General features: G+C 39.9%; 18 protein-coding genes, 4 long non-coding RNA genes and 4 pseudogenes across 41 annotated transcripts; 15 read left to right on the top strand and 11 right to left on the bottom strand.

The window, feature by feature from the left end:
• Positions 1-40,402: 40,402 nt before the first annotated feature.
• LOC116922911 (translation initiation factor IF-2-like) lies at positions 40,403-40,909 on the bottom strand. The gene has a single exon (XM_032929395.1). The coding sequence runs from the start codon at positions 40,907-40,909 to the stop codon at positions 40,403-40,405; it is 507 nt and encodes a 168-aa protein (XP_032785286.1).
• Positions 40,910-45,157: 4,248 nt separating this feature from the next.
• On the top strand, positions 45,158-46,639 carry LOC123477425. Its single transcript, XM_045180757.1, has 2 exons — positions 45,158-45,245; positions 45,336-46,639. Exons 1-2 carry the CDS (start codon positions 45,158-45,160, stop codon positions 46,637-46,639), a joined length of 1,392 nt encoding a protein of 463 aa, XP_045036692.1.
• Positions 46,640-46,695: 56 nt separating this feature from the next.
• On the top strand, positions 46,696-47,569 carry LOC123477424. The gene is made up of 2 exons (XM_045180756.1): positions 46,696-47,439; positions 47,498-47,569. The coding sequence occupies exons 1-2, from the start codon at positions 46,696-46,698 to the stop codon at positions 47,567-47,569; spliced, it is 816 nt and encodes a 271-aa protein (XP_045036691.1).
• A 41-nt stretch (positions 47,570-47,610) lies between these two features.
• On the top strand, positions 47,611-49,140 carry LOC123477423 (ATP-dependent DNA helicase pif1-like). The gene has a single exon (XM_045180755.1). It carries the CDS (start codon positions 47,611-47,613, stop codon positions 49,138-49,140), a length of 1,530 nt encoding a protein of 509 aa, XP_045036690.1.
• Positions 49,141-57,577: 8,437 nt separating this feature from the next.
• On the bottom strand, positions 57,578-58,427 carry LOC116932300. Of its 2 annotated transcripts, none has more exons than XR_006652580.1 (5): positions 58,355-58,427; positions 58,216-58,300; positions 58,000-58,155; positions 57,795-57,934; positions 57,578-57,741 (listed from the first exon to the last, which is right to left on the bottom strand). It is a non-coding gene; the product is annotated as an uncharacterized LOC116932300 (long non-coding RNA). The 2 variants fall into 2 exon arrangements; XR_006652581.1 differs by having other exon boundaries at positions 57,795-57,931.
• Positions 58,428-60,091: 1,664 nt separating this feature from the next.
• Positions 60,092-61,759, top strand: LOC123477422 (annotated as a pseudogene).
• Positions 61,760-69,892: 8,133 nt separating this feature from the next.
• Positions 69,893-70,876, top strand: LOC123477411 (the record flags this gene model as incomplete). The annotated part of the gene is made up of 1 exon (XM_045180745.1): positions 69,893-70,876. A coding segment is annotated over exon 1 (945 nt), but the record flags the coding sequence as incomplete, so codon positions are not given.
• Positions 70,877-75,168: 4,292 nt separating this feature from the next.
• Positions 75,169-76,406, top strand: LOC123477412 (the record flags this gene model as incomplete). The annotated part of the gene is given in 2 exon segments (XM_045180746.1): positions 75,169-76,318; positions 76,321-76,406. Coding segments are annotated over 2 exon segments (1,236 nt in total), but the record flags the coding sequence as incomplete, so codon positions are not given.
• Positions 76,407-79,915: 3,509 nt separating this feature from the next.
• LOC123477421 lies at positions 79,916-81,003 on the top strand (the record flags this gene model as incomplete). The annotated part of the gene is made up of 3 exons (XM_045180754.1): positions 79,916-80,711; positions 80,775-80,904; positions 81,000-81,003. Coding segments are annotated over 3 exons (930 nt in total), but the record flags the coding sequence as incomplete, so codon positions are not given.
• Positions 81,004-83,744: 2,741 nt separating this feature from the next.
• On the bottom strand, positions 83,745-84,970 carry LOC123477420 (myosin-7B-like). Its single transcript, XM_045180753.1, has 3 exons — positions 84,620-84,970; positions 84,199-84,553; positions 83,745-84,109 (listed from the first exon to the last, which is right to left on the bottom strand). Exons 1-3 carry the CDS (start codon positions 84,968-84,970, stop codon positions 83,970-83,972), a joined length of 846 nt encoding a protein of 281 aa, XP_045036688.1. The 3' UTR covers positions 83,745-83,969.
• A 920-nt stretch (positions 84,971-85,890) lies between these two features.
• LOC123477388 lies at positions 85,891-87,262 on the bottom strand (annotated as a pseudogene).
• Positions 87,263-89,673: 2,411 nt separating this feature from the next.
• On the top strand, positions 89,674-91,170 carry LOC123477399 (rho-associated protein kinase 2-like). The gene is made up of 5 exons (XM_045180734.1): positions 89,674-89,812; positions 89,878-90,153; positions 90,217-90,473; positions 90,544-90,747; positions 90,819-91,170. Exons 3-5 carry the CDS (start codon positions 90,272-90,274, stop codon positions 90,980-90,982), a joined length of 570 nt encoding a protein of 189 aa, XP_045036669.1. The 5' UTR covers positions 89,674-89,812; positions 89,878-90,153; positions 90,217-90,271; the 3' UTR covers positions 90,983-91,170.
• Positions 91,171-92,468: 1,298 nt separating this feature from the next.
• Positions 92,469-93,184, bottom strand: LOC116931797. The gene is made up of 2 exons (XM_045180735.1): positions 93,067-93,184; positions 92,469-92,999 (listed from the first exon to the last, which is right to left on the bottom strand). Exons 1-2 carry the CDS (start codon positions 93,129-93,131, stop codon positions 92,630-92,632), a joined length of 435 nt encoding a protein of 144 aa, XP_045036670.1. The 5' UTR covers positions 93,132-93,184; the 3' UTR covers positions 92,469-92,629.
• Positions 93,185-93,475: 291 nt separating this feature from the next.
• LOC116932789 lies at positions 93,476-96,554 on the top strand (annotated as a pseudogene).
• LOC116932788 (probable ATP-dependent RNA helicase spindle-E) lies at positions 96,520-98,237 on the bottom strand. The gene is made up of 8 exons (XM_045180689.1): positions 98,199-98,237; positions 98,071-98,134; positions 97,580-98,005; positions 97,408-97,516; positions 97,074-97,351; positions 96,964-97,004; positions 96,841-96,899; positions 96,520-96,775 (listed from the first exon to the last, which is right to left on the bottom strand). The coding sequence occupies exons 3-5, from the start codon at positions 97,967-97,969 to the stop codon at positions 97,188-97,190; spliced, it is 663 nt and encodes a 220-aa protein (XP_045036624.1). The 5' UTR covers positions 97,970-98,005; positions 98,071-98,134; positions 98,199-98,237; the 3' UTR covers positions 96,520-96,775; positions 96,841-96,899; positions 96,964-97,004; positions 97,074-97,187.
• A 12,945-nt stretch (positions 98,238-111,182) lies between these two features.
• On the top strand, positions 111,183-111,682 carry LOC123477454. Its single transcript, XR_006652607.1, has 2 exons — positions 111,183-111,319; positions 111,402-111,682. It is a non-coding gene; the product is annotated as an uncharacterized LOC123477454 (long non-coding RNA).
• An 868-nt stretch (positions 111,683-112,550) lies between these two features.
• LOC123477452 lies at positions 112,551-115,078 on the bottom strand. 3 transcript variants are annotated; one of them, XM_045180809.1, is made up of 8 exons: positions 114,810-115,078; positions 114,474-114,745; positions 113,755-113,890; positions 113,576-113,683; positions 113,291-113,518; positions 112,994-113,217; positions 112,761-112,935; positions 112,551-112,696 (listed from the first exon to the last, which is right to left on the bottom strand). In XM_045180809.1, the coding sequence occupies exons 5-8, from the start codon at positions 113,427-113,429 to the stop codon at positions 112,581-112,583; spliced, it is 654 nt and encodes a 217-aa protein (XP_045036744.1). In that variant the 5' UTR covers positions 113,430-113,518; positions 113,576-113,683; positions 113,755-113,890; positions 114,474-114,745; positions 114,810-115,078; the 3' UTR covers positions 112,551-112,580. The 3 variants fall into 3 exon arrangements, with proteins under 3 accessions (XP_045036744.1, XP_045036742.1, XP_045036743.1); XM_045180807.1 differs by having other exon boundaries at positions 114,474-115,078; XM_045180808.1 differs by having other exon boundaries at positions 113,755-113,865; positions 114,474-115,078.
• Positions 115,079-115,774: 696 nt separating this feature from the next.
• Positions 115,775-116,294, top strand: LOC123477453. The gene is made up of 3 exons (XR_006652606.1): positions 115,775-115,911; positions 115,974-116,121; positions 116,191-116,294. It is a non-coding gene; the product is annotated as an uncharacterized LOC123477453 (long non-coding RNA).
• Positions 116,295-122,396: 6,102 nt separating this feature from the next.
• On the bottom strand, positions 122,397-172,225 carry LOC116915655 (methyltransferase-like protein 24). Of its 13 annotated transcripts, none has more exons than XM_045180803.1 (7): positions 139,070-139,183; positions 132,118-132,254; positions 123,971-124,211; positions 123,497-123,908; positions 123,328-123,424; positions 123,125-123,262; positions 122,397-123,020 (listed from the first exon to the last, which is right to left on the bottom strand). In XM_045180803.1, exons 3-6 carry the CDS (start codon positions 124,205-124,207, stop codon positions 123,163-123,165), a joined length of 846 nt encoding a protein of 281 aa, XP_045036738.1. In that variant the 5' UTR covers positions 124,208-124,211; positions 132,118-132,254; positions 139,070-139,183; the 3' UTR covers positions 122,397-123,020; positions 123,125-123,162. The 13 variants fall into 13 exon arrangements, 11 of the variants coding, with proteins under 11 accessions (XP_045036738.1, XP_045036739.1, XP_045036740.1 ...); XM_045180804.1 differs by having other exon boundaries at positions 132,118-132,236; positions 139,070-139,181; XM_045180805.1 differs by lacking the exon at positions 132,118-132,254 and having other exon boundaries at positions 139,070-139,182.
• A 2,352-nt stretch (positions 172,226-174,577) lies between these two features.
• LOC116925956 lies at positions 174,578-175,505 on the bottom strand. Of its 2 annotated transcripts, XR_004395812.2 has the most exons (5): positions 175,285-175,505; positions 175,152-175,184; positions 174,982-175,091; positions 174,770-174,910; positions 174,578-174,706 (listed from the first exon to the last, which is right to left on the bottom strand). It is a non-coding gene; the product is annotated as an uncharacterized LOC116925956 (long non-coding RNA). The 2 variants fall into 2 exon arrangements; XR_006652608.1 differs by having other exon boundaries at positions 174,982-175,503.
• On the top strand, positions 174,821-181,979 carry LOC116935164. 4 transcript variants are annotated; one of them, XM_045180796.1, is made up of 9 exons: positions 174,910-175,095; positions 175,525-175,817; positions 175,879-175,991; positions 179,895-180,328; positions 180,394-180,831; positions 180,888-181,058; positions 181,113-181,245; positions 181,300-181,406; positions 181,472-181,979. In XM_045180796.1, the coding sequence occupies exons 3-8, from the start codon at positions 175,880-175,882 to the stop codon at positions 181,401-181,403; spliced, it is 1,392 nt and encodes a 463-aa protein (XP_045036731.1). In that variant the 5' UTR covers positions 174,910-175,095; positions 175,525-175,817; position 175,879; the 3' UTR covers positions 181,404-181,406; positions 181,472-181,979. The 4 variants fall into 4 exon arrangements, with proteins under 4 accessions (XP_045036728.1, XP_045036729.1, XP_045036730.1 ...); XM_045180795.1 differs by lacking the exon at positions 175,525-175,817 and having other exon boundaries at positions 174,909-175,095; XM_045180793.1 differs by lacking the exons at positions 179,895-180,328; positions 180,394-180,831; positions 180,888-181,058; ... (1 more) ...; positions 181,300-181,406; positions 181,472-181,979 and having other exon boundaries at positions 174,821-174,952; positions 175,008-175,095; positions 175,879-178,336.
• A 6,138-nt stretch (positions 181,980-188,117) lies between these two features.
• Positions 188,118-189,040, bottom strand: LOC116931301. Its single transcript, XM_032938874.2, has 2 exons — positions 188,921-189,040; positions 188,118-188,843 (listed from the first exon to the last, which is right to left on the bottom strand). Exons 1-2 carry the CDS (start codon positions 188,925-188,927, stop codon positions 188,230-188,232), a joined length of 621 nt encoding a protein of 206 aa, XP_032794765.2. The 5' UTR covers positions 188,928-189,040; the 3' UTR covers positions 188,118-188,229.
• Positions 189,041-204,121: 15,081 nt separating this feature from the next.
• LOC116931299 lies at positions 204,122-205,598 on the bottom strand. The gene is made up of 5 exons (XM_045180731.1): positions 205,475-205,598; positions 205,162-205,369; positions 204,847-205,098; positions 204,295-204,788; positions 204,122-204,254 (listed from the first exon to the last, which is right to left on the bottom strand). The coding sequence occupies exons 2-4, from the start codon at positions 205,331-205,333 to the stop codon at positions 204,421-204,423; spliced, it is 792 nt and encodes a 263-aa protein (XP_045036666.1). The 5' UTR covers positions 205,334-205,369; positions 205,475-205,598; the 3' UTR covers positions 204,122-204,254; positions 204,295-204,420.
• A 1,556-nt stretch (positions 205,599-207,154) lies between these two features.
• Positions 207,155-209,302, top strand: LOC116931298 (annotated as a pseudogene).
• Positions 209,303-249,041: 39,739 nt separating this feature from the next.
• LOC123477419 lies at positions 249,042-250,841 on the top strand. The gene has a single exon (XM_045180752.1). It carries the CDS (start codon positions 249,042-249,044, stop codon positions 250,839-250,841), a length of 1,800 nt encoding a protein of 599 aa, XP_045036687.1.
• A 726-nt stretch (positions 250,842-251,567) lies between these two features.
• LOC123477418 lies at positions 251,568-252,883 on the top strand. Its single transcript, XM_045180751.1, has 2 exons — positions 251,568-252,394; positions 252,463-252,883. The coding sequence occupies exons 1-2, from the start codon at positions 251,568-251,570 to the stop codon at positions 252,881-252,883; spliced, it is 1,248 nt and encodes a 415-aa protein (XP_045036686.1).
• The last annotated feature ends 12,568 nt before the right edge of the window (positions 252,884-265,451 follow it).

Below are 265,451 nucleotides of genomic sequence, written 5' to 3'. Positions count from 1 at the left end.
TCTTTGTGATCCCGGGTGATTGTCAAGCCGACGAAGCATGATGCCGTGGTTGATCTCATTTCGAAGTGTACTTGAAGGTAATCCAAAATGTCAGAAATGGTTTTCTTCTTGTTGCTGCATATCAGCCCATCGTCTACCCAGATGGTCATGATGGTAAGCTCGTCATTCTGATGACGGTAGTAGAGGCAGGCGTCGGTGGTACTAACGCTCAGGCCAAACTTCCGAAGGAAGGATTCGAAGTGTTGATTCCAGACTCGTGACGCCTGTTTCAGGCCATAGATGCACTTGTTGAGTCTGCAGACTTTCTCTTCGCTTCCTGGCTGGATGAATCCTTTTGGTTGGCTGAGGTAGATTTCTTCGGAGATCTCGCCGTACAGGAATGCCGTCTTGATGTCTAGCTGTATCATTTCGAGGTCGTGTGCTGCGACAAGAGACAGAACAGATCTTAGTGAGTTTAGTTTTACAACTGGGGCATATGTCTCTTTGAAGTCTATGCCAGGCCGCTGAGTGAAGCCTTTGGCCACCATCCTGGCTTTGTACCGTGAAGCTTCACCGTTTGAGCCAAACTTGACCTTAAATACCCATCGCGTTTTGACAGTTGTCCGACCGGCTGGCAGCTCCGTCAGCGTCCAGGTATTATTTTTGATGAGCGAGTTGTATTCATCCACGGTGGCTAGGTGCCATAAATGTGCCTCCGGTGACGACATTGCATCCTTGTAGTCAGTAGGCTCGTAGATTTCGCTTTCTGGTGACGTTGTTGCTTGCATTCCCCACTGTCGTTTAGGTTCCCTAACCCGTAGTGAGTAGCGACGAGCGGGTGGGTCCAACGCTTGTTGGTTTGGGGGTGCAATCTCTGGAACTGGTGGTGAAGGAGTCACACTTGTCTCTGGCGAATCGATTTTGTCGGGTTCAAAACCATAAAAGGGTTGGTCCGGTATAGGAACCATGCCTGACGAGGGATCCCCTGTTTTTGCTGGAAGAGTCACCATCGGCTGATCTAATTCTGGCGTATTCGCTTCTGGTCTAGGCAGCTTTGGGAATCCAAGTACGTCGTACTTCCCCTCAGACGATGTGTTTTGGTGGCGATAAATCACTGATGAAGGCGGAAGGGGCGTGGAGTTGTCGATGACGGTGTTTGACGTAGGATTTTCTTCAAAGATTGCGTCCCGGCTGATCTTAATACGTTTCGAGATTGGATCCCAGAAACGGTAGGCCTTCTGAGTCAGGCAGTACCCAACAAATATGCACTTGATGCTCTTTGCGTCTAGCTTTTGGCGTTCCGAGGTTGGAATGTGAACGTAGGCCAAAGATCCGAATACTCGTAGATGAGAGATGTTTGGCTTTTTCTTGTGCCATACTGTAAACGGCGTTGCTGGTGCTGTAGTGCTGACGACTCGATTAAGTGTGTACACCGCACACGCTACAGCTTCCGCCCAGAGGTAGAGTGGTAGTTTTCTGTAATGAAGCATACTTCGCGCAGCTTCCATGATGGTCCGGTTGGCTCTTTCTGCGACTCCGTTCTGCTGCGGAGTGTTGGGAACGCTTGTTTCATGTCGGATGCTTCTTTCTGACATCCATTCGTTGAAGCTGTGGCTGGTATACTCGCCCCCATTGTCTGATCTTAAGGTGTTGACCAGGCTGCTCGTCTCGTTCCGAAGAAGAGCTACGTACTCCTTGAAGCGGTCAGCTGCTTCCGACTTCCTTTTAAGAAAATAAACGACTCTCTAGCCACTTAGGTCGTCAGTGAATAGTATAAAATAAAAGGCTCCTCCAAGGCTGGCGACTTGCATCGGCCCGCAGAGATCTGAGTGGACTATTTGTCCTATTGCTGTGGCTCCGGTCCGACCTTTTGGAAAAGAAGTCCGTTGCATTTTTCCAAAAACACAACCAGGGCAGGTGATCGGTGGTATTGTACTGTTCGTAGATAGGTTAAGGCCGTCTGCCAGGTGTAGAGTGGACATCTTGAAGATGTTCTTGTAATTGGTGTGGCCTAGTCGCTGATGCCAGATGAGAGCAGTTGCCGCTGATGGGGCGAATTGTGCTACTTCTAGTTTTCTCGGTTGATCACCTTGCCGCGGTTCTATATCTAGCCTGTAGAGTTTCGCACCGACACGTTGGCCGACCATCTCTGTTTTCCTATTTCGGATGAAGGCAACGTGTGTGTCAGAGAAAGAGACTGTTGTTCCTTGATCGGTTGCGGCAGCAACCGACAGTAGATTCGCTCCAAGACCAGGGACATATAGCGTCTTCTTGAACGTGGCGTTGCATCGCGTTCCATTAACTGCTGCTGACACTCTTACGTCTCCCTGACCAAGAACATGTAGTTTTGCGCCACCAATCCCATTTACTTGCCAGGTGCCTGGGTCGACTGGAGTAAAGTTGGTTAACATAGATAGTTGGTCCGTCATGTGTTGACTAGCACCGGAGTCTGCAAACCAGTCTATGGAGTTGCGCGCCATGAAAGAGGAAGAAGACAAGTAACCACTATCTTGCTCGCCAGTCGAGTTGCTAGAAATGAATGATACTTCTTTCTTGCTGTGGTTCCTTTCCGATTTTGTAAAAGCCTCGTCCCGGATGCGCTTTCTGCAGACAATTGAGGTATGCCAAGGCTTGTGGCAGTAACTGCATTCTGATTGTTGGCGTCCAAACTTTAGGGCACCTCGATTTTTCCCTTTCTATAACCCGCGTTCACTTCTTTGGAAAGCCTGTTGGTGAATACCCTGATTGTAGTGTGATGATGGCATTGTGTGTTTTGCCAGGAGAGCTGCGTCTCTTGTAGTGTTCTCCTCTTCATTCCATCGCTTCATCATGCTTTCTTCCTTCAGAAGTCGTGAAGTCAGTAGTGCGATTGTCTTGTCTGCGTTCGGCACACTGCCCCAGGCGGTGATAAAATTCCGGTAAGTGGGTGGCAACGTGGTCACGATCTTCGTGATGGTTTGTATTGAGGAAGTTGTGGCTCCTATGTCGTTTAGAGCTGATGCAATTGTTTCTATTTCGGTGATATGTGCAATTATATCATGCTCGGGCTGGAACTTATATTCGAAGAACTTCTGCAAAAGGACATGTTGGTCTTCGACAGCATCCTGCAGGTATTGAGTCGAGAGTCTGATCCACATGTCGTTAGCCGTTCTACAATTGATCAGCGAGTGTTGTTGAGTTGTTTTGATGGTGGCGAACAGATAGTTTCTTGCTGTAACGTCCTTATCATGCCAGGCTGATATGGCTTCATGATTAGCTATTGAGCCATCGTTATTAGCGATCTATAAATATTTAAAGAAATGGTTGTAACATCTGTTGGAACTGAGAATTAGCGTGATTAACTAAATACCTCAACACGGATAACTTCTCTTCCATCCACAATGTGGGTAAGTTTGTGTTGCTCGAGTAGCAACCAGCATCCATATTTCCATATGGGAAAATTCTTGCCATCAAATTTTTCCAAATGGCTTACATCTCTCAGGGACGAGCTTGACATCTTGTTTAGCTAGCAGATATCTGCACTGGGCCCATAACCTGTTAGAAATCAAGGCTGCTCGTATAACTCCCATGTGAGGCAAACATGTACATATATTGTAGATTGTCAGAGTTTCAGTACATACAAGAGTATGGTACACAGACATGGGTTTAGAATGTACATATCTACCTAATGAACTGAAGAGTCACTACACAACGTGGTGAAACAAGGAGAAAAGATTTAACTTCGAGTGTTACCATTGACATCAAATGTAGGAGTGAACGAGACGAAGAAAGTGCAGACGACAAGTCGAGCTGACAAGGAGGTGTCTGGGTTGGCGCAACGCATAGGTTTACGCAACCATGTAAAATTCAGTTTGCGCACTTAACTTCAACAAACATGTCACTAAATAGAGCATTCATATACTAAAAGGCCAAGCTGTATTGATCTATTGGAACGGACTCAGTGTTTTGTTGCTTTCATTCAGATCCAAAAAGAGTCTGCGTTTCAATTTACTGACTAACAATTTCCTTTGTTTTTAGTCAGATCGACAAAGAGTCTGTGTTTCAAGGTACTGACTAATAATTTTTATTTGAAATAAAGGAATGCTTTGTGTAAAACTTGATGCATGGAACAGTATCACCAAGCATTATGAAAAAGTCAGTGTTTCTCCTAATCACACCAATTACAAATAAGGTGGGTGTTAGTTAAGTTTTGGGAACGTAGACTTGGTTTCTGTAAAAAATGTAGGAGATTGGCCCTCAAAGTTGTGGAACGCAGCAACTACAACCAATTAATAACAGACAAACTTTACCATTGACTATTGCTTTTACGTTGAATAATCTACACTGGCAGCCACAACATAGTATCACAGCCAATACACATCATTTCTAGCCATTCAAGTGTCATTTAAGGAATGAAATAAAAAAGATGAATACACCAAATATAGTAATACTTACTCCTGTCAAACGTGAACCACTGGAAACTTGATAATCACTCTTAGAAATAGTATGGATAGATACTGGTTTTCAAATTGTGCGAAAGTTAATGAATGACAGCGGAATGTTGCTGCGGAATGTTGCTGCGTTCAAAGCGTGTAATCGCAATTGTTAAGGAAACACAAACTCGTCTCCTAGCGAACACTTGGCTCTACCGTTTGTTTACCGGCTGTTTACGGTGGTTTTTTGTTTTGCGTAGATCCTAGGAACGCAGCAAGGAATATTTTTAATTCTTTTAATTTGTTTAACTGAACGTAAAAAAGAAAATGAATGGTTACTCGCCGAGTTTATTTCTTAAGTCATTTCAAAATTAGAAGAAATGACCGCCCAACGGGTCCATTATTATACACAATTTGCCCTTTCGATTAGCAATCTTATGGAGCTGGTTAGAACACAATAAATTGGTACTTGTTTTAAGGGATGCAAAAGGGAACAGTCTCTAAAGAGTGTTAAACACAGTCATTTGGGTTGTAAAGAACACCATGAATATGTGGTTGCTTGAGAGATGCAAAAAGGAACGGTCTCTTAAAAGTGTTGGAACGCAGTCAGTGGAGCTGTTGAGAACAAAATGCAGTGGTGGTTGTTTGAGAGCTGCAAAAGGGAACAGTCTCTTAAAAGTGTTAAAATGCAGTCAGTGGAGCAGTTAAGAACAGTATGCAATAGTGTTTGTTTGAGGGGTGCAAAAGGGAACGGTCTCTGAAAAGTGCTGGAACGCAGCCAAAGGGAATGGTGAAAACCCAATGAATTGGTTGTTGTTTGAGGGATACAAAAGGGAACGGTCTCTTAAGGGTGTTGAAAAGCAGTCAATGGAGCTGTTGAGAAGCCAAGGAATTGTTGGTTGTTTGAGGGATGAAAAAGGGAACGGTCTCTTAAGGGTGTTGGAAAGCAGTCAATGGACCTGTTGAGAAGCCAAGGAATTGGTGGTTGTTTGAGGGATGAAAAAGGGAACGGTCTCTTAAAAGTGTTGGAACGCAGTCAGTGGAGCTGTTGAAAACAGTATGCAGTGGTCACTGTTTTAGGGGTGCAAAAGGGAACGGTCTCTTTAAAGTGTTGGAACGCAGTCAGTGCAGCTGTTGAGAACAAAATGAAGTGGTGGTTGTCTGAGGAGTGCAAAAGGGAACGGTCTCTCAATGGAGCTGGTGAAAACACAAAGAATTGAGGCTTGTTTGAGGGATGCAAATGAGAACGGTCTCTTAAAAGTTTTGGAACACAGTCAGGGGAGCTGTTGAGAACAAAATGCAGTGGTGGTTGTTTGAGTAGTGAAAAAGGGAACGGTCTCTTAAAAGTGTTGGAACGCAGTCAGTGGAGCTGTTGAGAACAGTATGCAAAAGTGGTTGTTGGAGGGCTGCAAATGGGAACGGTCTCTTAAAAGTGTTGAAACGCAGTCAGGGAAGCTGTTGAGAAAAAAATGCAGTGGTGGTTGTTTTAGGGTTGAAAAAGGGAACGGTCTCTTAAAAGTGTTGAAACGCAGTCAGTGGAGCTGTTGGGAATACCATGAATTGTTGCTTAGTTTAAGGGTTGCAAAAGGAAACGGTCTCTTAAAGGTGGTAGAACGCAGTCAATTGAGCTGTTGAGGACAAAGAATAGGTGGTTTTTGAGGGATGCAAAAGGAAACGGTTTCAATGGTGTTGGAATGCAGTCAAAGGAGCTGTCCAAAAACAATGAATGGGTGGTTGATTTAGGGAAGCAAAAGAAAACAGTCTCTCAAAAGTGTGGGAACGTAGTCAATGGTGCTGTTGAGAACAAAATGAAGGGGTGGTTGTTTGAAAGGGTGCAAAAGGGAAATGTCTCTTAAGAGTGTTGGAAAGCACTCAATGGAGCTGTTGAAAACACAATAAATTGGGGCTTGTTTGAGGGATTCAAAAGGGAACGGTCCCTAAAAAGTGCTGGAATGCAGACAATGGGGCTGTTGACAACCCAAGGCAATGGTTGTTGTTTGAGGGATACAATAGGGAACAGTCTATCAATGGTGTTGTAACGCAGTCAATTGAGGTGTTGAGGACAAAGAACTGGTGGTTGTTTGAGGGATGCAAAAGGGAACGGTCTCTGAAGGGTGGTGAAAGCAGTCAAGGGAGCTGTTAGGAATACATTGTAATGTTGGTTGTTTGAGGGAAGCAAAAGAGAACGGTCTCTTAATTTGGTTGGAACCCAGTCAAAGGAGCTGTCCAGAACACAAATTAATAGTGGTTGTTTGAGGGATGCAAAAGGGAATGGACTCTTAAATTTGTTGGAATGCTGTCAATGGAGCTGTTAGGAATACATTGTAATGTTGGTTGTTTGAGGGAAGCAAAAGGAAACGGTCACTTAAGTTGGTTGGAACACAGTCAAAGGAGCTGTTGAGAACATAAAGAATGGGTGATTGTGAAGTGATGCAAAAGGGAACGGTCCCTCAAAGGTGTTGGAATGCAGTCAAGGGATCTGTGAACAACACGAAGAATTGGTGGCTGTTTTAGGGAAGCAAAAGGGAACGGTCTCTGAAGATTGTTGGAACAAAGTCAATGGAGCTGGTGAAAACAAAATGAATTGGGGATGTTTGAGGGATGCAAAAGGTAACGGTCTCTCAATGGTGTTGAATACAGTCAATGGAGCTGATGAAAACACAAAGAATTTAGGCTTGTTTGAGGGATGCAAATGGAAACGGTCTCTTTAGGGTTCTGGAAAGCATTCCAATGATTTGTTGATAACATAAAGAATGGGTGATTGTGAAGTGATGCAAAAGGGAACGGTCCCTCAAGAAGTTGGAATGCAGTCAAGGAAGCTGGGAACAACACAATGAATTGGTGGCTGTTTGAGGGATGCAAAAGGGAACGGTCTCTTTTAATATTGTTGGAACACAGTCAATGGAGCTGGTGAAAACAAAATGAATGGGGGCTTATTTGAGGGATGCAAAAGGGAACGGTCTCTCAAAGTTGTTGGAATGCAGTCAGTGGAGCAGTTGAGAACAAAATGCAGTGGTGGGTGTTTGAGGGTGCAAAAGGCAATGGTTTCTGAAATTAATTTGAATGCAGTCAATAAACCTGTAAAAAAAACAAAGAATATGTGGTTATTTGAGGGTTGCAAAAGGGAACGGTCTCTGAAATTTGTTGGAATGCAGTCAATGTAGCTGATAAAAAGACAAAGAATTAAATGCTGGAGTTGAAGAAAGCAAAGAAACAGTCTATTACAGTTTGTTATTGTATACGCAATTGCTTCAAATTAGTAAATTGTAATAGTAGACGGCGTAGAAAAATGTACGTATGATGTCGGCCATGTTGGAAAAGACGTGTAAATTAATTTGCGGAATGCAGGGTTGGGATTGGCTACAGAAAAAATCACGTGACTCGCATGCAACCAATGGCAGCGTGCGCCTACACGAAATTTCTCGGACAAACACACAGACAGACAGATACACAAACAAATCCCGCCCACAAATACCCCTTTCGCTTTTATAAAGATAGGAGACTAGTATACGGCGGCCCGTCCCAGGACGGTAATAGGTGAAGTCTAGTATTTAGTGTTGGTGTGGAAGGTCAGACCTGTTCTTAAATCCCTGAATCCACCTAAAGCCCCTTAATCCTTTAATAGCCCCTTAATCCATCTAAAGCCCCTTAATACACCTAAATCCTCTTAATCATCCTAAAGCCGCTTAATCCACTTTAAGCCTCTTAATCCATGTTTAACCGCTGAATCCACGTAAAGCCCTAATCTACTTACAACTTATGATTCCCCCTTTTGTCAAGTTGTACTCATACACGTAAAAAACAATGGATGAAAAACAAATCACGGATAAGCGCACTTTGAAACTGCCCCCAAGGCCATGCCTTGCTCCTTACTTGGTCCTTTACCTGCAGATTTACTTTCTTACCAATGCCAGTCGTTTCCAACCTGTCCGTTGTTTCCACCCTGCCCGCGAATCTCGCCCTACCTGCGGGTCTCGCCCTACCCGTAGGTCTACACCTGCCGGCCGTTTTCCCAAGTCCGTCCTTTTACCCGCCCTGTCCACGAAAATTCGAAAGAAAAAGGTTAAGCCTAACCAGCTGCAGTTCGAACCCTTTTCAGGTGGTCGACCTTTTTCCAGGTAGTCAACCTTTTTTCAGGCAGAAAAAGTTACGTGAACCCTTTCGAACCAATGGAAGCAAGCGCACTGGAAAAAAGGGAACACTCTCTTAATGGTGTTGGAACGCAGTCAATTGAGCTGTCAAGAAAATAATGTCAATAGTAGCGCGCGCACAACGATAGTTCCCCGGAAAAACAAACAGACAGATACACAAACAAATCCCTCCCACAAATACCCTTTGCGCATTAATAGAAGTAGTAGACGATGCTTGTCCTCTGCCCGTCGTTTCAAACCTGTTATTTATTTCCGCCATTCCCGCTGGTCTCGCCCTGCCTGCCGTTTTCCTACGTCCGTCCTTTTACGCACCCTGTCCGCGCTAACTCCAAAGAAAAATGTGAAGCCTAACCGGCAGCAGTTCGAATCCTTTTCAGGTGGTTGACCTTTTTCCAGATAGTCAACCTTTTTCCAGGCAGACAAAAAATACGTGAACCCTCTCGAACCGATGGAAGCGCGCGCACTGGAACAAAAGGGAACAATCTCTTAATGGTGTTGGAACGCAGTCAATTCAGCTGTTAAGAAAAAAAATGCAATGGTGGTTCTTTGAGGGATGAAAAAAGGAAATGGTGTCTAAAGGTTGTTGGAACGAAGTCAATAGACATATTAAGAAAACATGAATTGGTGCTTGTTTGAAGGATGCAAGAGAGAACAATCTCTAAAGGAGTTGTAAGAACTCAATGAATTGGTGGTTGTTTGAGGGATGCAAAAGGGAAAGGTTTCTCAAGTATGTTGGAGTGCAGTAAATGGATCTGTTGAGAACACAAAGAATAGGTGGTTGTTTGAGGGATGCAAAAGGAAACAGTCTCAATGGTGTTGGAATGCAGTCAAAGGAACTGTCCAAATACCATGAATTGGTACTCGTTTAGAACCGCAAAAAGGAATGATCTCTTAATTAGTTGTAAGTACTCAATGAATTGGTGGTTGTTTGAGGGATGCAAAAAGGAACAGTCTATGAAAAGTTCTGGAACGCAGTAAATGGAGCTGTTGAGAACAAAATGAATTGGTGCTTGTTTTAAGGAAAGCAAAAGGGAACGGTCTCTTAATATTAATGTATAGCAGTCAAAAGAGCTGTCGAGAACACAATGTAATAGTGGTTGTTTGAGGACTGAAAAAGGGAATGGTTTCTTCAAAGTGTTGCAACACATTCAGTGGAGATGTTCAGAACAAAATTCAGTGGTGGTTGTTTGAGGAATGCAAATGGAAACGGTCTCTTAAAAGTGTTGGAACGCAGTGAGTGGAGCTGATGGGAATACCATGAATTGTTGCTTGGTTTAAGGGATGCAAAAGGGAACGGTCTCTTAATGGTGGTGGAACGCAGTCAATTGAGCTGTTAAGGACAAAGAATAGGTGGTTTTTGAGGGATGCAAAAGTGCACGGTCTCAATGGTGTTGGAATGCAGTCAAAGGAGCTGTCCAAACACAATGAATTGGTGGTTGGTTTAGGGAAGCAAAAGGAAACAGTTTCTCAAAAGTGTGGGAACGTAGTCAATGGAGCTGTTGAGAACAAAATGCAGCTGTGGTTGTTTGAGGGGTGCAAAAGGGAACGGTCTCTTAAAAGGGTTGAAACGCAGTCAGTGATGCTGTTGAGAACAAAAAGAATTGGGGCTTGTTTAAGGGATGCAAAAGGGAAATGTCTCTGAAGGGAGGTGAAACACAATCAATAGAGCTGTTATAAATACAAAGTAATGGTGGGGGTTCGAGGGACGCAAAAGGGAAAGGTCTCTTATAGGTGTTGGATTGCAGCCAAAGGAGCTGTTGAAAAGACCATGAATTGGAGCTTGTTTTAGGGGATGCAAAATGTAATGGTCTCTGAAGGGTGGTGAAACACAGTCAAGGTAGCTGTTATGAATACTGTAATGGTGAATATTGGAGGGAAGCAAAAGGGAACCGTCTCTTAAGGGTGTTGGATTGCAGCTAATGGAGCTATTAAAAACACAAAAAATTGGTACTTGTTTCAGGGATGCAAAAGGGAACGGTCTCTTAATTAGCTGTTAGTATTCAAAGAACTGGTGGTTGTTTGAGGGATGCAGAAAGGAACGGTCTCTGAAAGGTATTGGAATGCAGTCAATGTAGCTGGTGGTAATACAATGAATTTGGTGCTTTGTTTAAGGGATGCAAAAGGGAACGGTCTCTTAATATTGTTGGAACGCAGTCAAAGAAGCTGTCCAGAACACAAACTAATAGTGGTTGTTTAAGGGCTGCAAAAGGGAACAGTCTCTTAAAAGTGTTGGAACGCAGTCACTGGAGCTGTTGAGAACTAAATGCAGTGGTGGTTGTTTGAAGGGTGCAAAAGGGAACAGTCTCTTAGAAGTGTTGGAACGCAGTCAGTGGAGCTGTTGGGAACAAAATGAAGTGGTGGTTGTTTGAAAGGGTGCAAAAGGGAACGGTCTCTTAAGAGTGTTGGAAAACACTCAATGGAGCTATTGAAAACACAATAAATTGGGGCTTGTTTGAGGGATTCAAAAGGGAACGGTCCCTGAAAAGTGATGGATCGCAGACAATGGGGCTGTTGACAACCCAAGGCAATGGTTGTTGTTTGAGGGCTGAAAAAGGGAAGAGTCTCTCAAAAGGGTTGGGACGCAGTCAATGGGTCTTTTGAAAACTCAAAGATTAGGTTGTTGTTTGAGGGATGGAAAAGGGAACGGTCTCTGAAGGGTGTTGAAACACAGACAAAGCTGGCAACAACAAAATAAATTGGGGCTTGTTTAAAGGATGCAAAAGGGAACGGTCTCTCAATGGTGTTGGAATGCAGTCAATGGAGCTAATCATAATACAATGAATTGGTGGTTGTTTGAGGCATGCAAAAGGGAACGGTCTCTGAAGGGTGGTGAAAAGCAGTCAAGAGAGCTGTTAGTAATACATTGTAATGTTGGTTGTTTGAGGGAATCAAAAGGGAACGGTCTCTTAATTTGGTTGGATTGCAGTCAGGGGACTTGTTGAGAACAGTATCCAATAGCTGTGGTCTGAGAACTGCAAAAGAGAACGGTCTCTTAAAAGTGTTGGAACGCAGTCAGTGGAGCTGTTTAGAACAAAATGAAGTGGTGGTTGTTTGAAAGGGTGCAAAAGGGAACGGTCTCTTAAGAGTGTTGGAAAGCACTCAATGGAGCTATTGAAAACACAATAAATTGGGGCTTGTTTGAGGGATTCAAAAGGGAACGGTCTCTTAAAAGTGTTGGAACACAGTCAATGCAGCTGTTGAAAACCCAAAGAATAGGTGGTTGTTTGTGGGATGCAAAAGGGAACGGTCTCTGAAGATTGTTGGAACACAGTCAATGGAGCTGGTGAAAACAAAATGAGTTGGGGCTTGTTTGAGGGATGCAAAAGGGAACGGTCTCTCCATGGTGTTGGATACAGTTAATGGAGCTGGTGAAATCACAATGAATTGAGGATTGTTTGAGGGATGCAAATGGGAACGGTCTATTAAGGGTGCTGGAAAGCAGTCAATGGAGCTGTTGAGAACATAAAGAATGTGTGATTGTTGAGGGATGAAAAAGGGAACAGTCTCTGAATGGTGTTGAAACACAGTCAAAGCTGTCAACAACAAAATCAATTGGTGGTTGCTTAAGGGATGCAAAAAGGAACAGTCTCTGAAGATTGTTGGAACACAGTCAATGCAGCTGGTGAAAACAAAAGGAATTGAGGCTTGTTTGAAGGATGCAAAAGGGAACGGTGGTGGTCTCTCAATGGTGTTGGAATGCATTCAATGGAGCTAATCAGAATACAAAGAATTGGTGTTTGTTTGAGGGATGCAAAAGGGAACGGTCTCTGAAAGGTGGTGAAAAGCAGTCAAGGGAGCTGTTAGGAATACATTGTAATGTTGGTTGTTTAGGGAACCAAAAGGGAACGGTCTCTCAAAGGTGTTGGAATGCAGACAATGGAGCTAATCATAATACAATGAATTGGTGGTTGTCTGAGGGATGCTAAAGGGAACGGTTTCTTAAAATGTTTGATACAGTCAATGGAGCTGGTGAAAACACAATGAATTGAGTCTTGTTTCAGGGATGCAAATGGAAACGGTCTCTTTAGGGTGCTGGAAAGCAGTCAAAGGAGCTGTTGAGAACATAAAGAATGTGTGATTGTGGAGTGATGCAAAAGGGAATGGTCAGTCAAAGGTGTTGGAATGCAGTCAAGGAATCTGTGAACAACACAATGAATTGGTGGCTGTTTGAGGGATGCAAAAGGGAACGGTCTCTGAAGATTGTTGGAACGCAGTCAAAGGAGCTGGTGAAAACAAAATGAAAGGGGGCTTATTTGAGGGATGCAAAAGGAAATGGTCTCTTAAAAGTGTTGGAACGCAGTCAGTGGAGCAGTTGAGAACAAAATGCAATGGTGGTTGTTAGAGGGATGCAAAAGGCAACCGTTTATGAAATTAATTTGAATGCAGTCAATGAAGCTGTAAAAAAAACAAAGAATATGTGGTTGTTTGAGGGATGCAAAAGGAAATGGCCTCTGAAATTTGTTGGAATGCAGTCAATTTAGCTGATAAAAAGACAATGAATTGGTGGCTTCAGTTGAAGGAAGCAAAAAAAACAGTCTATTACAGTTGGTTATTGTATACGCAAATGCTTGAAATTAGTAAATTGTAGTTGATGGCGTAGAAAAATGTATGTATGATGTCGGCCATGTTGGAAAAGACGTGTAAATTAATTTGCGGAATGCAGGGTTTGGATTGGCTACAGCAAAAATCACGTGACTCGCATGCAACCAATGGCAGCGTGCGCCTACACGAAATTTCTCGGACAAACAAACAGACAGACAGATACACAAACAAATCCCGCCCACAAATACCCCTTTCGCTTTTATAAAGGTAGGAGGATGGCCGACATCATACTTACATTTTTCTAAGCCGTCAACTATTACAATTCACTAATTTCAAGCAATTAAATATGCAATAACAAACTGTAATGGACTGTTTTTTTGCTTCCTTCAACTGAAGCCACCAATTCATTGTCTTTTTATCAGCTCCATTGACTGCATTCCAACAAAATTTTAGAGGTCGTTCCCTTTTGCATCCCTTAAATAACCACATATTCTTAGTTTTTTTTTGCAGCTTCATTGACTGCATTCCAATTAATTTCAGAAACCATTGCCATTTGCACCCCTCAAACAACCACCACTGCATTTTGTTCTCATCTGCTCCACTGACTGCGTTCCAACACCTTTGAGAGACCGTTCCCTTTTGCATTCCTCAAACAAGCCCCCATTCATTTGGTTTTCACCAGCTCCATTGACTGTGTTCCAACAATCTTCAGAGACCGTTCCCTTTTGCATCCCTCAAACAGCCACAAATTCATTGTGTTGTTCATAGATTCCTTGACTGCATTCCAACTCCTTTGAGGGACCGTTCCCTTTTGCATCACTCCACAATCACATATTCTTTATGTTCTAAACAGCTCTTTTGACTGCTTTCCAGCACCCTCAAGAGACTGTTACCATTTGCATCCCTCAAACAAGCCTCAATTCATTGTGTTTTCACCAGCTTCATTGACTGTATCCAACACTTTAAGAGACCGTTCCCTTTTGCAGCCATCAAACAAACCTTAATTTGTGTTCTGGACAGCTCCTTTGCCTGCGTTCCAACAAAATTAAGAGACCGTTCTCTTTTGCTTCCCTGAAACAACCAACATTACCATGTATTTTAACAGCTCCCTTGACTGCTTTTCGCTACCTTCATAGACCGCTCCCTTTTGCATCCCTCAAACAACCACCTATTCATTGTGTTCTCATTAGCTTCATTGACTGCTTTGCAACACTCTTTAAAGACCGTTCCCTTTTGCATCCCTCACACAAACACCAATTCATTGTATTCTGATTAGCTCCATTGCCTGCATTCCATCACCTTCGAGAGACCGTTGCCTTTTGCATCCCTCAAAATAGCCCAAATTCCTTTTGTTTTCACCAGCTACCTTGACTGTGTTCCAACAATCTTGATAGACCGTTCCCTTTTGCATCCCACAAACAACTATCTATTCTTTGAGTTTTCAAAAGCCCCATTGACTGTGTTCCAGCATACTTGAGAGACCGTTACCTTTTTCAGCCCTCAAAGAACCACCAGTTCTAAGTGCTTAACAGCTCAATTGACTGCGTTCCAACACCATTTGAGAGACCGTTCCCTTTTGTATCCCTCAAACAACAAACAATGCCTTGGGTTGTCAACAGCCCCATTGTCTGCGTTCCAGAACTTTTCAGGGACCGTTCCCTTTTGCATCCCTCAAACAAGCCCCCATTCATTTTGTTTTCACCAGCTCCCTTGACTTTGTTCCAACAATCTTCAGAGACCGTTCCCTTTTGCATCACTCAAACAGCCACCAATTCATTGTGTTGTTCACAGCTTCCTTGACTGCATTCCAACACCTTTGAGGGACCGTTCTCTTTTGCATCAATCAACAATCACCCATTCTTTATGTTCTAAACAGCACCTTTGACTGCTTTCCAGCACCCTTAAGAGACCGTTCCCATTTGCATCCCTCAAACAAGCCTCAATTCATTATGTTTTCACCAGCTCCATTGACTGTATCCATCACCATTGAGAGACCGTTCCCTTTTTCAGCCCTCAAACAACAGCTTTTGGATACTGTTCTCAACAGCTCTCCTGACTGCGTTCCAACACTTTTAAGAGACTGTTCCCTTTTGAACCCCTCAAACAACCACAGCTGCATTTTGTTCTCAAAAGCTCCCTTGACTACGTTCCCACTCTTTTGAGAGACTGTTTCCTTTTGCTTCCCTAAACCAACCACCCATTCATTGTGTTTGGACAGCTCCTTTGACTGCATTCCAACACCATTGAAAACGTTTCCTTTTGCATCCCTCAAAAACCACCTATTCTTGTCCTCTACAGCTCAAATGACTGCGTTCCACCACCTTTAAGAGACCGTTTCCTTTTGCATCCCTTAAACCAAGCAACAATTCATGGTATTCCCAACAGCTCCACTGACTGCGTTTCAACACTTTTAAGAGACTGTTCCCTTTTTCACCCCTCGAACAACCACCACTGCATTTTGATCTCAACAGCTCCCCTGACTGCGTTTCAACACTTTTAAGAGACCGTTCCCATTTGCAGCCTTCCAACAACCACTATTGTATACTGTTCTCAACAGCTCCAATAACTGCGTTCCAACACTTTTAAGAGACCGTTCCCTTTTGCACCCCTCAAACAACCACCATTGCATTTTGTTCTCAACAGCTCCCCTGACTGTGTTCCAAAACTTTTAAGAGACCGTTCACTTTTGCAGCCCTCAAACAACCACTATAACTTTGTGTTCTGGACAGCTCCTTTGTCTGTGTTCCAAAAATATTAAGAGACCGTTCCCTTTTCCTTCCCTCAAACAACCATCAATTCTGTGTTCTTGACAGCTCCATTGACTGTGTGCCCCCAACCTTGAGAGACCGTTACCTTTGCTTCCCTCAAATAACCACTATTACTTTGTGTTCTGGACAGATCCTTTGATTTTTTTCCAATACCCATAAGAGGCCGTTCTTTTTTGCATTCTTTAAAAACAAGCACTATCTCATTGTATTCCCACCAGCTATGTTGCCTGTGTTCCAACACCTTTCACAGACCGTTCCCTTCTGCAACCCTAAAACAACCAACAATTCATTGAGTACTTACAACTAATTAAGAGACCGTTCTCTTTTGTATCCCATAAAAAAGTACTAATTATTGTGTTTTTCAACAGCTCCGCTGGCTGCAATCCAACACCCTTAAGAGACCGTTCCCTTTTGCATCCCTCAAACAACCACCAATTCCTTGGCTTCTCAACATCCTTTTTTGCTGCATTGCAGCACTTTTCAGAGACCATTCCCTTTTGCATCCCTCAAAAACCACCTATTCTTTGTCCTCAACAGCTCAATTGACTGCGTTCCACCACCATTAAGAGACCGTTCCCTTTTGCATCCCTTAAACCAAGCAACAATTCATGGTATTCCCAACAGCTCCACTGACTGCGTTCCAACACTTTTAAGAGACCATTTCCATTTGCATTCCTCAAACAACCACCACTGCATTTTGTTCTCAACATCTCCACTGACTGTGTTTCAACACTTTGAAGAAACCATTCCCTTTTTCAGTCCTCAAACAACCACTATTACATTGTGTTCTCGACAGCTCTTTTGACTGCTATTCATTAATATTAAGAGACCGTTCCCTTTTGCATCCCTTAAAACAAGCATCAATTCATTTTGTTCTCAACAGCTCCATTTACTGCGTTCCAGAACTTTTCATAGACTGTTCCTTTTTGCATCCCTCAAACAACCACCAATTCATTGAGTACTTACAACTAATTAAGAGATCATTCCTTTTTGCGGTTCTAAACGAGTACCAATTCATGGTATTTGGACAGCTCCTTTGACTGCATCTGCATTCCAACACCATTGAGACTGTTTCCTTTTGCATACCTGAAACAACCACCTATTCTTTGTGTTCTCAACAGATCCATTTACTGCACTCCAACATACTTGAGAGACCTTTCCCTTTTGCATCCCTCAAACAACCACCAATTCATTGAGTTCTTACAACTCCTTTAGAGATTGTTCTCTCTTGCATCCTTCAAACAAGCACCAATTCATGTTTTCTTAATATGTCTATTGACTTCGTTCCAACAACCTTTAGACACCATTTCCTTTTTTCATCCCTCAAAGAACAACCATTGCATTTTTTTTCTTAACAGCTCAATTGACTGCGTTCCAACACCATTAAGAGATTGTTCCCTTTTGTTCCAGAGCGCGCGCTTCCATCGGTTCGAGAGGGTTCACGTAACTTTTGTCTGCCTGGAAAAATGTTGACTTTCTGGAAAAAGGTCAACCACCTGAAAAGGATTCGAACTGCCGCCGGTTAGGCTTCACATTTTTCTTTGGAATTAGCGCGGACAGGGTGCGTAAAAGGACGGACGTAGGAAAACGGCGGGCAGGGCGAGACCAGCGGGAATGGCGGAAACAAATAAAAGGTTTGAAACGACGGGTAGAGGACAAACATCGTCTACTACTTCTATTAATGCGCAAAGGGTATTCGTGGGATGATTTGTTTGTGTATCTGTCTGTTTGTTTTTCCGGGGAACTATCGTTGTGCGCGCGCTACTATTGACATTTTTTTCTTGACAGCTCAATTGACTGCGTTCCAACACCATTAAGAGAGTGTTCCCTTTTTTCCAGTGCGTTTGCTTCCATTGGTTCGAAAGGGTTCATGTAACTTTTGCTGCCTGGAAAAAGGTCGACTACCTGGAAAAAGGTCGACTACCTGGAAGAAGGTCGACTACTTGAAAAGGGTTCGAACTGCCACCAGCTAGGCTTAATCTTTTTCTTTCCAATTTCCGCGGACAGGGCGGGTAAAAAGACGAACTGGGGAAAACAGGGCGAGATCCGCGGGCAGGGCGGAAACAACGGACAGGTTGGAAACGACGGGCCGGGCATTGGTAAAGCACAAAAACTGCAAGTAAAGGACCAAGTAAGGAGCATGGCCTTGGAGGCAGTTCCCAAGTGCGCTCAACCATGATTTGTTTTTCCTCCATGGTTTGTTACGTGTATGAGTGGTACGACATGACAATGCGTGGATTAAGGGGCTTAAAGTGGATTAATAAATTGTAAGTAGATTAAGCGGCTAACCATAGATTAAGAGGATACAAGTGGATCATTAAGTTGGTAAGAAGAATAAGTTTCTTTACGTGGATTCAGCGGCTTAACATGGATTAAAGGGCCTTTAATTGGATTAATAATGGAATAATAATAATAATAGACTAAGGGGCTTTACGTGGATTCAACAGCTTAGCATGGATTAAGAAGCTTTAAGTGGATTAAGGGGCTTTAAGTGGATTAAGGGTTTTAAAGTGGATTAAGGGGCTTAAGGACAGGTCCGACTAAATACTAGACTTCACCTATTATCGTCCTGGGACGGGCCGCCGTATACTAGTCCTCCTACCTTTATAAAAGCCAAAGGGGTATTTGTGGGCGGGATTTGTTTGTGTATCTGTCTGTCTGTGTGTTTGTCCGAGAAATTTCGTGTAGGCGCACGCTGCCATTGGTTGAATGCGGGTCACGTGATTTTTGCTGTAGCCAATCCCAACCCTGCATTCCGTAAATTAATTTACACGTCTTTTCCAACATGGCCGACATCATACTTACATTTTTCTACGCCGTCTACCATTACTATTTACAAATTTCAAGCATTTGCGTATACAATAACAAACTTTAATAGACTGTTTATTTGCTTCCTTCAACTCAAGCCACCAATTTATTGTCTTCTCATCAGCTCCATTCACTGCATTCCAGCAACCTAGAGTGACCGTTCCCTTTTGCATCCCTCAAAAATCCACACAATCTTTGTTTTCTTAACATCTCCATTGAATGCATTCCAACACATTTCAGAGACTGTTGCCTTTTTCATCCCTCAAACAACCACTACTGCAATTTTGTTCCCAACAGCTCCACTGACTGCGTTCCAACATTTTTAAGAGACCGTTCCCTTTTGCATCCCTCAAACAACCACATATTCTTTGTTTTTTTTACAGCTTCATTGACTGCATTCCAATTAATTTCATAAACGGTTGCCTTTTGCACCCCTCAAACACCAATCATTGCATTTTGTTCTCAACTGCTCCACTGACTGCGTTCCAACACTTTTAAGAGACCGTACCCTTTTGCATCACTCAAATAACCCCCATTCATTTTGTTTTCACCAAATCCTTTGGCTGTGTTCCAACAATCTTCAGAGACTGTTCCCTTTTGCATCCCTCAAACAGCCACCAATTCATTGTGTTGTTCACAGCTTCCTTGACTGCATTCCAACACCTTTGAGGGACTGTTCCCTTTTGCATCACTCAACAATCACACATTCTTTATGTTCTCAACAGCTCCTTTGACTGCTTTCCAGCACCCTTAAGAGACCGTTCCCATTTGCATCCCTCAAACAAGCCTCAATTCATTGTGTTTTCACCAGCTCCATTGACTGTATCCAACACCATTGAGAGACCGTTCCCTTTTGCATCCCTCAAACAAGCCCTAATTCCTTTTGTTTTCACCAGCTCCATTGACTCTGTTCCAACAATCTTCAGAGACCGTTCCCTATTGCATCCCACAAACAACCACCTATTTTTTTGTGTTTTCAACAGCTGCATTGGCTGCGTTCCAACACTTTTTAGAGACCGTTCCCTTTTGCATCACTCAAACAACCACAATTGCTTACTGTTCTTAACACTTCCACTGACTGTGTTCCAATACTTTTAAGAGACCGTTCCCTTTTGCACCCCTCAAACAACCATCACTGCAATTTTGTTCTCAACAGCTCCACTGACTGCGTTCCAACACTTTTAAGAGACCGTTCCCTTTTCCACCCCTCAAAAATCTTTGTTTTCTTGAAATCTCAATTGACTGCATTCCAACAAATTTCAGAGTCCGTTCCCTTTTGCACCCCTCAAACAACCATTACTAATTTGTGTTCTGGACAGCTCCTTTGACTGCGTTCCAACAAAATTAAGAGACTGTTCACTTTTTCTTTTCTCAAACAACCAACATTACAATGTATTCCTTACAGCTTCCTTGAATGCTTTTCACCACCCTTCATAGAACGTTCCCTTTTGCATCCCTCAAACAACCACCAATTCATTGTAATCTGATTAGCTCCTTTGACTGCATTCTAACACCATTGAGGGACCGTTCCCTTTTGCATCCAACAAACAAGCCCCAATTAATTTTTTTTCACCAGCTGCATTGACTGTGTTCCAACAATCTTCAGAGACCGTTCCCTTTTGCATCCCTCAAACAACCACCAATTCATTTTGTTGTTGACAGCTTTGACTGTGTTTCAACACCCTTCAGAGACCGTTCCCTTTTGCATTCCTCAAACAACCACATATTCTTTGGTTTTTAAACAGCTCCATTGACTGCCTTCCAACAACCTTGAGAGTCTGTTCCCTTTTGAATCCCTCACACAAGACCCAATTCTTTGTGTTTTCACCAGCTCCATTGACTGCATCCAAGCAATCTTCAGAGACCGTTCCCTTTTGCAGCCCTCAAACAACCACTATTAATTTGTATTCTGGACAGCTCCTTTGACTGCGTTCTAACAAAATTAAGAGACCGTTCCCTTTTGCTTCCCTCAAACAACCAACATTACAATGTATTCCTAACAGCTCCCTTGAATGCTTTTCACCACCCTTCATAGACCGTTCCCTTTTGCATCCCTCAAACAACCACCAATTCACTGTAGTCTGATTAGCTCCATTGACTGCATTCCAACACCATTAAGAGACCGTTCCCTTTTGCATCCCACAAACAACCACCTATTCTTTGTGTTTTCAACAGCTGCTTTGGCTGCGTTCCAACAATTTTTAGAGTCCGTTCCCTTTTGCATCACTCAAACAACCACAATTGCTTACTGTTATCAACAGTTCCACTGACTGTGTTCCAATACTTTTAAGAGACCGTTCCCTTTTGCACCCCTCAAACAACCATCACTGCAATTTTGTTCTCAACAGCTCCACTGACCGCGTTCCAACACTTTTAAGAGACCGTTCCTTTTTCCACCCCTCAAACAACCTCATAATCTTTGTTTTCTTAATATCTCCATTGACTGCATTCCAACAAATTTCAGAGTCTGTTCCCTTTTGCATCCTTCAAACAAGCCCCAATGCATTTTGTTTTCACCAGCTGCATTGACTTCAAACAATCTTCAGAGATCTTTCCTTTTTGCATCCCTCAAACAACCACCAATTCATTTTGTTTTTGACAGCTTTGACTGCGTTTCAACACCTTTCAGAGACCGTTCCCTTTTGCACCCCTAAAACAAGTACCAATTCATTGTGATTTCAACAGCTCAATTGACTGTGTTTCACCACCCTTCAGAGACCGTTCCCTTTTGCACCCGTCAAACAACCACCACTGCATTTAGTTCTCAACAGCTCCAGTGACTGCGTTCCAACACTTTTAAGAGACCGTTACCTTTTGCAGCCCTTAAACAACCACTATTACTTTGTGTTCTGGACAGCTTCTTTGACTGTGTTCCAACAATATTAAGAGACCGCTCCCTTTTGCATCCCTTAAACAAAGCACCAATTCATTGTATTACCACCAGCTACATTGACTGCATTCCAACACCTTTCAGAGACCGTTCAATTCTGCATCCCTCAAACAACCACCAGTTCTTAGAGTACTAACAGCTAATTAAGAGACCGTTCCCTTTTGCATCCCTGAAAAAAGTACCAATTCTTTGTGTTTTCAACAGCTCCATTAGCTACAATCCAACACCTTTAAGAGACCTTTCCCTTTTGCGTCTTTCGAACCCCCACCATTACTTTGTATTCCTAACAGCTCTATTGATTGTGTTTCACCTCCCTTCAGAGACATTTCCCTTTTGCATCCCTCAAACAAGCCCCAATTCTTTTTGTTCTCAACAGCTCCACTGACTGCGTTTCAACACTTTTAAGAGACCGTTCCTTTTTGCACCCCTCAAACAACCACAGCTACATTTTGTTCTCAACAGATCCATTAACTACGTCCCCACACTTTTGAGAAACTGTTTCCTTTTGCTTCCCTAAACCAACCACCAATTCATTTTGTTTGGACAGCTCCTTTGACTGCATTCCAACACCATTGAGACCGTGCCCTTTTGCATCCCTTAAAAACCACCTATTCTTTGTCCTCAACAGCTCAATTGACTGCGTTCTACCACTATTAAGGAACCGTTTCCTTTTGCACCCTTAAACCAAGCAACAATTCATGGTATTCCCAACAGCTCCACTCACTGCGTTCCAACACTTTTAAGAGACCGTTCCCTTTTAAAACTCCTCAAACAACCACCACTGCATTTTATTCTATACAGCTCCACTGACTACGTTCCAACACTTTTAAGAGACCATTCCCTTTTGCATCACTCAAACAACCCTAATTGATTACTGTTCTCAACAGCTCCACTGACTGCGTTCCAACACTTTTAAGAGACCGTTCCTTTTTGCACCCCTCAAACAACCAACACTGCATTTTGTTCTCAACATCTCCACTGACTACGTTTCAACACTTTGTAGAAACCATTCCCTTTTTCAGTCCTCAAACAACCACTATTACATTGTGTTCTGGACAGCTCTTCTGACTGCTATTCATTAATATTAAGAAACCGTTTCCTTTTGCATCCCTTAAAACAAGCACCAATTCATTTTGTTCTCAACAGCTCCATTTACTGCGTTCCAGCACTTTTCATAGACTGTTCCTTTTTGCATCCATCAAACAACCACCAATTCATTGAGTACTTACAACTAATTAAGAGATCATTCCCTTTTGCGGTTCTAAACGAGTACCAATTCATGGTGTTTGGACAGCTCCTTTGACTGCATTCCAACACCATTGAGACTGTTTCCTTTTGCATCCCTCAAACAACCACCTAATCTTTGTGTTCTCAACAAATCGATTTACTGCACTCCAACATACTTGAGAGACCTTTCCGTTTTGCATCCCTCAAACAACCACCAATTCATTGAGTTCTTACAACTCCTTTAGAGATTGTTCCCTCTTGCATCCTTGAAACAAGCATTAATTCATGTTTTCTTAATATGTCTATTGACTACGTTCCAACAACCTTTAGACACCATTTCCTTTTTTCATCCCTCAAAGAACCACCATTGCATTTTTTTTCTTATCAGCTCAATTGAGTGCGTTCCAACACCATTAAGAGATTGTTCCCTTTTGTTCCAGTGCACATGGTTCCATTGGTTCGAGAGGGTTCACGTAACTTTATCTGCCTGAAAAAAGGTTGACTACCTGGAAAAAGGTCGACCACCTGAAAAGGGTTCGAACTGCAGCTGGTTAGGCTTAACCTTTTTCTTTCGAATTTGCGCGGACAGGGCGGGTTAAAGGACGGACGGAGGAAAACGGCGGGCAGGGCGAGACCCGCACTTTGGCAAGACTGTTGCCTTTTTCATTCCTAAAACAACCACTACTGCAATTTTGTTCCCAACAGCTCCACTGACTGCGTTCCAACATTTTTAAGAGACCGTTCCCATTTGCATCCCTCAAACAACCACATATTCTTGGTTTTTTTTACAGCTTCATTGACTGCATTCCAATTAATTTCAGAAACCATTGCCTTTTGCACCCCTCAAACAACCACTAATGCATTTTGTACCCAACTGCTTTACTGACTGTGTTCCAACACCTTTGAGAGACCGTTCCCTTTTGCATCCCTCAAACAACCCCCATTCATTTTCTTTTCACCAGCTCCATTGACTGTGTTCCAACAATCTTCAGAGACCGTTCCCTTTTGCATCCCTCAAACAGCCACCAATTCATTGTGTTGTTCATAGATTCCTAGACTGCATTCCAACTCCTTTGAGGGACCGTTCCCTTTTGCATCACTACACAATCACACATTCTTTAACTTCTAAACAGCTCCTTTGACTGCTTTCCAGCACCCTCAAGAGACCGTTACCATTTGCATCCCTCAAACAAGCCTCAATTCATTGTTTTTTCACCAGCTCCATTGGCTGTATCAAACACTTTAAGAGACCGTTCCCTTTTGCAGCCCTCAAACAACCACTATTAATTTGTGTTCTGGACAGCTCCCTTGACTGCGTTCCAACAAAACTAAGAGACCGTTCTCTTTTGCTTCCCTGAAACAACCAACATTACCATGTATTTTAACAGTTCCCTTGACTGCTTTTCACCAACGTTCAGAGACCGTTCCCTTTTTCTTCCCTCAAACAACCACCTATTCTTTGTGTTTTCAACAGCTGCCTAGACTGCTTTGCAACACTCTTTAAAGACCGTTCCCTTTTGCATCCCTTAAACAAACACCAATTCAATTTGTTCTCACCAGCTCCATTGACTGCATTCCAACACCATTTGAAGACCATTCCCTTTGGCAGCCCTCAAACAACCACTATTAATTTGTGTTCTGGACAGCTCCCTTGACTGCGTTCCAACAAAACTAAGAGACCGTTCTCTTTTGCTTCCCTGAAACAACCAAAATTACCATGTATTTTAACAGTTCCCTTGACTGCTTTTCACCAACGTTCAGAGACCGTTCCCTTTTTCTTCCCTCAAACAACCACCTATTCTTTGTGTTTTCAACAGCTGCCGAGACTGCTTTGCAACACTGTTTAAAGACCGTTCCCGTTTGCATCCCTTAAACAAACACCAATTCAATTTGTTCTCACCAGCTCCATTGACTGCATTCCAACACCATTTGAAGACCATTCCCTTTGGCAGCCCTCAAACAACCACTATTAATATGTGTTCTGGACAGCTCCTTTGACTGCGTTCCAACCAAATTTAGAGACCGTTCCCTTTTGCTTCGCTCAAACAACCAACATTACAATGTATTCCTATCAGCACACTTTTGACTGCTTTTCACCACCCTTCAGAGACCGTTTCCTTTTGCATCTTTCAAACAACCACCAATTCATTGTATTCTTATTAGCTCCATTGACTGCTTTCCAACATCATTGAGAGATCGTTCCCTTTTGCACCCTTTCAAACAACCACCACTTCATTTTGTTCTCAACAGCTCCCCTGACTGTAGGATATTGTTCAGCCCGTGACTGAACTTACTTTAGTAAAGAGAAAAATGTGACGATGAAATAAAGAACACACGGGAGCACTGGCTGCTGTCTTGACGGTGTGAGGTATATTTTGTAACTGACTGCCCCTTGCCCTGTACATTTTCCGTCCGGTAGGCCGAGGGGCGGGGCTGCACAAAATAAATTGTAACATGGTGGCCTCCTAGCGAGTTCCACCCAAATCATATTCAATAAAACGTAATGGAAGTCGTGTCCGTCTTCCAGTTCGTGTTGTCGGATGTTGGGAACGAGATATATTCCCAACACACTCCCCACCAGAGCCCGTGGTCCACGGCTCTCCCTGCTCGACTGGATCTGCGGCGGCCACGGGTGGAGTTGCTTCTTCTGGTTCCAATTCCGGCTCTGGCGTAGCTGGAATTTCGACGTCGTCCGGCTGATCCTCACGTAGCTCTAAGGGGTGTAACGATTGAATGGCACGGTTGATAAGATTCCCGTTCGGCGTCTTCACCATAACCGAACGGATCAACCCGTCTCTGCTAGTGATCAGCTCCTTCACTACTCCTATCGTCCACATAAGGCGCTTGGTGTTGTCATCGTGAATGATGACAACTTCTCCTACCCGGATCTTGCGGCCGGGTCCCCCTTTACAGTGGAACTTGTCGATTTGGAGAAAGTAGTCCGTCACAAATCGTTCGCAGATATCGCTGACATACTCCCTACGTTGACGATCCATTTCCAGCAGTTTCAAATTGGTTGCGTCGGGAGCCATGAGGTTTTCGGCTGGATCCGGCGGAGTGCAGTTCGAACGCCTATTGTTGAGAAACTGGTTCGGGGTGATGGGGAGCGGGTCGTCGCTCCCTTCTGCCACGTAGGTGAGTGGCCGTGCATTCACCACGCTCTCGGTTTCAATGAGACTAACCTCTAGCTCGTCGTATTCCAGACATGCACGGCCATTGGAGCGCCTCAACAAATCCTTCATCGTCCGCACCATGCGTTCCCAGAACCCTCCCCACCATGGGGCTAGGCTGGCCGAGAAAATCCATTCGGTTTTCCGCATTGCCAGAAGGTCGTGAATCGCAGGGTCCGATCTTAAGACTTTCAAATGTTTCGAGACGCATCTAAATGTTTGGGCATTGTCCGAATACATGATGGAGACACTACCCCTCCTGGCGGAAAATCTTCGAAATGCGAGGAGGAAGTCGCGCGCGGACATCGTTTTTGTTAGCTCCAGATGGACGGCCCTCGTTACAGCACAAGTAAATAGGCAGGCATAGCTCTTTGGCTGTTTAATTGTGCCTTTCTTTTTGGCTGAGGATTCGTCCAATTGGAGGTTTTCTTCGTTTTCCTCCGTTGGTTCTGTGGTTGGAGGTTCTTCAATTGGCTCCATCGCTGGAGGCTCTACCGTAGGCTCCAAAGCCGAACCATCCGTTTGCGAGGGATCCGTGGAGGATGTAGGATCCGTTTGCTTGCGTTTCTTACGCAATGTTGGGTGTTTGTAATATAGCGGCCCTGCGAAATCAACACCCGTGATTTCGAAGGCTTTCGCTTGTTTCAGTCGATTAATCGGTAGAGGTGCAGCTATTTCTCTGAATGGCGGTGAAGCTAGCCGTTGGCACTTGACGCAGGCGTGCCAGACTGATTTGGTCTGTTGGCGTCCTTTGATGATCCAAAAACGTTCTCTTAGATCCGATAGGGTGGTTTTAACTCCAGCGTGTTTTAGCGAGACGTGTCGATCTTGGATGATTAGTTTGACGACTGGATGTTGAGCGGGAAGCAAGATGGCGGGTTCAATCTCCCTGTCTCTTAGCGCTAGCTCTACTCTTCCTGTTATTCTAATCAACTTGTCTCTTGCGTCCCACACGGGTCGGAGTGCGGCAATTTTCTCTTTATGGTGCGGTTGCCGCCCTTCTTGTAGATCCTGAAACGTCTTGGGAAAAGCTTCTTTTTGGAGCTGCCTATAAATAAGTAGCTCCGCTTTCGTCAGTTCCTCTACTTTTAGATGTTCTACCATTATCTGTTTTCCGTCTCCTGTCTTGATTGGAGTCTTCACTTGTGTGGCGTTTGTGGGGCGGTTTTTGGAGGCGAATCTCAGTATCCAAGCAGTTCTTCTGAGTAGTCGATTCCAAGACGGAATTCGATCCAGGTGCCATTCCACTGGAGTGGCTGGCTCCACGGAAGCTACCGACATGGTGACGGTTTTTCATTTTGCTTCCGCTTCGATTCTTTCATGGATACTGGGTTCTTCTACCTCGGGCGTTGAATCCGGCCATTTGGTTTCGTCTTCTTTCAGCCATGATGGTCCGTTCCACCATAGCTCGGAGTGTACCAGCGTTGCGGCTGGTGCTCCCCGCGAGGCGAGATCCGCAGGATTTTGGACGCCTGGACAGTGCCGCCACCAATTTGGGCCAGAAAGTTTCTTAATAGCTTCGACTTGGTTCCTGACGAATGGTTTCCACCTGTTGGTGTCTCCTCGGATCCAGCCAAGTGCCACTAGAGAGTCAGCCCAGAATATAGTTCGCCACGATTTGATGTGGAGATAGTTCTTGAGTTTTTCTCCCAATCGTGCCGCCAAAAGTGAGCTTAATAGCTCCAATCTTGGTAAGGTGACCTTTTTCTTTGGAAGAGGTGCCACTTTTGTCTTGCTAGCAAGAAAATGGATGACTGTGTCGCCGTTTTTGCTTTGTAGCCTTGCGTAGGCAACGGCTCCATAAGCGGCCTCGGATGCGTCGCCGAAGACATGAATTTCTGCATTTTGTATGACCCTTTTCGAGTAGCCTATCCAACGTGGGATTTTTAAGTTGGCAAACTCGTTCAACCCAGTCATGGCTGCTATCCATGTCTTCCGTATTTCAGGAGGCGCTTCCACATCCCAGTCAATTTCGGCTTCCCAAAGTTTCTGGTAGATTATTTTCAGCAGGAGCGTTGTGGGTGCTAGAAACCCAATGGGATCGAATACTCTTGCCGATATTCTTAAAATATTTCTTTTGGTCACTAGTTCTCCCAATTCTGTCGCAGCTTCGAAGATAGGTGGGGGATCGAATTGGAAGGTGTCGGATTCGGTATCCCATCGAATCCCTAGGACCTTAGGCTGACCTTCTTCCAGTTTCTGAGTAAAAATCTTCACTATGGGGTTGATGAGCCCCTTTTCACTCAGAAATTTGCGAACTGTTTTGTCGTTGGTGACCCAACTTCGCATGTTGAGTTTTGCCTCCTGGAAGATGGATTTTGTCTCCTGGATCTTGGTTTTGGCTGTGGAGATGTTGACGGCGCCTCCAAGGTAGTCGTCAACATAAATTTGCTCCCCCCTTAGCTGTCTTACTGTGGTGGAGTAGATTGATTCCATGCCGGCTAGGTGCTTGTTTAGGGTAGCTCGCAGCAAAAATGGGCTGGAGCTGAGCCTAAATGGGACTCGTTTCCACTTGTATGCCACTAGAGGCGGATTTGGGGTTTCTGGCTCCGTGATCCACAGGAATCTGACAGCTTCGGCGTCTTCAGGATGCAGGGCGATGTTTAAGAAAGCTTTTTCGATGTCTGCTATCCATGCGATTTTGTTCAAACGGAATCGCATTAAGACGGCTAGCAGATCCGGATTTAGGTTCCGGCCGGTTTCTAAGACATCGTTGAGGCTTGGGCCATACTTTGATTTTGCCGCCCCGTCGAATACCGGTCGAATCTTCGTGGATTTTTTGTCCTGTCGGATGACAGGATGGTGTGGCAGATAAGTGTGGAGTCCTTCGTAATTCTGGTCTGCCTCCTCTACGAAGTTTTGGACGCGAAGCTAGTCTATTTCCTTATGGTAGGCTGATAGAAGCTCTGGTGTTCTTTTGAGTCTTTTCAATAGACTCTCCAGTCTTCCTTTTGCTATCAGGAAATTCTTTTCTAGCCTCCATTTGTCCGTTTTCCACGGGATTGGGGTGCAGTATCGCCCATCTTTTTGACGGGTGATTTTGTCGCCAAAGGAGCTGAGAGTATCGTCTGGCTCCACTGCATCACAATCGTCTAAAATGGCAAAGTGTTCCAGCTTCCAGAACAGAGATAAGTCAAAGTCCGTTTGTCGCTTCAATTCTTCTTTTACGATTTTCCGTTTTTCCTTTTTGTTTTTAGAGGTATGGTTGAGCTCCTGGCTGGAAATTTCTTCCATAGGCCTCGGCTGGGCGGGCGAAATCTCTTTGGCCTCCTTGCCGGCTCCCATTACGTCCATATCTTCGGAGGGATTCGTAAAATAAAATTCTGAATCGAGACATCTGGCTGCGTACGATGATACTGTCTGATGATTGGAAAAGCTACTGCAATGTAGCATTTGCTGGATTATTGCTTTTTCTTTTTTCGATCTTTTTTCCTTCGAAGGTCCAGCTATCATGCGACCTAGTTTTGTGTTGTATGCTCTAAGGCCGCACGGACTTTGGATAGCCGGTTCGTTAGGAATGATCTCAAACATTTGGTCTACTCCGATTAAAATTCCGACTTCTTTTTCTTGGCTCTTGGTTTCAAACCTGTCGTCAGCCATTTTTTCGTCTTCCAACCACAGGTGTCTTGCGAATGCCGTGTGGGAGTAGGGTCCAGTGTCTCCGATGTAGTCCGTTTCCAAGACTGTTATTTTGACGAGAGGGGCTCCTTTCCAGGTGCCCCGAACTGTCAATTCCACTGTGTTGATTTGCTCTACTGGATTGGGTTTCCTTTGTTTGAAGACTCTCGTCCCGATATTTTCCACGGCCACTATCTTTAAATTCAGCGATTTTGAAATAGATCTGGTGACCCAGGATCTATGGCTGCCATCATCAATAAATAATATTGCCCTGGCTTCTTTACCATTGGGGCCTACCACCATCACTGTTGCCGTTTTCACCACGAGATCGCCGTAGGTGTTTGCACTGGAGACAGATGCCATGACGTTCGTTGGGGCATTGTTTCCAGTGTGTGCAAATCTTGTCATCTTTTTGTCACAGAGGGCGGTGTGGTGTGTCGCCTGGCAGTGTTTGCATAAGTAGTTGGTGGGGCAGTTTGAAGTTTCGTGATTAGGGCTGAAACATCTGACGCACCTTTTCTGCCTGGCGATTATGGCCTTTTTGTCCTTGAGGTTTACTGGACAAACCGTGGGGTAGTGTATTTCCCCACAGATAATGCACGGTCTTGTGCATTGTCGGACGATGAAGTTGTCTTGTCGTCCTGGTGGTGTATTTGATGGCTGTGTGCTTTGTTTTGAATATTTTCTGGTTTGTGGAGCTAGTTGGGATCTAGCTCCAATCGCCAGTTGAGAGCCTGTAGCAGCTGGTGGCTGTTTCGCCGGTGTGGTTGTTGTCGTCTGCTGTGGAGTTTTAATCGTTTCCGATTTCCATCGGCTGTACCTTTCAGCAGCGTCGACTTGATCCCTGATGAAATTCAGCAGGGCTGTGATGTCGGTGATGTCGTTTGCATCGGAACTCGACCATTCTTTCTGCAATTCTGCAGGAAGCAATTTCATTAATTTTGTGCCTAGGAGTCCTCCAAAGGTGTCTTTTTGTACCCCGAGTGTCTCCAAGGCGTTTATGTGCGACTGGACGGTGAGCTGAAGTCTTCGAAGAGCCGATACGTCTGTCATAGACTTAACAGGAGCCAGGTTATCAAATTTACATAGATGGGTTTGAATGAGGGCCTTTGGTTTGGCATAGACCCTTTTCAATTCAGCAATGGCGATGTTGTAGTTTGCTGCAGTCAGTTCCAAGTTTTCCACGCACAAGTATGCTTCCCCCTTGAGATATTCTTTGAGATAGTCGAATTTTTGGACGTCTGACATTGTGGACGAGTGGATGGAGGCGTTAAGGCTCTCCCAGAATGACGTCCACTCAAGGATATCTCCTTTAAAATGTTTGATTTGCCTTTGGGGAAGGCGTGTTGATTGCGGTGCAGGTATGGCTGCTACTGGAGCAGGAGCGGCTGCTATTGGAGCAGCAGCGGCTGCGGCTGCAATTTGTGCCGTAGCTTGGTTTTGAGCTATCAGCTGCTGAATTTGTTGCGCGTAGGCCTGTTGTTGCTGAAGGACTTGTGCTGCAAAGGCTTGCTGTTGTTGTGTGAGCAAATCATGCAGCACCTTGCTTCTGTCTTCTTCCCGTTTTCGCTCGTCTTTTCTTTGCTGGTCTTGGAACTCAGCGTCCAGTTGACGTTTGTACTCCTCGCGTTTGTTTTTGGCTAGAGCGAGTACAGCACTCATGTCTTCTTCGACTTCTGCCACTGCGGAGTAATCTTGTTCGATTTGCTCCTCGGTGGCGTTAATGGATTGTAAGTTCCATCTAACTTGGTCGCTTGCCTTGATGAATTTCTGGTAACGTTGCTTGAGGAGTTCGGTTTCCGTTGCAAGGTCGTTATCCAGTTCTGCCGTCATGGAGAGGTTTTTGTACTGCTTGATTTTGTCCATCGTCCTAGTAAGGTGGCCTTTCAGGCCTGCGCGTGTTGCCGATGCCCCTCGTGACATTTTTATTTTGGTTGCTGGAACGAACTAAGGCAAAAAGAGAAAAGGGGGGCTTGGATTTTCCTGCTCCTATCACCGAAATTTCTTCAGTTGATGTCGGGTTTTTCCGACCTTTTCCGTTGTTTGATTCTTAGTAGTAACAGCTGGGTCCGACTTCTGGATTTCCCTTAAAGAAGTGGGCGAAAAATTGAAAGCTTTTAGCTTTCGTGTTGCCACCAGTTGCGAGTAATGGAAGGGAGTAGCGTTTCGCTGTACTCCAAACACTGGGCGTATTTTTTAAACTCCACTGGCTTGGGATGTTCTTCCTTCCTTTATCAGGCGACTGTGAGATGTGGCGAATAAATTTGACTCTTAGTTAGCTTTCGGTAACTTAGAGCACTGTACCGACTTTGTTGTCAGTTATACAGGTGTCACGAGGTTTGGACAATGGCTTAGCACGATCTAAGATTATTGGACATTAAGCGGAGTGCAAGAAAAATTTGGCTCCTCCAATGGCATAAAGAATTCAAAGCAAGGTTTCAGGAGTAGCGAAGAAATCCTAAGTTTAAAAAAAGGGATCCACCATAGCGTTATTTCTAAAGGCTAGGTGGCATTAATTTGCAATTTTTTTTAATGAAATAAATGAAAATTTTGGAATTCTTGGAAAGAATATAATAATTAGTGGCGTACTACTTCAATATAAAAAGAAAAAATCACAATTTCTGAAGTGTACAAAAGAAGTTGTAATTTTGAACGCTATGTGGCGTAGACGTTCGTTTCTTTGAAAGAGAAAAAAAATTTTTGATTTTGAGATCACCAACAAAAAAGGAGGAAAGAGTTTCGAATCTGAGCGCAAGATGGCGTAAGACGTTCAGCTCTGAAGAGAATGTTTGAAAATTTAAAAAAGGAAAAAAGTTTGCTATTTTGAGCGCCAGATGGCGTAGGCGTTCAGTAGATGAGAAAAATGTTTAAATTTTTTGAAAAGGAAAAAAGATTGCTTATTCTGAGCGCCAGATGGCGTAGGCGTTCAGTAGATGAGAAAAATGTTTAAATTTTTTGAAAAGGAAAAAAGATTGCTTATTCTGAGCGTCAGATGGCGTAGGCGTTCAGTAGATGAGAAAAAGAGAGAAGAAAAAAAAAATTTGAATTTAGAGGGAAAGAAAAAAAAAATTGAGTGATAGGTTTGTAAATTTGAACGCCAGATGGCGTTTGCGTTTTTAGTTAGAATGGAATTTTGAAAATTTTTGAAAGTTGAGAAAAGTGATTGGAATTTCGAGCGCTAGATGGCGTTTGCTGCCTCGAAATTTAAATAAATAGAGATTGGAGTTGCCTATTTCTAAATATGTGAGAAAGTTTTTTCGTTTAGGGAGTGTAACTATTAAATTACTCTCCAGTTTAGAAAAAAGAGAAGGAAATGGCAACAATGGATTTGGAGTTTTATGTTTATTACAGAAGAACAATCACAATTCGTGGTAGAGATCGATTAGATCGTCAGGGTCAATTTTGATGATTATGATGTCTTCTTCTTCTTCTTGTTCTATTTCTTCTCCTTCTTTTCCTTTCTCTTTCTTCTTCTCTTCTTTTTGTTTGAGTCTCTAATTTTTGAAAATGTCTTGGAGACCCGAGGTGCTCCGCTACAGCGGAGAGTGACCAAGAGAAAAAGAAAGGGAAAATTGATGGGAGGCTTAACCTCCAACAAGGAATTTTTTTGAAAGAAAAGAGTAAAGAAATTCAATCCAATATGGCCGCCACCGACCACGTGAGTGAGAGGCAAAAAAAAAGTAAAACTCAAACTCTTTGGCTCGAAATAGAGAAGACAAAGGAAGTAGCAAACGAAAAAAAGAAAGAAAAATAAAAATGTTTTAGCAAACAAAAAAAAATTTACAGGGAGGTAACCTTCGTGGAGGTTTCTCCAAAGATTCCTAGCTTGAGCTAGGTTGAGCCCACCGTAATGGCCGCCACTGACCACGCGGTGGAAAAAAACAGAAAAGAAAAAAATTTTTTTTTACAAGACAATTATTTACCCGTCTACTGTCGCAGTTACTACGACGTAAGTAGCAAAAAATGAAAAAGGGAAAAATTTGCCCTGCGGCTAACACGTGGTGTTCACCGAATAAAAAAAGAAAGAAAAATTTTGAGGGGTGAGTTACGTCTCCCCACAGTCCACTGACAGCGAAATTTCTTAGTAAATTTAAATTATTAACTAGTTCGAAGAACCATGTAAGATTTTAGTCTCCGGTTCCAAGGACCATGTAGGATATTGTTCAGCCCGTGACTGAACTTACCTTAGTAAAGAGAAAAATGTGACGATGAAATAAAGAACACACGGGAGCACTGGCTGCTGTCTTGACGGTGTGAGGTATATTTTGTAACTGACTGCCCCTTGCCCTGTACATTTTCCGGCCGGTAGGCCGAGGGGCGGGGCTACACAAAATAAATTGTAACATGGTGGCCTCCTAGCGAGGGCCACCCAAATCATATTCAATAAAACGTAATGGAAGTCGTTTCCGTCTTCCAGTTCGTGTTGTCGGATGTTGGGAACGAGATATATTCCCAACACTGACTGCGTTCCTACACTTTTCAGAGACCGTTCCCTTTTGCACCCCTCAAACAAACACCCCTTCATTTTGTTCTCAAAAGCTTCACTACTGTGTTCCAACACTTAAAGAGACCGTTCCCTTTTGCAGCCCTTAACTCGAATTCGCTCGGCATCCCAAAAGGAGATCATCATTCGATCTTTTCAGTTTATGATTTGCTCGGCGAAAAACAGAAGAAGGATTATAGTTGGACTTGGACTCTGTAAGTCCAGTCATAATCCCGTAATCCATGATGTCATCAAGTTATAATCTTAATGTATTTAACATAACACCCCTTTCACACTCCCCTCTCCCACGGGAGTTTTTGGCACGCGCAGTCCCCCGTCCTCTTAACAGTGAGTCATCAACAAAGAAGTTGAGGTACACTTTTACAATGTGACAATATACTCATTTTGTAGCTTAGGTTCATCTGTGTCTTCTTCTCTTTTCCCGTCATGACTCATCACGATCCTGCTCGCGCTCGTGAACCATTAGTATTCATCGAGACCAGGCACTTTTTAAGACTTGCTAACATGTCGACAAAAATATTTACTATGTATTGCGACTCGCTATCCATTAGCCAAAACATTGACTTATGTAGTGAAACATATAGCAGCATGATATTACAGTATTGGATACTGTTGTGTTTTTCAATTTTCAATCAATTTTTCCGAAATATTCATCTAGACTTTACCGTAGCTAGGGAAGAGCCCTATTGGGCTCTTATAGGGAAGAGCCCTATTGGGCTCTTCCCTAGCTAGACAAGTTTTCTCTAATCCAAAAACGATTAATACAGGGTTGTAGATCTTTTTACGCTGATCATTTTTAATATAGGGTTTAGGGTGTGCATATGAGCGGGAGTGTCCGTAAAACGCGTACAAAGTTTCAAGTTTTACGGAACTGACGCGCTGCCCAAGCCGGCCAGAAGGGGGGGTCGGGCAGGGGGGGGGGGTTGCGCGTACCCATGGGAGAGGGGACAGTGAAGGGGGTTTACCTGAGCCACACCATAAGGCCCCATATTTTCCCATTGCCTCGCATGTCAACGGAGGTGCAATGGTTAGCCGGATAGCCGGTGATGCAAAAGTTCCGATGTTCGAATCTCGATCAAATCGATTAGGAAATCAAATTTTTTTGAAAAATTGAAATTGTTAAAAATATTCCGTAGTTGATGGAAGTTGAAGATCGGTGGTAAATCTTCACGACCGCGACAAGATTGTGATGACTGAGGAGACGACAAGGGGAGATAGAGATAGAAACGACCCAGAGCTTCCAAATGAGAATAATGTAACATTCACGTTCACGTGAACCATTAGTATTTACCACTGATCCTCGGGGACAGTGAAGGTCTGCTTTGCAACACTCTTTAAAGACCGTTCCCTTTTGCATCCCTCACACAAACACCAATTCATTGTATTCTGATTAGCTCCATTGACTGCATTCTATCACCTTTGAGAGACCGTTGCCTTTTGCATCCCTTAAAAAAGCCCCAATTCCTTTTGTTTTCACCAACTACCTTGACTGTGTTCCAACAATCTTCATAGACCGTTCCCTTTTGCATCCTACAAACAACTACCTATTCTTTGAGTTTTCAAAAGCCCCATTGACTGTGTTCCAGCATACTTGAGAGACTGTTCACTTTTTCAGCCCTCAAACAACCACCAGTTCTAAGTGCTCATCAGCTAAATTGACTGTGTTCCAACACCATTGAGAGACAGTTCCCTTTTGTATCCCTCAAACAACAACCAAAGCCTTGGGTTGTCAACAGCCCCATTGTCTGCGTTCCAGAACTTTTCAGGGACCGTTCCCTTTTGCATCCCTCAAACAAGCCCCCATTCATTTTGTTTTCACCAGCTCCCTTGACTTTGTTCCAACAATCTTCAGAGACCGTTCCCTTTTGCATCACTCAAACAGCCACCAATTCATTCTGTTGTTCACAGCTTCCTTGACTGCATTCCAACACCTTTGAGGGACCGTTCCTTTTTGCTTCACTCAACAATAACCCATTCTTTATGTTCTCAACAGCTCCTTTGACTGCTTTCCAGCACCCTTAAGATACCGTTCCCATTTGCATCCCTCAAACAAGCCTCAATTCATTATGTTTTCACCAGCTCCATTGACTGTATCCATCACCATTGAGAGACCGTTCCCTTTTGCATCCCTCAAACAACCACCAATTCCTTGGTTTCTCAACAGCTCCTCTGACTGTGTTCCAACACTTTTAAGAGACCGTTCCCTTTTTCAGCCCTTAAACAACAGCTTTTGGATACTGTTCTCAACAGCTCTCCTGACTGCGTTCCAACACTTTTAAGAGACTGTTCCCTTTTGCACCCCTCAAACAACCACAGCTGCATTTTGTTCTCAAAAGCTCCCTTGACTACGTTCCCACAATTTTGAGAGAGATTTTGGTTTCCTTTTGCTTCTCTAAACCAACCACCCATTCATTGTGTTTGGACAGCTCCTTTGACTGCGTTCCACCACCTTTAAGAGACCGTTCCCTTTTGCATCCCTTAAACCAAGCAACAATTCATGGTATTCCCAACAGCTCCACTGACTGCGTTTCAACACTTTTAAGAGACCGTTCCCTTTTTCACCCCTCAAACAACCACCATTGCATTTTGTTCTCAACAGCTCCCCTGTCTGTGTTCCCAAACTTTTAAGAGACCATTCCCTTTGGCAGCCCTCAAACAACCACTATAACTTTGTGTTCTGGACAGCTCCTTTGACTGTGTTCCAAAAACATTAAGAGACCGTTCCCTTTTCCATCCCTCAAACAACCATCAATTCTGTGTTCTTGACAGCTCCATTGACTGTGTGCCCCCAACCTTGAGAGACCGTTACCTTTGCTTCCCTCAAATAACCACTATTACTTTGTGTTCTGGACAGCTCCTTTCACTTTATTCCAATACCCATAAGAGGCCGTTCCCTTTTGCATTCTTTAAAACAAGCACCATCTCTTTGTATTCCCACCAGCTACGTTGCCTGTGTTCCAACACCTTTCAGAGACCGTTCCCATCTCCAACCCTAAAACAACCAACAATTCATTGAGAACTTACAACTAATTAAGAGACCGTTCTCTTTTGTATCCCATAAAAAAGTACCAACTATTGTGTTTTTCAACAGCACCGCTGGCTGCAATCCAACACCCTTAAGAAACCGTTCCCTTTTGCATCCCTCAAACAACCACCAATTCCTTGGCTTCTCAACAGCCTTTTTTGCTGCATTGCAGCACTTTTCAGAGACCATTCCCTTTTGCATCCCTAAAAAACCACCTATTCTTTGTCCTAAACAGCTCAATTGACTGCGTTCCACCACCATTAAGAGACCGTTCCCTTTTGCATCCCTTAAACCAAGCAACAATTCATGGTATTCCCAACAGCTCCACTGACTGCATTCCAACACTTTAAAGAGACCGTTTCCATTTGCATTCCTCAAACAACCACCACTGCATTTTGTTCTCAACATCTCCACTGACTGTGTTTCAACACTTTGAAGAAACCATTCCCTTTTTCAGTCCTCAAACAACCACTATTACAATGTGTTCTCGACAGCTCTTTTGACTGCTATTCATTAATATTAAGAGACCGTTCCCTTTTGCATCCCTTAAAACAAGCACCAATTCATTTTGTTCTTAACAGCTCCATTTATTGCGTTCCAGAACTTTTCATAGACTGTTCCTTTTTGCATCCCTCAAACAAAAACCAATTCATTGAGTACTTACAACTAATTAAGAGATCATTCCTTTTTGCGGTTCTAAACGAGTACCAATTCATGGTATTTGGACAGCTCCTTTTACTGCATTCCAACACCATTGAGACTGTTTCCTTTTGCATCCCTCAAACAACCACCTATTCTTTGTGCTCAACAGATCCATTTACTGCACTCCAACATACTTGAGAGATCTTTCCCTTTTTCATCCCTAAAACCCATTTCAATCCCTCCAATTCATTGAATTCTTACAACTCCTTTAGAGATTGTTCTCTCTTGCATCCTTCAAACAAGCACCAATTCATGTTTTCTTAATATGTCTATTGACTTCGTTCCAACAACCTTTAGACACCATTTCCTTTTTTCATCCCTCAAAGAACCACCATTGCATTTTTTTTCTTAACAGCTCAATTGACTGCGTTCCAACACCATTAAGAGATTGTTCCCTTTTGTTCCAGTGTGCGCGCTTCCATCGGTTCGAGAGGGTTCACGTAACTTTTGTCTGCCTGGAAAAAGGTTGACTATCTTGAAAAAGGTCAACCACCTGAAAAGGATTCGAACTGCCGCCGGTTAGGCTTCACATTTTTCTTTGGAATTAGCGCGGACAGGGTGCGTAAAATGACGGACGTAGGAAAACGGCGGGCAGGGCGAGACCAGCGGGAATGGCGGAAACAAATAACAGGTTGAAACGATGGGCAGAGGAAAAGCATCGTCTACTACTTCTATTAATGCGCAAAAGGTATTTGTGGGAGGGATTTGTTTGTGTATCTGTCTGTTTGTTTTTCCGGGGAACTATCGTTGTGCGCGCGCTAATATTGACATTTTTTTCTTGACAGCTCAATTGACTGCGTTCCAACACCATTAAGAGAGTGTTCCCTTTTTTCCAGTGCGCTTGCTTCCATTGGTTCGAAAGGGTTCACGTAACTTTTGCTGCCTGGAAAAAGGTCGACTACCTGGAAAAAGGTCGACTACTTGAAAAGGGTTCGAACTGCCACCAGCTAGGCTTAATCTTTTTCTTTCCAATTTCCGCGGACAGGGCGGGTAAAAAGACGAACTGGGGAAAACAGGGCGAGATCCGCGGGCAGGGCGAGATCCGCGGGCAGGGCGAGATCCGCGGGCAGGGCGGAAACAACGGACAGGTTGGAAACGACGGGCAGGGGACGGGCATTGGTAAAGCACAAAAACTGCAAGTAAAGGACAAAGTAAGGAGCCTGGCCTTGGAGGCAGTTCCCAAGTGCGCTCAACCGTGATTTGTTTTCCCTCCATGGTTTGTTACGTGTATGAGTGGTATGACTTGACAATGCGTGGATTAAGGGGCTTAAAGTGGATTAATAAATTGTTAGTAGATTAAGCGGCTAACCATAGATTAAGAGGATACAAGTGGATAATTAAGTTGGTAAGAAGATTAAGTTTCTTAACGTGGATTCAGCGGCTTAACATGGATTAAGGGGCCATTAAGTGGATTAATAAGTTGAAAGTAGACTAAGGGGCTTTTCGTGGATTCAGCAACTTAACATTGATTAAGAAGCTTTAAGTGGATAAATAGGCTTAAAGTGGATTAAGGGGCTCTAAGTGGATTAAGGGGTTTAAGGACAGGTCCGACTAAATACTAGACTTCACCTATTACCGTCCTGGGACGGGCCGCCGTATACTAGTCCTCCTACCTTTATAAAAGCGAAAGGCGTATTTGTGGGCGGGATTTGTTACCCCTAAAACAGTCACCACTGCATACTGTTCTCAACAGCTCCCCTGACTGCGTTCCAACACTTTTAAGAGACCGTTCCCTTTTGCAGCCCTCAATAATTATTGTATACTGTTCTCAACAGCTCCACTGACTGTGTTCTAACACTTTAAAGAAACCGTTCCCTTTTGCACCCTCAGACAACCACCGCTGTATTTTGTTCTCAACAGTTCCACTGATTGCGTTCCAACACTTTTAAGAGACCCTTCTCTTTTGCATCCCTTAAATAACCATCAATGCTTTGAGTTGTCAACAGCTCAATTGACTGCGTTTCAACATACTTGAGAGACCGTCCCCTTTTTGCATCCCTTAATCAAGAACCAATTCATTGTGTTATAAACAGCTCCTTTGACTGCGTTCCAACACTTTTCTGAGACTGTTTCTTTTTCCATCCCTCAAACAACCACAAAATCATTGTGTTTGTTGCAGAACCATTGACTGCGTTTCAACACCTTTGAGCAACTGTTCCCTTTTGCATCAGTCAAACACATTCATTTCCTGAATGTTGAACGGTTACAAAGAGGTAGAAACTGCTCCAAGGATTAATAACTGTTCGATGTTATTACATTGCAGCAACAATATAGCCTACATTGTTTAGTCACAAGATTGTTTGCCTTTTTTTCATTTATTCGTTTTTTTCAGTTTTCGCAGTTTTTTTCCAATTCTTCGAGTGCCACCCTCCTGCACATCAGCAAATGTACGTGCTGTCGGGCCAGACTCGCCATTTTCTCCATTCCTAATGCGTGCATGTAGGCCCTAGAAACCGAATGACATTTGGATTACAAATATACGAAGCAGTTCAACGAATTGATGAAATGTGATGTGATGAATACTGGATGACACTTACTGTTTTGCCGCATTCTTGGCTTCGGTTAGCCTCTTCTCCATTTCTTTCATCAACTGTGTAGCCTGGTTTTCAGGATACCTTCGATACCGCAGCAATTCCGCAGCCCTTTTTTTTTTTGTTATCGACATTTCTTTTCTCCTTTATCTCTCTTAGTTTTTGTTCAATTTCCCTTTTCTCGCGATCAATTATCCTTTTCTTCTCCAACAATTCTTTTTCCGTTACATTTTCCGCTTCTTCGTCTACATTTCCTATTTCAATCGCACTTTCATCTTCACCTCTACTGGCCTCACGTCTTTCTTCCTCTGTACTTCTTTGTTCTTTCTTTTTTTGACGTTCGTGACCAGGACTACCTTTGCCTCCTTCTTCCTCTATCTTTCCCACACTTTCCATCATTTCACCTTCCGAAACATGACTTACTTCGTCATCCTCTTTCTCCATTATAGTTTCGAAGACAGCAACTTCGACTTCTTCGTTCTCAAGCAACGGCATTTGCGACAAAATTATGTCTATACGATCGTCATCTGACTCCATTTTTTCTGTGAAATAATCCAACTCTTGCGAATCTCCTGATGCCATCGATCTTATAACGACTTAATGCTCTTTCTGGCCGAAATTAGAATGCAACGTGCCTGGAGACAATAACGACAATAACGAGCAAGTGTAGCGTAGCTCAACTACTGGGCTTCTCTTCCTTCTTTTCCAATCATAACCGCATATCGCATATCGCAACCGCATAGCGCCCTTCTTTTGTTTTTTCCCTCCCCTGCATTTCCGTTGTAGTCGTTGACGGAGGAAAATGCAGCAACGAGGTGAGTCTGAATCGTTTTTGTGGTGGTAGCAGTCGCAACCGGTCGCTCCAACTTTCCCGTGTTGTAACCTCGTGTCGAGTTTAAGTACATCGCAGCGTTGCCCTTTTGGCCAATGAGTTAGCAACATCCCGTCTTCGTCGTTGTACTTCGGTGGTTAACATTTTGGTACATCGACCGGGAAACTCATCGTTCGTGTTTATCTTTGCCATCCGTCCGTTCACGTGGTCATTCATCCCTGGGTATCCCGGCTCATCATTTGAACACTTCAATCAGGACGTAAACATTGTTAGCTGGCATAGTTTTGTCCGACCTATGGTGGTTGGTCAATTCCTGTCAGTATTTGCTTATTTCGTCCTATTTACCATCGTCGATACCTTTTCAGGGCCGTCGATTGGTAATTTTCGGTGTCCAACACACATTTGCAATCGTCGATACCTTTACAGGGCCGTCGATTGATCCTTTCGTTTTCGTCTGTGCATATTTCAATCGTCGATACCTTTACAGGGCCGTCGATTGTTCATTTCGTTTTCGTCTGTGCATATTTCAATCGTCGATTCCTTTTCAGGGCCGTCGATTGATCTTTTCGTTTTTCGTCTATGCACATTTACAATCGTCGATACCTTTACAGGGCCGTCGATTGTTCATTTCGTTTTCGCCCGTCTTTAATATTTTCAATCGTCGATACCTTTACAGGGCCGTCGATTGTTAATTTCGTTTTCATCCGTTACATTTTCAATCGTCGATACCTTTACAGGGCCGTCGATTGTTAACTCCGTTTCCGTCGGTCATATTTTCAGTCGTCGATACCTTTACAGGGCCGTCGATTGTCAATTTAGTCTTCGTCCGTCTCTCTAATTTTCAATCGTCGATACCTTTACAGGGCCATCGATTGTTTATTTCGTTTTCGTCTGTGCACATTTCAATCGTTGATACCTTTTCAGGGCTGTCGATTGATCCTTTCGTTTTCGTCTGTGCATATTTCAAGCGTCGATACCTTTACAGGGCCGTCGATTGTTCATTTCATTTTCGTCTGTGCATAGTTCAATCGTCGATACCTTTTCAGGGCCGTCGATTGATTTTTTCGTTTTTCGTCTATGCACTTTTACAATCGTCGATACCTTTACAGGGCCGTCGATTGTTCATTTTTTTTCGCCCGTCTTTAATTTTTTCAATCGTCGATACCTTTACAGGGCCGTCGATTGTTAATTTCGTTTTCGTCCGTCACATTTTCAATCGTCGATACCTTTACAGGGCCGTCGATTGTTAACTCCATTTCCGTCCGTCATATTTTCAGTTGTCGATACCTTAACAGGGCCGTCGATTGTCAATTTCGTCTTCGTCCGTCTCTCTAATTTTCAATCGTCGATACCTTTACAGGGCCGTCGATTGTTAATTTCATTTTCGTCCGTCTCACACATTCTCAATCGTCGATACCTTTACAGGGCCGTCGATTGACAATTGCCTTTTTGTCTATCTCGCTTATTCTCAATCGTCGATACCTTTACGGGGCCGTCGATTGAGAATAATCTTCGCGTTTTTGTGTGTGCTGTTTATCGTCGATACCTTTTCAGGTCCGTCGATAATTACTAATTGAATCTCTATTTGATTACTGTAGTAAAACCGCTTCAACATTCCGCGAAAGAAGAACTCCGCGGCGGCTAAGCTGAAGAAAAAGCTGATCCAAAGAGGCATTCGGCAGGAACGATACCGTTTCCAGCATTTGAAAGATCGTGAACCTGCTTACCGAGAGACGGCAAGTGAAACAACAGCAAGACTCATTGCTCAGCGGAATCCAACCAAAGTCATGCAAGCTGTTATTCTTCCTGCTCCGCGTAACTAAACTTTTAAGGTTTAATTACACACAGTTTTCCGGTCAACTTTAGTTATTTAGAGTTCCCTACACCGGAGTTGCTTCCGAAAACTCCAGCTTACCTAAAAGTAGCTGAATTTATCCTGAGCTCAGCACCGATAAATCCCCCCAGCCCATTCCGTCCGTCAGTGGAGCCGATCGCTCCGCTACAAGCATCTGACCCAACTCTTAGTCGCAAACGGCTGGATTATTTCCGTCCTGCAACTGGAAGAGAGATCGACATCCAACCACCAGAACCACCGGAAGCTTTGAGGGCAGCTTTAGCTGAATCCGCTCAATCACGCTGGAAGACTGGACCGCGGCTAGCAGATTTTATTTCCCCGCCATCACCGAAGAAACCTCGTTTCTATCGCCCATATAGTCCGCGACCAGTCGGGCAGCTTCTGGACCCACAAACTCCTCCAGGTGTTCCAGAGTCGGAGCCGGACGACTTCATCCCTAACCTTGCTGATTGTGAAGTCAGAAGTGAGGTTGGAGAAACTGAGGAACCTGCACCCGCTGAACCAGAACAACCCGTTAGGAGCTGGAGAATTCGTAACACAAGGACCCAGATCGTTCGCACGGTAACCTCAAGACAGCTTTTCCGAAAAACTGACTAATGTCCTCGTAGAGAATAATTCATTTAAATATTGTATTTCAATTCCCGTGCCGGTTTAACAATATAAAAGTGAAATTGAATTCCATTGCTTCAACTTGATTTATTATAACGAATAGAGCGAAATCGTCAAGTAGAAGTCAAGAATGCAGAGCTGGTGACTTGAGAAGAGGCTTTTGAAACCGGAGATATAGGAATAGGTGTTTAGGGCCAACAATTTTATAAGGCTTAAGCACTTGGAAACCACATCGAGCAACTGCCTGGGACGGTGTAGTGTGGTGGAACGGTTATTCTTATTAATCATTGTTGCTATTGTTTGCGCATTTTGTTTGTGTGGCCCTTCCAAAGCCCTCCGAAAGTTCTCCCGTATCACCAGTCAACATTTTAAAACAAAGAAAAATTTTTTAACAGAAATGCCGCCACGCCGTCAACTCACCGATGCTAAAAGGGAGGAGAAAAATAGGAAGCAAAGAGAAAAGAGAGCCAAAGAGGATCCAGAAGTGAAAGCGAAACGTTTAGAAGAACACAGGGCGAGGGCTCAATACGTCCGTGATGCAAAAAAACAGCGTTTTGAAATTTTACTTCCAGCACAAAACGAAGTAGATGTGCAAGCGCGTATACACCTAGAGGCATAAAACCGTAGAGAGGATCGAGCTAACGAGGCCGAAAGACGTAGAGAGGGTCGAGCTAACGAGGCGGGAGAGGTGAAACAACGACGGCTGCGAGAGCAGGCACAAAGGCAGCAGGTTCTGCATAGAGAGGAAAACGAAGAAGAAAAACGTACCAGGCTACAAGAGCAGGCACATAGGCAGCAGGCTCTGCATAGAGAGGAAAACGGGGAAGAAAAACGTGCAAGGCTACATGAGCAGGCACATAGGCAGCAAGCTCTACGTAGCGCTGAAACCGATGATGAAAGGGTAATAAGATTGATGGGAGCTCAATTCAGTCAACAAGCCTTGCGCGATCAAGAGACGAAAGAAGAGAGAATGTCACGTGCAACCGTGGATAGATTGCGTCATCAAAAGCGTTTCGCCGACGAAACGCATGAAGAGGCGGAAGTACGTCGCGAAATAAACAGGCAACAGACAGCCGATTCTAGAGCGGCAGAGATGGAAGAAGAGACAAACGAAAGACGAGAAGAGAGTCAATTTCGAATGCAGCGGCTGCGAGAGGAGAGGGAGGAAGATGAGGAATTACTTCGGGCCATGAATGCATTGGAACATGCGGAAATTATACCAATGGAAACTGAAGAGGAGCGCACTTTTCGCGAAGAGCTATTGGCTACCCGCAACCGTGCGGGAGTGCCAAGAACTCATAGAGCTGCTTGCAAAACCTTGACTTCCGAAGACCGAGTTCCATTGCACGATTGTGGAGAAATGACCATCACTTGTGGCGAATGTAATGCATGGCATTTCAAGGGTGAACGACCGTAAGACAAGAAATTCACCCAATGATGCGCAAAAGGAAAGGTGATTCTCCCACCCCCGAAAGAGTGCCCTCAACTGCTAGCTAAACTATTGCAGAATGACCATCCATAGGCGAAAGCATTTATGATGAAGATCCGCAATTACAACAGCGCTCACGCTTTTGCTTCGTTGGGAGCCAAGATTTCGTCGCCGCCAGGTCGGAGACCATACTGTTTCCGAATCCACGGTCAAGTGTACCACAACACCACACCCGTCGGCCTAAACACGAGCAATCCCAGGTATGCGGATCTTTATTTCATAGATGCTGCGCAGGCCAGCGAGTTCAGAGCGCATTTCACCTCAAACGGAGAGTGCTGCAGGAATTTGATGGAAGAATTGGACGCAATGCTCCGAGAAAATAATCCCTACGCAGCCATATACAAGATGATGCGTCAAGTACTTGAAGAAGAGTACCGCCGAGCCCAAGATGAGATTCTACCGCACCAAACAGTGGGAATGATTATTAGCAGTGATCGAAGAAATGTAGATCAGAGACGCTACAACAACCCGACGACAAACGAGATTGCTGTCATTTTCAAAAGCGCAAACGGTGAGCCACCAGCGAAGAAAGATATCCGAGGCCATCTCTTCATCCCAGTCAGAGGGAGAACGATCATTCAGATTGACACACAACAGCCCATGTGCGACCCGATGACTTATCCCTTGCTCTTTCCCAACGGTGACGATGGATGGCATGTAAACATGCCTTATACCACCACCACACGACGCGAAAGAGAAGAAGCAGCAGCACGGGAAATGGATGTGGATGAAGAGGAAGAGATCGGTCTCCCAAGACTGAATGAGATACTGCGTCGTGAAAATCTTCCAGTACAAGCCCTAGCTGGTGATGAAGAGCCGGTGGAAGAACTAGAACCGGAACCAGAGGAGCAGATAGACGAAGACGAAAACGATCCCCAATGGTTGAATCGTGGCCAAGAAAGACGAAAAAGGATCACGCAATGCGAATTTTACAGCTCTCTCATGTCGATTCGGGATTATTTCAATAATGTCTTGGCCGGTGGATCACTCACTCAACAATGGACGGTCGATTCTTACGTCAAGATTGAAGCAAACCACGTCAAGTACATCCGCGAACATCAGGCGGAGCTTCACGTTGCACAGTACGACGGTCTCTTGGATTACTTGCGCAATCGAGCCGAGAGAGAAAACTTGACGGTCGGATCGAATCACGTCCTCCCATCGAGTTTCATCGGAAGTCCAAGGGCGATGAAGCAAGCGTACCAAGATGCAATGGCCATCTGCGGAAAATTCGGCAAGCCGGTATTTTTCCTGACGTTTACCTGCAACCCAAACTGGAGGGAAATCACGGCCAACATTCCCAGCCATCTTTCAGCACCAGATCGGCCTGATATAGTCGGAAGAATTTTCCAACAAAAGGAGATTGAGTTGGTCAACGATATTGAAAAGCGCCAAGTGCTGGGATTTGTGACTGCTCGGATACATGTCATTGAATTTCAAAAGCGCGGATTGCCACACTGCCACATGCTCATTTGGATCGACGAGCGTGACGCCCCTGCTACCGCAGAAGATGTGGATGTTTTCTAACTATCTGCGAGGAAATTCCCGATAGAACCACGCATCCAAGACTTTACAAGAGCGTCATGACCCACATGATTCACGGTCCGTGTGGGTTAATCAAGAAAAAATCCCCTTGCATGGATGGCGACAAATGCTCAAAGTCTTTTCCGAAGCAACACAGCCAAGAAACCATCTTCAACGATAATGGCTACCCCACTTACAGACGAAGAGATACGGGAGTTGTACACCGCTTGAAACGAGGGCACACGTATTTCGAAGTGGACAACACCTGGGTCGTTCCTTACAACCCTTGGTTATCCCTCAAGTTTGACTCCCACATCAACTTTGAATACTGCGCATCAATCGTCAGTGTCAAGTACATCTTCAAGTATGTCTACAAAGGGTACGATTGCCTGAAAATGGATCAAAAAGTGGGAACCTATCACCAGGTAGAAGGCGAAGAACCAAGTGTGGAGTGGGACGAAATCACGGGCCATCTTGATGCGCGATACGTCAGCGCGCCGGAAGCCTGTTGGCGAATCTTCAAGTTTCCCCTTTCCGACCGTTCGCATGCCGTCTATCGCCTTGCCGTCCATTTACCCCGAGAGCAACCCGTCTTTTTCCAACCGGGAAACGAAATGCAAGCCGTCATCAATGCCGCTTCGAGAGACACCAACCTGACTGCTTTCTTCAAGTTGAATTGCGTCGACGAGAGCGCACGGCAATATTTCTACAGAGAAATACCTCACCACTATGTTTTCATCAAGAAAACCAATTCGTGGAAGCCTCGCGTGAAACGGGCCAAGATAATCGGTCGCCTATACACGGTTGGTGTTCGACAGGTGGAACGGCATTGCCTTCGTTTGCTTCTCATCAACGTCAAAGGGCCAACAAGCTTTGAAGATTTGCGAACAGTCGACCAGATTGTCCATCCCACTTTCAAAGCGGCAGCAATAGCACTGAATTTGCTGGAAGACGACACTGCTTGGGCTAGAGCCATGCAAGAAGCGGCAGCATTCCAAATGCCTCTTCAGCTGAGGCAGCTTTTTGTCGACATTTGCCTGTTCTGCAATCCCTCCGACGCTCTGCATCTATTTGAAATCAACCTGAACCATCTGATGGAAGACTACATTAGAAGCGGACACGAAGCCAACGTGGCCAAGAACTTGACGTTGAAATGGATTCAGGACAAGCTACGTCTCCACAATCAGGCGATGGAAAATCTCTCCCTGCCTGTCCCTGATTTCCAGCTGATTAACCAACTGGTCGAAGCTCAGATGGAAGAGAACAACGAAAACAGTCAAAGAGAAAAGAGACTCATGGGCGAAATGATGTTGGCGCAGCTCAACGACGGGCAATGCGTGGCCTTTGATCAAGTCATGGCTGCTGTCAACGATGTCAATAACTTACATCCACGACAGTATTTTCTTGTTGGCCCTGGAGGAACGGGAAAGACCTTTCTCTACAACACCCTCTTCACCGTCCTTCAAGGTCAGGGGAGACCAGTCATCGCAGTGGCTTCCACGGGGATCGCGTCCACTTTGTTACTGGACGGAACAACTTACCATTCGCAGTTCAACATTTATGCTCCAATAACAGAGACGACAAGATCGAAAATCGAAGAAGCCAGCTACAACGCGCAACTGATCAGAAACGCCAGTCTCATCATTTCCGACGAAGCCACCATGAAAACCAACCACGCCCTCGACGCGATCAATCATCTTTTCCAAACCGTCATGAAGAATCTCGTCGATCCCTACGGTGGCAAAGTTCTCTTGCTCGGCGGCGATTTTAGACAGTGCTTACCCGTTGTGAGGCACGGAAACAGGGTCAAAGTCATCGAAGCGACCATCATCAATAATGTGACTTGGCCTCTTTTTCGACAGCTTCAATTGGTGCAGAACATGCGTACCACCGATGGTAGTCAAGATTTCGCCGATCGGCTCATTCAACTTGGAAACGGATCTTTGGCACAAATACCGCGACTCAACGACCCAGATCTCATCGAAATCCCGCAAGACTTTCTCAACATTCGAACCAACTTAATCGAACACAACTTTGGCGATCCATCCGATCTGTTAAACGAAGGCGTCAGAGAACAAGTTTGCAACCGGGCTATTCTATGTCCCAAGAATGAAGATTGTCTGAGGATCAACAAAAAGATCATCGGCGAGATGCCTGGCGCGTTGAAAGTCTGCATAAGTATCGACACCATCGATTCAGAGGACCCAGAGAAAATTTCAAACTACCCTCCGGAAATTTTCACCTTCAACGTCTCCGGGCTACCTCCGCACCAACTCAAACTGAAAATAGGAGCCATCGTCATTCTTCTCAAGAACATTGACTCACGACAGGGACTTTGCAATTGCACGAGGCTCATCATCAAGGCGCTCAGCGGTAACCTGATCGTGGCAGAGATCGCGGCCGGCAAACACAAAGGACGCGGATGTCCATGTCTCCCACCGACTCTGACTTGCCCTTCAAACTCAAAAGATTGCAGTTCCCTGTGCTTGTGGCTTTTGCCATGACCATCAACAAGTCACAGGGACAGACGTTTGAGCGAGTAGGCATCTACCTTCCTGAATCCGTCTTCAGCCACGGCCAACTATACGTTGCGTTCTCACGAGCCACATCGAGGGAAGGTGTTAAAATTCAGTGCGAAGAAACGGAGAAACAAGGCAAGCTACTTCGAAATCTTCCGCAATCCACGGAGCAAGACAAAAACAAGGTTTTCACCAAAAACGTTTTTTACAAAGAAGTTCTCCTCGAATAGCAAGCCGAATAAAATATCGCCGCCCCAGTGATTAAGACAAGTTGGACTACCAATCCATCAACCACAAAGAGGAACTAAATTCCGCCTCGGTCGACGGACCAAATAAGGAGCACGGGCATGGCCTTGGGGGTAGTTCCCAAGTGCGCTCAACCGTGAATTATTTATTCCATGTCTTACATTTTGTATTCAAAGCCACATTGGACCTACATTAGTAATACCCTTACATAAACAATACGATAAAACTGTTTCTTTCCACTTTCAACTGCTGACAGGTAATAGTAGTTGGACACTTGAATAAATGTGTTTCCTCCATTGTTTTTTACGTGTATCAGAGGTGAGACTTACAATACGTGGATTCAGCAGCTTAATATGGATGAAGGGGCTTTAAGTGATTAATAAATCGTAAGAAGATTAAGGGGCTTTACATGGAGCAGTTGGCTTAACATGGATTAAGTTGCTTAACGTAGATTAAGCGGCTTTACATGGATTAGAGGCTTAAAGTAGATTAAGGTGTAAAAAGTATAAGGGGTATTAAAGTGAAAGTCGACTAACGTGCAGCAGACAATATAAGTATAAATACACTAACTTTCAGCACACAATACAAGTTTAACTCAACTAACGTGCAGCAGACAATACAAGTATAACTCAACTAACGTGCAGCAGACAATAAAAGTATAAGTCGACTAAATGCACTGCAGGCACTGAATACTAGACTTCACCTATTACCGTCCTGGGACGGGCAGCCGTATACTAGTCCTCCTATCTTAATAAAAGCGAATGGGGTATTTGTGGGCGGGATTTGTTTGTGTATCTGTCTGTGTGTTTGTCCGAGAAATTTCATGTGAGCGAACGCTGCCAATGGTTGTAGGCCGGTCTTGTGATTTTTCGCTGCAGCCAATCACAACACTGCATTCCGCAAATTAATTTACATGTCTTTTCCAATATGGCCGACATGATACTTACATTTTTCTACGCCATCAACTATTACAATTTACTAATTTCAAGCAATTGCGTATACAATAACCAATTGTAATGGACTGTTTTTTTGCTTCCTTTAACTAAAGCCACCAATTCATTGTCTTTCTATCAGCTCCATTGAATGCATTCCAACAAATTTCAGAGGCCGATCCCTTTTGCATCCCTCTAACAACCACATATTCTTTGTTTTTTTACAGCTTCATTGACTGCATTCAAATTAATTTCAGAAACCATTGCCTTTTGCACCCCTCAAACAACCACCACTGCATTTTGTTCTCAACTGCTCCACTGAGTGCGTTCCAACACTTTTAAGAGACCGTTCTCTTTTTCAGCCCTCAAACAACCACTATGACTTTGTGTTCTGGACAGCTCCTTTGACTGTGTTCCAAAAATATTAAGAGACCGTTCCCTTTTCCATCCCTCAAACAACCATCAATTCTGTGTTCTTGACAGCTCCATTGACTGTGTGTTCCCAACCTTGAGAGACCATTACCTTTGCTTCCCTCAAACAACCACAGCTGCATTTTGTTCTCAACAGCTCCATTGACTACGTTCCCACACTTTTGAGAGACTGTTTCCTTTTGCTTCCCTAAACCAACCACCAATTCATTGTTTTTGGACAGCTCCTTTTACTGCATTCCAACACCATTGAGATCATGCCCTTTTGCATCCCTCAAAAACCACCAATTTTTTGTCTTCAACAGCTCAATTGACTGGGTTCCACCACCATTAAGAGACCGTTCCCTTTTTCATCCCTTAAACCATGCAACAATTCATGGTATTCCCAACAGCTCCACTGACTGCGTTCCAACACTTTTAAGAGACCGTTCCCTTTTGCACCCCTCAAACAACCACCACTGCATTTTGTTCTCAACATCTTCACTGACTGCGTTTCAACACTTTGAAGAAACCATTCCCTTTTTAAGTCCTCAAACAACCACTTTTACATTGTGTTCTGGACAGCTCTTTTGTCTGCTATTCATTAATATTAATAGACCTTTACCTTTTGCATCCCTTAAACCATGCAACAATTCATGGTAATCCCAACAGCTCCACTGACTGCGTTCCAACACTTTTAAGAGACTGTTCCCTTTTTGCACCCCTCAAACAACCACCACTGCATTTTATTCTAAACAGCTCCACTGACTGCGTTCCAAAAATTTTAAGAGACAGTTCCCTTTTGCATTGCTCAAACAACCCTAATTGCTTACTGTTCTCAACAGCTCCACTGACTGCGTTCCAACACTTTTAAGAGACCGTTCCCTTTTGCACCCCTCAAACAAGCACCACTGCATTTTGTTCTCAACATCTTCACTGACTGCGTTTCAACACTTTGAAGAAACCATTTCCTTTTTCAGTCCTCAAACAACCACTATTACATTGTGTTCTGGACAGCTCTTTTGACTGCTATTCATTAATATTAAGAGACCGTTCTCTTTTGTGTCCCTTAAACCAAGCACCAATTCATTTTGTTCTCAACATCTCCATTTACTGCGTTCCAGCACTTTTCATAGACTGTTCCTTTTTGCATCCCTCAAACAACCACCTATTCTTTGTGTTCTCAACAGATCCATTTACTGCAATCCAACATACTTGAGAGACCTTTCCCTCTTGCATCCTTCAAACAAGCACCAATTCATGTTTTCTTAATATGTCTATTGACTACGTTCCAACAACCTTTAGACTCCATTTCCTTTTTTCATCCCTTGAAGAACCACCATTGCATTTTTTTTCTTAACAGCTCAATTGACTGCGTTCCAACACCATTAAGAGATTGTTCCCTTTTGTTCCATTGCGCGCACTTCCATCGGTTCGAGAGGGTTCACGTAACTTTTTTCTGCCTGGAAAAAGGTTGACTATCTGGAAAAAGGTCGACCACCTGAAAAGGATTTGAACTGCCGCCGGTTAGGCTTAACATTTTTCTTTGAAATTCGCGCGGACAGGGTGCGTAAAAGGACGAACTGGGGGAAACGGCGGGCTGGTGTAGACGCGCAAACAGGGCGAGATCCGCGGGCAGGGCGGAAACAACGGACAGGTTGGAAACGACGGGCAGGGGACGGGCATTGGTAAAGCACAAAAACTGCAAGTAAAGGAATAAGTAAGGAGCATGGCCTTGGAGGCAGTTCCCAAGTGCGCTCAACCGTGATTTGTTTTTCCTCCATGGTTTGTTACGTGTATGAGTGGTACGACTTGACAATGCGTGGATTAAGGGGCTTAAAGTGGATTAATAAATTGTATGTAGATTAAGCGGCTAACCATAGATTAAGAAGTGGATAATTAAGTTGGTAAGTAGATTAATTTTTTTACGTGGATTCAGCGGCTTAACATTGATTAAGGGGCCTTTAAGTGGATTAATAAGTTGAAAGTAGACTAAGGGGTTTTATGTGGATTCAGCAGCTTAACATGGATTAAGAGGCTTTAAGTGGATTAAGGGGCTTAAAGTGGATTAAGGGGCTTTAAGTTGATTAAGGGGCTTAAGGATAGGTCCGACTAAATACTAGACTTCACCCATTACCGTCCTGGGACGGGCCGCCGTATACTAGTCTATAATCTATAAAAATCTAGGGAAAAATGTGGGAGGAGTTTTGGGTCTTTTGCAATATGCGCATCCTGTGATTGGCTGTAAGTTGCCGCCGGCTACTGGCTAAGGTAAATGGCGAGATGAGGCTTTTGGAAGACTAGATGCGTAAAAGGTGGACGAAATCGGACGAGAGGACGGGTGGACGAGACAGCATGTGAGCCGATGGACAGGGGCAATAAATAGGTTGACGGCCAACTAAAACGGATATTTTGGTGGGCAGTAAGTGGGTTGATGGGCAGAGACTGTGAGGAGGATGGTAAACAGAGGCAACGATATGGTCGACGGGCCCCCTACAGTGGTTATTTTAGCTGATCGATTGTTGATCGACGGGCAAAGAGGGGGTTGACGGGTAGAGGAGGGGGTCGACGGGCAAAGACTGTTAGGGATTAGATAGCCAGAGGCAATATATCAGTTGACCGGCAACTTCATTGGGCATTTTTGTTGGCAGCGAGTGGTAGGACGGGCAGAGACTGTGAGTGATTCGACGGGCAAATACAGCGGAAATTTTGGCCGGCAGTGATTGAGTCGACGGGCAGAGACTGTGAGTGAGTCGACGGGCAGGTACAGAGATTGGGTTGACGGGCACAGACTATGAGGGGGCGGACGGGCAAGGCAACGATAGGGTCGACGGTCAACTACAGCGGGCGTTTTTGCGGACAAAGAGTGCGTCGACGGGCAGAGAGGGTGTTGACGGACAGAGGCTGTGAGTGATGTGACGGGCAAAGGCAGCAAGAAATCGACGGGCAGAAGCAAAGAGTGGGTTGACGGGCAACTACAGCGGGCAATTTGGCGGGCAGTAAGTGGGTCGACGGGCCCATACTCAGAAGGGAGAAATGAACAGAGGCAACAAAAGGATTGACGGGTCACTATACTGGGCGAGTTGCGGATCCATTGTTGGTTGACGGGCAGATAGGAGCTTGACGGCCAGAGACTGTTAGGGAGCTGACGGGCAACTACAGCGGGTTTTTTGTGGGCAGCGAGTGGGTTGACGAGCAGAAACTGTGATGGAGAGGGCGGGCAGGGGCAAGGACAGGGCAGACGGTCCACTAAAGCGGGCGTTTTAGTGGACAGAGATTGGGCAGATGGGCAGAGACTGTGAGGGATGAGACGGGCAGATACAGGTAGCGATTTGACGGGCTGTGACTGTGAGGGTTTTAACGGGCAGGGCCACCGATTGGGACGACGGGCACCTACAGCGGTCGTTTTGGAAGGCAAAATAGGTTGACGTGCAGACTATGAGGGAGAGGACGGGAAACTAGGCGTACATCTCGGCGGGTAGAGACAGTGAACGGGTCGGCGGGCAAAAAATGGGAACGCAGAAAGCTTAAAGAGTAGACGGGCAAAAATTTAACGTTAACAGTTTGGCAGAATTAAATGGCAAAAAAGCGTTAAAAATACGCTAGCGCCACCTATCTCCCGGCCCTGGACGGGCCCAAAGTTACTAGTCCCATAAATAAAATCCTGTAAAGAATCATGGTGAAATGACCCAATATTCATTGGACTAAAAGAATTTGGATTAAATCATGGATAAAATGATCAAATTTTAAATGATGAAATTAAGACACAATAACCAGTGATGAATATATATATAAATCATAAGGATAAAATCACTAAGTTCCAACCTCGTGCGAAATCATAACGTTATAATCACAAAAATGGAATTGCGTAAAAAGAATGTTGTAAACGGGTGTAAATCATCCACTATTTAGTGAATAAAGCATTTGGATGAAATCATGGATAACGTACGATAATTTTTAATGACGAAATCAAGCTCCAATAATCAATGATAAATCTATATAAAAATCCTATGAATAAAATCACTAGATTTTAATATGATTTTGTCCGAAAACATCCCGTGGTGTCAAAGTGATAAGATAAATCGAGGTACAAATCACCCAATATTCACTAATAAAGCATGGTTACAAAGATCAATTACAAGCATAAAATCAGAAGTGATGAAAAAAGAACTTAATCATGATAAATTTGATGAAATTGAATAAATTGATAAAAATCAACTAATAATCAGTGATAAATCTATGTAAAAATCATGGTTAAGATCAACCAAATTCGTCAGTATAATAAATCGCCATTAAAATCGTGGTAAATCATGACAACATGATAAATTTGTGAAAAACCCCTGATGAAATTGAAAGAACTTGTGTTCGAAAATCGCTTTCTGGACTTGTAAATTTTTTTACCTGATACAAATAATGATTTTCTGGAAATATCCCGAAATTAATCAGATAAACATATAGTTTTTGTCTAAAATTATATGAAATCGTGTGAAATCATCGGTTAATCATCAAGACTCATCAGTATATTTCCATACGGGCCGGACTACATTCTCCGGAGGTACGCTAAGTTGTTTAAGAGATCTGGCGTTCAACAATAGCTCTATTTCAACAAATACCGTTCTCCAGTTTTCTTCTCTCACCTCTTTCCCACTTAAGACCGAGTTGAGAGAATAAGAAGTAGACGTTTTTATCAAGCGCTTCCATGCTCATCCCCCATGATGTGTTGTAGATGGCGTGGAAAATTTCCATTGAATGTTCCTTTTGGCAAGTAAGTCATTCCTGTACGTACACAGCGGTGGTAGAGTACTTATTTTCAATACTTAATAAAAGGCCAATTCTACTTATTTTATTATCCTAGTTAAATTTTGCTCCTACTTATCTGTAATTTCAAGCTTCGTATTTAAGTATATAAGTACACTAAAAAACGAAAAAAGTTCAGTCTTTGGTGAGGATTAGGGATCGGTCCCGTCCCTAATTGGGGCGCATTTCGGCAATCGGGTTCGAAATTCGGGGCTCGGCGTTCAGGGTTCTGGGTGAAAATTTTTGAACCCTGATATAATTTGGGGTTGTACCGGGTTGCCTAATCGGGGATGCAACCTCGATTGCAATCAATCGATCGACGTTAAAACATAATCGATAATCTGGCTGATAATGGTGCACCCTGGTTCATACCCGATTGCCCTTTTCCGGGGTTTGCGGGGCGGTTAAACCGATTTTGGCCAATCGGTGCCGATCGCTAATGGGGATTGATCTCTGGACTTCTTTGCATCATTAACGCTAGTCAGCCGCTCTAACCACTAAGCTATATATTAATCCAATTAATATCTTATTTTGCTATGTATATTGGGGATTCGAATAAGAACTTAGAAAAAAATTTTGTTTCCTGACAAAAATGTGAGGTAATTGAGAAATGTGAGTGTGTGAGGTGACGTAGGCGACGGGAAATTGAAACAAGATTCCTTCGGTAATGTCCTTCGGGCAATTTTTTTGAAAAAAATTGTCTATAGACATGTAACGTGGGCCAAAGATAAACAGATTTTGGATCCAAGATTTCTAAATTTCAATCAATTTATAGTGTTTGCTTCGTTCTCCGTCTTGTCTTCTTTCACACTTACGAGTCATGACGTCACCGTTATCAAAATGTTCGGTAATAACAAGCCAAGTCTTTCAACTTACGCTTTTTCGCAGAAGCGTCAATTATTGGCGTCAATTATTGGACCAATAAACTAGTTTTGAGTTAGAGAGTAATTGGCATTCAACTATAAAAACCTAATTTACAATTTACAGGAAGAGTAATCATCAATACCTTTATTATGAAGGGGAAAGCTGAATTGCAAGCTAAATCTGGAAGATCGCATTCCATGAAGTATGATGAGTCATTACCATATATAATACTGCAATATATCCACATAAGAATTCATATGAAATCAAAACCATTTCGTAATTTTTACCTAGCCAAAGAAAGAAGACATATGAAAACTAGTAAAAAGCTTTCAAGAACTTTTGTTTATGGAAAAAAATGTATTGTCAAAAGTAAGCATCAATACAAATGTTTAAACAAACTTGCGCAAAATTATTTTGTTGTATTGCTCCAAACCACCACCAGGCGCCTCTACGGTATATTTGAAGCACTTGCGGACAAAGCTTTGGCTCTTTAAAGTCACGACCAGCTCCTGTAACCATAGCCTTCTCTATTAAGAAAGCCGAAAGGTTGGGGCTTTTTTTTGAAGCAATTTTGGCTTCCCTACCTCCAATTTTGCCCATCCTTCAAGTGTACCCACGGGAGCCGTTTTATCGCCTAGTGGCGATTAAAAAAAGTTAACTTTTCGATCGATATGAATTCATTCCTTCTGGAATGAATGAGGCATCCCTCAATTACACATGTTATGCCCATTCTCGCCGAGCTGGAGACAAAAAAATTTTATTGTACGGCTGCACGTGTTGAATGGCTGCGAATGAACATATGCAATAAACAGGAATGCATGCCGTTCCGTGTAACATCGTTATTAAAATCCCTCACGGCAAATTATAAATGGGGCGTTCATAAATTGCCGCTCATAAATCCAGGTGATTCTCCCCCTCCCCCCTACATCATTTTTATCACCAGATGGCTCCCGTGGGTACCCTTGGAGGAAGGGAATGGGAGGAAAGGTGAGCAAAATGTGCTTCATTTTTCCCACATGCAAGGGATAGCGTTCCTTTTGCCTTTCTCTAATAGAGAAGGCTATGCTGTAACACAAATTAGGCCATGACCTTTTGTAATACTAGCTTATAAAAGACAATTTTTAGTTCAATCTAATATAATTACAAAGGAACAGAAATTGAGAAAGACATGTTTGTTCACTTCATTCACATTTATTAGTCATTTTGATTTTGAGAAAGTTGCCGAGTCAATTTTAATAGAAAACATTATTTACTTAGTGGCTTCAGCAGTTTCTTCTTCTGAACTTTCGTCAGCCATCCATTTTTTTAGTTTTTCAGTGTGCTTGGATGCTGGATCGATCTACGATAAAATAAAAGTAAGTGAAAGGTTTTGAAATAAGCAATTTTTTTTACATCTATAATTGTGTCAGAATATGTGACACATTCTAGTTTTTCTCCCTTCCTAACTAGTCGCACTCCCTTGAGTCCTATAATAGTCTTCAACTCTTCTATTTTCATTTTCTGCAGGAATTGTTCAATTGTTGAGCACCCTACTTCCATCAGAAATCAAAATAAAGTTATTGTTAAGAATTTTAAAGTAGTCTTTCATACTTCTCACCTTCTTGCCCTTGTCGTCCAAAATTTTAATACTATGCTCTTCTTTGGTATAGGACTGCAGTGGTATCACTGTTCTGAAGCTCTGACTAAATCAGTAAGTTTGCTGCCTTGGACAGGGTATATTCTCACCATACAAGGAATAGATTATGGACAATGTCTGAAATTAGGAAGAATAAGTATGGATCCCACAAGCATAGCATTCTAATTAAATATTTACCGGCGTGTGTGGAATTAGGCTTGCACACGCAAACAATTGCCACCAAGCATGCAATCACAATCACAAGTTTCACGAACAGACAACACTAAGGCAAGGAAACAATGAAGTTAAGTTCACAGAATAGACAAATTAGTATTACCTAAGTATGATCAGACGTGCACGATTGACAGACAGTAAATTGACTCACAGATCACAACTGAAATAACAATGGCTACTACTAAACAGTAACTTGGCGACAAGGCTAGTTGTGTTGCCAAGTGGTGAAAATGAAAATAATAATAAATATATATATATCTATAATAGACTATACAGAAGGAAGGCAATGATTAAATAAAATTAAGATGGTTTCGCCGATCCAGGTATCACCTTCTTCTTTTTTTTGTAGAAGATCCCTATTACATCTAGACAAAAAAATTTTGTTAATTGAAGTAAGTTTTTTTTTAAATTTTCCTCACCAATTATTTCTCGATCAGCAATGTCCCCAATGCTGCTAACAGACATATAATTGTAAGCTAAGTCAGGAAATTCTTCGTTTTCTATAGCATTCACTAAACTTACCTGCAGGTTGTCAAATTTTTAATTTATTTTACAATGTGTTATTTTAAAGAAACTTACTGTAGTCGACTGTGTTGACACTAACGTTCTTTTGTTTAAGATCCTGGAGTATTCGTTATTGCTCGTAATAACTGAAACTTTTCTTATTAGGTGAACTTTTCCTACCTAAACACGAACATTTAATCAATTTATAATGTTATATATTTTGTCAGACTCACTTCAAATTTATCCACATATTTTGCAGTTTTCTCTGGGCCCCATACGTTGAGACGGATTTCGTCACCATTTCCGTCAATCAAATTTATTATAAGGCAAGTATTCGAATGCGTTAAGAAAGTAACTTTATGAGTCACTCGACATTTAATAGGCCCTCTACAAAATTTTAATAGATAATACTTTTTAGGATTTACATAGTTAAAAATGTTATCACTTACTCTAGAAAACCAAGAGGAATATCCGCAAAACCTTTTGTTGTAGGAAGTTCGCCTGAGCTAAAATGGGCACGTTTTTCGCCATTACTTTTTCCCTTTTCTTCTATCTTTCTTTTTAACGCCCTAAATGACATGGTGTTAATTAGGCAAGCCCAGAGAATGCGTGTTCATACCACTGAGAGTATGGTTCAACTAGCCTGTTTTCCTTCAATACATTTTCAGGTCGACGATGCTTAGGTAATGGCTCGTTATGCACTTTTGCTTCCCCCCTCCCTTACATATTCAGAATGTTGTAATCCCCTACCCATACTTCTTTTCTTGAATATTGCAAAGCAAAGGTAGTGTTTCAGACCCTAACTCTAACTTATTTTTCATTTTCTTTGTTTTAGGAACAGTCTCAAGGCCAATTTACTGTTTTTTCTGGTAACATAATTTATTTCATTTGGGTTTAGTTTTCCTTTTCAATTTTTAAAATTTAATCCATAACATTATTTTTTAAATGTAAGGATTGACTGGAGATTCTGAAGGCCAAGGCTATTTCCCTCTTTCCAGTAACGTATTTAAATTGATTTGAAAATGCCTCCAAAAGGTAGGAAAACTTTTAATTCGAGGAAGGGATCATTCGCCTCAAAAAATAATAAAAAACGAAAAGTATACCTGATTCAATTTTTTATGATTTAATATAATAATTAATTTTCTTTTTGCTTCTTAACTTCAATATTTAGACCGCTGAAAATTCCGCTGAAAATTCTCTGGATTGCAGGAAAATAATTTTGTTGACATTGAAGTTGAGGTAAACCTGTTCTTCAACGTGAGATTTTACTGTTTTTTGTTTACTCTTATTAAATTATTTTATTAAGGTGGGTGAAGGCTTTATTGAACTTGGTGAAATGATCACAGAAGCAAATCAAAATCATCCATTAGAGATTGAAGTATTGTCGACAAGTATTCAAGATCCAATATTTAACCTGCATCCCGTATTGTCGTCAAATACGCAAGCTCCTATATTAAACCTTCATTGTAAAGAGACACCATCTGCCCAAAAACTAGTGAATTTTGAAAAAGACCCAATCGTTGCTTTATTAGCTTTGGCTGTAAATTCTGGACAAAACAGATTTTCCGCGTCAGCTAAGCTTTATGGGTCTACTCCGGAAGAAGAAAGAAATTTACTTGAAGAACTGAAACGTGAAGTTGAAGGGAATTTTGACATTCGTGATCGCGGTAGAATCGTCGATGAATTTCAGCAGTGTTTTGACAAAGACTCCCTTCTTTTGGGCTGTGCTTGCTGCGGAATTAGAGCTTTCCAAATGAACAAAGTGCTCTACCATCCAGTTCCTGTCGCTGAATTAGATTTGCTTAAATTAAACGAAGAACGTAAATTGTTGTTTTACGCAATACCCCACCCATATCAGCTATGTGTTAGCGTATACCTTTCGAGTTCAGGTTAGTAGTTTTCTTTAACCTAACCTTACCTAACCATAGTTCATCAATTAATTTTGGGCTTTGAATTGGTTATTTGTCTCAACAGGTAAACTTTAGCATCTTCATCCTGAACTGGTAAAAGACGGTATTGCTTCACTTTGTTCAACTTGCCACCGAAATATCAAAAGTAGTAAACCGAAAATTCCAAAACTCTGTATCGCTGCTGGTATTGACTTTGGTCATCCTGGTCGATTAGGACTTCCGCAGTTAACTCTCTCAGAAGAACTTCTTATTTGCCGCAGTCGTCAATATGTCTCAATTTTGAAACTTGTCGGATATAATGCTTCCGAACGACAAAAAGCAAAAAAGGGTCACGTGATTACGTACCCCCAACCAGATGGCACTACAAAATTGGCGGAACTTCAGAGATTGAATTCAAATTTTGGTAATCAGTAATTTTTTTAACTATAATTACTATGTTGTACTAACCTAACCTAACCTATCTAAACCTAACCTAAACTTTCCAACGACCTTTTATTTATCTAAATTTATATTTATTATTTATAGATGGAGGAGAGTATCCTCGAACGGAAAATTTTGGTGAATTTCTCTCGATTTGTTTTATCGGTTCTCGACTACAATTCGACTCTTTAATTCCAACTCGTTTCGGAGACGTCAATGAACTGCGCGTCCGAGTCGATGTTGTCTATCTTTGGCTTCATGCTCTTAAACATCTCAACCCTTTATATCGCAACGCTTCTATCATTGAAACAGAAGCAATGCATATGAAGTTGCAAAATATTTTGGTAGAATTAATCGAAAATGCTTCAATAGTTGACACAGAAACTGAAATTCAAATCGATCGTTTGGTAACCCCAGAAGGATCATCTGATGTGCCAACAGATGAAATTCAAGATTCTGATAAAAATCCAGACATGCCATTGCACGTTTCTCTCCTAACTCGTAGTTTGCCTGTAACTACGGACCAAACACAATCTGTTAGGATAGCTTTAAGGGGTCTTTTAGGTAATTTTTTTATTGTCAATATTCACGTAAACCCATACCGATTTAGTGATTCTTTTATTTGATATATTTTCAGAAACCTTAGATACATCCGCAAACGTTAATGTCCTACATTCGTCCCATGGAGAACCCCTAAATTCCGAAAACGTGAATGAAAGGATTGACCAACATATAAGCCAGGTAACCTTTATAATAGTGTTTTGTTGGCTTGAGATACTTGAAAAGGCGTTCTTAAAAGTAACGCCGATACTGAAGCGTTACTATATCAAGAGCGCCATTAAATCGATATCGATTCCGCTACCGGTATTAACAACACAACTTTACTGTTCAAATATTTTCTTTATTTTTCAGATTCATATCGAGAGGGAAGCTTCACCCTTCAATGAATTTGAAGAAAATGACAGGCTGTTTTATTCAACGTTTCCATTTCTCTTCATATTGGGCTGTGGGCTTGAATCAAGTGGAACTGTGTCTTCATCTTACGTGAGACACATGATGTTTCAATTTACCAGAAGTTTTTCATCATGTATTCGTCTCATCTTTGTTCTATTCGACCAGCTTCAACGTCACGCAGCTTCTCGCGTAATCGCTTCCAGGGTAAAGTGCAATCCAATATCGTTTGACACTTTTTCCAAGTGGGTTAATGATCCAGCGTTTATTGATCAGTTGAAAGAATGATGATAATAAACCTAACCTAACCTAACCTAACCTAACCTAACCATCCTAAATCAACTTCTTCTTTGAAGTTATTAAACAAATTAAACGTACACATCAAGTCGTGCACTAAAAGAATTCCATTCACTTCAAGTCAACGAGCAGCTTCTTTATCAAACCTAATTGGAATGCGTTACATGTTTGGACTTCCTAGTATATTTTTTACTTACGCTCCAGATGATGTAAATGGCACCTTAAATATCAGACTCTCATTACCTCAGAAAGATAACAATAATTTCCCTGCTGATGGAACCGGCTTATCAGAAGCAATTCAAAATAATGTTGCAGTTTTTCAAGAAATACCTATCACTCCTCACCATTTACGATTTCTTTTGGCAAAAGGACCTCTTGCTGCTGCCGAAATCTTTAGACTTTTAACGGAAACGGTTTTTACCACTCTGCTTGGGACCCCAACAGAGCATTCTTCCAAAAAGACAGTGCCATTACCGAGCAGAAGTTCTGGAGTTTTTGGTGTTCCGATTGCCTCATTTGGATGTGTAGAAGAACAGGCCAGAGGTTCGCTACATTTACATGTAGTTTATTGGGGAAGTTTGCCATGCCAGCTCCTTCAAAATTCAGCCATCTATCCAGAACTCTTATGTACCGTTGCCAAAGCAATCGATGAGATGTTTAAGGCTGAAGTAGATTTGGCAGTCCACGTAGAACAGTTAATCGACAAATTCAACGGAGTAATGCCAATTAAACCTTCGCTCTTAAAAGCACATCATCCTTTACGTAACCCGGAAAAATTCAACCAAGATGTCCAGAAAACTGTAGTTATTTGCAACTGTCATAGTCATTCGCATACCTGTCACGTTGGAAAATTTGGAAAAATTGGCTGTAGAATGCGTCGTGCGCAAACAATGGTTAAGAGTACGATGTGTACTCAAATTGTGCCTGCTGAAAACAGTAACGGACATCGAAGCTATAAATTACTTGAAGTAGTTCAACCCCCCAAAATTGACTCGCAACGAAGCAGAAATATTTCAAGAATCCCGATTCCATTAAGAGACAAAAGGCTCATCATGTGGGAATTAATGCGTCGTTCCTTCCCTCCAATCCAATATGGAAATTCAAGTTCGTACATCCTCTATTTTCATATTTTATTTTCATTTCGGGTAATTATTTATTTTCGTCATTTGGCATTGATTTTTGCATGGTTGTTAGGGCTGTTAATACCGATAACGGAGTCGATACCGACAGTATCGCTGCTAGCGTTACTTAGGTTCGTAAACAGCAAAAACTGTAACGACAGACGAAGTCTCGCTATGGGAATATCGCTAGCGACGCTACTATCGGTATCGATTTCGCAACCAGCTAGATTCTATGCAGTAATAAATATTGCTTATGTTTTCGGTTGTAAACCAAGCTAAAAATACTAATTTAAAAAATGTTCTTTTTCGTTTAGCTGATACATATCTTCCTGAAATTCTGTTAACGAAATTCAATCAACTCCGCCAAGAACAAAAAGAACTACTGAACCAGGTTTTGGTAAATAGGAATGGACTAATCGTTGAATACAACGAAACAATTTCGGCGATGCTTGGTTGCAACACAAATGTTAGCATTTTAGGAAGTGAAGAACAAGCGAAAAGTACATTGCTTTATCTCCTTAAATATGTGACAAAGCCTCCTACTGAAATTACGCATAGCATCAGCCTTATCCATCACGCAAGACGAACAATTGAAAACTATCCGTCTGTGGCAGAAGATAGCGGAACTGATAAACGGACGGCTATGCAACTTCTGAACCAAGTTACCAATCAAATCAGTAGCACTATCGAAGTTTCTTCGTCATTTGCTTCGCTTGCTATTTTAGGTAATTTCAAAATTGAGCGCTCTTTTTTCCATTTTGAAAAATGTTATTTCTTAGGTGGACCGGCCGAATTTACGTCTTGCTCTTTTTTTAAAGTTTATGTTCACGAAGCTTTTAAGTTTGCGGAAGAGCACCCTGATTACGCCGCTTCAATAATTTCAATTGATAATGCTCAAGAGTTTGAAAATTTGCCTGGAGATGAATTTGAAGAAGAGGAGCCGAGTGATGACGAGGAGTTGGCTAGTTCTGATAAAACAACTAATTCAGGTAATGGTGAAATGAATGATTTAGATGTCCTTTTTGCCGAAGAAAGTGAACCTCAAGTGTTTACACCAAGTGAAGAAAACAGTGATCATAACGAAGACCATTCAACTGCAGTCATTTACACTGGAATAACTGGAAAAATTGCTGTACCACAGCATATTCACTACTCTCACCGGGGACCAGAACTCCACGATTACAATCTTTATCAGTTTGCTTCCATTGTCGATGTAGTTCCGAAAAAAAAGTCAGTAGCCGTACCAATCATCACTTTGAGTCCCGAGGACTCAGTTGAAGATAATCAGTTTTATCAAGAGGTAGATTAAATATTAATTTTTTTTAAAACCTTTTTCATATCCCCACAATTCAATAATTTATTATTAGTTAAATGATCAAAGCCGAAGTGTTGGACGTCCATCTAATGGCTATTTTAATTTTGCTACAACACACCCGCTTTATGCCACGCATCAAATCCGCCTCCGATCCAAGATGAAGGTGCCGATTCCGAAATATATCCCGAAGCCACCACCGATAAAACCAGCTAAACTTACTGAAGCCTGGAAAAAGCAAGCAAGGTTATTTGCTCGTTATTTTTAAATATTATTTCGTCCGTGGAGGTATAATTTTATTGATGCTTTATTGGTTATAAGGCAAAATACTATTCAAATATCTATTTTTTTTCAAAATTTAAGGTACGATAATGGAAATGGTACCCTTCCAGGATCTCTAACGTGGTACGAATTTTGCAAATTCATCAAAGAGCTTGAAAATGGGATTGATGGCAATGGATCTTCAATTATTGATGTCGTTCGGTTACACTGGATCTTGAATATGAGTCATGGTTTTCGTACGAGCAGTACCGAAAGAGCTGCAGTTCAAAAGTTCGTAAAAGATCAGCTACTATATGGGGGGTACCTGATTCTTCGACACCAATTGGAAGCTTTGAACCCAGTGAGGAACCTATTCTTGAGGATGAAACCTTGTCGAGTGAAACAGCTCAATTAGCTATTGATTTGCTATGCTCTGAAGCTGCTGCTGATGACCAAATGAGTCATTTAAATTATAAAGAAAATCAATATCTACAAGCAACCGAGGCGGTTCTTGAAAAAATTCATGGAGGTATAGAGTGTGGATATTTGGTACCTCAACTTAATTTGATTGAAGCACAACGGGTGATTCATGCATTTCCAGAGATAGAACCAGATATTGCTGAAATTCTAAAAAACTTGAGTTCCAACTTTCAGGTAAGAAAATCTAAAACAATGAATGAAAGTAATGAAATGTCCACTCTCTTTCGTACAGCATTTAATTGTGGTCAGAAATTTATGGAATTTTATGAATTCTTTACATATTTTGATTTCTCATAAATTTATGGAGATTTAAAAAAATGGTCTGCCACAAATGTTCATGAAATTGAATGGACTTAAATACCTGGATAGTAATGTGATTCTAACGTACAGTATATATATTGAAAGATTATTAATTTCGGATATTTCGCCCACAGGAAAATGAAAACAATGATGACGTGACGCTACAAGTGAGTGATGATGTAATAACCTCAGATCAACCAAGAAACATCATCAATGAGTATAACGTGGTCGATGAAAACCAATTGAACAGGGGTCAAAAATTGGTTTTTGATTGCTGCAAAACATATTTTCAGGTATGTTTGAATGTACCTTTTTCTACTATTTATCTCAAGTTGGAATGGTAGCTTAGGTATTAGTTTTTCAGTTTTAGTTATTCCACGATAAATTGCCCGATGCTACCACTAACTACATGCGATCTCTTAGTTACTTCCTGAAATTAACCCGCTTAACGTTTCATAATAATTGTCTAGGCAAAACCCGAAGCAGATATGCATGGATATGAAATTCAGAATCCTATACATATTCTTGTTCATGGCGGACCGGGAACGGGAAAATCATTTTTGACTCGCTGCATAAACAATGCTGCACAAGAAATGGAAATGGAATACAGCATAATGTGCGTTGCTTTTACTGGTATTGCAGCAGCAAACCCGGGTAGGAAACAATACTGACCATTCTTAATCCGATGTTGATTTTAGGTCGGTTCACATCGGAAATGCGTTATAAGTTACATGAGATTGGTCCATGGTTGGAAATATATTGGAATGTGGTTTTTCAAAAACCAACTCAATTCCATCCTGGACCATTCTTAGAAAGTTGAGTTTTAACGATGCATGTATCCCGCTACTAAACCAATGCCGATACAATTTCGAGCCTTTGCTGTTGTTCGATATCGACTAGCCAATAATAATCTAATGTCCGAAACCCAAATTTCAACGATGTATATATCCCAATATTTATCCAATGTCAATACAATTTCAAATTTTTGATGCTGTTCGATATCGAAATGCCAATGGTGCCCCAAAGTCAGAAATTCAAGTTTAAACGATATATATATCCATATACTTATCCAATGTTGGTACAATTTAAAAATTTTGCTTTTGTTCGATATCGAAATGCCAATAGTGTAAGGAATGCATCCGCTCACTCTTTCTTGGAAAAATATCCTCCCTCTTATTCCTGGAAACAAGTCATTTTTCTTTCCATCCTTTCATTACGCTCACCTTGCGTTGGTGATCGCGTTGACTTTGTTTGTCGTATAAAACCCCATCAGTTGTAATTCTTCGTTAGTCAACGCTGGGCTGTTCACCCAGTCTAGTGTTGATTCACCCCTTCGCGAGTCAAGTGTCAGGTCGTTTATTCGACCTGCTACTGGCTTGCTCGTTCCCCGTTTAAACTTGTCTTATTTGTGTCTTTGTTGTGCTTGACGCTGGCTATACGGCTACGGCCTGTATGTATGCCTCCAATCGTTTGAAACATTCATCGACTTGTTTGAATCATGTTAACATTTTACGGGAATATACCATCGAACGAAGTCCGCAGCTTCCCTTAATCGAGTAAAAGCTATTTACTTAAAGATGAAGTAAGTGGGGTTTTACATATTGGTGGCAGCGATGGGATCATCATCACCATCGATCCCAACCACGAAGTTCTATCGACCGGAATTCATTGCTGGGCCTTCATTTACCTTACGTTCAAGAGATCGAGCCACTGAAAGAACAACCAAGAGCTGACATTCTACTCGCTATCACTTTTTATTTTTATTTACAGTTACGTTCGCTGGAACGCTCTGGAACGCTCCGTTTATCGATGTTTCCCATCAGCTTTCATTTCTCACTGTTCCAATTTCAGTCATTGTCTTGTTTTGCTAGATTGCGGGACGCAATCTCCCATTTCCCCAAGGTATGTAAGGAATGCATCCGCTCACTCTTTCTTGGAAAAATATCCTCCCTCTTATTCCTGGAAACAAGTCATTTTTCTTTCCATCCTTTCATTACGCTCACCTTGCGTTGGTGATCGCGTTGACTTTGTTTGTCGTATAAAACCCCATCAGTTGTAATTCTTCGTTAGTCAACGCTGGGCTGTTCACCCAGTCTAGTGTTGATTCACCCCTTCGCGAGTCAAGTGTCAGGTCGTTTATTCGACCTGCTACTGGCTTGCTCGTTCCCCGTTTAAACTTGTCTTATTTGTGTCTTTGTTGTGCTTGACGCTGGCTATACGGCTACGGCCTGTATGTATGCCTCCAATCGTTTGAAACATTCATCGACTTGTTTGAATCATGTTAACATTTTACGGGAATATACCATCGAACGAAGTCCGCAGCTTCCCTTAATCGAGTAAAAGCTATTTACTTAAAGATGAAGTAAGTAGGGGTTTTACATTTGGTGGCAGCGGAGTCGAACTCGGCTTTAGTGTTAAGCTGAATAGCGTGTGTTTTTTTTTTTTTTTTTTTTTGTTTGTTTTAAATTTTTATGGTAATAAGTGTTACTTATTACCTTCTCTCCGTTTTTTGGCTTCCTATTTGGTTGAATTTCTGGATAACTTTTCATAGTTATAAAAGAACATGCTTTGTTAGGAATTAGTTCGTTATAAAAGATGAGGGCAAATGAGGATAGCGGTTTAGAAACCACTTTAGAAAGAAGATCTGTAAGAAAAGGGCCACTAATACAAAGATTTGTTCGATCAGTACGTGAAAGGTTCACTCCCTTACGATCAGGAGGCGGGTCGACGTCAATTTTGAGAAATAACGAAAATCTAGGTGTCGAACTAGATAGTGATAGCCCACATCAATCCGATATTGATATTCTTGATTCCAATGAAATTAAAGAATTGAGAAATGATGATCAGTGGAACGAAGTACTTAATATGCAAGTATCATCACAAGACGAAACCGTAGTCGAACCCCTGATAGGCGAGGAGACAAGAGAATTGTTATCATATAATCAACTTCTAGAACAGGCTCGGGCAATTACGGACCTTGAAAAAACAACAGATAGGGTAGAAAACACAGAAGATATCTCTTTAGATTTCCAAAACCTAGAACTAGTAAATGAAGAGAACCAAGATCGGGCATGGTTTTATCAGCAATACGGAAATACGAGAATAACGGAAATTCCTGTTGACGATCTTATTTTTGAATTGCAGTATTTACTTCGAAGTGAAAAAAAATTGAGTTAACAAACAAAGAAGTAGGAACAGCCTTAAGAGCATTACTCTTAACCGAACCCACAATTTTGACACCAATAGAACTCTTTAAGCACTGTGGTCTAAAAACATACTACGAAAGTACTGATTCAGAGTATGAATCAGTGCATTCAGGAGAACAACAAAATAGGTCAGAATCAGACTTAGTGCCCCAATCTTTAGTAACACTCGAAACTGAGGAAGAAAGTTCAAAAAACTGCGTACCTATCAAAATTGTAAGAGCGGAAATCCACACGCAAGGCGATCAGATTCCTTTAGATTGTCCTAAATCGACCCCTAGTACCACAACAATCACTTGTCCGACGGTTACTCATTCACAGTCAAGTATGAATACTCAAATTCCTCAATCACAGTTAGCGTCCACTCCGTGTAACTATTTACCGTATCAAGGACTACAAAGTCGGAAAGTCTCCTTTACTCCAGCGTCGATCGTTGAGCAGTCAAACAAAATCACGCAAAATAAACCTTCAGAAGAAACAAACCAAGACATGCCCATTAAAATATACGTAAAAGAATTGAGCCGTTTGATGGAATCCGGAATGGATTATGAGGATGCTTCTAAAGCAGCTGATTGTATTGTGCAACACGTTCTAACGAATACTAAACGTTGCATTAATTCCTCTCAGAAAACGAAGCCTAATGGACAGCCTGTTTTTAGAACTAGCTCTCAGCCTTCATATCTTACCTCAACTCCTTTGCATACACAACCACTTGCGTTAAGTGGACAAAGTGTAAAAATCCCAAGCATGTACAATAAGCAAAGTAATAACGGAGCAACTCCAAAGTACTCAGTTACCAGCTCCATTCCTAAAATGAATCCCTTAGTAATGTGTCCGTCAAAAGTAAACAGTATAGGAAACACAAACAATTTTATTTCTAACGCCATCGATAAAAATAAAAAGTTACAACAAAGCCAAGCAATGACGTTATTTAGTAACGTCGGAATTTACGTAGACCGTGAACGCTCCGGTCGCTTTGATGACTGGCTTGCACATCTAGAATCAGTACTGGTTTTAGGCGATTTTGAGGAGTCAAGAAAAATTATCTTACTACGCTCCAAATTGTATGGTGAAGCGGCTGATGAGTTTGATAACTTTAAACTTGAAAACCCAATTAGCGCGCAAATTTACGACAGAGTAAAGGAGCGTTTAATTAAACTTTTCCACTCTACAGAGACCAGATCTAAACAAAGCGTTGAATTTCATAATATGCAACGGGAACCCGAAGAGAATATGAGACGTTATGCGAATCGTATACGCAAGGCCTTCCACTTAGCGTATCCTATAAAATCCACGATAGATAAAGCAACAGCTTTTTCCAGAGAACAAATTATGATGGACAGATTTCTGGAAGGGCTGTCTTTCGACGTCCAGACCAGACTTAAGTATAAAGAATTCGCAACTTTTGAAAAACTCATAGAAAAAGCTGAAATGACGGCCATGGCAGTAGAAGAAGCCCAAGTTAGATCCAGACTAAATGCTTTTCAGGCCAAATACGTCGAACCTAATAGAGAATTTACTAAAGTAAAGGAAGCTTTAGATCGCCTTAGTTCCCAGGTGGAATCAAACACTCACCAAAAACATTTAGAAGAAAACATGGAGAAAATGCAAAGACAATTATCCACCAGGAGAAACGTGAGTTTTTCACAGCGCTCACCACAGTTAAACCCTCCAATCAATAAAACAGGGGATTTATATTTTTGTGATTTTCACAACGATTGGGGTTATCACTCAATAAACAATTGTAAAGCAAGGGAGAGTCAAGCTAATGATAAATGTTTTCGTTGTAAAGAAATTGGACACCGAGCAAACTTTTGTCCCCAGATAAAAAATTTGAAACCCACTCCTCCAGAGGGTTATGACGGAAATGGGAAAAAACTTCCTTTGTTTGAAGAAAGGGGAAACTAAAAACTACCGATGTAAGCGTTGGGCCCCTCGGTGGAACTAAGAAAAAGCCCCGACATCATATAAATAGTTTAGCAGTAAAATCTACAGTTCCTAGGATAAGAATAAAAATAGGAAATTCTGTTGTAAAAGCGCTGTTTGACACTGGAGCCGAGAGAAGCGTTATTAGCAGCACATTTTTTCATAAGCTTAAAGAAGGAAAGGAATTAATTAATTTCACTAAAGAGGTAGATGTGGATCTTTTCAGCATAAATGACAGGCGCCTCGTCACGGAAGGCACAATTACCGTTAACTTTTTTGTGGCAGAAGAAACGCCACGCCAAGCACTTAGGCAGAAATTCATAGTCGTAAATGGAATTGTTGAAGATTGCGTTCTAGGGCGCGATGCACTTTGGAAACATCAGTTTATCTATAACGGAAAACAACAGTCCATCTACCGAGTTCCGGAAATTGATCACTTCCAGGAAACAGAAAATCCCTTTGTGATTAGCAAATCTTTGAGAATTCCTCCAAATTCCACTAGTCTCCTAGAGACTAGAGAAGAGGAAACTCACCCTTTCAACCCTCTCAATACTTGTCATTTTGTTAGATGCTGTAATATTCCCTCCGGGCTTAGCTTGGAACCCTACATCTCTACGACACCAAATCGTTCGCTCCGTGTGGTGGCTGTTAATGGAACAGATAAAACCATATTTCTACCTCGCCTTACAGTGTTAGGAACCTTTCATATTTCCAGACCTTCAAGAAAGCCAGTTGAAACAATGGCTTCAATTAGCGTAGCTTCAGGTCCAATCAACACAGCAGCCGTTGAGTCGGCTCTTCCAGACATAGATGAGGAAAACAAAGAGAATTTGCGTAGATTAATAATAAATAATTATAACAGTTTTGCTTTTAAAACAAGTGAGTTAGGCCATACTACTTTAGTAAAACATGTCATTGACACACAAGGACAAGGTCCTATTCGTCAAAGGGCATATCGCACGTCTCCAAAACAAAAAGAGATAGCTAAAAATATCATTGATGAACTGATGAAAAATAAAATAATTCGTTATTCGATGTCTCCGTGGGCAGCCCCGATAGTATTAGTAAGTAAGAAAACAGGAGATGTCCGTTTGTGTATAGATTTTAGAAAATTAAATGCAATTACAAAAAAGATTCTTTCCCTTTACCTCGTATTGACGACGTTTTAGATTTACTTGTGGGACAGAGGTATTTTTCCACATTAGATCTTGCCTCCGGATATTGGCAAATTGAGCTCGAGGAGGAATCCAAAGAAAAAACAGCCTTCATAGTCGATGACAATTTGTACGAATGGAATCGTTTGGCGTTTGGTTTAACCAACGCCCCGGGAACGTTTCAAAGACTGATGAATTCAGTTTTACGAAGAGTTATTGGAAAAATTTGTCTCGTTTATCTTGACGACATAATAATTTTTTCAAGAACAATTGAAGAGCATTTTAGCAATTTGAAGACTGTTTTTTCCCTCTTAGAAAACGCGCACCTAAAAATGAAATTGTCAAAATGTGAATTTTTAGCGCAATCCGTTTCCTATCTTGGACACGTAATCACGGCTGAAGGAATAAAACCAGACCCTGCTAAAATTGAAATCCTTGTTAATTACAAAAGACCTGGTACAGTAAAAGAATTACAATCTTTTTTGGGACTAGCCAGTTACTACAGACGATTTGTAAAAAATTTCTCTACCGTCGCCCACCCCTTGTTATCACAGACCAAAGGAAAACCTACTGATAGTGTAACTTGGAAAACAGATGAAATTGCAGCTTTTGAGTACTTGCGACAATGTTTAATATCAGAACCTATCTTGATATATCCGGATTTTTCAAAGGAATTTCTGATTTACACGGACGCAAGTAACTATGGCTTAGGAGCCGTCCTTTCTCAGATGAAAGACGGAAAGGACCAACCTATAGCCTATGCAAGCAAACATCTTAATAAAGGGGAAATCAAGTATTCGACAATAGAAAAAGAGGCTGCAGCAGTAGTGTTTGGGATAAAACGTTTCCGACATTACTTACAAGATCAACCTTTTGTTATTGTAAGTGATCACAGGCCTCTTCAGTGGTTGCAGACTTTTAAAGACGAAACAGGGCGACTAGGTAGATGGGCGATCTTGTTATCTAATATGAAGTTCAGTGTTAAGTACCGACCAGGTCGAGTACACGAAAATGCTGATTTTCTTTCTAGAATACCGATGAATCTAATATCTGCCATTCCTGCAGACAACAACGTAATGTGTCAAGAACAACAGAAAGATTCTCTGTGCAAAGCAATCGTTACGTTTTTGGAACAAAATGAACCTTGGAAAAAGAAGATGGCCCGATGCCTTCTTGGGTCGGAGAAATAGATTATTTCTTTGTAGAAAATGGTCTTTTATGTAAACACTACGAACCTACGTCAGTGAAAAGAAGAAACTTTGAACAGTGTCAAGTGGTTGTTCCACTTTCTCTGAGAAAGCAACTTTTACAAGAATATCATGATTCCCCATTGTCAGGACATATGGCAACTAGGCGAACATTCTTTCGTCTAAGGGACAAATACTATTGGCCTACCATGTTACGGGATGTTAAGGAATATTGCACTTCTTGTGAACCTTGTGCGCTGGGACGTCGAGTGCACAGTACGAAAGCCTATCTCAACCCGTTAGACCTCGCTACAAGACCTTTTGAAGTATTGGGCTTAGATTTCCTAGGTCCAATCAAACCGCATTCACTTCAAGGAAACAATTATATATTAGTAATCACGGATTACTTTTCTAAATGGATAGAAGTCATTCCTCTTACTAACTGTACCGCCCTCAGTACTAGTAAAGCCTTAGTAGAACGAATTATTTTACATCATGGTCCCCCGAAAGCAATAATTACAGATCGAGGCAGTAATTTTACTTCTGAATTATTTTCTGCGCTTTGTAGAGCTTTAAACATTAAACGCATGAAAACAACTGCGTATCACCCTCAGACTAATGGGCAAACAGAGCGATTCAACAAAACTGTTGTTGAAATGATAAGGAAATATTTGGAGAATGGATTCGAGCGGTGGGAGGATATTTTAGGCCCCGTTGTTTTCGCTTATAATAATTCTGTCCACTCGTCAACACTTGAGACTCCATATTTTCTAAATCACGGTCGTGATCCAGTCATGCCGATTGATCAATTCCTCCGTCCTCTTCCCCCAGTAATAGTAACTCCCTCAGACTATAAAAGTCAAATTATGAAACGCTTACACGAAGCCTTTCAGCTTGTAAAAATCAATCTTTCCCAAGCTCGTGAACAACAAAAAGCCCAGTACGATAAACGCGTAAAAGAGCAAAAATTTAACGTAGGAGATAAAGTTTTACTAGATATGCGAACGCCCTTGGCGGGAATTAGTAAAAAACTCATTCCACGTTTTATAGGCCCTTTTAGAATTTTGAAAGTAAGCAACAATAGTACTGTGGAAATACAACAAGACGTAGGAAAACAAACTCAGCTTGTACATGTGAATCGAATAAAACCCCTATTTGAGTCAATGATCTGGAAAGACGAACCAGGTGTCGACTTTTTTGATGTAAGAATTGAGAAACAAGCCGAAAAATTCGTACAAGAAACCGTAGATGAACTCGAAACTTTTCCTCTACCCCTAGAAACAAACCTTCAATCTGAGTTAGAACAAATTCCTTCTGAAAAAGAAACTCCTACTCAAAATTTGATAAGACCCCCACCCACAATTCCTCCTACTCCAAATGTAATGATAAGTTCACCAACAATTTCCTTACCTTCCAAACCGATTCCAGAGACGTCAACCTTACCCATACAACCAGAGCGTCGCCTCGGGTTACGTCCTCGAAATCTTTTAAAGCCAGTTGTAAAATTATGAAATTGTATTGCTGTAATTTTTTTGTTCATTACGTTCGAATCACTTTAACTAGCTTTAAGACCGTGTTTAAATTCTAAAAAAACTTTGTATTAGTTATCTTAATAATTCATAGAATGGATCCCTGAAATTGATTTTTAAATTACTTTTCTCATAGATTATGTCTTCTACCCCTCCTCATCATACCGTTTTTCTGTCGCCTCCATGCTCTTAACATCACTATTTGTAATTGTACGGCTGCTCAGCCAAAAGGGTTCCTAAAATTCACTAGCGATGACTGTGATTATCAAATAAGCCCCCTTCCCGCTATTCCAGTATATTATGATGTCTATTCTACTCTTCCCCAAATTACCCGTTTTGTTGGCCATTCGTGTACCATATGGCTGGAAAAGAAACACATCTATACTGACTTCTGGGGTTGGCAAACTCCAAGTCAATCAAGAGTGCCAATAGAAGTCAATGCACATGAATGTGAAAAAATGCGTGATTCCCGATTGTGCCATGGCAAAAGCATGGACTACTTAGGAAACAATAAGTGGTCGTTCGAACGTATTCCAAACGTGCAGGGTAGCTGGCTTCAAGTCACAGGTGATCAGCTGATCAACTGTCGATTAGAAGAAGTTACTTTAGAAACTGAGTGCGCTAACTGTACGATAAGTTCACCCATTGGCGATATACCGGGAGGGATCAACGGATCCGTTTCTCACAACCTAGTGACCATTGTCTGGAAAGAATCGTTAAGAGAAGTTCAACAGTGCAAACTAAGGCTTGTGGAAACAGGTATCGCTCAACGTTACCTGACTAACAACAGTGAAATAGAAAGAATTCGTGACGTCGAACAACAACTTGACTTTGTTTACAATACAACTAACAAAGAATATTGTAATTCATCCGAAAAAAGTTACAAACAAGTAATCGGAATGGACAAAGTTATTTTACGTTTACATTCTTTAACTGATACCAACGCTCATCCGAGTAAACCACTGGAAGAAGACATCGAAAAAATTGCTGACATTATCCGGGCTGAAATCAGCGGAGCAGCAAATTCTCAATACGCACGAGACCGAACTACCGATGGAATAAATGGAGTGGCTCGAGAGATTCGAGCTCTGCAATGTGAAAATCGAGTGCTGGCACACAAAACTGCTATCGCCACCGCACAACACAGTGGATGGCTTGCTGCCAGTTACCTTAATTTACCCACATGTAGCAAATTGATAGCCACTGGTGAATCGATCAGCGTCTATCAATGCTCCCCAAAAAATTCAACGATCACCACTGAAATCACAAGCTGTGGTCCTCAACCTAAACTCGGCGACTACACTTTAGACACTGAAGGATGGGAACTGACGCCTTACACCCCCTGTTACTGGCACAAAAATTTCGTCAACATCAACGGTCGAGCACATTTCTACAAAAACAGTTCTTGGCATCCAATCGTCCCCGGTGTAATAATCCAAGGACATAGTTTGATCAACACTTTGCCGTATGAAATTGATAAGCTACTCGCACTTAGTTTACACCCCGCGCTAACCCCCACCCGATGAGCACCGCAGCTGCAATCGCCGAGATAATTGCTGCTGCTAAAGAAGAACATAGCATCGACCTTGGAAATCCTTTTCACATGAGCACTCTTCTTTCCTCACTCCAAAAAGAAAAGAACGTTTCCCTGTCGTCTAAGATTCTTAGTTGGTCAAGTAGCATTTGTAGTCTTCTAGGGATGGGATTTATCGGATTCTTTTTCTTTCATTTTTGTGGAGTAGGTTCCCTTATTGCAAGATACATACCTTGTTGTTCTTTTCTAAGTACTTGTAACCCTTTCACTTGCTTCACCAAAACATCTGATAATGATATAGAAGTAGGCCACCCCGCGTTATTAAACCCCTCAAATCCATCCCCGCCCATTACTATTGTAAACTTACCCGCCTCTGTTCAACAACCCGCCCCGGAACTTTTTGCCCCATCAGCCCCTTTTCTACAAAGAGAGCCTCCACGGAACAAATTCCACCGGGACGCGCTAAGACAAGCGCATCGAGAAGCAGCTGTTCTGTTGAATTAATTAATGTTGTTTTCTTGTTTTGTTTTGTCTCACTTTCTATTCCGTTCCAAATTTGACCTTGATTGATTGCGAGACGCAATCTTTTGGAACCGGATAGCTATGTAAAGAACCAAAACAATTTATTCTTTATTATTTTCATTATTTTTCCTACCCTTTATTCTTACGTAACATTAATTTTCTATACGCCCCTCTTTTCTATGTAATTTCTTCCTTAGACGTTTTACAGACTGATTTACCCTTCAAACGTTTCAACTTAATTTTCTTGTAGTTCGACCTTCATGAAACCCGTATAAAAACTTTTGTTCTATAGAAAATAGCGAGAGTCACTTTTCACAAATCAGTTCCTAAAGAGTTGTTCCCCAATTTTTTGTGCTACTGAAATAAACTTTACTAGAAACGACAATGAAAAAGTAAGTTAAAATATAAATAACTTACAATAGTACCCTAAAGTCAGAAACCCAAGTTTAGACGATATATATATCCATGTACAAATCCAATGTTGGTATAATTTCAAATTGTTGCTCTTGTTCGATATTGAAATGCCAATAGTACCCCAAAGTTAGAAACCCAAGTTTAAACAATATATAAATCCATATACAAATCCAATGTTGGTACAATTTTAAATTTTTGCTCTTGTTCGATATCGAAAGGTCAATAGTATTTCAAAATCAAAAACCCAAGTTTAAATGATTTATATATCAATATACAAATCCAATGTTGGTACAATTTCAAATTTTTGCTCTTGTTCGATATCGAAATGCCAATAGTATCCCAAAGTCAGAAACCGAAGTTTAAACGATTTATTTATCCATATACTAATCCAATGTTGGTATAATTTCAATTTTTTGCTCTTGATCGATATCGATTAGCCAATTATAAGCCAATATTGGACAAACAAGATTAAACGATCTTTATACCACGATACCAACCCAATGTGGATGCGATACGAATTTTTGTTGTTGTTTAACGATAATATTATTGGTATGTATGTATATATGTATAGTTTTGGGGTAGAAGTCGGGGAACGGTAAAACCCTGTTTTTGGAACTGGTTTTTGGAACCGGGTTTAATTTTAGCGAGGAATTTTTAACATAGGTCCTACGATGTTAGTGTTACCTAGTCTCATCATTCGATAACTGATATAGGTGCAGAATTCCATCATTGGCCGAGCATTGGCTTGCCTATAGAAAGCTTGTATTTTTGTGCATCAATCCAAGCCTATACGAACATCGGCTTAATTTTGGCGAATGCTGTTTCCTGCCCGGGTATATATCAAACAATAACATAAATTCGAAATTGTATCGACATTGGATTAGTATCGGAATATATAGATCATTTAATCTTTTTTCCTAATTTTGGTTTAGTATTGTCAAATTGATATCGATCAACAGCAAAAATTCGAAATTGTTTCAACATTAGATTAGTATCGGGAGATAAACATCGATTTCTGACATTGGTTTACTGTTGGCTAATCAATATCGAACAAGAGCAAAAATTTGAAATTGTGCCAAAATTGGATTAGTATATGGATATATATATCGTTTAAACTTGGGTTTCTGACTTTGGGGTACTATTGGCATTTCGATATCGAACAATAGCAAAATTTTGAAATTGTACCAACATTGGATTAGTAGATAGATATATATATCGTTTGAACTTGGGTTTTTGACTTTGGAGTACTATTGGCATTTCGATATCGAACAGCAGCTAAAATTTGGAATTGTACCAACATTGGATTAGTATATGGATATATATATCGTTTAAACTTAAATTTCTGACTTTGGGGTACTATTGGCATTTCGATATCGAACAGCATAAAAAATTCGAAATTGTATTGACATTGGATAAATATTGGGATATATAAATCGTTGAAATTTGGGTTTTGGACATTGGATTATTATTGGCTAGTCGATATCGAACAACAGCAAAGGTTCGAAATTGTATCGACATTGGTTTAGTAGCGGGATACATGCATCGTTAAAACTCGACTTTCTAAGAATGGCCCAGGATGGAATTGATTTGGTTTTTGGAAAACCACATTCCAATATTTTTCCAACCATGGACCAATCTCATGTAATTGATAACGCATTTACGATGTGAACCGACCTAAAATCAACATCGGATGAAGAAAACAGAATGGTCAGTATTGTTTCCTACCCGGGTGTGCTTTTTAAATTTGTTATTTTAATTACATATTTTTTTGTATTTTTGAAATGTTTGGTCTAAATTAACGATTAAACATGAAAATCAAATGATTGTTGTGTAAATTAGTATCTATAATCAGTAAAAATAATAGAACTGTAACCACGTACTAAATTTAAACTAACTTTGGTTTTCACTGGGAAATTTTTTCTATGTTTTTAACCAAATTCCGGAATTACTCCGGAAAACATATTACTTTATATGTATAGAAATAGCTAAGTGGATAAAGCGTCTGAAAGATGAATTTGATGTACAGTGGTCTAGGGTTCAAATCCGGCAAATCCGGCTAGGTTTGTCTTTACTTTATATTACGATGAATAAAGCTATTGTTTTGTTTTAGGCTACTATTTAATTTTTGATGTTGGAATGTTGAATGTTGGTCCAATGTTGTTTTGCGCCATTATTGGCTGCATATCGAAATCGCACATCGGCCTGGGTCATTTCCAACTTGAGTCGCCAAACCTTGTCCATTTCTGTTATGCCACTACTGATAAAATTATCCCGGATAAACACTGCTCGCCAATGTTCTACCAAAATACATTTATAACATTGGTTAGGTGTTCAATTTTTAACATTGATACAATGTTGTTTTTCACTGTTATTGGCTGAAGAACAGAATCGCACATCGGCCCGGGTAATTTCCAACTTGAGTCGCCAAACCTTGTCCATTTCTGTTATGCCAATATTGATAAATTAATCCCGGATCAACACTGCTTGCCGGTGTTCTACCAAAATACATGTGTAATATTGGCATAGCAGAAATGGACAAGGTTTGGCGACTCAAGTTGGAAATGACCCGGGCCGATGTGCGATTCTGATCCTGAACCAATGGCCGATTCTGTATCGGCAACAACATTGGACCTAGATAAAATTCCTACCCGGGAAATCTACCTAATGGTAGAACCATACACAATCACTTCAACTTTACGATCAGTGACTTGAAGAAATCGACTTTTGTCCCAGACTTGTCAACGGATAAATTAAACCAACTTCGTTCACGTCTTACCACGTCCAAGCTTATATTGTTGGTAATTGATGAAATATCATATATTTCTCCTGAAGCTCTTGGCCACATTGACAACCGTCTACGACAACTAATGGGAAAACCGGAATCTCCTGGTGGAATCGCCGTTCTTTTAATGGGTGATTTTTATCAGTTACCACCCGTTTCCGAACCTTTCAATCTCTATAGTGCAACTATGAAACTTCTCGTTGACCGAAAAGAAATAGAAAATGGAGATCCTGGTCCAAGAACTAGAGGAGCTCTTCTTTTTAGCCAATTTAGGAAATTTGAGCTTTCACAACAAATGAGGGCTGCCGATGACGCTATTCACACTGCAATGCTTAATCACATGAGAACGCCTGATCCTGGATGTCGCTACATAAATTCTGAACACCTTGCCTCAATAAAAATTTTGACAACCAACGACATTCAAGAAGACAATTTGGGGCAATGGGCTCCTGTTGTTGTCACCAGCAATAAAGAACGTGTATTAATCAACAACTCACAATCAAAATGCTGGGCTTTGAAGAAAAAAACGCCAAGATTCATTTGGGAAATTCCTTTAGTTGGAGATTTGGCATCATCAATCACGACGAGCATCCATCAACATATTTACAAGACCATACCGGCACTAAAGGGTTGTTTTGTAGCTGGTGCCCCTGGTAATATAATGATAGAAACATAAGCCGCTTGTATGTCAATTAATTTTCTTTTGACTTTTAAAGGTTACCTTACCCAAAATATTAATCCTTCTCTAGGACTTTCAAATGGAACCCCAGTTAATTATCATTCTTTGACTTTAAGTCCACTTGAAGATATGCACAGTGTAATGGAAATGATGGTGAACAACGATGGGTCAGATATCTTCCTTAAATTTCCACCCACATATATACACGTTGAGGTTCAAACTTTGGACCCAGTTTTATTTCAACATAAATCTTTGTTCAAAGATAAAGTTGTTATTCCGGTGAAACTGAAGTCCCAGGCAGAGGAGCACAAAATTCATTTTCCTTTGAAAAATAACCATTTAACAGTTAAAGGGAAGGCACATGCGGTAGTTTTGGCTTTTACTATTACTGTCCATAAAATGCAAGGCCAAACATGTGACCGGTTGATTTTAGATATTAATCAACGCCCTTTCAAACCTTCACTAACTTACCATGGTATTTATGTTGCACTTTCACGTGTTCGAACGAGTTGTCACTTGCGTCTACTACCCCTGCAACCCTTTTCAACAAACTTTAATTACCTTTCTGAATTACACCCTCCCAAAACCTTAACACATTGGCTCGGTAGATTTAATACTGAAGGAGTCTGGTCCGTTTAATTTTCATTTTTTTTTCCCGAATAATTTGGTTTGAATGTATTAATAAACTATATACTACAAATACTACGTGAACGCCCACGAATCATCCGGGGAAATGCTGCTCTTTCTCGCTTTTCTGTAGAATCATTATTTTCGACCATGCCCTAAAATCACATTGCAACGCGTTGCTAGTTAAAACAAAGAAAATGAAATACAAAAGTCATGTTAGCGAACGTCATAGACGGTGTTGATCGTAACATTGTTTTTAACTTCGATAGTGGAAAATGATTTCGTCCCTTGAATGACGAAGCGTGAGCATTCTTTCGCAATGTATTCTGCTTTCTGCACACCAACACCGTTGATGAGTTATTGCCAACGTCGATATTACCTCGGACACCCAAACTAACCAAATCAGCATCTCCATTGATTTTACCTCCGGATTTCAGTAGAAAGCGAATGGCAGTGATCTTCCTATTGTGAACAAACCAAAACATTTTCAGTTGTAAAATCTCCGACCCACACATGATGAGGAACAGTATGTTCTGATTATTATACGAGATTTTTATTACATTGGGTGACTATTGCGGTTCACAACCGTTACAACCAAGATTTTTGATCAAATTAAAGATGGAAGGCGTGTGGATGTAGTTCATTCCAATCTTCGGACGGATTGGCGAAGCATCCTAGCGAAAGAAAAAACAAGGAATTTACGTAATAGTTTGAAAACAAAGAGATATAGAGATAAGAGATAACCCACTGTGTCTCCTTCTTTTTCTTTTCTTCCAGTTTCCGTCAACCTTTTCTCTGCCTACCGTTGCTAGGGTGACAGAAAGCCACCAAGCATGTGTATATACAACACACTGTGCATAGTAGAATGAATGAGGGCCAATAAAAGATGCTGTGGCCGTATTAAAAAAAACACACCGAGTTGACCGCGCTTGAAAAATCTTACCATACACACACCACTTTCTCATTCTCTCTTCTTCGTTCTTTATTATTTAATTCTATAGAGCTGCTTGTAGTGTTGTTAGTTTAACCTTATGCCTTTGGTAGAAACCACGGCGACTGATCAATCAACTTTCGTTTAAAAAAAAAATGAGCTGGTTAATCTCATGCCATTGTTAGAAACAACGACGAGAAGAACGACGATCAAATAAGATATGGTACTTGTATGTTCTCAAGCTAAAGGGGAATTGGCAAATCCCGTACAAAGTAATTTTGGAATGTGTGATGAAGAGGAGCTAAGAAAAATTTACAAAATCAAAGAAGTAGAAATGAAAACTATACCATTGTTGGATTCTGTCATCAACAGAAATTCCACCAAAGAGATAGTTACATTGTAACCCATAGCCAAAAACTAAATATTGAGTAGTGAATAAATCAACTTTATTCTTCATTCATATTTGATTGTATATTTCACAATTTTCACTTCATCAGTTGGCCTGTCATCTTTATGTATTCTGCTGTGAGTCCCTATTAGGTATACCTTCTCGAAGGTTAGCCAACACGTCATTCTGCTTGTGGATGGTGAGATTTGCATACATTGTTCTTTCACAATAAATCTTAACTTGTACACACATTTTCCCTTTGGAAGTTGACTTACAACTTGATAATAATGGAAACATACTTGCTGGTCGATTTGCTGCTAGTGACATTCGACATACAGCAAGAAATTAAAAATACGGCCGACACCTCATCATTACCCGTTTTCCGTGAGCCTTACCTCCTGAGATTTATTAATTATAACGGTCTGGCTTTCTTCCTACTGGCTAATTTTCTGACGGGGCTAGTCAATGTGACGTATGATACGATTCACATGACGCCGATGGCTTCCGTTGTACTCCTCTTCAGTTATTGCACTGTGCTCTGCCTTTGCGTGGCCGGCATGTATTTGTGGCGTATGCGAATTTGAAGTCGTTGTTTATGCTTGTTGTGTACATTTCCAATACAGATGAAAGGCGTTGACGATTTCCAGACCATGTCTCTGGTACGTAATGTCACTTTTATTGTTTTATCACTCCACAGTCTTAAACAATAATAGTTAAGTGATGTCTTAGGGTGAACACTGTTTCGGTGGAAGGGGAGAAGAAGGATCAAAGCAATGAGAATGTGGAATGAGTTTGGGAGTATAGTTTGGATAAAAGAAGCGACCATTACATCATGTCGTTAAATTTTTGTTAAGAAATTTTTTTGAAGGCACAAGATTTTGTCTGTAAAAAGAATCCGAAGAGATTATAGTAAACCCGTTTTGAAACGGCCTAGTCACACAAGATCATATGGAAAAAGATGAAAAGAAAACAATGGGAAAGCTTGAAGAAAACAAATTTGGCACGCTGCAGTTTCCAAGAATGCACCTTTTTAAGTGAAGGGGGGGGGGAGATTCACGGTAATTGATATTGTTTCTCGACCAAATGTACATCAAATGCAAGTAGAGGGAGGAGACTGCTATAGGCTGTCAACTGAATTCGGTAGGTTTGGGATAACGTAGAAAAAAATAAAAATAAAATAAAAATAAATGATGGACTGTTGACAGATGCTCGGTTGGAGAGGGCAATGCAACTGTCCGGAGGACCAGCGGCAATGGGAGTTTCGATGCTATCAGGTTTCTAACTTTCTACTTTTGGCAGGTGCGGTAGAACTCCGAGCGGTCGCTAATGACTTGCAAGTAGTCGGTCATGCGCACATTCATGGCCATAACTTGCTCAGAAAGGTCTGTCAACCGACGCTCATGCAACAAGTATTCATCCTCCATTTCTAAACATAGGGGCAGAAAAAAAAAATTCAGAACAAACGTTATCTATACTTTAACCGCACCAAACGGAGTCAAGTTAATACAAACATACCTTTAAGTTCTTGAACTTTGGCAAACACGCTTGCCGTCAGCCGATTAGCCTTATCTTGAAGACGGTCGGAGCGTTCACGAGCGTCACCACTTCTTGCCGTTTTCTCTTCCAAAGCCCGCAGGGCTCGCTGATAAGCCGTGTCCAACTCTGATGCGCCTTGTCCGGCGCGGGTAGCTAACGATGCAGCCACGTCAGACTCGCGGGTCGCTTCTTTAACATCTCGCTCGTTCTTTATCAGCTTTCGCTGCAATTCACGTAACCTTTCCCGCAGTCCCTCGACCTCCTGGACTGATTCAATGGCTTTGGCTTGAGCGTCGGCCGTCTCACTTAGATGCGATTCAGCTGCGCTAATATCCTAGTAGATGACGTGAGGAAACATAAAAGATATCATAAATTTATGAGACAGTAGGCGAAATAAAGCCTTTTCCTTATCAGCCGTTTGAATAGCTTCTTCTGCCTTGTCTTGTGCGGCTTTAGCGGCAGCAAAAGAGTCGAGCACTTGCTGAACAACAGTCAGAATTCCCTGGGCATGGGCTTTGGCGGTGTCGGCACGATCTTTGAGTGCTTTTGCTGAAGCCAAATCACCAGACGTCTCGGACAGAATGGCGACAATGTTGGTCAGGGAAGAGATAGTGTCGTTAATGCGTCGTGCTAGGTCAGTGATCTGTTCGGGTCGTAACGAAATACCATTAGACAAAACATCAGTAGCCAACGATCGTATGTCGGCCGGACTTGCACCAGATTCTTCAAGGAATTCGTCAATTTGGTTCATCAATTCGTCAACTTGCTGTGTGGAGGATCCCTGCGGATCGCAGTTGCAAGGCCGGCACGAGTTGTCAGATGGATTACCCCAATAATTGGTGCGGCACTGATCACACTTCCGCCCACCGAAGCCCTGACGATTAAAAATTACTGAAAAAAAATGAAGAACAACACAGTCTAACTCCAGTAATTATTATTATTATTTTCCAAGCTTTCTATATTTTACTTGCTTTGATGTCATTAGGTTCGAAGTCCAGAGGGAAAAAGCATTCTTGGAGTTCTCCCTCTTTGCTATGTGGCATGGATTTGCTATTGGGCAAAAATTATTGCTATTGGCGTTTTTTCCTCGCCAAAAACGTAAGATGGAATCTTACGTATTTGCCAAACGGCGGGCTTGTCAAGAAAATGGTCAGTTCATAGCAACCGAATACGAAACCTGTTAAATAATAAGACGAAGAAATTATGCCATTATTTAACATGAAGTTTAAATTGGACTACTTCCGATTTCGACATTTAAATAAGCAGCTACCCAATGAAAGTGAAACCAAATTGTACCTAAAAGAAAAATGATAATTATTTTTCAATTAAAATAAGAAAAGGATTAGGTTAGGGGTGGAGAACCAATAGGCTCAATCCATTTAGGGGTGGAGAACCAAGAGGCTCAATCCATTTAGGGGTGGAGAACCAAGAGACTCAATCCATTTAGGGGTGGAGAACCAAGAGGCTCAATCCAATTCGCTGTGGAGAACCAAGAGGTTCGATCCAGTTTGATTTGGGCGCTGGTTTGGGTTGAAATCACTTCTGCCCCGTGGTTGATCAACCATGGGGCAGAACAGCGCCGCCGGTCCCTACAAGCTAAAAAAAGGGGAGCAAAATGGGTGGCAGCCAACGGGTTAACTTATACCATACACTATACAACAATACAAAAAATTAATGATTTAAAATTTAAGAAAAATTTAAAATAACGAATGGGCATACCTGCAGTTTTCTTTTCAATTCTCTCATCTGTTCTTGCTCACACCCATTTTCTGCTTTAACTTCATTTTCGTCATCGCTCTGTCCGTGTGAAGAACGCAGTTTGTTCCATTGCGTCGCAGCTTTACTCCGTTGGTCCACAAAGAATTTGTCTACTAAAAAGTTGGCTAGTTCCCCCATTCCACTAAAGTTGATACCCAACAGCTTTTCCGCCCATTCGCGGACTAAGATACAAGCTCGTTCTTTCAACAAATCGGGCGTGTCCGCGGCCGGATTTTGATTGTTATGCAATTGAGCATTTTACTGATGGTCCGTTTCACTTTCGCAGAATAGATCGGCCAGAATGGGTGGACTTAATTCACCCTTCTTCCGCAAACCAGAGTAGCAATAGCGGGAATGGCCTCGCGTCCCAAGCCGCCTCGGCCTCACATTAGGGAACACTTGCTTCATAACTTTTCCAAAGTCGGCAGTGGATAACGGTTTTATGACATTTTCCGTACCATAGGCCCTATTAAAAGTAGCAAAATACAACATAGTAAAGTTATGACAACACCGTGGCGGAAAAAACAAAAACAAATTACCCGTATTCTTCATAGACCTCTTGTCTGGGAAGCGACACCTCAACATCTTCCTCCAAATGAGTTTGAATCCGAACAACCGTTTGCATGATTTCCGGTCGACTTCCAAGAGGATTTAACGGCCTAAATTGAGATGGAAAATACATAAGTGAGTAATATTAAATATTAAAAATTTATAAAGATTCTCCTTTTACATTCTCAAAGGATCTATATCAGTAGACCTGCCCAGGGGTAACTTGTAGTAGAGAAGCAAGCGTTCAGTGTCGGATAATTTGTCGACTTCAAGGAGCAGGTTAGAAACAATTTTCTTTGATGCCATACTGCAAAACATGAGAAAGGTTAGATTACTACAATAACATGAACTAATTATTGAAATTCAAAAGAATTTATACCTTGTCGAGCTATCCAAAAGCTTTTCAATTTTTTCTTTGTTGACAGGATCAGAGATGTTAGACCCAAAGAGAACAGTTTGCTGAACAACTTCATTGTTGCTACTGATGTCTGAGGCAGGTACAGCAGGAATAAAGGACCAATCTTTTTTTCCAATCGAAGAGGAAGACTGTTGGAAGAGGAAGATTGTTAGGGTTACTTAAGTTACTTAAGAAGTTACTTACAGACACTCATTCGAAAGCAAGCATGCTTTGGTCTTCGTTTAAGAGGGAAGGCTCACCATATCGCATGTAAAGGAGAAAAAGGGCAAAAGATTAATCATTTTACAAATAATAATAACTTACATGCTAGGAAAAAGCTACAGTGCCCCATGTATCACAATGATTACAAAGATGCAAACACAGGATTGATCCCATGCTCGCAAAATGCAAACACAGAATCAACCCCATGCTCGCCCCCCCAGAATACAAAGATGCAAACACAGGATTGATCCCATGCTCGCCAAATGCAAACACAGAATCAACCCCATGCTCGCCCCCCCAGAATACAAAGATGCAAACACAGGATTGATCCCATGCTCGCCAAATGCAAACACAGAATCAACCCCATGCCCATGCCCCATCGATATCTGTAAAATTTATTAAATTTGAACTTATAGTTTTTCCGCAAAAAATTATTTAAGTTTTACATATATCAGGGAGGTGGGGGTTACCCGATACCCGTGAAACCGTACCAACCAAAGCAAAATATTGTAAATCGGTTTACTACCCTAGTAAAATTTTTTAATGCGATAATTTTGCACAAATGGATTGATCTAATCAAGAGCTATCCATTCCTGTAATTTTTTTCAAATATAGAGCTTATGGTTTACCGATTATAATTCATTTAGTTCACGATCCGTCAAACCACACCGACAAAAATATCCAATCGGTTTATTACTCGGTTAGGTATTTTTTTATTTAGACCTAATATTGTTACCTATAAAGGTATTTAAATTTTGTGTACTGTGATAGAAGGATTACCCGAGACACGTTAAACCGCACCGACCTACCTACCTGAAAAATAGCTGATGGGTCATTACTCGGGTAGGTGCTTATCAAGCGGTTTTCTTTCGTTTAAAATACCCACTTTAAAAGATATGGCCCAGCCTTAACTTAAAATGGGTGTGCAAATGAAGGAAAATAAATAAAACTATGATGTATTGCAAAAAACAAGTCAAATAGGGTACACAGTAATGATATCGGGTTTTGGAACCGGTTCCACTACCCGAATGCCCATGAGTTGAAATTCACAATTATTACAGTTATTTTAATGAAATTATATCGTTGCTTAATTAAGTAATATTCTAATAAATGAAAACAAAATTATAAAGTTAAAAGGCATTGTATTACGGAAAGGAACAGAAAGAAAAATAAACAATAAACATAAATAATAACAAACACAAAACAAAAAAATAACGGTTCGGGGGTTTTGTGTTTTTGCCTGACAGGGTTCAGGTCCCTGAACGAGATGGAGTTGCAACTGAATGCGTAAGGCAAGTTGCGCTAGTATAGCGAATTGAGCTGCCTATCTCTTGCTGCAAATTGAGGCCAGGGACCTGAACCCTAACAGGAGTTGTCGTCATGTTTTGCCTGACAGCGTTCAGGCCCCTGAACTAGATGAAGTTGAAGAAAGAGTCACAGGAGTTAGGACCCGTAAGTGGTACGTTGCCAGAATGTTTATTATACTAGTAATGGTTTTTATCGGTTTATTTAAAAATAATAAATTATTATGAATATTAGGGCTTTTTTAAAATTAGGAAACATGTTTATTTTGTAAGATAAATATTATTTATATTCTTTTCGTATTTTTAAAAATTATTACTTAAAAAATATTTTACATATGGCAACGTTCGTTAAAAACACAGGCTACACAACCATAGCCCACTGGATGTAATAGTTAAAGCCTGGAGCTTCCCTATCTTGCCCGTTCAATCGTTTTGACGCACTCCCTACCTCCTTTTTTCCTACTTGGAATGGACTTCAGCGCGTTCTACTGGTGTCGAAGAACAACATTTTTCAAAATATAAACATGCCGTTTTTACAAATACTTCGCTAAATATATAACAATTGTGTTTTACGTTTATTTTCAAATTTTTTCTTTGTTGTATGAATACAAATGCAATGTAATTATTTTTTGAAATTTTCGTTTATTTAATGTAAATATTGTAAAAAATGGTGCTAACACTGAAAAAAAAGGCAAGAATCAGATAGGGTCTGAACCTAATACCAATTCTCATTTAATGCACTTGTTAGACGCGTTAACCACTCAGCTATGCTATACCTGAAGTATATGATATAACTAATAAGATAACTCTACTACTAATAAGAATCATAATTAGTCTTTTTGGATTGAAAATTTTTTATTCTTGATAATACAGGGCCTTTTCGTAATTTGACGTTTAGCAATAATAAACACAAGATAAAATTGATGCTTAATAATTTTTGTTTACTTGTATCCTTGTTATTCAATTAAACAGGAGAAGACTTGCAATGAAAAATATTCCAAACCCGTAACTTTTGTCTTCAATTTCAACACTTTCAAAAAAAAAAGAACTCTAACATCAAAACGCTAAAACGACAACTAACTGTTTTATTTGTTTTTTGTTTTGTTAACGATTGTTCAATGAAGTTCCAAGAATCTTTGGTGGTGGTGCTAGTGTCCATTCGAGAATAAGCTCCTCCCATCGCCGGAGGGGTGAGTCACTTTTACAGTTCTAGATTTCAGGCTTGAACTATTACATCCAGTGGGCTATGACACAACACACAAGCGACACAAGCTGGGCCAGGATAAAATGCAAGAAAATTGCATTTACCTTTTTTTTAAAACACTAATTTACCCCCATCGCTGAAGATAGTGGGTGTGTTTAGGTAATCGTAACTTTCACTCTTCTTTTTTCTTTTTTTAATCCCCATTTGTTTTTTTGAACTTTCAGAATCGTTTTGTGGGATTATATTATCCCCCCCCCCCCTTTTACTTCAGCTGGTACCTTTTTTTTTATGTGGTTCCTCCTTGAGTCGGATGTTTTCCCTTTCAGGACTTACAATCGTCACTTTATGAAGAGAATCAACTCCGAATCAAAGTGCAAATGGAGGTTGAAAGCAAGGATTCCGAAATTGAACAACTATCTCAGAAGTTGGCTTCGGCATCAGCTGATACCGTATCAAATATTAGTAGCGGAGCAGAGAACAAATCAGAAGAGGGAGTTCAAGTGAGGAGTCCAGTGTTTTAACGTGCATGTAACTCATCTTAACCTAATCTTTGCGTTTGATAGGATTCTTGGTTAGAAGGCTGGCTTTTTATTCCTTCAAAACAAAATATTCGGCGCCATGGTTGGCGAAAACAATACGTGGTCGTGTCGTCCAAGAAGATCTTTTTTTATAATTCAGAGAGTGACAAGCAGAACCGATCCCGTTCTCATCCTAGACTTGAACAAAGTCTTCCACGTCCGTTCTGTTACACAGAGCGATGTCATACGCGCTGATGCCAAAGAGATTCCCCGTATTTTGCAGATTCTCTACGCCGGCGAAGGTATGGAAATCTATTTATATTTGTTTTATTTTAAATCAGCCTTTTAATTTTATGTTTTCTGTCCCGGTAGGCGAATCTCGTAAACCAGACGAGAGCACCCCACCGCCGGATTTAGTCGGTCGTGAGGAAAAACCTGGAACTGTTAATCACAAAGGCCACGAACTTGTGGCTATTAGTTTCCACATGCCAACCACTTGTGAAGTGTGCTCAAAACCTTTGTGGCATATGTTCCGACCCCCACCTGCCCTTGAGTGCCGCCGGTGTCGCATCAAAGGTATTTAAACTAATCTGATAAGTCATAGGATAATCACAAGTGGCTAATTTTTTGTTAACCTCATTTTGCAGTTCACAAAGAACATTTGGATAAGCGTGAGGAAATCATCGCTCCCTGCAAAGTCCACTACGATCCTAATACAGCCAAAGAGATGCTCTTATTAGCAGGGACGTTGGAGGAACAACAGCAGTGGATATCGCGTCTGTCGAAAAAGATCCAGAAATTTAATACTTAATAGATAAACTGTTACTCAGCTGGTCTATGCGGGTATTTGACATTCTATGATTCGTTTAAAGTCATTAAATGTCACGAACTCGAAGACTAACATAATTGATTGAATCTGAAATTCATCCCTGCTGATGTGATTGCATGCGAAAAAGTTGCACAAAGTAGCAAAACAAATCAATAGAAAAGTGCAGTTGATGAACTCTCTTCTCTTGCAGTAAATGAGATTGTGGCACCGAGGGAATACGAAAGATACAAGAAAATAAGAAATGGAAGAGAAAGCTTCTTCTCGTTTTATTTGATGTGTTAGTGCGTGCGTGCGTGAACCACGTACAAGTCGGCGCGGATGGCTCTGCGCAGTCGTTCTGTGATTACGGAAAGGAGATGTGTTCAGCGTTAGGTCGACCTGGGTGACAGTTGGTCAGCCTTCGTCAGCGAAGAGAGAGTGTTACCCGCCTGCAACTGTTTGTTGATTGCTTCACATTTTTTCGAAAGAACGATCTGGTCCGTCATTCACTGCGGCCTATACATCGAGTGTTGATCTAGTTTGTGTCGACGGTCATCGTCCTCAATTGCAAAAATATGGCCTTAACGTACGAGTAGCGTTTGAGGCAACAGGTTGCTTTTGGAACGATTGTTTCTTTTCAGCAACACGTGTGGTGCTTTCGATTCTTTCCAAATGCCGCGAGAGCAGCAGCTGGATCGTGTGGGAGGAGGCGGAGTGAGTCGGCAAAACAGACGGCCACCACTGATCAAGAATCAGTTGGATGCTTTTTAATGTTAGATCCTCACTACAGCAATAGTAGCATGTATTTGGGCGATGAGGGCACTTATGTCTGTAAAGCATTCAGTCCTCGATCTTACGTCATTCAAAAGGTACTTTTGAAAAAATATTATACTTTTTTTTCCTCGCTCCGCCCTTACGTTTTCGTTTCGTGTTATTATTGGGTTTTTAATTGCTCGGTGTCGTCTGGATGTGGTAGATCCGGTGCGGGGGTGTTGTCGAGCTGGATTGTATGAGAAAAGAGAAAAGGCCGATCAATACACGTCGTTGCTCGAGTGGATGGTTTTTGGGTGGGCGGATACATTCGATCGAGGGTGTGCAACAGGGATTCTTTATTTTCCCTCTTTTTCTCCGTATTTTCCGATTTTTTTTTTGCGCCCCAAGATTTCCGATCAGATGAATGGATGAGCAAAAGCGGCTGTGCAGAAAAGGGTTGAGATCGGATGGAAGCTCTGACGTCAGCAGGCCCACGTCATTCCTGCGATACCATTGATCGGTCATATCCCACTCTTGACTATTTCAACCTCTCGTCTTTTCGATGTTTTCAATGGCACTTTCCCTTTGTTTTTATTTTTACTGTTGTTGCGCTACGTTCTATCTTGACAACCGTATCTGTTGTGTATTGTGTTGTCGCTAATAGGATTTTCAAACAATTTAAACAAAAAAAAATTTAAAATACACATTGTATTTAAAAAAACATACACCATCACCAACATTAATTAGGGCATTCGTTCAATTTATGTCCCCTCTTTTTACACTAAAAAAAATGAAATTAGATATAATTAGTTTATTTTATATAATTTCTTCTTACTTTTATGCACTGAATATGCCTTAATCGGTTTTCGGCGCTTCTTTTGCACCTTTTTTTTTTTCTTAGATGGTTGTTCCTGGAAATAGATAAATTAAAAGATTAATTAGAAAAATTAAAATAAATATATACAAAAAAATCTTACCGCATGATTGGATGCCATTGGTGACACGACGGCCGGGCGGCAAGATGGCCGGTGGAACCACGGCCGGCGGCAAGATGGCCGGTGGAACCACAACTGGTAGCAAGATGTCAGGTTGTTCGAAAGGAGCATCTTGTCCATCAGACACCTGCTCAGGTTCCCCGGCCGAATCGCCGATGCTTAATGGTGAAGCTTCGCTGGCCAGCAAAGCCTCGCAATATAGCAAGGCTTCGCCGTCCAGCTCTACCTCACCGTTGACATCGGCTGGTCCGGCCTGTTCCACTGTAGCAGCCCTAGAACAAATAGTTAAAATACGTTAATTAAATTAAAAAAAAGAATTTACCATAATTGTTAACTTACCTTAAATTACGTAGAAATTCCCTAATGAGGGACCTGCAGTTTTGCAGTTTGCAAAATCCGTCCATTCGGGTGTGTCGTTCCCGACATATTTTAGCAAATATTGGACCTTTCGTCGATTTTCACAACCCTACAAACGGCGAAGAAAAATAATTAAAAAACAATAAGATAAAAAAAATTTTAAAATGAAATTAAATTTGATAATGTTACACTTACCTTCGGTTTAAACAATCCTCAACCTCGAAATCTTCGTACATGTTGTACATGTTGGAGGGGACTTGGTGGATGGGGACTTGATGATTCCGCGGCATCTTGGTGATAGATAGTGAATGAACCTTGAGTTCAAAGGCCAATCCAAGGTCAGTCGTTTTCAAAACGTTTTCTTATTTATTTATTTTCCCCTTAGGATATGATCCAGTCTGGCAACCCTGCTTATCCATCAGTTTTGGATGCAGTCGCCGAGGTGAAGGCGTTGTTGAGTAGAGTAGGCTAGAGTTAACCGAAATTCAAGTTAATAATTTTAATTCTAAGTTAACTGCACCAACTAACCGAGTGGAAAACCGTTACCCTTTTTTAATGATTAAAATGTTTTACGATTGCTGTGAACATTTTATTGAACCCGTTTTACAAAGACACAAGTTGATGCTTGTTTTCGATCTCATTTGGACCAATGCAAAGATAGAGATCCCACGTAACTTCCTTGTTTTTCTTACAGCGCTCAAACAAATCAAGAAAGCAATCAAATCATGGCTTTACAATCCCCTGTTAAATTCAAGGAAAAAGGATGAAACGCAGCCTGTCATCCATTCAGATTGTTCGCCATCCGGTTTTCTAGCGAATTCTTCTCCTATAATTGCAACAGAAGCCTTTTTCATAAAAAATGACAGTTTGAACAGTGAAGCGGATTTTTACCACTCCTGAGGAAGTATTGAAAGAAAATATCTTGTTCCTGGTTTTAAACGAAAAATATGACGAGAAATTCCTTTCATTTGAACTATTGCGGAGACGTGATCGAGTTTTCGCGGAAGCATTGTTGCAGTGCAGTTGCTTAGATGTGCACCTTGCATTAGCAAAGCGAAAAATCCAAAATGTAAGAAGAGAAAACTCCATTGATGTTGAACAGTTTGAATCAGTTACAAATCCTGAAAAGGGCAAAGTATTTGAAGTTTCACACTTCATTGATTCTAATAATGTGACGAGAAACTTGAGCATCGAATTGAATTGGGACGAACAATATGTTGGAACCATTCAGCCAGACCAAGAGAAGATGGCCAATAAAGAAGATTGTGAACGACAAGTCGAAATTGATCAAACAAGTTCGCATTACGGCGTGTTGGTTTTCTGGCCCAAGCATCGTTCTATTCAGATATATTGCCGTTTTGGTCTCCATTCACTTCTCCTTCAAATGTGTAAATCGCTGGCATCTTTACCCAAATGGAAAGAAGACACCCTACGAAGTTTCAAAAATGATTTGCGACAGTTAATTTAATTTTGTTGTGCCGAACCTGAAAAAGCATGGATCAAATCGGGGATGGAGAAAGGGGAAGTGACACTACGGTTGCTCCGGTTATGTATCGCATTGCGAGCCCGTGAAGAGGGTCTTGATTTGTTGAGGATTCTGGGTTCAAATTTCGAAGAGAAGATTAATGGTGGAGTCGCATACTGTGAGTGTAACTTCGAGGGAATTCAAAACGAAGAAGTGGCTTATGCCATAGCGAAATTCGAGTGTCAAGTAGCCGGTCAGTATGCAGTTCCTGTGATATGGGATTTGTTTGTTGATGCTTTTACAATTTTCTTTTAGGTTGGAATGTAATCGCTGATCTAGTTAAGAAGTTGGTTACGCCTGATCGAATCGCCAAGCAGTTAATTCCAATTTGCAAGTTGTCAAAGTTCTTCTTGAATGTCAATTGCATTGAAGGAGCCAGAGTGGTAGGAGACTGCGTTTCTTCTTCGTTCGACAAAACTGACAAAACCCAAGTTTCGAAATCCAAACTGTGTGATGTGCAAGCTTATGTTGACATGATAGTGGTGTTGGAGACAAATCGTGACACTGCGGACCCGGAGAAAATAGCATCGTTTGTTCTCTTTTTTTCTAAGCTTAAACCATCTCTTCAATGTCGTTTAACATTGGATTTCGCCGCCCAGAAGAACCATTTTCTAGGAAGTCTACATTCATGGCAATTTATATTTCGAGATTTGTGCGAAATTTTATCAGTTTCGTGTAAGATTCAGTCGCCACCTGCCAAGACACTTGCTTTCGATTTCATGAAAGCAATTGAAGCCTGGTTATTGGAGCTGTCACAAGAAATAGAGCTGCGTCCTGAGTTAAAAGAGCTCGTTGAACCACACATTAAGCTAGAATATGTTGAACTTAACAACGAGTCAATTACATCACATAAGAGTGTTCTGCAGACAATTCAAGTAAGTACCTTAAAATTTTTTTTCTAAACTGTGTTTTGCTTCCTTGCCTAGCTGACTTTCGGTTGACTTCTATGGTTTAAAAAAAATTTGTCTCAATTTAGGTCTCAATGTTTCGTGTTACTTTTATGAAATCTAACCTTGGGTACTTGCTACAATCAAACTTATTAAAAATTTTGATATAATCGTCACGGAAGAACCCGAAAAATTGCCTGTCAGTGGTGGCAAACTGACTGTCAAGGTAGCTTAGAACTGTGGGATACTTCTACTGCCTTCAATTCACAAGGTATTTATGTTCTGTTTCAAGATTGCATACGGAAATATATATATATTTCGCTCTCAAGGAGATACTTTGAAAGGGTCATCTGAATTGGGCGCACCTACTGACGATTAGACGACTGCTACGAAAGAATCAAATTCTGCGTGCAATTTGACGATATCACCGGCTATTGACTGTGATGATTGGAATGCCACATCAGATGCTTGGACCTCAACGAATGAAAGCCCACATGCATCATCAGAAAAAACAGTTGGAAAAGCTCCAATCGACGATGACTGGGGTGCAAAGGCTGATTCGTGCAAAACCGACTCTTTCATAGCTGATTCGACCGAAAAAGAAATATCCCCACGTCCAAATGAAACACAATCCGTTGATGACTGGGGAGCATGTGCCGATGCTTGGGCGTCCAATAGCAAAAAAACATCGCATGCCACTAAAGCAGGAACCAACAGCGGTAGTCAGTCGGATTGGGACCAACCTGACAACGTATCTGCTTCAAGTTCCAGACCCATTGCGTCAGAACACTGTGGAAAATGGTCTAATGATTTAACGCGGTTAGCGCACGCAAGCGACACGAACACAATTATTTAAAAAATGAGAAGGAAACGCGTGATGTGCTATGGATAATTCTATTACGTGATAATGTATGTGCTGATGATGATGATGACATGATTGAAAAAAAAAAGATTCGCGGGTGGTCAGCGCCATCCAGCCTTCTTTTTAAATAGCAATTTAAATGTCTTATGTAGACCTGCCACTCCGTTAAATATAGCCCTCTTTTTATTCACCAGTATTCACCAGTTAGCATAATTCCATAAACACGTCCGCTAAAATGGTAGCAGCACGATCAGGCCAAGGCTGAACTAATACTGCTAGTACTGCCATATTATTGGGTCCTCGCGAAGGTGAAAGTTCATTGAAGATCAGCAATCGTACAATCAGAGGAAGCTGATCGGCCTGCTGCTCAACCAGTTCTTTGAAACAAGTTAAATACGACTGAAGCAGCGGTTTACTCTGCAATTCAAAATGGATCATTATCCTTATTAAAATCCTCTTAGGAAATACAACCAATGAACAACCTTTAATCTCAAACGAAGAAGAGTATTCAGAACATCCGTATGCAGACGAAGAGTTAGAACTGAAAAAAAGAAAGAAACATTACATAATGAATACAATAACAATCATTCAAAGAATTACCATACTTAGGCATAGCATAGGGGTAGTTCATACTCCCCCCTAGAAACTGATAACGAAAACCGTAATATTATATTACATTTATTGCTCTTTTAAAATAATGCTATTGTATACTGACCTCTAGTTTTTGAAGATGTTCACTATAGTAAACGCGTATGTCGTGAGGTCCACCGTGCTCCACTTCAATTATGGGACCGTTGCGAAATGGTCTTTTGGGCGTGAACGGAAAGTTTCAAATGACGGGGCTATTGAAATATTGGCCAAATTTGTCGGCATCAAAAGTAACTGACATCAGAAAGACTTTAGTTGTCGTCCTCGTATGACGGAGGAACTTGAGGACGACCAAGAGAAGGAAGTCAGTATCTTCATCCCTCTCGTGTACTTCGTCAATAATGACTGGAAAAGAAACAGACATTAGCATAACAAGATTTTGATAATAGTCAGGAACTTACTGTGGGTATAGCCTTCAAGGGATTTTTTGGCTACTAATGCTTCAAGAAGGCATCCTGTGGTCAGATAGGTGAGCAAAGTTGATTCACTTACTTGATGTTCCATGCCAACCTAGTAAACACATAGCTTTCAATAGTAAAAGTGATAACAGTGTGACAAAATATTCAAAGTTACTCTGTATCCAACAACGGTTCCCAATGTCCAATTTCTTTCATAGCAGACCCTTTTGGCTATGCTAATGGCTGCAATGCACCTTGGTTGAGTCACAACAATGTTGCATGGAGTTTTGGTTCGGTAGCATTCATCTAAAACAAATTGGGGAACTTGAGTGGTTTTACCACAACCGGTAAAGCCCTTAACAATGATGACATTTTCTTTTTTGAGAAGTTCAAGAATGGCTGTTCTTTGATTGTCTATTGCCAATGGACTTTGGTTAGGTGCCTCGAAATTGTAATCATTGAAAGCAGATGCCTTTGCTTGGAGACCACTAACATCCAAAGCATTAAGCATGTCTTCACAGATGGTAGATTCATCTTCGAGCATGATCTTGCCAGCACCTATCATTCTGCGTTCTACGAATCTCTGTTTTCTAGCAGCAACCTGAAAAAGACACAATAAGTTTGAAACAATGGAATCCAAATATGTGCAACATACAAGAGACTTACTTCCAAGAACTTTTGCTGTTCTTCTTCTCGATAATGATATTGTTGTTGTCGAGCATGTTTACTACTGCAATATAAAAAAATATATAAAAATCTACTGTTTAAAACATTTTGTTAAAGAAAAAACTTACTGTTTAGTGACTGTTATACAGCCTTCTGCACTGACTGCAATGCATTGACAGTTGTAAGGTTACGCAAACAAAAGCGAATTCACTGCCTAGGATTCGGCAACCAGCTAGGCAACAATTACGCAAATTAATTTTTTAAAACTGTAATAGAATCAAATGAAAAAGCCACTATACCACGTATCAAATTTTGACAGAATTTTGTACAAAATTTGGGGACGATTGGTCATTCAGGGAAGAAACGTATATGGAAATACATAATGGACATTAAACCTTCTGAGATCTACTACTACTACCCTACCCCCTACATAAAATTGTTATAGTCTTTCAGTATATATATACAATGTATATTATACATATATACCCTCAGGGATAAAAGTATAAAAGCACTTGCTTTTCCATAACATACTTAAATGATATTTTTTTTGTTTTACAAATAAGTTTGTAAATAAAAATAAAGTACGTTGACTTATGGCACTTGATTTTAGTACTTAATTCCTTTAAAAACACTATTATCTAAATTACTTACTTAAATTATCTAAAAACTATTATATTTTTTTAAGTATGTTCAATGTGATAAGTATAATCATTTTAGTTTAAGTATGGTAAAAACAATTAAAAGTATGCTATTTTCTTATTTCAGTGTACAGAAAACACTTAAATGGCAAAAAATAAGTACTCTTCAACCGCTGTGTACCATTACTGACTCTTTTCAATTCTTCTATCACAGCACCGATTGGCCGGATGTCAGCTCAATTCTGTTGAGACCCGGTTCGGATTTCGTAGTAGGGTCGTTCAGTTTTTCCGTAACCAAACTATAGACATGTAGGTCTAGCACGATCAACCTTTTCAAAGGGTGGTCTAAGGGGATGATGGCTGCGTGTTTGGCCTCGTAGGGTAGCATGCTTTGTTCCAGTCTACCACAACTCGAAGGGATTCCCATCTTATCCATAAATGATGTAAGATGTTAGACGTAAAGTTGAGTGGACTGGATTCCCCGCGGTGAGGTTTCGAATGTCTGCTTGGAAGTCCGTTTGTTGAACTTCGGTGCTTTCTGCAAATCAAAACTTCTTAGCCAAAGCGGTGGTTTGGCTAATCGTTTCTTTTCGGCTCTCCAAAACCGTTGAAACTGAGTCAATCTTGCTAACATTCTTCGAATTTGGTCCACATCTGAATAGGGGAGGGTGGGGCTAGTTGGTACAATTTTTTAAATTTCTTCTCTGGTTTCTTTAATTTTTCATATTTTGGCACACAAAAAATTGTAAAAGAAAGCTCAGATAACTAGCTTTCTCATTCTATTTTATTATTTGATCTACGTTGAAGAATTCATATCGAAATCAACGTTCAAAAAGCTAAAAAAAATTTGCCTACATGCCCCACTAATGGGGTAAGTTGGCAGTGGTAGTGGAGTAAGTTGGCCCCATGTATTTCAAATATGGATTTCAGTGAAATGTTGATGTTGTTAACAAACTAGAATAACATTACAATAAACAAAAATCCTATAGTTATTTTAGAGTGGGAAACTCAGAAATAAGTTGTGATAACTTACATAAAGATTAATAGCCTTAAATGCAAAAATTAAAAAATAATATACATAATTCAGGCAAACATTTCACAGGTGAAAATCGTATAAAGTGAAACCCCTAAAATGTCCCAAATTTTGGCCTCTAATGCATACCTCTGTTCACCATAAGTCATATCTAGCAAAAATTCGACTTACAATTCCCTGACATTTTGACAGGCCATGTACTATACATATGCATGTATAATGCTTATGCCGACATGCCCCATGTTGCAATGTATCAACTTGCCCCAACCCGGGGTTTATTCAAATAAAAAATTTTATTACACGTTTATAATTAATTAAAACAAATCCATTGTTACAGTTCAATAGAGGACACAATTTTCTATAAAACTAATATTTTTTAAAAATTATATGCATACTAAGAAAAGATAAAATTGATGAATACCAAGCACGCAACTATTGGGAATTTGACGCAAAAAATTTCGTTATTTTCTATTTCCTAAACTATTTGGGATAAATTTATAAAACTGTGCACAAATGTGCGCACGATAAACATCTTTGACTTTGAATTATTTCAAAAAAAGCTCTTTCACACAATTCTTCTAAATTAGGAATTGCAAATTTGCCCTCCTGCCAACTAGCATACCACTCTCCCCTACTGATCGACAATGATTTCCACAGGACTTGTCAATATCGGGATGCTTGTGTCGTCTACTGCTTTGTTGTTATACGGCCATTGCCAGCGTTAAGACGGTTTGTGGGACTGGCCATGTATTGGAATTTGTGTTTAAAAAGGAAAAACCCGATAAAAAACTGATGGTTGTTTGTTGCCAACTTTTTCCTCCCTATTCATTGACTAACACTGTCCGCGGGATTTAAATCCCCTTGGCACATAATTCCATTGTTTTGGAACGGAGGTCTCTAAGAATTCACTAAGCCTGTTGGTGATGTAACGTTCGAATTTGCAGGGCGTAGACTTATCCATTGGAAAACAGTTTGAGAATCGCTCCAAAGAAAAACCGGGTCGGCTAGCGTCCCTCGTTCTTCAGTTCTGGTTTTGGATAATTGAGAGCTACACTGTTAATCTTGACTTTTGGTTTTCGTTAGTTAGGGTGCAACGATTATCGCGTCTGATTATCGCAAACTTCTTCTGCTGTTTGTTATTGCATACGATTTCTCTTAGTTAAAAAATTATGAAAATCGTATGTTGGTATGCGGTAAACGATTTTTGTTTGTTTTCAATGAACTGAAATCGTCAATAGTTGGTAATTACCAGAGGATCGCTTGCGACCCCGAAAGAGATACTCCGCATGTAGATTTAGCATTTTCTACAATTGGAATTTTTTTAAAGAACCAAAACTATTTTGTTTCTTTTTACTATCCCCGATTTATTCCTATGCAACCATAGTTTTATATGCACCCCTCTTTTATTTGTGATTTCTTCTTTAGAACTTTATTACTTTTCCTAAAAACATATTTATCTTTCAACGAACGTTTCACATAATTTTATTTGTAGTTCGACCTCAAGAATTAAGTATAAAAGCCTTTTTTTCTTAAAAACGAACAGTTGAATCCGTTGATCAGTTGATCAGTTCAGTCCTTTAGCGTTGTTTTCCCAAATTTCTGTTCTATTTGGAATACAAACTTTCACTCTAAACGATAAACACGAAGAAGTAAGTTCAACTTAATTCATTAAGTAGCTTACATTCAGGCCCACCTTTACCCACGGGCCACCCGGGCGGCCACCCGGGGTCCACAGGTTCAGGGGGGGGGGGGCCACGGCAGCAAAAAAAAAAATTTTTTTTAACTAATACAAAAAAAAAACGTGAATTAAAAAATGTATTCTTTTCTTTATTGATAATTTAATATGTTTGGCAAGTTATAGAAATATGTAATACAGATTTTTTAAATTCAAAAAGGGTGAAAGTGCGAGCAGTACTGCAATAGCTACTTCAACATCAGGGTGCCTAGGGGGTGCTAAAAGTAATCTTGAGAGCTAGAGCCCTAGAGGGCAAATTTCTAAATTATTGAAACAAAAGATCAACGCTAATGGGAAGACTCACAGGGATTAGTGATGACTAGTTCGTTGAAAGAAGCAGAGTCAATTCAAGTCAGGTTACTCAGCTAAATTCTGTTTATTGAGTGTCTGACTGTGTCTTTTAGTATGAATACAGAATCTAAAAATAAAAGGGCTTCAGGAGCAAAGAGAAGGAAGGAGTCAGCCATAAAGAAGAAAAAAGTTGAACAATTTTTGACGGAAGTTCGGAAACTTTCAGTGTTTTTTCGTCCGATTAGTGCAAGCTCGCAAAATTCAAGATCTTTTAATGTGTTAAAACGAGTCAAAAATGCCTTTCGTTCAACTATGCTTCAAGCTCGTCTGTCTTCTTCACTTCTATCACTTCTTCAAATTGAAAATTCAATTTTTCAAAAAATCAATTCTGACCAAATAATCGATCAATTTTGTTCTGCAAAGATTCGTCGTAAATGTTAGAACATAAATAAAGTCAATGAGTAATGAGTTTCCCTGTATGAATTTAAAATATTTTTTTACGGGTGGTTCCAAAGAGGGGAGGGGGGGGGCCAATGGAGAATGGTGCCAGGGGTCCCCGTCCCTATAGAGACGGCCCTGCTTACATTTGGTGGCAGTGGAATCGAACACGGTTTCCATGTTAAGTTGAATTTTCTGTGTTTTTTTTTTGAACTTTTGAGGTAATAAGTTTTACTTATTGCCTTCTCTGAGTTTTTAGTGTGTTAAGGTTCAGTCCCCATGTGCGTCTCAAACAATATTTCAAGTAATGAATTATTCTTTTTGTTGCCCTGCATTTTTCCTCGATATGTTTTGTCCATTTTAGTTTTGTGTCCAATTAAAAACCCACGAATCTGACATTCAAAGAAGGCCGAACGGCAACGTTATTGATTTTTATGTTATGGTTTCCTTGGGCTGATGTTTTGGTAAAGATAAAAAAAAAACGGACTTGAGGGGGATTGATTTCTAACAAGATATCTGAACAGCTTTGATAAACTATTTCACTCTGTTATCGATACGCACTGACTTTGTACTGTAGGTAAATTTTCGACACTTTGTATTATTTTGCGAACACGTTAGATCAAACTGACATTTAAGTGTTACCATACTGTTAAATGGGAAACGATTGACGTGACTGTAACTGGCGAATTTTTGTCTGTAATTAACGCCACCAAACGTGTTCTTCCCTTGTCATTGCGTCGTCTATGTTCCCCTGTCATCGTTCTCGCCTATGAAACAATACCGATCGTGACAAAGCCTCTTCTAGCTATTTCGGAGTTGTAGGATTCAGAACACACTCATTTTTTGAAAGTGTAAAGATTTCTAGTCTATGTATTTGCCAATAGACAACTCCAAATAAGATGTTACAACCATGCACTTATATACCGAAGATTGAAGGTTAAGAAGGGAGGGGTTTACAATAACTTTTACTTTTATCATGAAGTGTTAGCCTCAGGGAAGGTTGCATTCGTGACGACCTTCTTGCTAGGTGGGGTTGCTGTTGCTGGGAGGGGTTGCTGCAGTCTATTACATTCCTTCCCCCTTCGACAAGAAGAAATTGGTCCTCCAATTTTTCCTCTCTGTTTCCCGATTTTCTTCTTCTCCTTACTTATTTCCGGCATGTGGCGTGGCAGTAGTTTAATGAAAGTTTGTTTTTACCTGTAACCAGCTTAACCTATTTTCTTTCCTTCACCGTTTTCTTTGTTTGTTGGGCTATGTGTATTTAGTTGGAGACACGAAATACAAGATATGTTCCTTTTACCGTTATTCATTGCCTTTAGGCTAATAAGAGTGTTAGTTAATAAATGATTGTCTACGTTCCTTTTTTATACGAATGCTACGAGCTACGACAGATTTAAATTTTTTGTCTGCTTTTCTTCTCTTTTCTTCTTTTAGTTTTTTTCTTGACGTTTTTTTACGTCGGTCCGTCGTTTTTCTTTCTTCGTTCGTTTTTGTGTTTGCTTGTTATTGCTTGTTGCTTGTTGCTATTTTTTTTAAGGTTAGTTGTTTTTAGATTCAGTTTCCGTTGAGCATCTGCAATTGTCTTCCCATACCATTCCATAACCCACAACGTAAATGCACGTCGTTTTTTTTCTTCGTTCGTTTTTGTGTTTGCTTGTTATTGCTTGTTGCTTGTTGCTATTTTTTTTTTAAGGTTAGCTGTTTTTAGATTCAGTTTCCGTTGTGCATCTGCAATTGTCTTCCCATACTATTCTATAACCCACAACGTAAGTGCACGTCGTGTGTTTTCCTGTGCATTTGCGAGCTTGATCTGATTCCCAGTTTTCTTCCATAATAGGGTAAATACTGCGTTGTTTCGGTGCACTTGGTTGAGCTGGGCGTGATTGTGAGGGTTTTTCCATGGTAAGAGGTGTAGGAGCCGTCATCCTAGTGAATGGTTGTTCTATTATTCATTTTGGTAGTTGAATGTTGAATGTTGTTTGAATGTTGAACGAATTTGCGATCATTGAAGTTAATTCGTGTGCTTCTTCAATATTGACTCCATATCTTCTTAATCGTCTAGTTTGGCGAATTTTTTCCATGATTCTTGTGAAAGGGTCACAAATGATGAATATGCTTAGGCATACGATGAATACAATGAATCCGATAATAGATAGAATAAGAATTTTCAATGTGTCGAACCATGAAAACATGGTACCTATCTGATTATCCTGTTTTTCTGACATCAATATGTCAGAAACTGATTTTGAATCCGATTCTTGCATTAGGCCTACTAAATCATTTAGGATATTCAATTGCTCCATTTCCATTGTTTCGTGCGCTGGATGGCTCTTCAAACTGTAATCGAAGTCATTTAAGTGTAACTCTTTGAACTCCGTGATAAGGTCAAAGTTCGACATGTGGATGTTTGCTTTTTGTTTTACCCATTCTCCATCTGTTGAATTATGTGGCCAGGTGTGATGGAATCCATTTAAATTTACCAAATGAGTTTTCTAAAAACAATCAGAATATGGATGTATAGACCATCCATCTACTCCAATTGTGCAGTTTTTATCTTTGTAGATAAAGAATGGTTGAAATCCACATTTGGATTCTTTTGCGGAGATGAAAATCCGTATTGTTTCACATTGTTAAAGTGTCATCGCTTGTCCGACGCCTTGCACTCTCGTACAGATGGGTAACCCAAGCGCTGAAGCAGCAAGAATGCCTTTACTTTGAGCCAGAATCATGGCTTGAGTTCTCTTTTTCGTCGAAAGTGGACAATATACATCGTGGATTTCTTTTGCAAGTTTGTTTTCGTCTTCTGTTTCTATACTGATTTTATATTGCTCATGCATTTTTGAAATTTCGAATTTGATCTTTTCATTGAATTCATCTATATTTTCGGGTAGACCGCTTTCTGTGTCTCCTTTTTGTGGTACCTCCGGTATCTGTTCTAGTGTTACCTCGGGTATTTCTTGCTGAGATGTTTGTTCAGTGTCATCAACAATTTCCATTATTGCATCTTCCGTAATAGTGTGATCCTTCGTGACTGGAGGATCTTTTATTTTATCAGCTGTTGTGTGATGTGTTGTTGATTGGCTCATTAATTCAGTTGTTGTTGTTGTTGCCGTAGTTGTTGTTGATTATATTTTAGTGGACGTGATTCAGTTGTAGTTGAGGGCAATGTAGGTTCAGTATTTGTAGTTGTAGGCCTAGTGGTTGTAGTTGTTGGCTTAGTAGATGTTGTTGTGTCTGTGGTAGTTGTAGTTGTTGGCTGGGTTGTTGTAGTTGTAGGCTTAGTTGTTGTGGTAGTAGGCTTAGTAGTTGTAGTTGTAGGCTTACTAGTTGTAGTCATGGGCTTTGTAGTTGTTGTAGGCCTAATTGTCCGTGATGTGCTTTTAACGGTCGTTTTTATGGTTGTTGTGGCTATTGTTGTTTTAATTATTGTTGTGCTTAATTTTGTAGTCGGTTTTGCTGTCGTCGTGGTGCTTGAAGTAGACAAAATAGATTTTTGTGTGGTGGGAGTGGTTAAGTTTTCGTTGTTTGCTTTACTTTCTCTTTTGAGAAGAGGTGGTATAGGTGGGAGTTGTGTTCCGTCCAATGATTGTTGAGTGTGAAGCGCTATAATGGCTGCTGCCGAAAACGTCCGTATTTGGTGCGGGTTTCAATATTCGAAGCTAAAATGTGGTTTTCTACTTGATCCATGGCAATGTCTTAAACTCAGACGTCCTACTTTTAGTGTGAGACATTTTCTGTCTGACGCCGGTGAGTGTAGGCCAGTTCTGTCTGTTGCCATCAGCTGTCCTGTGTGTTCGAAAGTGCCCTAAATTGAACTGGTGTTGGCGCATTCCTGTAGAATAAGCATCGTTGTGTTTGCTTTGACGCAAGCATTAGTGTTGAACGGTCTGATGGTGAAATCAGACGTATGCTCGAAAGCTTGGCCTTTGTTAGTTACTTTGCTGCAGTTTCCTACGGATACTTGTGATTGCACTAGGGGATCGTTGCTTGTGATAAATGTTTTCAGTTCATCTTGACATTTTGTCCAATCTGTGTCTCAATTTTCCACGGTTAGTTGTTCGTTAAGTCCGTGATGTGTGACACATTTTTCATTTGGATATGGTCCATTTTCTAACAACCCCCAGGCGATCATGTCCCAGATGACATTTCCACTGCCATGGTTTGTTTTCATGATACCTCCAAATATGGGTGAGTTGATTGTGGTTGTAACCGTTTTCCGTTGTTTCAATAGAACTTCCTGTATGTCTTCCAGTGTTGCGTCGGGGAAATTTTCTACTAAAACCGGGTTGGTGTTGATTGTTTGAAAAATCCATTGCTGATTTTTCTTCATGTTTTCCTCTGCATCAACACATTGTTCCAATTTTAACGATCGGTCGAGTCCTAACGTAAGACACATTTGTGATTCTTGAGAGAATTAATAACAATTTATTTTTCCAAAATCCATCTAGTTTATTCTTCAGAACAGGTCGCAGCGAAAATGTGATCTCCATCCGTCTCCGTGATGCAATGTTGCTATTTTGTATACGTCTCGTCGTCTCGTCTCGTTGGGACCTCCAAATGTAAAGGTTTCTAGTCTGTGTATTTGCCAATAGACAACTCCAAATAAGACGTTACAACCATGCACTTATATACCGAAAATTGAAGGTTAAGATTGAGGTTTTGGACTGCAACTTCCAAAACTTTATGCATTGAAATGAGGGCTATGTCGTCAGCACGCCGATGATTTTACATGTAAAATTAAATGTTGAGTTTGTAATCTCCTCTGCTAAGATGATCCACAGGAAATGAGATAATATCCCTCCCTGTGGTCACCCAATCAGAACATGGTATAAAAACGTATACTGACCGTGTGCAAGACTTGCCATTCTGTTTTTAAAAAGACTTAATAATACGAAGTAGATAGGGAGGGCATTTTCTCCTTGTCAATGCTGCTAGGATAGCAGCGGTCCAAGCACAGTCGAAAGCTCCACTTTCGTCCAGAAACAGCACTGTCGTGTACTCTTTTTTCTGAAATTATTTTCAATTATTTGGGAAAGAGTGTGCATAGCGCTCTCAGTTCCTTTTCCCTCTCTGAACCCGTGTTGGTTTTCACCAAACCACTGGTTTTTGTTCGAGAGCCAATTTAATCTTTCATGTAGTATTTTCTCTAGTACTTTACCCAAGGTGTTTAAAACACTTATGGCTCTAAAACTTTTGGGGTTGTTGTATGTATCTTTCTTCGGTTTCCTTAGAACAGTAATTTTCGCCACTTCCCACTTTGTCGGGTAGTGACATATATTAATACAAGATTTGAAAAGCGCTATCAGCAAGTCTGCAAGCATTTCGATTGTAACTTGGATTAGTTCGATACTGATACCGTCTTGTCCAGGAGCCGAGTTCTTTTTTTAGAGAAAAACCGCATGGTCAACCTCTCTTTTTGTTATTGGTGGTGGTTCTGGTTCTATGGCATTTGACAATAAGTAGTTTTGATATGCGTCGATGTACTCTTGCTGCTTTCCCTCAATGGGCTTTGGAGCTGGGAAGAAACTCTTACTAAGCTCTGACATAATCTCCATTTTGTCTGTTACCTTACTGTTATTCACTATTAGCTCATCTGGAGCAAGCTTTTTAAGGTTTTTTAATGGGTCGACGTTTATATCAATCGATATAATTCTTTTTTGTGCTGTGTACCTACTTTTTTTCTTAGGAGATTTTGATATTTGGACTTTAATGCCCGATACATTATCATATTTTCTTCGCTTTTGCATTCCTCGACTCGTATGATTTCTGTTTCTTGAATGGAAGAATTTGGAGTTCCTCACTCCTAAAATCCAGTTGATTTTTAATTATTAGTTTTTTTTTATAGCTTACTGTTTATTGCACTTTTTGCTATTATCTCTGTTAGTATCTCGACTACGTCGTACAGTATCCTGCACAAAAATCCGAACACCGATTTAATTTTTTAAAGCCACCTGTTGGCGGGGTAAAGGGTTTTTGTTTGTTTTTCTTTAAGAGGGTGGGTAGACGGGGTGATGGATACATAGGGCAGGGTTTTGTAAGTCTAGAAAATTTTGTTTATGCCTCAAGGTATTACGCTTTGAGGCAAGTAATAAGTCGGGACATTTTTGCAACCCCCAGGGTGATGTGTTTTTTTAAAACGACAGTTGGAAATGTTGGTTTTAGGCTGGGTAATATTCCTTACCCAAAATGAATTAGAGAGCTGCCTGTGCACATCTATGTCGATACCGATGGCATATGTTTAGAGCCTCTGGATGCAACGCCGTAGATCCGTGTTCGATTCCTGTTAAATATTTGCGAGATATGTCTAATATTTATAATAATTTTCATTCAAATATGCCGATGATTGATTAATTTTTTAAAAAAGAAGTGAATTATTACTTTTTAAGTTATTTAATAAACAAAAAAAGCACATATTGCTCGATGAAAACTTGTTTTATGTATGAATGAGAATTTCTTGTAAGGTAACCACAATAATTCATCACCTCATGTGGAATCGAACACCGATCTCCAGCATCACTTTCAGAAAGGCTACACCTACGCTATTGACAACGACATAAACATCCACAGGCAGCTGGAACATAAGCTAAATTGTTTCGGTAAGCAACATTTCCAAGCCCAAGCCTTAAATTTTCAACTGTCGTTTAAAAAAACACACCACCCTGGGGGTTGCAAAAATGTCCTGACCTGTAACTTGCCTTAGAGCGTAATACCTTAAGGCATTTTTTTTAGGTCTAGACCTACCCAACCCTGCCCTGTCGTGTTCATCCTCCTTTAAAAAAAACAAAAAACCCGCTACCCCGCCAATAGGTGGCTTTAAAAAATTAAATTGGTGTTCGGATTTTTATGCAGGATACTGTACACTTTTTCCTTCGTCCTGATAGTCGACCAGCTTATATCTAGGAAAGACCAGGGCTACTCGGCTCACTTTTTTTTAGAAGCGTCCCATGCCTAAACTTTTCATATAATTAAGACAAATTTATATTTAGAATATTAATAAACATCTCATCTATAAAATTGCTTCAGACAAGAAATACGGAAAATAACGCGATCATGATGGAAAAAATGTTTTATTGGGACACCCCTAAATGGGCGACTTACCCCATCCCGGGGGCAGGTTGCCCATGCCAACGGGGCAAGTTGCTCCAATTTATTCCATAGGCCACTAGCACACAAAACAAACATGTAGTCGTCGGCATTTTCTGCACATGTTTCACATGACCATAGAGAGCAGATTCCAGTGCATTGTATCCAACCAACACTGCTGGAATAATAATCAGCGCCACACTCAATGCAAATTTCGTCTTTATTTTTAAATTTCTTGGATTTGGACTGCTCGCCTTGCTTTTTTTTCGGCGTCCGCTTCTTTTTGGAGGAACCAGCTTGATCCTGAAACATCTTTCCAGCAGCTTTGCTCTTTACATCCATCTTCTTTGCTTCGATGACTGCTTTAACCGGAGTGTCGGTCAAAATAGCGGTTGTTCTTTTACGACGGCCATTGTTTTTGGTTTGCTTTCTTGGTCGAGCTTTGGCAGTGGCAGCAATTCTTGGAGAGGAGATTTTTGTCGCGGAACTGAAGGGCTGGGTCTCATAAGGGATTCCGTGACACCAGTAGATGGAATAACAGGGACAGATGGCACTGCTTCTGAGACAATTTGGGCTTCTACACGTAAACATGAAAAAATTAATTATTTTTGAAATATTAGTCACCATCGAAAATAATTCTTGAAACTATAGTTAGGCCTACCATCAATGTCAATGTTGTCAAAATTTGCAGCATCATCCTCATCAAAAGATACCTCCAGGGCAAAATACTGGGTTCATTGCTAGCTATTGTAACGTCTATCATTGATGTAGCCTACCTTTTAGTATATATATTTACTTTTCAGGCATTATTATCTTCAGGCAAAAAAAAAAAATCCGAAACACTGCGCCAAACACATGGGAAAGCTACGGTAAATGAATATTTTAAAAGTGGATTTACTACCCCAAGACATCATTTGCACCCCCATAAAGTAGGTATGGTTTAATTCGTTTAAGACGAATACTAATTATAAGTTTCTGGTAAATGTCTATTTTACCCGACCATAATTACTTAACTAAATTAACTTAACTTCACTCTAGTTAAGTAACTAAGCGGGACCAAGCCCGCTTGGGGGGATGGCAACTGCTTTCTTGTCCCAGTGTTTTGTATTTGGACAATAAAATAAAATACTTATCAAATAAAATACAGAAAAATACGTATTTTAATACGTATTTGTATTTGACCTTTGAACGTATTCTTATAGCTGTATTTTATTTGGAATTTGATACTAAATATGATTAAAATACCAAATACATTCAAAAACACTTTTTGAATTTGAATTTTTAAAAGAATGGTCAAGTTTGATAGGAATATAGGGCTGTTCAACATGGTATATTACAGTGCGGCAACCCTGTAAATCTTTCAGTGCTCATTGGCTGGTTTCGGCTGGTTCAATTTTTGTTTGTTGAAGCAGACGAAACTAGCCAATGAGCATTGAAACTTTGAAAGTTGGTTCACAGATTTTACCGTGTCAAACAGCCTTATAGGATTAATTTGTGGAATATTGTCACGTTCCGTCTGTTCTCTAATACCTTTGTTCTTTAGTTGAGCGCTAGATGGCTTCGCGGCGACCTGACTTTACTCTTTAATCCCTTTTTCCCTTAGCAGATTGTGTCGGCATGCACTCTTTTGGGCGAGTTACCAAAAGGACTCCAGGGTAAACCACTTTTGGTTGCAGGTTTCCGACACTTGGACATCTGGCACACGACGCCAGGACATCTGCCCATCGACTTTAGGACTAGTGGTTCCCGACATTTGGACACACAACAAAATGTTGCTGAATCCAATTAGCAGAATACTCGACCAGTACTCAGCGACGAAAAGACTTCCAGTTAAACGACGAGTGGACTCCCAGGCAATCGACGTTCGAACTCCCGGGTAATAGACGTTTGGAATCTTTTTGTTTTTGTTTTCTTTTTTTTCGAGTGTTCTTTACGACATAGGAACTCCTCATCCAGCGACAAAAGGACTCCCAATCCAGTGACGCACGGATTTGCTTATTTGTTGCAGCTGAAGGATCGTTAAGAACATAGGTGTTTTTAATTGACTATGATTATTGTATAGATATTTGTGCTTACATTTATCGGCTGGATAACTTATTTATTTTTATTATAGAAGAAAAGTTTAATTACAATTATGTAAATATTGTACTCTGAAATGGAACGAACATGGGTAACCATGTTTGTTCCAGTCAGACTTCTTTCCCTTCTTGCATTCTGAAATGGAACGAACATGGGTAACCATGTTTGTTCCACTCAGACTTTTGACCCTTCTTGTATTCTGAAATGGAACGATCATGGGTAACCATGTTTGTTCCAGTCAGACTTCAGAACACAAACAGATTGTAGTTCAAATGTTAATGTATTAAACAACATAAATACAAAATTCTTCGTTCACGGTTGTACAATTTTTCTGGGTAGATTCACATATGGCAATCACGATCAAACGTAAATTTAAACAGTGCTTGGTTACACTTCGGCAGGACATAAGGAAAAAAAAATAATAACTTAAAAAATAACACAAGGCTTAAAAAATAACACAGGCAAGGAAGCCCCTTAAACAACTGCTTGCCGTCCACGAACTCCAGGCCTTCGCTGGCCAGACATTCTTGCGATTTCACAAAATTCTCGACTTATTCGTAAACATCACTTTGGTTTTCGTTAAAGGACATGTCCAAAAAGTAATAAAACAATGACACAATTATTGCAAGTGGCTCTAAACTCACGTAATTGTATTAAATTTTTTTACATTACAGTAATAAGAGAATCTATAATCTAGCCGATAAATCCAAGCTATAAATATAAGATAAATATAAGCTAGACAATAATTACAATGAAATATGAAGACCAATCGAATTTAAAATACTTACCGAAAGAAAAAGAGTCCAAACGTCGCTGGCCCGGGAGTTCACTTGTCGTAATCTCGTAAAGGACTTGCTGGGTTCAGCAACATTGATTGTCGCGCCCAAACGTCAGGAACCAGTACCCACACAGCACATTTGGTTCCCCAGGACCTCCCAAGATCCTCTTAATTTCCTCCTCAGTCTTACTTGTGAGCTTCCTAAATTCCTCTAAAAACCATCTTTTTGGTTACCTGGTGGCTTCCTGATAACCTCCTCAGTACCTCTCTCACCTTCCCGAGGATCTCCCCATAACCTCCCATAATGAAACAAATTAACCATATATATACCGGCTAGTATTCCGTACCCAGCTCCGATTTTCAGCAATAATTGTTATGATAAAATGAATACATATAAACAAAACACATTTTTCAAATGTTTTATTTATTCATCAACTACATTTGACTTTTCAAATTCTGCTGACAGTGACGAAGCCACTCGGTTACTTGATACTGCACTTTAACTGTAGTTTTCTCATCACCAGCAAGGTCTTTGTTACCGAGGACGGCACCTGTAGTACATTGCAAAATTTGTTACTATTAAGCCAGAATAAATTTATCTTTATCGATCTTTACCAGAGATTGCAGCATAGATATTCTTCAGATCAGAAAATTTAGCTTTCTCGATTCCTTTTGAGGATTTTCCCGTCCAAGTGAACTTAGTTCCAATTTCGTATGAGAATAACTTTTCCATTATTGCATAAACCGTTTTCTGGAGATTTATTCCACCGATTCGGAGCAGCAAAAGGATCTGAAAAAAAATTAAAGGTTGCAAACGGAAATAATAAAAACTGAATATTTACTGTTACCATTGGTTGTCGAGATTGTTGGTCCTTCATTGAATTTTCAAGATGTTCAATAGCATCGAACGAATCCAAATGCAAAAGGAATTGCTGTTCATTTTCTTCGATTCTTTGTATTGTACAAATACACGGTTTCGGTCTTGAGTCCAAAAGATCGTCGATTTTTGCAGTCATTTCTCGAAATTGGATTTTTAAAAATTCCAAACTTCTTTTAGTGTAGTCTTGAAATACTTAAAAGATGAAGTACCAAAAAATGGATTACATTAAATTCAGTTTTAATAAAGAAATTGTTGAAAAAATCACCTGGTTCACAAATACTGTTGATGTCACGTTCAACTTGAAACTGAGACAAATTAGCAACCTCCACGTTTTGATATGCCTCCCGACGCATTCTCCTTATGTGAGCCTGAGATGTGCTGCTAGCAGTATTAACCCTTTTCATTATCAAATTTACCTTGAATAAATTGATGTTGACGTATGACGTTGACGACCAAGTTGTTTTTGTAACTATGATGCTGCAAGCCTGCAACACTGATAAAAAAAAAAATTAATACAAATTTTGACTGTAATTCTTTTAAACTAATTTACCTCTAACTTAGAGCATCAATGCACTGACAAAACAAGAGTTCAGAGTGAGTAGAGCATGGAGAATTAAGTAGACTGTACAGTTACGGCCACGAGATTCAAATTTCAATCCTGATGATAGAATAGTTTTGCAATGCCAAGAGGAATTTTCACTACTTAAATTGATTTTTTAGATAAATTACCAAGGCAAGAATATCAGGTAATTCAATTCCAGAATGCAGCAATAGTTGACGAAATCCACGAGAAGATGTAATCCACTTTTCAGTTGAAGAAAACGATATCCAGAAGGCGAACTCGACGAAGAACGAAATAAAATGACTGCCAATTTATTTTTATCTATTTATTTATTTTTGGTCTACAAATTATTCTATTCCCGACCGTCAGAGATGTCAGCAATAGCGACGCAGAACGTCAGCCACTGCAACACCAGCCACTGTTGTATAACAAAATTACCCTTCCGCACAACCAGCGGGGATGTCAGCTGTAGCGACGCAGAACGTCAGCCAGTGCAACACCAGCCACTGTTGTATAACAACAAAAATACCCTTCCGCACAACTAACGGGAATGTCAGCGGTAGCGACGCATGAACGTCAGCCACTGCAACACTAGCCGTTGTTGGTTTACAAAAATGCCCTTCTGCACAACCAGCAGGGATGTCAGCGGTAGCGACGCATAAACGTCAGCCACTGCAACACCAGCCGCTGTTGTTTCACACACAAAGAAAAAGCGCGCCAAAATACCCCACACAACACAAAGCCGAAAAATAAAAAATAAATAAAAAAATAAAAAAAGTAAATAAATAAAAAAAAGGCTGAAATCTACTTGGAAACGTCCTTTCGACGAATTACCAGCAGCAATTGAAAAATACACAAAAAAATGCAACGAGAAATGTCTATTCACCGATCCGCCATGTTGGTTTGGCGCCAAGAATGGGAAGAATCCGCCACAAAACCCAGCAAATCGGGATGAAATTCGCTCCCAAACACCCAAATGCCACGTTCAGCGACAAGATTTTCTTCCGGAGAATGTCGATGGATGTTGAAATCTGCCTCAGCAAGCTGGATGTTTCCGATAAAGCCGAATGATCAGTTTTAGCAAGGGGTCACCACGCCGTCGCAGCCACGGGAAGCGAGCACTCGATCCCACTTCTGACACCAAATGTCGCCGGATGGCTGGGAAATTAAAGATAAAGTCACTGTTCGGCTGGATCACTCGCAAATTTAGTGTATTCCACACCTTGACGGCACAAATCCGGTAAGGTAAAACACAAAAGAAACAAAACTGAAATGTTGGAGGACGATGCTCTTCTGCCTGCTCTGCTCTACGTCTCGCGCCCAACTGCCGGTCTCTCCTTCCCTAACGCGTCTTCTATCGTTCGCCACCTAGCGGTCGGAATTGGGACTATCCCGTACCGCCACAATAGCGGCTAAGGTTGAAAAAAGAGTGATTGATCGTTTTACGTGTTGCCAGCACATCAAACGATTTCAGTTAACACAACACGATGCTGCATATACAGCTGAATTACGGATGGCAAAGTGATGTGGTGGATGCTATTTGTAGAAACAATTAAGAAATAATTCAAATAAACGAAACCAAAACAAAACAAAAAAATTCGCAAATCAAGCGAAAATTAAGAAATACTGATAAAATCTTACCATACAAAAGGCATCCTGAAAACATTATAAATAGAACAGCGTAAATTTTACGAATGATGCCGTATACGCAAATCCGATAACCTTCCTCAGGACAACATTGGGAGGTCTAATAAAAGCTTGGGAGGCCAAGAGCCTATTGGGAGGGTCCCAAGAGGAAGCTGTGCTGTGTGGGTAGTCCTAACGTCGCTAGACAGATGTCCTCCTGTCGCGAACCGGTCCTCCAAGTGTCGAGTGCCAGAAGTCCAAGTGTCGGAAAACCTGGAGTCCTTTGGGCAACTAGCCCAAAAGTCCCTATCCCGATTGTGTCTACTTGTTGCGTCGGTCGGTCGCATCTGTTCTCTCGTCCGAGTTTGCTCATTTTGCCTGTATATTGCTTGTGTGTTAGTGTGTGAGAGTGCGTGTGTGTAGCCTAAGTTGGTTGTAGACCCATTAGGGGCATCATCGGCGAAGTGTTAGAATAGATAAGTGTAGAGCCGATGGTGAAGACCACCGCCTTGTCCTGTGCCGTGTCGATTGGCCAGCATTGCGGTGCCTTTTGCAAGTGGTTTCTCAACAACGAGTGTGCTAACTAGATTGCCCGTGACAATATTTTAGGAGTCGCGTGGATTGTCTGCTATGTGCTACGCTACAAGAGAGCAAACAAGTGTTTATACTATTTGGGAAATGGGAAGGTAAGGTAAAAGGTATTGAACTATTGATATGTAACCTTAATTTGATAAATTATTATTATAATTTGATTTGACAGTCAAACAGTCCAATCTCCGTCCATTCTCATTGGAATTTCATTTTCAAAGATTGGATCAGTGGAAAGTGGATATTCTTGCATACTGCATAGTGGTGCGTTGGACTTTCACATGTCAGACTCATGCATAGCTCGACTTAGCTAAACAAAGGTATTTCTCATGACTATATTGTTCAATCCCAGCAATAGGTTAATAAGAAATCTTTTAAATGTAACTTAGAAGCAGGCAAATTTTTTCCCTGTATCAAACTTGACAGGACATGTAAATGAAGAAATGTTGTTGGACTAGTCACAATATTAAAATTTGGAGTATTTGGTATTTTATTTGGTATTTGTATTTTATTTTATTTGGTATTTGACCAATTAATGAAAAAAATGTATTTGGAATACCATGTATTTTAAGATACATGTATTTTATTTGATCAAATACATAACTTTTGTCAAATACAAAACATTGACTGCTCCCAGATTATACTTACATAATTAACAGAGATGGAAAAAATGAAAAATTATCAAAGGAAAATGTGGTTCAATAGAAAATCAACAAAAATTAGAAATTCATAAACAACGAAGAAGATTTAACTATAAATAATAAATTATCTGATGAATCCGTTTTAACAATTGAAAACATCGAGTTGACGATAATAATTACTACATAAAATCTAAAAATTTTAACTAATTACATGACTAAAATTTAATTTTAACAGAACTATCCACCCAGTCAGCCATTTACTATCCCTGTGCGTGTGAAAAAAACACCTTGAAAAAAGATAAACGAAATCGTCTCAGAAGATTGGAGTATAGAAACTATAAAAAAATTCCACTACACTATTTATAAATTCATGAGTGAATTGATGTCGTAAATTTTTACGAATGAATACTTAAAAAGTAAGTATAATAAATTTTTAGTAAAAAATAATAATTCTTCTAAGCCCTATTTTTTAGCGCATATCCGATCTGGCAAAGGTGGAAAACAAGGAACTATCCAGAGGGAAATAATGGACCATAAATATGTGGAAGACATAACAAGTAATAACATAACAATCAAAATTTGAATAGTAAGGTAAATAGTAATTTTACTTTATTTAACTTAATAACAAATTGAATAAACTAAATTCAACCATATAAATATAAACATTCATACAACAGCTAGATTTGAACCATAAGCCTTATTCTTAGCAATCAATTGCTATACCACTGAGCTAACCAATTATACAACAGTAACTTTAAACATTGTATAAAGAAACCTTAAAATATTATCTTTAATGACATGAAAATACTAGATCCATTCAAAATAATAATCTTATTAACTGGTGTACATTAAATACAGAAAACCAATTTAACCTAAATAAAATTAGTGAAGTATTACTTAACTATATGTTTGTCAGACTAGATATAGAAATACTACTACTCAACTTTACTAAACTTATACTAAACTTTTTTCTTAAACTTTAGTTTTTTAAGTATGATAATTGATGAATAATAAGGTGTAAAGTAACTTTATTTTACATAAACAGTCATTTAATATCATTAACTAAAAATATGTTACCTTTCTTAGATTTGAACCATAGACCATACTCAAAGCCATCCAGTGCTATACCACTGAGCTACCCAACACTGCATTCGATTAAATTTTTGCATATTATATACACTATTTAATACATATTACCATTTAATGACGGCAACATTGCCTTACTATGTTTTGGCAACATTGTGATTCTAAAATAACTAGTATTCTGTCAACCAGTAGATGCAGAACGGTTTAGTATATTTGGGTCTCTGAATTCAGTACAAGTAAAGTAAAAACAAAGTAACTTTGGTCGGGTAAAATAGACTTTATCCAAGTTTCCATCTAAAAGTTAGGGATATTAGGATACTGCCTCTTATCAGTAAAAAATAAATATCTGTAACGACATACTAAATGTAAAATTACTTAATTTTCAGAGGGAAATTTGTTCTAAGTTTTCAACGGAATTCCGGAATTACTCCGGAAAAAAATATCACTATAAATGTATAGAAATAGCTAAGCGGTTAAAGCGTCTGAAATATTACGTTTTTGTATAGTTGTCTAGCGTTCAAATCCGGGAAATCTGGCTAGGTTTTTCCCTCCTTAATTTTACTATGTTTAAAGCAATTGTTTTGTTTTAGGGTACTTTTTAATTTTGGATGTTGCAATTGTTAATGTTAGCTCAATGTTGTTTTGCGCCGTTATTGGCTGCAAATCGGAATCGCACATCGGCCCGGGTCATTCCAAAACTTGATTTGCCTAACCTAGTCCATGTCTGCTGTGCAAACATTAAAATTTACTTTCTGATAGAACATCAGCGAGCCTTTATTTAACAACATTGGCATATTAGAAACGGGTAAAGCATGACATTTCAAGTTAAAAACGACCCAGGCCAATGTGCGATTCAGATCTTGAGCCGATGACAGATTCTGGATCGGCAACATCATTGGACCAAGAAAAAATTCCTGTCCGGGTTATTACCACCCCGTTTGGATCCCACGAATAATCATTGTTATTTCTATTTCCTAGATATGCATATCTGGGTTTGGGGGGTTTCAGGTTGTAAGAACCACTAAGCAGGCTTTTGATGAGCGGATGTATTCCTATCGGATGTCAATCAATATGAGAGAGATCAATTGATGTCTGATTTTGGAAAAGATTGAGTGGAAATAAGATACTTTTCCACATGAGTTTAGCGCAGATCAACTCTTTTAAATGTGATTGGAAAAAAGATTGATCTGCGAAAAGATTATCGGGGGGCAACATTGGTTACCAGTCCATCGACTCACCCCATATCTTCCAGCAGTCACATAAATGGGAGTCGACTACTTCGGCCCTCTAACAGTTCCAGTGGGTGGAAGAGGACGTAGACATGAAAAACGTTAGGTGTGTGTGTTCACATGCCTAACAACAAGAGCTGTTCACTTGGAAGTAGCCGATGAACTTAGTTTTGAAAAATTTCTTCTTCGCTTTGCTCGATTTGTGAGCCTATGAGGGAAGCCAAAGGTGGTTTACAGCGACAACGGAACCAACTTTGTCGCAGGCGAACAAGAGCTTCGCCAGGCCCTACAAGAACTAGTCGAGCAACATCAAGAAATTCAAGCAAAAATGTCCTGCCAGCATATTGAGTGGAATTTCTCTCCCTCGCATGGACCCCATTTTGACGGAGTGTGGGAGAGATTCGTTGCAATCCTGCAAAAAAACCATAAAAATTAGCGTGGGAAATCGTCTAGTCACAGATCGAGTTCTCAGAACGGTAATTGCCGAAGTAGCAGTCCTCTTAAATGCCCGGCCGTTAATGCATCTTAGTATGGATCCAGAAGAACTCGACCCGCTGACACCGAACCATTTTCTACATGCAGGAGCCCGTCCGTATACTCCCCTAAAGCTGGCGGATACAGAGAACGTTGACGTAACTAATAAGTAGTTTCTACAAAGTCAAGCCATCCTCCAATATTTTTGGAACAGTGAACAGTGGCTACGTGAATACGTTCCCCATCTGACAGAAAGAAGAAAATGAATTGAAAATCAGCCAAACGTCACCGTCAGAGACTTGTTTCTTGGCATAGAGCCGAAAATACATTACGTGGAAAGTTGCCGTTAGGCAAAGTGATAGAAGTTATTGCCCAGTGAGTCCGATAACGTTGTTCGAGTGGTGAAAGTCATGATCAGTAACCAAAAAAACCCCTGTATTCGTCCAGTGACTAAATTTTGTGGTTTGGCTACGGCCAAAGAATATAATATTTACGGTAAAATGAAGAAAATTATGTCGTCTGAGGAGAAATTGGCGTTATAAAGTCGTAAATTTAGTATAAATTGTGAAAAAGAATCCTGGTACAACATGTCAAAATGTAGACGTATTGAAACGTAAAACTGGTAAAAATAAGTAAAAATAACACTGTGTAACTTGCAAAGTTAATATTTCAGTAAAGGTGCAGTAGAATGATTACGAATTTCAGCGCCACCTATATCCAAGTTCAAAAGTTATAGGGCAAAGCCCAAAGTTTTGACCCAAGATATTGGTTGCTGTTTAGTCCCATGTCCTATGCCAACAACAGTCATCCTATCACTCTAGCAAAGTAAACACGTGAATTCAAACTCTCGGCTGTGACTTTGTGAACGCTCCAACTTGGCCGGAAATCCACCTCCATCCACCGCATCCGTGAAAGAAAAGGTCAAGATATCTTGTGAAAGCGAAAAGGAGTGTACCACCAATCTGCGTGAACGTCAGCAAGAACTGTTGAAAGCAAGAAAAGTGGCTATTGACGCAGTCTATGCCCACCAACTGGTGGTAAAACGCCTTTACGAGGAGCTGGACAATGTGAACGTGGACCTCACCATCGTAGACGTACACAACCACTCTGAAAGGGAGACCCTGATGAGTAACTACATCGGGTCTCTTCTTCGCCAAACGCGTTAGAACCCCGTCAGCCAACTGGACGAGCCTAAGTACGTGGTACCCTGTAAAGAACCAAAACAATTTATTCTTTATTATTTTCCTTATTTTTCCCTACCCTTTATTCTTACGCAACATTAATTTTCTATACGCCCCTCTTTTCTATGTAATTTCTTCCATAGACGTCTTACAGACTAATTTACCCTTCAAACGTTTCAACTTAATTTTCTTGTAGTTCGACCTTCACGAACCCCGTATAAAAACTTTTGTTCTATAGAAAATAGAGAGGGACACTTCTCACAATTCAGTTCCTAAAGAGTTGTTCCCCAATTTTTTGTGCTACTGAAATATACTTTCCAAGAAACGACAATGAAAAAGTAAGTTAAAATATTAATAGCTTACATTTGGTGGCAGCGGAGTCGAATTCGGCTTTCGTGTTAAGCTGAATAGCGTGTGTGTTTTTTTGTTTTATTGTTTGTTTTAAATTTTTATGGTAATTAGTGCTACTTATTGCCTTCTCTTCGTTTGTTGGCTTCCTATTTGGTTGAAATTTTTTGATAACTTTTCATAGTTATAAAAGAACATGCTTTGTTAGAAATTAGTTCGTTATAAAAGATGAGGGCAAATGAGGATAGCGGTTTAGAAACCACTTTAGAAAGAAGATCTGTAAGAAAAGGGCCACTAATACAAAGATTTGTTCGATCAGTACGTGAAAGATTCACTCCCTTACGATCAGGTATCAGGAAGCGGCTCGACGTCAATTTTTAGAAATAACGAAAATCTAGGTGTCGAACTAGATAGTGATAGCCCACATCAATCCGATATTGATCTTCTTGATTCCAATGAAATTAAAGAATTGAGAAATGATGATCAGTGGAACAAAGTACTGAATATGCAAGTATCGTTTCAAGACGAAACCGTAGTCAAACCCCTGATAGGCGAGGAGACAAGAGAATTGCTATCATATAATCAACTTCTAGAACAGGCTCGGGCAATTACGGACCTTGATAAAACAACAAAAAGCCCAGTACGATAAACGCGTAAAAGAGCAAAAATTTAACGTAAAAGATAAAGTTTTACTGGAGATACGAACGCCCTTGGCGGGAATTAGTAAAAAACTCAATCCACGTTTTATAGGCCCTTTTCGAATTTTGAAAGTAAGCAACTAGTATGGTCATTTTAGCTAAAAAAGGGGGGTATACCTAGGACAATTAGTAATTTGAAATTTTTTTTTAGAATAACACAGCAGAAAAGTTATTTACATTAGAAAAAACTACCTTTTTTCAAAATTCCCAAATGTTTTACAAAACACCCGCCAAGGTAACATTTATTGGGTGGCCGCTGCAACTTTTACTCATGTAAATAACTTTTCTGCTGTGTTATTCTCATAAAATATAATAAATACAAAGTAAACTAGGTTATATAGGCTAAAAAACCAGAGTTTTTGGGGATTTTAATGTTATTTCGTTGATATGCAGCATTAATTTTAAGATGACGCGTGCCGCCATAATCGCCGTGTTAAACACGGCAAAAAAATTTCGACGCGGAAACCGATTTGAGTAACTCCTAAATTTACAAAAAAATAGTAAATCTACATAAAGAACATAAAAATTTGAAACACACGTTTATTAACATATAAAGTTTGATTACATGTACTCAAAACAATAAAATATTTACAATTAGACCCCCATTTCTGATTTTAAAATTTTCAATTGCAAATTTATATGTGAAGATACAGTACGATTTTGTACGGGTTTTTTACACTTCCTTAAAAAGTAAGTATAAATAGTGCAAAAAAAAATTCAAATTACTAATTGTCCTAGGTATAAGAGCTAAAATGACCATACTAAACAATAGTACTGTGGAAATACAACAAGACGTAGGAAAACAAACTCAGCTTGTACATGTGAATCGAATAAAACCCCTATTTGAGTCAATGATCTTGAAAGACGAACCAGGTGTCGACTTTTTAGATGTAAGAATTGAGAAACAAGCCGAAAAATTCGTACAAGAAACCGTAGATGAACTCGAAACTTTTCCTCTACCCCTAGAAACAAACCTTCAGTCTGAGTTAGAACAAATTCCTTGTGAAAAAGAAACTCCTACTCAAAATTTGATGAGACCCCCACCCACAATTCCTCCTACTCACAAATTTAATGATAAGTTTACCAACAATTTCATTACCTTCTAACCCGATTCCAGAGACGTCAATCTTACCCATACAACCAGAGCGTCGCCTCGGTTAACGTCCTCGGAATCTTTTAAAACCAGTTGTCGAATTCTGAAATTGTATTGCTGTAATTTTTTATTTTGTAAATCACGTACGAATCACTCAAATTATCTTTAAGCCGTGTTTAAATTCTAATTATTGCGTATTAACTGATTTCTTTAATTTTTAGTAATAGTTGAACAATATCAGACTTTAGTAATCTTAATTATTCATAGAATGGATCCCTGAAATTGATTTTGAAATTACTTTTCTCATAGATTATGTCTTCTATCTCTCCTCATCATACCGTTTTTCTGTCGCCTTCATGCTCTTAACATCACTATTTGTAATTGTACGGCCTCTCAGCCCAAAAGAGCAGTGTTCTAGGGGAGACCGGGGTTAGTTGGCTCACTTTTCACACACCGGTCCCTCACAGGCCTATTATAAATAAAATTAATTTTTTTTTATTTTTATTAATATTCATTAATATCTCGCCTAAAAGGTGGCATCGAAAAAATAAACAATACAGAAATAGTTTTTACCAAAACAACTTTTTATTGCGACACTTTCAGTGGCCAACTTACCCCACCGCCGGGGCAAGTTGCCCTTTGAGTTGGGGCAAGTTGGCCTTACATTCGACATAGGGCCTACTACAGAGCCGTCTTAGCTTGAAATTTACTCTGAAATAGAACAAAAAGAAATGTAAGAAAAGACAAATTACTTTATTAAAAATAATGAAATTTACCGAGGAAAGAAAAAGAAGGGTGGAATAGTATTGCCGTAGCTGGAAACTACACAACAAACCGTAACCAACACCCCTCTCTCTCCTGAAACAATTGATCCTGGAAAATGGATAGAAATTGTATGAATAATTAAGCATATGCAATGAAAGATAGGCTACACAAAAAGCTTACCTATTTGTTTCTGGCCTTTGCGACCTACGATCTTTTCAGGTGTTGAAACTGTAGTAACACCAACTTCGTCCATGTTCCAGACGCATTCAAGCCCAATTTTTTCTCTCACCAACAATCTTTGACAATTGTCAAAGAACAAATCACAATTGTGGATGTTAAATGATGAGGTTCTTGCCAGGGAAGTAGCCTCAGGTTTTCTTATTGCCAGAGTAGGATGGCGTTTCATGAATGATGCAAACCAGTTTGGTCCAGCTGAAAGTTTTTCAGTCCGCGAAGGTGGGATTTTTAGATTTCTCTTTGTGGCAACATTATAAGCCAGCTTTCTAACATCAATTGGGGACAATCCAAAGTAAATATCTGCTGAACGATGAAGGTAATCAGCTAGCAGAGCCTCATCTTCCTTGTTGAAAACCTGCACGATAAATGTTTACACACATAAGCTCATATTAACATAAACTATAACAAAACAGTTACCTGGCGCGCAGATGAATACCCATGATGGGTTGGAGAAACACTATTAGGCCTGTTTTGTTCTTCTAAACCTGACTTCTTCTTGTTTTCAACAAATCTTGTAAGACTTCTTCTTGGAATGTTAAAAAGAATAGCTACAATATAAACTGATTTTCCCTCGTCCAACACCTTTGCAACTGCTCTGTCAATTACATCAGATGGGACCTTTACTCTGTCAGTTTTTCTAACGTAGTTTCTCATTTTTCTGCAAAAATACAAGAAGAAAATTTGAATAGGCTCACTTTGACAGACGAACTCATGTTGGCCAACTTGCCCCATGGAAAAATGGCCAACCTTCCCCATGAGTCATTTTCATCGAATTATTAAAATAGAATTTAAGGGAATTTAACTACAGAAAAAAAAATTAACCGAAAAATAGCTTGAGGAATAAGCTATCTACGAAACATCACTACACAAATATGTTATTCATACCTTAGAAGAAAAAAGAAAAATAGTCCACAAAAAAAAGTTGGTCGGCAAAACTAAAAGACGTTTTTGACGATTAAAACTTTACGAATGAAGTGCGGACGAAAAATTTTTTGGTGGGGGCCATCTATGAATAAAAATACACATTTTGGCTATTCTGAAAAAAGTGAAATTTCAAATGGATACAAATAAGAGCCAAACGAGCATCTTACCCCGCAGACCATATAACCCCGGTCTCCCCTATCGAATAAGAAAAAACTTGATATGTTTTGTAAACAAATACGAATAAGTAGTACAAACGAATACGAATAACGAATAACGAATAAAAAGGATGTTTTATTCGCAAATACGAATAACGAATAAATTTTCAATTAAAATATCCAGAGTCATAGACCCCTGGTTGCTCAACTATGGCTATGTTCCCTCTCAGAAAAGGGGTACCACCTTCTCGCGGGAACACTATACGAAAAAACGAGGATTTTAGGGCGGAGCGTAAGAGTAATTTTCCGCCTGTTGCAAGCGCCACCTGGCTATAAATGAGCCTGTGCGTGGAGTGAACACCAACACACCCGCAAGAGGCGTCCTCGTCTGGTGGAAAACGTCTAGTGTTTCCCGCAAAAGGGTACCCCTTTTCTGAGAGGGAAAATAGTCATAGTGGAGCAACCAGGGGTCTATGGCTCTGGAATGTCGAATAAAAATGGAATTTAGGCCTTTAAAAATCGAAAATATTTGTATTAAACAGCAATAAAAATGAAATTTTTTGCCGAAAAAAAATAAAAATACTTATTCGAAATTGTATTCGAAATGATACAATTTGGAGTTACAACGAATAAAAATAACGAATACGAATAAGTAACATTTTTTTTCGACGAATAACGAATAAATATTCGAATTTTTGCGTTATTCTATTCGAAATTTTATTCGAAAGTTTTATTCGACAGAACACTGCAAAAGGGTTCCTAAAATTCACTAGCGATGACTGTGATTATCAAATAAGCCCCCTTCCCGCTATTCCAGTATATTATAATGTCTATTCTACTCTTCCCCAAATCACCCGTTTTGTTGGCCATTCGTGTATCATGTGGCTGGAAAAGAAACACATCTATACTGACTTCTGGGGTTGGCAAACTCCAAGTCAATCAAGAGTGCCAATAGAAGTCAATGCACATGAATGTGAAAAAATACGTGATTCCCGATGGTTCCATGGCAAAAGCATGGACTACTTAGGAAACAATAAGTGGTCGTTTGAACGTATTCCAAATGTGCAGGGTAGCTAGCTTCAAGTCACAGCTGATCAGCTGATCAACTGTCGATTAGAAGAAGTTACTTTAGAAACTGAGTGCGCTAACTGTACGATAAGCTCACCCATTGGCGATATACCGGGAGGGATCAACGGATCCGTTTCTCACAACCTAGTGACCATTGTCTGGAAAGAATCGTTAAGAGAAGTTCAACAGTGCAAACTAAGGCTTGTGGAAACAGGTATCGCTCAACGTTACCTGACTAACAACAGTAAAATAGAAAGAATTCGTGACGTCGAACAACAACTTAGTGTTGGCGACTATCTAAATTTTTTAACGATATATCGAGATTTTTAGATAAATGTTAGATAGTCGATATTTTTAGATATATCGTTGTATCGATACTTTCCAAGTAGTTTTTCCCGTACTCAATAGATGGCGTATTGTCAAATACAAAAAAGTAAGAATAGATCCATTCATATTGCTGGATTTGAACTCTGAACCTTTGCTGTCTTTATCCACAGAGCTATTGAGAAGATAAACAAGTGTGCCATGCAAAGATCAAATATTTTGTTACCGAATATCGATATAAATTGCACAATACAAATCTGAACTGATCATCGTCTGCTTTTCTTAAGGCTAAACAGTATGTTAGAAAGCTAGTTTTATCTATATTTTTATCGAATTTTACATCCAATTTTTTTATTTTTCATGCTAAACGAAAAAATTAAGATGATTTCTAATTGCAAAATAGTCAAAACGCAAAGAACACGAAAAATAAATGTTAATACCCTATACGAAATAAAAGATGTGGATGGAGTGAGATTTGAACTTCGATACTTTGAATCCCAAATACTGTATGATACCACAGAGCTGTAGCTGCCTGTAATATTTTTCAGTTTATGCTAGAGTTAAAGTAAACTATATGAACGACAATCGATATAATTTTCCATATAGAAAATCAAATAGAAAATAGTAAAAGTCAAACCTTCAAATTATCAACGATTACGACTGTCAAATTACCATTTTCCCATACTAATGTGCAATAAAAAAAGTTATGTTGCTTATTAGAATCGACACTCCTTGTTGTTATGAGCATCGTCTTATACCACTACGCCATTCAAGTTGTGTAACTGTTGCGTTGCGTAGAATTGACTGTTGTTGGTTCGTATCGATACAAAATGCAGACCAAAATCTAAAATTATCGTCGTCTGTAACACTATACTTGGCTGGATAGCAAATTTGTTTAATATTGATATCAGGGTTGCCACCGTAATTACTAATTCTTTTTTAATTAAATTAATTACTAATTCAAATTACAATAAGAAACATTATAATTCAAAAAGTATAGGTCTGTTGCGCAACCGATTTCTAAAATCCCATCAAAAAATCATTGAAGCAAGCTTTTCCCAACAATAAAAATGCTGAAAAAGTTTCTTCGATCAGGTTTGAACCCACTGCCTCAGTATCACTAGCCTTGTATTATACTACTTCGCCAGCAGTCTATAGTGAACATTCAGCATTAAAAAGATTAATTGCTGTTGGGTAGTATCGATACAAATTGTAAACAAAAATCTAATCTTTCCGTCGTCTGCTAGCTTTCAAATCTTACTTACTTACCCTACTTAGTTGGTCAAGTAGCATTTGTAGTCTTCTAGGGATGGGATTTATCGAATTCTTTTTCTTTCATTTTTGTTGAGTAGGTTCCCTTATTGCAAGATACATACATTGTGGTTCTTTTCTAAGTACTTGTAACCCTTTCACTTGCTTCACCAAAACATCTGATAATGATATAGAAGTAACCCCCGCGTTATTAAACTCCTCAAATCCATCCCCGCCCATTACTATTGTTAACTTACACGCCTCTATTCAACAACCCACCCCGGAATTTTTTGCCCCATCAGCCCCTTTTCTACAAGGAGAACCTCCACGGAACAAATTCCACCGGGACGCACTAAGACAAGCGCATCGAGAAACAGCTGTTCTGTTGAATTAATTAACGTTGTTTTCTTTGTTTTGTTTTGACTCACTTTCTATTACGTTCCAAATTTGACCTTGATTGATTACGAGACGCAATCTTTTGGAACCGGATAGCTATGTAAAGAACCAAAAAAATTTATTCTTTATTATTTTCCCTATTTTTCCCCTACCCTTTATTCTTACGTAACATTAATTTTCTATACGCCCCTCTTTTCTATGTAATTTCTTCCTTAGACGTCTTACAGACTAAATTACCCTTCAAACGATTCAACTTAATTTTCTTGTAGTTCGACCTTCACGAACCCCGTATAAAAACTTTTGTTTAATAGAAAATAGAGAGAGACACTTTTCACAATTCAGTTCCTAAAGAGTTTTTCCCCAATTTTTTGTGCTACTGAAATATACTTTCCAAGAAACGACAATAAAAAAGTAAGTTAAAATATTAATAGCTTACAACCTAACCACACTCCCTCCATCCTCTGTTGCCTTAAAATCAACGTGGGAAAGGCAGGAACGTCAACGTGTGGACGGCGGATCGTGGGTTGCAGCAACTTCATGTTGCTTGGAACTCCTTTTCTCGCAATACCGCTGTTTCGGGTGCTTTCTTCCCTTGGTCGTTGCGGGACACTTGAAGGTCTCAGATTGCCCTCACCCGCGTCACTGCTCCATATGCAACTCATCTGAAAACCATCAGATCCTGTGCGGACCTAGACGGGCTTACAGGGGAGTAATCCCTGGTTAACGTGTAGATGGGTGAACCCATCAGAATAGCCGAAGAGCCACACATTTTCATTCTCTTTTATTTGGTTTGTTTGGTTTTGTCCTTTCGCTACCTCCAACGTAGTGAAGTTTCCTTTATTTACCCCATTTTTGTTACCTGTAGACAGGTGGGCCCGCTGTCACCTACAGAGCTGCCCTCACGGGCAAGGTTCGGGGGGGGGGGCAATTCACGAAAATCGCGAAAATTTGAATTTTGAATAAAATAATTTTCTAGAAATGATTTAAATCGCAATTTAAATCATAAATCAAAATGACGTTAACTTTTTTTGCTTGCAAATAAACATATATTTGTTAGCATAGCTAATATTTGCATTAAACATTCCATAAAAAGGTCTTCTACCGGGGTTACTTCGAATTTCTAACATTGGAAATCTCTTTGTCGATTTCCAGGCTTGCACAGAACATTTGCGATTCCCTGGGGTAAATTTGTCATGTTTTCATTTTTTTCACTTTCACAAAAAAAGTTCGATTTGCCTGAATTTTGTTAGCCCTTCAACGTGATGCCCGGGATAAACTACCACGTCCATTCCCTCTTCCCCCCTCTCTCCCCCTCTGTGCTTGCCTGTCAATTTCATCCTCACGCTTGTCATTATTTTCTTCTATTTAAAAAAAAAATACAGCAAGAGCAAAATCAGTGTACGTTGTGTACAAAAAAAATAAAAGGCGCAGTTTTCACCAATATCTGATATTTTAGAAAGAATGATGACGATTGTCAAATCCATCTTATGATTCAGTTTTTCGCAAAAGAATGATTTTGATTTTAAAAAATGATTTATTTTCGCATTAATCAAAAGAAAAATGTTTAAATGGTTTAAATAAAAAAAAATCACGAAAAAATTACTCATTATAGATTTTGACATTCAAAATCTAAAATAAAACCTTTTGACATTCAAAATCATCAACTGAAGACTACTTGACACGGTAAAACGACATCTGTTCTTTAAATCGAAATCTGATACCAGCCACACTTAACATATTGGACAGCATCACACATTGTTTTGTGTGCTGTTAATTTCCATTGTGTATCCTTACTTCATCTTGTAATTTTAAAAAAATACAGTACCCACAAAACGATTAGGTACACCCCCGTTTTTTAGTGCATTCTTATGGCGCTACGGGTCTTAGGAAACTTAAATATCTTTTTACTGGTAAGGACTAATTTTTTTTTCTTTTTTCCTCTATCAGAACAGAAAGTGCTCTAAAAGTTATCTTCACATGTAAAAATTGTAGGAGTTACACCCAGGGCGCTAAAGTATCGTCCATACGCTTTTGTAGAGGAGAGTGGGGTCAATTGAGACACAGGGAAATTGAAACAAAAATTGTTTCTCTCGCCGTATAAGAGGGATTTTCTTGAAAAAATTTGGGTTAATAGAATGAGGGGGTTTACAAGTTTAGAAAAATAACCGAGTTTTTTTATTAAAAACTTTTTAAGATATCTCGAAAAAAACATTTTTTTTGTTTTCCGTCTGTTAATTTTGCGTTTTCAATTTTTTTGTTTTGTCCCCTAAAACGCTATGCTTTAGAAATAAACTAGTTTTAGTTAATTTCAATTCATTTTTCTACAACTTAATGTCATTTATTTTTTCCTTGCATTCTTAAATAATTTTAAATAATTAAATGTGACGATGACCCTATTGTGGGGCAATTGAAACACTTTGTTTATATTCCCTGTCTACGAGTGGTTGCATTTTTTGCAAGTATTTGACGTAATTCATTTCAACAAATGTAAATCATCATATTAACACAACTATAATACTTGTATTAGCTGTTTGGGATTTATTTAAAAAAAGCATGTTGCTTAATGTTTTTTTTTTTAATTTAATTATTTAAATATTTTAAACTAAATTACGATATACCATAAGCATATTTAAAAAATCTGTAAATCGCATTGTACCTAATGGTAAAATTTGATCACACTAGCAGTTGTGGCGGCTGAGATATCGTGATTTTGATTTTATGTGGGTATAAAGAAGCTTCCTTATGGGAAAACCCACGTTGTAATTGCCCCGACACACCGTTTCAATTGCCCTGCTACCATGGCAATTGAAACACTCGAAGCGACCTCAGTTTTTTACAATTTACTACTATTAAACTTAATTTTTTCTCATAAAAAAAAAATCTTCTTTAGTAGCTGAGAAAATAGACTACAATCCTATATAGTTTTTATTTTTAATTTTTTAGTTTTGTTTTCAAGATATACAAAAAACCAAAAAGTGTATCAATTACCCCCACTCTCCCCTACACCACCTTTCCCCCCATAAACGCCATGTTAATACCGGCATTTCCAAAAATATAAATAAGATAGGGGAGACCGGGGCTGGTTGGACTTTGAAATTGAATGGTTCTTTATGTTATTCAAAAACCAGTTGTTAAAAAAAAATTTTTTTGCACTTGCTTATTGCAAACCTTATCTTTAGTTTAGGTGAGGTGTGCAACCATGTAGCTGGGTTGCTGCAAGTCTGCATGGTTTCTTCACAGATTAATGAACAAATAAGCTGTACTGAGGAAATGTGTACCTGGTCGGGTACCTATTCAAAGCAGGTATTTGTGTTAGTTTACTAATGTTTATGAGTTTATGACGATTAAGTTATGATCAGGACGTCTTCAAAAGGGTGGCTGACAAGGGGGCTATTTGTAAAGAAAAATTACTAAAAGTTAGGGTACCAACAAAGGAGGAAATATCAATTCTTCTTTGTAAACGGGCCCGGCAATCCTGTCGGTATTTTATTAGTTACTCAGAAATCGAGCAATTTCATTCCTGCAGCTCTTAAAAACACTTTACCAAAACCTATTGGTTCTTTGTTTAAAATTGACCTAATGGGTAGTAGCCTACATTGTCGGATATACCTTTGCCTTCATCAACACTACCCGTGATGGGAGAGCAATGGCCATGAACTCTTGAACCAAACCATCTTTTACAGCCTTTTTGGATTCAGAAGACAGCCCCTTGTATGCGCCAAGGGCTTCCAGATGATTTTGATAGCTTTTTTTTTCAACAAGATATATGAAGATATCTGAGGGAGCAATTTTTGGAACAATTGGACAACAGTCTAAACCGTGTTTCCACAGAGAATTAGGAATACAATATGGACAATCACTCTTAAACATTTGTACTTTTCCAAATAACGTGTTTTGGCCTCAATACTAAGTTCACTGGCATAATTAGACAGTGACATAGTTAAACACTAACACTATAACGAACTAATATATAAATAAAACACATCAGAACTTCAAAACAACCCCCTTTTCTATCACTGTTTTTTTTTTTTAATTAATATTTTGCAGAACTACACAAATCACTCGTAGCAGACGAAAAAATACATGAGTTGCTGCGTTTCACGATTTCAACAAATCTTAAAAAAGATGTCGAACAGCCCTATACCCCAAAGTTTGTACACTCAAATGTTTTACAGAGAAAATTATGACTTGTTCTTGCGCCACCAAGGGCGCTTATAACTAAAAGTCAGTTATTTAATCTAATGAATTTCTGGGTTTTAGATCCACGCTTAGAATTTTTTAAGTGTTTTTAGTGATTTTGTATAACCACATAAAAATATGCCACTTAAATTTTTTTTAAATACATTTTGTACGATTATTTTTTTTATGTATTAAAAACTTTAGCTGCAAAATTACATGATTGTAAATGTATCAAAAAATTTTCAGAAAAATTTCCGATCACCTTACCTATCTTATCCGCATTTATTATGAATTAGGTTGTTTGATGATATCTAATGTCGCGTAGCGGTAGAGTAGAAGACTGCCAATATAAAGTTGTATGGTTCCATTCCCACCATCGATAAATCCTTTTGCCAAAAATTAACCTAAAATTAGGTTGTTTTTAAAAATACTGAATTTTTCAGTAGCCTGTTAAAATTGAGTATCTTATAGAAATTAAGTACGAAAAAAAATCTAGTTGCTGGCCTTTTTTAGGTATGGAAAAATAAGTAGGGGAGAGTGGGGCTAGTTGGCAGGAGGGCAAGTTAGCAATTCCTAATTTAGAAGAATTGTGTGAAAGAGGTTTTATTGAAATAATTCATAGTCAAAGATGTTTATCGTGCGCACATTTGTGCAACGTTTTATAAATTTATCCCAAATGGTTTAGGAAATAGCATATGCATATAATTTTTAAAAATATTAGTTTTATAGAAAATTGTGTTCTCTATTGAACTGTAACAATGGATTTGTTTTAATCAATTACAAAGGAGTAATAAAAATTTTTATTTGAATAAACCCCGGTTTGGGGCAAGTTGATACATTGCAACATGGGGCATGTCAGCATAGGCATTATACATGCTTATGTATAGTAGGGGAGGGTGGGGCTAGTTGGTACAATTTTTTTAATTTCTTCTCTGGTTTCTTTAATTTTTCATATTTTGACATCTAAAAAATTGTAAAAGAAAGCTCAGATAACCAGCTTTCTCGTGCTATTTTTTAATTTGATCTACGTTGAAGAATTCTTATCGAAATCAACGTTCAAAAAGCTAGAAAAAATTTGCCTACATGCCCCACTAACGGGGTAAGTTGGCAGTGGTAGTGGGTAAGTTGGCCCCATGTATTTTAAATACGGATTTCAGTGAAATGTTGATGTTGTAAACAAACTAGAATAACATTACAATAAACAAAAATCCTATAGTTATTTTAGAGTGGGAAACTCAGAAATAAGTTGTGATAACTTATATAAGGATTAATAGCCTTAAATGCAAAAAATAAAAAATTATATACATAATTCAAGGAAACATTTCACAGGTGAACATCGTATAAAGAGAAACACTTAAAATTTGCCAAATTTTGGCCCTTAATGCATACCACTGTTCACCATAAGTCATATCTAGCAAAAATTAGACTAACAATTCCCTGACATTTTGACAGGCCATGTACTATACATATGCATGTATAATGCCTATGCCGACATGCCCCATGTTGCAATGTATCAACTGGCCCCAACCCGGGGTTTATTAAAATAAAAATTTTTATTACTCCTTTGTAATTGATTAAAACAAATCCATTGTTACAGTTCGATAGAGGACACAATTTTCTATAAAACTAATATTTTTAAAAAATTATATGCATACCAAGAAAAGATAAAATTGATGAATACCAAGCATGCAACTATTGTGGATTTGACGCAAAAAATTTCGTTATTTTCTATTTCCTAAACTATTTGGGATAAATTCATAAAACTTTGCACAAATGTGCGCACGATAAACATCTTTGACTATGAATTATTTCAATAAAACCTCTTTCACACAATTCGTCTAAATTAAGAATTGCAAACTTGCCCTCCTGCCGACTAGCCCCACTCTCCCCTACAGTACATGGCCTGTCAAAATGTCAGGGAATTGTAAGTCGAATTTTTGCTAGATATGACTTATGATGAACAGTGGTATGCATTAGAGGCCAAAATTTGGCACATTTTAGGTGTTTCACTTTATACGATGTTCACCTGTGAAATGTTTGCCTGAATTATGTATATTATTTTTTATTTTTTGCATTTAAGGCTATTAATCTTTATGTAAGTTATCACAACTTATTTCTGAGTTTCCCACTCTAAAAGAACTATAGGATTTTTGTTTATTGTAATTTTATTCTAGTTTGTTTACAACATCAACATTTCACTGAAATCCGTATTTGAAATACATGGGGCCAACTTACCCCACTAGGCCAATACCACTGCCAACTTACCCCGTTAGTGGGGCATGTAGGCAAATTTTTTTTAGCTTTTTGAACGTTGATTTCGATATGAATTCTTCAACGTTGATCAAATTAAAAAATAGATCAAGAAAGCTGGTTATCTGAGCTTTCTTTTACAATTTTTTGGGTGTCAAAATATGAAACATTAAAGAAATCAGAGAAGAAATAAAAAAAAAATTTTACCAACTAGCCCCACCCTCCCCTATTTAGTCGCCGCTGTGTATGGGGGATGGCGGCTTACAGGCCGCCCCGACAAGGTAAAACCAAAATAATATTCAGCTATCCCAGAACTCGTTTGAGAAATGTTTTACGGTTTGAGGACAATGCTGAGATAAAAGAAGAGAATGCAATATTTCCTGGTTTGAATTACTTCGTCCTATTAAATGTGGGTAAGATTTCCATTTAATCAGAGAGGCAATGTTATCATCTACCGTGTTCTTTATCATTAATCGTAGAGCTTTGTCCACTTGCTTACTTTTGTTTGTGGCAATATATTTATCCAAGGCTAAAACCACTGGCCGCCAAATTAATGACTCGAACTGTGGCAGGAATACATCTCGTCGATCAAGTAACTGGAGATCTTGACAGAGATTTTTATCGTTCTCTCCTATGCATATATTTGCAACGCTGTCGTGAAAGGCGGCAGTAAGTATTTTGTTTACAGGAGAAAACGGATCATAAGCTGACTGGCCTAAATTCAGGATTACATCGTCACTCAGACGATGCCCGTAGACTAGATGAAAAATTTCATTTGTCACTATGTTTACGACACCGTCTCCTGTCTGACTGACCTCTTCATCATTTTTCATTAAAAAATTCCACCATTTAAGCGCATTCAATGGCTTTAGAGTGATAATGGTGTCAAGGTCAATGAAAAGACCACCTCCTCGGAAAAGGGAAACTATACTGGAAAAGCCAGAAACATGGGAATCTCGATGAGGACTTTTTCGCCATTCTCCCTTGTTGTACCAGCCAAATAATGCCGTATTTCTGAAATATTCACTTTCTTTGAAGAAAATAATTTCCAGATTTTGATAATGTCTTAAAACTGAGTATAAAGAAGAGTTCTTTTTCAGGTTCTTTAGTTCCATAACTTTTGGTTGATTATAGGAAGACGGCATTCTCATAAAGATTTGTATTGTTCGGTTGCAATTGTGTCTAGCACAGGACTCTGCCGCACAACTCTGTTTTGCGTTTAAGTCGGCACTGTCAGTTACCCCATGCATAAAGATGCGTTGATTATTCACCAACTCCCAAGCCTCTGGCTGCCATTGAAATATATATGTTGCATTCCTTCTATCAGTTCTGATAGGAAAAGTTGACGTAGGCGTACATGGTCTATGTCTGAAACCAATATAATGCAGTTGACGATAACAAACCATCCAGTAGACAATGAAAGGTAGAAGGCCGAGTAAACAAGAGGTTAAATGAAACATGTTGAATGGTTGCTGTAAAAGTAAAATCAGAGTTCAGCTGATTACAGTTGAACGTGTAAGGTAGAAACGCGTAAGCTATTCGTGACATTTTTCCAGTCTAAACTTTCTCAAAAATGCTTAATTGGGTTTTAAGTTACGTATACATACTTCCATTTACGTTACAGAATTTACATGATTTACCACGTTGCCCGACTAAATTCGCAAACTACTTAGAGAAAAAAAAATTCATTTTAAATTTGAATGCGCTTCATCGAACAAAAATCTTCAAATGTCGCCTAGGTGTAACCCTCGTTAAATGCATAATATCAGAGCGAAAGGTGCATCAGTAAAAGAAAAGGGGGGATTAAAGGGCGGGCTAAATAGCCCATTTTTGAATTTTGCTGGCAATCGTCGAATAATTTAATAAAAATTAAATATTTTATCTCGTGACATAATCATTAAGTGCATGCATATAAAAAGCTACGTCAATAGGCTAAATCACCAAAGGTTCAAGAAAGAAAACTTAAATTTCCAGCATATTCCAACTCCATGATTTTCACCACTCAAATTTCAAATATTCTTTTATTGTGTCTCATGTAGCCTAGAAGTGAGTGTGGTTGAGGAAAATCCATATTTTTGTTTGTTTTCTCACATCAATTTGACTCTGGTAATTTTTATTATATAGATAACAAATTTATTTTTTAATTTTGTGGAATCTCCTTCAACAACGTTCTATATAACAAGTAAACATGATCACAAAATAATTTATAACAAGAAATTAAAATTAATTTCGAGTTTAAATAAATATAATAATATCATCTGAGAATTAAGCTATCTAACAATATAAATAATGTACAGGAAAACGAGAGAAATGCAGCCAAAAAATACGTTTACTCACGAGACTCATTAAATCTCCTTAAGCACCCATATTAAAACCGCCACCGAGTTCGTATAAAACGAGAAATTTTTATTTTAATATAACTGACAACTCTGTATGTTTACATTCTTTATTCCATAAATCAAAAATCAAAAATCAGATTCAAAATCAGAATTGAAAATAAAAATAAAAAACAAATCCTATCCTAATTTTGCTCAACCCCATCCCCGGTAGACAAAGAGGTCCCCTTATCGGCTTTTTCATGGCGGGTCGGGTCGGTTCCCCGATTAGAACCAATCCGTGTCAATTCTTACTAAACAACGATTTTTTTTTGAAAATCAATTTATAAAATTGACTCGAATAAAATGTATTCAAAAATAAAAAAAATCAAGATAAAAAACCATTAAAAAAAGGATTCAAATGAAAAATCACGAAAAATTGATTCAATGATGATTCATGATTTAGGGGAGGGTGGGGCTAGTTGGTACAATTTTTTTAATTTCTTCTCTGGTTTCTTTAATTTTTCATATTTTGACATCTAAAAAATTGTAAAAGAAAGCTCAGATAACCAGCTTTCTCGTGCTATTTTTTAATTTGATCTACGTTGAAGAATTCTTATCGAAATCAACATTCAAAAAGCTAAAAAAAATTTGCCTACATGCCCCACTAACGGGGTAAGTTGGCAGTGGTAGTGGGGTAAGTTGGCCCCATGTATTTTAAATACGGATTTCAGTGAAATGTTGATGTTGTAAACAAACTAGAATAACATTACAATAAACAAAAATCCTATAGTTCTTTTAGAGTGGGAAACTCAGAAATAAGTTGTGATAACTTAAATAAAGATTAATAGCCTTAAATGCAAAAAATAAAAAATAATATACATAATTCAGGCAAACATTTCACAGGTGAACATCGTATAAAGAGAAACACTTAAAATTTGCCAAATTTTGGCCCTTAATGCATACCACTGTTCACCATAAGTCATATCTAGCAAAAATTAGACTAACAATTCCCTGACATTTTGACAGGCCATGTACTATACATATGCATGTATAATGCCTATGCCGACATGCCCCATGTTGCAATGTATCAACTTGCCCCAACCCGGGGTTTATTAAAATAAAAATTTTTATTACTCCTTTGTAATTGATTAAAACAAATCCATTGTTACAGTTCGATAGAAGACACAATTTTCTATAAAACTAATATTTTTAAAAAATTATATGCATACCAAGAAAAGATAAAATTGATGAATACCAAGCACGCAACTATTGTGGATTTGACGCAAAAAATTTCGTTATTTTCTATTTCCTAAACTATTTGGGATAAATTCATAAAACTTTGCACAAATGTGCGCACGATAAACATCTTTGACTATGAATTATTTCAATAAAACCTCTTTCACACAATTCGTCTAAATTAAGAATTGCAAACTTGCCCTCCTGCCAACTAGCCCCACTCTCCCCTATATCAAAATTTGATTTATACCAAAACTGATACGCCGATCCCTGGGTCGGAGAAATGCAAAAAAGGAGGAAATTGTACAAGTGTACATTCTGTTGGGCGGATGCTGTATGTACCTTTAATTCTCTCTTGGTTTACCAAGGAGGTCTACAGGAACTTTATTCCAGCACTCCCTTTTTCTGAGTTGATAGCATAATAGTAAATAAGATATTAACTAATATCTTCTAAATGGCATTATAGATCTTGATGTTGGATAGCTAGTAATTGGTGTCTCGTGGCACTACTAATTATTAATACAAAATTTTAATTTATTATTTTTGGGATCAACGTGCCATTTCGTGTTTTCCGGGGAAAAAATGAGTGGAGCAACACATTCCACATTTCAAAGATCACCGTGTTTCCTCAATGTATCAACTGATAGTTATTGGGGGGTCAGCGCCACCAGTGGCTAATATTGTAGCTAACAAGTAAAAGATCAGTTCGCCAGCCATAAAACAACCTCGTCCTTCGTTGTGAACGTATGTATTTGAGAGACTCACTATCCAACGGAAATGGTCATCTTATACACCTTATACTATTGCTTTAGTCTTGAATTGGTGAGATGCATGGTGCCATAAAATACGATACCCGACAAATAGGGTATCGTGGGGGTCTCCTCGGCTTTTTAAAGCCGAGGAGAAGGTGGCGTTAGTAAGTTAATCAGTTAGTCAATGAGTTAGTCAATTGTGTTGCTAGCTAAGTATCAAATTGGTGTGTCTGTCGCTTAGTGAGTCCCTTTTTTTCTTTCTGTTTTCGCTTAGTTTGTTTTCCTGTGAAGTTTGTCGGAATGAGAGGGATTATAGCAAAGCATGGCAACTTCTTTTAAATAGTAAAAAAAAACATAAAAAAAATGAAGGTGATAAGTGTTGACGTCTTAAGTTTCTTAAAAGAAATTGCTGTTGAACTTTAATTTTTTTGTAGTGTTGTACTATTTTGTTTTCAACATCAATGTATGGCAAGATTCCCATTTGAAATACATGAGGACTACTTAGCCCGTTAGTCTACCAGTATATTTAGTGCAATTTTTTACAGTGCAATCATTTTTAAATTTTTTTAAATTTTGCCACAGATAAAAGGAGAAAGATAGAAAAAAAAAGAAGTGAAACTTGCATGTTCATTGAATTATTTTAAGTCTAGAATACTTAGCTACCATTTTTTGGGTCCAAACTTGAAGTAAGATTTGCAGATTCGAATTAGCCATGTGTTGCTGAGCAAACCGAAAGAGTAAAAAGAAATGGAACCACCTAACTATTTTTCCCCGATTGTGGTTGCGCCGCATTTTATACACAGTGGCGGTAGAGTACTTATTTTTCATACTTAATAAAAGCCAATTCTACTTATTTAATTATCATACTTAAATTTTTCTCCTACTTATCTGTAATTACGAGCTTCGTATTTAAGAATAAGTACACTTAAAAACGAAAAAAATTTAGTCTTCGGTGGAAATTGGACCCTAGACCTCTATGCAACATTGCAGCTAATCAACCGCTCTAACCACTCTACTATATTTTAAACTTAATAATATCTTATTTTGCTATGTATATCGGAGATTCAAATAAGAACTGAGAATAAATTTTTTTCCTCACAAAAATGTTTTCTAAACGGAAAACGCCCTCGTTCCCAACGTGCATTAAGTCATGTGAAAATATTTCAGTTGGATTAACGTACCCTAGTCTATTGAGTGGGCATCGACGATTCACACCACAGGTCGTAGAAAGAGCTTTTCTTTCATATTAATATTAAAAAACTTACCTTGTTTCTTAATTGACGTTTGTAGCAGAAGGTATCAGCTAATATGCAGACTACACGGTGTGTGAGGTAACGAAGGCGACGGGAAATTGAAATAAAAGTATGAAAGCAGCTGCTTTTCCATAAAATACTGAAATGAAAAGTTTTTTTTACAAATAAGTATGTAAAAAAAAAAATACGTTGAGTTATGGCACTTTATTTTTTAAAAGTACTTAATTCATTTAAAAACACTTATCTAAAAACTTTTACAATTTGTTTAAGTATGTTCAATGTGATAAGTATAATAATTTTAGTTTAAGTATGGTAAAAACGAATAAAAGTATGTAGGGTAAAAACGCGAATTCGGACACCGTTTTGGCTAAGAGACTTCCTTATGGGAAATGTGTGTATGGCCGATCTGCTAATTCCGGACAAATTTTCTAATTCACCGGACATTTTTGCTAATTTCGGAAAGTAATATTTTTAAAAACGAATTGATTCATTCGATTCAATTTCTTATTCTTAATCGAATCGCTTAAGACATTAAAGGGGATGCAATGAGAAAAAAACGAGATATTAATGATTAAAGTAATCATAACAATGATCTGTCAAAATGAAATGTCGTCTGCCCAAACCCAAAATACACTAGATCGGCACTCTTCCAAAACACAGAATTCTATTTAATTAATACATCAATTAATTTATCTCAATAAGAAGCCAATAGTTTAAAAATTAAAAGATATAAATTTAAAAATTTTTAAGTGGTGAAAATTTCAAGAAAATTGCGTTGAAACTACGGCAAGTTTGGCTTAATGTCCGATATTACAAATCATAAAAATGCCTCCTAAATTGACATTTCATCGACCATTATTGATATCACTACATTCGTTAGGATGGCCTCTGTTGAACTGTGGAAATCGTAATGTTTAAAGTCTTGGTATATTTATAAAATGAGTGATTGCGTTTCTCCTTTTTCACCTAAGCCACCGTGTTGCTAATTCCGGACAGCAGACTACAGCAGACGACACAAAATGACATGCTATTTATTTCACAGTATTAATATTATAATAGCTCAGCGGTAGAGTACATTGCTGTCAACAATGAGTTCGTTGGTTCAACACTCATGGTGGATAAATCATTTTTTTTATTTCCTTATATTTTGTGTACTTAGGGAAAACTTTGAATCACTTAATATGTCTTAAACTTACGTTAACCTTATTAATATTCATATGGTTAGATACCCTGAAAGTGCCTTTACAAAAAAGTTCAATTTGTTGTCCATGTTTGATGAAAAATGTTCATCCAATTCGCGATTGCTTTCTCATTTTTTTTACATAAGCTCCCGTGTTGCTAATTCCGGACAGTACACTGCAGCAGAAGGCACAAAATGACATGGTTTTTATTTCACTACGAAAACAAACGTGATAGCTTAGTGGCAAGGTGTTGGGCTGCAGACTGAAAGGTCTTTGGTTCAATTCTTGTATAATACATTACAAATATTTTTTTTCAAATTTTCGTTTTTTGCCTATTATTGGAACATTTTTTAAATCACTTAATATCTCTTAAACTTACATTAACCTTGCTAATTTTTGTATGGTTAGATTCCCTAAAGTGTCTTTTACAAAACACCTCAATTTTTATTTCATTTTGGATGGAAAATGTTTATCCAATTCGCGATTGCAATATTAATTTTTTTACATAAGATCCTGTGTTGCTAATTCCGGACACTACACTGCAGCAGAAGGCACAAAATGACATTCTTTTTATTTAACTATAAATACAACCGTGATAGCTTAGTGGTAAGGTGTTGCGCTATGAACTGAAAGGGCTTTGGTTCAATACTCGTATAGTCTATCATAAAAATTATTTATTGTCAAATTTTCGTTTTTTGCGTATTATTGGAACATTTTTTAAATCGCTTAATATTTCCTAAACTTACATTGACCTCACTAATATTTGTATGGTTAGATTCCCTGAAGTGTCCTTTGCAAGACAGCTCAATTTTTATTCCATTTTGAATGGAAAATGTTTATCCAATTCACGATTGCATTCTAACTTTTTTTACATAAGCTCCCGTGTTGCTAATTCCGGACAGTACATTGCAGCAGAAGGCAGAAAATGACGTGCTTTTTATTTGAGCATTATAACAACTATGTTAGGTTAGTGGTAAGGTGTTTGGCTGCAAACTGAAAGATCGTTGGTTTAATACTCGTTGAGAACATTGAAATTTCTTTTTTCAAATTTTCGTTTTTTTTCGTATTATTGGAACATTTTTAAAATCACTTAATATCTCTGAAACTTACATTAACCTTACTAATTTTTGTATGGTTAGCTTCCCTTAGGTGTCCTTTACAAAACAGTTCAATTTTTATTTCTTTCTGGATGGAAAAAGTTCATACAATTCGCGATTACAATTTTAATTTTTTTACATAAGCTCCTGTGTTGCTAATTCCGGACACTACACTGCAGCAGAAGGCACAAAATGACATCCTTTTTATTTAACTTCAAATACAACTGTGATAGCTTAGTGGTAAGGTGTTGGGCTGTAAACTGAAAGGGCTTTTGTTCAATACTTGTGTAATCTATTACAAAAATTATTTTATCTCAAATTTTCGTTTTTTGCGTATTATTGGAACATTTTTTAAATCACTTAATATTTCTTAAACTTACACTAACCTCACTGATATTTGTATGGTTAGATTCTCTGAAGTGTCCTTTACAAGACAGCTCAATTTTTATTCCATTTTTAATGGAAAATGATCATCCAATTCGAAATTGTATTCTCATTTTTATTTACATAAGCTCACGTGTTGCTAATTGCGGACAGTACACTGCAGCAGATGACACAAAATTAAAAGCTTTTATTGTTGTAATTTAATATCAGTGATAGCTCAGCGGTAAGGTGTTGGCGTCCTAACACTATATTCAATGGTTTAATACTCTTCGAGACGATTATTTTTTTTTGTGTCTTTTTCCTTTTTATGCGAATTTTTTGTAACATTTTTAAGTCGCTTAATATGTCTTAAACTTAATCTATCCTAACTAATATTTATATGGTAACATTCCCTGAAATTGCCTTTACAAGACAATTCAATTTGTTGTCTATATGTTTGCGGTAAAATGTTCATCAAATTCACGATTGCCTTCTCATTTTTTTTACATAAGTCCTCGTGTTGCTAATTCCGGACAGTATACTGCTGCAGACGACGTAAAATTACCCTGCTATTCATACTATCCGAATGAGGTCTACAGCAGCATAGTGGTAAGGTGTTGCGCTGGCAATAAAAGATTTAATGGTTCAATACCCATGCGGAATTTTAAAAAAATTTCTTCAAATTTCATTGTATTTCTAATTTTCTAAAAATTTTTAAGTCGCTTTTTATGTCTTAAACTTACATTATCCTAGCCAATATTGATATGGTTAGATTCCCAGAAGTGTCTTTTATAAAACTATTCCATTCGGTAGCACATTTGTTGCATAAAATTCATCAAATTCGTTATTGCATTTAATTTTTTTACATAAGCTCCCGTGTTGCTAATTCCGGACAGTAGCCTACAGCAGATGTCACAAAGTCACATGCTTTTATTGTTGTTGATAGATATCTGTCGTAGCGCAGCGGTATGGTGTTGGGCTCATAACACTAACTACATTGGTTCAATACGCATTGAAATGCAAAAATTATTTTGTTTCCTTTTTATGCGTATTTTTTTTTAATTTTTAAGTCGCTCAATATGTCTTAAACTTAAATTACCCTAGCCAATATTGATACGGTTACATTACCTGAAGTGTCTTTTATAAAACTATTCCATTCGGTAGTACATTTGTTGCATAAAATTCATCTAATTCGTTATTGCATTCTCATTTTTTTACATAAGCTCCCGTGTTGCTAATTCCGGACAGTTGATACAGCAGATGACACAAAATGACATGCTTATATTGTTATTGACAAATATCTGTGATAGGTTAGGGGTAAGATGTTGGGTTGTTGGGTACGGTGTTGGGCTCATGACAATAAGTTCAATGGTTCAATACTTACTGAGAGGCTAAAATAATTTTGTTTTTTTTCTTTTTATTCGTATTTTTTGTTTTGTTAGCAACACGGGAGCTTATGTAACAAAAATGAGAATGCAATTACGAATTAGATGAATTTTATGCAACAAATGTACTACCGAATGGAATAGTTTTATAAAAGACACTACAGGGAAGGTAACCGTATCAATATTGGCTAGGGTAATTTAAGTTTAAGACATATTGAGCGACTTAAAAATTTAACAAAAAATAAGCAAAAAAAGAAAATTAGAAAAAGTAATATTTTGGCATCAATCAGTATTGAACCATCGAACCTAGTGTTATGATCCCAACACCCTGCCGCTGAGCTATAACAGAAATCTGTGAACAATAATAAAAGCATGTCATTTTGTGTAGTCTGCTGCAGTCTGCTGTCCGGAATTAGCATCATGGGAGCTTATGCAAAAAAATAAAAGGAAACTCAATTACAGAAATGTAAGGGATTTCACTAAAATCCCTCTTACACCTGGGCAAAGGGGTAAAACAAAAGTTAAATAGTTAAATCTATTGGTATTTTGTTAAAATTTCTACGAAAATATATGTGTCCGAATAAGAGAGAACATTTTCGAAAGGGTTAGCCGTTTCGTAGTTAACAGGGCATAGTAAAATTAGGGAATTGTCTTCTAAAAAACCAAAACCCTATTGACTTTAAGATTATTTAATTTTTTATGAATCAGTGAAAATTTATTTTATAAAAGAGTTTTATGGATGTGCTCAGGCTAGATCCAGAGTCATTAATGTATTTTTCTGTGAATTGCGTCAAAAGGACACAAAAAAACATAAAAACATTGTATATTAATCGATTCGTCTTAAAATTCTGCGTCGATTGATGTAAAGATATCAACAAAAAATTTTTTCCAAAAAAAAAAAAAAAAATGTGTCCGACATTAGCATTGTCTGTCCGAAATTAGCAAAACTGGGTGTCTCTTTATATTGCTGAAATTATGATTAATTTTGCACTTCATTAGCCAGACTTGGACGCATTTTAAAGAGCTTTTTATATTCTACAATTAGTATAATTATTTTAAGGATTCATACATTTTTTTCTTTGATATTCTTTGTGCCGTCGGAGAGTTAGCTAGTAGCTAGTACACAATCTAGACAGATCGCCCGTAAGCAAAACGACTAGATTTTATTTAGCATTTTCTCGGGTATTATAAGGATTTATAAGTTGTTTTTTAGTTGAATAACACATTTCCCCTTTTACTTTTGATTTTTACCATTAGATTTTGTATTAAATCTTCTTTGCGACTGCAATAACAGTAAGGGAAAAAATGTATTTTTGTGTCCGGAATTAGAAAGAACCTGCCCTGTGTCCGAATTCGCGTTTTTACCCTAATTTTCTTCTTTCAGTACGCTAAAATTCCTACTTGAATTTTAAAGTGCTGTTCAGTGCACAGAAAACACTTAAATGGGGGAAAATAAGTACTCTTCAACCGCTGTGTAGCCTTGGCACGGGGAGAATGGGGAGGGAGGAAGAGGAATGGGGTTTGCGTAATATGTGTACTGCTGCTGCTACCTTTACCGTCTACGACGACTACTCCACAGTGTTCTGTCGAATAAGGAAAAACATGATTCGTTTTGTAAATGAATACGAATAATGAATAACGAATAAAAAGGATGTTTTATTCGCGAATACGAATAATATTCGAATAATGAATAACGAATGAATTTTCAATTAAAATATACAGAGTCATAGACCCCTGGTTGCTCCACTATGGCTATTTTCCCTCTCAGAAAAGGGGTACCCTCTTGCGGGAACACTATAAGAAAAAACGAGGAATTTAGGTCGGAGCGTAAGAGTATATTTCCGCCTGATGCGAGCGAAACATGGCTATAAATGAGCCTGTGCGTGTAGTGAACACCAACTGACCCTTCAAGAGGCGCTCTCGTCTGGTGGAAAACGTCTAGTGTTCCCCGCATTTTGTTTGCAAGCCAACGCCTTGTCACTAAGCTATTGCACATACAATATATTGAAAATGAATAGCATGTCATTTTGCATGTAGTCTGCTGTCCGGAATTAGCAAAAAGGGAGCTTTTGTAGAAAAAAAGAGAAGAATGCAATTATAAATTACATGAATATTTTCATCAAACATAGTGTAACGAAGCCTTCAAAATATATATCTTTGCAAGATACAGTACCTACCAGAAGTCTTTGGAAGCCTGAGAGAACCTTATGCAAAAACGCCGTTTTTGCGGTTCTCTCAGTGCTACAATTTTCACCCAAATGGTACTATATTTTGTAGGTACGTTCTCATAAGTAGTGAGAACGTCCCTAATTTTTTCCGGAATTTTATTTTAATTGGAAAGGTGGGTAAAAATTCGATGAAAAAGTCTTTAGAAAGCCGAGAGGACCTTATGCAAATGACGTTACTTTGGCTTTTTATTTTTAGCAAACAGCTAGGGCTACGAAGACGTAAAAGGGCTTAAAATAAAGAGCTACGTTAGTTCTACCTGTATCCGAATTTTCAGATTTTTTTCTTTTTATTCAACGATTTTAGAGTAGGTTAAAAAATGAAATTCTGGAAATTCCTTTTTTGCGGCATCAACCAGAGTTGCCGGATTCTTAGAGATTTTTTTTTTTCCTACAGTTTTATCAGAGTAAAATAATACTATATATATAATAGAATACTATATATATATACCAGAGTAATAGAATATTATGTATAATATATATACGTTAGAGAAAAAAACCAAGGGGTTACTAAGAATTCGGCAACTCCGGTTGATGCCGCAAAAAGGGATTTCCATAATTTCGTTTTTTAACCACCTGTAAAATCGTTGGATAAAAAGAAAAAAATTTGAAAATTAGGCTACAGGTAGAGCTAACGTAGCTCTTTTTTTAAAGCCCTTATGCGTCTTCGTAGCCCTAGCTGTTTGCTAAAAAAAAGCCAAAGTGACGTCATTTGCATAAGGTCCTCTCGGCTTTCTAAAGACTTTTTCATTGAATTTTGACCCACCTTTCCCATTAAAGTAAAATTCCGGAAAAAATTAGGGACGTTCTCACTATTTATGAGAACGTACACACAAAATATAGTACCATTTAGGTGAAAATTGTAGCACTGAGAGAACCACAAAAACTTCGTTTTTGCATAAAGTTCTCTCAGGCTTCCAAAGACTTCTGGTAGGTACTGTACCTAAAATATGATCTACTTGCTTATGCTTACCTTATATTCATCTTATATTCTTATTCACTGTTATAAACGTATCTGCTAGTTGCTTCATGTGCAATCATGTTGACCTAGATAAAACTTCCGGGTTGTGACTCACGCGTGTGACGTACCTGTACGTCACGAACATCACGCCACGTTACAAGACATCTGTGATTGGCTACACGCGTGAAGTACCTATACGTCATCACAAATCATGCCATACGCGAAGATGCGATGTTTCATGGCGAACCCACTTTCTGACACGAGTTAGACAAGTGCCAGCTTGCAAGACGTTCAGTCGCCTTTAGCTTGAATTGTCACTCTTAAACAGTAGACTATTTAACTTGATGTCTTAGTTTATTCATCTTAATTCACTAGTTATTTTTCCAATTTATTTTTTCTTCTTTCCTCTTCATGCATCGCGAGTATTCAAATGATCTTTTCAACACATATTCCAAATACTATAGGGGAGACTGGAGTATGCCGGGACACCGGGTCAAGAGGGACAGTAGAGGGAAAAATAGTAGATTTTAATAAAATTAAAAATTTTTTTAGTATGTTATTTAGATACATACAATCTACTTTGGCATGAAATTTGGTTGAGTTTTGTCAATAACTGTATCAGTTATTAACAAAACTAAAAAAACGGTTTTTTTTTGTTAATTTTGTCTCCACCATTTAATGTTTCTAGAAAAAAATAATCGCAAATGGCATGTAAATTTAATATGGAAATGAAGCTTCATCATTTCTTTATTGTTAAAAACAAAAATTATGATTTTTGAACAATTATTGTAGATAATATTAACGTTTTAAAAAAATAGTCTTAATCGGGAAATCGGGACAGCTGTTTTTGACTAAAATGGGACATTAGTGGGCGGGTTTGGCCTTCAAGCCCATCAATCATCACCGAGCTCATGACGCCATTACTGTTCCTTACAATGATCACAAGCAATCGATTATTCAGCATATTAATCGATTACAATAAGCCCAACCCCCACCTATCTTGTAATAAGGGTTTTTTATCATATAAGAAAAAAAATTTATTAACACAATAATCAAACTGAAACATTTATTAACTTATAGAGTCTATGCAGTGGGACGCTATTTCAATTTTTAAAAAAATTTTTAATGAATTTTAAGGCGAAAATGGAGGACGTCCCTCACCACCCACCCTAGTGTCCTCACTTACCCCTCAAAATAGGCTCCTCCCACAAATCTAAGAAAACTTTAAAGGTCTTATATGGGAAAATGGTTTATTATTAAATTATATAAAAAATATGGGGGGTACATTACCATATGGAATACATAAAAACAAAATAATAAATTAATTTAATGATTAGTTTGGGAGATATAGGGGGAAAATGAAAACCGTCCCGGCTTACTCCAGTCTCCCCTACCCCGGGTAGGAAACAATACTGACCATTCTTAATCCAATGTTGATTTTAGGTCGGTTCACGTCGTAAATGCGTTATAAGTTACATGAGATTGGTCCATGGTTGGAAAAATATTGGAATGTGGTTTTTCAAAAACCAACTCAAATCCATCCTGGGCCATTCTTAGAAAGTTGATTTTTAACGATGCATGTATCCCGCTACTAAACCAATGTAGATACAATTTCGAACCTTTGCTGTTGTTCGATATCGACTAGCCAATAATAACCCAATGTCCAAAACACAAATTTCAACGATGTATATATCCCAATATTTATCCAATGTCAATACAATTTCGAATTTTTGCTGCTGTTCGATATCGAAATGCCATTAGTACCCCAAAGTTAGAAACTCAAGTTTAAACGATATATATATCCATATACTAATCCAATGTTGGTACAATATCAAATTTTTGCTGCTGTTTGATATCGAAATGCCACTAGTACCCCAAAGTCAGAAACCGAAGCTTAAACGATACATATATCCATATACTAATCCAATGTTGGTACAATTTTGAAGTTTTGCTGCTGTTCGATATCAAAATGCCACTAGTACCCCATAGTTAGAAACTCAAGTTTAAACGATATATATATCCATATACTAATCCAATGCTGGTACAATTTCGAATTTTTGCTGTTCGATATCGAAATACCACTAGTACCACAAAGTCAGAAACCGAAGTTTAAACGATTCATATATCCCTATACAAATCCAATGTTGGTACAATTTCAAATTTTTGCTCTTGTTCGATATCGAAAGGTCAATAGTATTTCAAAGTCAAAAGTCCAAGTTTAAACGATTTATATATCAATATACTAATCCAATGTTGGTACAATTTCAAATTTTTGCTCTTGTTCGATATCGAAATGCCAATAGTATCCCAAAGTCAGAAAGCGAAGTTTAAACGATTTATATATCCATATACTAATCCAATGTTGGTATAATTTCAATTTTTTGCTCTTGATCGATATCGATTAGCCAATTATAAGCCAATATTGGACAAACAAGATTAAACGATCTTTATACCACGATACCAACCAAATGTCGATGCGATACTAATTTTTGTTGTTGTTTAACGATAGTATTATTGGTATGTATGTATATATGTATAGTTTTGGGGTAGAAGTCGGGGAACGGTAAACACCCTGTGTTTGGAACTGGTTTTTGGAACCGGGTTTAATTTTAGTGAGGAATTTTTAACATAGGTCCTACGATGTTACCTAGTCTCGTCATTCGATAACTGATATAAGTGCAGAATTCCATCATTGGCCGAGCATTGGCTTGCCAATAGAAAGCTTGTATTTTTGTGCATCAATCCAAGCCTATGCGAACATCGGATTAGTTTTGGCGAATGTTGTTTCCTGCCCGGGTATATATCGAACAATAACATAAATTCGAAATTGTATCGACATTGGATTAGTATAGGAATATATAGATCATTTAATCTTTTTTTCCTAATTTTGGTTTAGTATTGTCAAATTGATATCGATCAACAGCAAAAATTCGAAATTGTTTCAACATTATATTAGTATCGGGAGATAAACATCGATTTCTGACATTGGTTTACTGTTGGCTAATCAATATCGAACAAGAGCAAAAATTTGAAATTGTACCAGCATTGGATTAGTATATGGATATATATATCGTTTAAACTTGAGTTTCTAACTATGGGGTACTAGTGGCATTTTGATATCGAACAGCAGCAAAACTTCAAAATTGTACCAACATTGGATTAGTATATGGATATATTTATCGTTTAAGCTTCGGTTTCTGACTTTTGGGTACTAGTGGCATTTCGATATCAAACAGCAGCAAAAATTTGATATTGTACCAACATTGGATTAGTATATGGATATATATATCGTTTAAACTTGAGTTTCTAACTTTGGGGTACTAGTGGCATTTTGATATCGAACATCAGCTAAAATTCGAAATGGTACCAACATTGGATTAGTATATGGATATATATATCGTTTAAACTTGAATTTCTGACTTTGGGGTACTATTGGCATTTCGATATCAAACAGCATCAAAAATTCGAAATTGTATTGACATTGGATAAATATTGGGATATATAAATCGTTGAAATTTGGGTTTTGGACATTGGATTATTATTGGCTAGTCGATATCGAACAACAGCAAAGGTTCGAAATTGTATCGACATTGGTTTAGTAGCGGGATACATGCATCGTTAAAACTCAACTTTCTAAGAATGGCCCAGGATGGAATTGATTTGGTTTTTGGAAAACCACATTCCAATATTTTTCCAACCATGGACCAATCTCATGTAACTGATAACGCATTTACGATGTGAACCGACCTAAAATCAACATCGGATGAAGAAAACAGAATGGTCAGTATTGTTTCCTACCCGGGTGTGCTTTTTAAATTTGTTATTCTTAATTACATTTTTTGTTGTATTTTTGAAATGTTTGGTCTAAATTAACGATTAAACATGAAAATCAAATGATTGTTGTGTAAATTAGTATCTATAATCAGTAAAAATAATAAAACTGTAACCACGTACTAAATTTAAACTAACTTTGGTTTTCACTGGGAAATTTTTTCTAAGTTTTTAACCAAATTCCGGAATTACTCCGGAAAACATATTACTTGATATGTATAGAAATAGCTAAGTGGATAAAGCGTCTGAAAGATGAAGTTGTTGTACAGTGGTCTAGGGTTCAAATCCGGCAAATCCGGCTAGGTCTGTCTTTACTTTATGTTACGATGAATAAAGCTATTGTTTTGTTTTAGGCTACTATTTAATTTTTGATGTTGGAATGTTGAATGTTGGTCCAATGTTGTTTTGCGCCATTATTGGCTGCATATCGAAATCGCACATCGGCCCGGGTCATTTCCAACTTGAGTCGCCAAACCTTGTCCATTTCTGTTATGCCAATATTGATAAATTAATCCCGGATCAACACTGCTTGCCGGTGTTCTACCAAAATACATGTGTAATATTGGCATAGCAGAAATGGACAAGGTTTGGCGACTCAAGTTGGAAATGACCCGGGCCGATGTGCGATTCTGATCCTGAACCAATGGCCGATTCTGTATCGGCAACAACATTGGACCTAGATAAAATTCCTACCCGGGTACGTGTCGGCAAGTAGTATTGTTTACCGTTTTTCTCCTCTTATCCCCTCAGGCTTGTACGCCCACACTACCACGGTAAGATAAAATTACTTTGTCTCAAATTTCACGCTCAATTTTCCTATTGGACTCACGTCCATGTATCCCCACTCGTTTTGTAAACATTTGGCCTCAGCTTAATAATACATAATCATCATTCTGGGTAAACGGCTTTGGGCACGCCTCAGAGTTTATTTAAACAACAAATTGTCTTAATTCGTAAAGCCATTCACCCGAGAGGGAGAATGCTTAACATAATGGTTGCAGCGATTTTTCGACCTCAATCACAATGATTGATGATGTTATTACTGGCGTCCCTAAACTTTTGCGTTCCCCTTTAAACAAACCAATTGTCCCAAAAAACCACAGCTATCTCAGATAAATTTCAAGGAGATAAAGCGTCAGAGGAAACAATTGAGGCTGTTAAAAAATCAGCGTCACCCATTTAAAATCCCAAATTAATACAAGATGACGCTCAGTTAAAGAAGCTTACATCGAATGTGGCGTATGTGGCTGATCCATGGTTAGATAAAATTAATTCTAGGAAACCCCGCGCTAAGAGTGTTGCTAAGGTAGCGTCCGTGACACAATCAGCTTCCCTTGTAGCTAAGTTTATATCAAAATTGTCACCCGTTAATCCTACTCCCAAATCTACGTCAAAAAACAGCATATCTAGAGCACCATTTTAAGTTTTCTCAAGAGGACGAACACAACTAATGGAAAAATAGATGACACTGAGTCAACTTGGAACAACAGTCGAACAATTTTTGGGAATCTGGAACAATTCCAGTTAGCATTCCTGAACTCGCTCAGAATCCGCAAAAAAGAAATTTAACCTATCAATTTCCCAATCCAAATAGCAAAATTGCCTACTCTCTTTCCCCCACTAGAGCAGCTACTGTCAAAGATTTGGATGATTTTCAAAACAATCAACATACATTCTCTCGCCTGCAATTACTTCCTACTTTCTCTGGAAGCCCAATTACCCGTTTTGACTCTTGGCTGGATTCTTTTGAGAGTATAGTAGATGGATCTGGATGGTAAAACGAAAAAATAATTCAGATGTTACGTGCAAAATTTGCTGATCGAGCATTTTCGGTTATCCAAGCCATTTTAAACGAAAATCCAGAGGACTATATGCTTCCATTAAGAAATCCTTACTTGACCAATTTCATGGTGATGAAAATGTTGATTTATATCTTAAAAAGTTTCATAAAGCAAAACGTAAGCTAGGAGAGAAAATTGTAGATTATTACCATCGTTTGCAGGAAATTTTTAAACGTGCGTATCCCATGCGCTATAGCGAAAAGTCGTTAACGGTTATTTTGATAAAATAATTTATTGAGGAATTCGATTCTAAATTACAGTCGAAAGTAAAATATAAAGAATTTAAAGATTTTAATGACCTTGTAGCATCAACTCGCGTTTATGCCCTTTGATTATAAGCATTGGAAACCGACCGCGATAAGAACGAGTTTATTAGGAAAAAAGACGACTCTAAGGATGCCGAATTAAAAGAAATTAAGCAAATCATAATTGATCAAAAATAAATTGTGACTAATGCGGTAGCCAACATTTGTCTCGGAAATCGGTAGGTGGAAGAACCAAAAAACAAAAGCGATGAGATTAAAAATGTTCATCACGAACTAACACAAGCCGTGAAAAAACTGCAATTTGATGCAAAAGATGGCGTTTCGTATACACCCAACGCACCATTTTGTAAACAAGTGTCGTTCCAAACCCCAAAATTTAGTCGCGAAAAAAATTTGAGTTATTCTCCCTCACGTTTTTAGTAGTAACGCACCACCACTCAGCACTTTTCGACATTCCCGAATAGACCTAGGAATTTTACTTCGTCCTTTTTAAGACCTTGTAGTGATTTCCCATACAGGCCTTCACAACCTTTGATGACTTGCAACTTTTGTGGATATCGAGGACACACTCAGTCTACTTGTCGCAAATTTCAACGCCAGAATATGGAACAGGCACAACCCCCCGTTTGTTATTCTTGCCGTGAAATAGGTCACAAATCTAACAATTGTCCTAAGATAAGAGAACCAAATAGACCTAACATTCCAGGTCCCCCTCAACGTCAGGGAAACTTCTAGGGATCAACTGTAGCTTCGGGTCAGTTGATATCAAGCCTCCTTTAAAATCACGACAATTCGCAAAATTTACAACCATTACAAATGAATCGACCCCAAGAATTCCATTAAAGATTTTTCCAGTCCCGTTACAAGCATTATTCGATACGGAGAGTCAGTTTTAAAACACGATTTTATTGTTACAAACAGTGTTACAGAAGACTGTATCCTTGGATGGAATGCAATCCAAAAACACGGATTTTGTCTTGATGGAAATTCAAGAGCATTTATTTAGCAAGAGATGAGCAGGGCTCTTTAGATATCTCTAGGGTACCAGACATGGCAATTACAACAGTAAAAAAGACGACGCTATTTTGTCAGACGTCGCTGGTAATTGCAGCGCAAATGAAAGGTTCATTTCCGTATGTCCCCCCTCAAACAGCATTTATATTTACCCCAGAAGAAACTTTGCCGGCAGGAATTTATATCGAGGAATTCATTAGAAAAGTATCGGGAGATGGATTGTATAATATTATGGTCGAAAATCATTCATTCACTGAAGTCAACATACCAAGAAACACTAACTTAGAAGTAATTTAAATGTTAACCACCGAAATAAGCGAAATGGAATGTGGTTAACTCAGTTGCCAAAAAGGGCCACGCTGCGATTGTATTAAAAACGAACGAGTTTACAACACCGAAAATTGGAGCGACAGGTTGCGACTGTAGCCACGACGAAAACGAATCAGAGTGACCTAGTTGCTGCATCTCCCACCATCTTCGACTACGGCGGAAATGCAGAAAAAGGGAAAAACAAAAGAAGGGCGCTAACGCGAACAATTAGCTTTAGGTGTAAATGGGGTGGCGGAAGTGTAAGGGAGGGAACCTATAGCAAAACCAAAGGGTATTAGTTTAGCCAAGGTCAAACAAGTTCAAGCTTGTCTGCCCCTCGGCAATGACACGATCTTACGCACACACACACAGACATACAAAACGAAAATTATATTAACATTAATTCCTAACGACTTCTGTCGTTAACAGAAATATTTCGTCAAGTAATAGGAAAAGTAGCTTTAAACCAATCAGACAACAAACCTAACTAGAAATTTGAGCCTGTTGTAATTTTGGAGGTCAACCCGGAATTTCAAGTACCGCTCTCTAAATTATTAAATGACTTTCACGACTTTTTCGCTTCAAAAGATTCAGAATTAGGGAATACTAATTTCATTAAACACACAATTGATACAAAAGGACGAGGCCCCATTCGACAACGCCCATATAGAGTAATGAATAATCAAATAAAAGTATTAGAGGATAAGGTGCAAGAAATGCTTGAAGCGGATGTAATCCGATATTCACATTCGCCATGGGCTTCACCCGTGGTATTAGTGGAGAAAAAGAACGGTGAAGTTAGATTTTGCGTCGATTATAGAAAATTAAATAGTATTACAAAAAATTATTCTTTTCCAATGCCACGAATTGATGAAACTTTAGACAAATTATTCGGAAAGAAATTTTTCACAACTCTTGATTTAACTTCTGGCTATTGGCAAATTCAGGGGGATGATTCAGCTATTGAAAAAACTTCATTTGTTGTAGAAAAAAACCTTAATGAATTTAAAAGAATGGCATTTGGTCTCTGCAATGCACCGGCTACTTTTCAAAGACTAATGAATTATGTACTAAAAGACGTTTTAGGAAAAAAACATTAGTTTACTTGGATGATGTCATCATCTTTTTGGACTCTTTTGAAGATCACTTACGTGATATTCGGGAAATTTTTGACTTATTAAAAGCTGCTAATTTAAAATTTAAGCTTAAGAAATGCCGGTTCAATAAACAATCGGTGAATTAGCTCGGTCACGTTATTTCAACAGACGGTATTAAACCCGACCCTGGAATAATTGATAAGATAGTGAACTATAAAACACCCACATCTGTTGACGAAATTTGGTCATTTCTTGAACTTGCTGGATATTACAGAAGATTTATTAATCATTTTGAATCAACTGCTAAACCACTGACTAGATAAACACATAAAGATCTTAGTAGAAAACCTTTTGCTTGTGGAACTGAGGCACAACTTGCTTTTGAGAAATTGCGCAATTCTCTAGTTACGCCTCCAGTTCTCCCTTACCCCAATTTCAATGAAAAATTTTTACTCTTAACTGATGCTTGCGATTATAGAATATTATCTGTACTTTCTCAAATGCTGGATGGTCATGAACATCCAATTGCATATTCCAGTCAACAACTGACTAAAGCTGAATCGAAATATGGAACGACAGAAAAGGAAGCATTGGCCGTAATTGATGCAATTAAACATTTCAGGCATTATCTTTTGGATAAATCGTTCGAAATTATTAGTGACAATAAACCTTTGCAATGGTTGAAACACCAAATAGAATCATGGAACATTAGGAAAATGATACTTTTAGCAGCGACAAATTATGAATTAAAATATAGGCCGGGTCGTATTCATCAAAATGCTGACTGTTTGTCACGCTTAAACATTGCTAGTATTCAGCTAGCGTCAACCAATATCACATTCATTTGCGAAAAGCAATTGGAAGACGATCTTTGTGTTGCAATTAAAAATTATTTAGAAAAAACGAACTCGAGAAAAAAATTTGCAACTCTAAGCCAGATTGGGTGAAAGAAATTGAATACTTTGAAATTCTAGAAGGTACACTTTATCGCCATGAATTGAAATACTTTGAAATTCTAGGAGGTAAACTTTATCGCCATGAATTGCCTTCTAAAAATAGCAAGCGGAACGAATTAAATCAGAATTAGTTTTGCCTTTGTCACTCCGTCATCTTGTGCTAAAAGAATTACATGATGCACCGATGGGAGGACATTTAGCTTTTTATAAAACTTACTTGAAAGTGAAAAATCATTACTATTGGCCGACTATGAGAGCTGATATTAAAGAATATTGCCAGGCTTGGGAAATCTGCATGGCCAACACTTCTCCAACATATCGAGCATTTTTGCACCCACATGAAATTGCAAAAGCTCCGTTTCAAGTAATAGGAGTGGACTTTTTATGTCCTATCACCCCGGTTTCCTAAATGGTAACAGTTATTTGTTAGTAATTACTGATTATTTTAGCCGCTGAGTAGAAGCAGTTGCATTAAAAGATCAAACTGCTCGCACGATAGTGGAATGTGTTTACAAAATAATTATTGTGAGGCATGGAATATCTAAAGCTATTGTTTCTGATCGAGGAACCAATTTCACTTCGAAATTATTTCGATATCATGTCATATTTATTTTATTAATAACTTTTCTATATTAGCTAAGCGGGAAGGTGTTGCGCTACTAACAACAAGACTGATGGAGCAATTCTCGTGGAGGACAAAAGATGTATTCAAATTTCTTTCTTTGTTTTTTTTGTGGGAAAAGTTCTAATTTTTTTGTAATTTTCGCTAGGAACTTTTCTAACACACTTATTGACTTTTGCCACGTATCTTTTGGTAACACATATGGGCAGTCTTCATTGCACCTACACAGTTTGTCGATAGAAATCTCTTTATCCTTGGATTAATGATACCATAAATATTAATGGTATCAAATAACTGAGTCCCGACGTCACTACCTTCACTACTCATAACACAGCGTCTGTAAACAACTTCAGTGAGTCAGCTGAAGTAAACACTGACCAAGAATAAATTTTAGTAAATAAAATAGAGCCTATTGCTATATCATCTGTCGCTTGCAGTGCTGCCCCAACGGGCTGGATTATGAGTGGCAAGGGCCTTCGCCGTTTACGTTGGGAGGGTTTCTTTTTTTTAGGCAGTCTATTGCATTAAGTAATCAAGTAAGGTTATCCCCGTTTTCAGTTCCCAGAAAAACCTCATTGTAACCCCATTTTCTCTCGTGGTCCCCATTTTCGACAAGAAAATAGAATTCAAGTTAAATCCAAGCCGTTTCACTATGATTATTCATTTTTCACCCCTCATCTCTCATCTCTACAATTGCTCCATATGCTCGTGAGTAGTTTGTAAAAATGTTGCAGAAACCCGAGATTTAACGAAACCATGCATTTCTCTCGTCATTTTTAGTCAAACGTGTTAGATTCAGTAAAATTGTCGAGTACACCCCCTTTGTAAGACTTTGGCAGACGTCCAAACCCCAGCCTGAAGGCTAAGCCCTTTCTACCACGCGTTATAATGTGGTATCTACGTGAATCATCGACATCCGTTTACGTGTGTCTTTGAACGTTTTTACGTCATGAGTGAAGCCGTAGCAAAATCCGAGAGTATTGAATCGGCCATCAATATCTCAAAAGAAGACACGAAATGAAGCCAGAAGCATTGAAGAGTGAAGGCCCCCTCCTCACAGAAAACGATATCAACCAAAAACCAGGTAAGAGAAAGGCGGCCCACACCAAATTAACGAAAAAGCTCTGAAAAGCAGTGGCAGATCAGAAGATGGGAGCTATCAGACTCAAGAAGTTGCACGTAGCAGCATGGCGAGATGAATTAATTCGTATCTACGAAGAAATCAAAGACCTTCATCACAGGTATATGGAGAGTTTGCCCGATATTACGGATCAACAACGTCAAGCCTGTGAAAAATGGGAGGTGGAGTTCGACACGAAACACGTGGAAATTCTCAAGTTTGCCATTAGGTATGCCACGTCATCTCGCCATTCAGCCATTTCTATAGGGACTTCACGATCAGCACAACGTTTACGGAGAAAAGGTCTACCCATTCTGCGCCGACCGGTCCTTCCGGATTTTTAAGCCAGCGGGACGTGTATATCCAGAAACAGATGATGGAGCTGGAAGTGAAGCTGGAACAAACAAAGATAAAGGTGGAAGCTAACGCAAAATCGGTCACGGAAACTTTAAGTAGGCTTTAAAGTGCATGGGTGAACAGCTAAGCAAACTCGTTGATAGCTCAAAAACTATGTCCCTTGAAATCGCTGCCAACACCTATCTAGTTAGAGACTCACGTAAGACCTTGCAGGACAGGGATCAAAAGATCGAAACGGTAAAGATTCGATAGAAGGACTTAAACGCTCACATCAATGGCCTTCGAATGGATATGGGAGTCAGCAAGGTTCACCTGAGAACGATAAAAGAACATGTCATTTACCAAGAGACGTGCATTCCTGATCAACCACAGACTCCATCAGCAGGCTTCACGACCATTACCCATCATGCCTTCAGCCTGCGGTCCTTTCCCTGGGGATGACACGTCTCCGGAGACGTCCTCTGAGCATCCACCTGTTACTGGTAACGCCAAACATCCTCATGGTGGCTGCTGTAGTCGTCCACGTACCCCGAATTTCACGATCCAGCTGTTCGACGGAAATTCGAAGAACTACTCTCGATTTAAGGCTAAATTTCGGGCCTTATACGAAAAGGATTACAACGGTTCTCCTGCCCTTCTTTTCATGTTGAAAGAGCTGCAGTAGTGGTACAGAACGGGATTGGTGAATGTCTTTCCGATGTGACCATGCAACCCGTGGTGTGGGATCGTCTCGACGCTATTTACGAACGCACCGAAGTCATGGATCAGACCTACCTCAACGATTTGCTACACATACTCCCTTTGAAGAGCAAAGATGCTGCAAGCCTCAAGCCCTTCGAGAACCGGCTACACGGAGCAGTGGTGACTCTTTCTCAATCAAGATACGCGCACGAACTGCAGCCGTACCACCCTGATGGCGATGGAAGTAAAGCTTACGCCATACCTTAAGGAGAAGTGAAATGGGAAAAGAAAAAAAGCAGGTGTGGAATTGATCGTCTTCGACCTGGACGACTGGGTATTTTTAAAGTTCATTAGTAAACAGCATGGAAAATATATATTTGAGTGTTTGCCCACGTCGACATCCAAAGCTGTACGGTTTGATGAGAAGAAGCCAGTCAAGAGACAGAACGCTACCCCTACATCAACCATTGGACACGTTTCGACAGGAGAAGGCTCCAAGGTAGCAGCATCGTCACCTCCGTCAGCCACACCGGCATACACGAACGCAGGGAATGTCCCAGAGACGTCAGGTGTACCCTTGGTAGATGCACTGGATCCAGACACCATCCCCTGCTCCACGGATCCGAATTCATCTCACTTAGGAAACTAGCGGAATCATGAGCTCCATTAGCGCCGCCATCGACTGCATTCCTTGCGACATTAACCCATGGGGAAACGGTAAAGTGAAGTGTATGTTTCAAAGTCATTCCCGTTCGTATTAGCGTCGGTGCAAAATGGGTTGACACTTTCGTACTCCTGGATACTGAAACTGACACCAAGCTGATCAGAAGTGATGTGTTAAAGAAGTTGGTTCTCTTTGGGCAGCCAGAGCCCATCAACGTTGTATCCTTTGATGGAACCACGTCGAACGTCCAAGCTTCCGTTGTAAACTTGTATGTATGGAATTCTTGGAGTTGATTCATTCGTAATGGTTGTTAATTTTACGACTTGTCGGGATTTAAAATGAGGCTCTTCATCAACTGACCCGAAGCTACAGTTGATCCCTACTGGTTTCCCTGGTTTTGAGGGGAACCTGGTATGTTAGGCCTATTGGTGCTTCTGAACTTAGGGCAATTATTAGATTTATGGCCGATGTCCCGGCAAGAATAATATATAGGAAGCTGAGCTTGTTCTAGTTGTTGACGTTGATAACTACTACAATTAGATTGAATGTGACCGCGATAGCCACAAAAATTGCAAATTATCGACGGCTGAGTAGGCCTATTGTTGGTATCGTTAGTTGATCTCGGAAATGATGGTGTAGCGCTTGTAGGCCTATTCTGTGCATTTGAGAATTGTCGATTACCACTATTGTTAGGGAAGCGCGGTGGAGGTGGTCTACCATTACTATACTGGTTAACAGTAGGCGTTTGAAAAAGAAACTTGCTTCCTGTATGATGCGTTCGCCGGATAAGAAACATCGTTTTTTTTTAGTTTAAGTTTTTTCACGGTTTGGATAAGCTCATTAAGTACGTCTTTAATTTCTTCGTTTTCTGTTTTCTTTTCCCCGACAGTTTTATCCCCGTGGCAATATTGGCAATCGCCTTATTCACAACTTCCTTTTGTTCTATTATCATCTGCTTGATTTCTTTTAGCTCTGCATTGCTGGTGTCTTGTGACCCGTCTATGGATCGAATAAACTCCTGTTTTTCGCGATCGGTTTCCAACGCTTCTAGCCTGAGGGCATACACGTGCATTGCTGCAACCAGTTCGATAAAATCTTTTAATTCCTTATATTAGACTTTTGCCGGCAATTTGGAATGTAATCCCTCAATAAATTTTTGCATGAGAAAAACTGCAAACGATTTTTCGGAATGACCTACAGGATACGCACATTTAAAATTTCCTGTAGACGTAGTGCGTGATCAACAACTTTTTCACCTGGCTTACGTTTGGCTTTGTTAAACTTCTGAAGATATTGTCACTTGGTCAATGACCACGTTATGTGATCCAGTATGCAATGCTACCGGACGTGTGACGTCAGTGTTTCCCCCCCATATATAGTCCCCCGTGGTCGTGTATCAGGCGGCAGTCTTAGTCTTGTGAAGCGTCAATACAACATACTGTTACATGGTGGAGATACAGAACCTCCGGTAAGTCTCTTTTGTGGTTGTGTTTCTGTTCGATTCTGTGCTACGGAGGCGGTGGCTGTCAGAGACCCCTGAGAGTCGACGACCCAACTGGTTTTAGCACCTTAAATTGTTGGGGTACGGGGTCACGGCTCCGACCGTAGGGCAATCGGGGGAAGCATAACGAAGGAGAGACGCCGGGGGGAAAACGGTGAAAAGGGCTAAAGTGGGGCAGACGGGTACATTGAGGGAACGTGGTTAGCGGAAACCGTGAGCCGAAGTGGTAGGCAAGAATCGGGGCAGTGAACCGTGAGCCGAAGAGTTCGGCAAGAAGCGGAGAAGTGACCGTGAGCCGAAGTGTTCGGCAAGAATCGGGGCAGTGAACCGTGAGCCGAAGAGTTCGGCAAGAAGCGGAGAAGTGACCGTGAGCCAAAGTGTTCGGCAAGAATCGGGCAGTGAACCGTGAGCTGAAGTTTTCGGCAAGAAGCGGAGAAGTGGACCGTGAGCCAAAGTTGTTGGCAAGAAGCGGAGAAAGGAACCGGGAGCCGAAGAGTTCGGCAAGAAACAGGCGGTGCGAGGATTGCGGGAAGTAGATGATAGGAGAGGAGGACGTAAGGAGCGGGGAGAGAATCCAAGGCGCTCGGGGACGGTTCGTGGCACGGGGTAGTTGGGGGATACCCGAGATCGGGAGTGCATCCCAGGGGCGGGCGAGGACGCGCAGTCGACCGCTGAGGGAAAGCGGAACGGAAGAACGAGAAGAAATAGAGGACGGGGCTAACGAACCCCAAAAGGAGCAGCGACCGGCATCCGTTCGGCAGGAGTATCATCTCACATTCAGTGAGGAGGAAAATGAGCGGTGGGAGGACCCCGAAGAGGAAGAAGGATCGGGAGAACACGGAGAAGAGCAGCCAAATCCCCACCCACCTTCGGGGGGAAGGACGGGGAAGACGTCATGCAGTGGATGCATCGATACGAAAGAATCGGGAGATATAATCGATGGGGAGATGAAGAACTTCGCGACCACGTGGAGCTGTCACTGTCCGGGGCAGCGCAGAAGTGGTACTCATACAAAGAGGCCGCGGGACAACTAGCAGCCGAATGGGAGGATGTTGCAGGACCGCCAATTGTACCAGGAGTTAAAACACAGCTGTTGGAGCAATTCAAGCCAGTCAATCAGAATCGATTCAATGAAGCGAAACTGAGAGAACGCAAACAAGGAATCGAAGAATCCACGATCGAGTATTTTTACGACATCCTGGACTTATGCCGCAGAGTAGACCCGAATATGTCCGAAGCTACGAATTTGGCGCAACTATGGAGAGGACTCAAGCCAAGTTTACTAGAGAAACTCTGGAGTTTGAAACCCAACTCATGTGACGAATTCCTTCAAGAAATTAAGCGGTATCAGGAAATGACCTCCCGAGCAAGACACGAGGAATGGGCGATGGGCGTGGTCGGAAAACAAACACCAACGGCGGGAAGTGAGAGAATGGATCGAATAGAAAAATTGCTAGAGGGATTGATGGGAGCCGTTGCATTAAGGAACACATCAGGGGCAGCCGCACAGCAAGGAGAAAGAGCGGAGAGTCAACAGTATCGGTCGGATAACCGATCGATACTGAAATGGACTTCGGATGGGGAACCTATCTGCAGCAGATGTAAGACGGAGGGACACATCGGGAGAGAGTGTCCAACAAGAACAAACGGTCAGGGAGGCCTGAGGGCTCGGACGCCGGACGGACAGGTCATATGCTACGGGTGTGAAGGGATAGGACACATACGTCGCGACTGCCCGAGCTCCCAGCGAGAAGGAGGGGCACCACAACAGCAACGGCAGGTGCGATTCGCTGGAGAGGGTAGGCAAGTAATTGGTCTAGTAGGGACACAGCATGTAGACCCGGAGGTGCTAGCATGGACAATTCTGAAAATCGACATCCAGAGGATGGTAGTACTGGATGTGTGGTGCTGGGGAAAACGGGTGGCTGCCGTGATAGATACAGGGGCGGGAGTGTCCGTGTGTTCGCCCAAATTAGTAAGAGAACTAGGGATAACAGTGACACCATGGCGCGCAAATCGTCTAGTATCAGTTGACGGCAAGGAGATTCAACCGGGAGGATCCGCAATGCTGTCAGTATCAGATGGGAGGATGACCGTCGAGGGGAAGGCTTTGGTTCTTGATGGCGACATCGACTTACTTCTGGGGAAGGACATGTTGGAAAAACTTGGAACGCGGATGAAGATTGGGGCGCTACCGGAGATCTTTATTGGAGACCCTGCTATGGGAGCACCGGTGGAAGAGATGACGGAGGAAGCACCGAAACTAGTAGTCCAGAATGGATGCTGGGTCCCACCCCGATCGAGGAAAGTGGTCGCAACTCAACCACTAGATTTAAATGGGTTGGCGAAGGTGCACTGGTGGAACCATCCCAAGCATTGCAGAGGACGAAAAGGGTGTCGACGGGTAAGGTCCTAGTTCGGGTAGGTAGTAGTTCGAAATAAGTATCTTGTAACTCTGACGAATTTTGATGATCAAACACTACTCATGAACTGTCAATTGAAAATCCAAAAACTTTTTTTGAACACATCAAATTCCATCACAGGAATACCGGGAAGTTTATAATGTTGCACTGTTAAAAAAGGTAATGATTTTCGGTAGATAATTGAACATTATTCTTTCTATCTTTTTCTATTTCAACTAAGAAAACGATATTTAATTTAATCCAATTAATATTAGTATAAATTTATTCAAATTATAACTATGAACTTCAAAAATTTTATCAATCGGTGGTGTTTGATTACAGAATTTCAGCACGTAAAATCAAATGATACCATTTCTTAAACATTTTTCCTAAAATTTTTCTATCACCCAACAGACCATTATAGTATATGATGCTATGTTTGCAAATTTTTTATCATCGAGTGTAGCTCAGTGGTAAAGCACCGGATTACGACTCAGAAGGTCTGATATTCGAATCCCGTGGTGTGCGACATATTTTTTTCATTTCTGAACCCCATTTATGGATATATCTTTATAACCACAACAAATTTCGATATGATAGAAGTCATTTGCAGAATTTTTGACTAAAGATTATATAATTGCCCTATAGAAAAAAAAGTATGCGAATGAATTTTAAGTAGGCTAGACCCTTTATTGAGTCTACTTAACTACTTACAACATTCTTACATGAAACAGGTTTTTTTAGTAGGAAATCTCGTGTAAGTATGGGCGGAATTTAAGTATCCAAAGCCATGTAAGAGACCCTGGCACCTCTTAAGTAGGAAACAATAAGTAGGGAGCCGCTGCTGTGCAAGGTCTCTGAGACGGCGTCTTAACGTGCAGACGATAAATACGCCAATGCTAAAGGATAGGGCCTTCCAAAGACTCAATTCTTTTCCGGTCTTTCAACGATTCAGCACTTCACCATCTAGCCAACACATACTTCACATTTAATACGTTAACAGTTTACGTGTTACTACGTATTATTACAATAAAATATATAATACGTATGATTCCTATATATTACATCCTATAAATTATATATATCCCTATATATTTACATCCTATACATCCTATATACTACGTATAATATATATTAATAACTTAACGTTATCCGTAAAAATATAAATATGGAATACACAAATTTTACAGAAATGGATAGCCCTTATCGAGACGTATCCATTTCTGTTAAATTATCGCTTTAAAAGGATCTACTTGAGTAGTAAACCGATTGGCTATTTTTTGTGTAGGTCGGTGTGGTTTGACGGGTCTCAGGGAATTTCCTTCCCTAATAAAAGTCATAATCGGGAAAACAATTAGTTAATTTTTTTTTATTGACGAAATAGATAGCTCTTGATAATTTCTATCCATTTCTTTCTGTAAAAATATTGCTTAAAAAATAGTTACTCGAATGCTAAATCGGTTAGCAATTTTAAGGGCAGGTCGGTGCGGTTTAACGGTTAGTGGGTAATCCCCTCCTTCCAGTCATATATGAAATTAAAATATTTATTATTGGGGAAACTATATGCCCGAAATGAATAAATTTTACAGAAATGTATAGCTCTTGGTGAGGCTATCCACTTCTGTAAAAGCCATGAAAAAATATTCATAAACAAAAAGAAAAATTTTCACTGAAAACTAAAGTATGTTTACATTTAAAACATATGAGTATGTGTTAATAGTTAAATCCTACTTTTACTAATTAGATATTAATTGTTCACAATAATTTCTATCTTTTTCATTTTTAATTGCTAATTTAGCCCAAATATTTCAAAATAACAAACAAAATGTTAATGTTCAATAACATATTTAAAAAGGTAAAGTGGAAATAGTTATATAAAAACAAAGAAAATATGACAAATTTTAAGAGGAAAGTAAAATTTATTTGTAAGTCATCAGAAGAAAGTTTGTTTGCTTCCCAAGTTTTGTTATGTTATATTACAACAAAAAGTGCAATGTTTACTTGGGAATCGCCCCTCCATTTTTTTTTTTTGATTTTGCGTTTTCGTCTGCTAATTCTTACTTTATGGTAGACACGCATTTGTCTACCATATGGTAAATCATCTTCTATAGAGTTGGCTAACGTCCAAAGTTGCCAGTTCGATGAAATTGTGAAAAAAAATTGGATACGAACTAGTAACAGTTCTTGCATGGCGGCTTACGGAGTTTCGCCCGTTGTAGTTTTAGTTTTAATTTTTTCCATTGAAATTATCTTCCGTTCCATTCATAATTGGATTACGAAATTCCTTCGTTATCAGGTAATCTTGTAATTTTTATTTGACCTCGATATAGACTGTACTTTATTTATTATTAATTTTTTTGTAGACGTGTTTACTTTCTGTAGCAGACAAATGGATGTTGTAGAGGAAACTGGCGGGCTGATAAGGGAGCCCATAATAACAATCTGTGTATTAAGTGACTGTGCACAGGGACTTGATGAAAAAGACAAACGACAGTATATAGAAAAACTAGATAAATGTGAAATAGATTGCCCATTTTTTATTCCACAACAAATGTGGGTAGTGGAAGCCGTTGTTATCGAAAAACTGTGCCCTTCGTTATAATAATTAATTAATTAATGATAATGGGCAATCTATTTTACATTTAACTAGTTTTTCTACATACTGTCGTTTGTAAGTGACGTCATTTGCATTAGGTCTTCTCGGCTTTCTAAAGACTTTTTCATCGAATTTTTACCCACTCTTCCCATTAAAATAAAATTCTGGAAAAAATTAGTGACATTTCACTTTTTATGAGAACTTACACACAAAAAATAGTACCATTTGGGTGAAAATTGTAGCACTGAGAGAACCGCAAAAACGGCGTTTTTGCATAAGGTTCTCTCAGGCTTCGAAAGACTTCTGGTAGGTACTGTACGTATTATGTATAGTTTATATAAAGGCCCTATCCTTTAGCATTGGCGTATTTATTGTCTGCATCGTTAGGACGCACCTTTCCCTGTTTACGGCGTGAATTTAAGTTAAGTATTTTAGACGTAAATTGCAATTTAAAAAACAGGAAAAACGAAAAAGGAGGTTGGGAAATAAAGGGTGTCTAGACCCTCTTGGTAAACCAAGTGGGAATAAAGGGTGTCTACACAGCGGCGACCAAATAATTAATTTTTGATACTTAAAAAAGGCCAGCCTACTAGATTTTTTTTGCGTACTTAATTTCTATAAGATACTTAATTTAAATAGGCTACTTAAAAATTCAGTAGTTTTATAAACTACCTACTTTGAGGTTAATTTTTGGAAAAAAGAGTTAGCCGTGCTAGGATTTGAACCATGGAACTGTAATTTCGCTGTCTTATACTCGCTAAGCCACATCAGTTATTATTCTACGAACTAATTTAGCTTAAAATGGTGAAAAGATAGGTAAAGTGATTGAAAAATTTCCGAGAATTTTTTGATACATTTACAAACATGTGATTTAGCAGCTAAAGTTAATACATTGATGTCATTGAAAAGTAATGATCGTACAAAATGTATTTCATAATATTTAAGTGGGAAATAATTAAGTAATTAAACTAAATTAAAATTAAAAATTTTTAAGCGTGGTTAAAAAACCCAGAAATCCCTTAGATTAAATAACTGATTTGTCGTTATAACTAGTAACTTAGTTCAGGCAACCAGTCATGAGATGGGCTTATGTTGGCCAAAATATAGTTAGCCTTATTGCTAAATTTAAGTTTGGTTCCTTAAGATAAACACATGGTTTTGAAAACGAAGAAGTTTTAGTCACCGATACTTGTGAAAAGGTGATGTAACCAAATATGGGGTTTTTGTAAAATTTTCATTGCATATTAGACCTAGTCTACCTAACAATAGAGGCCATAATTTAACAGTGCAGTCGATGCATTTCATATGATTAAAATGACTAATTGTATATGTAGACTTGAAATCAAAACCTGACCGATTGGGCACTTTGAAAGATTTGCCAGTTGTTAAACCAAGGTGACATCAGTTTGCCAAAATATTGTAATAATAAGTATTAATAGCCAAAGTCCTAATAGTATTGTATAATATAAGTTTAATTAATTAATCCTAATTTAAAGATTGTTAGTTAATTCTAATAAGCATATAGGGGAGAGTGGGGCTAGTTGGCAGGAGGGCAAGTTTGCAATTCTTTATTTAGACGAATTGTGTGAAAGAGGTTTTATTGAAATAATTCATAGTCAAAGATGTTTATCGTGTGCACATTTGTGCAAAGTTTTATAAATTTATCCCAAATAGTTTAGGAAATAGAAAATAACGAAGTTTTTTGCTTCAAATCCACAATAGTTGCGTGCTTGGTATTCATCAATTTGATCTTTTCTTGGTATGCATATAATTTTTAAAAAATATTAGTTTTATAGAAAATTGTGTCCTCTATCGAACTCTAACAATGGATTTGTTTTAATCAATTATAAAGGAGTAATAAAAATTTTTATTTGAATAACTTCCGGGTTGGGGCAAGTTGATACATTGCAACATGCGGCATGTCGGCATAGGCATTATACATGCATATGTATAGAGTACATGGCCTGTCAAAATGTCAGGGAATTGTAAGTCAAATTTTTGCTAGACATGACTTATGGTGAACAGTGGTATGCATTAGAGGCCAAAATTTGGCAAATTTTAAGTGTTTCACTTTATACGATGTTCACCTGTGAAATGTTTGCCTGAATTATGTATATTTTTTTTAATTTTTTGCATTTAAGGCTATTAATCTTTATGTAAGTTATCGCAACTTATTTCTGAGTTTTCCACTCTAAAATAACTATAGGATTTTTGTTTATTGTAATGTTATTCTAGTTTGTTTACAACATCAACATTTCACTGAAATCCGTATTTGAAATACATGGGGCCAACTTACCCCACTACCACTGCCAACTTACCCCGTTAGTGGGGCATGTAGGCAAATTTTTTTTAGCTTTTTGAACGTTGATTCCGATATGAATTCTTCAACGTAGATCAAATAAAAAAATAGCACAATAAAGCTGGTTATCTGAGCTTTTTTTTACAATTTTTTGGGTGTCAAAATATGAAAAATTTAAGAAACCAGAGAAGAAATAAAAAAAATTGTACCAACTAGCCCCACCCTCCCCTACATCAGTATGCTACGCAGGATACTTTAATATTTTAAATACTTAAAAAGGATTTTGTCATACTTAAAAAAATTTGACAATGCTTAAAATCGATGGGATAGGTATAAAACTGGGTTTCAGTAGGGAAAGCCAAATTTTAAGTATCTTTTTTCAAAATCAGGTATCATTTAAGGATACCTAATTTTTTCAGTATTTTTTTCCTACTGAAAGACCTTAATTAAGTATTCAGTCACTGCTGTGTATACCCGCACTGTTAAAAAGGGTACCACTTATTTGGGGTTGTCAACCCCGAAAAATGTGAAGTTGTACGAAATTTTGACTTTTTTCGAAAATTTCGGGATTTTAACTACTATTCGCATTTTTTCAAATTCAATGCAAATATTTTAGACAAATAACCCCGAAATTTTTGGGCTGTATCCCAGAAATTTCAGGGTTTGTTATAAAGAGAAGATATTTTCGAAGAAACGACGCAGGTAGAGGACAGTGGGGGCAATTGAGACACAGGGCAATTGAAACAAAAATTGTTTCTCTCGCCGTATAAAAGGAATTTTCTTGAAAAAATTAGGGTTAATAGAATGAGGGGGTTTACAAGTTTAGAAAAATTTACGAGTTTTTGTATTCAAAACTTTTTAGGATATCTCGAAAAAACTGTTTTTTGTTCTCCGTCTGTTAAATTTGCGTTTTCAATTTTTTTGTTTTAACCCCTAAAACGCTACGCTTTAGTAATAAAATTTGTTTCAGATGATTTGCAATTCATTTTTCTACAATTTAATGTCATTTAATTTTTCCCTGCATTCTTAAATAATTTTAAATAATTAAATGTAACGATGACCCTATTGCAGGGCAATTGAAACACTTTGTTTATATTCCCTGTCTGCGAGTGGTTGCATTTTTTTTGCAAGTATTTGACGTAATTCATTTAAACAAATGTAAATCATCATGTTAACACAACTATAATACTTGCTTAATGGTTTTTTAAAAATTTAATTATTTAAATATTTTAAACTAAATTACGATCTACTTTAAGCATATTTTAAAAATCTGTAAATCGCATTGTACCTAATGGTAAAATTTGATCACTCTAGCAGTTGTGACTGCTGAGAAATCGTGATTTACATTTTATGTGGGTATGAAGAAGCTTCCTTATGGGAAAACCCACGTTGCAATTGCGTCGACACACCGTTTCAATTGCCCTGCTTCCATGGCAATTGAAACACTCGAAGCGACCTCAGTTTTTTACAATTTACTACTATTATAATTAATCTTTTGTCATAAAAAAAAATATCGTTTAGTAGCTGAGATAATAGGCTAAAATTCTATATAATTTTTATATTAAATTTTTCAGTTTTTTTTTTCAAGAAATACAAAAAACCAAAAAGTGTATCAATTGCCCCCACTCTCCCCTATATATTATTCATAAAAGTAGTTTACATACAAACAGGAACGAAAAGAGGCAGGATGAAACTGATAGACATGAAATTCTTCAGTTTTAAGAGATTCTGAGCAATTTGAAAATTATCTGGTCTTTTTTCAATTAAGAAAGACTGGACTTTGTTATAGAATAATACAGTTCGATAAATCTTACAAATAAAGAAAAATTTTCCGCAGTGAGAAGCAATATTTAAAATCATACCAAATTCTTGAGCTGTGTGAAATAATGGGACCCAAAATCAAGCTTTCTTTTACACTGTTAAAACACATACTATTGTTTTGGATTGCTGATTTAATGTTTTTGTATTACATCAATTTAAGTTAAGTTATATTTATCAACTTCACAAATTTTATGAATCGGCGATGTTCAAAAACAGAATTTCAGCACGTAAAATCGAATGTTACCATATCTTAAAAAATTTCCCCCAAAATTTTTCTATCACCTAACCACTTTAATTATATTTGAAGAGAGGTTTGCTAATAATGTTCTGTTGAATGTAGCTCAGTGGTAAAGCATTGTACTGCGAACTGGAAATTCTGGTGTTCAATTCCTGTGGCAGGCTAATCTTTTTTCTCTTTCTGTACCTATAATACCCCACAAATTTAGGGTTAATAACCCCAAAAATTTCATATTGCGATACGATACAAATTTTTCGGGGCTTAGAACCCCAGATCTCATTTGCCGAATTTTTCGGGCAATTAACCCCGAAATAGTGGTGTACTTTTTTAACAGTGCCTCTTGGAGTCTTGGTAAACCAAGTGGGAATAATGTTTTGCCTAAATTGCTGTTGCAGCTTTATTTTCCCGCTATTCATGTCAGTCATATTTCAGAACTTGCTAAGATTAATATTTGAAAATAAATAGCTAAACGTCCTAAGGTTGCAGAGCAATAATATTTATTTCTATCTAGGGCGGATTCATCAAGTCGTAACATGTAAAAGATGGCTATTATACCAAGCGATCTCATATCCCAAAGATCCCATTAAAGAAAATTGCGTGAAATTCCCGACAAACCACGGATTGTATTCGGAATCAAAGCGAATCATACCCATTTTCTCAATTGATCTTAGAAGCTTGGCCCATTCGCGGTGCTGTTCTAATGAATCTTGACCATCTAAATGTATCTCCATGCCCATTTGTCGGATTTTAGACAGCATACCGGAAGCTATGATATTCGGCAGTGTTATCCATTCTGAATATTCAATGTCTATTTTCAAGTAGTCAATAATTTTGTATCCATGAAGAGGAGAAAGTGTTTCGTAGATTGAAGAGAGTGAACGAATTGTCCAGTTGAAGCGGTAGTCATGTTCATCGCGGTCGCCTAGGCCCCAGTTGTAGAAATGAACGTTTCCGGGAATATGATCATGTTTATCTAGCCCCATTGATGGATCGAAAGCAAACACCTCGCATCCGTAGCGTGCCATGTTTTCGTCGAAAGACCACTCGTTGTTTATTCCAAAAGAGTAAACAAGACATTTGCCAGGCTGAGGCGCTATTTTTTTATCTATGCATACGGCCTTTTGTCCAGCCAATCCAGAAGGGTTACTCATCATGATACCACCAAAGTCGTGGGATAACTGACAAGATGATTGATTGGTCCACAAAAAGTATTGCAAAAGTTCATCACCAGTTAAAGTGTCGGATGCTAAAAGCGCATCCCAATTAGTGACACACGTATCACAGTTTACGTTATACAATTCCATCAATGGGAGCTGATCCCTCCAACTTCTTATACGACTGTCTATTACAAATTTTGTATTTGGGTACCACGACCAACTGAAGATAAGAAGTAAGATGCACAATACGAAAATGCAAAAGACAAGTATAAAAGTTTTTTTCGTGATATTGATACGGTTACTGAAATACCAGTTTCTGGGAGACAGTGGCATGGTGACTTGGTGAGGTGTATATTCAGTACACTGACTAACTAATGATGTAAAAAAACTATTTAATGCGTTTGGCGGTTCAGATGTACCATGCTATAGGTGTTTTTTTACCTTAAGGGCTTTCTCAAGAAAAACCTCTAACAAGACTTATCACAAAAACGTGTTTTTTTACAAGGCCTTAAACCGCTTTGTGGTCCTTTTACGACTTAACTTTTGTGCCCAGACTTCTCATGCTTAAACTTCTTCTCAGGCAAACTTCTTGACGTGCACGCTAAAAAAAAGCTTAAACCTGCTTCACCAAATAACTGGGAAACAACCTCTTTTCTTACCAAGCATTTCTACCATGTGTCCACCATTTTTACCAAACATTTCGGGCGATGTACAGGTTTGCAGAGATGTGACAATCAGCTATGAATGTAAAAAACACATTCAAACTCTTTCGATTTTTTTAAATTTTTTACTTAGACTTAAGAAGTGTACAAAAAAATTCAAGCAGCCATTAATAGCCCATAAATAAAGTAAAAAGAAGTCTTCAACTTATTAATTTACTGATTTCCTACCCTCACTCGTTCAGCCACACAGCCAAGCAAAGTAGGCTAGCCTTTTTTTTAAACATCAGATCCTCTCAGCTGCCAAAAAACTTTTGATTCGAACACTACCCTTGAAACAAATCAGAAAAAAGAAGAACTTGAGTGTAGGGGAGGATGGGCCTAAAAGGCCTGGGGGCAAATAGCTGATTTTGAAATTTCTTGTATTTTTTTGGAATGTTTGAATAAGAAATTTCGGTTTTCACCTACATTTTCACTAATTGTTATCGGTAGTAGGGAAGGGTATGATGGCTGGTTGGTCTTTTTTTTTAAATTTGTGTCTACCGTTTCTTTAAATTTTCATATTTCGACACCAGACAAAATGTAAAATACAGTTCAGATAATCAGCTTTCTAGCACTATTTTTTATTTGATCTGTGTTTAGGAATTAATGTCGAAATAAACGGTCAAAAAGTTTGTCAACAAGCACCTCTATCGGGGTAAGTTAGCAGTGGCAGTGGGGTACGAAGGCACCATGAAATTGTGCCAAATCCCAAGTGGGATTTCTTGTCAAACATTGATGTTAAAAACAAAATAAAGCACCATTTAAAAAAGTAAAGTTTAAAAGTAATTTCTGGGCAAGAAACTTCTGTCGCAAACACTAATTACCTTCAATAAAAACAATAAAAAAAATAAAGGTATACACAAGTTAATAGATGAATTTAGGTACAAGACTCACAGGTGAACCAAAAACATAGGGGAGAGTGGGGCTAGTTGGCAGGCGGGCAAGTAGACAATTCTTAATTTAGGGGAATTGTGTCCAAGAGATTTTATTGAAATAATGTGTGGTCAAAGGTGTTTATCGTGCGCACATTTGTGTAACATTGTATAGCTTTATCGCAAATAGTTTAGTAAATAGAAATTAAAGAAATTTTTTGCGTCAAATCAACAATAGTTGCGGGCTTGCACTCTCAATTTTTGATTTCTACCTTTTCCTACTTTTCGGCCACCATGCGTAGTAGAACGAAAAAGGTAGAGAAATGGTAGAAAATTTTGTTTACTTTGTGCTAGTAGGGGAATGGAAGATGACCTACCATATGGTAGACAAATGCGTGTCTACCATAAAGAAAGAATTAGCAGACGAAAACGCAAAATCACAACAAAAATGGAGGGGCGATTCCCAAATAAATATGCACTTTTCGTTGGAATATAACAAAACAAAACTTGGGAAGCAAACAAACTTTATCCTGATGACTTACAGGTTAATTTTACTTCCCCTTTTTAAATTTGTCATATTTTATTTGATTTTATACAACTATTTCCACTTTGGCTCTTTAAATTTGTTATTGAACATTACACTCACAATTTTTTAGGGTCACCGAAGGAAGTGGATAGTCGCTTCGGAGACCCTTTCGATGACCATCGCATGCGTCGAAGGCTTCGTAGCACCATGTTCGAGCTTCGAAGGGAGGCCCCCTAATTCGTAGATCCCCTATGCTACGAAACGAGCTATTACATTCAAAGTTCGCTTCGGAGACCCTTTTGATGACCATCGCATGCGTCGAAGGCTTCGTAGCACCATGTTCGAGCTTCGAAGGGAGGCCCCCTAATTCGTAGATCCCCTACGCTACGAAACGAGCTATTACATTCAAAGTTCGTAGACGTATTCATCGTAGCGTCGAAGCCATGTAGCAATGTTATTGTGAAGCTACAAATTCGAAGCTATGCTATAAATAGTTTCATCTGGCAACCAATATGGCAAAAAGATATAAATAAATGTGGTTTTTATGAGATTTCACCTCCTTTTATTCAAGTTTCATAACACAGCACGGTTGTCCATCAGACAATTACAAAGAATCGAAATACATATTTTTGAGCAAGACTCTGCTTTCAATGCACTTTTCGATCCATTGTTTAGTTACAAACTTTTGTTTAGTTTCATTTGACGAGCTAAGATGTCGGTTATCACAAGATCCACACACAAGTACATGGGAAACACTTTCACTTAATTGTTCTACAACTTTTCCTCCATACAACCTTATGTCTAGCTTACATAGATAAAGTTCACTTGAGCTATTAGGGCAATCACAATCTGGAACATAAAAGACACAGCCATAAAAAGTTGTCCATGGTATAGCTATTCCAAATAGTTCCAGGTCAAGACGGGACCTGTCATTCTGTCCTATAATACCATTTTGTTGAATAACCTGAATATCAAAATACGTTACACTCTGCACATGCAAATTAATCAGAATTCCTATTGTCATTACAAATTGTTTTATGTCATTAATAATAGTATTGGTTGTTTCTTTACATGACAGGCCAACTTCAGATAATCCACCCATGTTTGCCTCACGATTGCTAGTTTCCTTGCTTCTGCCATATGATTCTGGGAAACTATTTGGCCTGACCTGAACAAAGAATATATTACAATGCTTATTATATACAAAGAAGTATACAAGTTTTATATGAAGTTGATTACAAGATTTTGGACATCCTTAGTGTTAGTTTCCGCAGTGGCTTCACCTGACTGGGCCCATTCAGATAGTTCACTTCTACTTCCCTTACAATGGCTGGTTTCCTCTCTGAATGCTGGGTAACAAAAAGAAACATTATTAACAATCTATAATATTTCCCCTGTTAAATCCCTACCATAGAGCAAAACAAACCAGGAAGTGCCTTAAACTGTAATAACGAAAAAGGTTTTTGTATCCCAAAACTTGCAATGTTACGATTATATTAAAGAAGATGTACTATAGACTATAGAGAAAATCAAAATACTCACAGTCACACATTCTTGAACATGCACTTCCTGGCGATTAAATTTCTATAGCAAATATTGAAATGACAGAAAACTCCATGATATCACCTGTCAGATATAGTCGACGAATTTCCAACGATTCAAATTTGCTGAAATTCAATATCGTGTTTGGCTTATCATCTATTACCAATTTAAAAGTTTTAATTATTAATAATTCTCCAACCTTTTTACCTATTATAAAAATGTAATTTGTAATTATTATAGTTTACTGTCTTATTTGGCATTTCAAAATTTACTTCAAGCCTTCAATACGCCATTACGCAATATTGTATCGTTCGTCTGCAAACTGCAAAGCTAACAGGTTGTCAGTGAAGTCGCCTTTGTATCTTGTTATCGTTTTCTTCCTACTCAACACTCGTCAGTTCCTAAAACTTGTTAAGTCAAAAGCTTTAATATCTTAGACTACATTTCTAAACTAGATTCGTTTATATTTAACATCTCTGTAGAAGGTTTTCTAGTCCTTGATGTTTTTTCTCTACTTGTGTCGTTCCTTTGAGGTGATTTGTCCAGATTTCGTACTAATAATTCCATTAACAACGATTCCAATTTCATTTGCAGGATGGCGTCTTTGGCTGAGGAAGTTTCTATTCTTTTGAGGTGCAGCTCGCAAGAGTTAAAGCAACACCTTACCTCCAAGGGCTACGACCATTCCACAGCCACCACATTTTTGGGTAATAACTTCATAAATAGCTTATAAGGTAACCCTTGTCTCAACTTCAAGAATGGCTCAGGCCAATGTTCAGCCCCGTCAAAATTTCAGTTGATTCCGATGCAAATTTGTAATCAAGGGGGGATACTCATCATTGACAAAACACTTCCGCCATGACCATGCAATGAAAACTTGTAGTAAAAGTAAGGCAAGTTTGGTTTGTGGTCAAAATGGTTGTAAGGAGTCTTTTGACAATTTTTCCGATTTCAATTATCATTTGAGATTTTGTAAATTGTTCGCTAAAGGGAGTTTACCACCTCAGCCAATACCAGTACAACCCGTTCAAAATCCAGTGTCTGTTAATACTGAAGGTGATTTAGATAACAGTTCTCAGGTGTGTGATTTAATGGGAAGTAGCCAATCAGTAGAACTCAAAGACTTTTTTGCAAAACTTATGTTAGATTTAAAAGCCAAACACAATGTCCATCATGCTGCTCTTGATTATTTGTCATTGAAATTAAGGGAAGGGCTTAATGGATTCCAAACTTTAGAATGTGAGGGAAATAATTTGGAAAGAGAATCTACATTGGCTACTGTCATTGAAAGTTTTACACAGCTGGGTTCACAACAGAAACGTACTGGATATTTTAAAACTAATTTTAACTTTATTGAGCCTGAAGAGCTTTTTGTTGATCGTTCTACTGGTACTGTTATGAGGAATGGTAGAATAATGTATCGAGATGTTAATAACACATTTCAGTACATTTTCCTTCGTAGGACCCTTACTGCTTTGTTTTCAAACGATGCATTCAGACGACTGTATTTTTCGGAGGCCCCATCATCTGATGGTTTTATTCGATCGGACAGGGACAGTAATTTTATCAAACTTCATCCATTATTCTCAAACTTTCCAAATGCAATCCGAATTCAACTTTATTATGATGATGTAGAAACTGTTAATACGCTAGGATCGAAAACAAAAAAGCATGAACTCGGAATGTTTCTTTTCAGAATTTTAAATTTGCCAAATGTTGAGAACTCCAAACTAGCTAACATTTTCCCCATAGCAATTTGCACGTCGATTCAAATTAAGAAACATGGTTTTGATTTCATATTTTCTCGCATCATGGATGAGGTAAAAGAACTCGAGTCAGAGGATGGGATGTTGCTCCATATTCCTGGTTTCACCAATGGTCTTTTAGTTAGAGGCTCTATCGCGGCTGTATGTGCAGACTCTAAGGCCGCCCATGAGCTTGGGGGTTTCCTAAGTCCGTCCGCCAATAAATTTTGCCGACTTTGCTTGATCGACCGCAAAGATATCAAGAATTGTAATTGTTTTGATCAGCTCAACATGAGAAACAGGAACAACTATGAAGATGCTGTTAAAGAATCGTCAGATTGCATAGAAAAATCTAGAGGAACAGGAATTTTAAAAGGATGTCTTCTAAATCTTTCAAAATATTTTCACGTTGCGGAAAACTTTATTCTTGATGCGATGGATGACTTTTTAGAAGGGGTTGTCCCGTTTATGATTAAACTTTTGTTGCGTTATTTAATTTCACTTCCTCAGACCGCCATATCTGCTGCTCTTTTAAATCGTCGAATTGAGCTGTTTCATTATGCGTTTAACGATCTTGCTAACAACCTTCTCCCAAGTTTACGACTAAAGGTCTTAAAAAAAGGGAAATTATCTAACCAAACAACGGGCCGCACAAAACTGGTGTTTGGTTCGCATGCTACCCTTCCTTATTGGAGATTTGGTGAGCGAAGGTAACGATCATTACACTCATTTTTTACAACTACTTGATATAATGGATATTGTCATGTCACCGAAACTAGCTAATGAAAATATCGTTGTGTTGGAGGACTTAATCTGTCAATTTGTCGATAAGTTTACTGAATTATATCCCGATGTGCAACCAATCAACAAATTTCATCATATGGTTCATTTTCTGGATATAATAAGGTTGCACGGTCCACCAGTAAATTACTGGTGCATGAGATACGAAGCTTTTCTCAATATAGTTAAACAGTATTCTAAATCCACAAACAATTTCGTTAACTTCGCAAAGTCTACAGCTGTTCACTTACAGTCCATATTCGTTTTAACTATACATATATACATACATACCAATAATATTATCGTTAAACAACAACAAAAATTCGTATCGCATCGACATTTGGTTGGTATCGTGGTATAAAGATCGTTTAATCTTGTTTGTCCAATATTGGCTTATAATTGGCTAATCGATATCGATCAAGAGCAAAAAATTGAAATTATACCAACATTGGATTAGAATATGGATATATAAATCGTTTAAACGTCTGTTTCTGACTTTGGGATACTATTGGCATTTCGATATCGAACAAGAGCAAAAATTTGAAATTGTACCAACATTGGATTAGTATATTGATATATAAATCGTTTAAACTCGGGTTTTTGACTTTGAAATACTATTGACCTTTCGATATCAAACAAGAGCAAAAATTGGAAATTGTACCAACATTGTTTTGTATAGGGATATATGAATCGTTTAAACTTCGGTTTCTGACTTTGGGGTACTATTGGCATTTCGATATCGAACAGCAGCAAAAATTCGAAATTGTACCAGTATTGGATTAGTATATGGATATATATATCGTTTAAACTTGAGTTTCTAACTATGGGGTACTAGTGGCATTTTGAAATCGAACAGCAGCAAAACTTCAAAATTGTACCAACATTGGATTACTATATGGATATATTTATCGTTTAAGCTTCGTTTTCTGACTTTGGGGCACTAGTCGCATTTCGATATCAAACAGCAGCAAAAATTTGATATTGTACCAACATTGGTTTAGTATATAGATATATATATCGTTTAAACTTGAGTTTCTAACTTTGGGGTACTAGTGGCATTTTGATATCAAACAGCAGCAAAAATTCGAAATTGTACCAACATTGGATTAGTATATGGATATATGTATCGTTTAAACTTGGGTTTCTGTTTTGGGGGTACAATTGGCATTTCGATATCGAACAGCAGCAAAAATTCGAAATTGTATTGACATTGGATAAATATTGGGATATATACATCGTTGAAATTTGTTTTTGGACATTGGGTTATTATTGGCTTGTCGATATCGAACAACAGCAAAGGTTCGAAATTGTATCTACATTGGTTTAGTAGCGGGATACATGCATCGTTAAAAATCAACTTTCTAAGAATGGCCCAGGATGGAATTGAGTTGGTTTTTGAAAAACCACATTCCAATATTTTTCCAACCATGGACCAATCTCATGTAACTTATAACGCATTTACGACGTGAACCGACCTAAAATCAACATCGGATTAAGAATGGTCAGTATTGTTTCCTACCCGGGATAGAGTCTGATCGTTTTCAAAAAGAACAATTGCAATCCGGTTCTTCAATAACGGGACTCTTTAGCAGTTTTGTGTCACATAGCATCGAAATTCCTCCAGATGGGGTTGTAAGCAAAACAAAGTGGATAAAGTTTAACGGGTGGGAATATCGTCCGAACTCAGTTGTTTTGATTAAACACAGTTACGAAAGCGTAAGTGGCCTTCCTGAATTTGCCCAAGTTAACACAATATTTGTTTATCATGGAAATCCATATTTTCTTGTTACTTCACTCATTACGTCAAAATTTGACTCGCATTTTCACTCGTTTGAAGTGGAGATGGGCGAAACAGAGGAGAAAAGTGTTGTAGGATTGTGTGAGTTGCCGGAATGTGAACCATTGTGGATAATTGAAACCTTAAAAGAAGATTCACCAGCTTTCGTAAGCTTGAGACACTGGGTTTAAATTGAAAGTATATATGTATTTTTTTCCTTTTCATATTTTTCAGTTCATGGGTTTATTAATATTGTATTTGTTATTCATTATAATATCTTACTTATTGTCTATTTGGTTCTTTAATAGAACAGGAAATTGACGGAGAAACGTTTTTGGGCTTGACAGCCGCAAATTTAGGCGAAATCGGTCTTAAATTTGGCCCAAAGTTGAAACTGACCGCGTACATTGCCAGGCTTAAAGAAGCTCAGCCCGAAACATCCCCAGTCGAAAGTTTGAAGAATGGATGTCCTACAGAAGAGAAAGATATGGAAAATCAAAATTTGGTCAATGAAATTGTCTCAGCCATTGACGGTGGTGAAATAAATGATTGGGAAGTTGTGATTCGCGAATTTCATACAGAAGATGCCGACAACTCAACTAGTTCTAGCTCAACAAATAGTGGTACATCTGCCGGTTCCATCTCAACAAGCGGTGTCACACCAAGCGGTACAAATTCAACGAACAATACTGTAACAAATGATCCTACACCGACAAATGGCGCTACTTCAGAAGTGGAAATAGTAAGCATATATTAGAGTTTTAACTGAATAATCAGATTAACTTTATTGCTTATTGCTGTTATCAGGGCAAGATTGATGTTATTAAACTTCTTCAACAATCCGCAAAAGGGAAAGAAATTCTCGAAAATTTCAACGAAAGAGAGAAGCCTTTTCTTAAGGATTGCGAAAGAGAAGAGATAACTCGGATTGTTGTTGCAGACGTCGTTTCCAAAATAGGCCATTTGTATCCTTCTACAGACACTAAGGAACATATGGGCGCTAGTATTACTAATGCATTCACCTGTCTTAAGATAAATCGGCCTGGCGTGTCAAATTACTGTCATTTCTACAACAGAAAAACAGGAGGGTTTATAGATACTAGGCTAAAGACACTTCGGAGATCTCAATCACCATCTAAAAGAAAGCGCTGTTCAACAAAAAAGCCAGAAAAAGGAGAAGATAAGGGATCAAAACGGAAAAATGACGCGATTGCCACAGTCCTTGATGAATCAACGATGTTCAAGGTTGTATTGAAGCTTTATTTCGTATGGTGGTTTTTTAATCATATCTCTTACTTTAGATTCGTTGGCTGCAATCGCACCCATCAATCCCACAAAACCGAACTCAGATACTTCAGTACATGAATGAAACCTTTGAGTGCCGTCAGACAATGATAGAAACTGATCTTAAATCTGCCACTCTTGTTTTGGAAAAGTTTCCACGTTTCACTGACTTTGATCACGGATTTCTGGTAAGCGAATTACATTTAATTCTGTGAATTAAAGTAACTTCTTTTTATATTTAGATAATCAACGAATTTCTTACTAAATATCCCTCCAGTGGAGCATTTGAAGACAACTTTTTGTTGAAACTCAGTAGTAAAATTCGAGAGGTGGCCATCATTGAAAAAATAACAGTTCCAGTCAAATGCTCTGATGGTATAATTAACTGATTACGAGTACATTCATAATAATCAATATTATTTTCTATAGATTGCTTGACGTCTCTAATGCAATGTTTGTTGCTGTTTCCTGCTATACGTAGAATAAGAAGAGAGAGTCAAACGATGTTGTTGGAGCGATTTTTCATAATCTGAAATGTAATATTGGAATGATAACTAATTTGATTGTCCTGGTTATAATCGTCTCTTATTCATTTGCTTAGGAAAACTTCAATGTAGAAGACTTTGCCCGAAATGAACGTGATGACCATCTGAGGCAGCCTTTTATTCTATGCCTTCAAAGTAGCATCTCGCACCAGCCAACTTCGTTTTTTATTATTGTTGATCAGGCGTTCATTCCATGCGGTGAGAAGTCAGCTAATGCATTCAAAGTTTTATTTGCCTCTTTTTATGTTTTCAATGTTCAATGGCCAAGTTATATTGCGCCATTTTATAAATTTTTTGAAGACATCACTTTTTGCATCAAAGACGCAATTACCCCGTCGACTGATGCTTTCATGTCAAAGTTGGATGCGATTATTTAAGCAATGTATTGATTGATCTGTTTGTATTGTTATTTTTCTATCTCATGTTTTCTTTTTCTTTTTGTTGGCCAACATTCTTTATCTCGTCTGTTTCTTACTGCCGTATATAACTTTTACTTACTCTTATTGCTTATTATTCGGCTAGTAGCCCGCTAATTGGACGTGACAATACAGATCGAAAAACCCATTCAAATCTATTTCATTTTTTGTATATCGCTGCATGAAAGAACCCCGCTTATCGGAAGGGGATTTCAAAAATCTGAAATTCGAAGACCCATCTTCGACCAATGCATCGAAGGGGTCAACGAATACTAGCATCGAATGTTAGTTGATAGGTCTTCGAAGAAGGGGTCTTCCTGTTTCGAAGCAGTACCCCTCCGAATTCGATGCACTCTTCATTTCGCATCGAGTTCGAAGCATCTTCGATGACCCTAAAAAAATGTGAGTGTAACATTTCCTTTGTTATTTTGAAATATTTGGGTTAAATTAGCGATTAAAAATGAAAAAGATAGAAATTATAGTTTAAAATTAATATATAATTATTAAAAGTAGGATTTTATTATTAACAAATACTCAAATGTCTTAAATGTAAACATACTTTAGTTTTCAGTCAGAATTTTTTCTAAGTTCTTAACGGAATCCTCGAAAATGTCAGGAAAATGATTAAATCCTAAAATGTTAAATTAGCTGAGTGGTTCAGGCGCTTGAATGCGAACATCAGTAACATGTCTTTCCGTGTTCGATCCCCACCGAAGACTTTTCTTGTTTTCCGTTTTTGTCAATGGTAGACTAGTCTACCATTGCAAATGGTAGGCAGATGGTAGAGAATCTACTTTACCCTACTTTTTAAAAATCGACGGTTTTCCGTCCAAATGGTAGCAGTTTTTACCAAAAAGTAGCATGTTTCATTTCGCTACCAAATGGTAGCCAAAAGCAGTGAAAAAGTAGAAATCAGAAATTGAGAGTGTGGTATTTATCAATTATATCTTTACTTGGTATGCATATAATTTTTTAAAAATATGAGTATTATAGAAAATTTTGTTCTTTACTGAACTGTAACAATGGATTCGGTTTAGTCAATTATAAATGAGTAATAAATATTGTTATTTGAATACACCCTGGGTTAGGGCAAGTTGATATATGGCAACATGGGACATGTCGGCATATGTTTAGTACATGGCCTGTTAAAATGTCAGTGAATTGTAAGTCGAATTTTTGGTAGATATGACTTATGGTGAACAGTGGTATGCATAAGAGGTCAAAATTGGGCACATGTTAGGTGTGTATAGCTTTCAACGATGTTCACATGTGAAAACTTTGCCTGAATTACGTATATTGTTTTTTTTATTTTTTGCATTTAAGGTGATTTATTTTTATGATAGCTATTAGAACTTATTTCTGAGTTTCTCACTCTGAAATAACTATAGAAATTTCCTTTGTTGTAATGTTATTCTAATTTGTTTACAACATCGACATTTGACTGAAATTCCCATTTGAAATACATGGGACCTACTTACCCCACTACCACTGCCAACTTACTCCGTTAGAGGGGCATGTAGACAAATTTTTTTTTAGCTTTTTGAACGTTTCTTTCGATTTGAATTCTTTAACATAGATCAAATTAAAAAATAGCACAAGAAAGCTGGTTATCTGAACTTTTTTTACATCGTTTTGGATGTCGAAATATGAAAATTAAAGAAACGAGAGAAGAAAATGAAAAAAAGGTACCAACTAGCCATATACCCTCCCCTACTGTACTATATACAATGCACAATCGATTTTCTTTTCTTGCATTACCTGATGGCTAAATTCAACCAATATTTTGTTTGCCTAAATCTTAGTATAGAAAGATTTTTCATGGTGAAAAGAAATTAATTAATAGACCTACCTTGTTTAGGTGGCTGCAAGCGATATTTGCGGAAAACAAATCAACTTCGGAAATTTTAATAACCAATAGGGGAGAGTGGGGCTAGTTGAAACGCGGGGCAATTCAAAACAATTCTGGCTGTTTACGTATGAGAGTTATAGATTTGAAAAAAAAAACTTTGCCTAATAGGAATAAGGGTTGTTGATTGTTTGAAAAAGTTTCAAATTAGTAGCTCTCAAAGTTTTTTAATTATCCCAAAAAATAAAATTTTTACTTCCACTTGATTATTTTTACCGTTCAGTTTTTTCAATATGATCCACTAAATGTGAAATGTAGGCTAATTACTTGAAATAGTAAAAAAAAACTCTGCGTTCATTTCTCTACAAACATTTTAAACAACTGCTTTTTAAATTACATAAAATAATGAATTTAGCGAATATCCATGCGAGGGGCAATTTAAACACCCCAGTTTTTAGAACCCTTTCCGTGGATGCGCGCGAAATCGGGACTCCTTTTCTTAAAACTGGCAACATTGTCCGGGTAGCTTGCTTATGGGGAAACCCATGTTGCTACATGGACTACTACATCTAGAGGACGAGACTCTTCGAGGTTTCCTATGTCGGCCATGTAATTTTTTTTACATCAGCAGTGAAAAAAGCACAAAAAATTATTAGTTGACTTAATAAATGTTCCTATACTTGTAATTAATAGTTTTCTAGATATTTGTAATTTCCTTACAGGAGAAAGGGAAGAAAGTCCGTTTCACCGGTGCTACCTAGCGGCCAAGTTCCAGAAGCTCTTACAACTAAACGTCTGCGACCGGCAAAATTTGTCAAAAAATCTGTCACACACAAAACGTTTCCAGAATAGCAGTCGAACCTTTGTATTGTTTTGTTTGTTTTGACAAGGACTTGGTAACTAGAACTTACATTAGTCGCTAGGGGGCACCGGTGAAACGACTTTCTTCCCGTTCTCCTAATACTAAAACTTAAATATCTATTTCATTTCAAAGATTTTCTAAAATCCATTTGCATAATTGTAACCGCCTTTTAAAGCTCTATCGATTGATGTGTTTTATATATTTCCCCGTGAAATTGACCCACCCGACGGGCTTTAACACGACAAGATAGGAAAAGAGTCCCGTTCTCTAGATGTAGTAGTCCATGGTTGCTATTGCCCAGACGACGTGTTTCAATTGCCCTGACAATTTTAGCGTTTTAAAAAATTTTGGTGTTTCTGGTTTTTTACAGTTTACTGCTAGTAGTCACTGTGTAACTCCATAAAAAAATATTGTTGTGTAGGTTAGATACAATCTCAATTTCTGATAACTACTATTTCACTACTTTGGCTACCATTTGGTAGAGAAATAAAACATGCTCCTATTTGGTAGAAGTCGCTACCATTTGGATGGAAAACCACTGATTAAAAAAAATTAGGGTAAAGTAAATCCTCTCTCATTTGCCTACCATTTGCAATGGTAGACTGGTCTACAATTGATTTAAATGAAAATAAACAAAAGTCGAATCATTCTTTAAAAAAAGAAATAAAGTGGAATAAAAGACAAAAAAAAAGGAATACGTTGATAATTCAATACGAAAAAATCGTTTTGTTTTTGCTTTCGCTTCAAGTAATTTTCAGGTATTAAGTTCGTTGAAAATGAATTCTTTAAATGGTGACAAAGAAGTCTTACTTCGGATTTGTTACAAGAAAGCAAGCGGATGTTGTACAGTATCCTGCACAAAAATCCGAACACTGATTTAAATGTTGAAAGCCATCTATTGGCGGGTTTACGGGTTTTCTGTTGTTTTTTTTGTTTTTTTTATAGGTAGGGTAGACGGGGTGAAGACACGACAGGGCAGAGTTGTGAAAGTCTACACCTTGCTTTTTTTCTTCAAGGCAAGTAACAGGTCAGGTCATTTTTGAAACCCTCAGGGAGTGTGTTTTTTTAAGCGACAATTGAAAATGTTGAGCTAAGGCTTCGAAACATTCCTTACTCAAAAAATATAGCTAGCTTCTTGTGCGTGGTTTCTTAGACATCGATAGCATATGTGTACACAGCGGCGTCAAATTACTTAATTTTTGATACTTAAAAAAGGCCAGCCTACTAGATTTTTTTTCGTACTTAATTTCTATAAGATACTTAATTTTAATCGGCTACTGAAAAATTCAGTAACTTGAGGTTAATTTTTGAAAAAAGAGTTATCCGTGCTAGAATATGAACCACGGACCTTTAGATTCATTGTCTTACACTCTACTGTTACGCCACACTCTCAATTTCTGATTTTTACTTTTTCACTGCTTTTGGCTACCATTTGGTAGCGAAATGAAACATGCTACTTTTTGGTAAAAACTGCTACCATTTGGACGGAAAATCGTCGATTTTTAAAAAGTAGGGTAAAGTAGATCCTCTACCATCTGCCTACCATTTGCAATGGTAGACTACTCTACCATTGACAAAAACGGAAAAAAAGAAAAGTCTGCGGTGGGGATCGAACACGGAAAGACATATTACTGATGATCGCAGTCAAGCGCATGTTAGGGTTTAATCATTTTCCTGACTATTTCGAGGATTCCGTTAAGAACTTAGAAAAAATTCTGACTGAAAACTAAAGAAGGTTTACATTTAAGACATTTGAGTATTTGTTAATAATAAAATCCTACTTTTAATAATTATATATTAATTTTAAACTATAATTTCTATCTTTTTCATTTTTAATCGCTAATTTAACCCAAATATTTAAAAATAACAAAGGAAATGTTAATGTTCAATAACAAATTTAAAAAACCAAAGTGGAAATAGTTGTATAAAATCAAATAAAATATGACAAATTTAAAAAGGGGAAGTAAAATTAACCTGTAAGTCATCAGAAGAAAGTTTGTTTGCTTCCCAAGTTTTGTTTTGTTATATTCCAACGAAAAGTGCGTATTTACTTGGGAATCGCCCCTCCATTTTTTGTGATTTTGCGTTTTCGTCTGCTAATTCTTACTTTATGGTAGACACGCATTTGTCTACCATATGGTAGGTCATCTTCCATTCCCCTACTAGCTAAAAGTAAACAAAATTTTCTACCATTTCTCTACCTTTTTCGTTCTACTACGCATGGTGGCCGTAAAGTAGGAAAAAGGTAGAAATCAAAAATTGAGAGTGCACATAAGTTATTAAAGATCGAACTTATTTAGCTAAAAGTGTTGATAAGATAGAAAAAGTGATAGAAAATTTTCAAAAATTTGTGTGGCATATATTTCAGAAATTAAAGAAAATGAACATAAAAAAATTCTAAGCGTGGTTCAAAAACCCAGAAATTCCTTGGATTAAATAACGGATTTGTCGTTATAACTAGTAACTTAGTTCAGGCAACCTGTCATGAGATGGGCTTATGTTTGCCAAAAAATAGTTAGCCTTATTGCTAAATTTAAGTTTGGTTCCTTAAGATTAACACATGGTTTTGAAAACGAAGAAGATTTAGTCACCGATACTTGTGAAAAGGTGATGTAACCAAATATGGGGTTTTTGTAAAATTTCATATCATGTTAGACCTAGCCTACCTTACAATAGAGGCCATAATTTAACAGTGCAGTCGATGCATTTCATATGATTAAAATGACTAATTGTATATGTTGACTTGAAATCCAAACCTGACCGATTGGGCACTTTGAAAGATTTGCCAGTTGTTAAACCAAGGTGACATCAGTTTGCCAAATTATTGTAATGGCCAAAGTCCTAATATTATTGTATAATATAAGTATAAAATATTAATTAATCCTAATTTAAAGATTGTTAGTTAATCCTAATAAGCATATACAGTACCCACGCCAGGTATTGGATCACCTCGGTCCAAAAACGGCGTTTTAATCCGCGCGAGATAGGCGTAACGGTGTCTCGCGCGTGAATTTTTTTTACATACTAAGATTTCTCCTACGAGGTTAATTTTTTTTTATCAGTAAGATAAAGAACTAGTCTTTATCTTTCTGATTTTTAATTTGTAAAATTTATAGTTGTTATATGGGAAAAAGGATCATTTTGAAATATTGGATCCCCCCCGACATGTGCTGCATTCGTTGTCCCTACCCGCGGCTCTGCCATCGGGAAACTTGGTTGTAACTTGGGTTCCTTTCTCACCATTCGACCCTCTCCCATACCCGACGGCATAGCCGCGGGTAGGGACGACAAAAAAGCTTCCCGATCGGCCGATCCCTAATATAACACAAAATAACTTAAAAAATCTAACTATTGGCCAAAATTCTCAAAATTTCGGAAAAATATACTTGCCCTGAAGAAAAAAAGCAAGGTGTAGACTTTCCCAACCCTGCCCTGTCGTGTCCATCACCCCGTCTACCCTACCCATTTAACAAACAACAACAAAAAACCCGTTACCCCGCCAATAGGTGGCTTTCAACATTTAAATCGGTGTTCGGATTTTTGTGCAGGATACTGTACCTGACAATATTTTAGAAAATCTTCACGATCTCGGTTTCTATGGAATTCGTACATTGGCAAAAGAAAACGAATCCAGTGCCCAAACTAAAGAGTAAATTCGAGATGTACTTGGGTATCCCAAATCCCGATGTATTAAAAATAATAACACAAGCGGGTTGTGATTAATCGGGGTTGTGATCGGGCAATCAGGTTGACGGGGCAAAAAATATTCACCCTGAAAGCTCCCTCCCGATTCCCCGGATTCGAGCGGTAGTCATCGGTGTCTTTGGTAAAGTCAGAAAGCTGCACCCCAAGTCCTGAGTTTTGCAACATAAATTTCATTTCTCTTGTGTCACCGTCAGATCCACTTGCGACCATTTCAATTCCTACACTCTTCAAATGTTCTTTGATGTAGTAGTGTCTGTTCTTTACATCAAGCGCCGTCATTTTATTATCACTTGCGAAGGTACAAATCCGCACGGGCGGAGCAAAATCTGCCATTGGCTGTGCCATTATGACAAAAATTACTTTAGCTGGGTTGTAATGTTTGAAGTAGTTCGTCATATCGCTGACAGAATTCACCACGCCACCCTTGGGATCCGGTAAACCTGTTTTCCCTAGTGGTAGGCTACCACCAAGGATTGCATTATATCTCAAGTGAAACTCTCTTTTGGGAATGATAGACGTGGCGTCCTCTGATATCGATACTTTCATTGGGTATCGGTTGGTTCTAATCACTTCAAGCAACACATCCAAGTGTATGACGCCTAAATTGAAAAGTTCAAATTAAGAATAGGCCTACTGTAACATTGAACATTTTGAATTATCCATTACTTTTACTCACCTGGCATACAAGAAGCGTTATACTTTTCTAATTCTGCTCTAACGGTTGTGGGAGAGGCAAATATTCCGAGTAAGTTGTCGTGCTGTATCAGGTCAGGGGTGTCAGAAAGATCAGGTCAGATCAGAAAATTCCTTGCAGAGTTGCCAAATATTGTGAGAAAAGTCTAACATTTCCTAATTTCTCTTATTTTTTCCTTATTTTCCCCATTTTTCTCAACTTTTCCCATTTTTCCTGATTTTTCCCCATTTTTCCCGATTTCCCAAAATTTTCTTATTTTTCCTAAAATTTCTTAAATTTCTTATTTTTTCCGTTTTCCCGACCTTTTCCCGACGGGTGCAACTCGGGAAAAAGAGTCGGAAACCCCTCGCCCGAATTGCGAACCCTCCATTGGCAAAAAAGCTTCCCGATCGGCCGATCCCTAATATAACACAAAATAACTTAAAAAATCAAACTATTGGCAAAAACTCTCAAAATTTCGGAAAATATAAAAGTTAATTTCAAATTAAAAAAAAACTATTAAATTTCAAAAAAATTCAAAAAATACTAAAAATTCAAACATTTTCAAAAAATTCCATAAATTTTAAAATTTAAAATTTCGAAATTTATATTCGTACACCTTGGAAGGGACAAGGGAGTCGAAAACCCCTCGCCGGGACCACAGATTAATGACATCGCCAGTTATGCGCGTTAATCACTCAGATATGTTAATTATTTCAAATACATTGGTATATCAAGGATTCAGTTAAAAACTTACCGTGGAGCTACTTTTGGGGGCTAGACTACTTAAGACGCTAGCGGCGCGAAGCAAGGAAACGGAAATATTCTACACCTGAACCAGCTTTTACCGTTCCTGGTACTATTCGAAGAAATATAAGACATAGGGGAGGGTGGGGCTACACAGCAGCGACTGAATACTTAATTAAGGGTCTTTCAGTAGGAAAAAGCTACTGAAAAAATTAGGTATCCTTAAATGATACCAGATTAAAAAAAGATACTTAAAATTTGGCTTCTCCTACTGAAACCCAGTTTCATACCTATCCTATCGATTTTAAGCATTGAAATGTTTTTTGATTCCTTAAAGATATTTTTTGGACATCTTAAAGATTTCCTAATGACATCTCAATGATATCTTTCTGACTTCTTAAAGATATCCGATGCCACCTTTCTGACTTCCTGAAGACATCTTTAGGTCACCTTTCTGATTAACCAAAGATATTTTTGGACATCTTAAAGATTTCCTAAAGACATATCAATGATATCTTTCTGACTTCTTAAAAATATCCCGATGCCATCTTTTTGACTTCCTGAAGAAATCTTTAGGTCATCTTTCTGATTCACTAAAGATATTTTTTTACATCTTAATGATTTCCTAAAGACATCTTAATGATATCTTTCTGACTTCTTAAAGCCATCTGTTTGTCACCACATAAAAAATTCTTAATGCTTGCGGGATTGTGGTCTTATTAGGGGAGATTGGAGCAATTGATACACTTTTTGGTTTTTTGTATTTCTTGAAAAAAAAAACTAAAAAATTTAATATAAAAATTATATAGAATTGTAGCCTATTATCTCAGCTACTAGACGATATTTTTTTTATGAGAAAATATTAATTATAATAGTAGTAAATTGTAAAAAACTGAGGTCGCTTCGAGTGTTTCAATTGCCATGTTAGCAGGGCAATTGAAACGGTGTGTCGACGCAATTGCAACGTGGGTTTTCCCATAAGAAAGCTTCTTCATACCCACATAAAATGAAAATCACGATGTCTCAGCAGCCACAACTGCTAGTGTGATCAAATTTTACCATTAGGTACAATGCGATTTACAGATTTTTAAAATATGCTTAAAGTAGATCGTAATTTAGTTTAAAATATTTAAATAATTAAATTTAAAAAAAACCATTAAGCAACATGCTTTTTTTAATAAATCCCAAACAGCGAATACAAGTATTATAGTTGTGTGAACATGATGATTTACATTTGTTTAAATTAATTAATTAAATTAAATTAAATTAAATACGTCAAATACTTGCAAAAAAATGCAACCACTTGCAGACAGGGAATATAAACAAAGTGTTTCAATTGCCCTGCAATAGGGTCATCGTTACATTTAATTATTTAAAATTATTTAAGAATGCAGGGAAAAATTAAATGACATTAAATTGTAGAAAAATGAATTGCAAATCATCTGAAACAAATTTTATTACTAAAGCGTAGCGTTTTAGGGGTTAAAACAAAAAATTGAAAACGCAAATTTAACAGACGGAGAACAAAAAACAGTTTTTTCGAGATATCTTAAAAAGTTTTGAATAAAAAAACTCGTAAATTTTTCTAAACTAGCAAACCCCCTCATTCTATTAACCCTAATTTTTTCAAGAAAATTCCTCTTATACGGCGAGATAAACCATTTTTGTTTCAATTGCCCTGTGTCTCAATTGCCCCCACTCTCCTCTACTTATTCGGGCCATTTGCCAGTTCTTAATTCATCTGCCTGATGATGATACATGGAACATGTTTAAGTACGCTTGACATATATAATTAGACTGTATTAAGACGAGATATTTTATTTACGTAGATTATTGGATTCGAACTGCAGACCTCTAACATCCTAGCTTAGTATCCTAACCATTGTTCCCCTTCAGTTTATAAATAAACAAATCAAAGTACTTATTGAACTGATCTATGGATTTGTTACTTAGTTAGTATCATTGTCAAGTCCCGACTTAGTCTTGCTCATGGATATATTTAAGAATTAATTTTTTTAGTTTTCGATAGCATTATCCAAAGGTAGTCCTGGACGGACATCTTGAAGACATCTCTATATAGTCCTAAATTGCTTTGTTCATAAATATCCCTTAGAGAACATCTTAAAGACATCTTTATATATTCTTTAATTTCTTTGAACATAAGTGTCATCTACAGGACATCTTAAGGACATCTCTGTATAGTCCTAAATTGCTTTGTCCATAAGTATCCCTTATAGGACATCTTAAATACATCTTTATGTAGTCCTTAATTTCTTTGTCCATAAGGGTCCCCTACAGGACATCTTAAAGACATCTCTATATAGTCCTAAATTGCTTTGTCCATAAGTATCCCTTATAGGACATCTTAAATACATCTTCATATAGTTCTAAATCGCTTTGTCCAAAAGTATCCATTATAGGAGATTTAAAGACATCCCTATATGGTCCTAAATTGCTTTGTCTATAACTATCCCTTAGAGGACATCTTTTCAAATTTTAAATTTTAAGATTTAAAAAAAAAGTGGCGTCGTCACACATCAGATCGAGTCTAGCGCTAGACTATCCCTGAACAAGGAAGAACAATCTCCATCGACCAGTAGGTATTTCCGATGGCCAACTCTTGTCCATCCATAAGAGTTGCACGGCTTCGGTTTTAGACTGGGAAGAGTACGCGGACTATATACAAGGAGAGGGTGGGAGGTAATGACTTTTACATCGAGATGCACCTTCCGTATATAGAGACCAACGTGCATTGTTCCTGACTTCATACTCACTTTCCCCGAGATTCAAACTCAGGCCCTCTAGCATGGTAAGCGTACTCGTTAACCTACCATCTGTAAGGTTACAATTCATAACGTACAAGGAATAGAGTTGAATGTTTTTGTAAGTAAGTTTCTTTAAGACGACGAAATCAAAGTGCCAAAAAAAGTGCCGAAACGGGTTGCAACCCATGTTGGGTATTAATATTGTAAATACAAATATAAAGAATTTTATTTCTAAAATTTTTATTTATCAATGGTTTATTTATGTATGTGTCGCTCGGGCTTGTATCGCTTAGGTTCTAAACTATAGTTTTTTATTTTATTTTTATTTAGGATAAGTTAAGTTAGTTAAGTTAGTTAAGAAAGTTTATCAAGTATACTTTGGTCGGATAAAATATACTTTTACCTTATTTCACTGTATAATTTGTAAGTCTAAATAGTTCATTAAAACAATAAAAAATTGCATATATGGTAGACCATCGATTGTCGTTCGGGAGACACGTGTTCGAACCCGATGTTAGAATAATGTTTTTAGCGTTTTGTTTTGGTAGAGAAAACAGTCGCCCCAGTGAACGCCAAAATGAGAGTTTTGGTGACCATAAAATTCCGTGATAGGGGAGGGTGGGGCAAATTGGTAAAATTTTTTAAATTTCTTCTCTGGTTTCTTCAATTTTTCATATTTTGACACCAAAAGAATTGTAAAAGAAAGCTCAGATAACCAGCTTTCTCGTGCTATTTTTTAATTTGATCTACGTTAAAGAATTCATATCGAAATCAACGTTCAAAAAGGTAAAAAAAATTTGCCTACATGCCCCACTAACGGGGTAAGTTGGCAGTGGTAGTGGGGTAAGTTGGCCCCATGTATTTTCAATACGGATTTCAGTGAAATGTTGATGTTGTAAACAAACTAGAATAACATTACAATAAACAAAAATCCTATAGTTATTTTAGAGTGGGAAACTAAAAAATAAGTTGTGATAACTTACATAAAGATTAATAGCCTTAAATGCAAAAAATAAAAAAATAATATGCATAATTCAGGCAAACATTTCACAGGTGAACATCGTATAAAGTGAAACACCTAAAATGTGCCAAATTTTGGCCTCTAATGCATACCACTGGTACCATAAGTCATATCTAGCAAAAATTCGACTTACAATTCCCTGACATTTTGACAGGCCATGTACTATACATATGCATTTATTATGCCTATGCCGACATGCCCCATGTTGCAATGTATCAACTTGCCCCAATCCGGGGTTTATTCAAATAAAAATTTTTATTACTCCTTTATAATTGATTAAAACAAATCCATTAATACAGTTCAATAGAGGACACAATTTTCTATAAAACTAATATTTTTTAAAAATTATATGCATACCAAGAAAAGATAAAATTTATGAATACCAAGCACGCAACTATTGTGGATTTGACGCAAAAAAATTCGTTATTTTCTATTTCCTAAACTATTTGGGATAAATTTATGAAACTTTACACAAATGTGCGCACGATAAACATCTTTGACTTTGAATTATTTCAATAAAACCTCTTTCACAAATCTCTTCCTCTTTCTTTTGGGTAAAGCCATTTCAGAATATACGTCTTATGGACGTCTTATTTTAATCTTTGTGTTATGTCCCGAGTTAATCTTTGAGCGGATATCCTAAAGACATCTTTTTTAAGTCTTCAAGTTCATTGGTGAAGTTGTCCTGAATTCGCCTTGTTTAGACGTCTTAAAGACATCTTTTTCTGATCCAGTTTTGCCCTCGTTCAGTTGTCTTGAAATAGCCTGATCTTGGACGTCTTACGAACGTGTTATTTAAGTCTTTCTATTGTGTCCCGAGTTAGTCTTTGAGCGGATATCCCAACGACATCTTTTTTTGGACTTCGAACCGCCTTGACCTAGAGTAGGCATAGCTGGACATCTTAAAAATATCCTTTTTTAGTCTTCGATAGCATTGTCCCAAAATAGTCCTCTGACGTCCTATGGATAAACATGGTCCCCAAAACAAGCTGTCATACTCCATGTAAAGTCTTTTATATGATGATTTTCTAAGTATTGTAATATGTGTAGTGAGACAGAGGTAGGATGCAAGTCTGCGAATCTATGGGTCTGAGGTTCAAATCTAACCAACGCACACGTAATCATCTTCCTATTATTTTGCCTTGAACCCGTGACAGTCACTTGCAGGACATACCTTGAACGTCAGGTGTGGGATATCCTGGGGAATACCATCGGGATATATAAAGGATGTCCAAAGGATGTCGGCTTCTGATGTCATATGGACATCCATTGTAACAAATGTTGTACTATGAATATCCTGGGTAGTACAATATGGATATATATAGGATGTCCAAAGCATGTCGCGACGTCCTATGGACGTCTATGGTATCAAGTATTCTACTGGGGTTAAGACGTCCTGTTTTAGCCTTCGACAGCATTGTCCCAAGGTAATCCTGAGCGGACATCTTAGAGACCTCTTGTTTTAGTCTTCGATGGCATTGTCCCAAGGTAGTCCTGAGCGGACATCTTAAAGATATCTTTTTTTAGTCTGAAATGGCCTTATCTAAAAGTATCCCGACAGGACATCTTAAACACATCTTTCCATAGTCCAAAACTGCCTTGTTCAAAAGTATCCTCGACAGGACATCGAGACATGCGAATCTATTGGTCAGACGTTCTAATCTAACCATCGCTCACGTAATCTTATTTCTTTTATTTTACCTCGAAACCTTGACAGTCACTTGCAGGACATACCTTGAACGTCAGGTGTGGGATATCCTGGGGAGTACCATCGGGATCTATATAGGATTTTCAATGGATGTCGGCTTCTGACGTTCTATGGACATCCATGGTACCAAATGTTGTACTATGGATATCCTGGGTAGTACAATTGGGATATATATAGAATGTCCAAAGCATGTAGCGACGTCCTATGGACGTCTTTGGTATCAAGTGTTCTGCTAGGGTTAAGACGTCCTGTTTTTAGCCTTCAACAGCTTTGTCCTAAGGTAATCCTGATAGGACATCTTAAAGACCTCCTGTTTTAGTCTTCGATGGCATTGTCCCAAGGAAGTCCTGAGCGGACATCTTAAAGAAATTTTTTTAAAGTTTGAAATGGCCTAATCTAAAAGTATCCCCGGCAGGACATCTTAAAGACATCTTTTCATAGTCCGAAACTGCCTTGTCCAAAAGTATCCTCGACAGGGTATCTTTAAGACATCTGTTTGTAGTCCGAAAACGCCTTTTCCAAAAGTATTCTTGGAAGGACATCTTAAAGCCTTCTTTTTCTAGTTTTACTTTATCTTGTTCCAGTAGTAGGCCTGACGGGACATCTTAAAGACATATTTTTTTTTGTCAGGCATGTCCCTGTCCCAAAGTATCCCCGGCTGGACATCTTAAAGACATCTTTTTTTTTTGTCAGTCATGTCCCTGTCCCAAAGTATGCCCGAAAAGACATCAAAAAGACATCTTTTTTTGGTCTGGCATGCCCTTTTCCTAAAGTATCCCCTGCAGGACGTCTTCAAGACATCCTTTTTTAATCTTCTTTTGTTTTATCCTAAAAGTAGGCCTGACGGGACATTTTAAAGACATTTTTTTTTGTCAGGCAATTCCTTTTTCCAAAGTATACCTGACAAGACATCCTAAGGACATCTTTTTTTAGTCCGGGATGTCTTTTGGACTACCGGATATCCTTGGGTTGTCTTAAAGATTACCCGTTGCTATGTGGGCATATACAATCAGTCATTTTAATCATATAAAAATGCATGCATCGACTGCACTGTTAAATAATGGCCTATATTTTTAGGTAGACTAATATGCAATGACAATTTTGCAAAGACCATATATTGGGTTACATCACGTTTTCACAAGTATCGGTGACTAAAACTTCTTCGTTTTCAAAACCATGTGTTAATCTTAAGGAACCAAACATAAATTGAGCAATAAGGCTAACTATTTTTTGGCTAACATAAGCCCATCTCATGACAGGTTGCCCGAACTAAGTTACTAGTTATAACTACAAATCAGTTATTTAATCTAAGGGATTTCTTGGTTTTTGAACTACGTTTAGAATTGTTTAATGTTAATTTTAATAATTACTTAAATATATGCCACTAAAATACATTTTGCACTATCATTACTTTTCAATGTATTAAAATCTTTAGCTGTAAAATCATATGTTTGTAAATGTATCAACAAATTTTCAAAAAATTTTCAATCACTTTACCTATCTAATCACAACTATTAGCTAAATTAGCTCGTATAATAGCAACTGATGTTGCGTAGCGGTAGGTATTTTTTTTTCCTTTTTTTTATCTTTTAAGACAACAAATCTAAAGTTTCATGGTTCAGATCCTAGCACGGCTGCTAGCACGCTTACATCTCAACAACGCATTCTCGCTATCCATATTGGAAGATTGGATATCCACTTTGGTCATCCATCATACGTGGAATATGCGTCTTAATGTCATATGTTTCTACGTCGAAATCCTACGTTTATAGGATATCCAAATTGACAAAATGTGGACATATTTGAATCCCAACCCTGACGACAGTGGATGTCATAAGCATAAAATCCGGATGTAGCTGAGACGCTGTTTGTCCATGTTTTGGACTGTCTCCCCTACATCCATTTTAGACAAAATATGAACATTCAAAATTCATTGAAAATGAAATAAAGAATGCCAAGAATTTTTTTTAATAACCTTGGTGTTTTTCAGTTAAAAATAAATAACAAGAAGTTAAGAAAATTCCAGGTTTATGCTGTGTTGATACACGTTTGGTGGATAGCACGCAAGGCAGATGAGAATCAACTCAAATGAAAAACGTGACAATGGACATCTATAAGAATCAACAATTTCTTGATTACGTCGGGGAGACAATTCTCTTCTGCGAAGAAAAACTACAGTTCATTTTTTAAAGAATAGACTGTTATCGATGTGTTGTCTCCTGAAGATCGCAGGTCTTCCTCGATACAAATATTTGGCTAACCATTCAAGCTTATTCTCTTGAATGGCATACAGAACTAAAAAAACATACTAAAATTATTATAAAGCTTATAAATAACAGAAAAAACGGTGAAATGTAGCATACATCATGTTCATCCAACTGGAGTTTCACCGTCAGCTATTGCTGCTTCGTTCAGTTTCCTTCGTTTTCCAGGAGCGTGTTTCACTGCTAGCTTAGTAAAATTTGTCAGGTCGCTCTTATTCGCATCTGGGAGCTTATCCATAACCGCTTCTGAAATATTTTGTTTTATAGTAAATATAAAATAGAGGAAAGATAAATAACAAAATACTCACTGAATACTGCTGCCGTCACCGTTGAACTTTGTAGGCCATGTTTTTGATCACTTCCCTTACGCTTTGCACCTTTCCAATTGCAACTTCCTTTGGCATTTACACTAATAATTTCATCCCAGGTTCGAAAAATAAAATTGGCCGCTCCACTCCCACCGATACGACTGACCATCAATACCTACATAACTTGTAAAAATTTAATCCATGTTAACCGAAAAATGATTGTTACTCACAAATTCTTTAAAAATATCTGGATCCTTCAGTTTTATCTCTAACAATCGTAGAGATTCAATATCTTCAACGGGTATTTCGTCAAATTCCATTGTTGGTAGAATCACGTCTGCCCTCTTTCGACCGCGATGCTTATTGCTTGTAGGGCTTTAGAAATTTTCTCAATCCCTTGAGACAGTTGGGCAAAGGACTTGAAAAGTGACAACTCAAAAGAATCCTGCTCGGGGTGTTGTGATTATAAATTCTACAATTAGAAATAAGAACACGTTTGCAATTATTTATTAACTTATAAACATGTATGTACCTCCACACAGAACAGAAAATATTTGTTCGACTTAAAGCTATCAAAAACCTGGTAACAAGTCGGATGACTATTTCCTGTCAGGTATCACAAGGAAGAAAAAGGCTAGCTAGAGTTCTAGCAGACGAAGTGAGGGAGACATTTGGTGAAAGGAAGGGAGTGGGTTTAAGCAACTCAAATCTGGTTTGGCAACGCGCATTTGGGTTGTATAGAGAAAAAAAACACAATATGTCCCTCAAGACAAATGCGCAAAAAAAAAAAATAATAAACGCGAAAGAGAAATGAAATACTACACGTCCCTAAAGTCGAGAGCTCTATTCTGGTAGCTCACAAATGTTCAATCTTCCACGCAATTTTTCAAATCTTGGAGCAGCCAACGCCTTGGTAAATATATCCGCCAGTTGATTTTCGCTTTCGATGTAGGAGATGTCAACCTTCTTTTGTTCTTGCGCCTCCCGCACAAAGAAGAAACGCACGTCAATGTGCTTTGTTCGCTGATGGAACACAGGATCGTGAATGAGGGCAATGGCGCCCTGGTTGTCACATCTTAGTGGCATGGCTGAGATGCGAGCTCCTAATTCAGAGTGAAAGCGCTTGAGCCATATGGCTTCTTTCGCCCCTTCCGCCGCAGAGATGAATTCCGATTCCGTGGTTGATAGAGCGACGCATGACTGGCGGCGGCTGAACCATGAAACTGGACCGTTGTGTAGTGTGAATAGGGCTCCGGATGTTGATCTCCTATTTCCCAGGTCTCCAGCGTAATCCGCGTCACAGTAGCCGTACAATTCGTCGTCGCCACCTCCAAATAGGAGGTCGAAGTTTAAGGTTTTGCGTAGATAAGTGAGGATGCGCTTGAGAGCTTTCCAGTGTTCTTGTCCTGGGCTTTGCGAGTATCTCGAGACTTGGCCAACGGCGTAGGCGATGTCTGGTCGTGTCAAGTGGGTGAGGTGCATCACCGAGCCAATGCATTCCATGAAGGGTATGTTGGCCATTTCTTTCTTCTCCTCTTCATTTTGTGGGCACATCTGTGGCGTGAGCTTGGCGCATGGATCAGCTGGAACAGAGAGAGTGGAACAGTTGCTCATATTGAATCTCTCGAGTACAGTCTTGACGTAGTCTGGCTGTGAGAGATGAATTGTGCGTTGGATTCTGTTGCGGTTGATGTCGATTCCGATGAATCGATCGGGTGGAATAGAACGAACGTCAAATTCCTTGCCAAGAAATTCCATCATATCATCGAGGACTGCCTTGGTGCTGCTGAGAATGAGTCCGTCGTCTACGTAAAGGATGAAAATAGTTATTTCTTCATCCACCTCCCCTTTACGAAGATGACGATAATACACGCATGGGTCAGCTATGCTTCTTATTAGTCCAAAAAGGATGAGGAATTCGTTGAATTTGATGTTCCATACTCTGGAAGCCTGTTTCAGACCATAGAGGCTTTTGATGAGACGGCAGACTTCTCCTTCCCTTCCTGGAACGATGAAGCCCTCGGGTTGTTGCATGTAGATTTCTTCGTCTAGGGTGCCATAAAGGAAGGCAGTCTTGACGTCCAGTTGGACCATTTCTAAATCCCTTGTAGCAGCAATGGCCATGATCACGCGAAGAGAATAGTGTTTGGCTACTGGGGCGTAGGTCTCAGTGTAATCGAGCCCTGGTATTTGCGAATATCCTTTAATAACAAAGCGGGCCTTGTATCTTGGAGGCGTGTTTTTGAATCCTGGTTTGTACTTCAGCACCCATTTTCCTTGGATTGCTTTGCGGCCTGGTGGTAGCTGACATAAATTCCATGTATTATTTTGGATGAGTGACTCATACTCTTCAATAATCGCTGGAATCCAGAATTCTGAGTCGGCACAGGAAATGGCCTCAAGATAACTGCTAGGCTCTGTTGGTCGAGACTTCGTGCTTGGATTAGGCGTTTTTGCAGGTATGCCAAAGAGAATTGCTAAAAAAAGAATAAATGAAGGTTATAACTGATGTTTTGTTTTTGTGTCGATGGGCGTGTTTGTACCTTGTTTGGCTATTGATTGCCTTTACTGGAGGTATCGATCAGAAAATTTTGGACGGCGAGCAGATTGACGGGTTCTCTCGTTGTAAACTTGACGATCTGTGTCAACGCGAGGACTTGCGTTGATTGCGTTAGGAGATGCGTCATGGACGATTTTTTCGTCTATAGCTTCATTGTTGATTATCCCGTCCTCTAACATTGCATCATTAAGTGGCGTTGAAATTTCTTGAGGAATATTGATATCGGTGGAAGCTTCGTTGAGGTCGGATTCCTGAAAAACGGGCTCATCCGTTTGTGGCTCCTTCTAAGAGAAATGGAATCCTTTAGTTCAGTTTCGTTTTTGTTTGTGAGTTTTAAAGAAAAGTACTCACCGATTGTTTCTTCATGTCATGGTAGACCATAGTTTCGTCCACCTTAACGTCTTTGCTAACGAGAATCTTTTTGCTAGAAGGAATGTAGATTCGAAAAGCGTTTTGAGTGATGCAGCGTCCAACGAAGACTCCTTCTTGGCTACGTGCTTCCAGTTTTGATGATACTAATGGGTCTCTTATGAACGCTCTTGAACCGAAGATTCGGATTTTTGACAAATCAGGTTTCTTGCCGTTCCCGTAGTTGTAAGGAGTGAGCTCACCAGTTCTTGAAAGAACTCTGTTTCGGATGTAGGTAGCGTATGAGACAGCTTCTGCCCAAAGAGATGAGGGTAGTCCACTGGAAATTAACATACATCGGACGATGTCCAGCAAGGTCCTGTTGGTACGTTCCGCTGTACCATTTTGTTCAGGTGTATACGGGGCACTTGTTTCGTGACGAATCCCCTTTTCTTTAAACCAAGCGTCGTTCTCGTTGTTTACGTATTCTCCTCGCCCATTATCTGTCCTGAGAGTGAGCATGTAATTTCCTGTTTCGTTGAGAAGCGTTGCATGGTAGAGTCGGATTAGTGAGGGTACTTCAGATTTTCTTTTCATGAAGCAGACCGTTAGATGACCACTAAAATCGTCTTTAAAAGTGACGTAATAGCTTGCTCCTCCCAGACTTGGGGACGCGATGGGGCCCCAGACATCGGAGTGAGTGAGTTCACCTATCTTGCCAGCTCTCTGGCGGCCTTCTTTGAGCGAGACTCTTGTAAACTTTCCTGTCTCACAACCAGAACAGAGTGATGCCGGGATTTCACAGTCACCATCGATGTTAAGACCAACGGCCAGATCTTGTCGCAGCATCTTCAGGAGCATTTGATAGCCAAGGTGGCCTAGGCGCTTATGCCATGTGATGAGTGATGCTCGGATATCGGCGCCATGTGCGCTATAGAGGGAGAGTTCAGCGTTTCTTCGTATATCTTTTCGAGTCGTTTGGACATCGGGTTCGAGATCAAGATGGTAAAGGGTGTCATCTTTTCTTTCTCCGGTGAGAACTATATCTTCTCCTCTCATGAACGATACCTTAAATGAGAAATTTAAGTGAGCATATACGTTATAAAAGTATGTATATGTTTCGGTGGTACCTTGTTTTGCTCAAAGTGTGCTACTAATCCGTTGGCAGTTGCGGCTCCGATGGAAAACAGATTCACGCCAAGCCCTGGTATGTAGAGTACCTCCATCAGTGTGTTTGAGGTTTTTATTTGATTCATCACAATTGTGACGTTAATACTGCCTGTGCCCCTTACGTCCAGTTTACTGTTTCCTATTCCTGAATAAGAAAAAGGATTTAAGTAAAGTCGTAAAATTTTGTAAAATAAAAAAAAATAAAATTTTTACCAGACACAGACCAGCTACCAATTTCATTTGGTTTGAAGTCTGTAAAGAAGTTTCTCTGGTCCGACATATGTCTGGTAGCGCCTGAATCAGCAAAGAAAGCAAATATGCTTTTAGGATAAGGTTTGGATAACGAGAGGAGTCCAGTCGATGTTTTGCCTCTACCCCCGACGTCTGGGTAGCCATGCTTTGAGTAGCAATCTTTCTCTTGGTGGCCTGGTTTCGTACAATATTCACATTTTGGGCGTGAGTCTTGATCAGCTCTGTATTGTTGTCTCGATCGCTTGTCTACAAATCCTCCTCGAACTCCAAAATGTTTCTTTCCTCTTCCACGAACACCAGGATATCCGCCGCGACCGGAGGTGTATCCCCCATTTGCTCCTTCACTCGCGACAAAAGCTCCTTCAGTCACGTTACCGATCTTTTGATAGGACTTAACGACATTTTCTTCAGTAAGAAATCGCTGAAGAAGATGGCAAGAGTGCGATCTGCGGCTGGAACGCTAGCCCATACAGATCTCACGATGCGAAAGGTTTCCGGAAGAGTGGCTAAGGCTTTTGAAACCAGTTGGATGTTGCTGAGTGGTTGGTCCCGCTCTCTGAGCTTATCGGCCACGTTTGAAAGCTTTTGGATGTGAGTCCTCATGTCGTCGCCTTAAAAGGTTTGAAGATTGAATATATGATTAGTTTTTATCAATTTAGTTTATAGTATATATTATTATACCAGTCGTGTAGTTAAAGTCGTAATAGTTCTGCCAGAGTAGGTGTAGATGCTCTTCTGTTTGCAGTTGATACTGTTGGTTCAGCTTTGTCCACATTTGAGTTGCATTAACGCATATATACAGGTTTTCCTTCATTTCCTTAGTTATAGTTGCCATGATGCAGTTTCGAGCTAAGACGTCCTTTCGTGTCCATTGTCGTATGGCTGCCTCGTTCAAAAGTAGGTTTTCTTCATTGCGTTCCTGTTAGGAGGAAAAGAAATTATGAGGCTGTTTGAATTGTCACAGGTTATCGCATGATATTGTCATAGGACACGAAATGAATCAACGAGCATTGCATCATGAATGATTCTCAGCGTTAGGGCTGATGAGACTGTGTTTTCAAAGGTAGGGATTCAAGCCAGTAACTAGCAAAGTGAGAAATGCCCTTTGAAATAAGAGTCTTGCTTGACTTCAGAGATAAAAGAGAAAAAAAGTTTGGAAACATTCACAGATGGCATTCGGACCATGATCATTTAGCATGATGTATGGTTAGATGGGTCTGTGAATGTGGGAAGCAGAATTTACAACATCTATGACTACGATTAAGTTTAAAGATTTGACTAAAGTTATAGGGAATAGAATGTTGCATTTGACAGTTGCATGTGCCATAGGGCAAGCATGTTCAGTACGATAGTAACCATAAGGTAATTGACACTCAGCATGTGCCATAAGGCAAACTTTTCAACACGTTCTGTAACCAGAGAGTAGTTGAGTGATAAATTAAAAGTTTGTTACCTCCGCTGGACATAATTCTGTTCCCAACACAACACAATCAACTTCCATGGCCTGGAAGCATAAGTGTATCTCATAGTTCCATTCTCGATGATTTGTGCCATCGAATTTTGGCACGTGAGAAACTGCTCTCAAAGAATTAAAGTCTTGTGCAACGTGTTCGGCCATTGTAGTTTAAAGCTACGTTAATCTGGGCCCATAACCTGTTGTGATTATAAATTCTACAATTAGAAATAAGAACACGTTTGCAATAATTTATTAACTTATAAACATGTATGTACCTCCACACAGAACAGAAAATATTTGTTCGACTTAAAGCTATAAAAAACCTGGTAACAAGTCGGATGACTATCTCCTGTCAGGTATCACAAGGAAGAAAAAGGCTAGCTAGAGTTCTAGCAGACGAAGTGAGGGAGACATTTGGTGAAAGGAAGGGAGTGGGTTTAAGCAACTCAAATCTGGTTTGGCAACGCGCATTTGGGTTGTATAGAGAAAAAAAAACACAACACGGGGTACCGATTTCGCTTCTTCGTATGTAGCATAGACGCTTGAAAACAACGATAAGTAAATTAGAAATTGAACAAAGGCATGGTGGTTCCATTTTTACCCATACTAGCAAGATCGCTCCGAGGCAGAAGTGAAACTGGATCGAGAGTGTTGTTTGAAAGATTTTTAGTTAATAAAGGAGTCTCGGGCAAAATGCTCACAACACCAATTTGAGTAAATTGTGTGTGTTCTGAAAACCTGGATGGTTGAAGGGATCCATTGTGTTGATAGTTCATACCAGAAATTCCAGGCTGTGACGAGCACTAATATTCTGGTTGAACATTTGTAGAGTATTGGTCATCTGGAAAAAGTATGATTATTTAGTCAAGATACTTAGAGCTGATAAAGACAAGACGTAATTATTCTACACAGTCTCGTTTACTATGGAGGTTTGCATTTGTTGAGTTTCACTTTTACGTTCCCATGAATCAGCACTTGGGTAGAGCTGCTGTTGAAAACGCGGTGGAACGGTGCTTGGCCGAATAGAACTTTCGCGATGATAAATACTTGCTGGTGGCTGGTTGTTCATAGAAATGTCTCCACTACCCAAATATTCTTGAGTAAAATACGGCTGACGAGCTGGAGTAGTTGTTGCTGGCTGGTCAAAATGATTAACTAATGCAGCTGTTGGTTGGCTGATTTTCATATCGTTGACAACAGGTGGAAAAGTGAAACCCTGTTTAGAAGGTACTGTAGAAGATAGTGGCGGTACATACCATGTTGCAGATTTATCTAAATGAAAAAAGGAACATTGAAGATGAATACATCAAGCATGAGACAATAGCCTTACCTTTAACAGCACACAAGCCAGCCGGGACAGCAGGTTCCTTTTCAACTTCTTCGTTGTCATGTTCCTCCAAATCAGAATCACTGCTCTCTACATCTTCTGAATCATCTGTACCAAAGTTTTTATTAGTAGGTCTTCTTTTACCTTTGGGTCTACCCCCCTTATTCACAGCTGATGCCTCATCATCTTGTGAAACTTGAGTGTCGAAGTCAGATTTGGTTTCAGCCAACTTGGCCCTAGCTTCTGTGTACGCCTCTGAGATGTTAACAAATAATATTTTATTCATATTAGGAAAGTTAATGTATGAATTTTAGTTACCACAGGTTAATTTTATGGTTGCTTGATACTTGGTCCAAGTTTTTGTAACGGGTGCTCTTTTCATGACCAAAGGCAGAGCATTCTTGGAATTAGGGTAGTAGCAGAACCTTGACACCCAAATATCTGGTACAACTGCGACTTGAATTTGTTTCACCTTCTTGTTGAGAACCATGGCATTCACGATTAAGTCTACAAGGCTAAACTTGCCCTGTAACAAAACAACAAGACCAGTATTGATAAATATACAGGAATATATGACTACAGATTTACGTCATAAATGTAAGCGGCATATCATAAAAATTATTTACACTACTTTGAGAATCCATCGTTCGAAAAATTTTGCGGATAAGAATAACCAGTTTAAGAATTAAGAAGATTGTAGGAAGAGCAAATCTACGACCGAAAATGAACACGCGACTACGCGACTACTTTGAAACAATTGTCTGCTACCGGGTCCAGACGCAAACTAGTGACGGCGGAGAAATTAAGAAGTTAATATTTTAAGCTGTACATTTCATTTAGTTAAAAAAAATATATTATCTATAAAATATCTGAAATTTAAAACACGTTGGGATAATTTATTAAAAATAAGAACAAAAATTGGTGTAAATAAAGACTTAAGACTGTTCTCGGTTAGAGCAGACACAATTTCGATGGCATTTCGCTCGTTCATTTCTTTTTTACGACCAGACGAAAAACTGTTCATCGAATTTTCCACGCTGTCTGGAGTATTAATGGCTGATTGCAAAGGAGATGGTCGTACTATTCGGACTAAGAAAACACAAGTAGGGTACCGTCAAACACTGAGACGTACCAAACAATACAGAAAAGAATATATTGATGGATTTCTTTGTAAGTAATTTCGATCATTAAAAGAAAAAGAAAAATAGTAGGCTATATTTAAACAATATTATGTGTTCGTAATATAGAATGGCATTTCATTGCTGAACTAGGTTGTAATACTTATTTTCTTTATCTCTTTAATTATAGGGAGTCAACATTTACTCACAGATAATATTGAAACTCATCATGAGGAAACTGGCTTCACTGCCAACACCAGCGCTGAGCACTTTCCTCAATCACTAGCAAGTGTTACACCATCTTTGAGGAATGAACTGAATGGTAAGAATAATTTAGTAGAATATTGTGTATTAACATACATTTATTTCTGTTCAATTTTAGGCAATAAAAATTTACTTGCAGTTGAAGTTGGAATCGTTGGAACAGGCATGACTGTCAACACCAATATCCACTTACATCCATATGTAAAGCATCCTCCCTCTTGGGTGAATGACTTTACGGATTAAGACAAATGTATATTAACACGGAACTCGGAGGCGTTTACCCACAATGACGACGGTGTATTACTAGACTATGCCATAAAATATAAGGCAGACTACACGCATAAGAATACGAGAACTAAAGGGAAACAAGGTCTAAATGGAGACAATGTAAATTGATCTTACCGTAGTAGCGCGAGAGATACGTGCGAATTAAAAGACGGAAGTGATACGGTTAGAAATACAACTCAGATAGGCACTCACGGAAACAGGTAGGCGGAGAAACACTTGTAAGAGAAAACACTAAGGCAAGTTAGGCGTCGAACTAGTGTGGTTGAAGGCAACTGAACGTTTAGCGAGCTGCTAGTTGTCTGATCTTTCTTAGATTTGTGGGATCACCATGAAACCTCACATTTCGTCAAAGTGGCTTGATGCTGTGGACGTGTCGCTATGTACACGCGTACAGCCAATCAGAAGGTGTTTGTTTAATGGCTTGATTGGCATCGCGCGTGTGACTAATCAAATGGATGTTTATTTAATGGCGTGATATGCGTCGCACGTGTGACCAATCACGGATGTTTGTTTAGTGGCGTGATGTGCGTCGCACGTGTGAGTCAGACAGCAGGTTTTCAATTGGGTCAACGCTAAGTTGTCTATGACAAATGGTTACTATGCGGATTACAATATTCGAAGAATATGCATAAGAATAGTAAATGCGAGAGAGTAAGACGTAGACATAATTATATGCCAAGGTAGAGTAAACATAATATAATAAGAATGTGGGGATCATAATTAAATGTATTTGTAGGCCTTCGTTACACATATCTAGTAAGTGCTACAACATCGATGAGCCCTGAGTTTAAAAGTAGTTTTTAGAGTTACTATTATGTATCGACACACTCATTCATTATTGTTATTTTCAGGTCATACAACAGATAACCAATATTTAATTGAAGATGAAAATATTGACTGGGAAAAACTCATGGAGGATAATGGTTCTTACAACAGATCTTTGAGTGAATCGCCAATCCCAGATGATTACATTAATGATTGGCTAGCCAATTTAAATGATGAGAACATTGATGTTTCTCATAAGGAAGCTGTGAGACGGAGTCTTGCTGAATGGGTGCTGGACTGCAACATACCAAGAGCTCATATCTCGAATCTATTAAATCGTCTAAACAGAGATGCTGGTCTGGCGTATCTTCAATTGGACTCAAGAACACTTCTCAAGTAAGTGAGATCACGAATTCAGTACAGAGCTGTAGAACCTGGTTACTACTATAATTTTGGCATAAGTTCGACTCTTGGTGCTGTTTTGGTTCTTCTGAACTCAACGGATATTCCAAATGTGTTGCAACTCATATGGAATATCGACGGGCTCGCTTTAGTTAAGAGTAGTGGGAACAGTTTTTGGCTCATTGTCGGGAAGTTATACAACGTTGAATGTGCCGAACTAATTGTAGTTGGAGTATTTTGTGGCATCAAGAAACAGAACTACAATTAATGATTTTTTACAAGAGTTTGTGACTGAACTGTTTGATCTACAAAAGAATGGGTTTGAATTTCATGGTAGACTATTAAAAATTTAAACGATTGCCATGGTATTTGATGCTCCAGCACGCAGTTTTGCCACATGTTTTGTCCCTCATAATAGCTATAATTGTTGCCACAAATGCACCACCAAAGGAGTTTGGGTTAGAAACAAAGGCAAACACGGTGGGCGGGTATCGTTTCAAGATCTAAAATCTCCTGCAAGAATAGATGCACTTTTTCGACAGAGACCAGGTGCGTATGTGAATCATTTTGATTTAAAAAAAAAGAAGGTCGGTAATAGAAAAAGTGTTATCAGATATAGTAAAAAATATCCCGTTAGATTATATGCATTTGGTCTGCTTAGGGGTCCAGAAAAAGTCTATGAGTGAATGGGTTCGGGGAAAGTTTGATCGTGTCCGTCTTCGTCCTGAATTGGTGACTAAGGTGTCTCAATACCTGGTTGCTATAAAGGGATATATTCCTTCTGAATTTCCGCGAAAGACACGAACACTAGCCGATTTTCCTCATATGAAAACCATGGAACATCGTTTACATCTCCTGTACATAGACCCTGTGACATTCATGGGAATACTTCCTTCCCGTGTCTACAAACATTTTCTCCTATTACACGTAGCAATCAAGCTTTCAGTACACCCAGTAAAATGCATTTTTTTTGCCGAGTATGCTAGGGGACTTTTACGCGCAAATGTCCGAAAGTCTAAAAAGATTTATAATGAAGCTTTTATCACTTACAATGTTCACAACCTTATCCACCTACCTGATGATGTCCTTCTTTATGGAAATCTTGACAGATTCAGCGCCTTTCTTTTGAGAACAAACTCCAAACAATGAAACATTTACTGAGACACAGCGCAAAGCCATTGGAACAATTAGTTCGACGCTTACACGAAATAGAAATGAATGTTTATTTCAGCCCTGACCAGCCCTATAAAAGCTCAATATCGTTGTCAAATCCCCATCGGCACGGGCCATTACCAACTAATTTTCATCCCTTAAATACAAGTCAGTTTTCTGTGTTTTCGTGGGGTAAATGGAGTGCGACTACAAAAGTTCCTAATAACTGCGCAATGTTGTACGATCATACAGTCATTCTGATTCGCAATATCATTCTGGATCATACAGGAAAGATATATCTCATTGGAAACAAATATTGCAAGCAACAAAACCTGTTTGTGTACCCGTTACCATCTATTGACATCCAGGAAATAGTTGTTAGTGAGTTGTCGTCGATTGTTGAAGCTTGGCCAATATCGTCGATGGATTGTAAAATGGTGATAATTCCGATGCAATTGCCTGAAAATTGATATTCTTTTGTGTCACCTCTTTGTTTTTAGCTCGTTTTCTAAATAATCTTTCAGTGGAAATGTTGTAATGTTATTTATTAAAATGTTGCAAAACAAATACAAGGGGAAATGTCAAAAGTCTAATTGACCCTTTCAATTTGCCATATGATATTTATTATAAAAGTAAGACGACGCCACAAAAAGGATTTTTTAAATAAAAAATATTTAAATTGATCATCTAATGGACGTAATTTGTACACACGAAAGCTGTGTCTAATTTATGTGAAATTAGCACGCCCATTAGACATATAAAAATCATACCAAATAGGCAAGATCACATCATCGAAGAAAGGCGTAAAAAGTACGCAGTATCGTCGTATTTCTTGGATGAAAGATAGAAGCGACGTAGAATGGATATGCATACGTCGAATAGATAGATATTAGACCAGCTGTGCTAGCAAGCTACCTCTTTTTTCCAAAAATTAACCTCAAAGTAGGAAGTTTGTAAAACTGCAGAATTTTTCAGTAGCCTATTAAAATTAAGTATCTCATAGAAATTAAGTACGAAAAAAAATCTAGTAGGCTAGCCTATTTTAAGTATAAAAAATTAAGTAACTTATAGCCGCTGTGTAGCTGGTACCGTTTTTTTAACTATTTTTATTATAGTTTTTAGTTATTTTTGTGAAAACTTTAAAATTTTAATGTCAACATTTCAATTAGATAATGGCTCCTCTTTCTCACAGTTTCGTACCTTATGATTCTTATTATTGTTATCGGAAAAATGCTTTAAGTCTTCGCGTTTTTCACTAATCCCGTACATCTTCATCCAATTTTTTATTACTCGCCCCAGCCGATTTTTACCTTATTAAAAATTTCTTTTAAATAAACGTACTATAATCGTCGGTTAAAAACCTAACGATTTTCATATTTAAAATGTATAGCCGGTTTTCGTCGGTAACAAACGTACGTCTCTTGTCCACCAGTTTTAGACTATTTTTGCGTACGAAAACCGCAAACACAATTTATCAGTGAACAATTACCCAAACTCAGAGAAGCATCTGAAGATCTATAGGGAAACCAAGAAACTCATCTTAACTGAATTTTACATCCGCATTTTATACTACTATGCGAATTACGCCTCTTCCGGGGCGCGTGTCTCCGTATCTTCTTCTAGCGCTGATTTCTTTTGAGGATACATTCCCACGGTCGCAGCATACTTCAATGAGCAAGTGAATCCTCTCTGCGAAGAGATTGTAACGGTTTCTAGGCTGTGTATTTGCCAATAGACAACTCTGCCTAAGATGTTACAACCATGCACTTATATACCAAAGATTGAAGGTTAAGAGGGGAGGGGTTTACAATAACTTTTACTTTTATCATAAACAGTTAGCCTCAGGGAAGGTTGCATTCGTGACGACCTTCTTGCTGGGTGGGGTTGCTTTTGCTGGGAGGAGTTGCTGCGGTCTATTACATTCCTTCACCCCTTCAACAAGAAGAAATTGGTCCTCCAATTTTTCCCTCTCCGTCATCCGATTTTCTTCTTCTCCTTACTTCTTTCAGGCATGTGGCGTGACAATGGTTAGATGAAAACTTGTTTTTACCTGTCACCAGCTTGATCTATCTTCTTTCCTTCACCGTTTTCCTTGTTTGTTGGGCTATGTGTATCCCGGGTAGCATTCAATATTGCTTAATACACTCAAAATATGGATTCTGAGCCGGTTTGCATCGAGGTTTCTATATTAACATTTTATGTTGACCCATGATTGGGTTTATCTTGGTTTTTGGTTTTAGAAAATCCATGATAAATACTACTTTGGTATGAGTTAGAATTGTCTATGCAATCCGATGCATGAATGCCAATATTGGTACAACGTAGGTTCATTCTAAAACTTGCTGCTGTTTTTTGCGTCGGCAAACCATTATCGGACCACTGTACGAATGTCCTCATGTACCAATGATCAAACGCCGATTCAAAACCGACATTGGGCAATTATGCGATATTGCATTGCTTTCTAAACCGTTAGACCAATATAATCCGACAATGGACCAGGGTTGAAAGTAACATCGGAAAAATGGGTCTTTCTACTAAGTTCAAAATGGATAAAGAATACACAACCAGTATTGAACAGATCAACCCAAACTAATTGGTAGACCTATGCAATTCGAAACGTGAGTACCGATATCGGGCCAATGTTGGTTCATTCTACAACCTTTTGGCTGTGATTTTTGTAGGCAAACCATAATTGAACCATTGTTGAAAAATCATCGTACACCAATAAGCATAGGTCGATTCAAAACCAACATTGCACCATTATCCATGATATTGCATGGCTTTTAACAGTCAGGACAATACAATCTGACAGAGTTGAAAGAAGCTCACCGATTTTGGAGCGCACTCAAAGCTATCCGCTCACACCCGTAAAACGAGCGGCTCACGCTCTCCGCTCACCATTTGAAAAAAAGAGCGCGAGACGCTCGCAAAAGCTCTTTTTCCGCTCTTCATAATTTTGTTGCTGGACGTTCACTAAAAATTTCCGTTTCTCATATTCATATTCCATTTTAACACGTGTATTATAATTGAATACATGTAGTACTTCACATTTTTGAATTTCAGTTAAAGCTTTTTTAAAGAATTGAATTTTTATTTACTTTAACTTAAAAATCTTGTTAACTTTAAAAGTTAAATAGAAAGAGTAAAGACTAACTAAGAATAATTTTACTTAGTTGGGGATGAGATGAGATGAGATAAGACTAGGACTAATGTAAAGAAAAACTCACCAGGATAGCTTTCTCAAATCTTCCTGTGTTCTAATCTGCTTATACTTCCAAGAACTATCCCAATGATTCTTTATAGAAGGCTTATTAGCCTTTTTTTACTTTTCTCGTAGTAGAGAGTCTAGCCTGAACAGGATTAGATGACTGTCTTTCTTCGCTTGGTTCTTGGTTTCTTATTTTCAAAGCAGAGTTAAATTCTGTTAGGTGTGTAGGGTGTATTGTCTAGAACGAAAAAAAATTTGAATTTTTTCAGAATGGATGAGTACGATAGAAAACAACTTACTCTTATGTGCCTCTTGGCATTGTAACCAGAATAGGGTTACACGGACCTTCCACCATGTTTGGTGGGCGGTCCTTCATTTTTGATCAAAGTGCAGACGAATTTCGTCTGAAATCAAAAATTTTGGCCCTACTGCTGTGGAAATGGCTTACAGGGCTAACAAGTTGTTGGAAGGCTTTGAAAAGCCAACAAAAAAAGAATGCTATTGGAAAAAATGGTTTTCACTATTGGCTTTTTCAAATCAAATCAATAATAATTTAAATTACTTAGAAGCTAAAAAAAAAAAATACCGCGCGACTCAGCATGAAAAACTGAGTATACCCATAATTTTTTTACAGTATTTATTTTTGGTGCAACGCCTATTGTTGGAAATAGTCAGAAGTTCAATTTCGCCTTTTTTATTAAATTTTGGCTTTGTCTTGTGACCTATGAGGCATTTAACTAAAAAGCCTTTGCCATTTTTTTTGTCGTAGATGAATTGGAAATAGTTGGATGGCAATTTAATTCTGGATTCATTTCAGCTTGTTGGTTTTTTTCCCCAGGTGTTTTCAACTTCAACATGAGAAGAGGAATTTACACTAAGGAGAATTTAAAAATAGACAAATGAATTAGATACGACCATACAGGGAAAGGGAATCAGGGATACAGACCAAAAAGGATACATACAGCCAGTCAGCCACACAACATTGGAAAACATTACATTGATTCACTATGAAAATAACTTTTTTTCTACTTACGAGGAATTTGCATGATTTAATTTTGATTCAGATTCAGAGCCATCAGAGGCTGATAGCGTGATTTGGTCAACCATGCCTTGACTTATATTTGCACTTGCCATTTCCATTGCTTTAGATTTAGAAGTCAGCCTCCTGTTGTCTGCTTTGGAATTGACGAATTACACTTGGTGAAAATATTGGCTGATAGATGGCGCCACGGTCACGAGCTTTCACTCGTGACTCGTCCGCTCCTGCTCTAGCTCGCGATTTAACAGACGACAGAGACTGTTTGAGTGTGATAAACAACAATAACTAATAGTTTGATATTTAACGTTTCTGTGTCAACATGCAGAAAATATCAAGATTCTCCAAAAAACGTGCTGTTGACCAAGAATTGGCTGAATTATTGAGAACTACTCAAAAAGCTAGTATTGGAACAACGGTTGAACGACCATTGAAGTTTACAGTTGTCAGGTAATATGCACAACATATTACAAATTTCATTTTAAAACATTTAGAATTATGAAAATAGAAATGAAGAGGTGAACCTCCCTTTTGACGCTGATGAAGAGGTTGACCAACGATTACGGTTGACTGCTGGCCACCAGAAAAACATTGTAAGGCCTCATATTTCTTCTACTATTGATAATCCTGCTACTTGTGAAACTGTGAACTCCGCCGTTGTCAACAGATATTTCTCCCGGTAGCTTCTGTCTACGTTAGTGCCTAAATACTTGTGCATGTGTCCCTTGCTGCGCCCCAGTTTAGTTGTAACTGTTTGTTAGTACTGTGTGTGTGTGAGCGCATCGAGAGTGAATAAAATCTATCTTAATCGCTACTTGAGTCTCAGAATTATTCTTCCGTGCTACATGGTGGAGATGCAGAACTTGTGGTAAGTCTTTGCGCTGTTTCATTCTATTGTGCTCTAGTTGTGCGGAGGCGGAGGTTGTTAGGGGCTTCCGAGAGTCGTCAACCCAACTGGCCTACGCGCCTTAAACTGTTGGGGTACGAAGCCACAGCACCAGCCGTGTGACGGACGATTAGAGTGCGATAGCGCGGGGACGGCCATAAGAATTTCTGGGGAGGTAGGTGGGACCTAGTGGTGATTAAGGGAGCGTAGAGCCGGACAGTGGTGCGCTGCAAGGCGGTAGATCACCGCCGGTAACGATTTAAAAAATCGGGAGTTCGGACAAAGAGGGGTTCGTTGGGAAGCGGCAGGTTGTCGTGGGTGACGATCTAGGGATCGTGGGTAGACGGAGTGTCATCCGTCATGTAACGACGGTCGATCGTTGGTTGGGGAGTAGGAGTTTCGTGCAGAAGGCGGTAGATGAGTGGGGGTGCTGGAAGAGGCAGGGGAAGACAGCACCCTCGTGACGAATTTGGGCGATTTACGCCAAGGAGTGATCAGGAAATGGTAGGCAGTGCCAGCGGAACCCTCAGTCGTTTGGATGACGTTGTGGGGGAGCCGGGAGGATTATCCGAGAGAGAAGACCTTTCAGGGGTTATAGCAAGGGAAAGTAATTTTCGACAACACCAGGCTAGTATTAGCGAGGAAGAAACTGTAGCGTGGCCTGACGGCGAGGACCGCTCCGATTTGGAAAGCATTGCAGGTAGGTTAGAGTGGGATTTTGAGGCTTTTCGGCGCAGATCCTCGGTGGTAAGCACTCGATTGCTACGCAGCAGGGCCGCGAGAAATTCTGTTGTAGCTGGGGTAGTCGCACCCCTTAATCCCGTAGGGAGGGCGGCCCAGATTAAATTCCAGACCCCCCCCCCCCCACATTCACCGGGCGGGATGGGGAAGACGTAGTAAGTTGGATCCATCGCTACGAGAAGGTGGGGAGATACAACCGGTGGGGCGGAAACGAGCTCAGGGACCACATCGAGCTGTCGTTAGAAGGGACTGCGGGTAAATGGTATGCATGCATGGAGGCATCAGGCAACCTTTCCACTGTGTGGTCAGACGCACAAGGGCCCCCGGTGGTCGAAGGAGAAAAATCAGCGCTGTTGACACAGTTTACGCCCGTAAACTATGTGCAACATAACGAGGTTAAACTGCGCGGGAGGAAGCAGGGAATTGAAGAATCGACCCTAGAATACTACTACGACGTGCTCAATCTATGCCGTAGGGTAGATCCGCATATGGCTGAGGCCAAAAAGCTAGCACACCTCTGGCAGGGTTTGCGTCCTAGTGTACTAGAAAAACTATGGAGTTCAAAGCCCACCAACTGCAATGAGTTTCTCCAAGAAGTATAACGCTTCCAGGAGATGAACGATAGAGGGAAGCAAGACGAGTGGGCGATGGGAATTATGGGAAGGGAGGAAAGAACCAAGCATAGCCCAGCGGGGCAGCAAGATGCGCCCGTAGCTACAAGGTTGGAGAAAATCGAGAAGATGTTTGAAGACTTAATGCAGAAAAGAGATAATTTCAACCAAGGGAGAAACATTAACAGAGGGAGAGATCCAAAGGCCACGCCTAATTGGACACCCGATGGTAAGCCCATTTGTTTCAGGTGCAGGCAGCCGGGGCACCTAAAACAAAATTGCCAGATTCCCATGTAAAATCGGCAAGGAAACGGGAATGAGGGGAACCACCGTGCCACGGGAGATACTCAAAAGACTAACCCCACGTTCCTCGGCCTCCTAAGGGAAGAGAGCGGATTAAGTTTTCCATTACTTCGCATTGACGTAACGAAACTTGTCGTCCAGGATGTTATGTGTAATGGGAGAAAGATACCCGCTGTCATTGACACGGGGGCAGCAGTGTCCGTTTGTTCACCCGGGGTAGCCACGTTATTACGCCTTGAGATAAAACCCTGGCTAGCAAACAGGCTCGTGTCAATTAACGGCCAGGAAATACGTCCCGGAGGAGCGGTAGAGTTGGAAATATCGGATGGCGAGTCAAAAGTAGTCGGCGGAGTTCTGGTGTTAGAAATGGGGGGAATTGACCTCTTGCTCGGTAAAGACTTCCTGAAGAGATGTGGAACGAGAATGAAAATAGGGGCTCTGCCTGAATACATCATTGGAGACATTCCAATGGGGATGATGACAGAAAAAGAGATTGAAACACCTGAGCTGGTGTCCCGAGTAGGACGCATGATCCCCGCACGTTCATCGGTGGTGGTCGAAATAGAGTTGACATCAGGAATCCCGGGGAAGAACGGGGCAATGATAGAGCCCTCGACTAGCGTACTGGAGCGGAAGGGCGTCTCAACGGGGCGACTGTTGGTAGCGGATTGCGAGACGTTCAACTAAGTGCTGGTAACCAATTTCTCAGACCAGTGGGTACCGAGAAACATGGTCCTGGGGACGCTAGAAGAGATCACCTTAGCTGAAAAGGGTACGGATAGCGAGGGGAAAGTGGTGGCGTTGGCCGCCCTGGAAGCACCCAAATGGTCACGAGAAGTGTCCGGAAAGTATGTCTCGAAGGAAATTGGGGTGGAAAATTACGACAAGATTGTTGGGGTACTTAAAGATTTTGAGGACTGTTTCGCCGAGGAAAATGACAGACTCGGGGTGTGCAACGTAGCGGAGCATGTGTTCGAGACAGGGGACTGTCGTCCCACTGACAAAGCCCGTACTCAAGCGCATGGAAAGAACGGGAGCTAATGCAGATGCTTGTTCAAGAGATGGAAGACGCTGGAGTAATAGAGAAGTGCAATGGACCCTGGAGTCTACCAGTGGTACTTGTGCGGAAGAAGGACGGGGCCTGGCGGTTCTGTGTGGATTACAGAAAGTTAAACGTGGTGACACTGAAAAATGTGTACCCCTTACCCTGAAGTGAAGAAACCCTAGCGAGATTGGAGGGTTCGGCTTTTTTCTCAGTCATGGATCTGCAATCGGGGTATTGGCAGGTCCCCATAAAGGAGAGTGATCGTCCTAAGTCAGCTTTAATAACAGCGGATGGTCTTTATCAATTTCAGGTGATGGCTTTTGGGTTGTGTTCTGCGCCTGGTACGTTCCAGAGAATGATGGACCTGGTTCTCAGTGGGTTGAGATGGTCCGCGTGCCTAGTGTATTTGGACAACATTATTGTTTATTCCCAAACGGTGGAAGAACATGTGAAGAGACTTCGAACTGTATTTGAGTGTCTTAAGGTCGCGAATCTAAAGGTGAAGCTGAAGAAATGCTTATTTGCACAAACCAGACTGCAAGCTCTAGGTCACGTCGTGGATAAGGATGGAATCGCCTCGGATCCTGAGAAGATTTGTGTGGTTCGAGAATTCCCTAGACCACCGGCCAACGCGACTAATGCCCAGAAACTTAAAGATGTGAGGAGCTTTATCGGGCTATGTTCGTATTACCGGCGATTTATCAGCAATTTTTAAAAAATTGCAAAGCCGTTACACGACCTCACGAAACAGGGAAAATCCTTTTGTTGGGGAGAAGAACAAGAAGGAAGCTTCAATGCTCTAAAGGAGCGTTTGATTGAGGCGACACAATTAGTATATCCCGATTATGGGAAGCCGTTTGATATTCATCCCGATGCCTGTGAAAACGGGATAGGCGCGGCGCTAGTACAGAAAACGGGAGAGGGGGAGAGACCGGTAGCCTTTGCAAGTCGTTTGCTATCAGCTACTGAACGTAACTACTCAATAACCGAGAAGAAGTGCCTTGCGCTTGTCTGGGCAATGAAAAAATTTCACAGCTACATTTGGGGGATCACGGTGAGAGTAGTGATGGACCACCATGCTCTGTGCTGGTTAACTACGAAGAAGGATCTGGCTGGAAGACTAGGCCGTTGGGCACTGCTGGTACCGGGTTATGAACCCCAGGTGTTGTACAAAAGTGGGAAATTGCACGAGGATGCAGACGCGTTGTCACAGTACCCAGTAGGCCCCGCAGAAGAAAAAGAGGAGAGAGACCCTGCTACCTGTGCTACTAGTCACACTCAACGGGGATTTGGTGGGAGTTCGCGTGCGACAAGAATCTGTCCCACAATGGAAAAAAGCATTAATGGCACTAGAACAACGGCCTGACGCCCCATTTAAAAATTTTGTATTGCAACAAGAATTTCTTTATGTGTGTACAATTGGGCAACTGGGGAGCGGGCTTCGACTATGTGTCCCACCGAATTACAGACAGGTTGTCTTGAAAGCGTGCCACGATGACATTACCACTGGGCACCTCGGGGTGCGTCGGGCAGCAGATCGGATCAAAGCTCGCTACTACTGTCCGAAATTAGAAAAACATGTGTTGGGATACGTGCAGGCCTGTGTGCTGTATCAGGCACGAAAATCACCTCCCATGAAACCACAGGGCTACTTGGAAGTAATAAGAGGTTATTGAAGCCCCATGGACTAGTTGTCACGTCCGGCGCTCCTGTATCGGCTATTGACCGCAACTCTACCCGAGATGTCCGGCAGTTCTTCTTTAGTTGTAACTGTTTGTTAGTACTGTGTGTGTGTGAGCGCATCGACAGTGAATACAATCTATCTTAATCGCTACTTGAGTCTCTGCATTATTCCTCCATGCTACAATATTTCAAGCAAGGAGGAAATTGTGAACGAACTAGCCTTATTATATGTAAGGAAAAATCTGTCTCTTAGCGCGCTTGGTGCTATTGCCAAGTTAATAGTAGCTCTAGGGCACAATAAACCGATTGACCCTAGAACTATTCTCCAAACCACAAATACTCGGATCCGTAATACGTCATTCCATCACTTTCCCTTGAAAAACAGTCTACTTGCAAAATTGAAGAAAGGCATGATTGACAGTGACACTCCAACTTTCAAGTGTCAAATAAATATTGGTGGTACTGCTGTTTTCAAAACAAATTCCGTCGACTTATGGCCAATACTTTGTCGACTAACGAATTCACTTGATTCCTCGCCATTCGTGGTTAGCATTTTTGTTGGTAAGGGAAAACCTCCAAATTTGGAAGAATATTGTAACAGTATGTTTTATTGACGGTTCACAAGACTAAGACTGCCCCTGATACACGACCACGGAGGACTATATATGGTGGGGAAACACTGACGTCACACGTCCGGTAGCATTGCATACCGGATCACATAACGTGGTCATTGACCACGTGACATCAGCAGCTAGAGGGGGGCTCTAGCTGCATTCGTCCCCGAATGCATTACTAAAAAAAAACAAACATTACAAAAAAGATATACCGAAAGAAAACCAGGAACATTGGTACATGATAAAGGCCACATGACACCCCCCCAAAAAAAAAAAAAAAACATCATCCTTTTTTTCAGCGGCGGTACTCCACCGCTGCGCACGTCGCTTCTTAACTTCTTCTTCTACGAACTCTTCCACTATCCGTAGGCGTTCCCGAAGGTCGGCCCTCTTAACGTCTCCTTTTCTCCCGCGGCACCACTGGATGCTGAACACAGCCACACTGGCCATAAACAACGCTGCTCCCACACCCCATAGCTCGAATGGGTATGTATGATGTTCCGCCGCTCGTTTTTCCCTCTCCGAGTCGTCTACTGAGTCGTCTACCGACCGCAGTTTAGCAGGTGGGAAAAGTTCCCCCATCCGCGGTCTTAGCAGTCCTAGCAGAAGGAGAAGAGCCCCCACTGCCACCTGCGGCATTTGTCCGTATCGTAGCTGTTGCATCCGGACTCGTGTCGATCGACGCACCTGATCGTCCACCCTTTCATTTCGAGCTTCTTGCACCTCCTCGTCCAGGGGTATAGTCTCTCTAATTTCAGCCTCTTGGTCACGGATGTCCTTTCCCCTGGCCTCTATTGTCTGCCCTGCTGCCGTACACAGTCCTAGTTGGTCTCCGGGCCACGAAAAATAGTCGCCATATTCCACTAACACTTCTCGGATCTTTTCTCTGTCTGTCGGCATTAATCCTTCTCCAATCCTGCTGTCAAATTTGTGCTCTCGACGCGCTTTCTTCTCTGCCCCTGCTGTCGCGACGGCTACTGGCGTGTCTCCCTCCTTGATTTCGGTCACTGGCTCGATTATTCCTAACACCGTCCCATCTTCGATCCATTGTTTGTGGTCCGATAAGTGGGTTATCGCCATCTGTCCGATTGTTCCCACGCCGCTAACTAGGACCTTACCCGTCGACACCCTTTTTGTCCTCTGCAATGCTTGGGACGGTTCCACCAGTGCACCTTCGCCAAACCCATTCAAATCTAGTGGTTGAGTTGCGACCACTTTTCTCGATCGGGGTGGGACCCAGCATCCATTCTGGACTACTAGTTTCGGTGCTTCCTCCGTCATCTCTTCCACCGGTGCTCCCATGGCAGTGTCTCCAATGAAGATCTCCGGTAGCGCCCCAATCTTCATCCGCGTTCCAAGTTTTTCCAACATGTCCTTCCCCAGAAGTAAGTCGATGTCGCCGTCCAGAACCAAAGCCTCCCCCTCGACGGTCATCCTCCCATCTGATTCTGACAGCATTGCGGCTCCTCCCGGTTGAATCTCCTTGCCGTCAACTGATACTAGACGATTTGCGCGCCATGGTGTCACTGTTATCCCTAGTTCTCTTACTAATTTGGGCGAACACACGGACACTCCCGCCCCTGTATCTATCACGGCAGCCACCCGTTTTCCCCAGCACCACACATCCAGTACTACCATCCTCTGGATGTCGATATTCAGAATTGGCCATGCTAGCACCTCCGGGTCTACATGCTGTGTCCCTACTAGACCAATTACTTGCCTACCCTCTCCAGCGAATCGCACCTGCCGTTGCTGTTGTGGTGCCCTTCCTTCTCGCTGGGAGCTCGGGCAGTCGCGACGTATGTGTCCTATCCCTTCACACCCGTAGCATACGACCTGTCCGTCCAGCGTCCCAGCCTTCAGGCCTCCCTGACCGTTTGTTCTTGTTGGACACTCTCTCCCGATGTGTCCCTCCGTCTTAAATCTGCTGCAGATAGGTTCCCCATCCGAAGTCCATTTCAGTATCGATCGGTTATCCGACCGATACTGTTGACTCTCCGCTCTTTCTCCTTGCTGTGCGGCTGCCCCTGATGCGTTCCTTAATGCAACGGCTCCCATCAGTCCCTCTAGCAATTTTTCTATTCAATCCATTCTCTCACTTCCCGCCGTTGGTGTTTGTTTTCCGACCACGCCCATCGCCCATTCCTCGTGTCTTGCTCGGGAAGTCATTTCCTGATACCGCTTAATTTCTTGAAGGAATTCGTCACATGAGTTGGGTTTCAAACTCCAGAGTTTCTCTAGTAAACTTGGCCTGAGTCCTCTCCATAGATGCGCCAATTTCGTGGCTTCGGACATATTCGGGTCTACTCTGCGGCATAAATCCAGGATGTCGTAAAAATACTCGATCGTGGATTCTTCGATTCCTTGTTTGCGTTCTCTCAGTTTCGCTTCATTGAATCGATTCTGATTGACTGGCTTGAATTGCTCCAACAGCTGTTTTTTAACTCCTGGTACAATTGGCGGTCCTGCAACATCCTTCCATTCGGCTGCTAGTTGTCCCGCGGCCTCTTTGTATGAGTACCACTTCTGCGCTGCCCCGGACAGCGACAGCTCCACGTGGTCGCGAAGTTCTTCATCTCCCATCGATTATATCTCCCGATTCTTTCGTATCGATGCATCCACTGCACGACGTCTTCCCCGTCCTTCCCCCCGAAGGTGGGTGGGGATTGGAATTTTATCTGTGCGGCCATCGCGTGCCTTGCGCCCACTTGCTATTGAGCTGCTCTGAATCCCCGGATGTAGCTACTGATATTCGATGATCTTCTTCTCAAATCCGTGAAATCCCACTCTGGCTGCTCTTCTCCGTGTTCTCCCGATCCTTCTTCCTCTTCGGCGTCCTCCCACCACTCAGTTTCCTTCTCACTGAATGTGAGATGATACTCCTGCCGAACGGATGCCAGTCGCTGCTCCTGTTGGGGTTCGTTAGCCCCGTCCTCTATTTCTCCTCGCTCTTCCGTTCCGCTTTCCCTCAACGGTCGACTGCGCGTCCTCGCCCGCCCCTGGGATGCATCTCGATCTCGGGTTTCCCCCAACTACCCCGTGCCATGAACCGTCCCCGAGCGTCTCGGATTCTCTCCCCGCTCCTTACGTTCCCCTCTCCTATCATCTACTTCCCGCAATCCTCGCACCGCCTGTTTCTTGCCGAACTCTTCGGCTCCCGGTTCACTTCTCCGCTTCTTGCCAACAACTTTGTCTCACGGTTCACTTCTTCGCTTCTTGCCGAAAACTTCGGCTCACGGTTCACTGCCCCGGTTCTTGCCGAACACTTCGGCTCACGGTCACTTCTCCGCTTCTTGCCGAACTCTTCGGCTCACGGTTCACTGCCCCGATTCTTGCCGACCACTTTGGCTCACGGTTTCCGCTATCCACGTTCCCTCAATTTACCCGTCTGCCCCGCCTTAGCCCTTTTCACCGTTTTCCCCCCGGCGTCTCTCCTTCGTTATGATTGCCCTACGGTCGGAGCCGTGACCCCGTACCCCAACAATTTAAGGTGCTAAAACCAGTTGGGTCGTTGACTCTCAAGGGTCCCTGACAGCCACCGCCTCCGTAGCACAGAATCGAACAGAAACACAACCACAAAAGAGACTTACCGGAGGTTCTGCATCTCCACCATGTAACAGTATGTTGTATTGACGGTTCACAAGACTAAGACTGCCCCTGATACACGACCACGGGGGACTATATATGGGGGGGGGAAACACTGACGTCACACGTCCGGTAGCATTGCATACCGGATCACATAACGTGGTCATTGACCGTGTGACAATATCTAAGACCATTTCTTACTGAACTGATTCAACTGCAAAGTGAAGGTTTAAGATTCGAAAAAAATTCTACTCAGTGGAGATAACTTCTTTCGTCTGTGACACTCCTGCTAGAAAATTTCTGAAAGTCATAACTTGACATGAAGGCTATGGAGGCTGTGAACGTTGTAGTCAAACAGGTGTATATGACCCAGTTTACCACTGTATGACTTTTCCGGAGTTGATCGATGTTTTTCCTCGAACGGATGCCACTTTCCGTGATCAGCTACACAACAACCATCACAAAGGAAATAGTCCATTGCTGGATTTGAATGTAAACATGATTTTGAGTTTCCGTCTGGACTATATGCATCTTGTTTTACTAGGTGTTTTCAAGCGACTATTGAGGATTTGGACTGGAGACTGGAACAAAAAGCATTATCAACACAAATTTAGTACATGGGAAAAGGTTTAACTTGAGAAAAGACTTTGCCGAATTCGTCTTTCATACCCAGAAGAATTTCATCGAATTACCATAACACTGAAGTATCCCAACAGTTAAAAGCCAACGAACTGTGTACAATTCATCTTTATATTGGGCAGTTCTTTTCAAGGGAATTCTATCTAGGGAGAAGTACATTCACTTTTTGTACCTGCATTTGGCTATTCGAATTCTCTGCTCCCAAACCTTGTTTAAAAGTTACTCGAACTTTGCCAGAGATTGTTTGCAATATTTCGCTTTCCAGTTTGGAGCCATTTATGGCAAGAATTACCTTATCTACAATGTGCATTCACTTATTCATTTAGCCGATGACTGTGCGATCCATGGCACACTAGATTCCATTTCTGCTTTCTCATTTGAAACTTTCTTGGGCCAGATGAAGATGCTAGTGAGATCTCCTAACAAAGTGCTCGCTCAAATTGTTAGGAGAATATCAGAAATGGAACGTGTCTCAGAAATAGAACCCATGATCAAGAAATCAATATTTAACCATGAACGTCCAGTTATGCTGAGAACATTGAAGCATCATGTAAAACCTGGTACCAAAAAAGATTCCTTTTATCTTTGCCACAATGGCATGGTTATCAAAGTTATGGGTTTCCCCGACACTCTTATAGCATTCAAGCCATTCATACTAGAAGGCAGTTTCTTTTCGGCACCAATTAAATAAAAAAACCTAGACATCAGCAAATCCAGTGGTATGGAAGACAAAGTGAAAAGCTTTCCAATAGACGATTTACAGTTGTTGTCTAAATGCTGGGTGATACCCACTTACAGAGGATGCTGCATCATTCCGTTATTGCACAATACCGCATGATGACAAAGTAGGTAAGAATGTTTTGTTATTGTTCCCAGATTTTGGATATTGACACTAAGTTTGACATTAAATTTTTTGAAGGTCATTACCAGGACAGGACCAATATTTGACATCGTTGTTATGCATCGATAATTTGAAACAAACATTTCAGCCAATGTAATTTTCCAGCCTGGTCGATGTCGAAGTGTATATTGGCCTGATATTGCTTTCTATAGCTATTATTGATGATGTTACAAACAAACATTGTTGGCAGTACGTTAGATTACCAATAAAAGAATTGTTGTTGGACTGATCAAACAACAAAAAGATTTGATTTTCTAGCTTGGTTTAAGATGTTCTTTATCTCGGCATTCAGTCATTGGTTACTGCAAATAAAATCAGTATTTGTTGTAGATAGTAGCCGATTCGAGTCTGACCTAGAAGTTTCGTTGCTTTTAATAATTTTAAAAAGTAAGTTTTTGGACAGGGAAAATAGGAAGAAAAAATATTCTTCAACTGGATTTCAGCTCAGGTGCATTATATATTGAAAGTTCTTTTTCGAGTTCTAGATTCGAACACGGAGTGCCCGCGTCACATGCTGCTTCCTTAACCACAGCGCATCGGCAGCGCTATACCAGGAACCTAATTTCCGACAAAAGCCACCAGGGAGTAGTTGCCACTGGCCTCACCCTGGAAGACAAGTCGAAAGACATGGCTCGCCTGGTATCCGGCCGTACGCCCCTCTCCTTCCGCGACTGGAGATATCTTCACAGAGCCCGGCTCGACATCCTTCCTCTTTGGGGGCACTCGTGGTTTTGCTCACAGGAGCAAGATACGAGTTGCCGCCGATGCGGAAAGGAAAACGAGACCGGGTTTCATGTGCTTAACCACTGTGAAGAAGGTCTCCAGCTCGCCACAAAGAGGCACAACACCATCCAAGATCTCTTGGAGTCGCTGCTAGTCAAGCAGGGACACGACGTCACGATCAACAATGCCATCCCCGGGCAAAGGTTAAGACCGGATGTTGAATTTCAACTATCCGGTTCCCGGGTGATGGTCGACGTCGTGGTCTGCTATGACCAACCAGGGAGTATGGAGAATGCCTACCAGCGGAAATATGATGAATATTCTTCGCATGGGAGGATTCTCCCCCTGGTTGTCGGGTCTCTTGGATCATGGTACCCCAGGAACGACGAAATCCGTTCGATTCTCGGAATCAACGGAAGATCCTGGGGTGCCTTCCGATTCAAGGCCCGATTGGCAGCGATCCAGGGATCAATGGAAATGGTGTGTGCCCATTTCCATCATGGTGCACCAAACCCCGAAGCTGAGGATATCCCCCCTTTTCCCGTAGAAACTCCCTACCCAGTAGATTAGTAGATTCTTTCCCACATATTTTACTTATGTAATTTTAGTAATATTTTAAAATGCACCTTCCTCATACATGTTTATTCCCCTTCCGGAAACCACTCCATTAACTAACCACAGCGCAACCTCACCTTAAAACATTTTTATTGTGACTCCTAATAAACACACGAGCTAAGAATTAACTTCCTGTATCCTGTACGATTGCTTATAAAACCATGGATACGCAAATGTAGAGTCCAAAAAATAAGAAATCCGAAGTTCCTTGAATTATCTCTTCGAACTGACGTTTCCGTTCTAGCTTTTCGTACAATTTTCAAATGTAATTTGGCATGTAATTTGGCAATCGCACAGAATTTTGGTAGCAGAAGACGTAAAACTATCAGTCTCAAACGTTTTCGGTAGCTGTTCGTCCATTTTGCGACTATAATTGTGAAATGGAGTGTGAACTATCTCACGAACAGCTGAATTTGGTGAGAAATCGAAAAAAACGAGTGAAAAAACCAACGGATTATAAAGAGCTGTCCTCAACTGAAAGTGGGGATGTCATCGTTAAACACGGTAAAGGTAAACAGACCACAAAGGTGGTTCCTTCAGTCATTCCGCTACAATTGTTATAAAAGGCAATTAATAACTTATTAGTAAAGTAATGGGTAAAGGGATCTTTAAAAAAAAAAAATTCCCGATATTTTGCCATTCAAGATTCAGGAAAAAGGACCCATCCAAAGGGAAATGTAGTCAGAAAAAAGTTCCAACCAACAACAACAACATCCTCACAAGAGGTAAATGTTTTCATTTAATTTTTGGAAAACTATAAATAACGAATATTTTTGTTTTTGTTGGCTTAGACTGTAGCGGAAAATTAATCATGCATAAATCGAAAATTGTTAACAAACAGTCAGCTGAAGCTGTCCCTGTTGTAGTGAAGCCAGCAAATTTCAAACAAACTGGTTTGTTTCTTATTATTATCATCAAATTATCAAAATGATCGGATTATATCAATAGTTTTTCAATTACAGTAGTGGCCTCGCCGCCGTCTTCACATTATTCATCATTAGAAGAAGAAGATACCAGTGCTGATGAATGCATGCCAAACGTCAAATTGTTAGATGCAACCCCTAATCAAACGAAAGGTGCTACGAATGGCGATAATTATTCTGACGAAGACGACGACATATCCAGGGATGAAGAAGAAGAAATAAGCGAAGAAGAAGTTCAACGACCCAAAACAAGTGGAATGAATGAGCAAAATGGGTCGCAAAACGAGTCTGCTGGCCAATCGGGGGATCCCGGTGTGTCCCAAACTATTTTAACTACCGAGGAAGGGTTTCTGCTTGCACTCAACGACATATATGTACAACCAGCAACAACCAGAGGTGTAATGGAAGAAGTGAACTCGCCTCAAAAATTGTACGTGAAAATGCCAGATGGCATTTTCCTTGAACTCACGGAAGAGGAAATAGCTGGTAAGTAACCACCATGTTAATTTCTATTCTTCACAATCGATTTATGTATATAAAAAGATTGAGAACGTGTAGAAAGAGCAATTTAAGAACTCACATGGGTGTTTGAAGAAAACATTAGCTATCTTCAAACACCCATGTGAGTTCATAATAAAATGACGGGGACTCCTAAAAACTATTAGATTTTCTTAAACTTGGAAAACATATTCACCTAACGGTACCTTTAATGTGTGTAAATGCCGAAACTTATGTACACTTGGTTATTAGTTAAATATTTTTGCGGGTTAAAAAGGGTAAATGTTTATCTCTTCACAGAGATGATTCACCCGCTCATTGAACTACGCTGCGACCGTGGGAATGAATCATTGCAGATAATCAGCGCTAGAAGTAGATACGGAGACATGCGCTCCGGAAGGGGCATAATTAGCATAGCAGTATAAATGCAAGTGTAAAATTCGGTAAAAGACGAGTTCCCTGGTTTCCCAAGAGGTCTTCAGACGCTTCTCCAACTTTTGGTAATGGTTATCCCTTTTGTTTGAGTTAAACCATTGTTTAGAATTTAAGTCATCACTTGTTGTATTCGTTTGTTCTTGTTCTAATACAACTCGTGTGACAATTGGTGGAGACGCAGCTCGTTACCCGTAAGTGACAAGATTAGTGCTGCAGAGTTTTAATTTTTGAGACGCAGCTCGTTACCAGTAAGTAACGAATTTTTTGCTGCGGTGTGGCAATTATGGAAGACGCAGCTCGTTGCCTGAGAGTAAACGAAGTCGTGCTGCAGTATTGCTAGCCGATGCCGAAGAGGACAAACCCAGGGCTACCTAGTTGCCCAAGAGACCCCAGCCGACGATTACATCCGCTTCGAGAACTGTCAAGCGTTCCGGTAGAAACTTCACCTACCCCAGCCTCATCGTTGGAGAGTGGAACTTCCTTTGTTGGTGAAGCCCTAAATTTTGAAGGTCCTATTCCAAAGAACCATTTGACCGAAGAAGCTGACAGTCAGGGTGAATCAGTCGAGACTGGAAGAGATTCAGACTCGGATTCAGAAACCGAGGTCGTTTTGAGAACTGCAAGTCCAGTTGTTCCAGTCAGTGGACAACAATTTATAGTGCCATCAGGGCATATTGTGCAGCCATAAAGACAAGCTATCGCAGCTGTCAGAAAATTTATAAGCCCGCCTATCTTTCGAGGTAGTCCGGATGAAGATGCGCGCCAATGGATGGAGCGTTACGAGACAATTTCCTCCCATAATGGATGGGGTGACGCCGAAAAACGTAATAATTTCAATATGTACTTGGACGATACTGCAAGAAACTGGTTCCTGTGTGTAAGAATCCCGAACGAATGGGGAGACACGACAGCACAACCTGCTGCAGGAGGGAACCCTGCCACACCTGCAGTTACCGGCCTTCGTTCGATGTTTTTAAAAGAGTTTCAACCGGGCAACTATGGGCTTTTCCAAGAAACAAGACTAAGAAGCAGAACACAAGGAATGGATGAGCCAACTGTTAGGTACTATTATGAAATCCTCAACCTTTGAAGACTGGTCGACTCGAATATGTCGGAAGCACACCGATTGGAGCACCATTTTCGAGGCTTTCGACCAGCTCTTCTTAGAAAAATTTACCCGTTGAAACCTAAAACATGTGAAGAGTTTTTAACACTGGCAAAAGCTTATACGGAAGCGTCGCTCATTTCAGAAGCAAGAGGATGGAAGGATGCGGCAATGGAACCACAGAAACCTCTTGAGCAGGCATTAAACCTTTCCGTCGTCTATCCAGACCAGCAACCAGAATTTATGAAGTCAATGCGTGAGTTAATCCAAGACACGTGTGAGAAATTAATGGCAAAGGAGAAGAACGAGCAAGAGAAAGCAAAAGGACCCTACAAGCCAAAAGGACGTTCTACTGACGGGAGACCATTTTGTTTCCATTGCAAGAAACCCGGGCACGTCGCTCGGCACTGTTTCAAAAATCCAGAATCTCCAAATTATAAAGCTCCGACACGGGATACAGCGCCAGCTACGCCGTCAACGGAGAATACAGCAGTAAATCTGGCGACCCAAGCTCCTAACGTTCAGCAAGAAAAACACCTGTTGAACTTGGATAAAACCAACTTGATTAAAGAACCTGTGTTTTGTGGTGAGGTGAATGCAACAGCAGTGATTGACACTGGTGCAGCAGTGACAGTTATCTCTCCTGAATTATTAAAGAAAACACAATTCGTTCAGCAGCCATTGAGTGGTTCCAGAATTATTCTCGCGAACGGTTCACGAGTGATGCCCGAAGGAGCAGCCGAAATCCTGGTGACGCACAAAAACAGATCTGTGAAAGGAAAAACAATCGTTATGGCAATGTCAGGAATTGAACTTTTGATGGGAAATGATTTTCTCAAACAATTTGGATCTATACGGATTAATTACCAGGCGGAGAAACCTCTTCTCACTATGGGTGATTTACCGCTTGCAGTAATCTCCCTCCCTGCGAAGGAAGAAACAGAAGATACTGTGTTAGTATCCAACGAGCGTCAGGAAATTCCAGCGTATTCAATTAAACCGGTTCCAACGAAAGTTTCTAGTAAACTGGAAGGCGCTTGTGTCCTGAAACCATCAGTTTCACTGATGGCCACGACAAGTCTGTCTACGGGTCACGCCCTTGTGCAGAAGGACCTGGAAAACATTCCTGTAGCAAATCTGTCTCCCAAATCAGTGTGGCTGGAGAAAGGTGTAACATTGGGGACTTTAGAAGAAATCCAAGAAGTGGAAAAAGCAGAAGAATCTGGTGAAGTTTCAGGAACAAATGCTACGATTGAAGAAATGGATAAAAAAACTAAAAAATTATTGGATAATTTGAAAAGCAGAATTGGAGAAAACCTGCACGAGGATAAAAAAAGTGAGGTATTGAAAATTCTCAAAAGTTCCATCAGCTGTTTCGCATTTAGTGAAGATGATTTGGGGCACTGTACGTTGGTGGAGCACGACATTAACACTGGAGTTAACCCTCCAATTCACCAGCTTCCTTATAAGAGTGCCTGGAAGGAACGAGCTGTGATCCAGGAACAGGTGGAAGGAATGTTACGCCAGGGAATAATTGAACACTCGGACAGCCCTTGGTCTTCGCCTGTGGTCCTAGTAAAGAAAAAAGATGGGGGTTTTTGTGTTGATTATCGCAAACTTAATGCAGTGACTGTAAAAGATTCCTACCCGCTGCCTCGTGTGGCCGATACATTAAGCCGCCTGGAGGGGGCTACAATCTTCTCCAGCATGGATCTGCAATCCGGATATCACCAGGTGCCAGTCGCTTGCAAGGATAGACCGAAAACAGCTTTCGTAACTGCGGGTGGATTATATCAGTTCCGTGCTCTTCCATTTGGATTAACTAATGCCCCGGGCACATTTCAGCGGGCAATGGATATTATTTTAGCCGGACTTCGATGGACAACGTGCCTGGTGTACCTAGATGACGTCATCGTCTACTCGGCAACGTTCGAACAATATTTGGAACTACTCCAATCAGTGCTGGATTGCCTTGCAAAAGCCAACCTGAAACTAAAATGGTCAACGTCCTCATTTGCTAAGAATAAATTAAAAGTATTAGGTCACGTCGTTACCAAGAAAGGTGTTGGTCCGGATCCAGAAAAACTAGAGGCGGTGGAAAATTTCCCATCTCCAGCAGTAGGCCATTCAACAGCAAATAAAGTCAAACGAGTACAAAGCTTCCTGGGATTGTGCTCCTATTACCGGCGTCACATCCAGAATTACGCAGCCATCGCACGTCCGCTCACATCGCTAACAAAGAAAGACATTCCATTCGTTTGGGGAACGGATCAAGTTAGTAGCTTCAATGCTCTAAAAGCAGCACTTACATCAGCTCCAGTGCTAGCTCATCCAAACTACGAGTTACCGATGGAATTTCTACCGGACGCCTGTGGTTTCGGCATAGGAGGTGTACTAGCTCAGCGCATCGATGGAATCGAAAGACCAGTAGCTTACGCAAGCCGCTTACTATCTAAGTCAGAAAAAAGTTATTCTATCACGGAGAAAGAATGTCTTGCATTAGTATGGTGCCTTACCAAGTTTCGATGTTTTGTGTGGGGTTGTAAAGTGAAAGTGATCACCGATCATCAAGCGTTGTGTTGGTTAATGAGCAAGCGGGACCTCGCCAGACGTTCAGCGCGTTGGAGTCTCTCGCTTCAGGAGTACGATATAACTATCGTATATCGTAGTGGGAAAACACATGACAACGCCGACTGCCTCTCATGAAACCCACTTCAGCAAATCGAAGAAATGGAAGATGATCGATGTTTCATCGTTGCGGCCATTGGACCAAACGCAGCGGATATCCTTTCTCCCGAAGAAAATGGCTCACTTATCCGCAACCAAAGAGCTCACCGTGATTGGAGCGAAAAAATCTCGAAGCTCGAGGATGGAAAAGAAAGGGTGAAAAACTTCATTCTGTGCAACGGAAAACTCTACAAAAAAACTTTTAAGGATGGAAAAAATTACAGAAGATTATGTGTACCTGTGGAATGTCGTGAAAGAATTTTGCAAGCTTATCACGATGACATTGTTTCCGGTCATTTAGGCATCAAGTGGACTCTCCACAAAATTTGCAGTCGATTCTTTTGGCCGAAAATGAATCTTGACATAACTCGCTACGTTCAGAGTTGCGTGAGCTGTCAAGGAAGAAGAGGAGTCCCAGATAAACCTCCGGGATTCCTGCAGTGCATTAAAGTAGAAAGACCTTTTGCTTAAATGGGTATGGATCTGCTTGGGCCATTCCCTCTATCTCACAAGGGTAACAAAATGATAATTGTTGCAGTAGATTACCTGACTAAATGGGTTGAGCTGAAAGCTATGCCAACTGGCAAAGCAGAAGATGTTGCTGAGTTATTCGTTAACCAAATTTTTCTTCGCCATGGAGCTCCAGAACAAATCATCACTGATCGAGCTTCGTTGCTGAGTTAACTCAAGCAGTGGTCAAAAAGTTACACACCAACCACAAAACAACATCCAGTTATCATCCTCAAGCAAACGGGGCTGTGGAAAGAATGAATCATACGTTAGCAGCAATGCTTCCATGTATGTTAGTACTGGCCAGCGGGATTGGGATGAGACCCTACAGTATGTGTGCTTTGCGTACAACACAGCCAGGCAAGAATCCACAGGATATCTTATTTTAAATGAAAATAAATTATATAAAGAGGGGGTGCTCGCCCTCTCCATTCTTTCTCCTCTACGGACGCGAGCCGAAATTACCAATCGACTTGGAGCTGGGCGTGGATCCGAATCCATTGTTGACAGAAAATGGCGCCACAAGAGATTACGCAGATCGCCTATTGATCAAATTATCGACAGCTAAGGAAATAGTGAAATCTAGAATGGAAGAGGTAAAAAACAAACAGAAAGAGAGGTACGACTCACATCATCGGATCTATCCTTCCAATCCGGAGATTTAGTGCTAGTGTACAAACCATTCAGAAAAGTGGGAAAATCCGAAAAACTCCTTCACCGATGGTTGGGACCTTTCAAAGTGTTGAGGAAAACCACGCAGGTGAATTATGAGGTGACATCAGCAACCGGTCGAGGGAAAACGGATATTGTGCACGTCATCCGTATGAAACCATTCTTTGAAGCCTCAAATGAATGACAGCTCCAACAAGAAATAGCTCCAAACAATTTAGAAGAAACCACTGAAAAAGAACACAGGGAAGATCAAGAAATTGAATCACAAGATGTACCAGCAGTTACCAGCCCTCAAGTGGTAGCAGATGACAAGGAAACAGTTACCGAACATCCCACAGCAGATGGCGTCCTGGTAGCGCCCCCCACTTCAACTGAAGTAGTACCAGCTCAAAGGCCCATCCGTAACAGAAGACCACCTGCTAGGTACCTAACTTGCTTGGTACCATTCTTGACGCTCCTGTTTACAGTCTTCAATCCACCAATGGTTACGGCACTGATCCTGAGAGAAAACACGATTTTTAAAGAACATGTAGATGTCGCTTTCAGTGAATCAGCATGGACAATCGTAACTGACCTCGATTTAGGGCCGGCTGGAGCAGCAATAGCTTACTTGCAACAGAAAATTCTCCAACAGCAAGCATTGGCAGACAAATGGAAACAGCAATGATCTCGACCACAAAAAATAGCAGCCAAAAGAATTTTCAGCAAATTACGAAGTTTCTCGAAGGAACTGGAGAGAGTGACCGAGCAATTCACGACCGTGAAAGAAGCCTTAAACACCAACCCAAGAAACCGACGTAGTCTCATCGACGGAGGTGGATCAGCTCTCAAATGGCTTTTTGGCGTTTCAACACAGCAGGACCTAGAAGAATTAAACAGTCAGGTGCAACAGGTTAAACTGAATCAAAAGGAAATGATACACATTATGGACAAGCAAGCTACCGTTCTGAACGAATCGTTGTGGGAATCCAGAGCCAACTCTCAGTTGATTAGAGAGCTCCGAGGACAGTTTGCGTCCCTGCAAAGCGTGACCGCACAATTATTAGAGTGGAATACAAAGCTAGAAGAGCTTGACCTAGACCATTTCAAGTATTTCTTCCAGCTGGACGACACGTTTGAAGCGCTGAATCAAATCCTGCAATGGCTACACCAACTTGCCGATAGCCTCAACATAGGATTCAGTCTATTAGCAAACGGGCATTTAGGCCCTCAAATCGTTTCCCCAGCACGATTTAACGCAGTGATTTAAAATGTCAACCGACAATTACCTAGAGGATGGTCAATTTCCAGCGATGAGCTTTGGGTGGCTTATCGTGAGTCCACAGTCACGGTGGCAGCATTGGAACATCATTTCAGGATCTTCATTCAGGTCCCTATCTTCGATCATGCTCAACAGTACAGTGCCGGTCCAGTTATAGAACCGACCTGTGCGCGGTTCTACAACTGAATGGTTGTATAGCCAAGCACTCGATCTTAATGCCACCTATCGTCGATTCTTTCATCCCTCAAACTTTGGCGTTCTTTGAATGTAAGGGTATATAGCGCAGTGGTAATAATGTTCGCTATGGATCTAGAGTCCCGTGTTCGAATCGGTGCGATGATTATCTGAAAAACATTTTAAATCTATGTTTAAGATAGTCTATGGATATAAATGGTGAGATACAAGTGTATCTTCACTGCTGTGGGACCATCCACAGTCAAAGCTTTCCCATTTCATAACAGACACAGAGAAAAGTAACACAGTAACTAATTTATTTTCTATTGTTTCCGGTATGAATTACTTTGCCGCCTATTATAATTAGTTGGGTCATTGAACCTACTTACAACATTGCCTAAAAAGATAAAACCCATTGCAATAATATTTTGTGCATGTTTTAAAAGGCAAAACCCGTTGATTCGCGCCATGGAAAAATAGGTCTAGTTCATAATACGGCCAACGGTGGCGCTGAAACACGGCAAAGAAAAATCGGTTTGATAACCGAGCCGGTTCCACAGCTAGGCGGTTCTATAAGTGGACCGGTACTGTATAAGCTGTTTCAGATCATCAACCTGCCGGGGGCCGCAGATAATGGAACGCATAGTGTCAGCTTTAGCAACTTGCCAAACTTTCTTGCAGTAGCAGCTGACCTCGAAACATTCCTGGAACTCTCCAAAGACGACGTCCGGGAGTGCAGTAAAATAGGTCGACCATTATGTAAATTGGTGGAGTTGGAAATGCAGAACCTGTAAAACAATAATTCACTTTCCTGTAGTTATTATGCACCTATAGTAATCATGTACCATTGTGTCAAACTTAGCCTATGATGCCCTCTAGCGTATAAGAAAGAAAAAAAAAAGAGTTGTGTTAAAAAATGTATTGAAAATTCAAAAAAAAAAGGAATACCGGATTGCAATTCACAAAGGAAAAAATTATAAGGCTTCAGATTCCGGATTCTCCCCCCAGAGGTTCAAAACTTCCAGCGCGACCAATCGGGCTGCCAGCCGAGCCTCCACCGTGGAGAACAAAACTTCTGAATGGAAGTCGGAACGTCGTGGGGACGGATGATAAACATCCTCACCTGACTCAAGCCACCACAGGAGTCTAGCATAGTTGTGGGAATAAAAATCGCGATACTTCGCGTAGCCGGGATACGTACTAAAAGAAAAAAGAAAAAAGAAAAAAACAAAAAACAAAAAACAAAAAAACAAAAAAACAAAAAAAAAACAAAAACAACAAGTTAAAATCATGATGAAGAAATTTCCTAGAACACAAAGGGAGACATACCTGTAATAGAAGTCCAATTCCCAAACTTCTCCTGAAAACGGTGTAAAATCCAAAGAGGTACCCGTAACCTTAGCATCGTTTAGGAGTGTGGCAAAAAGCCTCCGATCACTTACATTGAGGCGACGGTACCGGCTCACAGGATTACGGAAGGCAATCTCAGCGAAGCGCACAACGGCAACGTCAAAATACCGCCAATCGGACAATACATCGGAAAGGGTGAACATCTTGGAAGACCTGTATCACACCAAGACTGAAATGAACTGTGTCAGCAGAAAGGCTGTGTCCGATTTTTATTCAGTTTCAATAACCTTCGCGGATCACAATCATTGCCTATCAGTTCCATTTTTTTTACATTGGTGTTATAGTTAGTGTTAACAAGGGTAACCTTCATGTTTTATCGCAGTTAGATAAGTACAGTCGGGTCGCCTGTCTTAAAGAAGGGGGACCTGTCGCGGGTGAAAAAGGGTAAATGTTTATCTCTTCACAGAGATGATTCACCCGCTCATTGAACTACGCTGCGACCGTGGGAATGAATCATTGCAGATAATCAGCGCTAGAAGTAGATACGGAGACATGCGCTCCGGAAGGGGCGTAATTAGCATAGCAGTATAAATGCAAGTGTAAAATTCGGTAAAAGACGAGTTCCCTGGTTTCCCAAGAGGTCTTCAGACGCTTCTCCAACTTTTGGTAATGGTTATCCCTTTTGTTTGAGTTAGACCATTGTTTAGAATTTAAGTCATCACTTGTTGTATTCATTTGTTCTTGTTCTAATACAACTCGTGTGACAATATTAAATTTACAAGACGTCAAATGATTAAAAACATATATTTGTAGGAACAATAACAGACAGACAGGCGATGATGGTCCCAGTAAATGTTGCTCGGGTTATTCTCGAGATGAAAAATGACATTTCGAGAATGAAACATGCTATGGAAATGCTAACTGTATGTCATAGTGCTGGCCCAGGCCAAGCACAGCAATGTCTTCTGTCGTCTGAATTGTGCTTCCCCATTGAATCTCTTCCTGTGGGAACAGAGGAAGATTTTGATATTCTTTGCCCAGCCTTAGAAGACATCACGTTCCAAAAGCATCTTAAGTCAACGTTAAATTTATTGGGTGGCACCAAAATTCAAGAAATTACACGACTCATTCTTAGAGCTTTGATGAGCAAAGATCAAAGATTGAATTACGTGGCACAAAAGAAAAATACCGGTAAGAAATTTTTCAAAGGAACAAAGATGTGGCCTTTTGTTCGAGGTAAGTTTCTTCCATTTACTAGGTGCCATTTCCGTCTCATTTATTATTTTTTATTATCTAATTTGAATTGAAATATTTAGATCTCATCAGAAGTCGATTTACAGCTGAAAGGGAACAGGATGATCAACAGAATTTGAAATCCATTTCAACCGTACTCGTGAATTCCGGCGACGACGACGGATGTGTTGCCAGAAGAAAAATCATATCGGCAGTAAGACGCGTGACTGGTGAAACAGAAATTAGCAGAATGGCGGCGTTACGAAACATCGACGAAGACGCTTCCATCGACCAAGTTCAATGCGCATTTTGCTTCACTTGAATATCTGTATAATTGACATTTCCGATACAATAAATTCTGTGTCGGTTTCCTATATTGGATACTCTAGTTATTTCAATTAATAATCAATATAAGCATTTCAATGTATGCCCTATGTCGTCATCGCTGTACTGGTCTGGCATCGGTATCGCTCATCGGCCTGAGCTCTAACCAATACGTTCACCAACAGCTAGCCAGTTCTGGTATGCCAGTATATTCCAATCGTTGTAGTACCATTCTGGGAGTATATTGGTATTCAATTCTGGGTTTATATTGGATAGCTACATTTTCAGGCCATTTCTGGCTAGCTATTGGTGGCCGAATCGGCTAGAACTCGGGCCGGTGAGCGGTATCGAGGCCCATCCAATATAGCGATGCCGAAACGGCAACGGTATTGGCCAGACATAGAAATGCTACCAAGTTGCGTACCAAGCACCTTCTCCTGTTGGAGTTGCTATAAAGCTAATTGTGGTAGGACTAGATTGAATATTATTTCCTCCACATTTTTTATCATTTACCATATCCCAGCATTCTAAAGTGTGATTAATTTGGTGTTTTGAGAAAAAAACGGTGTCGAATGATCATATTCAAAATGATCCGGTGATCTTCTTGGTTTTAACCCATTGTTTACAAGTCCAACCTTTCCACGTTTTTATAGGTTTTTGTTTTGTCATTAATGTAGAATTGGTGGGGAATCTACGCCGATGATTATTTTCTAAGTTATCTTTGTCGCAATAATACGGTGAATTTATATCCAGTATTCCCCTTGTTTTTGCGTTTTTACAATCGCAAACGTAAGAATGAATGGTGTGTGCAGATTAAAATGTAGTTAAAATGCAAAGGAATAGAGGTATTTTTCCATCTGTTATAAAATAGAAATAACGTCATTTAGAATTTATGCGTACTATTCCTTTGTTATAAATTATAATGCGTGTTTGTCTGGTGGCTTGTAGGGTTTAGTTTTCGGGGTTCAGTATAAGATATTCGTGGGTCGACGAATGAGGTGATAGGGTTTTTGTTGAGGGTAGGGATAATTTCTTCCTGGTGCCTATTATTTCTTAAGGTATATTTATGTTCAGGTTCTTCCTGGGTCCTCTCTTGAAATTTTTTGTATCTTCTACTGTGCATTTTTCTTCCATTTCTGTAGTAGCTATGGGTTCCCTCGGGGTAGAGGGTTTTAGACGATTTGCATTGTTACTAACGCTCACGTGCAGTGGAGACGTTGTAACAGAAAAGATGTGGGATGGAGGATGAAAAATAATGAAGATGAAAAATATGACTTGAGGGAAAACGCACGGTTTATTCTTTGTTGAAAAAAGGGAGAACAAAGAGAGAGAGAGAAAATCGGGAACTTAAAATTTAGACTGGATTACGGGGGAGGTAAACGAGAGATACTCGTTCACGACCGTTACGTTATACTCTACTGAAAAACACACACTGAACAAAGGGGGCAAGGGCCACTTCCAACATAAACACAAAACGAAGGCCCTTCCCACCTACAATCCTGCCCGTGAGGGCAGCACTGTAAGTGACAGTGGGCCCACCTGTCCACAGGTACAAAAATAAACACAAAAAAGAAGCAACAAAACAACAACAAAAAACAACAAAGCTCGCCCCGTTTAGAATCCACGGCTACGTTTATTCAGGGATGATTCCCTGATACACCCGCCTTGGTGCGCAGAGAATTTGGTGGTGGTCGTTGGTCCCGCACATGGCACAGAAGCGCGGGTGGGGACAATCGGCCAACTTCAAATGACCAGCGACGGACAGCGGGAGAAAACAGCCAAAACATCGGTGCTGTGCGAACAGCAACTCCATCCGCTCCCGGTTAGTCAGCAGCATGAAGCCCTCACATTCCCTGATCTTGCGGCCGCAGGACACCATGCCCGGCTGATTGAGGTGGGTCCTCAGGAAGCACAGGATCGTCGGGATGTGACGGGGCGCGACAAACTGTGGGGCGTTCGGATGGACTTGGGCTACTTTCTTCTTTTCCTTTAACAGGGATCCAACAAAGCTGTTCAGGATGGTTTCCCGTTCGGACATGAAGTGGACGTGCACGTTCTTTATGTCCTTGGAGTTTTCTTCGAGTTCCTGATCGAGTTGAACGATGGCCTTTTGGTGGGCCAAAACCACGTCGATAGCCGCCGTTCGCGTCCTCAGTAAATCCTGTCGACGAAGATGAAGATTGGACGAACACTCCTCTTCACGTTCACGGGAAACTTTTAACTTTTCTTTGACGGATGAGACGGATGGGCACAGATTTTCAGCCATGATGTTGATTCGGCAATGGTCACTTTGGTGTTGATAGTACGAGAACTTAAGAGCAACTGTCGTCTAATGTTCGTGAAGGACTAAACAGTTTCCCTAAGTTCAAGGGTTAAACAGTAGGCGACCTAATTTTGCCTTTGCCCTTTAAACTAAGTATAGGTGGCGTTGCGATCGGAAATTTTTCAATGCGGTTTTGGGTTCACATTTTTTATATTGGTACATATGACTATATAACCAGTTTTACATTTTACATTTTGACATTAGACATTTTACAATTTTACAATTTTACCATTTTAGAATTTATACCCCTTTTTTTTACTTTCATACAAGGATTGACTATTTACATTGCATTTTGACCTAACGATCTCGATTTTAACTCAGATGACCCAATTTTTTCACTTTCTACGTAAATGTCCTGCTCTTTGGCCGTAGCCATAACACAGAACTTAGTCACTGAACGAATACAGGGGTTTTTGTGGTTGCTGATTTGCACTTTCACCACTCTTACAACGTTATCAGAGTCACTGGGGAGAACCTCTATCACTTTTCCCAACGGCCACTGTCCACGTAGAGTATTCGGCTCGATGATGAGTACTAGGTCTCCGACGGTAGCGTTTGGCCGGTTTTCCGACCATTTTCTCCTTTCCGTCAGGTGTGGAACGTATTCACGAAGCCATCTGTTCCAAAAATGTTGTATGATGGCCTGGCTTTGGAGGAATTGTTTTGCTGTGACGTCCATGTTCTCAGCATCTCCCAACTTTAGCGGCACGTAGGGACGGGCTCCTCCATGAAGAAAGTGATTCGGCGTTAACGGGTCGGGATCTTCTGGATCCATGCTGAGGTGGGTTAGTGGCCGAGCGTTCAAAAGGGCTGCTACTTCTGCGATCACCGTTCTTAGGACCCGATCGGTGACTAAACGATTCCCGACGCTGACCTTCATGGCTCGCTTGCACGATTGCACGAGCCTTTCCCAAACTCCACCGAAATGGGGTCCGTGAGGAGGAGAGAAATGCCACTCTATTTGTCGGCATGCCATCTTCAACTGCAACTCCTGGTGTTGTTTGACTAACTCCGTTAGAGCTTGTCGGAGCTCTTGTTCCCCAGCTACGAGATTAGTTCCGTTGTCACTGTAAACAACGTTCGGCTTTCCACGTAAACTCACGAACCGAGTGAAACATAGCATGAATTCTTCGAGACTGAGGCCGTCGGAGACTTCTAGGTGAACGGCTCTAGTTGTTAGGCACGTAAACAGGCATACCCAACGTTTCTCGTGTCTACATCCTCTTCCACCGACTCGTACCGTTAGAGGGCCGAAGTAATCGATTCCCGTATATGCGAAAGGGAGAAGATAGGGAGTAAGCCTGTGAACTGGTAACGATGCCATGAGTGGCGGAATGGGTTTTGATGATCTCCGCTTGCAAGACCAGCAGGTGTTGACAACCGATTTGATGACGTTACGTCCAGAGATTATCCAGTAACGTGAACGTAAATCCGCCAACAATCTTTCAGATTTAATGTGGAGATTCCGTTGTGATGATCCCATACAATCCGCTGCGTCAGGAGTTGATCGGCTGGAAGCAGGATGGGATGCTTCGTGGAATAATCAACTGGAGCCTGAAGTATACGTCCGCCTACACGTAGCTGACCTGTTTTATCCAGGTAAGGGCTAAAAGTGCGTAGTTTTGACTTCAGAGACAACTCCAAGCTCTTTTTCAAGGCGTAGATTTCTTCCGCAAATGCCAGTCCTTGGGTACGTTTGACACAGAGCGTGAGGGCCGTCACCATTTCTTCGGTCGTCAACTCCCCCACGGTTGGCTTGTAAATTCCCATCTTAGCTCTGGCGTTGGTCGTGAACCTTCTGCACCAAGTGATAACTCTTTGTATCTTGAGTAAACTGGAATACCTTCTTACACAGTCATCAATCGGGTGATTTTCGTCCTCCGTTTTGACTGTGAAGACTCGAATTACGTTAACGTCCCTTTCCTCCGGCTCTGCGATCTCTTCCCAAATATCCCACTCCAACGGATCGAGTTTCAGGAACGATGGACCCTCGTGGAACTTCACCAACTCCTCGACGTTTTTCGGGTCAATGCCACGACTACACAGGTCCGCTGGATTGTTAATTCCGGAAACGTGACGCCATTGTCTTCAATTCGTGTTCCGGAGGATTCTGCCAATCCGATTGTTCACGAAGGTTTCAAATCGGCAAGTGCGAGAATGGATCCAACGTAAGACGGTTTGAGAGTCGGTGTGGAAGGTAACTTCACGTAAATCGATTTCGAGCTCCCGACAGATTACTAGGGCGATATTTAAGCCTTCTACAGCAGCCTGCAACTCTAATCTTGGGATCGTGAGTCCTTTTACTGGTGTTACGTGGGTTTTAGCCATGACAAAGGATACGTTGATCGACTGGTCTTCGAAGATGAAACGGAAGTACGCCACAGCTCCAAATCCTATTGTGCTTGCATCCGTAAATACATGCAGGTGCTGCTGCGTCCAACGTCCACGTTGATGCCGGAAACATCTTGGTACTGTTAACAACTCCAGGTTATCCAGATGCTCGTACCAGTAGTGAAAGCGTTGGCCTAATTCTTCGGGGATAGGGTCATCCCAGCCGATCCTTTTCTCGTACGTCCATATATCTTGCAGAAGTGACTTCATTAAGAAAACAACAGGAGCGACGAGTCCCAACGGGTCGTAGACACTGGAGATTATACTGAGGAAATTCCTTTTGGTGAGAACGTCATGGCTTTGCTGCTTCCGTATCTTGAACGTCAGCATATCCGTTTATCCGTTCCACATCACTCCAAGTGTTCGCTCGATGGGCAACTTCTCCAAATCAAGGTCCAGTGTTGGTGAAGCCAAACCGAATTCACGGAGAGCCGATATAACCTTCCTTGATGAGGACGTCCACTTCGTTAGATTGAAACCGCCTAGTTGTAAGAGTTTCTTCATCTGGCGGGCCCTTTTTATTGCCCCGTCTTCGAAATCAAAGGAATCGAGGTACCTTCGAACGCTCTCTGCTGCCTCCGGATACTGGTCGCGATGATCGTCTGCAGTCCGATTTAGGGCGAAAATACAGGTCGTTGGGAAAGATACCGATCCAAAGACGTGGACTGTCATTTGGTACGTTAACGGTGCTTGATTACTGCCAGGCGTTCGATAGAAGATAGTAACCCTGCTGTTTTTAAAAGACTGAATGAAAGTTCTAAGTGTGCTACTACTCTTCTATCGAGCTACTAAAAACGATAATGTCATCTAAATATACTAATGCAAATCTGTACAGTACAGTTTTAAGAATGGTATTCATTACACGTTGAAATGTACTTGGCGCATTTGTTAAACCAAATGGCATACGGTTGAACTCGTACTGTCCAAATACACAAATAAAAGCTGTTTTATATTCATCTTTTTCTTCAATTTTGATTTGCCAGTAACCGCTCAATAGGTCCAATGTTGACAAATTCATATACCCGCACAATGCATCTACAGTGTCATCTATTCGTGGTAAAGGGTACCTGTCCTTTATTGTAATTTTATTAATTGGTCTATAATCTATGCAAAGGCGAAGCTCTCCATCCTTTTTTGGTACCATTAAAATAGCTGCGGCAAATGGGCTATGACTGTCTATAATATTCTTTTTAAACATTATCTCTGTTTTTAATTTTACGGTTTCTTTTCACGCTTTCGGGGTTCTCCGAAGTCTTTGATTTGTGGCTGCACCGTCTGGATATTTATGAAATGCTTTACTTGTGTAGCTAAACCGAGGTCGGATTCTTTGTCTGCAAATAGTAACTCGAACTTCCCAAGTAAAAGTTTGATTTTTGATTTTATCTCTTCGGGAGAAAATGAAATTTTAATTTCTGGCCTACCCTGTTCCCCTTGATCTGCTACTGCTGAGCTATGAATGTCCAATGGTGTGAAAATTTTTAAGTTCTTGTAGTCTTTTTGTGTTTACTCTTCGCAATCGTTGTTATAAGGAATTGGTATTAATAAGATATCAATTCCGGCCTTAGTAAATGTAATGTTCTAGAGTGGAAGGAAGTTATTTTGCAAAGTATGCTCCACACCTAGGTTATCGCAATATATATTCTTATCTCTAGTACTTATTTTTACGTTATCATTAGAAAGAAAATCTAATCCTAAGATACAATCCTCATTAAAATTATTTATTACATAAAAGTAATGGTTAATTGTGTGATTATTATTTATGGAGATAGAAAATTTGTAGTGTCCAACTGATTGGAGAAGTGGTCCGGATACTGTTCTGAATATTGGGGCATTGCTATTTTTTGTTTGTTTCATTTTTTTAAAGCTATATCATATGTCAGCAGATATTAGGCTAGCAGCTGTTCCTGTGTCTACTAAAGCTTTCGTTACTACACGGAATAGTTTAATGGAAATACGTATAAGTTTGGGTATTGCTATTGTGGGGCTAGTAGTGTGGTTTTCGGAAGTGGAAAGTAAATTAGTTACATATGTCTACGGAAGGGACGATTGATATGTGCCATATTGGTCCAGCATTCTCTTGCTTTATGCCCATTTTTGTTGCACTTGTGGCAAAAGATTTCCCTATTTCCTGGTGTCCTTTGATTGTTGGATGATTGCTGGGGTCTTGGTTGAAAATTGTTTACTTGGTTTTGCCAGGGTGGTTGTTGTCGATTTTGATATATAGGAGTTGCGTTAGGTTGGTGGTAAGGCCTGTACGCTTGATGGTGGGTCGGGCCCTGGTTTTGTGGTCGTATACCATGCTGTCTTGATCCGTCTGGGTAAGTAGTTAAGCGGTACCTTGACGGAACCCGTACTACCGTACACGGAAAACTAACTTTCAATCAAATTTATAGAGAAATATAGGTTAAGTTTTTCTCAATCTAAATCTATTCAATTTGAACTAAGTTAATGATTCAATAAGATTGGGAAAATAAAATTTTCGTGTTATTGAACAGTTATGATCCATGGTCGAAAAATTCAGTAGATAAAATCAACTTTTTACATGCCAATGTTTTAATTTTTTAAGGAAAATCTAAATATTTTTTTAATGCACCACAATTGATGTCTTAGGCAACTCGATTCAGAAAAGAAATGTGCATCGAATGAAAAACTTAGTTTTAAAAAATATTTCTATCCCAATAAGCATTAGTTGTCCCAGGAATTCGCGTTTTGTCCCGTAATTAGCATTTTTCCTATGAAGGTAAATGCCATAAGAAAGTCTATTAACAAAAATGTGGTCTCGTGGTTTTACGCGATTAGTCATAAAGATGCTTTTGACTAAAATAAGAAGTGATGTTAGTGGGGATATGAAAACTGTAATTGTAGAAATTGAGTTGTTAACAATCTATATAGAGGAATGTTAATATAAGTACAAAATCAAATTTTAGAATAAAGGTGAGAGGGAGTAGGTGAGGGTGGGGCTAGTTGGCAGTAGGAAAAGTAGGCAATTCTTAATTTAGATGAATTGTGAAGTGTGCTAGAGATTTTATTGAAATAATTCGTGGTCAAAGATGTTTATCGTCCCAAATTTTTGTGCAAATTTTTATAGATTTATCGCAAATTGTTTAGGAAACAAAAATAACGAAATTGTTTGCGTCAAATTCACAGTAGTTCCGTGATTGGTATTAATCAATTATATGTTTTCTTGGTATGCATATAATTTAAAAAATATAGTAAATGAGTATTATAGAAATTTTTTTCCTCTATTGAACTGTAACAATGAATTTGTTTTAATCAATTATAAATGAGTAATAAAATTTTTTATTTGAATAAACCCCGGGCTGGGGCAAGTTGATACATTGCAACATGGTGCATGTCGGCATATACATTATACATGAATATCTATATAATTTTTTTATTTTTTTCATTCTCAATAAAACAACTTCTAACCTCTTAGTCAAGAAGAACTTCCACTGCCCATGCGGTGTGTTTTAAAAAATCCAGCACACCCGATGAGATCCGCGTCCCGGCCATTAGATTGGCTTCCCATATAGGTAGCAAACAACAACTAGGGGAAACTCATGGGGAGAAAAACGAAGACGAAATCTACTCTGCGCTTCCAACGGTTGTGCTTAGAACTAAACGCTGGTGTAAAGCATTCTCCCTCTTGGGTGAATAGCTTTACGGGATTAAGAAAAATAGGATGTAAATAAACTCAGATGCGTATTTACCCACGATGATGAATATGTGAGGCAAAAGGGGTTCAAAACGAGTAGGGATACATGGACGTAAATCTAATAGGGAAACGGAACGTAAAAGTTGAGACAATATAACTTTATGTTACCGTGGTAGCGCGGGCGTACAAGCAAGAGAGGACAGTAGAAGGAAACCAGGTGTGACGGACCACGGATCTCCCGCGTGGCTGAAGGAAACGTATCCAACAAGCCACTAACAATTTTCTAACTAATAGCTAGCATACTGATAAAAATAATTTTGTTTTTCCATATGCTACCCGATTACCCGACCCGATAATGACAATAATGAGTAATGGAAAGACTTTTTTGTATTGCAAATATTTTTCTACTTAGCCGAGGGGTAGGGGAATCTACCGACTAATAACTAGGTAATAACTAGTAGGGTATCAAGTTAAGGAGAGTTTAAGAAATAAGGTCTTAGTCTAATTAGGCAAAAAAAAGGGGCAAGAAGGGGCTTCGCTTGGCGTTTCGTTACACATCGACCGGGAAACTCATCGTTCGTGTTTATCTTCGCCATCGCCTGTCCATTCACGTGGCCATTCATCCCTGGGTATCCCTGCTCATCATTTGAACACTTCAATCAGGACGTAAGCATTGTTAGCTGCCATAGTTTTGTCCGACCTATGGTGGTTGGTCAATTCTTGTCAGTATTTGCTTATCTCGTCCTATTTACCATCGTCGATACCTTTTCAGGGCCGTCGATTGGTAATTTTCGGTGTCCAACACACATTTGCAATCGTCGATACCTTTACAGGGCCGTCAATTGTTCATTTCGTTTTCATCTGTGCATATTTCAATCGTCGATACCTTTACAGGACCGTCGAATGATCTTTTCGTTTTTCGTCTATGCACATTTACAATCGTCGATACCTTTACAGGGCCGTCGATTGTTCATTTCGTTTTCGCCCGTCTTTAATATTTTCAATCGTCGATACCTTTACAGGGCCATCGATTGTTAATTCCGTTTTTGCTCGTCCGTCATATTTTCAATCGTCGATACCTTTACAGGGCCGTCGATTGTTAATTTCGTTTTCGTCCGTCACATTTACAATCGTCGATACCTTTACAGGGCAGTCGATTGTTAATTTCGTTTTCGTCCGTCACATTTACAATCGTCGATACCTTTACAGGGCCGTCGATTGTTCGTTCCGTTTTTCCCCCGTTTCTCTAATTTTCAATCGTCGATACCTTTACAGGGCCGTCGATTGTTACTTATTGACTCTCTGTTTGTTTACAATCAGTAATACAGCTTCATCATTCCGTGATAGAAGAACACTCCGGCGGCTAAGCTGAGGAGAAAGCTGATCCGTAAAGGTTTTCGGCAGGAACAATACCGTTTCCAGCATATCAAGGATTTTGAACCTGCATATCGAGAGACTGCAAGCGAGACAACTGCAAGACTCATCGCTCAACGGAGACCAACAGAAGACATGCAAGCTGTTATTCTTCCTGCTCCGCGTAACTAAACTTTAAGGTTTATTTATATACAGTTATCCTGGCAACTTTAGTTGTTTAGAGTTGTCCACACCGGAGCTGCTTCCTCGGATTCAAGCTGCACAGAAAGTAGCCGAATTTATTCTAAACTTACCGTCAGCTTCAGACAGCCAGCCCAGTAAGTTACGTCCACCGCTGGAGCCGATCTCACAGCCACAAGCTGCTGATCCTACTCTACGTCGCATACGGCTGGATTATTTTCGTTCCGCAGGTGGAAGAGATACTGACACACCACTACAACCACCGGAGGCTTTGAGAGCTGCTTTAGTTAAATCTATTCAGTCACGCCGGAAGACTGGACCACGGCTAGCGGATTTTGTTTCTCCGTCGTCGCCAAAGAAACCTCGTTTCTATCGGCCATACAGTCCGCGACCAGTCGAGCAACTTCCGGATCCACCTACTCCTCCAGGAGTTCCAGAGTCTGAGCCGGACGATTTCGTCCCTAATCTTGCCGATTGTGAAGTAAGGAGCGAAGTTGGCAAAACTGAGGTTGAACCTGCGCATGTTGAACCAGAACAACCTGCTAAAAGTTGGAGAATCCGAAACACAAGGACCCAGATCGTACGCACGGTAACCTCAAGTCAGCTTTTCCGGAATTCTGACCAACAGCCTCGAAGGAAATAATTCATTTGAATGTTGTATGTTAATTCCCGTGTCGGTTTAACAATATAAAAGTGAAATTGAATTCCATCGCTTCAACTTGTCTTATTATAAGGAATAGAGCGAAATCGTCAAGTAGAAGAAACTTTAAGTTTACAGTAAGCTTATTTACCTAGCAAAATGTCTCAACCACGGACACGTGACGGCAGCACAACTAGTATGCCAGATATTGGTATTCCGGTTCATCGTAACAGAAATGATACTGGAGTTGGCAGTCAAAGTGGATAAACAGAATCCAGCAACCGAGTATCCCTTACACCGCAAGAGCGACTCCGAGCAATTGAGGTTGCACGTGTCGAACGAGACACATTAGTCGTTATCCTTGAGCAACAGTGTCGTGAGATAGAGCAGCTGATTAGTAACCATGGGCGCCGTTCCGTACTAAACCATCTTAATACACAGATCCATAGTCGTTTGAATCAAGTGCGAGATGCCCATTTCTTGTACAATCAAAGATTATGGGAAGTCAAGAAGCCGATGACAGATGCCTCTCTTCACCATGGATGAATATCGTTACAGTTCACGGCCGCAAACGCCTGATCCGACGTTAAGGCAATCAATGGACAGAACTAACGATCGATATAGATTCGATACCTCTCGACCTGTATCAACGATTGGGAGCCCGCCCATGTCTGAGTACAATCCTAGACCATTACAGCAATCGGGGAGAGGTGGTCCACCACCTCCTTTACTGCCATCGTTCAGCAGCGATGATTGGATTAACAGGCGTACACCTCCACAAAGGGGAGCTTCAGCGGGGTTCAGCCCAAATTGGCTAGTGAATGCAATACCACAGATAAAGATCACGCCATTCAATGGCGATCCAAAGGAATGGCCAACCTTTATCTCTTCGTTTAGGGACATGATCCATAATGTGGTACCATCGGACGCTCAACGCCATGCTTTCCTAAAGCAGTTGCTCACTACAGAAGTTCGTTCCTACATAGCCGAATACTTGGACAATCCGTCAACTTATTATGATGCCTTAGTAGAACTGAAAAAGCGATATGGTAAACCACAAGTGGTTGCTCGTAGCCATTTGATGGCTCTTATGAATCTTCCATCGATCCGAGACGATGATTCAGAGGCACTAGCCAAGCTCAATCGAACTCTTCATGGAGCCATGCATGCTCTGAGGACCGGCGGATATGAGCAAGACTTGGAATCGGGAATGACTCTGGAACATGTCGTCTCCCGTTTACCTCCGCGAATGAGAAGTAGCCGGGGCGTGAAAGTGTACCGGATGACTCCAACACGAGCTATTCTCAAGGATCTAGCAAAGTGGATAGACAAAATGGTGATGGGTGAATTGATGACCAGGCCGTCTACTCATAGATCACCAGCTCCACAGAAGGAAAAGAAAGCGGCGAGGTGCTAAGCCTTCCACCAAACCAACTCCTCTCTTTGGTAAAGGTCCTGTTGTTTTTCACACCTCCACAACTCCACCAGTCAAGAAACCACAGCAAAGTCCTTCCTCTGAGAGTAATTCGTCATCGCTGAAGAAAGGCGTTATTAAGAAATGCATTTATTGTGATAACGCCCATTCGATAAAAACCTGTTCCACATTCAAAGATCTAGATGTTTCAACTAGAGTGGATTGGGTAAAAGAGAAACGATTATGTTTCAGGTGTCTGATTGGAACACATCGGGGAACTGACTGTCCCACCGAAATCGTCTGCAACATTGGGAACTGTGGTCAACGACACCACCCTCTATTGCACGGAGCACCTCGAATTTATCCCGCGAATGCTTCAACCACTAAAAATGCAGGCCAGCCATCAGCAAAATCGTCTGATGGTCGCACAATGACCGTTAAAAACAGGGATATGGCTATCAACACTTCCCTAGCTATCGTTCCTGTGTTACTTCAAGTTAACGGGGTGGAAATAGAAATTTTCGCTTTTCTATATCCAGGAGCGACCGTTAACTTAATTCGAGAGGATGTAGATAAACAGCTCAAATGCAAAGGGAATGCAAGGAATGTATCCTTTGGCTCGTTTCACGGCCAAGACCCACAGTTTCAATCAACTACGGTTAGTCCGACTATGAGGGCTCGTGATAGATCCTTCGAATCGGATTTAAAGCAGGTTTCTACTGTGCCAACTCAGTACCTAAAGTTATCATGCCCACCGAAGGAGTTAATGGAGATCCGAAGTCATTACCCTTATCTCAAAGACGTAAAACTGGTTGATGTTGGAGAAATAACCATCCTTATTGGAGCGGGAAACCAATGGTTGCACTTACGCCTCGATGAAAGACTACCTCCTGTTGGAACCGACGCTCCCTTTGGTTTATTGACGCCATTTGGTTGGACTTGCGTTGGCGATCTAACATTAGGGACGCAGCAGCATGATTCAACGGTTTGTCGTTCAAACAAACAACTGATGACGGTGCAAAAACTCTGCTACCTTGTACAAGAATCACCGACGGAAGCACTACTTTTACGTCAAGTCGAGAAATTGTGGGAAACGGAAAGCTTTCCAAATGTAACCCCGGCTCAACCGCTAGAATCAACCGAGGATAAACTAGCGAGGAAGAAACTCGATGCAACTATTCAATTCGACGGAACCAGGTATGAAGTAGGTCTACCATGGGTTTCAGATGCTATCGCATTACCCGACAATTACAATAGTGCATTGCGTCGACTTTTCTCTATCGAAAACAAATTCGTTCACAATTCTAATTTTGCTGAGAGATACAAAGCCGTAATCGATGACTATGTAGCAAAGGGATTCGCGCGGCCTCTCAAAGAAAGTGAATTGAAGGGCACCTTTGGGAGAAATTGGTACCTTCCCCATCATGGAGTCGTAAATCCTCGAAAACCCGAAAAGGTTAGGGTGGTCTTCGACGCTTCGGCAAACTTTCAAGGAGTTGCGCTCAACGAAATGCTCTTAAAGGGTCCCAATCTCATCAATGACATAGGTGCTACCCTTCTTCTCTTCAGAGAAAAGTCGGTGTCCCTATCTGGGGATATTCAACAAAGGTTTCTTCAAGTTGGCGTGAAGAAAGAAGACTGTTCCGCCCTACGATTTCTATGGCGTCCACCTGGCTCACGAAAAAGACCCACCGTATATGAAATGCAGCGACAAATCTTTGGATCAGTTTCATCCCCTTTCATCTGCTCCCAAGTCCTTCGACATATTGCTGACCTACATCGTGAAGAAATTCCTGAAGCTGCTGAACGAGTCTACAAGAACTTCTATGTAGATAACCTTCTGGATTCTTTTTACACCGAAGAGGAGGTTAGTCGAGCGGCCAAAGATTCTACAGCATTGCTAAAAAAGGGAGGATTCCACCTGAACCAATGGCTCTCTTCATCTCGACGGGTATTGTCACGTGTACCAGAAGGTGATCGTAATCAGCCTCGCCTGAATTTGGATCTAGAAGATTTGCCAACGGAGAGAACCTTAGGTGTGTTATATGACAGCGAAAGTGACAGCTTCATCTTTGATATCAAAACCGACGTCGAAGCGAGTACTAAGCGTCGGATCTTGAGTGCTGTGTCCACCTTGTATTACCCACTGGGGTTTTTATCACCAGTGATCCTTAGCGCCAAACGAATTCTACAAGAATTGTGGCTTGTCGGTGTTGACTGGGATGATTAAGTTCCCGAAGTAATTCAACACCAGTGGAACAAGTGGACTACTAATCTTAGCCAGCTCGAAGCGTTCAAGATCCCGCGAGCTCTAACTTCGTCTAGTGACATCCAAGACATTCAGCTGCATGCCTTTTGCGATGCATCCACCGTTGGGTTTGGCTCTGTGGTATATCTACGACTAACCTATCGCCACAATATCGTCGCCGTAAATTTCGTTACGTCAAAGTCTCGCGTGGCACCCCTTCGTCCGCTGTCCGTTCCGAAACTAGAACTCCAAGGAGCAGTTGTGGCACTACGCCTTGTGAAGTTCGTCCAATCGACCCTTCGTATTCCCATCACTTAAATCATCTATTGGTCTGACTCTAAAACTGTTAATCAGTGGATAACCTCAAAGACATGTCGCTTTCAGACGTTCGTTGCAAATCGAATATCCGAAATCTTAGAGCATTCCCAACCAACTGAATGGAGACATGTCCCAGGTATCGAAAATCCAGCTGATGAGTGCAGCAGAGGACTTTTCCCTGATGAGATGATGGAGAATTACCGTTGGGTTAATGGCCCAGACTTCTTGCAGCAAGAATAAAACGCCTGGCCGATAACCATTAAACTTCCCGAAACTTCTGTCGAAGATCCAGAGGTATCAGCCACCAACTGGATTGGGCTCGTTTACGGCCCCGCTGAAGAAAATAGGCTCCTCTCACTTTTGGAACGAAATTCAAACTATGACGTGGTGATGCGAATTGTTGCATGGATCCTTCGTTTCATTTCCAACTCGAAATTGAAATTGTTGGATCGTGACAAATCACGCATTAGTGTCAAATGCATTCAGCACGCTGCTAATCATTGCATCAAATCTGCGCAATTGGAGAAATATTCCGAAGAAATAGAGGCTTTAAAGAATAAAAGACCTTTAAAATTGAGTTCGACGCTGATTACTTTATCACCATTTCTGGATGAAGAAGAAATATTGCGAGTAGGAGGACGCTTGAATTACGCCCCCCTTTCGTTGGACATCAAGCATCCCAAAATCCTGCCTCACGATCATCCACTCACGCGTTTAATCGTCATGAGAGAGCATGATTTCCTGTTTCATCCATCTCCAGAAAGACTGCTCAGCTCAATAAGGTCTCAATATTGGATCATTAAAGGACGAGTGGCTATCGAAAGGTATCTGCACAAGTGCTTTACTTGCAAATGCCACAGAGCTACTCCCTGCATTCCTTTAATGGCCCCGCTTCCACGTCATCGTCTTATTCCGTTCCAACGTCCATTCACTCATGTGGGTTTGGACTACTTTGGCCCTTGCAACATCACCATTTATCGTCGCAAAGTAAAACTATATGTTTTGCTGATAACCTGTCTCAACACTAGAGCGGTACACTTGGAAGTTGCAGCCTCACTCGACTTGTCGTCTTTTTTGATCGCCTTTGCTTCCTTCACCGCCCGAAGAGGTCGTCCGTCAGTCGTGTATAGCGACAATGGAGCTCAAATTGTTGCTGGGGACAAGGCAATCCAACAAGGCATCGAGCGTCTCAAGGAGCAAACATCGTTGGTCAAATGGTGAAACAAGAAATCGAATGGCGTTTTTCACCACCATGAGCGCCACTTTTTGGAGGCATTTGGGAAAGTCTCGTAAAATCAGCAAAGGTTGCTCTGGAAGCCATTGTGGAATCACGTCCGCTTACCGAAGAGCTTTTACGTGGTTTCGTGATTCAGGCCGAATCGTTGTTGAATGGACGTCCACTGACCTATGTCAGTGTGGACCATCGAGATCCCGAACCACTTACCCCTAATCATTTCTTGTTAGCGCAGAACTCGCCCAACACCGAAGACGACGTCATCGAGGACGAGAAACTGTATTCTCGAAAACATTGGGAAGCTATGCAAATCATGACGACACACTTTTGGTGCCGATGGCTTCAAGAATATCTCCCCACACTCACTGACCGTCGAAAATGGCTTTTCGATAAGAAGAATTTGGCTGTGGACGATACCGTGCTTTTGGTGGCCCGAACTCTCCTAGAGGACATTGGCCTATTGGTCGAGTAACTCGGATCATCCCGAGTCCAGATGGAATCGTCAGGTCGGTGTTCGTCAAGACCCCTACTGGAGAATACTACCGCCAGGTGTCCAAATTATGTTTATTAGAATCTGATGTTACTGATGAATGATTGTTTTCTCTCTGTAATCAGTAAAAGGCCCCGCTGTTAACGACAGAAGTCGTTAGTAATAAATGTAAATTTAATGTTTGTTTGTATGTCTGTATGTACAATACGTGTGTGTGTGTGTGTGTGTGTGTGTTCGTGTCATTGCTGAGGGGCAGACAAGTCTGAACTTGTCTGACCTTGGCTAAACTAATACCCTTTGGTTTTGCTATAGGTTACCCTCCCTTACACTTCCGCCACCCCATTTACACCTAAAACTAAATGTTCGCGTTAGCCCCCTTCTTTTGTTTTACCCTTTTTCTGCATTTCCGCCGTAGTCGAAGACGGAGGGAGATGCGGCAACGAGGTCAGTCCCATTCGTTTTCGTCTTGGCTGCAGTCGCAACCTGTTGTTCCCGTTTTCGCCGTTGTAACCTCGTGTTCGTGTTAAATACATCGCAGCGTGGCCCTTTTGGCCACTGAGTTAACCACATTTTCGTCACGCTTTTTTCGGTAGTTAACACGTTCCAACATTGGAGGCTGTTACGAAAATTTTAGTTAGCTTTCTCGTGTATCAACGATACACCTTGTGAGTGTTCGTTCATCGTTGCTGCACTATCGGCCATTATATTATTGTGGTAGAGTTTGGTATCACTACATGTCGGATAACTGCGATGTTCGTAGTCGAAGAATTTGACATCTTCGTAGCGGAAGGAATGTGCGAGTGACAGCTCCGGTAATACAATATTTGTTGTTGATCGGACTACAGGTGTTATTACGGAATGCGTAGGGTTTGTCGTTGAAATTGACAAATCCATTAGCCCAATAACAAGGTGAATATTTTACAAGTTTCTATCCATCCAGGTTAATCGTGAAGTTATCGATTTTTGGTTGCGTTCCGCAAGAGGTACCACAGTCTCAAATGTGATATTTAACGCCTTGCATTGTATGACAACAGCAGTTTTACCAAAGGCTTGAAGTTTCGTGCACTGGGGTAATTTTAGTTGAGAAGCAGCTAACCATCCATTATACTGAACGGTGACTACTGCTCTTCCGTGTTTTGCTTTTCGGAAATCACATTGTAATATTTGAATTTGTTGAGTTAGTTTGTTCTCATGAACGGTGAATTAATCACGAATATGCTGAATGTTGGCGTGCATGTTGAAAATTTCAGCGCTAGGTGTCGGTGGCGTCGTCGTTGTTGTTAACAAAGAATTTCCCATGATGGCTCCTATTCTATAAAACAAAGTTGGTTGGCCGATGATATCGTATTTGGACGTCTTATTAGTGCCATTTTGTTGTGGTGGAATACAAGGTGGTTGGCTCTATAAGTGGAAGTCTAGTTGGTTGCTGTCATCTTGTAGCCGGATTGATTTTTCCTGTTTGATTGTTTTGTTAGTATGCCAATACCAGATTCAACAAGGCAAGTGGTTGGCGTCGTATAATGTGTATATGTATTGTCCCATATCAGTGTCAAGTGATTATGTGACAAGTTACCTGCTGTCGCGGAAGCCTGTGCCGATAGGTGTCGGAAAATTGGCGTCTTCAACAAGTTGGCGGAGATGCAATTTAGAGGCGCAATTTATAACTTCCAACGTTATTGTTCTTAACCAGTATCCATAATTTTCCGGTTTACGATCATACACATATTTATTTCCTGAAACTTTCATTTCACTTCCGTCACACTTTTTATGATTAATCATAGCACTGCACTCGGTTGGCGTTGTATCAATGGAAATTTTGTCTGGCACAAATACCAGTTGTCCAAACAAATTAATAGTTTTTTATCTTATGTTTTTTCCATCTTGTGCAAATGTAGCCCGGAAAATTGACAGCAGCTGTTCGGTACTATACACGCTGTATTTTACTGGAATGTAATTTTTATCATTTTCCTTTGGTAGGCAATTAGTATCAGAGAATTTGATAATTCCCATTTTCAATGGCTCTGAGCAGTCGCAAACAGTTGTTTCAAACCCCTGCGGGTGTAACCGTTAAAGGCCTAGCAGAAGTAGAAATGGCAATGGCGACATTTCTATAGGCAAACATTTTTGTAGAAGAACAGTGCATACAAAATAAAATCGAACAATACAAACGAAAGTTTCGATTTTATATACGGTATCACATTTTAAAAATGGAGTCAAAAGGGAAACGTAAAAAGAAGATAAAAATGGAAAAACGGAAATAAGCAATATCTAGGTATAAAAAAAGAAGGTCAATGACTCCCCGTAAGCGTGGCAGCAGCTACGCTACGGCAAATGAATAGGCACAGAAAGGGTGTCGTAATATACCTGTTTTTTTTTAATAGATGGACGCAACATTTCCTACAAAAATTGGTATCGTTGGAAAGAGGAGAATGTCAACATAATTAAAGAAGAGAAATATTCGAAAAATTATCATAAATTTGGCCAGGGGAAGAAGAAATGAAACGTTTTAAAATATACAGTGGACAAATTTTAGCAGCCGTAGGTCATACGTGAAGCGAAGTCTAATGCATAGGAAAGGGTATGCACAGGAAAATAAATGGGTGGACAATGTGGAATAGGAGCAAGTGTGTGGCCTTGAAATTTTCCCTGAGGCAAAATGGGGCCTCCAGTATATATTCTTTGCTGGTTTTGCTACGAATGGAACCAAAGGGATGTTAAAATACCTCGCGTGTGCGTACGCTGAATAGTATGCAATAGTGGTTTTGCTGCTGAATGAGTATGGGAAATGAGAGCAACGCTATAAACAGTGGAAGGACGCTATGGAAATGAAGGACGGACCTTAGAAAAATTTTCATACATTCGGCGTACGAGACAAAAGAGTAAATTTTAAAGAAGCGGTTCATATACCGAACTAGTTGCTGATATCTATTGTTACGATTACCACTATTTTAACAACTTACCGCTCTTCAATTATATCATTGTTTTTTCTTCCACTTTGGCTACTCCCCTTTTCCAAATCTCCTGACGACTCCCAACGACGGTCAGCTGGGTCAGATACGGGGAAATCTTGACGTTACTGTTTCGTATATGGTTGACGTTTTCTTTCTTTTCTCTTGAATAGCCACGGGGTAGTTACACGCAAACTCTGGAATACAGTTGACACCACTAGAACCTTTGTTGTGTTTTTTATCCTTTCTTGTTCACCGTGAACTAGTTTCAACCCATATCGTCTGTAACGCACGTCTGTAAAGCATTCAGACTTTGTATAAGTGTACTATATGCTGTATTCTGTGTATGTATTGGTCCTGGTATGCCAACCAGCATGGCCAGGGTGATCAATATATTCTGTGTCTGTGTTGGTCCTGGAATGCCAACAAACAAGGCCAGGGTGACAAGGTGTCGTGGTGAGACGGACCTTGTGAGTGCGTTACAGTAAAACAAGTACTGATTAATTGCGTATGTGTGTCAGGAAATATAGACCGAGTCAATTCCGACAACGGCGTTTTTTTTACTGTGGCCTTGAAACCGTAACAATATAGATAATGGAAGATATTTCAACTATGTTAACGCTGTTCATGAATAACGTATACTTAATTCTAGTATTACTCGCTGAAGCATTACCGGTATTTAAGTTTCTGGACTGAAATACGATACTTTTATAGTACGTCATAGTGCTTATTTAATCTCTCACAAAAAAATTTTAAAACTATAAATAACGACTAACGTTTTTGTTTCGGGAGCTCAACGAGAGTAATTGATTTAAAGGATGGCAGAGATTTTTGAGTTTTGTATTATGGAAGAAACTTCCAACCCTTGTATAATAATGAATGGAGCAGGGCGTACGTCTGCACAGACAAAGGGATGACACCAGATACAAATAGAATGGAGCAAATAAGGAAGACTTATTCTAGGTCTTAGGCTAATTTCGTATCTTTACGGCGAGATACTACACGGCGTTCCCTTGTGGCTTACTTACACAGACAACTTCCTTCCAGAGACTGGGTCACGGCGCACGAGACAGCCTTTACCCGCTTGGGACTCCATATGTACATGGCTAATTAGAAGGACGAAGGTAAAGCTAGGGAAACAAAGAGGGACAAACAAAATAATTGAAATAAGTCATGACGGAGGGGCTGGCTATGCTGGCGCAACAACAGTTTTATTTGTGTATTGGGTCAATGCTAGTGAATTGGGGAAGACAAACTTAAAGGGAAAAGCAAGAATGAAAACAACATACAAATAGTGCGAAGGAACTGCTGAAGAGGAAATGTAAAATATTTGAACAGGACGGAAGATGTAACAAGGCTAAAGCTTCTTAAAGGCTTTTACTCCTGAAGTGTAAAGCCGTCGAGCCATCAACCAGATTAGCAGATATTGCCGCAGACGCACCGTACAAGGAAGGCACTTACCTACCTGCGTCACGCCACCATCACGTGATCAAAACATCACCGAGAGCTATGCTTTCTCTCTTTTCACGAACGCCGCACACCTATAAAAGTTGGGACCCGCAAGCGTCTAGCCTCGAGAGTAAAACCTACGACTTCTGTTTGTGTACATGTCCGTAGATAAATCAAGTTCATTCCAATAAGTGTATTTGTTCCATCAATTATATACACATTACAAATATAACGCTGCAGGTGTCGTCATTCGCCCACATTTCTGTTGGCCAGAATAGTGGAGGATGACGATTTGTGGGATCCAAGTCCAGGATTTCTTTAACCTTTTCAACAGCTTTTCGCCACTTCTTCGTTTCAATGAGCGTCACCAGCTGGATGGTGAACGTCTTCGTGACGTAGTTATGTTCCTCGGTCTCCTCCTTACGACTCGCGAGAAATGTGGTGAGGTCGATCCACGGTCTTGAGAAAGTGCCCGCTGAACCCGGGCAGGAAACAATATTGGCCGTTATTAATCCGATTTTGATTTTGGGTCGGTTAACATCGTAACTTCGTTATAAATAACATCAGATTGATCCATGGTTGGAATGATATTGAAATGTGATTTTTCAAAAACAAAATCGATTCCATCCTGGGCCATGCTTAGAAATTGAAGTTTAAACAACTCATGTATCCCGCTACGAAACCAATGTCGATTCATTTTCGATTTTTTGTTGTTGTTCGATATCGATTAGCTAACAGTAAACCAATGTCAGAAACCGAAGTTTCTGCGATGTATGCCGCGATACTAATCCAATGTCGACACAATTTCAAATTGTTGCTGTTGTTCGATATCGATTAGATAATACTAAACCAAAATTAGGAAAACAAGGTTAAATGATCTATTTATTCCGATACTAACCCAAAGTCGATACAATTTCAAATTTATGTTATTGTTCGATATATACCCGGGCACGAAACAACAATCGCAGAGAATAATCCGATGTTCATACTGGCTTGGATTAATGCACATAAATACAAGCTTTCTATTGGCAAGCCAATGCTCTGCAATGATGCAATTCTGCACTTACATCAGTTATCGAATGACGAGACTAGGACATCGTAGGACCTATGTTAAAAATTACTCACTAAAATTAATCCCGGTCCCACAAACTGGTTCTAAGAAACAGGGTTTTACCGTTCCCCGACTTTTACCCCAAAATATGACCATTGTTCGAATCTCGTTTGGCGGTTATTTTTAAATTTTTTATTTGTAAGAATAAAAGAAGGAATAAAGTATGGATAAAACGGAAATGCAAAAATTCAACCTTTTCTTTTAATAAAACCGATAAATAGTTTTTCTTTGCTTTTAGAATCAAGGATGTAAAAAATTAAGCTATGATACTATAATTGGCATTCAATAGTGCAAACATGGCCCTACCCTAAACATATTTTAACTAATCACTTCTCTAATAAGGAAAGTACCCGCTTACCCATATAGCACATTTCTGCCGTCGGTTGTCCGAATCATGGCCGAACATCCGTTAGATATCTATGTACTCAATGGGTAGTTCCAGGGATGTCCGTCGGCTAGTCACCTTGGAAGTGAAATAGATGTGCGAAAATTAGATTCTACGGGCCTCCTTTCAACAGCCAAGAAGATTTTCAATTGTTTCATTTAAGGATCGGCCTCGAGCCAATCGGGGCGCTTTTTTTCCAATCGGGTTTCTCATTTCGAGTCATCGAGGCGTGGCTCAGGGTGGAAAATTCTTCTCCCCGAATTCAATTGGGGTTTAATTGAGGTACCTTATCAGGGAAGGTACCCCGATTGGAATCAATCGATTCATCAATGCAAAAAAAAATTACTGATTGATTGTTTCACCTGATCGATCCGATAACAACCCCGATAATAGCTCGTTCTACCCGCTTGCCCCTATTTTTACTCTGAAACTTAAAGAACGGCAGTATTTAAAAATTGCATTGGGGCAACGGGTTAACCTCAAATTTTTCCCCGCACTGCCCCGGTTGAAAAAGTGGCACCTATATTCAGCCCCGAATGCACTTTATCGGTGCGGGGCGGTTAACTCGATTAGAATTAATTGGGACCGATCGCCAAGTTTCATTATTAATTGTCAAATTTTATTTGTTTCCAAAAGGGGAGAACTTAACCGTGTTCAAATTTTTCCCTTGAACGTATTTTTATTTTAAGTCCAGCATTTAATACGAAAAATAAAAAAAATTAAGGAGTAGTTATCTATTTGTCGGAGGGTTAATTTTTAAATTTATTTAAAAAAATGAATAAATTACAGTACCCACGCCAGGTATTGGATCACCTCGGTCCAAAAAGGCATTTTAACCCGCGCAAGATAGCCCTAACGGTGTCTTTTTTTTTTTATACTAAGATTGCTCGTACGAGGTTAATTTTTTTTAATCAGAAAGATAAAGAACTAGTCTTTATCTTTCTGATTTTTAATTTGTAAAAAGTATAGTTGTTATATGCGAAAAAGGATCATTTTGAAATATTGGATCACCCCCGACTTGTGCTGCATTCGCTGTCCCTACCCGCGGCTATGCCGTCGGGTATGGGAGAGGGTGGAGGGGTGAGAAAGGGACCCAAGTTACAACCAAGTTACCCGACGGCATAGCCGCGGGTAGGGACAACGAATGCAGCGGGGGGACCTGAACGAACTCGAACTCGACGAACTTCGAACTAGGGAGACCCGAGTTCGAATCTTGATAAAGCTTGATTTTTTTTCAAGATTAGAGGTCTAATTTATGTCTTATTTATAGCCAAATGAAAGCCCGTTCGGATATCCTTAGAATGTCCGACGGCGCTGTTGTGGGCGGTCAAAGGTTTTTCACTCCTTCATTATACGATGAATAAAGCTTTTTTGTTTGGTTTTAGGCTATTGTTTAATTTTGGATGTTGGAATTCCTAATGTGCCCCATTGTTGTTCTTCGCCGTTATTGACTGCAAATCTGAATCGTTCATCGACCCGGGTAATTTCCAACTTGATTCGCCTAGCCTAGTTCTTGTCTGCTGTGCCAACATTAAAATTTGCTCTCTGGTAGAACATCGGTGAGCCTTTATTTAACAACATTCGCACATTAGAAACGGGTAAAGCATGAAATTTCAAGTTGAAAACAACCCGGGCCGATGTGCACTTTGGATCTTGAACCGATGACCGATTCTGGATAGGCATCAATATTGAACCAAGACAAAATTCCTGCCCGGGTTTAGGGTCTCTCTCATTTATCCTAGTATAATTCTAATAACCGGTGTGGAACATTCCTTTCGACCATAAGGGTGATTTCCTAGATTCACGCATCGTTCAATACCGATGCTGCGAATGTGGGGTTCTTTGGCGATTATAAAATCTGCTGAACGTTGAAATGCTTGACCAATGATCCGGTTGTTGTACTGTGTCGATAGATAAGCCCCTCGCGATAGCTAACAACGAAGCCACGCCACTCATGCGCTAAAAACCGATGTATCAATCCCCGCTAGTTTTAAGAAGGACTTGATTCAGGGGGTGTTCGTATTCCCTGTCACTGCACCGTACGGGGAATTCAGGGAAATGAATAATAGCCCATCCTGATCCTGCGGTCGATTAGTCTCAGTACGTACTATGTATGACCGTAGCGCCACCTCTGGGCACGCGCTGGAATCGGAACAAGCGGCCAATGAAAAGGATTGAAGCGGACCACTTCCTTGTGTTTTCCTTGGCTTCGATAGGGCAAAGCAAACTGAGTTCCTGACGCGGCTGATAGACGAGAAGGTAATGGCGGCCAGTTCCGAGACCCTTAATAATGATGCCAGGGCGAGAAGAGTAGACAATTTACCCGCTAGTGTAGGCATGGGTTGTAACGCGTTTTCATCCATTTACGATATAAAACGAATCAAATCACTAGGGTCCCATGTTGATGCGTACTGTAACGTAGGTGGTTTGGTATTATAGCATCCTTTCAGCATCTTAATGAAGATTGGGTGCTGTCGGATTGGGAACCCATCGATTGGGCCTAGAGTATCTGATAGCATTGAGCGCTGGATGTTCACGGAGCTGTAGGCCTTGCCGGATACATTTAAGGAAGACAGTACTCCATTAACGACCTTAGATCGCCAGACATGAGATCTTCGTTCCGTTCCAGGCACCTATGCACCCAACTGTCCCATGCCGACTCGTACGCAGCGTTTGTATTGACACGACATCCGTCCAAGAGCAGGCTGATAACCGATTGCGAAAATCTCTGCATCCAGGAAATGAATGTGGACAACTAACTGTTCCATGGAGGGGCGATCAAGTCAATCTCCATGATACAAAGCTTCATTATCGTATCAAAGACCCGAATGTCTAGTTGCAAATCACTCGCATATGCCCGCGCTCTAGAATCACAATCGGCGACTGCATTGAGCTCCCAGGCCAAATAAACCACTCCTAGGGAAACATTTCATTCTTCGCAACCGGCTGAAAGTGTTTTAGAAGTGGCGGTAGGCCCTATGGACCTCGTACCACCGCATTTATTGACGTAACTCACACCAGTCGAGTTATCTAAGAAGATGCGCACCGCAATGTTCTTTTGGTCTGCCACGAAGGCCTGAATCGCGTAGAGAGCACCGAGCAGCTTCAGCTCGTTGATGTGCCTCTGCCCGTCCAATCCTGTTCAAGGCCCACGAGTTCTGATCCCGTTACAGACCATCCCCCATCCCGATAAGGACATATCCGAAAATATTTATTAGTCTGGTTCCCGTGGAAAGAACATCTTACCCTTGGATTTCTCAATGTTGGCCACCCACCATTCCAGGTCGAGTACGGCGGCGGAGGAAAGCCGCGCCTTGGTCTCCAATTCAAACTTATACCGTTGAACTTTGGTTTTTGTAAAAACGCTGTAGGCTACGGTAATGAGACTATGCAAACGGAATCGCTAGAATCGCCTAAAAAAAGTTATCCTGAATGGACGCCAGAGTTTGTAAGGACACAAGTCTGACCGCCAATGCCGTAACACATATTTTCCTAACCGCTTCCGCTTTAGAGCAGGGAAGGGAAAAGGAAAGGTCGGTAAAATTAATGATCAAACCCAAATATTCCATACGTTGGCTGGGAATGACTCTCGACTTTTCCATATTAAGCAGAATCACGAACGACGGGAGTAGATCAATTACCGTCTTGAGATCCGCAAGTGCTCCCTCCTTGGAGCCATTCGGCACTAGAATATCTTCTATATAAATTATTAAACGTATACCCTGCGTACGTGAACACGCCATAATGACTTGTAAGATTTTCTTGAAAACCTATTGGCTGGAGCAAGGCCAAAGGGCATACAATTGAATTCGTAACCCCATATCGAAACCGTAGGTACTTATGATGCGCTTTTACCATCGCCACCGTAAAATAAAGGTCTTTAAGGTCAATTGTGACCATCCAGTCGCCCTCCCGAACTAAGTAGCGAACTGACTCAAAATTCTCCATTTTGAAATGTTGATACCTGATAAACTGATCAAGCGGTTTTAACTTAACAATCGGCTTAAGTTTACCCGTTTGTTTTTTCCTAATGCAGAAAAAAGAACTGACAAAACCATCAGAGCCGTCCGAGACTTTAGTCACCGCACGCTTGAGTAAGAGGTCTCGAACCTCTTTATCGGACACTGAAATCATCTGTTCAGGCATGAATATTTTAGGGGGAAGAAATTCTTGTACTGGTTCAGACGTAAAATTCAAAGTTAGGCCCTCACGTACCGTTTTAAGGATCCAAACGTTTTCCGTGATTGATACCCGGTTTGGGGCAAATATTTTTAGTCTAGAGGCGACTGTTATCAGAGCAGTTTCAGTATTACCAAAACTAGTTTCTTACCGATCAAGAAATCTAGAAAAAGATCGGAACGAACTTCTAGGGTCATTTTGCTAGAGGTTGAAGGATAGAATTAAAGAAAACCTTCGACTCGCTGCCGACCAGTTTAAGCATATTTCGCGGGTACGCGTGGCTCGTCCACCATGAACATTTCTTCTTCCTCTACCCCTCAGATTCGCATTGTACTGCGGGGGATGAAAGACCACTGCCCTTGAAGGCTCCGGGCATCGTAAACGTCTTATTCCTGCAGTCGTCTGACCTCCGACGACAGCGGCTGCTGTCGCTGTGCTAGCCGCCTGGGCCAGAGTGTTGTCTGGACTAGTGTTTTTCGTTAGCATGGCCTGTAAAAATTTCTCTGTAAACAGAGATGTGCGGGCCTCTTTACCAACGTCGAAGGCATTAGCCTCTCGCAACAGGAATTTCGATTCTGGCTCGACCAGCACAATTATGGAATCACGGCGTTTCTCCGTTATGCTGAAGTAAGTAAGCCCGTCCCCACTGCTGTAGGGTGGCCTCCACTGAATGTTTGACCGCTAAGCTGTGCGGTAAGGTACACAGCAGGGCATATAAATGCACGAGAGGAGGCGCAATGTCCATCATTTTAAATTGCGTTTTCATGAGGACGTCTTCCATCGCGTTAACCCCGAGCAACACACTAATACGGGTTATAACAGAGGGGAAGCCTCATCTTACTAGTGTGGTCGTGATTGACACAAACATTCCAATTTCCAACACACCCCTTCAATCACAAGACACGACAATCAGGTATCATTCAAAACAGGGACTTAAAGATAACACATTCCAATGTCGTTTTGAAATGCTGATTGTTTCTGATTGTGCAGGTTCTTAGTTAGAGCATCCGTCAGTTGATTCTCGGTTGGTACATACTGGATGTTGATCTCCTGCTGCGTCTGCATATCTCGGATGTGATGAAATTTGACGTCCATGTGCTTAGTTCTATGATGAAACTAATGATTGTAGAGTCTGTCCGCTTCCAATTTCCAACAAAATACGTCTTAACCATACAATTTCTTGTGTAGCCATGCTAGCTGCAATATACCCAGATTCAGCAGTGGATAATGCCACGCATTTCTGTTTTTGGCTGCTCGACGCTACTGGACCTCCATTGAGCATAAAGATGTTTCCAGTGGTCGATCTTTGGTCGTCTCCATCTCTTGCAAAATCAGAGTCGGAAAAAGCACGAAGCAAGTCTTTTTTGCTTTTCCTCCAAAATAGGAGATTCCAAGCGCAAGTGTTCAATTCAGGTATGCGAAGATCCGCTTAACAGCATAATGAAAAATTGATTGAATTTTTGTTTCCAAGCCCTCGAAGCTTGTTTCAGTCCATACAAACTTGTCTTCAGTAGACACACAGATTGATCATCTCTTTTGAATCGAACTGTTTGGTCCATAAACAATTCTTCTTCAAAATCTCCATTTAAAAATGCTGTCTTCACGTCAAGCTGGGGCAGCTCTAGGTCGTGTACTGCAGTATTTTTATAAAATGACACGGAGTGAGTCGTGTTTAACAACAGGGGAGTACGTCTCACCATAATCAATCCCTGTCCTCTGAGAGAACCCTTTAGCGACCAGACGAGCTTTGAATTTAGCCATGTTTTGTCTACACCTTTTGATTTTGAAAATCCAGTGGTTTTGTATTGAGACGCGTACGGCTGGAAGCTGGGCCATTGACCAGGTTTCATTCTTGATAAGAGAGTCCATTTCATCCTCTATCGCTGATTTCTACTCTGCTGACTGTGTTGAAGCAATGGCCTATTCATAAGTCTTTGGCTCTACCATCGTGTCTGGATCGAGGGATAATCCCGCGTAAATGCCTGCTGTAGATTCATCAGCCCAACGCACCGGAGGTTTTCTTCTTCTTGGACCAAGCACGGGTTCTGAAGAGCTTGCAGGGCAAGTGGCACTTTCTTCCGTAGCTGGGTGTAAGTCAGGGCTTGGAACGAGACTATTTGTACTCCCTTCGACTACATTTGTAGCTGGTCCAGAATTCATGACGGTGGCTTCAGCGTCAACGGTCTCAGCAGCATCTTTTGAAATACTGAATGAATTGGGCTCAATGAAATAATGATCTTCTGTATCATCTGAATCAAGTGAGATTGAGTCCGAAATAATTTCATTAAAGATGACATCTCTGCTAACAAAAATCCTTCTTTGAGTCGAGTCTCATAATCGGAAGCCTTTCTGGGTCTCACAATATCCCACGAAAGTACATTTTCGAGCTTTAGGGGAGAATTGGTCTCGCTCCTCATAAGGTATATGCATATACGTCACACTTCCAAACATTCTTAGGTTGGAGTGATTTGGTTTTCT

This window comes from Daphnia magna, unplaced genomic scaffold, assembly GCF_020631705.1.
Source record: "Daphnia magna isolate NIES unplaced genomic scaffold, ASM2063170v1.1 Dm_contigs021, whole genome shotgun sequence".
Taxonomy (NCBI): domain Eukaryota; kingdom Metazoa; phylum Arthropoda; class Branchiopoda; order Diplostraca; family Daphniidae; genus Daphnia; species Daphnia magna.
Note: the sequence above shows the minus strand (reverse complement) of the source record. Positions and strands in the feature narration are given on the sequence as shown.

What these genes read in the sequence shown, in the direction of transcription:
- LOC116931299 (XM_045180731.1), bottom strand. Translation starts at nt 205,333, where the DNA reads ATGGTTCTCAACAAGAAGGTGAAACAAATTCAAGTCGCAGTTGTACCA. An exon ending in AACCATAAAATTAACCTGTG is followed by an intron (nt 205,099 to 205,161) that starts GTAACTAAAATT and finishes TTAACATCTCAG; the next exon opens with AGGCGTACACAGAAGCTAGG. An exon ending in TGGCTTGTGTGCTGTTAAAG is followed by an intron (nt 204,789 to 204,846) that starts GTAAGGCTATTG and finishes TTTTTCATTTAG; the next exon opens with ATAAATCTGCAACATGGTAT.
- LOC123477425 (XM_045180757.1), top strand. Translation starts at nt 45,158, where the DNA reads ATGATGAAGATCCGCAATTACAACAGCGCTCACGCTTTTGCTTCGTTG. An exon ending in GCCAGGTCGGAGACCATACT is followed by an intron (nt 45,246 to 45,335) that starts GTTTCCGAATCC and finishes TTTATTTCATAG; the next exon opens with ATGCTGCGCAGGCCAGCGAG.
- LOC123477452 (XM_045180807.1), bottom strand. Translation starts at nt 113,429, where the DNA reads ATGAAAAGGGTTAATACTGCTAGCAGCACATCTCAGGCTCACATAAGG. An exon ending in CAACAGTATTTGTGAACCAG is followed by an intron (nt 113,218 to 113,290) that starts GTGATTTTTTCA and finishes TCATCTTTTAAG; the next exon opens with TATTTCAAGACTACACTAAA. An exon ending in AACAATCTCGACAACCAATG is followed by an intron (nt 112,936 to 112,993) that starts GTAACAGTAAAT and finishes ATTTTTTTTCAG; the next exon opens with ATCCTTTTGCTGCTCCGAAT.
- LOC116915655 (XM_045180797.1), bottom strand. Translation starts at nt 139,120, where the DNA reads ATGGCTAATTCGAATCTGCAAATCTTACTTCAAGTTTGGACCCAAAAA. An exon ending in AAGTTTGGACCCAAAAAATG is followed by an intron (nt 135,573 to 139,069) that starts GTAGCTAAGTAT and finishes TTACTTTTACAG; the next exon opens with CAACCATTCAACATGTTTCA.
- LOC116932788 (XM_045180689.1), bottom strand. Translation starts at nt 97,969, where the DNA reads ATGATAGGTGCTGGCAAGATCATGCTCGAAGATGAATCTACCATCTGT. An exon ending in GAACCGTTGTTGGATACAGA is followed by an intron (nt 97,517 to 97,579) that starts GTAACTTTGAAT and finishes TGTGTTTACTAG; the next exon opens with GTTGGCATGGAACATCAAGT. An exon ending in CCTTGAAGGCTATACCCACA is followed by an intron (nt 97,352 to 97,407) that starts GTAAGTTCCTGA and finishes TTTCTTTTCCAG; the next exon opens with TCATTATTGACGAAGTACAC.
- LOC116931797 (XM_045180735.1), bottom strand. Translation starts at nt 93,131, where the DNA reads ATGGACGGATTTTGCAAACTGCAAAACTGCAGGTCCCTCATTAGGGAA. An exon ending in GAATTTCTACGTAATTTAAG is followed by an intron (nt 93,000 to 93,066) that starts GTAAGTTAACAA and finishes TATTTGTTCTAG; the next exon opens with GGCTGCTACAGTGGAACAGG.
- LOC123477420 (XM_045180753.1), bottom strand. Translation starts at nt 84,970, where the DNA reads ATGAACCAAATTGACGAATTCCTTGAAGAATCTGGTGCAAGTCCGGCC. An exon ending in AAACGGCTGATAAGGAAAAG is followed by an intron (nt 84,554 to 84,619) that starts GCTTTATTTCGC and finishes GTCATCTACTAG; the next exon opens with GATATTAGCGCAGCTGAATC. An exon ending in CAAAGTTCAAGAACTTAAAG is followed by an intron (nt 84,110 to 84,198) that starts GTATGTTTGTAT and finishes CCCTATGTTTAG; the next exon opens with AAATGGAGGATGAATACTTG.
- LOC116922911 (XM_032929395.1), bottom strand. Translation starts at nt 40,909, where the DNA reads ATGGCATCAGGAGATTCGCAAGAGTTGGATTATTTCACAGAAAAAATG.
- LOC123477423 (XM_045180755.1), top strand. Translation starts at nt 47,611, where the DNA reads ATGCAAGAAGCGGCAGCATTCCAAATGCCTCTTCAGCTGAGGCAGCTT.
- LOC123477419 (XM_045180752.1), top strand. Translation starts at nt 249,042, where the DNA reads ATGACCGTTAAAAACAGGGATATGGCTATCAACACTTCCCTAGCTATC.
- LOC123477418 (XM_045180751.1), top strand. Translation starts at nt 251,568, where the DNA reads ATGCGAATTGTTGCATGGATCCTTCGTTTCATTTCCAACTCGAAATTG. An exon ending in CAAACATCGTTGGTCAAATG is followed by an intron (nt 252,395 to 252,462) that starts GTGAAACAAGAA and finishes CATTTGGGAAAG; the next exon opens with TCTCGTAAAATCAGCAAAGG.
- LOC116935164 (XM_045180794.1), top strand. Translation starts at nt 176,154, where the DNA reads ATGAAAACTTGTAGTAAAAGTAAGGCAAGTTTGGTTTGTGGTCAAAAT.
- LOC123477424 (XM_045180756.1), top strand. Translation starts at nt 46,696, where the DNA reads ATGACCCACATGATTCACGGTCCGTGTGGGTTAATCAAGAAAAAATCC. An exon ending in TAATCGGTCGCCTATACACG is followed by an intron (nt 47,440 to 47,497) that starts GTTGGTGTTCGA and finishes TCAACGTCAAAG; the next exon opens with GGCCAACAAGCTTTGAAGAT.
- LOC123477399 (XM_045180734.1), top strand. Translation starts at nt 90,272, where the DNA reads ATGGTTGGCGAAAACAATACGTGGTCGTGTCGTCCAAGAAGATCTTTT. An exon ending in GATTCTCTACGCCGGCGAAG is followed by an intron (nt 90,474 to 90,543) that starts GTATGGAAATCT and finishes CTGTCCCGGTAG; the next exon opens with GCGAATCTCGTAAACCAGAC. An exon ending in CCGCCGGTGTCGCATCAAAG is followed by an intron (nt 90,748 to 90,818) that starts GTATTTAAACTA and finishes CTCATTTTGCAG; the next exon opens with TTCACAAAGAACATTTGGAT.